This window comes from Lissotriton helveticus, chromosome 3_1, assembly GCF_964261635.1.
Source record: "Lissotriton helveticus chromosome 3_1, aLisHel1.1, whole genome shotgun sequence".
Lineage (NCBI taxonomy): Eukaryota > Metazoa > Chordata > Amphibia > Caudata > Salamandridae > Lissotriton > Lissotriton helveticus.
Genome location: NC_136061.1, coordinates 145,090,124 through 145,378,481, shown reverse-complemented (window position 1 = coordinate 145,378,481; position 288,358 = coordinate 145,090,124).

The window sequence follows — 288,358 nt, the reverse complement described above, 5'->3', positions numbered from 1 at the left end:
TGCCACACGGTACCCGGAAGCCATCCCTCTCAGAACAGTGACTGCCCCCGTGGTGGGACGGGCGCTGATGGGTGTTTTCTCCCGAATGGGGTTCCCCAGAGAGGTGGTGTCAGACCGGGGCACCAACTTCATTTCCAACTATATGAAGTCTCTGTGGAAGGAGTGTGGGGTAACTTATAAGTTCACCACTCCTTACCACCCTCAAGGTAATGGGTTGGTTGAAAGATTCAACCGTACCCTTAAAGGCATGATCATGGGTCTTGAAGAACCAATGAGGCGTAAATGGGACGTCCTCTTGCCATGCCTGTTGTTTGCTTACCGTGAGGTGCCACAGAAGTCTCTAGGGTTCAGCCCCTTTGAGCTTTTGTATGGTCACCCGGTAAGAGGACCTTTAAGTCTGGTCAAAGAAGGCTGGGAGCAATCTCCCAGGAAACCTCCCCAGGATGTATACAGTTACATGCTGGCCTTTAGGAACCAGACTAGGCGCTTCAGGGATCTTGCTCAGGCAAATCTGGAGGCCAGCCAGGAGGAGATGAAGCGGTGGTATGACCAGAGGGCCACTCTGGTAGAGCTTCAGCCTGGACAGAAAGTTTGGGTCATGTCCCCTGTGGAACCTTGTGCGCTCAAGGACAGGTGGACTGGACCATTCGAGGTTGTGGAGAAGAAGAGCGATGTCACCTACCTGGTGGATTTAAAGTCTCCCAGGAACCCCTTGCGGGTCCTGCATGTCAACCGTTTGAAGCCCCACTTAGAAAGGTCCGAAGTGGGCATGCTCCTAGCTACAGATGCTGGAATGGAGGAGGAGAGTGAGCCTCTTCCTGACCTCCTGTATGCAAAAGAGCAAGATGGGTCAGTGGATGGTGTTGTCCTCTCTGACACACTGACCCCTGAACAGCAGCAGGATTGTCGCCATTTGTTGGGGCAATTCCCTGATCTGTTTTCCTTGATTCCTGGTGTTACTCAGTGGTGTGTCCATGATGTAGACACCGGGGACAGCACTCCTGTCAAGCACAAGGCTTACAGAGTGACTGACAAGGTCAGAGCATACATCAAGGAGGAGGTCTCCAAGATGTTTGCCCTAGGGGTGGTTGAGTCCTCTAGCAGTCCTTGGGCCAGCCCCGTGGTCTTGGTTCCAAAGGCTGCAGCGCCTGGTGCTTCACCGGAACTTCGGTTCTGTGTGGATTACCGAGGACTCAATTCAGTCACCAAGACTGACGCGCACCCCATCCCCAGAGCTGATGAGCTCATCGATCGGTTAGGGGCTGCCCAGTACCTTAGTACGTTCGATCTAACGTCTGGGTACTGGCAGATCGCCTTGACCGATGGGGCAAAAGAGAGGTCAGCATTCTCCACACCAGATGGGCACTACCAGTTCCGGGTTATGCCCTTTGGGATGAAGAATGCCCCTGCCACCTTCCAGAGGTTGGTCAACCAGGTCTTGGCTGGGCTGGAGGATTGCAGTGCCGCCTACCTGGACGACATCGCAGTGTTCAGCGCCAGCTGGGAAGAACACTTGTGCCACCTCCAGGAAGTGTTGTTGGCCCTGCGCAGAGCAGGCCTCACAATCAAAGCCAGTAAGTGCCAGATTGGGCAGGGTTCAGTGGTGTACTTGGGGCACCAAGTAGGGAGCGGCAAGGTGGCCCCCCTGCAACCCAAGATTGATACCATCCTGGCATGGGCACCACCCAAAACCCAGACTCAGGTGAGAGCCTTCCTGGGTCTCACGGGTTACTACAGGAGGTTTGTCAAGGATTATGGTAACATTGTGCACCCCTTGACTTCGCTGACTTCCAGGAAGCAGCCACGACTTGTGAACTGGACTGACGCCTGTCAGACGGCCTTTGACACCCTGAAAACTGCAATGTGCACAGCACCCATACTCCAGGCACCCGACTTTTCGAAAGAATTTGTTGTCCAGACGGACGCTTCAGAGCATGGCGTGGGGGCTGTTCTAGCTCAGGTGAATGAAGAGGGCCGAGACTTACCTGTAGCCTTCATCAGCAGGAGGTTACTTCCCAGGGAACAGAGGTGGAGTGCGATAGAGAGAGAAGCATTTGCTGTGGTCTGGGCACTGAAAAAGCTGAGACCCTACCTGTTTGGGACTCACTTCCGGGTGCAGACAGACCACAGGCCCCTCAGATGGTTGATGCAGATGAGGGGTGAGAATCCAAAGCTGTTGAGGTGGTCCATTTCCCTACAGGGGATGGACTTCACGGTGGAACACCGCCCTGGCACAGATCACGCCAATGCTGATGGTCTGTCCAGATTTTTCCGCCTTAGTGATGAGGACTCCCTAGGGTAAGGGTAGTTCTCCCCACATTTCAGCTGGAGGGGACACGTGTTAGACCTGGCATCATTGGCATGAGTCTCTCCTCCATTTTTTTCTGTTTGCCTCCTCTGTTTACGATGTTTTTGCTGGTATATGCTTTGGGCACTGTGCCACTGCTGATCAGTGCCACAGTGCAAGTGCTCCCTATGTGAAATTGCTGTATTGATTGACTTCCATGTTTGGCTTATTTGGTTTACTATCAGTCCCTAGTAGAGTGCACCAGGAGTGCCAGGGCTTGTAAATACAAATGCTGCTAGTGGGCCTGCAGCACATGTTGTGCCACCCACAAGAGCGGCCTAGTAAAAGTATGTCTGAAGGTCTGCCATTGCCAGACCACGTGCAGTCTGACTGTCACGAGGACTGCGCAAGTACACCTACTTGCCAGTCCCTAAACCTTCCCTTAACTTCATGTTAGTCACCCCTATGGTAGGCCCACGGGCAGGGTGCATTGTAAGCATAAGGTAGGACAAGCCTGACAAGGTTGGCATGTCCTAATAGTGAATTACATCCATAGTCGTTTTTCACTATTGTAAGGTAGCCTGCTCTCCATCAGTTAGAATGGGCTGCCAGGATTATTAATGTCATAATCCTAGCGGGCTCGGGGAGCATGGTGCAATGTCGAGTTTGGTATCCCTGAACTCAGGGTTTAATAACGCATCCGTTTGTGTGGATGGTTTTTGGACTCTGTGTTTGAAAATAGCACTTTTAGAAAGTAGCTATTTTCTTGTCTAACTGTCTACCGGTCTCTGCTGGTTCTGGTGTGTGTGTGACAGGAGCTGGGTGGCTCCAGAGAGTCTGAATGAGTCAGTGTGGGATGAGTGGGGCATTTGCATTGAGAGTAGGGGAGAGTAGCTCTTGATAGCCTGCCCTGCCTGATACAATGTTGGCTCCGCCCCCCTGCCAGGCGACTGATGACTCTGTGCTTGCCTGGGACTTTCCTGGCCCGCCTCCTGCCGGGCAGCTGATGGCCCTGCCCCTGCCAGTAACAATGCTGGCTCCGCTCCTGCTGAGCGGCTGAGGACTCTGCCCTGCCCAGTGAATAGGCCAGGTGCTCTGGCCTGGCAACACCCACAACAAACCCAGGATGGGGGGAAATTCCCCTGCATGGACAAAGGGATCAAAGCCAAAAAGGGGTATAAGAGAAGGACCCCTGAACCAAGAAATCAGATCACTTCTGACAAGGAAACCTGAACCAAGGACAAGAAGCCTGCTGATCTAAGGACTGCCTACCCCTTCTGCCAGAGTGCTGTTTGTTGGGGGAATCCTGCATTGCTTCTTTATTTTTGCCAAGGAACCAGGAGAGAGGAACTTTGTGTGTACTCTCACTCTTTGCTGAGAAAATCTCCAAGGGCTGGAAGAGTGCCAGTCTCCTGTTGAAGTCACAGGGCTAAAGGACTTCATCTGCTTAAAGTGCTATTTGCTGGGATTTGTGAATCCAGCACCTCTGAAAGAATCCAGCAATCTCGACGCCGACGGACGCCGCCGGATCCAGCTCGACATCGTGAGTAACGGCTCCAGTGTCCCGCTTCCTCGACGCTGGCCGCCGGGCCCGATCGACGCCAGCAGCAACGCCAGTGAGTAGTGAGTTCGGCTCCAGCTCCAAGTGACCCCGTGTCTGCACCGCTGCTGATCGCATCGACTTCGAGCCCTCTCGACGCCGTGAGCGCTGCTCACTCTTGCAACATCGACATCGACGACGCCGTATCCTGCTTCATCCCGTGAGCGCTGCTCCCGCCTGACTTCGGTCGACGCCGCTGCAGATCGCCCCGACTCCGAGGCCCGATCGACGCCGAAGACGCGACGCCGGACATCTCGACGCCGCTGATCATCGAGTGCTTCACTTTTTCCAAGGTACTGTGTTGTTGGGGTCTGTGCGACTCCGGGCTCGACGTAGCGCTCCTCGCGGTCGACGCCGAACCTTTGGATTAACTTTGCCTCGACGTCGTGTGACTCCCGTGTGGGTTACATTGTTGCCAAGAACTTTGATTTAGAGAAGAAGAGTTGCTTTTTGATACTAAAGACTTTTGTGCTAAGAAGAAACCGTGCTTGAACTATTATTTTTCCTTCCAAGAGTATTTATTAAGATTGTGGTATATTTTTGTCGTTATTTGGTCTTGTGCTAAGCCTTATATAAAAATACTTATTTTTATAATACTACTGTGTCTTGTCCATTTGTAGTGTATTCACTTTATTACTGTATGTGGTCATAAATGCTTAACGCACTGCCTCTGAGATAAGCCTGTCTGCTTTGCCAAGCTACCAAGGGGGTGAGCAGGGGTTATCTAAGTGTGTGATCTCCTTGCCCTGACTAGAAAAGGTGTGTCCCTATTTGCCAGAAGTGTATACCTCTGCCAACTAGAGACAGCCGCTTCTAACACCAAGTCAAATCTGCAGATTTTTAAAAGGTTTGTTGATATACCATCTCCAAAATCTAATAGGAAATCACATGGGACAATGTAACTACCAAATGATAGCCATGCCCTTTATAAACAGTCCACTGAATCAATGGTAAAACATAAAAATATTGAACTCAATTACTGAGGGGGCTGATCTACAGCCCACGCTCTCTTTGTACTTCTTCGAATTTGTACTTTTTTGAAGACTTTATGGCATGTTGTCTCTAGACAGAAAAAGATTTCTTTAGACCCATGTAAAAAGGAAGCCAGAACATTGCTGACCCAATAAGCCAAAAAAAGATAACATTATCAATTGTTTTAGATTATTGCAGTGGTTGTCCCCAGTCCCTAAGCTGAGTTTTTTGTTTACTCTAGATATTGACCTTGCACTCTTCTCAAAGATGCAAGGGTACAACTTATTCAGTATGCTAAGAGTCTACTTTTACTATTTTGTTGTTTGTGATCTAATATTAAAATATGCCATTACGTTTCCTATCCATGCATTTGACATATTTCAGCGTCCATGGAATTTAAGTTTTACATATTCAAAAAGGGAAACATCCTTAACAACGCGGGCATTACCCCGCGCTGCTATTAGGACGCTGCCTTTACAACGCAAGTCGTTACGACGACTTGCGCTGGAGGGCGCTATTGGATAGGGAATAGTTAATTTTCTATTCCAACACCTTCCCTATTGTAACGTGGGCTGGAGTTGGAATAGAAAATTAAACTATTCCACTATCCAGCCCTTACAGCGCAAGTCGTTGTAACGACTTGTGTTGTAAAAACAGCGTTGTAACGGCACGCGGTGTAAAAGCCCGCGTTGTAATGCCGTACATCCATTCAAAAAAGGTGATGAAGGGCAACAACAATCCTCAGGAGCAACATTTACGGAAGGAACATACTCTGATGCACCCACGTTCCACATTTTGGGCCTGATTCTGATGCAGTTAGGGAATCTTCCTGATCTAATTGGTTTGGAAATGATTTCCAACTGACTCGGGTCTGGAGAGTCTGACCGACCGAGTATGATGCATCCGTATGCTTCTAGATATGATTTGGTTGGACTCCCATTAACTTCTATGGGAACCTATGCTCCTAACCGCATTCTAATCTGGCCCACGGTCAGGAAGACACCTTCCCGATCCAATTCGGAAGGAGCAAATGGCATTCGGAGGCCTTCGTAACCTCATCGTAATCAGGTCCTAGGTGGAAATGCTTTCTTAACTGCATGAGAATCGGGCCCATAAAGTAAAAATGCTTCCCTCTTTATGAGGACATTTCTCATAACAATCATAAGAGTGAGTGTTACTCCAATAAAGACTCGCAGCGGAATCCTACTCCATAACACAGTCTTCATTTTCTTTACTTAAACAAGAGATGATTGCTCATGGCTTTAATGGCTCTCCATGATAACACCTTCACACCCTTGACACCTTAAAATGTACATCACGGAATATTGCTAGCATATCACATTGTCTGCATTAATCAGTCCCCCAAGCATAATGTGACAATGCTAGAGAAACATGCTCCTCTGATGAACTAGCATTCAATGACTCTGAAACTTGAGACACTCATATACTGCAAGGCTAATTCATAACATTTTCATAAGACCTTAGTTTTAATAAGCTTTGTATTAAAATAACCAAAGCTAAGAAATGTTTAGATGTGCACATTGCTTTATTTATTACAGAACAATGCACACGCAACAAAGTTGTTCTGAATCTATGTTTTTGGCTAGTTATTATCCATGTACTAGAGCCACATATTGAACCTATTACATTAGACCTCCCACATTATTTTTTATTCACTAGTTTTAACTTTGATTCAAAGATCGCAGGTGATATTATATTTATCACCCCATGAGACAATTACATGGTAACTAGCTCTTGATATTTGGGCCTACAATGCTAATCTGTACTTAAAGGGAATACATCCAGGGTAAATGTCACAGGGTCTCCTTTAGAGTTTATAGACTGGGGTAAACTGACACAAAAGTGACGGATATCCTGTCTGCTGTATTGCAAGTGCATTATTTCCTATGGCACTTGTAAGACGGTGGACGGGAGATCCGTCACGCTTATGACGGAGTAGCCCATCCACCAAACTCTAAATCAGGCCCACATTCCCACAACCGTAACTCTTTGATGTTAGACTATTTTCAAATGAATCAATTTATCAAAAATATTCTTTTTGTTTAATTCTGTTCAAACCAGTGATTGGCCCTTAGTCCAAGAAATTATAAAATCACCAGCTGCTACATAAATGTCTATATTTCACTGTTTCTTGCCCTAATAAGTACAACAGAAAAGTTAATTAGCTACATTAAAAAATATGTAACAGTCTTATATGGTAATATGGTTTGCAGTATATCAAAAAGTGCTGATTTACTCAGGGTATTCTATTCATGTGACCATAAAAGACACTTACATATATCAATACAAAATAATCTATACAATCAACAATTAAAACATCACATAAAAAAATCCCAGGAAGACAATAAATAACAATTTAGACATAAAAGTACCTAATTATTCATCGAGTTACGCCAATGCAGGGCACACTTTAAATATCCTCCCACTGCATACCAAACTGCCCAGTCAGTTATCATGCAGAGAAAATAAAAAGCCAGTCTGTATTGCCGAAACCCATAGACTTTAGGACTAGGAAATAAGTAACTGCACCTAAAAGGCTCAGAATAGCAGCAAAGAAGATAAAGTGCTCTGGTGTTTGCAGAGAAGGGTTGTCATGAGGGCATACTAGTATACTTTTTAGATCATACTGGCCTGTTGGGAAGCATAGATTGCTTCGAATTGAGCCTGCCCAAAACTTGGTTAACAATGAGCATTCTCAGACATTCCTTACTAAGGAAAGTTGAGGCTCAGGACGTCTTTAATTTTAATGGCTATGTATTCTCTCATCATCTGTCTTTCCAAAACTCTTTGCTCCCTAGTAAAACAAGCAGACCTCATGAATAGCACCTTAATCTTATTCCTCTTATCCTCGCAGAGGCTTCGGGGAGAAGGAAACAGATCAGGCTTGCCCAAAGCCTCATCGGTTCTCTTTATATAAACTACAATGGGATTTTAAGCCCATTATCACAGTTTAAACAATCTAAGATCACCTCTTGATTAAGGGACATGTGTTGATTGCTCCAGACCACCAACCACAAGAGGAGCGGCGCAACATTGATATGCTCTTCTACGTATGAAAAACCCAGTTCTTCATGAAGAAAAAATTGTGAACGGCTTGGGCTAAGACCCAATAATTTTTTACAGAAACAATTCTCTTCCTTTTGGAGTTTTGAACAGTCCCAGTATCCCCAGATGGCTGCACCTTAGGTCTTAACTGGCAAACACTTAACCTCCAATAGGGGCAGTACAAGCTTACTCCCCAGTCTTGCTGCCAGAATAATAGGACCCCTACTAATTGATTAAAACTCAAATAACGGTTAGCAAGGTATGGCAGCCCACTGTTCCTATACCCAAAGATCATACCTAGATGGGGAAAATCACTGACCCTTGTGACATTTTTTCCCTTAATGGAGATTTGCCTAAGTTTACTGTGTTACTTCTCTAGAACCATATGATGAGTCTTAGTGATACTGGTTTCTAGATCAAGTGTACCCATAAAGCAAGACACACGCATCAATAAGACCCCTAAAATGATTTGAGATACGGGAAAACAAGAACAAGAGCATCAGGGAAAATAAATCTGGAATAAAGGTTGATTTTATATAGAATAAGACCCCCTGCTTATCAAATAGCAGTTTCTGGGGCAGGGCAAAAAGAGTAAATAAAGAAGAATCCTCTGGCAACCTAAAATCTTTTTTTACCAGTAATCACTCCTTCACTCTAATATATGTGTGGCCAATCAACAAATTGCACTTCAATATTATTATGAAATATCCTTTATTGTCACTAGTATTTTCCTAAAATATCAATTCATGGAGTGCATTGATGATTCATACAACATAATATATATCAACTGATCATTACAGTAATACAAATTGAATTTGAAACATATTCTACGCATAATTATATATCATACTTCAATCAGATCATCCATGTGAGAAGTGAACTGTTCAGCTTTTCATTTAAATATAACTCATGTCACAACCCTGCTAACATACCTAATTCAACCATCCATCATTCATTGCATCAGTCACACACATGCCTCAATATTACAATCATTCCAAACACTAATAAATAACAATGGAAAATAAGACTTCAAAACATCAAATTGAAATTGATCTGTCTCAAATGTTTACACACATAACTCAAAGATAATTTCAGATATCTTCTTCATCACAACACCATATCATATTTCAACAAAACTGTATACATCCAAATGTTTATACAGATCAGAGCATCAATCAAGAGGGTTAAGAACAAGATTACAACACCAGGTTATGGCACAGGGAATGTCATTTGAGACGTTTGAGATGTTTGCCTGCATGAAGCTTTTACAAAAATCAAGTACCCGCAAGCGATATTGGGATTAAGGGGGGAGAAGACTGTAGTAGGATTCTTTCTAGGACACCTTCACGTGAACTCCTATTCTCTTGAAGCCAGGTGATATATCTTTATCAGGTACTCAGTGGGGTCCATCTTGTTCTTAATCTGACTATAATTGCTAATGCTTTTAAAGCTGTAATTCAACATTTTGACAGGCACCTCTCCCCAACCAGGGTTGATACGTGATTAAGGGTCTGATCCTGTGGCATTCCTGATGAAGGCTGTGGCCTGTTGCCGATACACGCGTATATTTCTAATGATTGCAGAGGTCACAGAACCATTTCTGATCCAGAGGAACTGGAGGACAGGAGAGAAGAGAGAAAGTTGAGATTGGAGCTAGCTAAGTTCATATTTGAGGAAAAACAGAAGCAACTGGCGATGTAGAGTAAGCATGGGCGAATTTTGCGAATTCGCGATCCGTGAATTTGCAGATTTGCGAATTCACGATCTGCAAAATTCGCGAATTTGTGCAAATTTGCGGCTTTTTTTATTTTTGCGTGTTCGCGGGGCTCTTGGCGTGTTCGCGGGGTGCTTTGCGTGTTCGCAGGGTTTTTTTTTGTGCGAGACCGCGATGCGCCCTCTGGTTCATCACTGCCACCCTCTAGTTTTTTTTGTGCCCTTCTGCCCTCTGCCCCACTCGTTTTTGTGCCATTCTGCCCTCTGCCCCACTCGTTGTTGTGCCCTTGTGCCCTTGTGCCCCTTGCCCCACTCGTTTTTGTGCCATTCTGCCCTCTGCCCCAATCGTTGTTGTGCCCTTGTGCCCCTTGCCCCACTCATTGTTGTGCCCTTGTGCCCCTTGCCCCACTCGTTTTTGTGCCATTCTGCCACCTGCCCCAATCGTTGTTGTGCCCTTGTGCCCCTTGCCCCACTCGTTTTTGTGCCATTCTGCCCTCTGCCCCACTCCTTTTTGTGCCATTCTGCCCTCTGCCCCACTCGTTGTTGTGCCCTTGTGCCCCTTGCCCCACTCATTTTTGTGCCATTCTGCCCTCTGCCCCAATCGCTTTTGTGCCATTCTGCCCTCTGCCCCAATCATTGTTGTGCCCTTGTGCCCCTTGCCCCACTCGTTTTTGTGCCATTCTGCCCTCTGCCCCACTCGTTGTTGTGCCCTTGTGCCCCTTGCCCCACTCATTTTTGTGCCATTCTGCCCTCTGCCCCACTCGTTGTTGTGCCCTTCTGCCCCTTGCCCCACTCGTTTTTGTGCCATTCTGCCCTTTGCCCCACTCGTTGTTGTGCCCTTGTGCCCCTTGCCCCACTCGTTTTTGTGCCATTCTGCCCTCTGCCCCACTCGTTGTTGTGCCCTTGTGCCCCTTGCCCCACTCGTTTTTGTGCCAGTCTGCCCTTTGCCCCACTCGTTGTTGTGCCCTTGTGCCCCTTGCCCCACTCGTTTTTGTGCCATTCTGACCTCTGCCCCACTCGTTGTTGTGCCTTTGTGCCCCTTGCCCCACTCATTTTTGTGCTATTCTGCCCTCTGCCCCACTCGTTGTTGTGCCCTTGCCCCACTCATTTTTGTGCCATTCTGCCCTCTGCCCCACTCGTTGTTGTGCCCTTGTGCCCTTGCCCCACTCGTTTTTGTGCCATTCTGCCCTCTGCCCTACTCGTTGTTGTGCCCTTGTGCCCCTTGCCCCACTCGTTTTTGTGCCATTCTGCCCTTTGCCCCACTCGTTGTTGTGCCCTTGTGCCCCTTGCCCCACTCGTTTTTGTGCCATTCTGCCCTCTGCCCCAATCGTTGTTGTGCCCTTGTGCCCCTTGCCCCACTCATTTTTGTGCAATTCTGCCCTCTGCCCCAATCGTTGTTGTGCCCTTGTGCCCCTTGCCCCACTCGTTTTTTTGCCATTCTGCCCTTTGCCCCACTCGTTGTTGTGCCCTTGTGCCCCTTGCCCCACTCGTTTTTGTGCCATTCTGCCCTTTGCCCCACTCGTTGTTGTGCCCTTGTGCCCCTTGCCCCACTCGTTTTTGTGCCATTCTGCCCTCTGCCCCACTCGTTGTTGTGCCCTTGTGCCACTTGCCCCACTCGTTTTTGTGCCATTCTGCCCTCTGCCCCACTCGTTGCTGTGCTCTTCTGCCCTCTGCCCCACTCTGTGACCTCCTGCCCTCTGCCCCACTCCTGTTTTATTTTAGAATGGCGCGGGCAAGCTGCCAGCGCCATTCTAAAATAGTTACTAAGTTAGCTTCATCAGGAAGCACTAATAGATAAAATAAAGCAGGTGCTCGAGCACCTGCATTTTATCTATTAGTGCTTCCTGTTGAAGCTAACTTAGTAACTATTTTAGAATGGTGCTGGCAGCTTGCCGGCGCCGTTCTAAAATAGTTACAAGCTTGAAGCTTGAACTTTTTCCCCCCGGATCCGTTCCGCTCGCGGATTCGCGGAATTTCGGCAAATTCGCGGGAATTCGGGGATCGCGAATTGCCGAAAATCCGCAAAATCCGCGAGCGGAACGGATTCTGCGCCCATGCTTAATATAGAGTCTATTTGTTGTGTTTCCTGTGTTACTGTAATTTAAGTGTTGCACAAGTACTTTACACGTTGCCTCTTAAGTTAAGTTTCACTGCTCTGTGTCATACTACTAAAGGGTGAGCACAGGTTAATTTAGGTTGTGTATCTGACCTACTCTGACTAGGATTATGGTCCCCACTTGGACAGGGTACAAATATCTGCCAACTAGAGACCCAATTTCTAACAATTATTATTTGGGATGGGCAACTTCCCACCTCAAGGAATAATAATAATTCTTCTCAGGGTGAACCTTTACAGTCACTAAATTACCCAGAGATCGCCCCCTGGTAGCTATGACACAGAGCAGAGAGGCTTAATTTAGGGCAATATGTAATGTATGTATGCAGTACTAAAACAGTAATAAAAAAAAGAAGAAACTGAATTTTAAAAAAAGTAGAAAATTTAATGTAAAAAACAAAACAACAAAAATCCCTTAAGAGGAACCAGAGATGTGAATTCTTTTAATTTCCAGTAAAAAAATAGCACCATAAAAGCACTAAGGGCCCATTGCATTCTATAGAAGCAGTAGACCGGGCCTAGACATGATTTAAGATGATGATCGCATTGGAGCCCTTGTGGGCTACACCAAGTCAATCGGTCCCAGTGAAACTCTGGAAGTCAAAAAGCTCAAAATTGTCTGTCTCACTTCAGAAAGGGACTTAATCATGTTTTTGAAGAAATGTATTCACATTTCATTTAATTCCCACTATAAAATGGCACGCTATCTCCTTTTGAGAAGAAAATTCCTCTCCGCTCAGGACGCAGCTGAAAGTGCAGTCCCCTGCCAGGGAACCGAAGAGCACATACCTGCAGCAGGTTGGTTCCGCTGACGCTCTGGAGCTTTGGAGATTTTTTACTGAAAATATTCAAAGTCTCAATGCAGAATGTGTTTTTCGGCGGTGCAAGGAGTAAAGAGCAAGATTATGCTGAGGGACAGCCAGCCAAATACTTTTTCAGGCTGTTCATGCTGAAGATCTGCATGAAAGGTTTTTAAACGTTTTCAGTCTTTCTTTGCATGCCCAAACAAAAAAAAACAGGAGTGCACTTCTAAGGCTCCAGGACCTCAGGGGAAGGCCTAAAAGCCCTTAGGGTAATATGTAGAGGCAAAAAACAAAGGTCCAGTCCAGGTCCAGTTGACCCTGGTCAAATCCAGGAAAAGCTTCCTTCATCTTGCTGTGTCCCGTTAGCACCCAGGAGGTCAGCCAACAAACCACTGATGTCCACCTCTTTGTCCGTCCTGGGTACACGAGGGAGCAAGCCCTGTACTTAAGGACTTCTCTCAGGTCACAGAGAAGACTAGTCCAGTTATCCATAGGTCCAGTAAGTGTTCTTGGGATGGTTCCTGGGAGTGCCCCAACTAGTGGGTGGGGATGACCCATGGGCACTCCCTAACTTGTGGATTAAAGGTTTTCAACAATTCCTTTTTCTCCTACTACAAACAATTAGACACTGCCCCAAAACCTGTTATGGGAGCAGCTTTCCTCCCACTGGGTTTGGTACAGGTCTGACTATGAGGACAAAGACTATGCCTTCCCAGGTGCCTACTAACATATGCATGTAGCAAGGCAGTCTCCTTTGAAGTTAATCAAGCTCCTGGATCCACCCTAACTTCTCTTCATATAAGGGGAAGAAAACAGTCCCTCACACCCACGCAAATGTCTCTGCTCATGGTGGAGTTTTCACACCTTGTTCACATCTCATTCAGGCCAAGTAGAGGTTGAGCAGTAACTGGCTAGCTAATGCAAATCTGCCTCCAGCTGCCTCAGGCAGGGTAAAGGTAAACTTGAAAACATTATATTTTCAATATATTGAATACAATTCCAACTTCACCATTAGAATGGATTCTTATTAAACTTAAAAATAGTTCTGTGAATTGAGTCTGTTCATGGGTGATGCCTGTCAAAGTTTATGGATTGTCCTAGTTATCAAGCGGCGTCAGGTCTGTGCAGCTGGCTTCAAGCTGTTGGTGTCAGGCTACACAGAGTAGGCATGAAGCCACGTTTTCACTGCCATTGTTGTGAATGGCACTATAGGTGCTGCAGTACACAGGTGTCATTTTACTTTCCATGTTAGGGTTTATTTCAGCACCATACACTTTGTCAGTATAGGAAAGTTATTTGCACCAATTAGGATTTTGCGAATTTAAACATGTTGATTTGGAGGTACAGACACCTTCTCCTGTTTCAATGCCAGCAAAACAGAGAGGGCAAAAATGAGTAGGGAGGGGACAATGTGAAAAGATGGTCATTTCCACCACCAAATATTGTCGATTTTCAATGCTTTCTGTTTTGTATGAAAGTCTTCTTTAAAGTTCTGATGAGCATTTGCAGGAATAGTTCAAGAGCCTTGAAGATGACCTGAAGATACAAACTAAAAGAATCGAGCACGCACAATGCCCAAAAACAAGCATTATTGGCAGATATTTTAATACATGGACCGAAATGCCACCATATAGTGTGTTTATGCATTTTCCATGCCATTCAACATTATACATATAAATACTTTGTGGAGGAAGATGATTAAGTGGGTCATCCCATGCTGGTTAGTCCACATCCTCAGTGAGATGTTTAGTAATTCCTGGGCTGTACTGAAGTTTGGATTAGGGACATCATTTATTTCCAAGGCAATGAGTTTCACTACCATCATCTAAAGCATTTATATAATTAAACTGGCTATGTAGGAGGGTTACTCAATATTTCCACTAAAGCTTGTAGGCAATGGTATAGCATCCTTGTTTTACTTTAATGATACAATGCATATGGATAAGATGCCAGTTGGGTCTGCAGGGGGGTCTGACCTTTTGGGAAAATTATTCAGATTAATAGTCAAAGGGTTATATTATCTAAAACTAATTCCTTTTGTTTTGGGCACAGGATTGACAGGTTTTACTGGACAGTGAGGAAAGGATAAATGTAAATAGTAGCAATAGTAGGGTCTAGAGTTTGCTAACAAATTAAACTGTGATCTAATCGTTTCTGGAAAGCGGTGGTCAGGGGGTGGTACTCTAACTTAGAATGTAGAAAGGTGTATCTGAGATTGGCGATTCGGAACCATGATGTGGTACTTTGTCTTCTGAATGTAAACATATATCCATCCAAATGAACCCTCAGTTTGAAGGAAGATGGTATGTCTGTTGTTCTTTGTGCCTCTTGAGACTACATGAGTGGATATTGAGCTTAGATCCACGTGGAGGTGTGCTTTGGGTACTTGGATTTGCAGTATCAGGTTGCATTAGTGAAGTCTGACAATGTGCTGCATTCAATCAGGGCTGGACTGTGGAACTGAAAGCAGCCCCGGAAAACAACCTCAAACTAGCCCTGCTGATCCCTTTGCCTTCTCATGCTATTGCTGTCCTTGGATCCATCAATTTTCTCTCTCATTTTCTCTTCTTTCTCTCTTTTCCCTCTCTGATCACTTCCTCTCTACTGTTTCTCTTCCTCCCTCTCTTTCACTCTTTCATGAAGCCCATCTGTGCCTGCTGTAGTTAACCTTAGGGAGCAGGGGACGTGACAAAGGCACCAAAAGCTCCTAGGGTGTTAGAACGCTCAGGCCAACTTAAACATTCCACTAGATGACCTTTTTTGCTGCATGAGAGTTAATGGGAGGAAACAATTTCAATTACAGTGAATTCAGTATGAAAAATTCAGCTACACAATAATCCACTTGACAACTATATATGAGATTAGTAAGGGTTTTAATTATAAATTCAGAAACAAATTAATGTAAATCAGTCTTAGCATTATAATGTAGAAAAGCCCTTAGGGTAATATGTAGAGGCAAAAAACAAAGGTCCAGTCCAGGTCCAGTTGACCCTGGTCAAATCCAGGAAAAACTTTCTTCATCTTGCTGTGTCACGTTAGCACCCAGGAGGGCAGCCAACAAACCACTGATGTCCACCTCTTTGTCCGTCCTGGGTACATGAGGGAGCAAGCCCTGTCCTAAGGGCTTCTCTCATGTCACAGAGAAGACTAGTACAGTTATCCATAGGCCCAGTAAGTGTTCTTGGGATGGTTCCTGGGAGTGCCCCAACTAGTGGGTGCGGATGACCCATGGGCACTCCCTAACTTGTGGAGTAAAGGTTTTCAACAATTCCTTTTTCTCCTACTACTAACAATTAGACACTGCCCCAAAACCTGTTATGGGAGCAGCTTTCCTCCCACTGGGTTTGGTACCGGTCTGACTATGAGGACAAAGACTATGCCTTCCCAGGTGCCTACTAACATATGCATGTGGCAAGGCAGTCTCCTTTGAAGTTAATCAAGCTCCTGGATCCACCCTAACTTCTCTTCATATAAGGGGAAGAAAACAGTCCCTCACACCCACGCAAATGTCTCTGCTCATGGTGGAGTTTTCACACCTTGTTCACATCTCATTCAGGCCAAGTAGAGGTTGAGCAGTAACTGGCTAGCTAATGCAAATCTGCCTCCAGCTGCCTCAGGCAGGGTAAAGGTAAACTTGAAAACATTATATTTTCAATATATTGAATACAATTCCAACTTCACCATTAGAATGGATTCTTATTAAACTTAAAAATAGTTCTGTGAATTGAGTCTGTTCATGGGTGATGCCTGTCAAAGTTTATGGATTGTCCTAGTTATCAAGCGGCGTCAGGTCTGTGCAGCTGGCTTCAAGCTGTTGGTGTCAGGCTACACAGAGTAGGCATGAAGCCACGTTTTTACTGCCATTGTTGTGAATGGCACTATAGGTGCTGCAGTACACAGGTGTCATTTTACTTTCCATGTTAGGGTTTATTTCAGCACCATATACTTTGTCAGTATAAGAAAGTTATTTGCACCAATTAGGATTGAGCGAATTTGAACATGTTGATTTGGAGGTACATACACCTTCTCCTGTTTCAATGCCAGCAAAACAGAGGGGGCAAAAATGAGTAGGGAGGGGACAATGTGAAAAGATGGTCATTTCCACCACCAAATATTGTCGATTTTCAATGCTTTCTGTTTTGTATGAAAGTCTTCTTTAAAGTTCTGATGAGCATTTGCAGGAATAGTTCAAGAGCCTTGAAGATGACCTGAAGATACAAACTAAAAGAATCGAGCATGCACAATGCCCAAAAACAAGTATTATTGGGAGATATTTCAATACATTGACAGAAATGCCACCATATAGTGTGTTTATGCATTTTCCATGCCATTCAACATTATACATATAAATACTTTGTGGAGGAAGATGATTAAGTGGGTCATCCCATGCTGGTTAGTCCACATCATCAGTGAGATGTTTAGTAATTCCTGGGCTGTACTGAAGTTTGCATTAGGGACATCATTTATTTCCAAGGCAATGAGTTTCACTACCATCATCTAAAGCATTTATATAATTAAACTGGCTATGTAGGAGGGTTACTCAATATTTCCACTAAAGCTTGTAGGCAATGGTATAGCATCCTTGTTTTACTTTAATGATACAATGCATATGGATAAGATGCCAGTTGGGTCTGCAGTGGGGTCTGACCTTTTGGGAAAATTATTCAGATTAATAGTCAAAGGGTTATATTATCTAAAACTAATTCCCTTTGTTTTGGGCACAGGATTGACAGGTTTTACTGGACAGTGAGGAAAGGATAAATTTAAATAGTAGCAATAGTAGGGTCTAGAGTTTGCTAACAAATTAAACTGTGATCTAATCGTTTCTGGAAAGCGGTGGTCAGGGGGTGGTACTCTAACTTAGAATGTAGAAAGGTGTATCTGAGATTGGCGATTCGGAACCATGATGTGGTACTTTGTCTTCTGAATGTAAACATATATCCATCCAAATGAACCCTCAGTTTGAAGGAAGATGGTATGTCTGTTGTTCTTTGTGCCTCTTGAGACTACATGAGTGGATATTGAGCTTAGATCCACGTGGAGGTGTGCTTTGGGTACTTGGATTTGCAGTATCAGGTTGCATGAGTGAAGTCTGACAATGTGCTGCATTCAATCAGGGCTGGACTGTGGAACTGAAAGCAGCCCCGGAAAACAACCTCAAACTAGCCCTGCTGATCCCTTTGCCTTCTCATGCTATTGCTGCCCTTGGATCCATCCATTTTCTCTCTCATTTTCTCTTCTTTCTCTCTTTTCCCTCTCTGATCACTTCCTCTCTACTGTTTCTCTTCCTCCCTCTCTTTCACTCTTTCATGAAGCCCATCTGTGCCTGCTGTAGTTAACCTTAGGGAGCAGGGGACGTGACAAAGGCACCAAAAGCTCCTAGGGTGTTAGAACGCTCAGGCCAACTTAAACATTCCACTAGATGACCTTTTTTGCTGCATGAGAGTTAATGGGAGGAAACAATTTCAATTACAGTGAATTCAGTATGAAAAATTCAGCTACACAATAATCCACTTGACAACTATATATGAGATTAGTAAGGGTTTTAATTATAAATTCAGAAACAAATTAATGTAAATCAGTCTTAGCATTATAATGTAGAAAAGCCCTTAGGGTAATATGTAGAGGCAAAAAACAAAGGTCCAGTCCAGGTCCAGTTGACCCTGGTCAAATCCAGGAAAAACTTTCTTCATCTTGCTGTGTCCCGTTAGCACCCAGGAGGGCAGCCAACAAACCACTGATGTCCACCTCTTTGTCCGTCCTGGGTACATGAGGGAGCAAGCCCTGTCCTAAGGGCTTCTCTCATGTCACAGGGAAGACTAGTACAGTTATCCATAGGCCCAGTAAGTGTTCTTGGGATGGTTCCTGGGAGTGCCCAAACTAGTGGGTGCGGATGACCCATGGGCACTCCCTAACTTGTGGAGTAAAGGTTTTCAACAATTCCTTTTTCTCCTACTACTAACAATTAGACACTGCCCCAAAACCTGTTATGGGAGCAGCTTTCCTCCCACTGGGTTTGGTACCGGTCTGACTATGAGGACAAAGACTATGCCTTCCCAGGTGCCTACTAACATATGCATGTGGCAAGGCAGTCTCCTTTGAAGTTAATCAAGCTCCTGGATCCACCCTAACTTCTCTTCATATAAGGGGAAGAAAACAGTCCCTCACACCCACGCAAATGTCTCTGCTCATGGTGGAGTTTTCACACCTTGTTCACATCTCATTCAGGCCAAGTAGAGGTTGAGCAGTAACTGGCTAGCTAATGCAAATCTGCCTCCAGCTGCCTTAGGCAGGGTAAAGGTAAACTTGAAAACATTATATTTTCAATATATTGAATACAATTCCAACTTCACCATTAGAATGGATTCTTATTAAACTTAAAAATAGTTCTGTGAATTGAGTCTGTTCATGGGTGATGCCTGTCAAAGTTTATGGATTGTCCTAGTTAACAGGCGGCGTCAGGTCTGTGCAGCTGGCTTCAAGCTGTTGGTGTCAGGCTACACAGAGTAGGCATGAAGCCACGTTTTCACTGCCATTGTTGTGAATGGCACTATAGGTGCTGCAGTACACAGGTGTCATTTTACTTTCCATGTTAGGGTTTATTTCAGCACCATACACTTTGTCAGTATAGGAAAGTTATTTGCACCAATTAGGATTTTGCGAATTTAAACATGTTGATTTGGAGGTACATACACCTTCTCCTGTTTCAATGCCAGCAAAACAGAGAGGGCAAAAATGAGTAGGGAGGGGACAATGTGAAAAGATGGTCATTTCCACCACCAAATATTGTCGATTTTCAATGCTTTCTGTTTTGTATGAAAGTCTTTTTTAAAGTTCTGATGAGCATTTGCAGGAATAGTTCAAGAGCCTTGAAGATGTCCTGAAGATACAAACTAAAAGAATCGAGCATGCACAATGCCCAAAAACAAGCATTATTGGCAGATATTTCAATACATGGACCGAAATGCCACCATATAGTGTGTTTATGCATTTTCCATGCCATTCAACATTATACATATAAATACTTTGTGGAGGAAGATGATTAAGTGGGTCATCCCATGCTGGTTAGTCCACATCATCAGTGAGATGTTTAGTAATTCCTGGGCTGTACTGAAGTTTGCATTAGGGACATCATTTATTTCCAAGGCAATGAGTTTCACTACCATCATCTAAAGCATTTATATAATTAAACTGGCTATGTAGGAGGGTTACTCAATATTTCCACTAAAGCTTGTAGGCAATGGTATAGCATCCTTGTTTTACTTTAATGATACAATGCATATGGATAAGATGCCAGTTGGGTCTGCAGGGGGGTCTGACCTTTTGGGAAAATTATTCAGATTAATAGTCAAAGGGTTATATTATCTAAAACTAATTCCCTTTGTTTTGGGCACAGGATTGACAGGTTTTACTGGACAGTGAGGAAAGGATAAATTTAAATAGTAGCAATAGTAGGGTCTAGAGTTTGCTAACAAATTAAACTGTGATCTAATCGTTTCTGGAAAGCGGTGGTCAGGGGGTGGTACTCTAACTTAGAATGTAGAAAGGTGTATCTGAGATTGGCGATTCGGAACCATGATGTGGTACTTTGTCTTCTGAATGTAAACATATATCCATCCAAATTAACCCTCAGTTTGAAGGAAGATGGTATGTCTGTTGTTCTTTGTGCCTCTTGAGACTACATGAGTGGATATTGAGCTTAGATCCACGTGGAGGTGTGCTTTGGGTACTTGGATTTGCAGTATCAGGTTGCATGAGTGAAGTCTGACAATGTGCTGCATTCAATCAGGGCTGGACTGTGGAACTGAAAGCAGCCCCGGAAAACAACCTCAAACTAGCCCTGCTGATCCCTTTGCCTTCTCATGCTATTGCTGTCCTTGGATCCATCAATTTTCTCTCTCATTTTCTCTTCTTTCTCTCTTTTCCCTCTCTGATCACTTCCTCTCTACTGTTTCTCTTCCTCCCTCTCTTTCACTCTTTCATGAAGCCCATCTGTGCCTGCTGCAGTTAACCTTAGGGAGCAGGGGACGTGACAAAGGCACCAAAAGCTCCTAGGGTGTTAGAACGCTCAGGCCAACTTAAACATTCCACTAGATGACCTTTTTTGCTGCATGAGAGTTAATGGGAGGAAACAATTTCAATTACAGTGAATTCAGTATGAAAAATTCAGCTACACAATAATCCACTTGACAACTATATATGAGATTAGTAAGGGTTTTAATTATAAATTCAGAAACAAATTAATTTAAATCAGTCTTAGCATTATAATGTAGAAAAGCCCTTAGGGTAATATGTAGAGGCAAAAAACAAAGGTCCAGTCCAGGTCCAGTTGACCCTGGTCAAATCCAGGAAAAACTTTCTTCATCTTGCTGTGTCCCGTTAGCACCCAGGAGGGCAGCCAACAAACCACTGATGTCCACCTCTTTGTCCGTCCTGGGTACATGAGGGAGCAAGCCCTGTCCTAAGGGCTTCTCTCATGTCACAGAGAAGACTAGTTCAGTTATCCGCTGCCGCGGGACCTGGGAACCGCCGCCATCAGCGACGCCCACTTAGGCCACGCCCCTCGCTCGAGAGGCCACGCCCCCTGATACCGCTATATCTGCCGCTGAGCACAAGCGGACAGACGATAGCGATTTCCTCCTGAGGCGAAAAGCCGGGAGTAGGCCTGTCTGTTTTGTTGTATTTTAACCTTTTGAGAGTCACTTACTCATATTGTTGATTTTAAAATGCCCACTCCCCACTTGACCAGGGCGCATTCACGACCTTAATTTACCGCGCAGCGGACTCTATCGCTGCCGCGGGACCTGGGAACCGCCGCCATCAGCGACGCCCACTTAGGCCACGCCCCTCGCTCGAGAGGCCACGCCCCCTGATACCGCTATATCTGCCGCTGAGCACAAGCGGACAGACGATAGCGATTTCCTCCTGAGGCGAAAAGCCGGGAGTAGGCCTGTCTGTTTTGTTGTATTTTAACCTTTTGAGAGTCTCTTACTCATATTGTTGATTTTAAAATGCCCACTCCCCACTTGACCAGGGCGCATTCACGACCTTAATTTACCGCGCAGCGGACTCTATCGCTGCCGCGGGACCTGGGAACCGCCGCCATCAGCGACGCCCACTTAGGCCACGCCCCTCGCTCGAGAGGCCACGCCCCCTGATACCGCTATATCTGCCGCTGAGCACAAGCGGACAGACGATAGCGATTTCCTCCTGAGGCGAAAAGCCGGGAGTAGGCCTGTCTGTTTTGTTGTATTTTAACCTTTTGAGAGTCACTTACTCATATTGTTGATTTTAAAACGCCCACTCCCCACTTGACCAGGGCGCATTCACGACCTTAATTTACCGCGCAGCGGACTCTATCGCTGCCGCGGGACCTGGGAACCGCCGCCATCAGCGACGCCCACTTAGGCCACGCCCCACGCTCGAGAGGCCACGCCCCCTGACACCGCTTCCTGCCCCCTATAAAATGTGTAATCCCCGTCCGCGCAGCGGACGGGCGCAGCGGGCGCGCCGTTTGCGCGCCGAAGGCGCGCCTAAGGCAAGCCCGTCTGCGCCCGTCCGCGCCAGGACGGGCCACGGGGCACGACACTCTGGGCTACCCCTTTCATATACTCCAGACCAGCTGCGCTCGTTGAATGCTAACTGGCCACTGAATCAAGCTACAAGGTCTTACATCCTCAAACTGGGCATCGCAGGACCGGACATCATCACACAACCCTCATCCCCCTCTATCATCACCACCTCAGCCTTTCTCCTTAACACGAGATCAGCCGTTAGGCATCAGCTTGAAATTTACGATCTTTTGGATTCAAAATCACCAGATCTTCTGTTCCTTACAGAAACCTGGTATAAACCTGACTCCCTGCCTAGCATCCTTGCCGCCCTTCCACCTGAATACTCACTGCTTCGCGTTGATCGACCTGGAAGCAGAGCAGGTGGCGGCGTAGCTCTGATTGCTCGCAAGGAGTTTCATTTCCAAATTCTGGACTCGCCCACGATATCAGCCGCGGACTGTCTTGTAACACGCTCCACCTACCTCAAGACCCCTCTCACATGCCTATTGACGTACCGGCCCCCTCAGTCGTCCCCTGACTTTCTCCCTGCCTTCCAGAACCTCCTGGCCACTTTGGTAATTAATAACGCCTCCGTTTTGGTTTTGGGCGACTTTAATTATTGGCCCACAGACCCCGCTGAAGACTCTACGTCCAAAGATTTCACTCAATCTCTCCTTAGTTTTAATTTTATCCAGCACGTCCAGAGTCCCACTCACATTGGGGGCCATATCTTGGACCAGATCTGGACACTTAACATACCCACTTCCCCTCCCACTGTTTCACCTTGTTCCTGGTCAGATCATTCCTTACTTACCTTTACCATGGACCTGAATTTAAGCACACCCCCTCCTACTCCCCAAAACATTTGGGCTAGGAACTGGAACAAAGTAGACATCACCTCCCTCTGTAGTTCGTTAGCAGCCACTTGTCCTGGCATTGTGGGCTCAGATCCCCATTCCGAGATAGTCACACTTGATCGTTGGCTCACCGCCGCCTGTGACCCTGTAGCTCCTTTAAAGCGAATAATTATTAATCGCTCACATAAGGCCAATAAGTGGTTCAGCCCTGACCTCAAAGCAAAAAAATTGGAGCTTAGACAGGCTGAACGAGCCTGGCGCCGTGCTTATTCACCCATCTGCCGGCAACACTTCCTATCTGTACTTAATGAATACAAAATTTCTATACTCAGAGCTAAGACCGAGTATTTCTCCGGACGCATTCTAGCGGCGGAATGCAAATCGCGTGAGATCTTTTCTACGGTACATGAATTAGCTTCATCGGATAGAGCCTCACCTAGAATTCCCCCTTCCCAGGCCTTATGCGAATCACTCAATGATTTCTTCATTGATAAAATTGCTCTGATCAAAGCGAACATCCCTCTCCCTTCCCCCACTTTCTTTCCCCCTCAACCTCCTGAAAATCACTACTCCTTGACCTCTATTCCTCCACTTGCCAGAGAATCGCTGCTCTCCCTACTCAATCGAGTTAAGTCGGGCTCTCCGACCGACATTGCCCCGGCACGTATCCTCAGCCAATTTTTTGCGGCTTGCCCTTCACCAGTCCTGGCCTTCTTGAATAGCTGTTTCACGTCCGGACAGGTTCCGGCCCCCCTCAAGACCGCCATAATTCTCCCAATATTAAAAAAACCCGGAGTGGACCCCTCCTCCCCTGCAAATTACCGCCCCATATCTCTCCTCCCTTATTTGGGTAAAATAGCAGAATCCCATGTTTCCCAGGTGCTTAGCTCCTTTATTGAAAGTAGCAGCTATCTTGCACCTTGCCAGGCGGGCTTTCGCCCCCGGCACTCTACTGAGAAGGTGGTTATCTCAGTCATGGACCAACTTAGGGAGGGCCTAGACATCAACATTCCCCAAGCCTTGGTCCTTCTGGACCTCTCCGCCGCCTTTGACACGGTAGATCACTCCATCCTCCTGTCCCGTGTCAAGGCGGCGGGCATAGGGGACCAGGCCCTCTCCTGGGTAGGCTCTTTCCTGAAGGGACGAACCCAGGCGGTTCATCTGGCCGAATTCTCAGCTTCTCCCAGCAAGGTGAATTGTGGCGTCCCCCAGGGCTCCTCCCTTTCCCCTCTTTTGTTTAATCTTTATATTTTCCCCCTTATTTTTGCACTTCAACAAATGGAGGTCACAGTCTATAATTACGCTGACGACCTCCAGCTTATATTTAATTTTTCCTCTGCTTCATCTGCTGCCACTAACTTCCAGTCGGTCCTTCTGTTTATCCGAGGTTGGATGAACGCTAACCATCTAAAGCTCAACCCGGATAAGACAGAACTGATCTTGACTGGGGGGAGTGGCAATCTTTGGTCACCATCCTTTTGGCCTGTCTCTTTTGGTCCCTCTCCCACTCCTTCTCACTCTGTCAAAACTCTGGGCATTATGCTCAATAATCAGCTGACACTCCACACCCACATTAGTTCCGTTGTTTCCTCTTCCTTTTTTGCTTTACGTACTATTAGGAAAGTATCCCGTTTTTTTTCTCCCTCTGCACTAAAAATGATTGTTATGGCCATGATTCTATCAAAACTCGATTATGGCAACATCATTTATAACGGAGCCCCGGCCTATGCACTCCAACGCCTTCAGCTGGTGCAGAACCAGGCAGCTCGCCTGGTACATGGCCTCTCAAAATTCCACCACTCCTCCCCTCTTCTTTTCGCCCTTCACTGGCTCCCTATTAAGCAAAGAGCCCTCTTTAAACTTGGCTGTCTTACCTTTCAGGCTCGAGCCGGCACGGCCCCTACTTTCATCAATGCGGCTATAACCAACTACATTCCCGCAAGAGAGTTGCGTTCTTCCTCCGAATCTCTGCTAGTTACTCCTCGGTTTAAGAAGAGCCGCTCTGGTGGCCAGAAATTCTCGGTGCAGGCCCCCATTTTCTGGAACTCTCTTCCTTTTTCCCTAAGATCCCTGTCATCCTATACCGAATTCCGAAAAAACCTTAAGACTCTGCTGTTCCAGCAAGCGTTCAGCTCATAAATCTCCCCCCTCCCTTCCTCAGATTGAAATCCTATAGCGCCATGAAACTGCTAGTGAACGTGCGCTTTAAAAATAACTCAAAATTCAAATTCAAATCCATAGGTCCAGTAAGTGTTCTTGGGATGGTTCCTGGGAGTGCCCCAACTAGTGGGTGCGGATGACCCATGGGCACTCCCTAACTTGTGGAGTAAAGGTTTTCAACAATTCCTTTTTCTCCTACTACTAACAATTAGACACTGTCCCAAAACCTGTTATGGGAGCAGCTTTCCTCCCACTGGGTTTGGTACCGGTCTGACTATGAGGACAAATACTATGCCTTCCCAGGTGCCTACTAACATATGCATGTGGCAAGGCAGTCTCCTTTGAAGTTAATCAAGCTCCTGGATCCACCCTAACTTCTCTTCATATAAGGGGAAGAAAACAGTCCCTCACACCCACGCAAATGTCTCTGCTCATGGTGGAGTTTTCACACCTTGTTCACATCTCATTCAGGCCAAGTAGAGGTTGAGCAGTAACTGGCTAGGTAATGCAAATCTGCCTCCAGCTGCCTCAGGCAGGGTAAAGGTAAACTTGAAAACATTATGTTTTCAATATATTGAATAAAATTCCAACTTCACCATTAGAATGTATTCTTATTAAACTTAAAAATAGTTCTGTGAATTGAGTCTGTTCATGGGTGATGCCTGTCAAAGTTTATGGATTGTCCTAGTTATCAAGCGGCGTCAGGTCTGTGCAGCTGGCTTCAAGCTGTTGGTGTCAGGCTACACAGAGTAGGCATGAAGCCACGTTTTTACTGCCATTGTTGTGAATGGCACTATAGGTGCTGCAGTACACAGGTGTCATTTTACTTTCCATGTTAGGGTTTATTTCAGCACCATATACTTTGTCAGTATAGGAATGTTATTTGCACCAATTAGGATTGAGCGAATTTGAACATGTTGATTTGGAGGTACAGACACCTTCTCCTGTTTCAATGCCAGCAAAACAGAGAGGGCAAAAATGAGTAGGGAGGGGACAATGTGAAAAGATGGTCATTTCCACCACCAAATATTGTCTATTTTCAAAGCTTTCTGTTTTGTATTAAAGTCTTCTTTAAAGTTCTGATGAGCATTTGCAGGAATAGTTCAAGAGCCTTGAAGATGTCCTGAAGATACAAACTAAAAGAATCGAGCATGCACAATGCCCAAAAACAAGCATTATTGGAAGATATTTCAATACATTGACAGAAATGCCACCATATAGTGTGTTTATGCATTTTCCATGCCATTCAACATTATACATTTAAATACTTTGTGGAGGAAGATGATTAAGTGGGGCATCCCATGCTGGTTGGTCCACATCATCAGTGAGATGTTTAGTAATTCCTGGGCTGTACTGAAGTTTGGATTGGGGACATCATTTATTTCCAAGGCAATGAGTTTCACTACCATCATCTAAAGCATTTATATAATTAAACTGGCTATGTAGGAGGGTTACTCAATATTTCCACTAAAGCTTGTAGGCAATGGTAATGGTATAACATCCTTGTTTTACTTTAATGATACAATGCATATGGATAAGATGCCAGTTGGGTCTGCAGTGGGGTCTGACCTTTTGGGAAAATTATTCAGATTAATAGTCAATGGGTTATCTAAAACTAATTCCCTTTGTTTTGGGCACAGGATTGACAGGTTTTACTGGACAGTGGGGAAAGGATAATTTAAATAGTAGCAATAGTAGGGTCTAGAGTTTGCTAACAAATTAAACTGTGATCTAATCGGTTCTGGAAAGCGGTGGTCAGGGGGTGGTACTCACTCTTAGAATGTAGAAAGGTGTATCTGAGATTGGCGATTCGAAACCATGATGTGGTACTTTGTCTTCTGAATGTAAACATATATCCATCCAAATGAACCCTCAGTTTGAAGGAAGATGGTATGTCTGTTGTTCTTTGTGCCTCTTGAGGCTACATGAGTGGATATTGAGCTTAGATCCACGTGGAGGTGTGCTTTGGGTACTTGGATTTGCAGTATCAGGTTGCATGGGTGAAGTCTGACAATGTGCTGCATTCAATCAGGGCTGGACAGTGGAACTGAAAGCAGCCCCGGAAAACAACCTTTAACTAGCCCTGCTGATCCCTTTGCCTTCTCATGCTATTGCTGTCCTTGGATCCATCAATTTTCTCTCTCATTTTCTCTTCTTTCTCTCTTTTCCCTCTCTGATCACTTCCTCTCTACTGTTTCTCTTCCTCCCTCTCTTTCACTCTTTCATGAAGCCCATCTGTGCCTGCTGTAGTTAACCTTAGGGAGCAGGGGACGTGACAAAGGCACCAAAAGCTCCAAGGGTGTTAGAACGCTCAGGCCAACTTAAACATTCCACTAGATGACCTTTTTTGCTGCATAAGACTTAATGGGAGGAAACAATTACAATTATAGTGAATTCAGTATGAAAAATTCAGCTACACAATAATCCACTCGACAACTATACATGAGATTAGTAAGGGTTTTAATTATAAATTCAGAAACAAATTAATGTAAATCAGTCTTAGCATTATAATGTAGAAATAAAAAACAAATAGGATGAGCCTAAATCTCCTTAAAAGATTTGCCCTACATAACAAAAAGCATATGACAATACAAGAAAATAAGAAAAAGAGTTGAATGTTAAATTGTATGAAATGATCCTCAAAAGAAAGCATTAGCATATTAACCTTCCCTATACTACCTTAAAAGGGGAAACCCTATTCTAAGGAACATATGTAAAAGGAATTTAGAATCTAGAAATGTGTCAGCTGTAAGAGTCTTCAGTAGAAAGCTCTAACCAAAAGTTAAGTAGCATGAAACCACACAGAAAAAAAAGGTCTGCACCTCATGAAGTACTAAGGGGTCTCTCTGACCCTTACTATGTTACAACCTAAGTTATCAACTTTAACCAATGTAGACCACGTGATTCACACCAGCGAATTTCCACTATACCAGAACAAATTGGCTCTTGGCACGATCTTGCCCGCATCTATAAGATGTTACTCCATTTGTCCTTAGGCAATCTTCTCTTCCAACATGAGAACTCGTTTCCTTGCTGGTTACCATGTTTCTCCTTGCCAAAGTCTGCCTTCTGATACCTTGCTATGTAACTGTAGGACTTGGTCCTTTTTGACTAAAGTTCCCTACACCTTTTGCTTTTCCACTAGACCTTTTTCCTGACATGGTATTGCCAACTTAGATGCTTTGGACAGTTTGCCACTGCTAAACAGTGTCAAAGTGCAAGTGCTCCCTGTATAAAGTGTAATGGTAATTGGTTGTCCATGATTGGTATGTTGCCTTACTTGTAAAGTCCCTAGTAAATTGTACTATGTGTGCCAGGGTTGGTAATGCAAATGCTACTAGTGAGCCTACAGCACTATTTGTGCCACCCACATGGGAAACAACTTTTACAATGCAGTTATTACATCGCACTACCTTTACATAGCAGTCATTACATCGCAACATCCTTTACATTGCATGTCATTACAACTCAGCCATTACACTGCATGTAACACATGTCATTACAATTCATGTTACTACAACGCATGCATTACAACGCAAGTCATTACAACCCATACAGTTACAATGCATAGTACCCTTACACTATCTAACACTTACCCTACTGTTGCACTCACTGGAGTTAGAATAGTAATTTTTACCCCTACACTATCCAACACTTACCCTACTGTTGTTCTCACTGGAGTTAAAATGGTAATTTTTACCCCTACACTATCCAACACTTACCGTAGTAATTATTACCCCTATACTATCCAACACTTACCTTAAATGCAATGTAATGGTATGCTTTGTAAAGGTATGATGCGATGTAATGGAATGTGTTGTAAAGGTAGTTTCTGAAAATGCGATGTAATGGCATGCTATGTAAAAGAATGCGTTGTAAAGGATGTTGTGATGTAAAAACTGCGTTGTAAAGGCATGCATTGTAAATGTATGTGTTGTAACGTCATATATTCCACCCACACAAGTAGTCTTAAAAAGGGAACTCAGGTCTGCCATTGCAGTGCCTGCGCATAGTTTTTGAAACTGCCATGTTCTGACAAGTCCAACCACTTGCCAGATCATACCCTTCCCTTTCTATGCACATCAGACACCCCTATGGTAGGTCCAGGGTACCCCCTAGGCAGGGTGCTGTGCATGTGAAAGGTAAGACATGTACCATGTCCTGACAGTGAAATAATCTCTATTTCGTTTTTCACTGTTGAAAGGCCATCTTGCCCGTAGGATAGAATGGGAAGGCTGCTTAATATGTTTTCCAGCCTATCTTCTCAAAGTCTTAAGATGGAAGGTGAAGTTTATTGAGCCTTAACTCACAATGTAATAACACATCTTTTTATGAATGTGGTTTTTGCACTTTTAGAAGTGGCTGGGTTTTTGTCCTCTAACATTTCTGTGTGTCTCTGCCTGGTTGTGGAGTGACTGTCTGGATTTGAAAGCGATAGGACATTGGGAAAGTCTTGACTAAGCCTGGGCGTAGTGGGGCGTAGTGGGGCTCCGCGGAGCTACGCGGAGAGGGCGAGAAGCTACGCCCACTCCCGCACTCCACGTAGCCCCACTACGCACCTCCCTCCCGCGGGCGGCCGCGCATGCGCATTTCTCCCGAGAAATGCGCATGCGCGGCCGCCCGCGCATGCGCATTTGTTTCCAGGAAAAGGACGCTATTCAAAGAGGGAGCCCCGGACGAGCCCCGGACAAGGTAAGTGCTTTAAAATTGTTTTAATCAGTGTAATTGCTTAAATAAAGTATCTAGTGGAGGGTGGGAGGGAGGCGGGTGGCGGCCGACTCGGCTACGCTCACGGAGTGGGCGTAGTGTTGCCGGCTACGCTGCCTACGCAAAATGCGTAGAAGGCAACACTACGCCTACTCCGTGGGCGTAGCCGATTCCTCCGCCCAGGGTTAGTCTTGACCCACGGGAGGAGGTGAAACAGCAACAGGATGACCTGCATCTGGAGTGTAGGGGAGGAGTAGCCCCTATAGGTGAAGAGGCCTGGGTTGGTGCCATAAAACAATTGTCCCATCTCCTGCTGAGTGATTGAGAATTCCACTAATCAAAGGAAGAAGGTGTCAATGGCCGGGAGGCACCCAGAACTGGTTTGAACAGGGGTCAGTGCCCCTAAACACAAAGTCTTCAAAGCCATTGAGGGGTATAATTATGAGAGCTGAAGCCCCTGAACTTTGGAGAATGGCTTGATCAAGATTGTGCAAGACTGGAGCTACTTTGTGGTCAAATGGAACCTTTGCCAAGGAAAAAACAACTGAAGAGACTTAAGCATGGGCGGATTTTGCGGATTCGCAATCCGCGAATTTGCGGATTTGTGAATTTGCGGATTGCGAACATCCGCAAAATCCGCGAATTCTCGTGGATTTTGCGGATTTTTTTGGGGGTGTGTGTTCGCACGGGTTTCTGCAAGTTCGCGAGGGTTTTGTACAATTTCGCAAATTGCGAACTTACTTGTCGGGTCGCCAGTTTTGCGAATTTGTTGTTTCTACGTGCCCAGCCTGTTTGCAAGGCTTTCTTCATCACTGCCACCCTCTGTCACCACTGGCACTCTCTTTGTTCACCCATGCCACCCTCTGGCTCACCCATGTCACCCTCTGTGTCATCACAGCACCCTCTGGTTCACCAGTGTACATTATTGTGGCAAAGCAAAGCACTGCCATCCTCTGTCAACACTGGCACTCTGGTTCACCCATGCCACCCTTTGGCTGGCACACCCATGCCACCCTCGGTGTCATCACAGCACCCTCTGATTGACAAGTGAGTGTACATTATTGTGGCAAAGCAAAGCACACCTGCTAAGTGCTTTAAGTTTTGCAAACAACAACACCTGCCCTGCCCCAACTGACATTAATGAAGGCTGGCACCTGCTTGTCTGCTCCCTTCTCTTTTTGTTGCAATGTAAATTTTTTTTAACAGGATGCAATGGCATACTTGTAACTATTCTGTGACTGTCAGAGCAGGGTCACACAATAGTTGCAAGTAGGCAACCGGATTCTGGAGGGCCCCTTCAGGAAGCACTACAGGGAAATGGTTATAAATGATGAGCTCAAACTTTTGCACCTGCTCGTTGGTTTTGCTTTTGCAAAACTCGTTTTTCGGTAATTTCGCCCTATTCGCGAGGCGCGGCGTCGTGCGAACTCGACCGTGGAAGACGCGAACTCGTGCGAGTTACCCCAAGGTTGAGTACGGGCGCCGCCATTTTGTTTACGTGACGTATTTCCGTTTCCGCCCGCTATGTGTATTCTCGCGGAATGAGCGCCTTGCGAATGCAAGTTCGTACGAGTTCGCGAGAGAAATCGCGTGCGAACTTACTTACGCGCACGTGATCGGGCCGCCATCTTGTTTTTCATTCATTCCTATGTGTCTGGGCATGGTGATTCTATCCTTTATATCTCTGCCATCTTTTGCTTGTTTTCAGATTTTTTTTGATCTATTTCACTTTTTTTCTATCCCTCTAGTTTTCTAGGTCTAAAATTTTGTGTTTTAGGCTACTTTTGTTTACTTTTCAACTACTTTTTTTAACTTTTATTTTCTTCTTCCCTAGTTTTATTCTTTTTCATTTTGTCTCCTTGTTCCTAACACCTGCCCAGACCATGGTGAAGACAGGTGTGAAGCTGCCCAAGACGGTCCCCGCAGCCCGTGCCCGGCTCCCGTGTGGCCGCTTGAGGGCGGAAATGGTGGTGCCCAGGGAGATCTTCAGCCCTGAGGAGGTGAGCGCACTCGTTTTTTATGTACAGCGCCGCCTCCCCAAGACCATCGCGGCAGGCGGCAGGATCGCTGGAGGCTACACCAACCGCCAGGAGCGACGGAAGCGGTGGGAGCAGGTGTGCCGGGCCCTGTTTCACATCTCGGGGGTCCAGCGCACCTATAATCAAGTGACCCACCGCTGGACCGATATCCTGGGCCGAGAGCGCGACCTGCTCGACGTGCTGGGAGTGGAGGTCCCCGGGCTTGGTGAGTAGTAGTAACAATTTTTTAATCACTCACTACTCTGTTTTTTCTCCTGCTCTGTGTGTTATATTGCAAATGTTTGCTTTAACTTTTTTACAAAGAGCAATAATGCTGCCGATTACATTGATAGGAGAGGTAAATTAATATTTCAAAATCTTCTGTGCATTTCAGGTGCACTGCTCTCCTTCTCTGTGGCGGTGCCACTGCTTATTTGTTTATCTATTTTGTGTTCATTTCATTGGGCTGAGTAATGTATGAGTGTACTTTACAGAACTGCGTAATGCTAGACACAAAGGGGCAGATTTACAAGCCCCTTGCGCCACGTTTACGCTGCCTTACCTGACGCACAGCGACGTAAACGTGGCACATCCCTGCGAGTCATGTACAACGTGATGCATCTAGGGAGATGCGCCACGTTAAGGCCTGGGCCTGCGCCACAATGGATGCGTTCCCACGCAGGGGGGGGTGGGAGGTGGCGGTCAGGCAGCTGTGCGCCTCGCAAAAGTGACTGCGTGAAATCTACAAGATTTAACGCAGGCACTTCCGCGACGCTGCTACGTCAATTCTTTATGCCTGCTTGCTTGAAGCAGGCGTAAGGACTGATGCGGTATGTTGAGTATTGGGCAGCCCTGAGCATTGCTAGAGTTGCATCGCGCCTGCGACGCGACTCTAGAGATGCGCCCCTCTTTCGTCACGAGATGCGTCACGCATCTGCCTACCCTTGCGCCAGGGTTTGCCGCATTGTGACGCAAGGTTAGTTTTGTGTTAAGCATTTCTTCTGGTGCACCTCTGGAGGTGTGCAGCCCAGAACTCTTAAGTATGCTTGCAAAGTGTGCGGCACGCCAGCACCACCCATGGTGCGCCGTATTTACAATGCTTTGATTTGTATGGTCTAATTTATTTAAACCATTTTTTTATAAATCTCATTAACTTAAAGCATCAATTGCATGAGAAAAACACTACATTTACACAATACAACATATACATATTTCTAATCACATTTAGCAGAAAAACATTCTTTTCATTCAATGTACATAAAAATGTAATTTCATTAATACGAGAAGCATTAGTCTTTAAATGATGTTTTAACAAATAAATTTTGAAAGTGAAGCTATTCACAGAAAGGAAAAGAAAACAAATTGACTGCAGCAAATGTCTGGTTAGTACACCGATCAACTAATTCCTTCCTGCTCTTGCCGACGCGTTTCAAACTTGCTTTTTCATTCTGCAAGTTCTCATCAGGGATTTCTCGTTTTAATCGTCTGTGAATTATGTACAAAGAAAATGAGTGAGATGTTTTATTCCTCATTTTCATCCCCTATGTAGATTGCCCTTTACCATAAATTCAAAAATATATACCTTTATTTTCAGGTTGACAGCGAGTTTCCAAAATTCATGTATTCTTTTTGATGAAGCTGGGTACTTTCTAAAAAATGGCAATAATCTCAATTAGGGTATTGACATGAATAAGTCAGCCATTGTCTGTGCTGCCAAACACTCTTGGAAATTACCTTTAAATTGTTGGTCTGTCCCTCGACTAGATCTCTTTGCACCTCAGTAGCGCGCAGATAAACAACTTAATCCCAGCCGCCGGCCGGCGGTGGTACTGTCTTTGTTCCTACAAAGAGGATCAGAGTAACTGGACTGTGCGTATATTTTTGTCAAAGACAGGCAACACGAAGCGGCGCCAGGTGCCTACCTTATCCTCGGCGCTCGGTGTGTTTTCACTGGGCTCCCCCTGTAGACTGTCGACCTCTAGCGTGTCTGACGTTTAGTGTTCGCGATTCTAAAATGATGAACAGCACAGTTAGCATCCGCTACGCTGTTCTGAGAAGATTTGTAAACCGCCGTGTGCCGTTGCGCTTACCTTAATGTTGTGGCTCGCAACGCTGTAACTCGCTCCCAAATAAACAACAATCCGCTCTAGACGGGAGAGTCATTAGGCAAAACACGTCGCTATGTTTAAATAGACACGTGATCAATTGTTGAAGCACGTGTTTCGCTGGAGTTTATGGGATATGTAGTCCCACCATGGGCGCACATTGATTTACTTGTTGGTGTCCGAGCATAAACAGTAGCTTGCCTCAAAAAAGATACAGGTTACACGGGGGCACTGCATATTCATACAGGAGGTCAATCATTCATATTCTAGAAATTTCAGAAATCGAATTTAAGCCTGTATGTAGGCTAGCGAGCCACAACATTAAGGTAAGCGCAACGGCACACGGCGGTTTACAAATCTTCTCAGAACAGCGTAGCGGATGCTAACTGTGCTGTTCATCATTTTAGAATCGCGAACACTAAACGTCAGACACGCTAGAGGTCGATAGTCTACAGGGGGAGCCCAGTGAAAACACACCGAGCGCCGAGGATAAGGTAGGCACCTGGCGCCGCTTCGTGTTGCCTGTCTTTGACAAAAATATACGCACAGTCCAGTTACTCTGATCCTCTTTGTAGGAACAAAGACAGTACCACCGCCGGCCGGCGGCTGGGATTAAGTTGTTTATCTGCGCGCTACTGAGGTGCAAAGAGATCTAGTCGAGGGACAGACCAACAATTTAAAGGTAATTTCCAAGAGTGTTTGGCAGCACAGGCAATGGCTGACTTATTCATGTCAATACCCTAATTGAGATTATTGCCATTTTTTAGAAAGTACCCAGCTTCATCAAAAAGAATACATGAATTTTGGAAACTCGCTGTCAACCTGAAAATAAAGGTATATATTTTTGAATTTATGGTAAAGGGCAATCTACATAGGGGATGAAAATGAGGAATAAAACATCTCACTCATTTTCTTTGTACATAATTCACAGACGATTAAAACGAGAAAGCCCTGATGAGAACTTGCAGAATGAAAAAGCAAGTTTGAAACGCGTCGGCAAGAGCAGGAAGGAATTCATTGATCGGTGTACTAACCAGACATTTGCTGCAGTCAATTTTGTTTTCTTTTCCTTTCTGTGAATAGCTTCACTTTCAAAATGTATTTGTTAAAACATTATTTAAAGACTAATGCTTCTCGTATTAATGAAATTACATTTTTATGTACATTGAATGAAAAGAATGTTTTTCTGCTAAATGTGATTAGAAATATGTATATGTTGTATTGTGTAAATGTAGTGTTTTTCTCATGCAATTGATGCTTTAAGTTAATGAGATTTATAAAAAAAGTGAATGGTTTAAATAAATTAGACCATACAAATCAAAACATTAGTTTGGTTTGTTGCTTTAACAAAGTAGCCATATGAAATAAATTACAGGGCCGGCATTTCTTTTTCTAAAAAATTAATCTATGGTCCAGCCGACCCTGTGTCCCGGGACCTGTCTCCCCATTTTTTGCAAAGTATTTACAATGCGGCACACCATGGTCCCAAAACGTCACCGAAGCGTTACGCATCGGTGCCGTAAAGGCGGCTCATTGATGGAGTTGCGTTGCAACGATGGCGCAGCTCCAGCAATGCTGCGTCAAGCCGTACGTCTGCTTCATGCAGGCGCAGGGTTTCAGTGATGCATCATTGTTCTAAATGACTGATTGAAATTTTATATATTCCCCATAGCCACTTTTAGCATGCGTTCCTACGCATCCCTTAAGGCGCAGGGCTTTAGAATGGGATGCATCTCCCATATGCGTCCCGTTGTTAATATACGCCACACCATGGCGCCTCTCTTGTTGTGGCGCTGCGTCACAAAAGTGACGCAAGAACGGAGCAAAAGAGCTGCAAGGGGCTTGTAAATCTGTCCCTACATTAGAGGCTCAGGTGCAGTCCTTCTTTTGTAGCCCTCTTTTTGGCTGAAATAGTTGGTTCTTGCTCTTTCTAAATGTTTGATTTGGTTGACAAGGACATCGACAAACAGCAATCATCAATGTTTTCTGTTCTTTCTTTCATGTTGTACGTCAGGTCCGCCCAGGGGCAAGCGGACAGAAAAGGAGGTTGCTGTGGCTCCAAAGGAGGAGGATGTAGGCCAGGGCGGCGAGTGCTCCTTTGCTGGCCCCAGTAAGTTTTCATTTAAATATAGAGGACCTATTGTTGTCCAAGCGTTCTTAATGTAATTTTTTCGAAATAGTGTTTAGATAAGAGCAAAATCCATAATACTACTGTTGCAGGGACAATTCTCCACAAACCGAACTATGGACACCAAAGACCAGAGTAATAATATTTCAGAGTGGCGTGTTTGGCACATTGTATAAACCTGGTAGTGTCCGCGGCACGGACTCCTCCTTGCAAAAATAGCAAAATTTTTCGCTCAGTCACTCTAGTCTGGAGGACCAAAAACCACAGAGTCTATTCAAGTTTAAAAGCTTTATTAAAAGTTAAAGTAAACACATATATTAAAATAAAGTTAGCTGGAAATGGAAAAGTGCTTGGTGCTGAGTTGATGAGTAATGGAACACATTTCTTGTGGTCGAGCCGAGCTTTCACCTGGTTTGAAGTTGATGTTGCTCTTGTCCTTAGAAGTCCAGTTTCTGTCTGTTCAGAGAAAAATGATGCGTGTTAAAATTAAGCAAGCATTCATCAATTGTGACAAAAAAGTGCAGCAAGACAACAGCCTTCCCTGGAAGGAGGGACATTTTTACTTTAGACTAAAGTAGACAGTCAATTACTTTTTCTGTTGTTTTCACATTCTTCATTCCTAGACCAAATACTAGTGAGTGGTGTAATCTAACATTCTTAAATCTACTTTGTAGGTGGAACATCTGGTGGCGGGGCCAGCTCTGATGTGGTGGTGGTGAATGACTCGGACTCCGAGGACCACTCTGGGGAGGAGGCGGCGCAAGAGGATCAAGAACAGAGTCAGACTGTGAGGGAGGAGACAGTGGTGGTGGCGGGTACAGGTAAGCTGGATCATGGTACTATCTGACTCTTAGATATCATATGATGTGTATCTACAGAGAGTAGACGGTCACTGGATGAACTACGAACATACTATGAAATGTTTCCAGGGGGGGGGTGCAACATCATCACCATCTCCTGAGTCCTACTCCTGACATGATTGAGCACAAGTATTAAATACATTTTTTTAAATCTAACACGACATAGAGCTTAAATAAACAAAGAACCCCATAGGGGGAAGACAAAAATCTTGTGCGGCACCACAGCAGATGACCTGGCAACTACATTAAAACAGAGGGAAAAATAAAAAATTGCCAGAAAAAAACAATTCAATCTAAATCTGGAGGATGTGGTTATAGAGCATGGGTCCTCACAAACTTTCTCTCGGGGCCAAATTGACAGTGTGGTTTGTGGCCAAGGGCCGCACCGAAGGGGGCAGGGTCAGTGGGGGAGGGGGGTGGATCTAGAGCAACAAAAAAACTATGACCATGAGGTTGAACTCATGCCCCTCTCTGCGTACGCCCATGATACTGGCCTGAATAGTTTTGTACTGCGCTGGCTAGTTGCTAGTTGTACTGTGACACAACTTCATGCTGAATCATTTTGTGTTAATCATATTCTTAAAGAGCATTGGTTACAGATTATGTCTTTCTTTCTTCATATAGTTGGTCATACTTGAACAACAAAACCTACAAGGAGTATGCAAGGAGTATGCAGGCTGTACTGGCCCGGCAACGGAGGCTGGATGCTACTGTTGCCCAATATCGGCGGCTGGTGGAACTGGAGGGGGACTGGAGGGGGACGACACGCAGTCGAGTACATCAAATGGCACATCTGCATCCTCCTCCGTGACCCCACGTTCTGCCGGTCATCGCAGTGCTCCGGTGAAACGGAGCCGTGCTGTCAGACGCCACCACCGAGCAGCAAAGGCTGCCCCTCATAGTACTGTAAAGGCTCGCTTGCGCCGTGCTATCCACCGAGTGTGCGACCTGGAGGCGGAGGTCCGTAAATTGAAAGAGTACCAAAATTTGGTGGAGGGCCTCCGCTTAGATCACGCCACCCTCCGGGAGCAGTACAATGCCCTGGCCCTAAGGCATGATGCCCTGGAGGCCAAAATCAACAACATGCATCCCTAGAGTGTCCCTTGCCCTTTTTTTAGTGACTTTTGGGGGGTGGGAATTGGGAGTTGGGGTTTTTGGGGACTTTTGAAGGACTATTTATTTGTTGGGGTTAGGGAGGGTCTTGCGGGAGTTTATTTTGGATATAAAAATGCACTTTTTCAAACTTTATCTGAGCATACTTGTTTTTACTACTTTTGAGCCTGGTGGGTGGTGGGTTTGCAGTAAGTTCGTTTTACTGAACACTGTCATCGTGTTGGTTCACGTGTAATTGGCCAAATGTTTTCCAAAGTAAATGCCTTTCACAGAGTTTGTTAATTCAAGAGTCCTAGGAGTTTACTACTAGTACCACTGTCACTCTCTCGCCTCTCCTAATACTCCATTATACTACCTCCCATCCAAACGCTTATCTTACCTGTAATTTGTGTTTGAGGGCTGGCTCCACCTGGAATTCACATTGTCCTAAAGTGTTCTGCAGCAGGGCCCCAACTGGAGTTTCCCGGCGTGGATTTTCTGCAAAACAAAAGCAATCAACATTGTAAATGTGGCAGTGGTGCTCACAGACACCAAAAACCTACAAGCCCCACAGACAGCACCCCTAAGACAGGCAAGCGAGCAAAAATAACGCGTGTAAATGACCAAATGTTTTCCAAAGTAAATGCCTAACCAATTTCATCCCTTAATAGACCTTGCCAGCAATGGCCCAGCCAAGACCCGTAAACCCAAGCGCAAACAAGTTTGATTGACACCCCCCAAACAGCCAAAAAGCAAATTGGGGAAAAAAAGTCACACTTAGCAAAATGTATTTAAATGAGGACTCACTACTTCCAGTCCCTCTTTAGGGGACTCGTCAACGTAAGTTTCTTCATTGTGCAGAATCCAGGCATCAGCATTACGGGAAAAAAATGGATAGGGTGTGTATGGAGGAGGAGGATAGACGACCAGGACTGAGTTGTCAACTAACTGTTGTGAACCTGAGGAATGCTGCGGCATCAAAATCAAGACAGTTCTGCTGATGGGCTTGTTGTTTGATTGGATGATTACAGTTTTGTTGTGAATGTGATGAAGCACTTGCTAAACAAAGAAAGACAGACACACAGGAATAAAAGTGAATAGGGACGAAATAATGAATCATTGACTCATTTTCAGAACTCGCTGTCAGGGAAGCAGAGCTCGTCCTCAAACTCTGCAAATTGAGTCGGTAGTACTTCTGGTAACTGATGAAAACTTCCCTCAGGTAGGTCGGTGTCCTCTACTTCCTGCGTGCATTCTCGTACTTTGTAATCTGATGGTATGAAGTGCTGGTTCATCTTTATCATGGTGAGCCGCTCCCCATTTGCAGGCAAGAGGCGGGACCTTTTGCAAGTCACAATGCCACCAGCAGAACTAAAAACACGTTCTGAAGACACGCCTGCGAGTGGGCAAGACAAGTAATTGATAGCCAGGTTGGTGAGCTCTTTCTTTTCCCATGCCAATACGCCAATGGGTCCTCAGTAATATTGACCGCTGTTGAGTCATCCAGATAGGCCTGCACCATTGAAACAATGTTCTCCCGGATTCCTGTACTTTGCACTTCTGTGTCCTTTCTGGGACAAGGAAACCCTAGCTCACTTAGCCAATCCGCTTCAGACATATCACCTGTGACTGGTGCAGATGATACGGTTGCTGGTGTGGTTAACGGCTCAGAGGAAAAGTCACTCACTTCTGTCACAGGCACAGATGCAGAAGTGTTTTTTTGGGACGCCTGATGGCCTGCTGATTCACTAGTAGTACTGTCTTCAAGTTCTCCTACAGTTTCCTTCCGCTCTCTTTCAAAACGAATGGCTGACTGAGCTAGCCAACCTTTGTACTCTGTAACATCTGATGTTTCAAAAGGAATTATTACTTTGCCAAACAATGGCTTTTTGTAACGTGGATCCAGAATAGTAGCACAAATCTAGTGCTGTTGTTTCTTGATATTTACAAGCCGTTTTTTTGCTAACTAGGCGTTGTAATAATCTCTGCGCCAACTCATATGCTTCATTCTTTCCAGCATCTTTTAATTCTGAAGACACCACATTGACTTGGTGCTCGAGCTTCAGCAACAATGGGATAGCTTTGCTCAAAGAACAGTCCTCCCTGCTGACGTCACGCGTGAAGACCTCAAAAGGACGAAGCATGTCTGTCAGGCGTTTAACTAGCTGCCATTGCTCCACCGCTAGCATCATTTCTGTCGTATCACCACCCAGGTTGTAGAAATACTCATTGACTACTGGAAACAGCTCATGCAGACACTCAAGCATGTAGAAGGTTGAGTTCCAACGTGTTGCCACCTCCTGGATAAGTGCTTTCACTGGCATTCTACGTACATTTTGCTGGCGCCTCAGCTCCTTCCGGGCCTTAAAAGAATGGTTGAAATGTGTGCATATTCTTCTGCAGATGGTCAGTATTTTGTCGACTGCAAGTTCTTTTTTCAAGAACTTTTGCACGACAAGGTTCATACAGTGCGCCAAACACGGCACTCTGAAATAGTAACCGTTCTCCATGGCCTTAACTACATTGCTGCCATTATCAGTAGAAACATAACCAACCTTGCAATTTCTTGGGGGACTTTTTTGTTAAAGTCATCCAAAATGTTGGCTGCAGTATGATTTTTCTCCATGCCAAACATGGCTAATGTTGCATGTTTACGAGCACCCTTAAAAATCTCGACCAAGTCACCACCTGCATTTATCTGTTGTGCAACCCCTGAAAAAGAGACCCAGTGTGCAGTGATGCACATGTAATCAAGGGCTTGGCAACTGGTCCACATGTCTGTTGTCAGGTGTATAGTGTGAACAGCACTCTTCTGCAAAGCTGCCCCAACCAACTCAAGCACCTCTTTATGTAATGCTGGAACAGCAACCCTGGCAAAATAGAACCGGCTAGGAACCTTCCATTTAGGGGCCAGTGTTGCCACGAGTTCAAGAAAACCCACATTTTCGACAAACGAAAAAGGGAGAAGGTCCACCGCTAGCATTTTAGCCAGCTTAGTGTTATACAGGCGTACAATTGGGTGGTTGCGTTGAAATTGCGCATCTAAGGAGAACATTTTTGAAATGGTGCGCTGGACAAATTTACTGGATGATGCGGATGCCTTCTTCGACCCACTTCTGCTCAGTGTTGACATTTTCCGCATTGGTGTGTCTCCCAGACTCTCAGTGTGCCTCCTATGTGTTCCAGAGGGTGTGGTGCTGCCAGGGGTACTGGGTGCAACCGGACAAATGTCTGACGCTTCTTCTACCTCCCCGTCATCTTCAGATGAAACACCTAGTATGGGTATATTTTGGCCACTTGCCCTTTGGGATTGCTTTCCCTTGATGTTTGCTAGGTGCGCAAACCATTCGACAGCGTGCCTTCTTTTAAGATGACCTATCTGGCCTCCGGTTCCATAGTTGGTACCAGTCTTACCACGGCTAACTCTAGTCTTACAAATGCAACAAACGGCTATGTTATCATATTTTGCATGGACACTAAAAAAGTTCCAAACTGGGGACTGGAAACTTCTGGTTTTGCCGCACGAGATGATACTGCCAATGCCAGATGAAGCAGGGGTGGATGAGCCTTGCAGACATCTACTGGGTTGTGCAATTATTGCAGCAACCCTACTTGAGGGAGTCGAGCTGGATGGAGTCCCCCTCTGGAGAGAAAATATGGGAGCTGTAGGTTTTGTTGAACTTGTTGTACTACTTGACTGCGTTGGTGGTGCTACCAGTGCGCCGTCGCCAGGGTCACGCTCAGCATGACGTCGGGATAGGGTATAAATGTCTGTCTGCTGCATGGCCGGTGTGGCTGGAATGACGTGTGTGATGACTAGGTCATTGCTGTTATCCTGTTCATCAACATCAGAATGAACCACTTCATCAAGTCCGGCGTTCGGATCCATAAGTATGAGCTTTCCGGGGCCCTTCCTTTTAACATTTGATACCTTTCGCAGCGAGTGGTGTGCCTCCCTCTCAGACGTCGGAGATGGTTGCCAATCTAGATCCAGATCATCTGATGAGGCGGGGCTTGAAGAGGAACTTCTACACACACTCCTTGATCTTTTCCTTGCTGGGGAGCTGGGAGAAAATGAATCATCAGGAGGAGTGCCTTCGTCTTCCTGACATGATACCCCGGCTCCAAAGTCAATTTCCTCCTGTGCCCCTACTCCTGGAAGAAGAACCATTGTGGGCACTTGCACCGCTCCATGCGCCGCTACATGGGCCTCTTCACTGACCTCTACTTGCAACTCTCCATGGACCTCTCCTTCTCGGCCTTCTCCTTCTCGGCCTTCTCCTTCTCGGCCTTCTCCTTCTCGGCCTTCTACTTCTCGGCCTTCTCTTTCTCGACCTTCTCCTTCTCGACCTTCTCGACCTTCTCCTTCTCGACCAGCTCCTTCTCGACCTTCTCCTTCTCGGCCAGCTCCTTCTCGGCCAGCTCCTTCTCGGCCAGCTCCTTCTCGGACAGCTCCTTCTCGGACAGCTCCTTCTCGGCCAGCTCCTTGCGAATGTACTTGTGCTTGTACTAGTAGCCCATGCAGTTGTTGTTGCGGCTTTGGTTGTTGAATAGTACTTGTGAGATGAGTTACAACCTGTGTTGATGGTGTGCTGCTACTTTCTTGCGATGAGCCAACATCACTGGTCGTTGGTGATTGAACCACTAAACAGGCTACCTGTGCAGCACTCATGGTGGGCCTTTGTTTTTCCCACAAAAATTTAGTGGTTGAGCCACCAGTCTCCTTGGTAAGTGGTGCCACTTGCTTCTTCTTCTCCTTAGTAGAGACATCTTTCTTGCAAGAGGAGCTACGGGCACCTCTTTTTGGAGCCATCTTCTTCAGATGTCGGAACAGCAGGCCGCAGCAGGACTTCTTCCTGGCACTGATGCTCAACGATGATGCGGAGTTATTGACTTTGTGCACCTAAAAGCAAACGAAGACAGAGGAACATCAGTAAATATATGTTGCATATGTAGCGCTTCAATAAATAGTTTGCAAGTAGGCATTTATGAATACACACGTGCACACCACACAATATGGAAATTTCAAAATTAAGAATTGCTAAATTTTTGGGAAACAGGAATTTAACATTGATCCAAGATAGCACACACACAGAGGGTTATAGTTTCATGTACCACTGACTCCCCCTGGGCACAATGGGTGAAAGCAAGGCAAAATGGGTGCAGGCCTATGGCACAAAGCTCACTGCCTGCCTTCAAAATGGCCGCTTGACCCCCATCCACATGGCCAGGACCATGCCTCAAAATGGCCCCCACCAACATAGCCAGCCCCCAACCCCTACTCCAAAAAGTCAAAAAACACAACACCAATCAAATCACCACAATCCAATGCCATCCATCAAGTTTCAGAAGGTTTATGCTGCCTGCTGGTGGTTTTCTGGTGCAAAATTGCAATTTTTGCAATTTCGCGAGTGCGAGGTTGTTGCTTCACGACGCGAACGTGGCGAAAAACCAGCAAAATCCGCGAACAGAATGATTCTGGGCCCCCTGGGCATGATAAAATCACAGCACACTGGGTGCAGGCCTATGGCCTAAAGCACACAAACTGCCTTAAAAATGGCCCCTAGACCCCCACCCACACGGGACCAGGCAATAAAATGGCCCCCACCCACATAGCAAGCCCCCAACACCACCCCAAAAAGTCGTAAAACATACAAATATCACCACAATCCAATGCCATCCATGCCCTGGCCAGAATCATGTTAAAATTCAACAAAACAGTTGTATCATGCATGCACCCATAACTAAGCCTGGTAGTTTTCAACTCATGTGCAGAATTGTAATTTTTACAATTTCGCGAGTGCGAGATTGTTGCTGCGCGGGACGCGAGCAGTGCGAACACAGGCACATTTTTTTTTTTAAATCCGATTTTCGCCTGGGCATAATGAAAAAAATCAGAGCAGACTGGGTAGCCCTAGGGCACAAAGCACACTGCCTGACTTCAAAATGGCCGCTTGACCCCATCCACATGGCCAGGACCTGCAGGACCATGCCTCAAAATGGCCTCCCACCAACATAGCCAGCCCCCAACCCCACCCCAGAAAGTCGAAAAACACACACAAAAATCACCACAAACAAACAACATCAACTTATCAACTTACTTGTGAAATCAAATTTCGAATCCAAAAGTAATCCAAAAGGCCTCAAAGCCAAATCTCCAGCAGCATCCACAAAAAGTAATCCTTCCCAGTCAAGATCGAATTCAAAGTGGCCAGGAAATGGACTAAACAATGGGAGGAGCTTGCTGGACAGGAACAGGAAGTTGGAGACTGGGCCACTTCCTTCACCCCTCCCCAATTGTAATTTTTGTAATTTCGCGAGTGCGAGATTGTTGCTGCCCGCGCCGCGGACCGCGAGCAGTGCGAACACAATCAAAAAATCCGCCGCGCGCGGATTTGCGTATTTTCGCTACATCCGCGAGAGTTCGCGGATTGCGGATTTACCGAAAATCCGAAAAATCCACGAGCGGAACGGATTTTGCGCCCATGCTTAGAAAGGACTGACCCTTGCTGTGTGTTCTGGGGCAGGCTTGCAGTTGGATGTTTTAACCAAGGAAAGGCTAAAGGGACTTTGCTGTGTGCTGTTTCCCCCTGCTTGAAAGGACTTTGCTGTGCTGTGTCTTGAAGTAACTTATCCCCAAGGGCCCGAGGTGAACTGTCTCCCTGTTGCGGAAACTCAAGAACACAGAAGTTTCAGGTGAGTCTCAGCAGTGCTGTGTGCGTGTGCTTGTTGTAGCCTGAGACCCTCGTAAGAAGTTCCCTGTGAGTTCCTGGAGTCCAACTGAGGATCAGCAACACTGTGTGTGTGTGCTTTTTGCAGCCTGAACCCTTTGAGAGGATTGTCCAGGTATCTTGTGCAGCGGAATCCAAGTGAGTCTCATCGACGCTGTGTGCGTGTGCTTTGTGCAGCGTTAGACCTTCGTGGGAATTGCCTTGTTATCGTGTACACCCGGAAGTCTGATCGACGCTGTGTGCGTTTGCTTTGTGCAGCGTGAGACCTTCGTGAAGATTGCCTTGTTATCGTGCACCCGGAGTCCAAGTGAGTCTCGACGCTGTGTGCATGTGCTTTGTGCAGCATGAGACCTTCATGAGGATTGCCTTGTTAACGTGCACCCGGAGAGAAAATGCATGTCAGCGATGCTGTGGGCATGTTCTTCATGCAGCCTGAGACCTTCATGTGGAGTGCCCGGTGATCGTGCACCCGAAGCTCAGGGGAGTCTCAGCGACGCTGTGTACCTGTGCCCTCTGGCAGCCTGTGATCGTCGAAGCAGTAGTGGCCCGGACCGGCATCCCCGGAGGAGCTTAGCCGCCGGCCTGAGCCCGCCGTCGCCAATTCACAAAAATTGCATCGGAGTCCCAAGTTGCTGGAAGGAGAGGAGTGTGAGTTTGCACCCCCCAGGTAACATGTGTCGACTCCTGGGGTGGTGTGCGGGCTCAGAGGGAGACGCTCTCGGCATCACTCTCATTCCGGCAGTACGGGGCCGGAGTGCGGAGCTGCACTTTTTGTTACAATCATACCTGTGTTTGGGCGCAACCATTGACAGAGGCTGACTGCGAGTCAGGAGTGGCGGAGACACTGCCTAAGGCATCGTGATCAGTGCCGGAGTGTATTATGTAATATCTTACTTCTGCACAATGGAGTACCTGATTGTCGTATTACACATTGCATCATTTCTGCATAATGAACTACCTGATTAGTGTGTGATGGATGGCATTATTTCTGCCTAACGAACTACCTGATTTTCGTATGACGCATTACATTGTTTTTGCATAACGAACTACCGGATTAGTGTATTACTCATTGCCTTATTTCTGCATAACGACATACCTGATGGTTGTAGTACACCTTGCATTATTTTACATTGCAAAGTGCCTAGTGGTTTTATTACGCATTGCATTATTGTTACATTGCAAAAGTGCCTGATTCTAGCATTACGAACTGCATGACATGGTATTAGGATTACAGTGGAAAGTTTAGAAAGTTTAGAAGTGCTCATTAATAGCATCAGAACTTACAAGGGCTGGCTGGTCTAACAACCGGCCAAGAGGAATATTACAAATACGCATATGTTGGATTTATATTGTGTGGTCTTATTGAATATGTTTTTATATAAAGATTTTACTCGTTATTATAAAACTCATGTGGAGCCTATTTGTAGTGTCATCATTGGGTTGCTGTGAGGGTGGTTGCAAATACTTTACACATTTGCCTTTAAGATAAGCCTGGCTGCTCGTGCCAAGCTGCCAAGCGGTGGTGAGAGGGGGCTATCTCAGAAGGTGACCTTTATTTCCCTGACGTGGAAACACGGGTCCCTATTTGGCCTAAGGTACCTACCTCAGCCAACCAGGGATCAAGGGTCTAGCAGTAACTAAAACAACAAAGCCCTCCTTAATGAAGAAATTAAGCTTTGTCCGCACCTGCAGCAGGAAACAAAAATACAAGCAAATGCATTCTACATTGACGGTTAAACACAAATTAAATGTCAGATTGCAATGTGAACTTGTACTGAATCAAGTACTTGAGGCCACAAAGTCATGTCAACTTTAGTAGTGCACTGGGTTATAAATATGTGCACCTTACTTAAACACATCTCAACTGCAGTTTCTTAGTAAATGAATGAATGCAAACAATGACATTAGAACGTCATCTTCAAATACATCAACATAAACAAACGTCTTGTTACACATATTAATGTCTACACTCTAGTTTACAAATGCATGATAAAGAATTAGTTTCTATATTAAACACACTATAAACTCTAGTTCTCCTAATATACTAATATGAAATAATTAAAGAAAACTTTATTAATAACACATCTAAACACACAGTTTATTTTAGCATGAGTTGTCACATGGAGTACTATTAAATATGCAATACTCCATCTTCCATTAGTATTATTAATCACACATAATATATTTGAGTGCAGACTACGCATAATTATGGTACATTCCTTCAATATCTGAGCATGGAAGCAAAATGACGCTACACTGATCCCCCCTCTGATGGCGTGTCAAGCCATTGCAAGATGTTTTAATCTCATCTCTGATCTTATCAGATAATTATTATGAACCAACCTAAAATCTTGTTGTTTTAATTGTTTTTCGCCTAAACTCCTCCAAACGCTTCATTTCATTATAGTATTCACTCTGCTTCCTTCCTAACTCAATGTCTTCTATTTTGGGGATATGCCTTTCTTTCCCCTATGTCTCTTGTGCACTTTCACAACCACAATCACTGCACAGAGAGCAATGATTAACAAAGGTTTAACAATGGAACCAAATATACCACTTGCAAATTCCCAAGCCATCTGCCTAAAGCACTAAATCAATTTCCAACTGAATCTCAAACACCTGCAGCCACCTATCCATTCAATTATTATTATGTCAGTAATATTCTTTATCTATTTCTGTAAGTGCTCAACCTCATCCGAGATGTAAGTACACCATTGTTGAACCTTCAACAACCGGCAGACTCTGCCTTCTTTCGCAAGCAAAATGTCTAACTCAAGGTGTTCTGCAATAGCCCAGTAGACAGTTTTCCAATCCTAGGGGGCCGATTATGATGGCGGACGGACCTGAGTCCGTCCGCCACCATAGAGTAGAAGGGACCGTCCACAGGGGCAGCGTGCAAATTAGGATGTGACTGCCACCCTGGCGGTCACATCCTGTATTTGAAGCAGCACCCGCCGCAATGTTAAAAATGAAAAAGTTGTGCATTTGCATGCACAAAGCGGCAGGCACCGTGCGGTGCCTGACGCTTTGTGCACGCAAATGCAGGGGAGTACCATAGGTACCCCCCATGTACACCCCCCACCTCCCCTTCACCCAGGGGGCCCGCAACGCGCCCCCGAAGTGAAGGTCCGTATGCTTTTCCACGGCGGAAAAGCCGCAGCGGAAAAGCATACATTTTACGCCATCCTAATATGGCTGGCGGTGTCTGATAGACACCGCCAGCCATGTTAAAGCTTTTCCGCCGTGATCGGAAGGCGACCACGGCGGAAAAGCTGCGGACAGATTTCAAGACCCATCGCCATCCTAATATGGCGGTGGGTCTTTTGAGGCTCCGCAGGGGATTATCTGCATCCTCCGGACCGGCGGTGGCTTCCGCCTGCCCGGAGCATGCGGAAAATCCTCCATCATAATCTGCCCCTTGATATTGTTAAGTAACACCCCTACACCCCTACACCCCTACAATGAGAGCACTAAAGATGTCTCCCACAATCTGTCCAGCAGCAGCCGGTCGATAAGACCTAGATTTTTCTTCCTAAACCAAATGATTAAAATGTTCTACATGATAGATCTTTGGAAACCCTACTCTTTAATATCATGTATCATTCCATTAATTAAGCAATTTGAAATAAGCATTCTGCTCACAGATAATATAAACTCCAGGAATCACAGGATCACTACCATCTAAAAATAACTTCCAAGATTCCCTGATATCGAATGTGTGGTCACATGTACTTTTTCCCAGGAAGATAGTATCATATTCATTCTTATCATTGTGCATGCAGTTTTCCTTAGTGCTCCAGTGTTCCCTGCTTCTTGAATATCTTTTTCTTGTTGCGTCCAAATAGGGAAATGTGTTTCTTTCTTACTTACTTGATTCAGGAACTTCTTTTCAATGTCAGTGAGAATACAGGTCAAATATGTCTGTGTGCATAAGCAGTTTCTAGCGTCTTAACCGGGGCCAAATATTTACTAGCAGTTTCAGTCAGCTCAGCATATTATTGTCTATTCAGATGCATAAATAAAGGAACTTCTGAAAGTACTGAATAATACAAATACTGAAAATGACCCTTTCCATAGAAAATACTCAGCAGGAGATTACAAGTGATATCATGTGTCAGTGAAATGTGGTGATAAGTAATCCCTTCAACTACTGATGCAAGCAACCTCATGCAAACATAGCAATCCCTATCCTCCATAGTATCAACATATCCATAAAGCAATCTGGTGAAAGAATGTAATGTATAATCTCCTAGATAGGTCTACAGGTAAATTATGTTCTCCTAATGAATATAAATCTGCATCTGCTTTAGGTAATGACTTCTTCTTAAGTGTATATCTCTCCTCTACAGTATTAGTAGAATCTAAATATAAACCTACAAGTGGAACTATTAAGCCTAACACTATACTTGTTATTACTGCACCTAGTATGTACCTACATCTACGATTGGAATTGTTAGTTTCTATACAATTTAGTCTCAGACCAAGTGGGTAGAGAAATAGCAGCTCAGAATCTTCTTTGTCTTTTTCCACCTGTGTAAATAGCATAACCAGTCTTTATCTGTGTTCAAATCTATTTACAAAAATATGTACAATCTTTGTGAGGCTTCCCTAGACCTACTTCATGTTCTTCTAGATGGTGATCCTAAATGTTTTCTTCATCCACTCTGCTCTAGGTAATCTTATTTAAGCAACTCAAAAAAGTTGAGAAATGCTGGCAAGCTTCTTTACTATTAAGATCTGAAGAATTCAAGCTAACCTAGTTACGGGATCCCTACCTTTGGTCATTGCCGAGATCATGCAGTTTACTAAGAAGATCCCAACAGCCAGGATAAACCTGAGCAGTTTTGACACTATTCAATTGGACTGCTTGCTGAAGACTCTTAATGCCGTCAAATCTGGCTCTTCCAATGATCCATACCCGCGAAACTGCTGGCTCTGGTGGCAGAGACTATTAATCCAGCTGTAACCAGGATTTTATATACCTCAATAAGGATAGCTTCAGTCCCTGGGGCATGGAAGCTGGCGAAGATCCTTCCTCTTAGTAAAAAAACCAGCAGAAGATCAAATTATAGGACTATCTCCTTGCTGCCAGCCTTATACAAAATTTTGAAGAAGCAGGTGAATATACAACAGTCAAACTTCTTGGCAGCTCATACGTTGCTACACTCTAGCCAATCAGGCTTTAGAGTCCTCCATGGTACAGAAACCGCATTGGTTGAGGTATCAGAATATATCAAAGGATGGGCGCAGTAGCCATACTGATCATGCTGGACCTGTCATCAGCCTTCAATACCATAACCAACACACTGCTGCTTGACCGTACTAGGTCATTGGAGTGACAGGGCATGCATTGTACTGGCTAACATAATTTTTAGCAGACAGAAGCCAGCAATTTTGGATTCCTCCTTGCTCGGCCAGCCCAAGGATGGTGGATACAGGTGTTCCCCAAGGCTCTGCCCTAAGTCCAATGCTCTTCAACTTATATCTCATGCCCCTAGCATTTCTAGTAGAAGAATAGCTAGAGAAAGTCTTCTCCTATGCAGACGACACTCAATTGTTTTTTTCCTGGAGTAATTGATCTGAGCTGAAGGGCACACAGATTACAACCTGCCATACCATAGTATTCTACTGGCTTTCCAAAGCTCAACTCAAATGCAATGAAAAAATAGAAATTCTCTTTTTTGGGACATTCCCATTAAACTTCTGGATAACTATTTGGCCAGGTGATGCCTCCCCTCTGGGCCCTCAAAAGGACTTGGTTAAAAACCTAGGAATAACCATTGACAATAGACTATGTTTCTGCCCTCAAGTCATAAGGCTGGTAGGTACATGCTTTGTAATTCTGTGATCCCTTTAGAAGTTTCTGCCTTTTTTCTTCTTTTTAGCAAGGAAAACAGTCATCCAGGCACTAGTTACATCTAGTGTATATTATGACAATGCACTATATCTGGGCATGCCGTAATACCTCATAGACAAATTGCAAGTGATTCAGAATGCGGCAGATCGTCTTCTAATAAATGTGTTGAGAAGGCAACACCCCAGCTCACATTTGCGAGGTCTCCACTGGTTACCCATCATGGGGGTGTCACATTTAAGGCTCTGACGATGGTACACGGTGCCTTGTATAAGACGAGCCCTGATTACCTTATAGCTTACCTTACAACCCTTCTAGACATCTGTGTTCTACCAGCAAATCCTGGCAGTGATCCCAAAGTTCCAGCATTAAAGATCAGGAGTTAGATCATATACATTCCTGGTTGTATCAGCATGGAATCAGCTCCCATTGGAGCTACGCTCCATGAGTAATTCATTGCTGTTCAGGAAGAAACTAAAAACCTGGTTGTTTGTGAAAGTCTAATGCTCACCCTCTTCGTCTGACTTGGAACACTCCCTGGAGTAGCTGTACACATTATAAACCGCTTTTCATATCATATTATATCATATCATATTCAACACCTCTAACAATAAAGGGACCAAGTTGGTTTACAAGCACTTCTAATATCACTATTTTCAGTCCATCAACAAGCAAAGGATATTCGCTCAGATCCAGGTAAGGAATATGAGTTTCATTCAGTACTTAATGTCTCAAGTCAGTCAGTCTTATCAGATAAGGCAGTTCAAAAGTAAGCAGAAATTTCAAATCAATTTCTGAAAGTTTAAGATGTATCTCCACTATTATTATAGAATCTCTAAAATTCGCTCTTGCTGTCATCCGTGTCAAAATTAGTCCACTCAGGAGTTGAATGCCTCCGACATGGCATCCTCGATGTTTTGGACCTTCTTAGACTAGGCCTTTTGCCTTCATCTCCACTCAGTTCTAATTCTCCAGAGGCTTCAACTATGGGTTCAAGTGTTCTTTCAGAAGACAAAGTCACGCTTTCTATAGTTTTGTTTCTCAGGCAGCTTTCTTTCAATGTCACTCGTGATCACACAGCATTAGTTCCTTCATCAGGGTTGGAAGCTGACTCACTCGCCACCACAGTCTAAGGTTCCTATGAGTCAGCTCCGATTTCTGATTTGTCTGGACACCCTCAGATTGATTTAGTGTTATCTCAGGCTCTGTCTGGTTCCCTACAGCTTGGCTTACCTCTTCTTGTGGCTCTTCGATAACTGCTGGCTTTTCTTCTAAAAGAAGTGCTTTTAAGTCTTCAAGGGGACAGGGGACTCTACAACTATGAGATGCATGCACCCTGTTAGGAAGGGCACTAGACTTCACAGCAGCCTTTGTAACCAAGATCACCTAGTATGAACCACGCCAATGGGGCTCAAGACAGTTCTTCTTTACATGTTTCTTCACCACGGCCCAGTCGCTGGGGCTAAGGTCATGGCCCTTTTCCGGATGTGGCCATGCTGTGCCCACCTCAACCTGGTGAGACACAGCTCGAACCACATTGGTCAACGCTTTACTGTGGTCGAGCGCTAAATCTTCTCTGTGATGTTTACAAGCATATTTGCAGGCACAGAAGGCATTGCAATGCCCTTCCTATGATGATCTCATTGGGCGACAAACCTGTCCTTCAATCTGGAACGCTGCAGAGACTCATCAGTAGAAGATTCAAAGCATCGGGCCATTTCAGAGACTTTGAAGCACACACTTTAGCCGGCCTGGATTTCAGAGTGCTGTACACCTGTTCTGAAGCCTCTTGGTGATAACTGCAGGTTAGTCTCTGTTCAACTTGCAGTTCTGCACATAACATTCTCTGAACCTCATTATTAAAATGAGTTCCTTGGTCCGATTCTAGAGAGGTTGAAAATCTGAATATCAGAATGAGTTCCCTCAATAGCAGCTCAGCTACCGTGAGACTATCACATCTTCTAGTGAGATAGGCTAGGCTTCCACCCAATGTGAGAAACTGCACACCACTACTTAGAGGTGCCTCAATCCATTGCATTTTAGCATCTGAACAAAATCGAACTGCATCCTGTTGAAAGGACCTCCAGCTCTCCCTATTTGATTCAATATAACAGCAGTTCTCTTCTCCACATTCATTTGTTGACAAGTCACACATCTATGAAACAATGCCTCACCCATTGCTCGAAACCTTGGGTTGAACCAGGTTCTCCTAAACAATTTTACCATTGCATCCCTTCCTACGTGTGTTGACCCATGATCGTATCTCACCATTGGTGGCAACAAACTATTAGGCAGTACCGGTCTCCCATCATCTGAAACCCAAATGTCATCATCTTGTTTCACACATCCTGCTCTAATCCAACTTTGCTGTTCTTCCTCAGAAATGTCCTCTTGCAAACTGTGTTCCTTGTCCCATGTATCAGGAACCGTCATCAGAAAGTTGAAATTGGTTTTATCCGATCCTTTATTGGCGTATAACGTGCAACCTCATCTACATAACAATTCCCACCTGTGACAACATTGTTTTGTTTGCAATGGGCACAACATTTGAAAACAGTAATCTCGTAAGGTATTTGTAGAACCTCCAACACTTTTTTAACATCTTCTCCATTGCAGATGCGAGATCCTGACGAGGTCATAATTCCTTTTGAAACTATACCGGTCCAAAATCATGAACAACACCAAAGACATACTTGCTATCGGTGAAAATTGTCGGCAATCAGTTCAGCCACCTGCACAGAGAATACTCCTGAAAGCCAGGCAGCTTCCACCACTCCTGTAATAGTACAGAACGCATAGGCAGCCCTCACAACCTCGCTCATTATCCCTTAAAAAAGAGCTATCCACAAATAGGATGAAATCAGACTTAGGCAATGGCTCATCTTTTACGTTGGGTGCACACTTCAGTGACTTTAGAAGAGTCATGCTCTATTTCGGTGTCATCCGCATCACTATCAGGTAGGCACAATAACTTGGCAGGATTCAGAACTGAACATCTCTTCAGAGTCCAGTTCACTGCAGATAAAAGTGTCTACTGATATCTAGTGAGCCCACTATTTGTCAAACTCTGTGTACACGTTCTAGTCAGCAACATTTCAACAGAGTGGTGTACATAGAAAGTCAAAGGATGACCCACTACAATACTCACACATCTTTCTATGCCAACACCTGTTGTCACAAAGGATTTAAGACATCTCAGCAACACTGATGCTACTGGATCTAAAGTAGCTGAGTAGGCAACTGATCTACCGGCACCTCCATGATTCTGAGTTAACACAGAGAACACAACCTTTACTTTAAATGCAGAAAAGCGATAACGCTCTATTGTAGCCAGGCATTCCCAAGGCCGGAGCACAACAGAGACTCCCTCCCAACTTCAGGAACGAATTCAGATAATCTTTATCCCAGGTTACCGGATCTGACACATCCTTGTGTGTCAGTCACTGTAGAGGTTTGGCCACTAGGGAAAAGCTGTGTGACAACAGTAACCCACTACTTCCAGAAACATCCTGACTTCTTTCTGCATGCTGGTGAATTCATTATTATGATTGCTGAGATTCTTTCTTGTGATACCTTTCTTGGACCTTTCACAATGTGATGCCCTAGGTAAAGAACTTCTGTCATGCAATACTGCAACTCACTTGGGGACACCTTATGTCTATTCTCAGGGAAATCGTTCAACAAGACAATTGAATCAGTTTTGCGTGCTTCCCTAGAATTCAATAGAGCCAAAAGGTCTTTCATATATTGAACCAGAACAGCTGCAGGGCATGTCCAAGGACTCAAGATTCTTCTTAATGATCCAGTTGAAGATGGAAGGACTTTTCATATACTCTTGTGGGACATGGCACCACATTAAAACTCAATTCCCCAGCCGGAAAGCAGGTAAAAACTGGCTATCTTCATGTGGGGTAATGGAGAAAACGATAAGCAGAGATCAATGACAGTGAATCATTCAGCCTCAGATGTAATCAGAACAAGTATTACAGAGGATTTGGTACCACAGAACTAACAATGCTGTTAGTTTTGGGGATGTTCCATACGATGCGGTACTTACCGCTTGGCTTCAGTAAGGCAATAATGGGTGAGTTACATGGACTCCCCCGGATCTCGCTCAAAATAGCTTGCTCAACCATAGCCTCAATTACAGGAATAATTCCAGCAAATGTGACGGGTGTTTCTGTGTGTGCTTTTGTGCGTGTCTGCGTGTATATGAGAGTGAGCGCCTTTGTGTGTGCTTGTGAATGTCTGTGCACGTGATGGTGTGTGCGTGTGCATGTACTTGGGTGTTTTTGTATTAGAGCATGGGATTTTATTTGTGCTTGTGTTCTTGGATGTTTCTGGCTATGTGCTTGTCTGTGTGCGTCAGTGTGCATATGAGAGAGTATGCTCACATTGGTGTGCGCTTGTGCTTCTCTGTGCATGTGATGGTATGTGCACGCTGGATTTGTTATTTTCTGGTGGCCGTTGTCCTGGATATTGACTTCAACTGCCTGATGCCTAACCTTAGGCTGGCCACCAGTGTACAGGGTGTACAGTACAGTCCCCTGCCTGACCCCAAGATGGCTTCCATAGTGGTCCCCTACACATTGTTTTACTTCCCTGGGACAACAATTGGACATTGACCAGACCTTTAACCTATCCCCTAACCTGCCTACAGATCATGACTTGGAACCTGTGGAACCTACCCCAGACTGTTGAGACCTAGCGATTTGGCTGGTGCCCTGTGGAGCTACCATATAGTTAAAGAAAAGATGGGTTGTGGACTCCCCCTCCCTGCCGTCACCTACCCAGCTGGACCTTGGGCAGATTTTCCCCTCGTCTCTACGTCCTGTCTACCTCCAACCCCTTTACCCTATCCCCTTACCCTTCCTGCTCCATTCACCTTGTCCCCTATGTTCTTTACATGCTTTTCTTGATACTTATGTAACTTTTAACTGATGTAATTTGCAACAATATTGTCCCTCATGTAAAGCGCTCTGATTCCATCGGGTCTAGCCAGCGCTATATAATAACTCATTAATTAAATGTGTTCCCATTCAGTACTCTTTCTCCCTTTGTCTACCTCCCTAGCTCCTAGCTCCTTTCCACTCTCCCCTGAATCTCTCCCCTGAATCTCTCACCTTGCCTGCTAGTCTGCCTAGCCGCCTGTCCTTTGTGCCCTTTGACTAAGCACTCCTTCTCCCTTGGTTGGGGAAAGATCCAATATTTATACTCTGGAGTCTCAGCGTACCTGCTGAGAGAGTCCACTGTGCCAAGGGAGCCACTCACAGCTGAGGTGTGGTATGGCACCCCTTGCCAAAGCACTCCCTCTCACCTTTTTGGGGAAGGATCCAGTATGTAGGCCGTGGAGTCTCAGAGACCCCTCTGAGAGAGTCCACTGCGTAAAGGGAGCGGCCCGCAACAGAGATAGGGACGTGATACCACTTCTCTTCACAGCTTACTGGACTTTGGACATTGCTTTGACGCGTCTACCGGTTTGTGTCCCCGTCGCCCTTCCCCTCCTCTTTCCATGCGTTGTCCTTCACCCTTCCCTCCTCTTTCCCGCCTTCATTACCTGTCTACTTCCCCAGCTCCTTCCCCCCTCCCCTGAATCTTTCCCCTTGCCTGCTTTTGCCCTTTCTGTGCTTATTGTTTGTCTTGACCTGACAAGTAACTATGTTGTCATGCTCTAATAACTGTGTAACCTCTGTAACGATGTAACCTGTAACCATGAACTGATGCTCATGTAAAGCGCTCTGAAACTTCCGGGTCTAGCCAGCCTATATAATACCTTTAAAATAAAGAAATAAAGAAATAACTGTGACGGGCATCAAGTCATGCTGTGGGGTTCTCGGCTATTCTGCATTAGGCTTCACTTCTCAATATCATCGCAGAAGTATTTAGCGTAACACAGAACCTTGTAGACAGATTTATTCTGCCGACAAATCAAATGCTATTGAATCATCATGCTAATCTCAGGTCTTAACCTGGTTACAAATCTGGACACAAACTGTCCCATATCCTTGGGTTCAAGGGTGTCCATTCCACTATACTGTTTGAACGCTTGCTACAATCTTTCATAAAACACATGAATTGTTCCTTTAGGTTCCCGAGTCATTCTGTCAATCTTGACCCGATCAATATCCTGCAGAGGCACCTTAGCCTTCAGCCAAGTAATAACCTGCTCATATTTCTTCATCACTATAGCCCATATGTCACTGAGTCTATCAGGCTCACCATTGGGCCATTCTTTAGCAATTTTATAAGTGGACCAAATATCACTAGGGACTACAATCTCAAACCACATATTTAAATTGACCCACAACACCTTTGACATTTTCAAAACTTGTTCTATCTGTTTATACCCATCTACAGGCTTGTCTCTTAACCTTGGGAAATCATTGGCAACGCCACAAGATCAAGTCTACTCCTAACCTCCACTTGGTACATCTCACAAAGGTAAAGCCTAGACAACGATTTCCCTTTCCCCTAAAGGGGGTGGATCACCTGCTGCTCTATTAGAACGCTTTCTTTCAGCCCAATTATCTATCCATTTGTCCAATGTGCTCTAAATCCAAATACTCAATTTCAGTAATCTTAGAATGTCATCTTCAAATACATAAACTTAAACAAAAGTCTTGTTTTGAGTATTAATGTCTAAACTCTAGTTTACATATGCTTGATATACTACTAGTTTCATGATAAAACACACCATAAACTTGAGTTCTACCAATATACTAACATGAAATCATTACAGAAAACTTTACAAAAGTCATATCTAAACACACAGTTTATGTTAGTGTGAATTTTCACACGGAGTACTTTTAAGTCCAGATTCAATTAATATTATTAATGACACAGAATATATTTGAGCGATGACTACGAATGATTATGGTGCACTCCTACAATATCTGAGGATGGAATCAAAATTACGCTACTCCGGGCTCCAGCCTATCTGGGAAATGCCTGGTGTGATAAAAGGCCTGTCCAGCACTGCCTTTTTAGGGCTCGGCTGAACGCGCGGTAGCGCGTCTCCGCCGAGAACTTATTGTGGCGTGTCTCCTTTCCAGGAGACATTCCTGGCCGCGCGCATCGCCTTGGAGGCGATTTGAAACGATCACGCGCACGCGAACGCGCTCGTTTCACTCTGTCTCTGTATGCATTTAATGTTCATTTATTTACGCGCTCGTTTCACTCTGTCTCTGTATGCATTTAATATTCATTTATTTACGCGCTCGTTTCACTCTGTCTCTGTATGCATTTAATGTTCATTTATTTAACATTTCCGTTCGTTGAACTACTTGCGATGTGCTTCCTGTCTCTTCTCGTGCAGTGAAACTTCAGGTAATTTGTAGTGTGAAGTCTGTTTGTTATTTGCCTCTCGCCCATGTGTAGGGTTGACTCGCATACGGGTTTGGATTAGGCTGACAACCTATGGGCGGTTGTGCCAATTAGACAACGTTTTCTTATCTATCAAAGCCAGACCATGTACAGCCTGGCACAGTAACAGCGTGTACTATGCAAAGGAGGTGAGCGCTTTTTGTTTGGGCAGCGCTTTGAAATAGAACTTTATGAGAGTCTCGCCTCAGGAAGAATGGATTGCTCTTTCCTTAAGACCGATGTGACGCAGCTGCGAAAGAAATCGGAGTGCGGAGGGGGGCCCCGGGCTCTGCATAAATCAACATTTTTCCGGGTGTCGGTAGAGATCTGTCTGAGAGCTGGCAGTGAGGCTGTGAATATTCCATGGTATTATTCAGCCGTGCCCTGTCTTAATTTCGGGGGTATCGAGCACCGTGCGCTGTTATACTGGGAACACCCCAACAAGGCTTTGATACTAGTATAGAGTCCAAGGGCATTTCATAATATTAGGAAGTGAGTGGTACAAAGCCAGAGAGAAGATAAATGGCTGGTGGCAGTTCATTTTTTCCCACCTTTACTGGCCTTACAGTTTACTTAACTTAGTTATACTCGTAGTGTGGATAGCACAACAGTCCGTTTACTCGTGATGGGCAAAGCCAGCACTTCTCAGCAGAACTGCTTTAATAGAGGACAATACCATCATTTCTGCATAGGCTTTGCTCTGTGTGTTAGACAGTACTATAATGTCTATACTGCGCTGCAATGCATTTATTAGGGCCGTGCCAGTCCGAGTGTATAGGAAACGAGGTCTGATGACGCAGTGAACAGTGCACAGTGGGTGCAAGGCTCCGCACGTGCGATCATTTGGAAGAACATAGGGACATACGCTGGGTTATTATAGCAAGGGGACCCCTCAGAAATGCTTGTTTTTTTATTTTTTAACATTGTTGAAGCCATCATTACCTAAGTGTGGCTTACCTGCACAGCCCATTTAGCGCAGCTAGAACATTTCCCTGCACTTTAACCCTCATTACGAGGCGCTTTATCATTACGTTTGTGTGATAATGTATTAACATGGCAGCACATCTTTGTGTTGTCACAGGTGCAGTTTTCCAATCAAGTTTGGGTAATTTTAAATGTGCATCCGACGTTTAAAGGTGGTTTGATTCGTCATTTTCTGTCAGAGTGCCATAAATCATGCTGGCAATGGTACTCGCTCTAGCATGTCGACCTTTAGGTGGCTCGCATTTTGGATTATCTTACTGGCCAATACTGCTGATTAGTGGGCACCTACGTGTACACTGAGCCTCTCTCCCCTTATACCATAGGTTACTTATCAACCGTTGTGCCTACCAAGCATTTCCAGCCACGAGAAGCACTATGCTTCAAAGTTTCCAAGTAGGTTTGTCACATCAAATGACCATGCCATTTATTTATGATTTAAAGAAATGTAATGAGCAATGCCAATAACTCTACCTTTAATGATGCCGAGCCCATTGCATTGTAAATGCTTGTTTTAAGATGAAACTAATTAAACCACCTATGCTGAAATTATCAACACATGAGAAATGATGATGCTGGCGAAGCATCCTATAAACAGTCACTAATTACTCAACTATATCTAGTGCTATGTTTAACCTGTGAGGCAAGGTACACAACATTGATGTTTCATGTAGGAATTTTCAGTTTCTTGAGATTTCTGACTCCTGGGGTGGTTTGGCCGGGGCAAATGGTGCTGTAAGTGGTGCTCAGAAAGAGAAGCATTAACCCGTCATGTTCTTATGCAAAGATACTTGTTGCCACATAAATGGAAAAGGTTCAATGTTCCAAACTTGGACAACTGTGGTTATCTGAGCGGGAAGAGGAGCATCACCTTTATTATAATTGTTCACCTGAGATGTTGGCGATTCTATTAAAGTACTTAAATGTCTGTCTATTGAACTGAAATGTGTAGGAATTGATTGATGTGACGGGGCCATGCAATTAAAACATAACATGCAAGTGAAAACTTATTATAAAATATGTCGCTGATCAACATTTACAGTACGCTATCTTCGAGGGGTTAGTCATCTGGAACAATGAAGTTGCCAATTTTTTGTGGGGATAATTTGATAAACGTGGACACTTTAACATAATTAGCAATTAAGGTGCATATGTTTTACACGTGTTAACATGGTTTGGCATCCTAATCTAATTTTGCATGTATCCGTCTTGTTTATTTATTTAAACTGGTGGCAAACATTAATGCATATAACAAAACAGGATACAAACCATTAATTTACATCGTTCTTATAATACAACTAAAACATTTTTTTTAAAATACTGTTCTCTTATTCCCCACTGTGCAATGTTTTTCTAACACAATCCTGTATTGAACTCTGCATGGAAGCAACTTAGCAGAAATGCTGCGCCCACAATTGCTGTCGTTCAGACTCTTGTTACATTAAAATTCCTAGCCACATTTGTAGGTGAAATTGCTATTCACCCTGGAAGGGCTACTTGACCTGTGCCCCTTTAGAGCACCGATAATCTCTTATAAAAAGTGTCTGTTGTGTTTTTGACATCTCACTAAGAAAGCAGGAAGGTCTGACAGGCAATGTCATTTTCTAATAAAAAACCAAACCCCTGCACTGAGCCACACTATAGTTATATACATGAATCAGGGAAGGTCTCTTTAGCATAGATGTTTGCTGTGCTTTTTCTGCGGACGAATAATAATTTATCGACTTGAGCAATCCCCTCGGATTTGCTGCATAACAAACAACGAGCATGAGCATATTTTTAGGCATGTTGTGCCTCGGCGGTCTCAGAGAAATTAACAGAGCCCGTTGAGAAATAACGAGGAAACAATGCAATGCGGAAATAATCATTCGGTTAAATAAAATTCATCTGGTGCATCATCTGTGCCAATATGAGAAAATTGCTTGCTAATTAGAGCGCAGTTTCATCTTGAAATACATAATTGTTTAGTGACCAATTTTCTCCAATGAATGAGAAAAGAAGGGAGAATGTAGAACATTAAGCTGCTGTATTTATTGCTATATAAATTAAATCTAGGTAATAGTCCTGTGCAACTTAAGGGAGTCCTCTAGAGGTAAGTGGGGATCTGACATAAAATGGTGCACATCCCCCCCAGTGATGTTGTGGTTCATCCATGCCACCAAATGAGATTTGGAATGATGAGGGGCTGCTGCCCTAGGACCAGTCTCCAATCAGCTTTACTGCAAAAGCTTGCAGCACCAGTCCAAAAAATGTAATGGTTGTCAATGCAACCAGCTCATTAGCCACCTTTACTACCAGCCAGCCCTTTACCTGCCCTTTTACACACAATACCAGCATTTGTGAACTAGTCACATCATTAGTGCCCTAAATCAATATGACTGGGGCAATGCAGCTTGACTGGAAATAATGTAAGCACCATGGAGGTCCCTGCTTGCTTAATGCCAAGCTAGCATGTTCACAGTTGAGATGTTGCTATCCACAAACCGAGGAGTTCCTAGTCAATGATACAAACATCTTTAATCACAACTTATTTGCATGCAAGGCTAGACCAGAGTTGTATTAGTAGGTGGTTATTCCACCTGGAGCCACTGCTTACAAGTCAGTGGTCAGAAAAGTCCACTTGACCAGTGACATGTGGATAGATGATGAACGTTAGCAATATAGCTTTAACAACTGGTTTAGTCACCTTTCCTTCAATTGCCATGAACCAGGAGACTGGGGCAACTGATCAGGGACCATTGCAGCATGGTTAAGCTCAAGCTGTTTTTCAACAGACCTCAAAATACCCATTGTTATGATAAACCAAAAGTGGTGATTAAAACAATTGAGAAACCGAAAGAGGGGTAGTCACACCAGATAGAACCGTGCAAGTGGGATTTGACGCAGCTGGTGCAGTGCTTAATTTGTAAATAAATGAGAGCCGTGAATTATTGAGGGGCGTATTTGATATGGTATCATTGTAGACCACCGGAGAATGCCGTTTGGATTTAGTGACCAGATGCTAATTAAAGATTTAACAGGACTATACACATATATACTTATTCATTTACAGACACTATATTTTGAAGACATTAGAATTGAAGAATATTTACTAGGAAACGGGTTGGCAGCCACACTAACAAATACGATAATAAATTGTCCTTTTTTGGACCCTAAGAGGGTTTAAAATTTGGTCATGCAATAGACAAACAATTACATTGCTATAAATAATTTTAATTGTCTATTTGGGACCTTGGAAGATGCTTTATAAAATTGTGTGTACATGACTGCTGGCAATTTGCAATAGAACCAATATGCGATTAAGATTGGACTGACCAGTGGAGACTTTTGCTAATGGATGATTAGAGGTTTGATCACTATGTAAAGGAGTAAGGTATGCAATGGTTTTCGCAGAAGAGACTTGGGCCTTCTTCATTTACTTTCTTCACTTTTTCATTTCTCTAGTGAACATAACTTCTACTCAAGATTAATGAATATTATAGAAAGGTTCTTTTGGGGTGTGTCTCTTTATGGCTTGAGTTCCTTTACACACTTATACTGGAGGTTATTACAACTGTGGTGATACTTTTGGATTAGGATAACAATGTATAGAACTAAGCCTGGTTATGATTTATTTTACAGCCCTGAGGAATTCATTGGCATATTTACCATAAACAGAACATGTTTGTCTATGTGTCATATTGGATCTTTTGGCTGCACATCGTACTAAGGAGAACTGTGATTGGAACATTGGGGCTCGGGATTAATCTTGAATGCTCTGAAAAGACAATTGTTGGAAGAGTAGAGGAAGAAGTGACAAATAACAACTACTGAAGAGAAGCAGAGTGAGCTTGAAAGGATTCACATGTAATAAAAGTTTACCTTCATCAACTGAATCTGTGTCTATTGTGGATTTAACTCCTGCTATTAATTTGTCATGCCAGCAAGCATCCTTATAGGTTGCTCCCACTGATTCGTGAATGCTGAATTTGTAAGTAGGTGCTGTAATAACATCAAAAACAAACGATAAGTAATTGGAAAGATACTCAAATTAATCTCAGTCACTGGTGATCACTTGGGTCACATTCCAGACCACTGCCTTTTGCCCACTGTGCCACTATTGACAGAGACCAGCCTTGCCACATCATTCCTGGTCCTGCTCCAATAGGAAGAGTACAATGCAAACTGCAAATCTTGTTCCTCCAGGAGGGAACAGAAGCAATCCCAGGCTTTTTGCAGACTACTTGAGCTTCATTAGTGATGTGTTTCTTGCGTCATGTCACACAGTGAGTAACGGACCCACCTCGGGACATACCCTTCATACTTAAGTTGTTTACTGCAAGAGACAACAAGGTGATAGAAAAAAATGCTCAAGATGATCTCAGCCAATGGTAATCTCTCCAGCTGCATACCATCCATTGTTTTTCACTCACTCCCCCAGTCTAGACAGGAATCATCCATATAAAGTCAGTATTGGTTCTGTAGATATAATCCAGGCAAAGTGCAAGTACAGATCCCCTCAAGACAGAAACACAGGAGACCCAGACCATGTATGGCCTATGGACACAGCAAGCACAAGACCACTCACGCTTAGGGCATCTACTGCAATAAGCATCAGGGAGATTTGCATTAATCTCAGCCATAGGCGATTGCTTTGCCCACATTCCTATCCTGTGGGTGAAAAACATGCACTAGAAATGGACCAAGTGATAGTTTGTCTGTGAGATTAATTTAAGCATTCCTTAGATAATCTTGCTGTTTTTGAGGTAACATCAGAAGCCAGCCAGCAGCTGCATTAAGCTATTAGTAGGGGGGCGAACTTCACTGCTAGCCCACAATAACTCCATGTGGCCAGTAGCCCTTACCATCTAATTTGTGTGTGAGCCTCTTTTTAGTGTACAATCCAAAAAACTTCTGGTCTTACTGGGGAAATTGAGTTTTTCATCAAGAGAGCTTCTGTGTGTTCTATGTTAAATACCTGACACACTTAAAAAATGAAAGATCACAGCATCCCTGCTGACTATATCACAGCATGTGTCTGCCTACCCCGAGGAGAAGAAAGAGAGAATTCTTCCCTTAGAATCAGAATTCAGAAGATGAAGGTTTGCTTTCCAGTTCCAGTTGAATCCAAAAGCTATGGCCTTCAGCCACACGCTGATCAAGTCCATTTTGCCCCAATATTTTTCTAGTTACATTCCCCTCCACTAGTTTGTCCATGATTACTTTTGGGCAAGTTAGAGCATGTTTAAAAAGTTCATATTGGTTCACAGATTGGGATGTCTGCATCATAAATTATCTTCGACCATAGTTGCAAGTGCAGAAAGCTACCTCGAATCGTCTAAAGTTTATTTATTTATTTATTTATTTGACGATTTGTAGAGCGCCTGGTGACCCGAAGGCATCCCCGCGCTGTAATGGTTGTGATATCCAGAGGGGAGGGAAGGTAGGGGAGGGGACGTTTATTTAGGGAATAGGAGTGCTTTCAATTTTTTTCTGAAGATCAGATAACTGGGTTCCAATCTGAGGGTACGGGGGAGGCCATTCCATCCGGTGGAAGCCTTCACGGAGAAGCGTCGGCCTCCAGTACGTGTCTTTTTGAATTTAGGGATGTTGGCCAGATGTTCATTCTCAGACCGAAGGGATCTGGGGGCTTTATAAGGAGTTATCAGGTCACTGAGGATCGAAGGGCCAGATCCATTAATCAGTTTGTATGCAGTGCACATGGCTTTGAATTCCACCCTTTGGCGCACTGGTAGACAGTGCAGGGCCTTGATGACTGGTTTAGCTGACACTCTGGGGGGAAGATTCATAAGTAGTCGGGCTGCTGCATTCTGTGTTCGTTGCAGTTTAGCCATGGTGGCCTCTGGGGCTCCCAGATAGACCATGTTACTGTAGTCCAACCGTGACAATATTAGCCCTTGGACTAGGAGTTTTCTGGATGCGGGCGGGAGTAAGGGGAGAATCCTGCGGGTGGTGCGCATGAGCCCAAAACAGGTTCCTGCTGTTTTGGCCGCTTGCGTTTTCATTGAAAGCTCGGGTTCTAGCCAGACTCCTAGGGTCTTAATTTCTTGTTTCGGGGTGGGGATTTCCCCGAACACGTCTGGCCAGATCGATGGGGGGATGGTCACCCATTGCTTTCCCATGAGCATAACTTCGGTCTTTGACCCGTTTAATTTGAGTGATGATTCACACATCCAGCTGTGGATTTCCGTGAGGCAGTTTGCCAGATTATCTGGGTGGTCGTCCAGTTGGGATAGAGAGACGACCAACTGTGTGTCATCAGCATAACTCACTATTTTGATCCCGAAGGGTGTCACCACATCTTCAAGGGGGGCCATATAGGCGTTAAAAAGCGTAGGGCTTAGGGATGATCCCCGGGGAACCCCGCTCGTGAGGGGGAGGGTGGTCGAATGGTGATTGCCGTCCCATACCTGGAACGAGCGCCCGGCAAGGAAGGACTCTATCCACCTGAGCGCTGTCCCAGTGAGCCCTGCTGCCGCCAACCGATGGAGAAGGACACGATGGTTAACTGTGTCGAAGGCTGCACTGAGATCCAGGAGGATCACTGCCACTGACCCTCCTGAATCCAAGATGCGCCTTGCCTCCTCGATGACGGCAAGAAGGGCGGTATCTGTGCCATGGCCAGGGCGAAACCCAGTTTGGGATTGCCGTAGGATGTTATTTACCTCAAGAAACTGAGACAGTTGTCCATTAACCAATTTCTCAGCTACCTTGCTAATGCCAGGGAGGAGTGAGATTGGCCGGTAATTTGCCATGTCTGCTGGGTCCAGCTGGGGTTTTTTTAGGAGTGCTTTCACCACTGCGCTCTTCCAGCTGGTGGGAACAGATCCTTGGGCAAGCGAGCTGTTAATAAGCTCTGTGATCGTAGGAACGATGACGGGGGCTACGGTTTTAAGAAATCTAATGGGTGCGGGATCCAAAGGTGATCCGCTTTTCATTTTGGCCATGGTTACGTCTACCTCGATGCAGGTTACTGCCCTGAATGTTGCTAGTAGGGGGCGCATGCAGCTTCCTGTCTGGCTGAGGGGTGATTGATTGTCAATGTGGTTAGAGAAACAGGGAGGGGGAAGCGATGCTAATATACGGGCAATTTTGTCATTAAAGAAGGTGGCTAGTTCGTTGCTTCGGTCTACGGGGGGGGGGTGTTGGAGAGGGGAGTGGTTGGTATTTTCAATAGCTCTTTTACTATTAGGAAAGATTCCCTAGCTGAGTTGGTGGATTCTTTTATCCGAGTGTCGTAATGGGAAGCTTTAGAGCGCTTAAGGGCAGATTTATAAATTCTAACTGAGTTCTGGTAAGCTTCCTTGCTGGCGTGCTGCCAGTCTTTCCTCCATAGCCGCTCGGCTCTCTTGCAACTTTTGCGTAGCATCCGAAGTTCCGGGGTGTACCACGGGGCGGATCCTTGTTTCCCCTTTTTATCCTCCCGGGTTTTAAATGGGAGTACGGAGTCCAGGGAAGTAGTGATCCACTCTCTGAATTTACTATCGGCGATAGCCGGATCTACTGAGTAGGCAGGGGTAGTTGACTTTAGGGACCTGGCCCAGTCTTCCGTCGGGAGCTTGGACCAAGCCCTGTCTCTGGTGTAAGTGGGAGGTTTTTGAAGTTTCCTGAAAGGTCCTGTTAGTTGGAAGGGGACTAAAAAATGGTCCGTCCAAGGGAGGGGGATGGACTCGCTAGCTTGCATAGTGAGGGTGCTCGTGAACACCGGGTCCAGTAAGTGACCTTTGTTATGTGTGGCTCCGGAGTTTAAGAGGTGGAGGTCGAAAGCCGCCAGGTCAGTGATCAGGTCGGCTGCCCCAGTATCAAGAGGGTCATCAAGATGAATATTCAGGTCTCCTAAGACCAAGAAGTTGGTGATAGAGTGGGCCTGTAATGCTACCGTGTCCAGGAGAGCATTGGAAAAAGGACCTGGATGGCCGGGAGGGCGGTACACTAGGAGGCCTGTAAGTGAGTTAGTCGGGTCCAACTTAATTGTGAACTGGAGGCTTTCAGAGTTAAGGATTTGCGCATCGTTGGTTTTGCAGGGGAGATAATCCCGGTGAATGATGGCGACACCACCACCCCTTCCTGAGGGGCGAGGTAGGGACTGGATGAGAAAGCCCGGTGGGGTGGCTAGGACCATATCTGCCTCCGAATGTAGGGAAAGCCACGTTTCCGTCAAGAACAGAATGTCGATCTCATGGTCCTCTATGAGATGATTAATTAGCATTGCGTGTTTAGGGAGAGAGCGACAGTTCAGAGTAGCGAGTTTAAGGGCTGGGGGCTTGTAGGGTCGATTATGGAGTTTGAGCTGGGCTGGGTGGCAGTAGGTGCAGCTGATGAAAGGTCCCTCAAGATCGTGAACATACTCACAGGGAGACGCGATGGTAGGTCTGAGACTTAGGAGGTCCCGACGTGAGTAGCTTACCTTACAGGCAGCTTTGTCCGACAGGGGATCTGGCCCTAGGCCCGGCCGTGCGCGGACGGGCGCAGACGGGCTTGCCTTAGGCGCGCCTTCGGCGCGCAAACGGCGCTCCCGCTGCGCTCGTCCGCTGCGCTGGTAAGGCCGGCACATTGTGGAGAGAGTTACGGGCGTGGCCTCGCAGTGGGCATGGCTCCGCCTTGGAACCGCGCTGGCGGTATGGGCGTTTTCCCCTGTGTCAGCGCTGGATGTCGCTGTGTCAGGGGGGGTCTTAGGAGGGCTGCTTTAGCGTGTGTAGCTGGCGCTTTCAATGCAGGTATAGTCAATGCTTTTGAAAAATCAAAACAGACAAATAACAGTTTTTAAAATCAGGGTGCAAAAGGCAGTCCTCCGGCTTCCGCCTCAGAGGATACACGAAGCAATCAAATGCAGGTATGGTCAATGCTTTTGTAAAATCAAAACAGACGAATAACAGTTTTTAAAATCAGGGTGCAAAAGGCAGTCCTCCGGCTTCCGCCTCAGAGGATACACAAAACAATAAAGTTAAGACAGCGAGCACCAGGCACAGCCTTCATCTGTGTCCTTCACTTTTTCTTTTAATGCAAGTGGCTACTGTATACAGCTTGTGGGCTTTGGGTGTTGTGCGCCACCTTTAGTCACGTCCTATGCAGAGCCAGCATGTCCACATGGCAAGGCTCTCAGGGGTGAAAATGTCCAGGTGAATTTGGCACAGGGTAGCATTTTTGGAAACTCCCTGTGCCCAGTTGCTTAGCTCCAAAGCAGTCGGGGCACAGTCATCAGAAAATGTCTCACATCCCCTTTACTCAGTGCACTAGTCATCTTTCCCTTAAAGGCCTGTACCCATATAGCTTTAACCTAAGCCTGCTGAAGTTGGCCTGGTGTTGCACTAATCCGACTCAGGGCAGAGGGTGATGTTCACCATCTTCACCTGTCCTCAGAATATATACGCAGAGCACACTGGATTAAGTTTTATTTAATGTAAAAGGCATTATATGTATAGAGTGCAGGCCTTGGACTTTTCCTACCTACCCCAAGTAGACACACCAACGAGTCCACATAGCAAAGACTGAGGCCATATTACTTGGGCTATGGATACCACGCTCTTCACAAAGAACACAAGCCCCCGTTTATTCCGATTTTACACATTCACCAAAATCTAGATCAGTAATTTTGGAGTCCTGATTGTAAATTGATGTTTTGTTAAATTACACAGCGATCTGACACTAGGGAAATTAAGAAGAGGAGCACATCCAATTCACAAACGTCATATTTTAAAGTTCAGTTAACTCTTGGAAAATGGTCTTTCCAGGATTTGCCCTGATCCCCTTAAAGAACATGGCCCCAGTCAGGCTTTACATTAGAAAAATAACATTCAATTAACGATTCATACATCGATTCGTAAACTGGTTCACAAACACGTTCATACTTCAGTACAAAACTGGTTCACAACCAACTTTCAATACATTGGTGTAATGTTAATTCCAACATTACTGCCATATGTAAAATGTTTAATTTTGAGAAGAACACATTTTCTATTCTAGTAACAAACTTACCCCTTTTGTATTGGAAGTTTCCCTATTTTTGCATGGTGAGCCCCCTTGTTTTGCTGACTAGTTTTTTTTTTAACTCTGCACAGTTGGATTCTGCTGAAATTGGCTAATCCCCAATTGGTATATTTGACTTTCCATTATATGGTGCAGAAAATATACCAGTAGCAAGGAGGTTAAATCTCACATGTGGACTAAAACACATTTTGTCATCGACTAGACTGATAAGGATAATATGGCTATAGACCAATATGTGGAGCGTGGTTGCTGCAGATATAGGGTTAGAAATTAAATGAAATACCAGCATTTGTGAAGCGTACAGCTTCCTCCGGAGAGGTGTCCTGGCGCTGGTGGGAAAATCAAGCAAGCTACTTCCCAGTCACATCGTGCTGGGCTAACCTGCCGCCGGCACCGTGGATCGAACTGTGAACCCCTGGGTCAAGAGTCAGGCACCCTGGCCGCTGCGCCACACCACTTCCACATGTGCCAGAGTTTTTTTTGCATGCACAAACGGGGTTAAAATCCACGCAAAAAAACGTCCTACATCTGGCCCAAAATTTACATTCTCACCAAGGCATTAGCTTCAAGGAAACAAACTTCTACTTTAGTTAATGCGATTTTAGGGGCTTTGAAAGTTCTTAGCTCTCTGAGGTTGAAGAAAGATCGGCGACAGCAGGTTTACCCTGCATACCTGCCTGTGTCTCAGCACTAACACACACTGAAATCCATGCACGCTGCAAACAACACGAATATCTGCCGCAGGTCACTCATTTTTGTAGTCCTTTTACCGTGTAGCAGTCACTCATACACGAGAGCTTGTTTTCAGTCACTGTGCCTTCATGAAAGGGGTTTGTCTGGTTCACTAATTCACAACAGGAGGATTTAACAATATCCAATAATCTCGTGACAAGCTGGCAGACGGAATACAGATTGTTACAAGAATATTTGCTAATATGACAGCTAATTTCTCCAAAGGCGTTGTGGCAAATGACTCCGGATGACATTATCAGGGCACCCTTGAGCTTCGCATCAGCTTGTTTCCAAGTATTTTATTATATCTGGATGTGTACAGTTCTCTGCATAGCTCCCTCCTGGGCTTGCTCTCCTCACAGCAGCAAATCTCGCCCGTCTGTGTCTTGCACTTGTTTTCTCATGCTGTCCTTGTCAATGCTTTTCAACATATCAACTGTTGCGATCTTGATCAAACACACTGTGCAACAGTTTCAAATGATATAAATACGCAAAATATGAAGTGTTCATTGGTTAAATAAACCCAACACTGATAAACTTCTATCTTTTAAGATCAAGGGCCTCGCTATCTAGCAGTTGCACCAGGGCTGAGGTGTCAGAGGGGCTGTCGAAGTAAGTCCCCAACCTCGCCACTCACGTTTTCCACCAGGCAGCTTGTGTGGGCAGAGGAAACGGGCTCAGTCGGTGGTATGGAGGTCATGGTGCCATGATAGGGGCTGGCTGGCTGTAGGCTTGAATATGTGCCGTGGCCACTGGTAAGACAAAAAGATCAATGCAGGCCAGTGCGGTGCCACAAGCTGATACAGCAACCGGGTGTGGGAACAGCGTCTAATAGCTGGGCTGGCAGCAGGCCATGCAGCCGGGTCGGATGCAGGTCTGCACTGGTCGAGGCAGATTTTCTAAAGGCCATTGCAGTTACCGCAGTCATGATGGGTTAGGTCACCTGAGCTCATGGGGGCAGCTTTCCTGGATGCTCGAGGGCCTCAGGCAGGCCGGCCAGGAGAGGGTGACCAGATTCCCAAAACAAAAAACGGGGACAGGTCATTGACTTAGAAGTAGGACTATGGTTTGTAGTAACCATCGACATAAAAGTAGGACTATTTGACAGACATAGAAAAGGGACTACAATGACAGCTCCCTCCACAGACCGAGATGAGTCATTACAGACAACAAATCTGAGGTCTTTTATTGACACCCCTCTCCTTTACGCAGCAGCATTAGTACTTTTTATTACATTTGCACTTTTAAGGACAATAGCATATATTTGCATGGAGCATGTGGGGAAGACTTGCCTGGATGGAAGCCCCTGTCTGTGGCAGTGCTCCATGAGGTAATGGAATGGCAGGCCTGGCAGGGTTCCTTGAGGCAGTAGTATGGCTGGGTCTTGCAGAGCTCACGCAGGGCAGATAGTTGGTGTCTTGTGTTCTAAATGGTGGTGAAAACCTTCTCAGGTCGAAGCATCCTACGCAGGTAAGCTGTGGTTGAGGTGGGAGCTACTACCTGGAACGAACATAAGGTGGGATCGGCTAATGCGCCTGCCTCCTTGCCATTGCCATGTCTGTGGTGTGGAGGGCAGCTTGCTCATATAGATAGCACAAACACTGAGCACTGACTATGTTCCTGCCTGCCTTTTCGCTTGTGTGCCTTTAAATAAATTTTGGTCCATCATGCTGGCCCATACCATATGGCCCAGCACGCGAGTTATAGTCCCCAGATTTCTCCGGCCTCTGGGTAGTGTTGGGCTTGGCCCTTTACAATACTGCATTCCTTCTCAACTGTGAATATTGTGAACAGACAAAAAACACACAAACCACAAAAAACTGGATGACCACAGAAACACATATTTCTGCTGATCTGCTGTTGAGAGTGCAGGGCATCAATTCAAGAACAAAGACTCGAAATTGTTGGGATGGCAGGGGTTGGATCTCCGGAGATACCTCAATGAACCTCCTCATTGAGTCAGTGACGGTGTCTGCATCAAATTCTGGTCTGACATCTTCTGTTGCTGGAGGTGGGCCTCGGATGTGGCCACGTCCTAGATGCTAAGGGTCATGGGGTTCATTACATTGGTCGGCGAAACTATCCTCCTGGTCTTGCATTCTGGCGAGATCCCTGGAGTCATGAGTCACAGTCTGTTGGTCAATGATGGGCTCCGAGAATCGTTTGAAAAACAAGATATTTTATGTGACCATTACAGCCCCTCGGCTGGTGGTTACCATTGTGCCCCTAACTCGAGTGACAGTCCCGGGACCTGGTTCGAAGGACAGTCTAAATTTGCTGGTAGTCTTTTACTAGTCGTCGTTCACCTACTCATTAGTGCTCGAATCTGGCTTACTTTCGTCTGGTGGATGAGAAATTCTGACAGGTCTGCATGATGAACGAGAGATTGGTTGGAGTGGGCTCTTTGACACTCTCTGGGTGGTGTGGGATGCGGTCAGCCACTGCCTGGCCTAGGCAGAGTCGGCTGGGTGCTGGGATGGTGCCAACCACTGTCTGGCCTAGGCAGAGTCGGCTGGGTGCTCGTATGGTGCCAACCACTGCCTGGCCTAGGCAGAGTCGACTGGGTGCTATCTCAGTGGGAAAGTGTGGAGTAAACCGGTATTCTTACAGGAATGCGTAGATGTGCCATGGGGTACTGGGAATGCCTACAGTGATAATTGGGTCTGTCGGTTCTGAGCTCCTGTCACCTGGCATGATTAGCAGCTTCTGACATTTCTTTCCATGAGTCTTTACTTTGCAGCCAACTCTTGGTTTTGACCATCCCTTAGTGTGAGCTGTGGGCTAGTTGTACTGCTGCTTTGTTCTCATGCAGCCTCTGCCTCTCCGCATGTGGCTAGTCGTATTCCTCTACAGACAGGCAGCAGGGTTTTGTGTTCCATTCTTGAATTCTTTAGCAGAGCGATACTATTGGAGTTTTAATGTTTATTTGTCTATCCTACTGTGTGGTTTGGAAGTCGACTCTTGAAACAGTGGAATGAGGCACTTGTGGTTGGTGCTTACTAAGCGGCTGTCTTTACAGATATAGTTGGAACTGTCTGCATCCCAAGTGAATGGCAATCACCTCTTTTTGATGTGGGAATACCTTTGTTCGGCCGGTGTGAGCTTACAGCTCGCATACCACACGGGTTCCCATACCCAGCATGCCTGGTTCGGTAATAACACAGCGCCAAGCCCTGTGGGACTGACAACAACTCTGCGTCTTTCCTCAGGTAAAAGAATGCAAATGTGTGTTTTATGGAAGGGACCTGCTTGGTGTCCTGGAAACCCTGCTCTCATTCAGGTCCACAGATGTCGGGCTTAGACACCTTTATGAGCTCTAGTAGTGATGCTGTCAGGGTGTTATACATCTAGCAGTATTTTGCGTGTTAACATCAATCCTAACCCTAAATGCACGGAGCAGCCCACCACTTGTCTGCTACCATAAAGCATTGTAATTCCCTCCAGGCATTTTATTAACTTTTTACTGGCCTTAAGGCGTTTTATCTCTCAGAGGCACTGTGTGCATAACTCACTGGATTTCATATTACTAAGGCAATTCCAAACACACGCCAATTCACGACGGTCAATCACTGAGGTACTGCGCATTTTCAGAAGTTCCTTTACTCACAAGCAATGAACAGCATCCTAGCGGTACCAATATCTAATCAGGCACAAACCGCTCCTGAATCGAATGGGTCTAATAGACAGTGCATTCACTTGTTTGATGTGTATTAATGGCGTTTGCAATTTAAAAATCTGTACTGGCAATGCTTGTGTAGATACAATCAATATTGCATGAACCACATTCACCGCAGGTATATTACAAATACTGCTGCCCTGGGTTCACCCTGCCTATTAGAGACTCACAGCCCCTTGGCTTACGGCGGGCGTAGAGTGCACTATGTTTTGAGTAACTGACAGCGAGTCACCTTTCTTATCAGCTACTAAACTGTGCTGGCTTGTTGATGTGATTCATTACCATCAAGATTCTCACTGCAGTCATTGCTCTCTTGAATCCAACCTACGGTGGACCACACCTTGAAGACCTTCCTTCTTTCAATTCGGATGGGTCCTTAATTAACTTACCTTAATTTTCCTGCCTCATACCATACAAACCAACCTATAACCAGCTAATTTTAATTTTAATCATGTAGGCTGTCCCTTGGTTCGCCTTGCCCTTGGGAAGACTCTTCCTACCAACCACTCACACACTTTTCTGGGTCGAAACATCGCATGCTTGGGATAATCCTGATCCTACTCTCTCTGCCCCACATAAAATGGAAACTTAAAATCCCAAACAGTGCGGAGATTCATGGACCTAGGGACGGATGTCTTTTGAAGAACTAGCTTTAACCACTTTTTCACACTTTCTTCACCGTATTACTTGCACCGTTTGAACACATCATATGGTCGAGGAATTGTGACAGCCTTCTAATGTAAATGAACATATTTATTTATACATCGATACAACTTTAGATTTATTACATTTTCTGGTGTGTTTTTGTTTTTTGTCTTGTTTCCTCTTTCCTTTTCATTGATAAATATTGAAAGGTCTGAGCATTGTTTTCTATTTTATTCAGTAAACCAAGAATCAATTCTATACCCTACAGACCAACATTCTGTGCAGTCATGGAGTTATAATCACAAAAAGCCCATCTGTTAGGAGAAGTTTTTTTTTCGAGACCTGAACATTATTCAGAGGAGGGTGTCCTATGACTATAAACAACAAGCTGAAACTTTATCATTATCATAAATGGATATCCTAGTACACACACAACCATTGACCAACAGCACCAGAAAAACCCAAATGCATTTTTCCTGGTCAAAGGGCGTCACCCATGTGGGAGTTGTCGTGTGTTTGTTTCCTTACCAAAACGACACATACAATCACATTTAATGACAACACCACTTGGGACCTGAGACAGTTCCCCAACTGTAACACTGAATGTGTGATATATATGATTACCTGCCCATGTAAATTACACTACATAGGGATGATGAGCAGGAAAGTAAAAGTGGGAATCGGCGAACAGCGTAGCAATTTAAGATGCAGGCGAGCCACCACAAATATGTAATCTCATCACATATAACAGAACCATACCCAAAGTGACTTTTTCTGGGTCATTCTAGAACGAGAGAACCAAGAATCACAACTTTTTGAAAGGGAACAGCAATAGGTGTTGCGTCTCAAAACTCATATTAATGTTCTGAATGAAAATATCCCTTGGAGTCACTTAATTAGATGAATTTGCTTTCTGCTCTCTTTCTTCCCTTTGTGGAAGTTTCTGTAACAAAAAGAGGTGTGCCCTTTTTCTTTTCCCTTTACCTTCAACAGGACCCAATTTTTCAATAACAATTTTATTTAAATATTTATTTCTAAATATGTTTCTAATTTCAAAACCCTAGACATATGTTACTGTTTTTCAATACCCTGGACTTTTGTTGATTTGCAATAACCTGTATTTTATCCAAAGAGATTATTCAGTCATTTTTATAAGGTTCATATCTGTTCACATTATAACATTTTAATACTCCTGTTGATATAAATATGATCTCAGGTCCCAACACAAACAAAATAGTCCTAATGGCAGGTTTCTTTTCCCCACCGGCATACTAGGAAGTAGTGTCACCAACTGCAGGCTCAATGCACAATGCACCTACGGAGACATGGGCGCGAACCCTTAAGCAAGGGAGTAGCCTTGAGGCTGTGAGTACATGACAGGACACAGATGATCGTATTACTGACGATCATACCAATAGCCGCAACCTTTTTGTAACTCCGACGTAATACTAATATTTCGGGGGCATTTCTTGCATTTATACTTTAAACAGAGTGTGACTACAGGCGTCCCTACATTGTCATGTTGCAATTAAGAGGCAACTAATATGTATGTGCTCTTTTATATTCTATATCATTATTGATCACTTTGTGTTTTTTGTATGCTTGTCTTGTTAGTGCCTTGTATGTCTATTAAAGCAACGAACAGCTTTCGGTATCACTCATAGTGATCACCTTTACTATGCGAAATATATCACATTTTTCCATACAGGTGAAATTTGATAATGTTTTGGGGCATGACGATATGTGCTCATAATTGTTATCATAACCATTCTTTCTTTTTTTTCTTTCCCATGCAGTTGATACAGATCTATTGTGATATTAACACCAATGGGTGCCATTATATTTATTTTTCACAATTTCTTTTCTCCTGACTGATAGGAGATATAAGAGTGGTACCAGGAAACTCGCAATCTTGGTCCTAAATCGGCTTGGGGTAGGGCTAGAAACGTGTCTACCAGCGGACCTAAGGCACACTGTCCCCTTTAAGTTCCCATTCTTTACCTCATATTTTAACAATATAAATGGTAAGAGTAAAGAATCTTTTCCTACTAGTCTGACATTTTTAATTTCCTTTCCCCCAGTCAACACTTCATCCAAACACATAGTACCAACTATAAGTACTCCCACGCACCCCTGGGTCGTAGCACACCCCACTTTCATCAGTAGAATGGAAAGAACCCGATGATGAAGCATGCCAACCAGGGGAAACGCTGGTGTGTGAGGGTTATCTGAGGAAAACACATTGTTTTCCAACAAAAAACAGCGTGGAATGAAAAACCCTAATTCTAATAGAAGGGCCCTCTATGATTATAATGTGATTATTTGGAGGATGAGCCCCTTTGTTTCTTTTTTCCTCTACTTCCCCTCTTTTGGAAGTGCTTTCATGGTGGTCAGTTCTGTATGAAACTCCTGCAACTAGTAAGCATTCCGAGGAAGCTTTGGACTCTGGTTTCCGACGTTGGGGCGTCGGTAGATTTTATGTCCCTGACCTTTGTGCATTCGGGCATGATTCCCAATGCAGAGAAGCAGTATGCAAAGAAACTGATGTCTTGTTTCAGGAATTCACATTTGTCTCTGTGGAGTGTCAGACCACTGTCTAGGAGCCTGCAGAAGCCAGGTTTTAGGAGTGTGAGGTGTTCTTCTAGTGAGGAGGCATGTACTAAGATATCATCACAGATTTTCACGACCCCAGGTAGGCCAGCCATTACCTCACTGGTAATGTCTTTGGAGACTTTGGCAGTGCTGGAGATACAAAGGTTGAGGGGCTTGCATAACCATCACACCATATGGGTTGAGAATGTGGTCGCACGGCATGATTCAGGGGACAATAGAATTTGGTGGTATTCAAATCTCAGGTCCAAATTTGAGAACAAATGTGACCCAGTGACTTCTTTTACTATGTCATCCACCGTAGGGGTCAGTTGTCACTCCCTTACAAGGTTAAGGCTGCACAAAACCACACAAATTCTGGCCTCCCCTAGTTGTTTCGGCTTCCTAGCTACCACAATCGAGGATACCCAGGGTTTGGTCTCATTGACCATTACACTGATATTGGCATTGCTACATTTTTTTAAACTCTTGCTCCACTTTTTGGGGTGAGATGAATGTGACGTGGCAGTAGTGTAGGGCTACTAGCTGTGTCACCTGGTCGATGTGGAGGTGCAACATCTATCCCTTGAAGGGAACTATGCCTTAAAACTGCGGTGCAAATTCTTCCACAAGTGCTTCCACCCCTGTCGTGTTGATGCTGAGTGTGAAAATTACTAGGTGAAGCTCTTCTGCCATGTGGCAACTTAATGGCGGGTCATGTCACTGTCGTCTGAGGGTTCTGTGGGGGTTTCAAGAGAGTTCATTGCTTTCTTCTGAAGTCTCTTTGTTGTTGGGGCAGGCCATGCATACCTTTGAGAAGTGGTTTGCTTCCCGCATGTGAAACATTTCTTGCCAAATGCAGAACATTCTCTTGTGTTGGCGGATGGTCCTCTGCACCATTGACAGAGGTTGGTGGTTGTTGGGAACTTCTTTCTGTGATTTCTTCCACTTAGTGGACCTCAGAATATAAGGTTGATCGGTTCCGATTTAAAGTTTGTGCTTCAGTGCCACGTCCATATGTAATGCTTGAGCTTTCAATAGTTTCGTACCGTGCTCTACTGTAAGGTTGTCTTGCATGGACTTCCTGGGTCTTGCAGGATCTAATCCCGCAGTTTTTCTGAGGTGCAGCCTTGGATGAACTGCGCTCTAATTTCATCTGCATGTGCTGGATAGCTCTCCCGACTTGTCCAGTTTTTGGTGGACATGTCATGGGGGGAATATGAGAAATTGGGTTGTTGGCTGAGTAGTGGGATGACCCCCTGTTCAAGCAACAACCACAATCACAAAGTCACAAAATTAACCCTCGCTTCACCCTTGGTAAATTGACACCTAAACCAGTCAGGCTTAGCTTAGAGGAAATGTGTAAAGTATTTATGCAGTAAACAAACAGCAATAAAGTGAAAACACAGTATTGGAAAATGCCCTCAGCAATTTAGAAAAATAGAGTAAAATTAAATAAATGATTTGACACCAAAACGACAAAAAACAATCTGTAGGACCTGAGTTATAAATTTTTAAAGTATTTTATAAAACCTAGTGCCTGAAAGTACAAAGCGCCAATCGCGGATATCTAGTCAAGCAAGACTGGGACAAAGTCGATAAATATGGCCAACCCCGATAGAGTGCGGTCAGGTACAAGAAATGTATTTGGCATGGTCAGCATTTACCTTATGATTTAAAAGAAATAAAAAAAAAATGTTCTGAAAAGGTAAAGTTCAATGGGGCAAGGCTGCAGGCGGTGTCCAAGGAGGGAGCGTTGTCGTCAGGGAGCCACTGGAGGTTTCTACGTTCTGACTTAGTCACTTTTTCGGAAGTATTACATTTTCTGCGAGACAGAGCATGAGTCCGTAGCCGACAAGAGGTCCAGGTAGCTGGATATCCCTTAGCCGATTGACCGCTGAACAGGTTTTGCTGCTTTAGAGAAGAACATAGTGGAAGCTATTGCATAGTCAGGCTCGGTAGCGATGCACTTTGGGTGGAATGATAAACAGGTTGGTTCCCGTTCTGAGAGCAGTTTTTAGGCCAAAAGCAGTTGTCACAAATTTGGGATTTTGGCTATCTGGCCATCTTTAAAACCACTAAACAGGATTGGGCGCACTCTGCTCCACCTTACAGCTGGATTGCCCCTGTGCATACTGGGTCATGCAGTTCGTTTGTCTTCGCACATGGAAAAGAAAGGGTTTGTAAGTATTTCACCAGGTTTGGTGTAAGAAGGTACTTGTTGTCTCCAGGCATCTCTAGACACGAATATCGACTTGTGTTTCTGGATAAATATCCTTCATCAGTAGAGATAGGTAATGAGGACGCTGAATAGGCTGCCCAATGAACATTCACAGGCTTAGATGCCTTACGGGCGCGCAGGTGCAGCACCATTAGCTCGTCAGCTAGGGAGGCTCAGGGGAGCCTTTAAACAGTAAACAGGATTGGGCGCACTCTGCTCCACCTCTCAGCTGGATTGCCCCTGTGCATACTGAGTCATGGAGTTCGTTTGTCTTCGCACATGGAAAATAAAGGGTTTGTAAGTATTACACCAGGTTTGGTGTAAGTAGGTACTTGTTGTCTCCAGGCATCTCTAGACACGAGTATCGATTCGTGTTTCTGGATCTTTATCCTTCATCAGTAGATATAAGTAATGAGGCAGATGAATAGGCTGCCCAACGAACAGTCACAGGCTTAGATGCCTAACGGGCACGCAGGTGCAGCACCACTAGCTCGTCAGCTAGGGAGGCTCACGGGAGCCCTTAAACAGTAAACAGGATTGGGCGCACTCTGCTCCAACTCTCAGCTGGATTGCCCCTGTGCATACTGGGTCATGCAGTTCGTTTGTCTTCGTACATGGAAAAGAAAGGGTTTGTAAGTATTTCACCAGGTTTCGTGTAAGTAGGTACTTGTTGTCTCCAGGCATCTCTAGACACGAGTATCGACTCGTGTTTCTGGATCAATATCCTTCATCAGTAGAGATCGGTAATGAGGCCGCTGAATAGGCTGCCCAACGAACAGTCACAGGCTTAGGTGCCTAACAGGCGCCCAGGGGCAGCACCACTAGCTCGTCAGCTAGGGAGGCTCACGGGAGCACTTAAACAGAAAACAGGATTGGGCGCACTCTGCTCCACCTCTCAGCTGGATTGCCCCTGTGCATACTGGGTCATGCAGTTCGTTTTTCTTCGCACATGGAAAAGAAAGGGTTTGTAAATATTTCACCAGGTTTGGTGTAAGTAGGTACTTGTTGTCTCCAGGCATCTCTACACACGAGTATTGACTCGTGTTTCTGGATCAATATCCTTCATCAGTAGAGATAGGTAATGAGGCCGCTGAATAGGCTGCCCAACGAACAGTCACAGGCTTAGATGCCTAACGGGTGCACAGGGAAAATAGTCAAAATATCGACTACAAAATATCGAATGGACATAATATCGAGTTTTAAATATAGATTGGACAAAATATCGACTGGACAGAATATAGACATCAAAAATATCGTTTTTAAGGTAAGTAATGTAATATCGAATGTTAAAAACATAGACAGTTAAAATATCGAAGTATATAATATAGATTATTAAAATTATCGAATTTTTAATAATATCAACATTTTATAGTGTTTTTTATGTTATTATATGTGTGAAAAGTGTGTATTTATGTTATAATTTATTTTAATTAATGAAATTTGTTTTTTTAATTTTTGCGTAATTTCATTCTGTAGCGGGTTGTGGGTTTATAGGGGAATAGGGTGGAAGTAATTTATTTATAATTAATTAAATATGTAAATTTATTTATTGGTATTAATTTTTAATTAATTGATACTTAATTTATATTTGGTAATTAATTAAATTTTAATTGGCAATTAATTTTAATTAATTGATTAATTTTGTAATTATGTTAGTTTTACTAATTTATTTTCTGTAGCGGGTTGTGGGAGTATAGGGGAATAGGGTGGGAAGTAATTTAATTATAATTAATTAAATATGTAAATTCATTTATTGGTATTCATTTTAATTAATTGTTAATTAATTTATATTTGGTAATTCATTAAATTTTTATTGGTAATTAATTTTGTTAAATTGATTATGTGTTAATTATGTTAATTATACTAATTTATTTTCTGTAGCGGGTTTATAGGGGAATAGGGTGGGAAGTTATTTATTTATAATTAATTAAATAAATCAATGTATTTAATTGTATTTAATTACAATTAATTGTTAATCAATTTTTAATTATTAAATTGTTAATTGTTAATTTGTAATTAATTTGTATTAATAGGTAAATAATTGTAATAATTAATTTTGATTTTTGATTTTAATTGATTCATTATTATATTATATTAAATTGGTAATTACTTTTAATTAATTTTTATAGATATTAATTTATATTTATTGAAATAATATATGAAGTATTTATTTTCACTACTATTGCACTCTCTGGAGTGGGAATAGTAATTTTTACCACTATGCTATCCAACGCTTTCCCTACTGTTGCACTCATTGGAGTGGGAATAGTAATTTTGACCCCCTACGCTATCCAACACTTTCCCTACTGTTGCACTCTTTGGAGTTGGAATAGTAATTTTCACCCCTACGCTATCCAACGCTTTCCCTACTGTTGCACCCACTGGAGTCGGAATAGTAAATTTAACTTCTACGCTATCCAACGCATTCCCTACTGTTGCACTCTTTGGAGTTGGAATAGTAATTTTTACCCCTACGCTATCCAACGCTTTCCCTACTGTTGCACCCACTGGAGTGGGAATAGTAATTTTTTACCCCTACGCTATCCAACGCTTTCCCTACTGTTGCACTCTTTGGAGTTGGAATAGTAATTTTTACCCCTACGCTATCCAACGTTTTCCCTCTCTGTTGCACCCACTGGAGTGGGAATAGTAAATTTTACCCCTAAGCTATCCAATGCTTTCCCTACTGTTGCACCCACTGGAGTGGGAATAGTAATTTTTACCCCTACACTATCCAACGCTTTCTCTACTGTTGCACCCACTGGAGTGGGAATAGTAATTTTTACCCCTACGCTATCCAACGCTTTCCCTACTGTTGCACTCTTTGGAGTTGGAATAGTAATTTTTACCCCTACGCTATCCAACGTTTTCCCTCTCTGTTGCACCCACTGGAGTGGGAATAGTAAATTTTACCCCTAAGCTATCCAATGCTTTCCCTACTGTTGCACCCACTGGAGTGGGAATAGTAAATTTTACCCCTACGCTATCCAACGCTTTCCTTACTGTTGCACCCACTGGAGTGGGAATAGTAATTTTTACCCCTACGCTATCCAACGATTTCCCTACTGTTGCACCCACTGGAGTGTGAATAGTAATTTAAAGCCTACACTGTCCAATGCTTTCCCTAATGTTGCACCCACTGGAGTGGGAATAGTAATTTTAACCCCTACGCTATCCAACGCTTTCCCTACTGTTGCACCCACTGGAGTGGGAATAGTAATTTTTACCCCTACGCTATCCAACGCTTTCCCTACTGTTGCACTCACTGGAGTGGGAATAGTAATTTTTACCCCTACGCTATCCAACGCTTTCTCTACTGTTGCACTCTTTGAAGTGGGAATAGTAATTTAAACCCCTACGCTATCCAACGCTATCCCTACTGTTGCACTATTTGGAGTGGGAATAGTAATTTTTACTCCTACGCTATCCAACGCTTTCCCTACTGTTGCACTCCCTGGAGTGGGAATAGTAATTTTAACCCCTACGCTATCCAACGCTTTCCCTACTGTTGCACTCTTTGGAGTTGGAATAGTAATTTTTACCCCTACACTATCCAACGCTTTCCCCACTGTTGCACCCTCTGGAGTGGGAATAGTAATTTTTACCTCTACGCTTTCCAACGCTTTCCCTACTGTTGCACTCACTGGAGTGGGAATAGTCATTTTTAACTCTACGCTATCCAACGCTTTTCCTACTGTTGCACTCTCTGGAGTGGGAATAGTATTTTTTACACTTCTGCTATCCTACGGTAATAATATTGGATATTATTTAATTATATAATGTTACTATATATATATGTTTTTACAAATATGATTGTAAAAAATGTTTTTATAACTTTTATTAATTATTTAATTATTATAAGTTAATTTAAGTATTTTTAAGTATATTATAGTAAATAATTGTAACTATTAATTTAATTTAACACTGTTTTTAATAAAGTCGATATTTTAATAAACTATATTTTCGTAAACAATATTTTTGACTCGATATTTTTGTACTTACCTGTTTGTAGATACAAACTCGATATTCTGTCTGTCGATATTTTGGCATCGATATTTTTGCTGGAAGATATTCCGTCCGTCGATATTATGTCAGTGATCCGGGCGCACAGGTGTAGCACCACTAGCTCGTCAGCTAGGGAGGCTCACGAGAGCCCTTTAACAGTAAACAGGATTGGGCGCACTCTTCTCCACCTCTCAGCTCTATTGCCCCTGTGCATACTGGGTCATGCAGTTAGTTTGTCTTCGCACATGGAAAAGAAAGGGTTTGTAAGTATTTCACCAGTTTGGTGTAAGTAGGTACTTGTTGTCTCCAGGCATCTCTAGACAAGAGTATCGACTCCTGTTTCTGGATCAATATCCTTCATCAGTAGAGATAGATAATGAGGCCGCTGAATAGGCTGCCCAATGAACAGTCACAGGCTTAGATGCCTAACGGGTGCGCAGTTGCAGCACCACTAGCTCGTCAGCTAGGGAGGCTCACGGGAGCCCTTAAACAGTAAACAGGATTGGGCGCACTCTGCTCCACCTCTCAGCTGGATTGCCCCTGTGCATACTGGGTCATGCAGTTCGTTTGTCTTCGCACATGGAAAAGAAAGCGTTTGTAAGTATTTCACCAGGTTTGGTGTAAGTAGGTACTTGTTGTCTCCAGGCATCTCTAGACACGAGTATCAACTCGTATTTCTAGATCAATATCTTTCATCAGTAGGGATAGGTAATGAGGCCGCTGAATAGGCTGCCCAACGAACAGTCACAGGCTTAGATGCCTAACGGGCGCGCAGGTGCAGCACCACTAGCTCTTCAGCTAGGGAGGCTCACGGGAGCCCTTAAACAGTAAACAGGATTGGGCACACTCTGCTCCACCTCTGAGCTGGATTGCCCCGGTGCATACTGGGTCATGCAGTTCGTTTGTCTTCGCACATGGAAAAGAAAGGGTTTATAAGTATTTCACCAGGTTTGGTATTAGTAGGTGGAAAGTACAGTTTGTAATAATATAATGCAACAATCTCCAATCTCCAAAAGGAAGGCCAAGGAAGGAAGGTAATCGTTTTCTACCAGCTTCTAGTGTGAAACACATGCCTGAAGGATCTGTTGATGTATTTTAATGTTAGCTAATTAGTGGGTGCATGTTTGTTATATTAAGCACCATTTAAAAACTTATTTAGACATAAAATGATGTACACTCATATATCACCATTGGTAAGACTTAAACAAAGCCAAATTGCATAGGAAGAAAATATCGTTTTTATACACTATGCAAAGAAATTGTGAATTTAATAACTGTATCGATTATTAGCAACTTATTTTTGAATAACGTTCATGTCCCCAAAGTTACCACTCCCTGGGGCTATTGATTAAAATGAATGCAGGGAAGGCCCCTATGACCTCCCCTGCAGCCCCAGGGACCTCCATATCTCCTGGGCTAATGTTGGTGTAATACTAGCTAGGAACACCCACAGCCCTGGATTTCACCACCTCCCCGGGACAATAAATAAGAAATAGAAATGCAGGGGAGCCTGCACGGCCACCTGCGATCCTGGGGACTACCACCTCCCCAGAGCAAAGAATTATAGAAATGCGGAGGGCCTTTTAGCGCCCCCAAAGCCCCGGGGACCACCACCTCCCAAGGGCTAAAATAATATAATGAAGGGGGTCCATTGTAGAGTCCCAGCCCTGGGGACAACCACCTCCCCAGGGCTAAATGAAACAAAGGAGGGGGGCCTTCCTGGAGCCAAAGATGGCCCTGGGGACCGCCCTTCCCCCCCAGGGCCGGCTCCTTCTATGTCTCCCACCAAGCCATAGCAAACTGTCCTCCGCTTCTAGCAAGCGAAAGTATAAAAATGCTCTTGCTTACATGAAGCAATGCCGACTCCTGCAGCATGAAAGGAGCCGGCAGGGACCACGGGGGCCTTCAGGGTCTCCCCACAGTCCCCAACAAAAGTGGCTGGGACCAAGGCACCCAGACTAGAGGCTGGGCCCTGGTGGTTGGGGTCCCATAGTCGTATTTGACCCAGAGAAGGGGGGCCATGCAGCACCCCTCCCTTCAAAAAATGTTATAAACTTTGGCAAGTACCCTAAGAGCATGTCCTTTTCACTACCACTCTAAAACACCCCTCTGGGTGCACTGCCAGTTGGAGCCTTAAGTACCATTTGTTTCAAGGGGTCTTTTGGGGGCCAACAAGCCCTCTAGTTACCGCTAATAAGTCCCATAATGTGGGATTGCTGAGAGTTCTTTGGTGGCCACACCCCCTTTCTTCTATTACCCTGCAAAAGCGGCTCCTGGTACACTGCTCGTTGGGGGGGGGGTGAGTCTTCTTGGTTCCAGAGGGTTCTTGGGGGACCAACTACCCCTCCAGTTACCTCCAGTAAGTCCTACAGAGCATGATTGCTGTAAGAACTTTGGAGGCCGTGCCCCTTTCTTCACCACTCTACAAACGTGCCTCCTGTTGTACTAATACTCAGGGGATGAAGTTCTCTTGGCTACTGAGGGACCTTGGGGGGAAAGAATCTCTCCTGTTACCTCCATTAAGTCCCTTACATCCGGACACAGGTACTGCCCCCTTTCTCCACCACTCTGCAAACATGACTACTAGTGAAACAACCATAGAAATTCACTTAAAAAAAACAAAAGTTACAGGGTCATTATAGTTGGGCTAATATTTCACTCATACAAAACCGGTGAAATTCAGAAGTTATACTTACCTGAGTTAACTATGACTAACGCCCCCACAATGCACTGCTTATGTCCTCACATATTACATCACCCATGACTTGGTCAGTGACATCACTGACAACATCACAGATGACATCACTGTTGACATCTCAAATTACATCACTGATGACATCATCAAGTGAGTGTAAGTGTTTTCAAGAGTCTATATATATACTAACCTACTATAAAATGTCAATTAGTGTACTAGGTGCAATACTACTGAGTGATACTACTTCTAACATATATTATGTGAGTGGCTGTGTGACTGTATGTTTCCCTGTACGATGTAAGTTATAGTTAGCTCAGGTAACTATAACTGCTGAATTTCACTGTTTTTTTACGAGTGAAATCTCAGCCTAACTATAACGTCTCTGTAACCTTTGTTTTTTTTAATATATATGTATATGTATATAGTTGAAAACCACAGTCAGCCACCTGCACTACACTACAGCCTGCCGCCCAGAGCCTGAACTGAAGTCTGCCTGACTGAAGCATTACCTGCAAAACGCCATACGAGGGGCCACGAATGCCGCCACCGCCCAAGAGTCAATTCCTGCATTGCATCGCTGCGCCACCCCGGGACCACAACTCCCGGAAGCCTCAGCGGCGGCGCGCACCTCTGACCTCACGCCAGCGCCCGGAGGCGCTTTAAATCGGCGCTGAGGTCGGCGGAGCCTGGGGGAGACTGAAACATTACCTGCAAAACGCCATACGAGGGGCCACGAACGCCGCCACCGCCCGAGAGTCAATTCCTGCATTGCATCGCGCCGCCGCCCCGGGACCACAACTCCCGGAAGCCTCAGCAGCGGCGCGCACCTCTGAACTCGCGCCAGCGCCCGGAGGCGCTTTAAATCGGCGCTGAGGTCCGCTCCGCGGGTTGCTGGGCGAAGCCTGGGCCAAGGGTGGGCCCAATTAAGCCCGTTAAAGAACGGAATAGGACGGGATGGGCCTCCCCTCTAACGCCTGCTCCAGGACAGGAAGGTTAGTGTCACCGGAAAATTTATCTGTGATCCTATATATATTTTTGTCCACATTAAGGATGCCTACCTCCCCGGATTCTGGCCATAGTACCAATAAACCAACCGGAGGGTCATTAATGGGTACCCTAGACAATTTCCTCATTAGGGTTTCATCTGCCCTTGCTAAGGATATAGAACTTACCGAGAAAAGATTATCCTTGGACATAGACTTTAATAAAAGATCTTCCCTGGGACTTCTGGCAGGAGCCAAATTACCAGCGCATTTACAAATTGATTCACAGGGCACGCTTCCTCCGTCCGGAGTGAAGGCTCTTACCCTGTCGCCTCTGGCTGTAACCATCTTGAATATAAGTGATAATTCTTCTTCAAGAGAGGTGGCTCCTGCAATTGAAACGGGTAGAGCCCCTTCACCTAATATTAAAACTCGATCAGCTGGCCAAGTAAAAGCAGGACCGGCCCAGCAGAAAGGAAGGGAACAAGCAAAAAGGAAGCGCCCTGGGCCCCAAATTTCTGTAGGGGGCAAGAAAGCTAAATCGGACGTTAACTCTGTTCCCACCAAGGACCTAGTAGTAAAGCCACCAACTAGCCCAATGCAACCCCGATTGGTGGATAAAAACATACATGGAAACCATCAGGACATTATAGGGGAGGAACTGCATCGGGACTTGGGCCCTTCTTTTTGGAAAAAATTGGAGGGCACTATCAAGAGGATATGTCACCCATTACATGAGCGTTAGGAATCAATTGAAAATAGATTGGTATGTCTTGAACTTTCATTGGCAGCAGCACAGAAGCAGGCAGCAGCAAGGCACAGTGCGAACAGGGCAAAATCACCAGTAGCCCTAGGTCCAATTGGTCCCAGTAGTGGTGCCGGGACAGTGCAGGGCAGTAGGCCTATTTTGACAACTGATAAGGTCCCTACTGCTAACTTACAAGCTTCTGTTTAGATAGGGGTGGGAAATTTAGCACAGGCTAATGGGGTTCCCCAATCTACTCTGGCCCCGGTAACTGTACCCTTGGTTCACAATCAATCAGGAGCTGGAGGGACATCTTTGAGCAAAGGGAGAAACCAAGGAGGTGGCACTAAGAGGGATGCCAGGCAGCAAAATGTAACTGCTTTACCCAGTGCTCGTAGCGAGGCTCCCTTGCCTTACATTGATCTTCCTCCCCAATCAGCCCCATTTGTGGTAGTTTTGGTAGGGGTCCCATCACTTGTCCAGGGGAAAAGAGAATCATCATCAGATCTCAAGCATAAGTGTATTTTCTGGCTCAACAAGTATCGCCCATTACCAATATATATGCGAGCTGAAATTATGGGGGTTAGGAGAGTAAATTGGATAGGCAGGGGATGTAAGACGGTGTCAGGAGACTGTATCATCATTAATTTTAGAGACCAGAGATGCGTTAATTTCATTTTCAACTGGCCTCAAAACGATCAGCCAGATGGGATACAAGTGTTACCTTTAGCCTATTTTTATGACCCCCCAATTTCGGTCTCCTTTGAGAGGGACATGTTTTCACAGGGGATGGTACCAAACTACTGCCCATTGGGGAACATAAGGTTATTCAACAGATTCCAGGCCCTATCGGGGCTGGGGGACTGCGAATGACATTGCGAACCCCAATGTAAAACTCCATGTAGTAGAGAGAGGCTCAATGGGGGAGGCAGCGATTTGGATTGGGCAAGATATCACCCAGAGTAGAGGGAAAGTAGGGAAGGAGGAGGTGGGTCAATGTAACACGTGTGATGGTAACATCGAGGTGCCCAGGGTAGATGGGTTATTGAAAAGACAGAATCACGTATATCAAGGTTTAGGGGGTCTCCCTCAAAGGAGCGAACTGCCTGTACCTTCTGACGGACTTTCATGTCAGACATCCCTGGTCTCATGGAATGTGGCGGGCTTGGGGTCAAGACTAAAATCGCAGCCATGGGTAGAATTCATTGACTGCTTTGACATTTGTTTGTTCCAAGAGGTTTGGGCGGTGGAACCAATGTTTAGAGTGGGTTATTTGAATTACTTTGTTCCAGCTGTTAAAAAAGGTCCGGGGCGACCTATGGGGGGACTAGTAATATGGGTAAGGCAATCCATGAAATGTAATACACAGTTGCTCCCAGTTGTAAATAATGATATTCTTGGAGTTAGGTTTAGATTCCATGCTAACTTAGAAATTGATATCTATAATGTTTATGCTAGGGGCCTTCAAGGTGGCAGGAAATCTGATGTAGTATCTGAGCTGGATATATTAGTTCAGGCTACCCCTCCTAACACCCTGGCAATGATTGGTGGGGATTTTAATACTACTTTCGAACCCTTTGGGTTGGATGATGCGCACTTAACAGAGGATGAGGACGCTAGGTGGGGAGTACGTCAGCTTGGTACTAAACCCATAAGGAAGTGGACCGAGGCTGCAATTCAGTTAAAATGCCTCTGTTTGGGAAACCAGCTGAGGGCGGCCAACGGGCGCACATTGTCAGACAAAATGGGAAAGGTAACGTTTGACAACGGTGTTAGGGCAAGCAATATTGACTATTAGTCCCCCTTGGCTTGTGGTCTACCCTTCAGGATATGGAGGTGGTGACCCGTATTGAAAGTGACCACAATCCCTTGACTGCATTGTTTAACCCAGGTTTGCAGGAAGGGGTTGATGCGCATAGGGGTTTCTCTCCTCGAGCTCTAGTTTTGGCAAATGACGAGCGCCACCTTAAGTGGTGTCAAGTTGTTGATCATCAGGAAATTATCTGCAAAATTGAGGGAGATTTGGAAGGAGCACTAGGGGCTCTGGAGGAAGCTACCCGGATGGGGTTCCCCTTTAATCTACTCTTAGAAGCTCATAATGGGTTTTTTACCAAACTTAAAACCTATTTCTGTAAACCGACCTCAGGTAAAAGAAGAAGCTTGACAAAGGAAGTGGAGAGCTGGTACGATGGTTCGTGCCGCCAAGCTAGGGGAGAGTTGGGACAAGCCTTAAAAACTAAAGACATGGGCACAATAAGGTTGGCCCGTGCGAATTATAGGCTCAAACAATACAGAGCCAAAAGGGACTGGGAAGAGGCCAAGTGGCAGGATCTTAAGGTGGCATGTAGTGCAAAGAACCCCAAACTTTTTGGGGAAAATTTTTAAATGGGACAGAGGAGGGAATCGTGAGAGCCCCCAAAACAATGTTGACCAAAATGCCTGGATTGCTTTTTTTAAGCCCCAATACGCTAGTCGGGCGACGGGGAACAATGTGGGAGCATCTGATCATATATTCTATAAGGAGGCTGTATTCACTGTGGGTGATGTGGAAAGGGCATTCGACCTTGTCACAGAGGGACGGGCTACCGGCATGGATTGTGTCCTCGCAGATTTATTTTTAAGTAATAGAGGACGATGGCGGACCTATATTTTACATGTGGTGAATGCCATAGCCCAAGGGATGGAAGTCCCTAAATCATGGAAAGGAGCTGAAATAGTGCCGGTCTACAAAAAAGGGGATACGTTACTTGCAAGTAACTACAGGCCAATTAGTCTGATTGACTGAATGCAAAAAATCATGGGGCGGTTGGTTTTGGGCCGAATCCAGAACTGGATGGATAATGATAATATATTAAGTCACCTCCAGGCTGGTTTTCGCCCAAAAACAAGTACCATAGACCAGGTTTTACGCTTCATTATTTTATATGGAGCACCGTGGTCTTGGGAAATGGCTCCCTGTACGCAGTCTTTGTAGATTTAAGGGCGGCTTTTGACCTGGTCCCACGCCACACATTGTGGGAAGTCCTAGCGGAGCAGGGGATGGCCCCAGAATTGCTGAGTTTGGTCGTCCGTCTGCATGAGGGTACGTTTGCTAGGGTCCGGTGGGGTTGCCGGGGAGAGGTTACAGAGCCATTCCCGGTGGAGCGGGGAGTGAGGCAAGGCTGCGTTATGGCGCCAACCTTGTTCTCGCTCTTTGTGAATGGGGTGGCGGATTACCTCTCCCTGGTCCCGACCGATGCCCCTGCAATGTCTGGTGAGCGGGTCCCGATCCTCATGTTTGCGGACGACACCCTCATCATTTCCAAAACACCTAGTGGGCTGCAGAATGCGCTAAAGGGTTTTGAAGATTTCTGCTTCGATACGGGCTTAGAAATAAATACTGAAAAAACTAAATTTATGGTTCTTGCTGACCGCAAGACGCAGGGGTCTGCCAGACCATTCAGAGGGGAGATTTATATGAATGGGTCCCCATTGGAGCGGGTGGATGCATTCACCTACCTGGGGGTTACCCTCCAGAGTAATCTGGGATGGTCAAGTCAATTGGATATTGCAGTGCTTAAACATCGTCAGCAGGCAGGCATCCTTTTGAAAAAAATGTCCTCTTCTCTAACAAAGCCCATTAGTCCCTTAATGGAAGTTTATGGGCTGAAGGTGCTAAGTTCGGCCCTTTATGGAGCCGAACTTTGGGGATTTGAGGATTTAAGAAAGCTGACGCTTGCAGAAAATGAATTTTTGCGCAAAGCGACCAGTGTTCCCATAAGTACCCCGCTAATTCCACTAATGTGGGATCTTGGAAAAAAGGCGGTGCAAGATCAAGCATTCTTAAGGCCATTATGGTATTGGCGCCGCCTGTGGACTACGGAAGAACTACAGCATTACGCTTTGGGTCTGAGGGAGATAATGATTAAGGACTCTTGCCATAAAATTCATTGGCTGAGGACCATCAGGTCTCTACTCCTTAAATTGGTTATGAGGGAGCTATGGGATGACCCGGAAAATGCCTTATTTCCCGCTAAAAAAAAAATTACAAGAAAAGTATTGGGAGATGGTGATTACAGACATGAGGGTAAAGGGATTCTCCTCGCAATTGACAGAACGGTTCTTGGAAATTAAGTATCGACCAAAGCTGGAACTATACTAGGACATTATTGGGAAACAGTTGTACCGTAAGCTCTATTTTCAACTTAGAGTAGGTTCCCTCCCAGTAAAGTCTTTTACAGCTAAATGGGCTGGGGAAAACGGTAATGACAGATGCCCTAAGTGTGGGGAGGAGCAAGAGTCATTAAGCCATTTCCTATTCTTCTGCCCTTTGTATACTGCCCCTAGATCGCTGTGGATCAAGCCTGTATGCAAACTATTAGGTATACAAAGACACAGGAAGGCTTTAAGAATTTTATGTACAGATCCGACACCCCTAATTGCTCTGGCTGTGGCCAAATTTTTTTAAATGGGCTTGGGTAATCCGAAGAAAATATATAGAGGTAGGCATGTGACTTCTAAGCTGTCTATATTCATAAATATTGGGGGCTATTGATTGATTGATATGAGATTTTTGTTTAATACTCCTCTGGCCCCATATGTACCTTATTAGATTGTTCTTAGGACTCATGAATTAATGTAAAATGATATTCGGCATTAGTCTATTGTAGTTTAATATCTTTTTAATATTTATTGTATATGTTTTAATGGATTTTTTAATCAAAACTGTGTTGTTATGTATACTTTTATGATCTAAATCGTCGAATAAAGTTTATAAATTGAAAAAAAAATTAAAGTCTGCCTATGGACCCAGTCCAACAGAGAAATTAAATTAACACCACAATGAAGATTAAAGCACAGAGAAAAAACAAAGGAAAGCATCAGTATGCAGAAAAAAACTTAAAGCGTGTCAATTAAATACACATTGTACAATATTACATGATACATTTAAATGAAAAGCAAAGGAGAGTTGTACTAAATCTCTACCGGGTTTGGACCATAATAGTGCCTGCGTTTTGTAATTGAGGTTTGAGTTGGGTATAAATTGAAGCAACTCCATTTGTGACCTTTGTGTTTTTCTGTTTCGGATTTCCTTTTAAAGATTTTAGCTCTTTTGACATGGCTATTAGGGTGATAAACAAACGCACATACAGGGTTGGACTGGGACAAAAAATAGGTCAAAATAAAAGGAGCCCCAATTCACGAACCAGCTAGTTAAAAAGGTGGCCCTCATTGCAAAACAGGCAAATGTTGAATTTGTAAACACATGCTGTATGGGTATTTTGCAAGCTGTGGGAGACTGCATGCATCTGTTGTTGCTACAGTCAAATTGTGTGATAGTATCAGAGAAATCAACAGTACCAAAAGGACAACCTGGCAATACATCAGGCCCACAAACTGCTACAAAACGGTCCTCACACTGATCTGTCAGGCCAGCCCATCGGGCCCTGCCTGATTGCCCTAAAGACCAGTGTGACCCTGGATACACAAGACCTCTGATGCTACCATAAGAATTGACGAATTGAAGCTTTTAAGGGTGTTGCCATGGCAGCAACCACAGTCCACAATGAACCATACTTTCTCCAATAAAAAGGAGAATCACTTTATTCATGATATTATTTTTATTTATTCAGTGTTTTGTATAGCGCAAACTTGACCCCGTAGGGTATCAGAGCGCTTTACAGATCATGATATGTTACCTTTTACATTTACAGTACAAACAGCCTGATTCATCATTCTCCCGTTTTGCGAGCCCCTAATAGCGATTCATAAGGAATCGCTATTAAGGACTTGCAAAACGGGATTCATGTAGAAATTGCATAAAGAAATGCGATTCCTACACATTCCTTATTTGCGATTAGCAAATTGCTAATCGCAAATAAGGAATAACTCCCCATGCATTCCTATGGGCCTACAGGCCCATAGGAATTAATGGGGAGTTATTCCTTATTTGCGATTAGCAATTAGCTAATCGCAAATAAGGATGCGATTTCAAGGGAGCAGGGGTGTCCAAAGGACACCCTGTAGCACCCCTGACATGTAATCTACATTGGTGTTGCGCACACACATGTCCTAAGGACATGTGTGTGTGTAACATGCAACTTAGAAAAATGCATTTAAATGCATTTTTCTAAGTATTCGCTATTTACCACGAGGTTTGACCTCGTGGTAAATAGCGGTCCTAAATTGCGAATTCGCAATTTTTTAATGTTTCATGAATAGCATTTAAGGAATCTCTAATAGAGATTCCTTAAATGCTAATCCTCGCAATTTAGCGAATTCTTTATTAGCGATTTTTGCATTTGGGATGATGAATCCCAAATGCAAAAATTGCACTCGCAAAGGGCCAGATTCTCAGAATCTGGCCCTTTTGCGAGCGCATTTCGCTTGATGAATCAGGCTGTTAGTTCTGTATAGCACTTAATATAATAAAGTCCAGTACAATGTTGTCCCTGTTATATGCTGCGTGGTACTTTCCTTTTGGTGAGCGGGATTTTTTTGTAATAGTGCCTAAAGGCGTTATAATTCCCTAATAAATCCAAACATTCATGCCCCACTTTGCATAACGGTAGGTCTCTAATTTTTCCAATTTCTATTTTATGTAGATAAGCTCTGCAAACGTAACTAATTACGCCGGGGGCTATCCTCAGTTCATTTTGTTCCACACTCGAGTATTGATTCTATTCCACCATTATGGTTCATAAAAATGAGTAACTAAGGAATGAAAGTATTTTGCTTTATTCATATGTGTTGTCCTTTACTAGGGCTGTGCCTACTGTTGTATAAGCCCCTGACCTCTAAAGACGTTCCCCTAGAAGGATTTGGTAATAAATATGTTATTCTGCATGGGATTGCAATGCCTTAGTGTAAAAGAAAAGCTGCCAATCTCCAACCTTTATGGATTTGGATTTAATGAGTTTTGCACATTCATTATGGGTTCATTAAGGGTTCATTTCGTTTGGAGGAGCTTTGGCCTCTTGAGCTGAAAGGATGTCTCACATTAGGACGCCTCAATTACATTGTAATCAAATTTGGAAAATGAAGGTCTCAATGCATCAAACAGTTAACTAACAAGAACTGGGAAGAATGCAGAGGAGGCAAGAAAGAAACCTTGGCACGGAGCCATTCTACAGTTTATAAAGGAGGAAATTGGGGTTATTTTCTTTAATGATTGGAAGGCGTTTAAACTACTGGGGTGAGAGGGTTTGCACCCAAGGCCTCAAGACGGTAAACAAAAATCCATGCCAAAAAAATACTAGAAGCAAATCAATGTCAGAATTAGAAGAAAATTAAATACGGTAATCAAATCAAAAGATACAAAAAGAAATAAAAAAAATGAATTAGAAGCACTTCCTAGTAAAACGGTTTGAGAAACAGGACACCATCAACCTGAACCTGATAAGAAAAAGGAATTCAGATATCGCATGCACTGCTTGTAGGCTGGGATGCGTGTTTGCATAAACAATGATTGATGGAGGGGGCGGTTAACGCATTGGCACTACGGGATTGCTCACAGTTATAATAAACTCAAGGTTAAAGGCAAGGCGATGTCTTAGAAACAACGTGCATGCGAGAACAAAGTTTTGAGTTAATTATTTATATTGTCGTTGTTACAATGGAATAACCCGAAACTAAAAAAATTGTAATAATCGCTTAACAGTAGGGCACATTCTCCAGTTTAAGGCTGCCTGTGGAGTTCAATTTCATTACACTTCTCCAAGGGTGCAATTTCAGCACAAAGGAAGACCTGTCTATGTTTTAAGGGAAATGTTTAAAAATTGCATGCTATTTTGTTTCGTGATTTCCATTGTCAGGGCACTGGCTATATTCTTCTAACACTTCTACTTCCTTCTGTTCTACAGTGTTTCATAGTTATTTATTTATTGAAGTATGTGTGAATTTATTGATTTGTTGATTAAATAATTAAGTTATTTTTGTATTTATCTTTAACACTTTCCATAAGTGACGGGCATGTATAGGAAATAATAACATTTACCTATTATTAATCAAGATAATATCACCTTCTCTTCATGTGAAAATTTGCCAAGCCCAACAAAAGCCCTATTGGCTTCGCCTACCTCCTTGCACTACTTCCTCGTCCGGGTTATAAGTGATGTGTCCCTTGGCCACAGCCAATATTTACCAGAATGTACCTATTCTAACACTAAACACGAAGGGGCATATTTACAAAAACATGTCGGAGAGTAGAGCTGTGCCAAATTCAGCAGTGCCACGCACTGACATTTTTAAAATGCACGGATGCACCATATTCACGTGAATACAGTGCACCCCTGTGTTTCCCCTAGCACTGGTTCAAAAAAAGCTGCCTAAAGCCAGGGCAAGCATGTTGCAAGGCTGCCTGCACTGCAGGGGCGATTGTTTATGTGCAGAAAGGGACACCTTCCTGCACATAAACAATAATTCATGGTGATTTGCTCTTTCTATGTGTGTTGCAGAGAAAGAGCAAAAAAAGAGGATTGCCATTCTAGTGCCTGGTAATCAATGGCATTAGAATGGCACTGTTTTTGACGCTTCCCCAGCCTTGTAAATCTGGGGCAGCGTAAAAAGTCAATGTGTTTTGCAGTGGAACACCCACAGCAACACCCATTGCGTGCCCCTTTGCAGCAGGTGACTTCAGAAGAAAGGAGCATATTTAGAAGGTGGTGTTAAGCCATGTTAAGTGGCTTAGTGCCACCTTGTAAATATGGGAAATGGCGCTACATCACCGGAGTGTCAAAAGAGTGACACTGTATGACAACTGGGGCATGTAAATATGCCCTGAATTTTTACGCTTAGTCCTTCACTCTAGTTCGTCCTTCAATCTTGTGAAATCTACAAATAGAGATCACCCCTAAACAAATCATCGGCCAACAACTTCCAACCCAGTTATTGTAAGAGCAGGGAAAGTGGATAGGCAGGACTTTGATAAGGAAGACTCACACTCTGTGCATTACCTCATCATTCACAGTCTTTGTCTCTATAATTGCAAAGTGAAGATGTACCAAAGCAGAACTAGAGTGACCACAGGGAGCTCCAGAAACTAACAGCAAAACAAGCGCCACATAGGAAAAGTCAAGGAAGCCGAGAATCCAACACCCACCCACCCTCTATAACAGGACGGAAATAAAAGCCTACTTTATTCAGTTGCGGCTCCTTATCGGAGGAGCATCACTACACTGCTTTTTAGAAGTGTAATAAAGGAATAACAAAATAATAACTAAACGTTATTATCATTTTATTTGTTCCTGCTGCGGTGTCTATGCGGGGCGGGTGGGACAGCTCTTAGAGCAGAAGGGAGTGGTGGGAACTCTGTGATTGTGCAATGACTGATTGGCCAGCCCTGTCGGGCCAGGCAAATAGTCATGCACACTTTACATAATCTCCACCCAGGATGTGATACAGCCTGGGTGGAGACTATACTCAGGCTCCCATCCCCTGGTTGAGCCCAGAAAACATTGTGCGCAGACCAATAACAATGCTGCATTGCAGAGTTGTGATTGGTCAGGGGAGCCTGGGTGCTTCCTGTCCAACACGGAGGAGAGACTGAAGAGAAACACAGCAATAAAGTATGTTTTTTCCTATTTTTGATCCCACCCCCAGCCTAAATCCACCCCCCCTACCCCGCCCTCACCCGGTGCATACCAGCTGCCACTGACTTTATTGGGACAAAAGCACTTGAACACACTAAGGAAACAATACAAAGAACAAAGTCAGGAATCCACTGGGACAGAAAAAAGCATCAGAGGACCTACCAGTGTGATTAGTCACATAGAGCAAAGGGAAACTTTGTACCAAAGCATAAGGCGATTTGAAGATGCAGCACCGTAAATGACCCACAAGGACGCCACTTGATCTAGGGCTTGCTAGGTGAAGGGGAGAGCCAACCTAACTAACCAGCAAAGGAGTTCACAAATACTATTAGGAGAGAACATAAAGAAACAAAGCCATGCTCCACAAAACTGAAATGACAAGTGATGCCACATGAGTTGAGTGAACCTGAAAAAAAGGCTATACGGACCCATATCAATGAAATGAACAGGAATCACAATAATGCAGAAGCAATGGCCTGGATCTAGAAGGCACAACTAGCAGCACATTGGTTCTTGATGGAGGCGGCCAACATCGAGAACAACCAGCTCCAGAAGTAAGCATAAAGAGCCACAAATGATGGCTGTTCACTCTATTGACAGCAGCAGTTCACACCCCCAGGCTAGCTCAGATGCCAGGAGACAGATCAGTCAATTTCAAGGCAGATACGTTAGAAGGCCACACAGGAAGATGCTTGGACAACCTTACAAAAGAGAGACTACAGCCACCATGGACAGAAACAGCCACCAACAGGATACTTAAAAGACAGAAGGAATCCCTGTTGTACCAGAAATTGTAGAGAGCAGACAGAAGACTCAACGATCACACAAGGACAAGGCAGAAGGTTGGGATATTCATACCACAGCCCAGGGTCTGGACTAAGCCAAGACTCTGCAACAAAAAACCCACAAAGGACAGAGATGAATGCCTACAGGCTGGAGAAACACAACCAAGATAAAGATAAGCAGACACCATGGATAAAAACGCAACATATAACCCAAGTGACTAAGACATTGATCAAGACCCTTAGATTTTGGAGGCTGGGCTAGGACACAAATGCAAGGAGGCTGCAGTAAGAATCATATCTCTTAACTGTGTAGGAAAGAGGGCAGTCTGGTAATATCCACAGAACACTAATGCTAACCAGTGAAAGCAGGGACAGACACAGCTAAGGACTATATTTTTTTTTTTTATTGAACAAGACAGCAGGAAGACATTGGTACATTAATTCTTAAACATTTGATAAAATTTCATACAATTTACAAGAGACAATCTAAAAGTATACATTACTACGGCATGGTAAGCTAATCTTAAAGTACTAATGCTAGTGCACGATAGTGCAAGAATAAGCAGGAAAGCAATTAATCCACTACATCAAAAATTCCTGTTATGAATTAAGCTAACAACATGCCAGGCGAGATGTCCTCGTTCCCTGGTGAGATATAAAAAAGTTCCAGGGTGTTGTGGTCACTATCACTTCTCTCAATGACTTTAAAGTCTGCTACTTGTGACCACATTGCTAATTTAACAAGGATATAATCTAATCTTGAGCTTAGCGGCCACTTCCTGCATCCGGCCACAGCGCGCCCGGAGGCGCTACTTGAGCAGGACGCTCCCTCGGTGGAGCGAGGGGGAGAAGCAACCGGCCAGTGAGGGGCGGACATACCTGCGGGGAAGACGCTCGCCGACGCGCTCCTGGGGCCCCAATGCTGTAAGTCTCGCCGCCACTGCACGCCATCCTGCGGCTGGAGACCACAGCTCCCAGGGAGCTTAGCGGCCACTTCCTGCATCCGGCCACAGCGCGCCCGGAGGCGCTACTTGAGCAGGACGCTCCCTCGGTGGAGCGAGGGGGAGAAGCAACCGGCCAGTGAGGGGCGGACATACCTGCGGGGAAGACGCTCGCCGACGCGCTCCTGGGGCCCTAATGCTGTAAGTCTCGCCGCCACTGCACGCCATCCTGCGGCTGGAGACTACAGCTCCCAGGGAGCTTAGCGGCCACTTCCTGCATCCGGCCACAGCGTGCCCGGAGGCGCTACTTGAGCAGGACGCTCCCTCGGTGGAGCGAGGGGGAGAAGCAACCGGCCAGTGAGGGGCGGACATACCTGCGGGGAAGACGCTCGCCGACGCGCTCCTGGGGCCCTAATGCTGTAAGTCTCGCCGCCACTGCACGCCATCCTGCGGCTGGAGACTACAGCTCCCAGGGAGCTTAGCGGCCACTTCCTGCATCCGGCCACAGCGCGCCCGGAGGCGCTACTTGAGCAGGACACTCCCTACGCGTCGCGGGACGCGCGCGGGTGTGCGCCGGGCTAAGCCCGGGCAAAGGGCGGGCCCTCTGTGGCCCTCAGTGGACCGAATAGGACGGGACGGGCCACCCCCCTTGTAACTTCTGCTAAAGGAGGTATAGTGTACACACATTATTTTGACTTTTTTCTGTAATATCACTATCTCCACTCTGATTATGCCCAGCACGGGGGGAACAAGCTCAGCTGCGCAAATGCACCAAACGATTACCACAAGCTCTCTGCCTACTGTTCAAGTGATAGACATAAACTGTCCTTGTTACTCTCCATCTAGTACACTATCTCCTCCATTAATCTCCCCAAGAGAGCATAACCTGTCCCTGTGGGATGAACTAAACAGTTTATTCAAAACAAAGTATGTCAGTTTGGATGCACCCTCTCTTGCCAAAGGCACCTGTACTATAAATACTAAAGCCAGCACACAGGAACCCCCTTTTTTATTGAACAAAGTCAATACACAAGCCTCTGTACTCCCATGGCTATTACCCGTCAAAAGAAAGCATGATGAGGGCAATGCCGAAAGGACTCAATCCAAATTCCATAAACCATCTGTAAGCCCCGCGTGGTCTGTTCATAATCTCCCTATCACCATGGAGACTGATATCAAACTGGATGATTCAATATCTTATTCCCAGATCCCCCTACTGACTCAGATTGAACAGCTTGTTAAAACCATCATATCCCCACTAACAGAAAAAATCAACGCTATAGGAGAAAGGCTCTCGGGTCTAGAGAATAAAATCACGGCTATCCTGAAACCCATCGATAATTCAGCAACATCGAACCGACCCCAGCCATCTACCACTTTCCCAACAGCTAAGTCCATTCACAAAAGCATACAAGTCGCTCTACAATCCCCTAAAATCCCAGATTCAACTACTTCCAAAGCTCCTTTCAAACCTGTTATACCAAGGCGCTCAGAGGTCAAGACAGTACGCAAAGTACCACACATACACCTCCCGCCAGAAGCTGCGCCATATGTGTCCGTCCTCTCAGGAGTACCAGCACTTGCGATGGGAAAAGCTGAAAGACAGCAGGATCTATTGAATAAAGTTATATTCTGGATGGGAAGAAATAGACCCCTACCACCGGACAAAGACGGTGGAATCCTGAGTGTGAGAAGGGTGGGCTGGTTGGGTCCATTACCAAAAAACATTTCAGGGGACTTGGTACTGGTTAGATTCAGGAACCGGAACACCGCACCTTATTTAAGATCTTGTCCGCCCCAAGAAGGGGATGGCCCAATACATATTTGGGATCTACTTGATTTTTATCCCTGTATGCCAAGTATTCCCCGGTTAGGACCAACAATAGTCTACCATCACGCGTTGGGTGGGGAAGTCCGGGTACCCAGTGGTATTAGTCTTTCTGTTTCCAACAGATTTGACCCATTGTACAACTGTCGCACCTTTTGAGTCTACTCATCATAAAGGAGAAACCCGTGTATCTTTACTCCAGATAGGGATAAACCCCTTGAATAATATGTTACACTACTGAACTCTAAGGTTGGGGTTATGTCTTTTTTTAAACTGAAGCTATGTTATTCTTGAATGTACATATTTATTTTTAATGATTGTCTTTTTTTGTACGCTTTTATGATTTTAAAAAACAAAATCGAATAAAGCATTTCAAACGGAAAAAAAAGCTAACAACAAAGCAAATTAACACCACAAATATATCTTTATCCTTCTTTAAAGTGCTAATGCGAAGACGTGGAAGGTTGATATCTTTACCCTTCTTTGAAAGGGTAATGCACAGACATAAAAGGTTAGCCAATATAGGAACTAATAATAGAAAATTGATAAACAGCAGCGAAATGCTATATAATACTTCAGATACGAGTACAGTGAAGTGTAATATGCTACTAATTTAGAACTAAAAAATACTTTAGCCATACTAAAGTACTAGTGCGAAATCGTGCAAAATTGGCTATATACAAAGAAGACTATGGTTAAACAATCAGATTTCTATTGTAGTTCTCATAACCCTATTTGATTAAAATACATAAGCATTAATTATAGTAAAGATACTATTCTAAAGTGCCAGTACAAACAACATACGTCAATAGTACGAAATGGTTCATTAAATGCTGATTTAAAAATATACGAAACCTGCCAATTAAATCAGGAACGAATATTATTATTACAATTGTTAAAGTGCAGCTATTTTAAAGTGCAATAAAGTGCAGTGCAAAATAGCAGAATAAAGTGCAAGAAAAATACAGTAGCTGCTAGAATAAAACAATAGTAGAATATCAATTTCCTTTAATAAATTCCAACTTCTCTAAATATTTCCAAATCCTTTCAAATCTTTTAATCGCACCCACCCTGCCTGCATAGGCTCTCTCGAAATTATATGTTCTTTTCATTTTATTGACCCATTTTAATTGACATGGGATTTCCTCAGATTTCCAATTTTGTAAAATCAAAGACCGTGCTACGACAGTGGAAATAAAAATAAATGCTTCTTCTGAGTTATTGAGCCTATTCCTATCTTCGCAGATACCAAAAAGAGCCACTTTTGCTTCAGGAGGTAAAATTTTCCCGGTTGACAATTCCATGTCAGAAAAAATCCCCTTCCAAAAGGATTCCAACTTTGGGCAGGAGAAAAAAATATGATGCCAACCACCCTGACCACTGATTTTACATCTAAAGCATTTATTTTCATGTTCAGGGAATAATCTCTGTAGGACCTCCGGGGTATAATACACCATCCAACGGGAGAGAAAGGACATTCGTTTATAATTAGTTGCCCGGAGTGCTTTATTTCCTAGCTGGCATGTCACTTCCCAATCTTTTTCTGACAAAACGCACTGTGTCTTGAGGCTTATTTTATCTAGATGATTAATAATAACCTGAGAAGGTCCAGAAGGGAGTAGCTTTTTATACCAAAATCCTATACCCTTATGTTTTTCCCCATATAAGGCAGATATCAAGGCATTAGATGAAGTATCAGAACCCCCTATCTCCTTTCTTATCAAATAAACCAATTGTAAATAATCAAAAAACATCAGCCGCCTGGGATATGCTCTATCTACCACCGTTTGCCAGCTAATTATCTCATGTTGAGTAAATAAGTGTCTTATTTCCACAAATCCAACTGACTCCCATTGTTGCAGGTGACTCCGAGATATCTTAAGTCCCATTTTACCACATTCTAATAATTTCAAGAACCTGGAACCATCTGAACCACATTTTTTATATAAAAGCCGTAATCTTGATGAGTATACAAGCAAGGTCTTATATCTTGTTTTTTTAGGCAGCTTTGCAGTTTTTAAAAAGAAAAAAATTTGAGAACCTGCTTCCTCTAGCATTTTATCTAGAAAGAAATTATCTCTGGACTGCCTGGTTCTTAATAATCCTGCCACTATATTGAAAAGAGCTGCTTCATAATATGTTTTAAAATGAGGGAGAGCCAGCCCACCTTGGATAACAGAAAGTTGTACAACCGAGAGCTTGACTCTTGGGGCCTTTTTATTCCAGATAAATCTTCTCATCATAGACTCGAGTTCTATAAAATACACCGTATTAACTTTGATTGGGATATTACTAAATAAAAATAAAACCAAAGGGAGTATGTTCATTTTTATCAATGCGACTCTACCGATCAAGGTCAGGGGTCCATGTAATGTAACTGTGCTCTGTTCAGATTGTCCAACGGGCATAGACAATATCCAAGCATATTCCCAATAAGAGCCCATTATCTCTAATAATTTGATTACTTATATAAAATATATATGCTGCTTTAAAAGTCAATTTGGTACTTGGTTAATGCAATTAAAATTGTGTTTTTGTTGCATTAAAAGGTTTATGACTGATTGCAAGTTTTGGTATACGATGTGTTGGACAAGTCCCTTTCTGCAGAGTAATCCCCAAACTTTGCCTTCATCCTCCTGTTTTCTGAATCTGTTTTGGTTTGCTTTTAGGATGCTGCACACTTTACCACTGCTAAATAGTGCTAAAGTACTTTTGTCTGTCCCTTAAATATGGTAAAATTGGATTACAGCCATTTGGCATATTTGATTTACTTTTAAGTCCCTAGTAAAGTGGTGTTACGTGCACCCAGGGGTGGTAAATTAAATACTGATATTAGCCCTGCAGCCTCTATTGTGCCATTCACTTCTGTAGCCCTTTAAGTATGTTTCAGACCTGCCATTGCAGCCTGTGTGTGCAGTTTTAAACTGAGATTGTGACCTCACAAGATAAACCTTTTGCCAGGTAAAATCGTTCCTTTTTTATATTAAATTATGCTCTATTTTTATATATTTATTCTAATATTACGTTGGAATTGTTAATATTTCTAATTTTTTAAATACATTTATTTTAATTTAAATAAAAACTTATGGGGTTTAATTTTAAGCCCTTAACAAAGGAAGCATGTTGCAGTACCAGCGGTTGGTGCAGGACTTACTCCAACTTTGAACTGGAGTACTTTACTATAGAATTTGTTGGGCTATAGTAACTTTAGAAAAACAGTTTGTGAATAGGAATCTTTTTTTTAAGCGAGTAGGCGTACCTCCCTAAACAACTCCATCACTCTCCTTCACCCATGCATACTTCTCCCTACTCCACGTGACTAGTGCTTATTCCCATTTCCCAGCCACTCCCTTCTGTCCCTCCCAAATTTACTGCTAAACATACTCTTAACTTCCAGAGACTCCACACTTGACGCAGAAATCTTCTCACATAAATAGATAGGAGCAGCAAAGGCATAACCTCCACGTGTAAGTTTGTGAATAATATTTTGTAATATGTTTTGTAGTATTCCAAATTGTACTCCAAAAATTGTTGCCCCAATCCTGGGTCCAGCGACGTCGACAGCAAGTACCTTTGTGGGACAGCTCGTACCTCCATCCTGGTCGCCGACAACGCCTCCTGGTCCGAGAGACTGCAGAGCCCAGCAGCGCCCACTCACCTGGCTGAGGTGACTTCATCCGGTGCCATCCTGGTGCCCACCTAAATCACTGGCTAGTGATTCAGAACTTGGTCCCCTCTGCTTACAGGTTTCTTCTTCCCTGATCCAGGCTTGAATCACCACGAACTCCTTCACTGGCCGCCTGCCAGCAACTTCTTTCTTCAGGCTCCTGGATCTTCAACGAGGGTTTCCGACGCAACTTGAACCCTATGCAGCCTCAGCCCCTGGGCTAGGTAAACTGAGTACTCCGGTGCTCCAGCATAGTCCAACACCCTAAGTGTTCGGATCCACCCTTGTTTTCGACCCACCTAGTCGGGTTCGCCCGAGAACAGTAACTTTGCAAGTGCTAGTATCCATAGACTTGTTCCCACATCACGCGTGAGAGTTCCCACTCTGCACACGGCGTCCCTAGGCCTCCTGCTTCTAATCTAAGGGTTCAGCATTGTAGGCCTAGCGTTTCTACAGTCTAGAAAAGTATTACTTACCTGCTAGTAACTTCGCATTCCACTTCTTGAGGAAATGGTTTTTCGTGCCCCTCGGGCATTTGTGTAAATTGTGCGACTTTCAGTAACTCTTTAAGAGTTTTGTTGTGTGCTTAGCTCCCTGTCTCATAAAGAGCCAGGGTAGTCTTGTTATAAATAAATATACTTTATTTTTGATAACAACTTGTGTGGTGTCCTTTCACTTGGTGTTCAAGGGGTAATGTGATGGTAAAACAGCTGGCTTAACACGCCCTCTAGAGTCTTAGCCTTAGACTGCTCGTATCCATGCTACTAGGATAGCTGGTCTATAAGGTTGACTTACAACCAATCATCAATAAGGGTTGTTTGGACTGATACATAGTGATCACTAGAATAGTGAGCACTGCATATCAGGCCAACTTCTCACAAACACACTAAGGAAAGCAATACAAAGAACAAAGTCAGGAATCCACTGGGACTGAAAAAAGCATCAGAGGACCTACCAGTGTGATTAGTCACATAGAGCAAAGGGAAACTTTGTACCAAAGCATAAGGCGATTTGAAGATGCAGCACGGTAAATGACCCACAAGGATGCCACTTGATCTAGGGCGTGCTAGGTGAAGGGGAGAGCCAACCTAACTAACCAGCAAAGGAGTTCACAAATACTAATAGGAGAGAACATAAAGAAACAATTCCATGCTCCACAAAACTGAAATGACAAGTGATGGCACGTGAGATGAGTGAACCTGAAAAAAAGGCTATACGGACCCATATCAATGAAATTAACAGGAATCACAATAATGCAGAAGCAATGGCCTGGATCTAGAAGGCACAACTAGCAGCACATTGGTTCTTGATGGAGGCGGCCAACATCGAGAACAACCAGCTCCGGAAGTAAGCATAAAGAGCCACAAATGATGGCTGTTCACTCTATTGACAGCAGCAGTTCACACCCCCAGGCTCGCTCAGATGCCAGGAGACAGATCAGTCAATTTCAAGGCAGATACGTTAGAAGGCCACACAGGAAGATGCTTGGACAACCCTACAAAAGAGAGACCACAGCCACCATGGATAGAAACAGCCATCAACAGGATACTTAAAAGACAGAAGGAATCCCTGTTGTACCAGAAATTGTAGAGAGCAGACAGAAGACTCAACGATCACAAAAGGACAAGACAGAAGGCTGGGATATTCATACCACAGCCCAGGGTCTGGACTAAGCCAAGACTCTGCAACAAAAAACCCACAAAGGACAGAGATGAATGCATACAGGCTGGAGAAACACAACCAAGATAAAGATAAGCAGACACCATGGGTAAAAACGCAACATATAACCCAAGTGACTAAGACATTGATCAAGACCCTTAGATTTTGGAGGCTGGGCTAGGACACAAATGCAAGGAGGCTGCAGTAAGAATCATATCTCTTAACTGTGTAGGAAAGAGGGCAGTCTGGTAATACCCACAGAACACTAATGCTAACCAGGGAAAGCAGGGACAGACACAGCTAAGGACAATATATCACCTGGAAAAAGATATGAATGATGAATGGTTCAACCAAGAGCAGGATACAAAACATGAAACCTACAGAAATCTTTAGCTTAGAGCAACAGATATACAGGATGATCAGACATTAAACAGGTTCGATCCTGCTTGACTTCAAAGAGCAGATGAAACCAGGTGCATTCAGGATGGTGTTGTAGTGTCCAAAACCACAACTGTTTGATGACTCAGTTCAGTTCAATAAGTCTTTATTTCGAAATAAAATTCATAAAAGACAAGTATACAATACATGGAATATTAATAAAACCATCATATCAGAAGAACATTTAAAAAGTTATTAAACAATTGATAAAGACTTTACAATAAAAATGCCTTCAGACATTATCGATTATAAAACATCATCAATATTTAAAACCATTATAAAATGTTGGGATTCCTAGTACGGATAATCCATGCCCAACCTAGGAACTTGGCCACACCAACCACAACAAACTCAGACTGGTTAGTACGAAAAATCCTCAGGGCTTCAAGATACCCCTTACTATCCAGTCTACAACATAAGGGCTTGAGCCATTTTAGGCGTGGGGCTCGATAGGCTGGGCAGGCAAAGAAAAAGTGACCAATGCTCTCTAAATGATCCGGACACCAAGGACAGCTATTATTTGAATTCGCAGCCCACTTAACGGTAAAGGAATTAATATGGAGCGTCCCGACACGGAATTGATGATATAATTTCCGGTCAAGGGTTTTACAAATCACATCCCAATATGGCTCAAGGGAAGGTATCAGTTTGTGAGTCAGAAAAAGACCTGTTAAATTAGTATCTTCCGATTGGGTAACTGCAGTTAGCTTAACAGAAGCCCAGAACAGGTCTTTGAAATCTTGTTTGGAGGGGAAGATGGAACCCCCCGGATTGGTCCAGAGCTGGTGTAGACCCATCTCGAACAATACCTGTTTCACTTCCCTAAGCCATGGGATTCTAGAGGCTCCCCACAGTGATTTGACCTCATCTAATTCTTTGGCAAAGAGGCTAAGCTCCGGAGTCGTCCAGATCCGTCGCCATAATGCCACCAGACGAAACCGGGCCATCTCATTTAGGGGTTTACAACCCAGGTCTAGCAACAATGGTTTGGTAGGCGTGGACTGGGGGAGGCCTACCAAATTACGCAGAAACTTATTCTGTGCTTTGACCAGGGGAGAAAGGTCCTTAAAACCCCAAATATCCGCACCGTACAAAGTGGCTGCATTTATCTTGGCTTCATAGATTTTTAATACGGGGGCAATTCGTTTAGTCAGGGAGTTCTTTTGTTCCAGAAGCAAACAACCCGTGAGACGTACAAATTTGAGATGTAATGCCTCAATCTGGGGTTTCCGACTTAGATGGTAATCCAGAGTCACACCCAGATAAGTCATTACCTTCACCTGTTCAATCAAAACACCATTCAAGCTGACAGAACTTGTGATTGGATTTTTATTACTGAAAACCATAAATTTGGTTTTATCTACATTAATCTGTAGGTCATTTACCCTGCAGAACTCTGCAAACCTATTCAGGGCTGTTTGCAACCCACTACGAGTTTTAGAAAGAAGCAGGTTATCGTCAGCAAAAATTAGCATCGGGTACTTAGACCCGCCCAAGGATGGTGCATCTGTCTGAGATTTGGAAACAAATGTGACTACCTGGTTGATGAACAGGAGGAAAAGAGTGGGGGCCAACACACATCCCTGGCGCACCCCACGTGTTACCGGGAAGCTGTCATGCACCTGACCTTGTTTGCCCCACCTCACTCTGGCAAAGTTATCCTCATGTAATCTCATAACTATGTCCAGAAGTTCTACGGGTAGGCCCATAAGTCTCAATGAGTCCCACAGTTTTGCTCTTGGAACCAAGTCGAAAGCCGACTTAAGGTCCACAAAGGCGGCATAGATAACACCTCCACCCAGTAGTACCACCTTCCAATATAACATAGTAAGTCTGAAGACCTGATCTATAGTGCTAGTGCCCAGTCTGAACCCGGCTTGCATGGGGGACAGTATGTTTTCCTGCTCCATCCACCCCTGTATTCTTGCAAGTACCATCCTAGCAACTATTTTTTTAAGTGAATCTATCAGACTTATAGGGCGGTAATTTCCTGGAAATGAGCGGTCCCCTTTTTTAAAAACAGGTAAAATCTCTGCCCCTTTCCAAGAGTCAGGGATCCTGGCCCCTGCTGCAATGGCATTGGCCAGCATGGTTATGTACGGAACCCAAACATCAAGATTCGATTTAAAAAGATCTGCAGGGATTGCATCCAATCCAGGTGCTTTCCCTGACTGTACAGCACCAAGGGCATGCTCTGTATCAGTAGATGAGAAAGTAAGCTCGGCCCCATCGATAAAAGGCAAAACCGCTGCAGGCTCGTGCTGAATATCATGTGCTGCACTCATATCCTTAAATTGAGCGGAGTAGAAGACCACCCAGTCCGCTGCGGAAACATGGTTCACAGGCGTTTGAGAATCCGAATTCCTGCCCCACTTGACGGTCTCCCAAAACTTCGTTTGGTTTGATGATTGACACGCCAAGAGGAGTTCTGACCAATGTTGGTCATCCCACTGCCTCTTTGGTGCCCACAATACTTGTTTATATGATATCCGGGCAATTTTAATGTCATTAATGTCCCTAGATTTGACTGCTGAGATTAATTTACTGTGTGCTGCCCTACAACTCTTATTATACCACCTTTTGTGAGCATTATCATTCTTTGACCTCAGTGGCTTTTAAGCAAAATTTTTGAAGCATTGCTCGTGTAAATCGATTATTTGAGAATTAACCCCAGGGGAAGATGGAAAACCTGCCATAACACCCATTGTTTTCATTACTAGCTCCTCTATATCTTTGATAAGCGAGGGGTCTGCAATGACCCTAGGCCATTTTACCCGTCTTCTGTCATTACACAGAATGACATCAGACGTTGGGCATGCTGTTACAGAAGGTCCATCCCCCACACCGGGTACCCTAAGGCCTAATGATAGAGGATTATGATCACTCTCTGGCCGTACCACAACCTCCATGTCAACCACAAAAGACCAGAAATCTACTTTAACTAGTACATAGTCAATCCGACTCATACTGATCCCATTATTAAAGGTCGGATGGCCAGACTTATCAGAAAGTGTACCCCCATTCAGTGCCCGCAGCCCCCACTCCAAACAAAATCCCATCCAAAGCAGTGCCGCCTCAGTTCCCCTAACACCCTTTCTTATAGACAATGGCGGGATGTTCCAAACAGTATCCTCATCAGCTCCCAAATCCTCAACTAAACTAAGAATAGGTTCAAATGAACAATTTAAATCCCCTGCCACTAGGATGAAATTGTCAATGCCTATTTCCCTCAGAAGCAGATCAAGGTCATTCAAGACTGGTTGCTTACGACCTCCTTGGCAGCCCCGGGCATAAATATTTATTAACACAATGCTCTGATCATTACCCCTACTGAGTTTAATACCTAAGAGGTCTGGGTTGCCTACCAAAATTTCAGAGGGTCGGTACCCCAAAGAGTGTTAATCCACACCACCAGTCCTCCAGAGGCTCTTCCCTTTGGGCCCTGGATAGCAGGCTTGTAGTAGTTAAGGTACCCTGCTCTAAATAACGGGGCTGTTGCCCAGCTCTCCTGAAGCATAACAATGTCAAAGGTGTCAATGAACTCTGCCCAATCTTCATTGTCCCAGCGACCCCTTAACCCAGCTATGTACCAGGAGACTACTTTGAGCAACCCCACTTGGCTACAGGTTGGATTAGCCTCTGGTGAGCTAACATCCACCACCCTGGTCTCAATAATCCTATGTACAGGACTCAAACTCAGGCTGGGGCCTTCAGGCATAAGAACACTATCTTCGTTACACAAATCCTCCTCCACAATGTTCAATTCTGAAATAGATGACAACTTGCTAATGCCTGTATGATCCCTACTAATACCATTAGGCTTGTTTTCCTGTTCAAGTCAATCAATAATTAATTCAAATCTTTATTTCGGCATTACGCCATAAAAGAACAATTTGAACATTACATTTCATTAAAAATTACATTTCAATAAAAATAGAACAATCACTTAAAAATAAAGAGTAAAATACATTCTATATAACTGTGCAACAGAAGTGGAATGTACGTGGAGCATAACGATAAAAAATATATGAGACAGGAGGACACCTCAATAATTCTATAAGCAAATTCAATTGTCTAATGTACATAGTGCTACTATAAACAAAATCGATTCCATAGATTGGACAATATAATAGAGATTAAATTAAATTCACAGCTGAAGGCCCATTTTTTTCCTACGATAGCAAATGGCGAGTAAAAATCTACTGACACTAAATATGATCTGTTGTGAAGTGTTAGTAGTCAAAATTCTCAGAGCCTGGTCACAGGACCTCAAGCCTAATAAAAGGCATATCGGTTTAATCCATCTTTTCCTTTCATGGGCGTAGATAGGACAGAAAAAGAGAATGTGCTGCACATTCTCAGTTTGGTTATATTCACAAAGTGAACAAATTTTGTCCAATACCTCAGCCGATGGATCACGATTCCTTGCCCAACATGACAAAGTTGATTTTAGTCGAAGATTTCCATATCTAAACTTTAGAAAAAGTGTCTTGGCAAGTGGGGGCTCTATCTCGTCCATAAAGGACTCATAAAGGGATTCGCATTTAAAACTTAAAAATTTTGATACTAATGAACCACTAGTACTGAGGTTTACAGCCATATTTGCTACATAGGACCAAAAAGCTTTTTTCAGGACTGATTTGGGATTAGGTGGAAGCTGCTCAGGATACTCCCAAAAATGTTTCAGGCCTATAAAATTAAGCCAAGTCCTAACATGTGTTAACCAGGGGATTTTTTTGTTACTATCCAACCCCATGATCTCTATCAGCCCTTCTCTATATGCCTGGAGCTCAGGAACGTGCCACAATCTTACCCAGAGCATAAGCGGTCTAATAAGAACATGATGGTCAGTTCTTTTAAGATCAAGGTCCAATTGCAGGGGTACTAATGGGGTTCCTCTCGGAGCCCTAACCAAGCTACGCATAAAGTTGTTGTCATGGATGCTAAAAGTCTCCTTGGAGCCTGGCCCCCACAGTTCGGCACCATATAGCACTGAAGATTGAACCTTAAATTTAAAGAGTTCCATGACGGGACGTACCGCTTTACTGGTGCTTAAGCTTTGCTCTCTGAGAATTGGTTTAACGTTCTGAGCAAATAACAATTTGCTTTTTTCCATTTGAGCTTTCCAGGTAAAGTTACAATCAAGCGTCACCCCTAAATAAGAAAAGTGAGGCACTGATTCCAACTTTATCCCTTTTAAAGTTAGACAACCCTTGTCTGGTTTGGTTGGATTAAGGGCCATGTATTTCGTTTTTTTTACGTTAATCTCTAGCCCCTTTTGACAACAGTAATCGTTAAAAGTATTCAATAAAATCTGCAAGCCATTTTTAGTTTGGGATATCAGAATAGTATCGTCAGCAAACAGTAGAGATGCTACCCTTTCGCCATTCAATTTTGGTGCGTCATTTCTACAATTGTCTAAATAAGAGGGAATATCATTCACGAAAATAGAAAATAAGGTGGGGGCCAGAACGCATCCCTGGCGAACTCCGCGTTCGATTGGAATTTTCCGTGAAAGTTCGCCATTTTGTCCCCATCTAATTCTCGCAAAGTTCCCATCATGTAATTTTATAATTTGAGCTACTATATTGTTTGGCATGCCCGCTGCACTCAGCGTCTTCCACAGAAGATCACGTGGCACCAAATCGAATGCTGCCCTTAAATCAACAAAGGCAACATACAAGTGGGCCTTCTTTATCATTACGTACTTCCAATAGAGGCAGCAGAATCTGAAGCACTGATCTATAGTGCTGACTTTGGTTCTGAACCCGGCTTGGAATTTAGTCAAAAATGATTTTTCGTCCAACCAATTACTCACTCGTAATAAAATATGGCGTGAGTAAATTTTCTGAAGGATGTCCATTAAGCTTATTGGACGATAATTACAGGGATCCTTCCTGTCTCCTTTTTTAAATATTAAAACAATTTCTGCTCCTTTCCAACTTTCAGGAAATTCTAAACTTTGAGATAGTTTGTTGCATAGATAATTAATATATGGTGCCCATATTTTCAAGTCGTGCTTGTAAAGGTCCCCGGGGATTTTATCCAAACCTGGGGCTTTCCCATTTTTAACTTGGTTAATGGCCAACTCTGTTTCCCCCAAAGTAAAAACCAGCGGATCTTCTGGAAGTTCATGACTTACAACAGTAGATGCTGTGTGAGGGTCATCATATTTCATATACAAATTAGTAAAGTGGGTTACCCAGGTTTGCTCATCTAGGAATGTGTCTCTGATCACCCTTCCCACCTTGTTCCCATTAGCTATCAACTTCCAAAATACTACAGTATCTCGTGATCTTGCAGCTGACAGTAATTCCGCCCACTTTTCTTCCTCCCACGCAATTTTCGAAGTCCTTTGGGTAGTTTTATAGTTACTTCTAGCTTTCTTAACCTCCAGTTGCGACTTGGATTTAATAGCGATTAACATTTCCCTCTTAGACTCTCTACACAATCTGTCGTACCAGGGCTTGCTGTGAGACAAGTTCTGAGTCTTCTGCTGGGGTTTTTTGGGCATTTTAGTTACCAATAGTTTTAGTTTTTTTAAAAACTCCTGATGTAAGATCTGAAAGGAAGTTCTTGCTTCCTCCTCAGGAGTTAAGCTTAGATATGCCGCAAAGGTACCTGCAAAAAGTGAGTATATTTCGCTCAAAATCTCACCATGATCCAAAATAAATGGCCATTTTAGCGATCTCCTGTTGTTACTGATATGAATATCAATGCCATCCCCAACACCCCCCTCAAAGGAGGTAGGAGGGGAGGGGTCGCTAAATAATGCAGCGTTTAGTGACAAATTTAATGGAAAGTGATCACTTTCAGCCCTCTCCATTATTTCAAGATCTATGAGATACGACCAAAGAGGGATAGAAACTATTACAAAATCCAAGATGCTCCTATATGTGTTCCTCCTAAAGGTTGGTTTTTTTATGGTGTCGGACGGTAACCGGCCATTACAGGCCCTAAGGTGATGCTCTGTACATAGTTTGATCAGTTGGAGAGCCAGAATGGAACATTTCACAGATTTGCTACTCCCGAGGAGGGGGATTTTATTTGCCTGATCTTCCTCCTCAAAAATCTCACTTATGCCCAACACAGGTTCATAGTCACAATTGAGATCCCCAGCCAAGATGATAAGATCCTCCCCAGGATTCAACCCCCTCAAAAAGCAATCCAATTTAGAAACAGTCGAGGATTCCTTTATTGACGGTGTTGGCCTATTATAGATGTTTATTAGGAATAATTTCTTCCCATTGGAGGTAGTTATTTTTAATGCTAGGATATCTACAGAATTTGTGTCTATCACCTCAATATCAACCCTTAGATTGATCTTTGACCAAATCAGGAGGCCCCCAGACGGCCTACCACTCTTGGATGGGATTGCTCCAATACCAAAAGTCTTGTAGCCCACCCTGTGGGGAATGTCGATTGCCCAGGTCTCCTGGAGTAGGCAAAAATCAAAGGATTCCATAAAAGCAGCCCAGTCCGGATCCCTCAAATTGCTGGCAACCCCAGCTACATTCCAGCTAACAAGCTTAACCGAAATCCCCAATGCAGAAGACATATCAGTGTTAACCCTTGACATCTCGTCACCAGTATAAGTTACTTGTTGGATTCCCGGAGATATTCCCTCAGAAGGTGAGTGTCTTATAGTAGGAGTTAATTCTACCTGTTCTTCAGGAATATTATCATAACATGTAACATTTTTTTCCAAAGGTCGAGATACAACAGTTGGCAATAGATTACACTCTGTTCCAACCCTCATTTCAGTATGGTTCCTTGAGTCCCCTCCCTCAACCCCCCCACCCAACAAACTTCAATCACAACCATCAAGGCCACTGAAGACATCAAAACGATTGGACGTCTCAAGTGGCGTGAAGGGTTTCAGATGGTCCATCCTTCTGTCCTGAAAGTTGCGAAAGTTATGATGACTAGCTGGGACAGAATGCCATCCCAGGGGGTCTGGGACTGTTGCAGGGCAAGGGGCGCAAGGCATGTTTCTCATACCCTGGTAGATCAGGGGGTACTGAGCGTATTGACTGTTCCCAACATTCTTTACAATTGAATAGTTAAGTGGCTGGGTTTGAGTTAACCCCTGTAAAAGGGGAAGCTGAGATGGAAAAACCACTGACCTTGGATAAAAATACGTTAGAGGTCTTGGGATTATAGTACTATTAGAACTCCCCATCTGCCAGTTCAATATGTAGTGGACAGCGTTTGGGTCCCTAAAATTAACAACCACTACATCTCCTTCGATATCTTTGGTTCTGCCCCCCAACCAATCGAGGCGTCGAACATGAACTATGTCCCCATTAATATAATTTGCAATAGGCCTGTGTGCTCTCAACCAGTGCGTTATCTTATTTTTTAGTTGAAAAAAGCCCTCCCTCTTATTTTGTTCAAGGGCCGGCACACCTGTTAGGACTACCACATAGGGTACTGCCTCTGGTGGAAGTTCAGGCAACGGAACCCTTTTGGGTTTCCCCCAAGTGCGTCTGGTTTCCCTCACTTCCCTTGTTAAGTCCGTTACAGCTAGGTTGGTTCTATTACCAGAATCTTTAGATATATTAACACTGGTCTTGCTAACGACAGACCCCAGCATTTGATCACCTGTTTTCTCTTGAGATGGTCTAGAATTAACGTGATGGTGAGCAATAGCTGATACTGTGTTCCCCAAAGATTTTGGTACAGATAAAATTGGGGAAGGGGTAGGAACAACATGAGCAGCAATAGGGGGAGGAGGTTGCACAACAGTTGACAAAACTTGAGATACACCATTAAATGCTTGATTGTCTGCATAATTAACACCTTTGTGGCCTACAAGATCTATTTTGGGCAGTGCAGTCTCTATTTTTGACAGCCTACACTCCACCTCCGTTAACCTCTCCAAGATAGATACAGAATATGATCTGATCAGGTTCTCAATATCCTGAAGGGAGACGGGGCCCTTGTTCTCAGTATGAACATCGTCTATCGCACTTGACTCCCTATTGGCCTCTTTGTCTATAGAGGTATTCAATAAAACTGGGGATGCGGAAATGATGTCCATCCCCTCAGAATCAGATTGGATGACACAGGGATTCTTGACAACTATAGACAGTTTTTTGCCAAAGTCAGAGCAGCTCAGTTTAGGTTGCAACGGATCCCTCCTTTTCCGTCGCTTTTTGTTCGGCGGGGGGCCATAAATTTTCCCCGTTGTTGGTAATTTTTTAGCCTTAACACGGGCTGCATGCAGTTGTAACAAGGCATCTCCCTTTATAGTCGACAGGCCACTTCCAATAGATGATGCGGACAAGTCAATCATATCAGCTCGAGATACGGTTTCAGGTGAAAGAGCAACCGTATTAACCTCCGGGAGTAAACTGTCTAATAGAGGAATCGATTCGTTATTTAGTACCCCAGCAGTACTAGCAGAGGGTCCAATCACAGGAGATAGTGATGGTAAAGCTGATCCATTCTTCATGCTTTCCACTGAACGGCGGCGGTCTGCCCGCCTCTCCGCTAGCACAATCTCCCTAGCAATATCAGGCGATGATTTGGTAAAATAACTGTCCAAGGTCCCATTAAGCAGCAAACCCTGTTTGTCCTGCGCGTGCAGCTCAACATTAACAGTTGCCATATCTAGTTAAAAGAGGTCGGTTGGTGAGGCAGATGACGGTGGTGGAAAAATAATTTGATAAAAAACAATCAGTACCTGGAATCAAGAAGGTAAGCCCGGTCCGGTCTCCTCGTGTCTCGGAGGGTCTCAGAGGGTCCGCCCTTAGTCCGGGCTTTGTCCCGGGATTCGTCCCGCACACGCGTTCCGCTCACGCGTGCCTGTTACCAGGTCATATACCGGAAGGAATGAAGGGGTGGAGACCCGGGAAGAGGCAGCAGGTGTGCGAGATCTTGTGCGCACAGCCTGTTAAGCCTCGCAGTCCCGTCCCCTTAAAGAACACGCTTTCTCCCTTTTGCTCAACGGAGCGCCTCTTCGCCTTCAGGCACTATTCCCCGGCCTTACAGCAAACAGCAAGTCCAAGCAGCAAACACTCCTTTGCGAGCGGCACCCGCGGAGCGGGGGCCGCGAGGAGTGAAGTAGGCAGTGAGGAGGGGTGGAGACCCGGGAAGAGGCAGCAGGTGTGCGAGATCTTGTGCGCACAGCCTGTTAAGCCTCGCAGTCCCGTCCCCTTAAAGAACACGCTTTCTCCCTTTTGCTCAACGGAGCGCCTCTTCGCCTTCAGGCACTATTCCCCGGCACCCCAATCAATAGATTCTAACCCAGACAAGGGATTAAACCTATTCGATAGAGAGGGATAATAGGGGAGGTTGGGAAAACACGCTACCTGGTTCCTCCCCACTGGTCTAAATAACGGTAGGGTGTTAGGGAGGGGGACACCATTCCTTTTGGGGTAGAAGTAGTTCAAACTTAAAGATTGAACATCCCCCAGCCTTCCAAACCTAGCCTCCCTACATATATACTCAACCACCCAAGGATCACGACAATTAAATAAAATGCAATCACCATCCAGGTCCTTGGTGCAATAACCCACCCAATCAACTCTCCGAACAGTAAAAATCTTAGCGGAGGAGTTGGGTTGGAGGGGACGATTTTTATGTAGCCAAAAAGCTACCTTGTTCAGTAGGTCGCCATGTGACTCAGATTGGCCATCCCTGAGAGGTGCAACGCCTGTCAGAACTATGGTATATGGCGTAGCTTCAATAGGCAAGTCCGCTGGAGGGGGTATCCTTCTAGAAACATTCCTGAGGGGGTGAGTCCGCCCAGCAGTAGAGCTAGAACTAGAGCTAGAACTAGCTGCATGGTGAGTGGGAGCATTAAATTTAGCTGACACCACAGTCTGGGCCTGAGCATGAAACATAGGCTTGGAGGTGCCAGGCTGTGGCACACCAGTAGATTTGCTGCTAGCCTTTTTGGGAATGGAAGGGTGGACAGCCGGGGTCGAAGGTTGGTTGGAAGTACCAGACGATTTAGGATTCCTATCCTTTGGAACCGGTTGTTTGGAGCTAATATTAGATGGTCCTCCAGCTGCATGAATCTTGGATGCTGGGAGATCATTTCCCTGGGGCTTTAGGTTGCTTTTAGAGGACGTAGAGGCCAATTGAACAGCCTGTTCCTGTACCAGTTTTTTAAGAAAGATTGAGTTAGCTGTTAAAAGGGACTCTAAACTGTCAATTTTAAGGCTCATGAGTCTTGTTCTCTCGAGTACTGGCAACAGGAGTGTCTTAAATAGAACCTCCATACGTGTCAGTAGGTCGATGTCACAATTACTCATATTAACTATGCCCCTACCTGGAGCCCCAAGAGAAGTGGTTTCTCTATACTAAGTGATTGGGGTAGTAACAGATCTCCAGTTAGTACACAAGTATTACTTGCAGGTAGTGATGGGCAAGAGGTTTTTAGAACCTTAGACGGTCCACCTTTCTGACGTCCCTTGTTGCGCTTCCTTTTGCCAGTAAGACTTGTCTCTGTAGCCTCTTCTTCAGATGAAGAGATTACTAGAGACGGACTAGCCGATAGCTCACTATTTCCCCCCTCACCTTCTGATATATCAGCATCATTGGAATCAGTAGTGGCATTTGGAAGGGAGGAACGACCAGCTAAGTCACTGTGTATATCCGCTGAGACAAGGACTATACTTGTATTATTGGTTGGGGGGGGTAAAGTGGGTAAGGGACTTGTCACGGAAGCTATATGCCCAAGAGAGGATCGTTTCCCGCTAATTAAATCTAAGGATAGCCTTTTCTCAACAAAGGCTATCTCCTTCTCTAGTATTCCCGTTGCTTTAGTTATGAAAGCGTCCAGTGGGCCTGAGACCACCCCCTTAGAGGTCTGTAGCACCACTGAGCGATCCTTACCAGAGCGTAGCGGCATACTGGGAAAATGCTTGGGAAATACTAACAAGGTACAATAGGAAATAAAAGGGGAAAAGCCCCACAACAACAATCGGTGAGTTAAGACAGCGGGCTTGACAGTAACCCCAGGGACAATACGATATCAATAACAAAATGTAGACCAGTAAGAAAGAAAAAGCCAAAGGGTATGGCCCAACCCAACCTCGCCCGACCACGGACGGCCACAGACGGTCCCGCCCTTGTCCCGGGCTTCTCCCGCGCGCGCTCCCGCGCAACGGCCAAGGAACCTCCCTATGAAGCAGTGTGGAAAAATGATGGGCGGGTGGGCGGGGCCAGCAGGGAGAGCAGCCCAGGTGTGGTCAATGGGGCTCGCAGGGACTCCTGGTTGCTGGAGTCCCTGCCTCAAAGCTCGCAGCCCTGCCGGCGATTCTACATGCCCCCTAGTCCTTCCCGAGGGCAGCCCCTCTCTATCAGCTGCTCCAGATGGCGATGGCACGCTGCGGGACCCGCGAAGCGGGTCCGGCGAGGTGCTAAGTGTCCCGAACAAACAGAAAGTCAGTGGCAGCAAATACCTCTCCCAAACTGCTTACACAACAGCAAATCCGATTTGGCAGGGTCCCGCAGGAAACAACACGAAGCCCGCTTTTCACTCCGTGGGCGGGGGGGCGGGGCCAGCAGGGAGAGCAGCCCAGGTGTGGTCAATGGGGCTCACAGGGACTCCTGGTTGCTGGAGTCCCTGCCTCAAAGCTCGCAGCCCTGCCGGCGATTCTACACGCCCCCTAGTCCTTCCCGAGGGCAGCCCCTCCCTATCAGCTGCTCCAGATGGCGATGGCACGCTGCGGGACGCGCGAAGCGGGTCCGGCGAGGTGCTAAGTGTCCCGAACAAACAGAAAGTCAGTGGCAGCAAATACCTCTCCCAAACTGCTTACACAACAGCAAATTCGATTTGGCAGGGTCCCGCAGGAAACAACACGAAGCCCGCTTTTCACTCCGTGGGCGGGGGGGCAGGGCCAGCAGGGAGAGCAGCCCTGGTGTGGTCAATGGGGCTCGCAGGGACTCCTGGTTGCTGGAGTCCCTGCCTCAAAGCTCGCAGCCCTGCCGGCGATTCTACACGCCCCCTAGTCCTTCCCGAGGGCAGCCCCTCTCTATCAGCTGCTCCAGATGGCGATGGCACGCTGCGGGACCCGCGAAGCGGGTCCCGCGAGGTGCTAAGTGTCCCGAACAAACAGAAAGTCAGTGGCAGCAAATACCTCTCCCAAACTGCTTACACAACAGCAAATCCGATTTGGCAGGGTCAGGATGACTCTTTTCCTGGTTGACACCAAAATAGGTGTATATAATATTGATACTACCAAGTAAAGCCACATTGTGTCAAGTGCTGAACTGTATAAAGATTGTGTAGGACATTGGGTTATTTGATGAGTGGCAAAATCATACTAAAGCCGTAACCTGAGGGGTGAAACACAAGCAAACCCAAATTACCCTGTGCTTAAACCTTTTGTAGCTTGGAACAAAAGCAGTCAGGCTTAACTTAGAGGCAATATGTAAAGCATTTGTGTAGTAGTTCAAACAGTAATAAAGTGAAGGCATAATACAAGAAACATCATACACCAATCTAGAACTGTAGAGTACAATCTAATAAATGATTTAACACCAAAAAAAACCAATCAGTAGAACCAGAGATATGCAATGTTAAATATTTCAGGTAAGTATGCGCCCAATAACACAAAGTGCTGCTCACGATTCCAAGACGAGGTGAAAGTAGCAGGTGGAATTTCTCCATGTGCTGTAATTATGCTCTGTTATTTGACACCAAAACAACACAAACCCAATCAGTAGAATAAGAGATATACACGGTAAACATTGCGGGTAAGTATTTTAGGTTAAGTATAGTGCCAAAAAGCAAAAAAGCGCCACTCACGATTATCTGTTCATGCAAGACCATGTGAAAGTAGCAGGTGGGATTTTTCCATGTAATGTAACTGTGCTCTGTTCAGATTGTCCAACGGGCATAGACAATATCCAAGCATATTCCCAATAAGAGCCCATTATCTTTAATAATTTGATTACTTATATAAAATATATATGCTGCTTTAAAAATCAATTTGGTACTTGGTTAATGCAGTTAAACTTGTGTTTTTGTTGCATTAAAAGGTTTATGACTGATTGCAAATTTTGGTATACGATGTGTTCCCTTTCTGCAGAGTAATCCCCAAACTTTGCCTTCACCCTCCTGTTTTCTGAATCTGTTTTGGTTTGCTTTCTGCAGAGTAATCCCCAAACTTTGCCTTCACCCTCCTGTTTTCTGAATCTGTTTTGGTTTGCTTTTAGGATGCTGCGCACTTTACCACTGCTAAATAGTGCTAAAGTACTTTTGGCTGTCCCTTAAATATGGTAAAATTGGATTACCGCCATTTGGCATATTTGATTTACTTTTAAGTCCCTAGTAAAGTGGTGTTAGGTGCACCTGGGGGTGGTAAATTAAATACTGCTATTAGCCCTGCATCCCCTATTGTGCCATTCACTTCTGTAGCCCTTTAAGTATGTTTCAGACCTGCCATTGAAGCCTGTGTGTGCAGTTTTAAACTGAGATTGTGACCTTACAAGATAAACATTTTACCAGGTAAAATCCTTCCTTTTTATATTAAATTATGCTCTATTTTTATATATTTATTCTAATATTACGTTGGAATTGTTAATATTTCAAATTTTTTAAATACATTTATTTTAATTTAAATAAAAACTTATGGGGTTTAATTTTAAGCCCTTAACAAAGGAAGCATGTTGCAGTACCAGCGGTTGGTGCAGGACTTACTCCAACTTTGAACTGGAGTACTTTACTATAGAATTTTAACCCCAGTCAGTACTATGGGTCAGATTTAAAAGCCCCCTGCGCTACCAGTATGTCACTTTTTGGGATGAACTGGTGGCGTATTTCACTGGTCCATATTTACAAGGATGGGAAAAGCCACCCTGCGTGGCTTTTCCTGTCCTTGTAAATATGGTCAATTTACACGCAGCACTTTGCGTGAAAGGGGCTTTCCATGAGTGTTGCTGTGGGTGTTCCCACTCAACACATTGCTGTGGGTGTTCCCACTCAACACCCATGGAACCAGACACATTTCCAGATTTATGAGACATCGTATATCTGGATATTTGTGTGAATGCTATGCCTCCCCAGGGGAGGCATAGGGAGGCAGAACGAGGAGAAGTGTTTTCATTTCTCCTTGTTTTATCCTCTTTCAATGTGTGCTACATTCTACAGCAGGCAGTGAAAGCGGAAAATGTCTGTAGTAATGGTTTTCATTAAGGAAGGTGCCCCTTGCTGCACGAAAACAATCTCCCCGTGACGCAGGCATCCTTGCACCATGGTGCAAGGGTGCCTGAGCCGGCGCATGAAGCTGTTTGTGCACCGGTGCAGGGGAGAGCACAGGAATACGACATATCATTGTAAATATGTCGTATTCCTGTGCTCTGAAAGTGACTCAGTGCGGTGCAGCCAAATGGCTTGCTGAATGCACTTTGACACTTTCTCGTAAATCTGCCCCGATGTACTTACAAAAAACCTGTCTGTGAACCTAACTGCTGTGTTTAGTTCTATGGTGACGAGGACAATGCATTTGACCTGTTTTAACAGTGCTTTAGAAATAGTTTGAATACACTTAGAAAATTAACAGCCTGATTCATGAAGCTAAATTGCACTCGCAAAGGGCAAGATTCTCAGAATCTTGCCTTTTGCGAGTGCAATTTTGGCATTTGGGATTCACAATCCCAAATGCAAAAATCGCTAATGAAGAATTAGCTAATATGCGAGGATTAGCATTTAAGGAATCTCTATTAGAGATTCCTTAAATGCTATTCATGACACTTTCAAAAATTGCGATTTTGCTAATTTGGGCCGCTATTTACCGAGAGGTCAGACCTCTCGGTAAATAGCAAAAACTCAGAAAAATGCTTTTAAAAGCATTTTTCTAAGTTGCATGTTGCACACACACATGTCCTTTGGACATGTGTGTGCGCAACACCTGTTCAAATGTGCATTTTAGGGGTGCTACAGGGTGTCCTTTGGACACCCCTGTCACCCTTAAAATCGCTATCTTATTTGCGAGTAGTAAATTGCTACTCGCAAATAAGGGATACTCCCCATTCATTCCTATGGGCCTTTTGGCCCATAGGAATGAATGGGGAGTTATTCCTTTTTTTGCGAGTAGGAAATTTCTACTTGCAAATAGAGAACTTGTAGGAATCGCTATTTATTTAGCAATTCCTACATGAATGCCGTTTTGCGTGTCCTCAATAGCGAGTCGCTATGATTCGCTATTAGGGCCACGCAAAACGGCCCGTACATGAATCAGGCTGATAGGCCTTAAAAATAAAACTGATTATCTGTATACCTTCACTATAGGCTTGTAAGAGAAAAGGTACATTGACTACATGGTCTCGAACATGCCATCAAAGTCTCTTTTCTTTTTTGATTTCAAGAAAATTTTATTGAGAAGGAAGTGATAAAGAGTAGAAGGAACAAAATACAATCCAAGTGATACAATTAATGCAAGAGAACTATACAATCAGGGGCTAAACTTGAGAAAGAATCAAAGTAAATGCATATAAAATTAAAAGTAGTCTGTTATAGAGTATAGAATTCAATTAGGTAAAAGCTCCTATCAAGGTACTAAACAAACGTATCACTATCAAATTTGGAGATGGGGACAGGGGAGGAAATAGAATAAAAGAAGACAGGAAGGAAGAGAGAGAGCAATAGAAAAGATGAAAGGGAATAGAGGACAGGAAAGAGAAAAAAAGAAGAAGAAAAAAGAAGAAAAAGAGGAAGGATTCCCACAGGACTAACCAACCTAGAAAATTATAAGACAACACTTAGACAGACAGATCAAAAGGAAACTGAGGAACCAACCCTTTTGAGGACAACTCCATATAATCATCCAAAGCTTTACAAACCCCACTAGAAATAGATGGAGAAAGGTGAGCTTGATCAACCGACGTGTGAGCACTGCGTAAAAAGGAAACCCAAGCCCACCATGTATGATAGGAAACCAAAGAGAAGGATTTCCACTCCATAAGAATGATTTTCACCGCAACAGAGAGGAGAAGATCCATCAACTGTAATTCCAATGGATCCAATGGGAGAGGAGTAGGGGCAGCCAGTGGGCCCAATAAAATTAAAGGGAAAGAAAGTTGGAACTCAATACCAAAAATAAGAGAGAGATGTTTATGAATGAGGTTCCAAAAAGGTTGAAGCAAAGAGCAACCAAAAAACATATGATGAAAATCACCTGGCAACAAACCACAACTCCAGCATAGGTTGTCATCTTTAAGATTTAGCGAGTGAAGACGCACAGGCGTCCAATGGAGGAGATTGATAGAGAAAAACTTAGATTGCATTAAAGATGGTGCAATTTTATTACGAAGAGAGAGTTTACCAATTAATTGCCAAGTCTCCGAGGAAATATGATCCGTAATGGCAGGATCAAAATGATGTAACCATTTTTGTTGAGCAACCGTCTGTGCGGGTAGAGAAGCAGATGACAAAAATTTATAAATTTTGGAGGCGACGTGACCAGATTTAATCCAAATATGAAAAAGTGAGATGGTAGAAGAGGTAGGATGAAGACGAACTTTAGCAAGGGCCACTTTAATTTTAAGAAAAGTATAAAAATCAAGATTTGTTAAAGAATGCTTTTGAGCCAAGGTGGAAAAAGGTAATGGCTCATCAGAAGCATCATATAGATGTTTAACAAGAGAGACCCCTTTATCTACCCAATAGGACATAAGGTTGGGAGTAATGTTGAGTTTAATTTTGGAATTCCGCCGAGTAGAGGACCACCTAGTTTTATGTAAAGGGATTGCCACCTTCTTGTCTATTTTCCTGACCGCAGCAATTGTATCAATAATGATAGAACGAGAAAACAGGAAATGCAAAGTAGATACCGTGCAAAAAGAGGCAGTAGGCAAAGGGGATGCTAATTCTTGTTCTATGAGCAACCAAGAGGGAACATGAAGAGATGGAGGAGAGAACCATAAAGCACCTTGAGAGGCCAGAAAGGCAGTTTGGTATTTTTCCCAATCAGGAAAATTGCAACCCCCCATATCACAAGGACGACGCAAAAATTAGTATGCAAGTCTAGCACGTTTGTCATTCCACAGAAATTTAGAAGTCAAAACATCGATTTCACTAAAAAAGGAATCTGATCATTTAACCGGAAGCATGGATGAAATAAAATTAATAATCGGCGTGATCATCATTTTGAGAGTCTGGAGGCGACCCCACCATGAAATATGTTTCGGAGACCATGTATCCAAAAGACGACGGACTTTAAGGAGAGTCTGGGATTCATTATAGGCAGTGGTGGCATAGAGAGTAGAACAGAAATAAATTTTTAAGTATTTCAGGTGTGTAGACTGCCACTTAAAGCTCGCTGAGCCGATATGAGAAGGGAAACAATAGGCATTCAAAGGGAACATTTCCGTCTTATCTTTATTTAGGGTATAGCCTGAAACCGATGAAAAGAGGGAAATGGTATTTGAAATAGCAGGGATTGCCAAGGCAATATCGTCTGAAAAAATAAGAACATCATCTGCGTATGCAGCAGTTTCAATACAGTGAGGCCCGAAAGAAAAACCTTTAATATCAGGGTGTAACTCAATCAATCGAAGAAGAGGATCAATAGATAATAAAAATAAAAGTGGGGATAAAGGACACCCCTGTCGAGTGCCCTGACGAAGATAAAAAAACGACGACGTAGCGCCATTAACTCTAATGTTAGCTTTAGGTTGAGAATATAAGGACATTATCATATTAATGAAAGAGTCGCCAAGGTTGTGCGCGCATAAAACAGCCCGAAGAAATGGCCAAGAGACCTTGTCGAAGGCCTTTTCCGCATCAAGGGCCAAGGCCACGGCAGGAAGTTGAGATCTTTTGGCAGCACCGAGAATTTGACAAAAAGTGCGTATATTGTCTCGCGCAAGACGACCTTTCACAAAACCAGTTTGAGAAGGATGAACAAGATGAGGGATAAAGGATTCTAATCTTTTGGCCAGAATTTTAGCAAAAATCTTAGCTTCCATGTTAAGGAGAGAAATAGGACGGAAGTTTTTGGGATCCGAATGGTCATTCCCTTCTTTCGGGATCACTACTATAGTAGCTTCAGCAGCCGTACCCGAAACAGACCCATCCTTAACAAAAGAGTCAAAGAGAGATTGTAATTTGGGAACAAGCTTAGGGAGAAAAGTTTTATAAAATAAAATTGGATAACCATCAGGGCCTGGAGCCTTGCCAGAACAAGTAGCTTTAATTGCAGAAACAATTTCCTCTGGGGAAATAGGCTTATTTAAAAAAGTACGATCATCATTAGGGACCGACTGAATCGGGACCGAAGTTAAAAAAGCCTGACACCGGTCAAAAGAGGACTCATTAGAAGGAGTATACAGTTTATTATAAAAGTCACGAAAAACTTCAAGTATTTCCCCTGTTTGGAATTTTTTAGAACCCGTGTGGTCAGTAATAGAAGAGATTTGCGAGGACTTAAAAGAGAAATCCTGAAATTTTAATGTAGCAGCCAGAATCTTCCCAGCACGATTTTTTAACAACAACTTCTTGGATTTCTGTACTTGTACACCAATATGAGCTCTTTTAGTAACAATAGTATTATATTTGTATTTTAGTTGTTTTATTAGCTGCAAACAAGATGAATCCTTAGATTGTCTAAAGGTGGCTTCCAGAGTTTTAATTTGAGATGATAAATCTGTAAGCTCCTTTTTAATATCAGAATTTCGTTTGGACATACATTTAATCACTTGACCACGGAAAGTGCATTTAAATGAGTCCCATAGAACGATTGGGGAAGAGACAGAGCCTTCATTTTCATGAAAAAAAGTATCTATAGCTTTAGAAAATTCATCCACCTGAGAAGCATCATGCAAAACTTCGGTATTCAATCTCCATGAACGAGCGCGCGATTTAGGGGCAAAGGAGGACAGTGTAAAAGTGACCGCAGCGTGATCAGAAATCAAAATAGGATGTATAAGCGGAGAAGAAGAAGATGAAACAAGAGAAGAATGAACCAGGAGATAGTCAATACGAGAGAAGGAAGAATGAGGTGAAGAGAAGAAAGAAAAATCACTACCAGTGGGATTATGGAGACGCCATAAATCTTGAAGATGAGTAAAGGAACACATATTTAGCATTTGTTTGTGAGATTTATGAGGGCGAAACTGAAATGCAGAGTTCCTGTCTAAAAGAGGGTCCATCGGTAAATTAAAATCTCCGCCTACAATAAGATTGCCAGAGTGCGGGGTGTCATTTAATTTTTTGGTAACCGATTTCCAAAAGGTCGGATCGTCAACGTTAGGAGCATAGATATTCATCACATACAGTTCATGTTGTCCATCCGACAATTGAGATAACAGCCAGCGACCCTCAGAATCATGATCAGAAGAAAGTATAGATAAACCAGAATTTTTTGAAACTAATGTAATAACCCCATTTCGTTTGCCAGAGGCATCAGAACAGCAAACATCCGAAACCCATTCCTTCTTCAGAAACAACGCCTCTCTGTTAGTGACCTTGGTCTCTTGAAAAAGAACCAGGTCAGAAGACAGAGATTTACAATAATCTAAGACTTTCGACCTCTTCACCGGATGATTCAAACCCTTAACATTAAGGGATAAGACATTTAAACCCGGCATGGAAATACATAATAATAAAGAAAAGACGACATGGATGACAAAAAAAGAAGCAACCTCACAGAAACAAGGAACCAATCTTCAATCCTAAGAAACACAGAGGGAGAATCCATGTGGGGAATCCAAGAGAAAGAGGAAGAAAGAAAAGAAGAAAAGAGAAAAGAAAGGAGGGAGAGAGGAAGCAGGAGGGGAGGCCTAAAAAAGACCAACATCATACTAGGGAGAACGTGGAAAAAAGGCGAGTAAGGGACCCGTACTAGGAGGAAAAGTAATTAATAGCAATAGCCCCAAAATATAGCAAGCTGATAGCAGTAAAATAGGAACTGGTAACAGACAAAAGTAGCAACGCAAAGCAGCTTAATAATGTAAATAGGCATACCGTAAGTAAGAAAATTGTATAATTACATTTAGTTATCAGTCTAATATCAAGAGACATATCTATAGTAATTAATATTATCAGAGAAACTGATTAGAAAAACAAAAGTATGAGGTAACTCATGAACAGTAGATGAATGCATGACGATCAATATGCATATCCTAAAAATAGAAACATAGTTAATGAACAAACTATAACTGTATATAATAACAATATATAGCTGAAGTGGAAAAAACAGGAACAGATAAAAATCTAGGAAAGAAAGGAAGAAAGAGAGCAAAATAGAAAGAAAAAAGAAAGATAGAAAATGACACATATGAGAAAAACAAGGTAACTAGTAAGAGATAAGCGTCAAGAAAAGAGAAAAGTGACTTGAAATAAACCATGACAGAAAGTAAAGGCAAGAAGAGCTGAAGACAAGGTAAAGAGCATGAAAAGAAGGAGAGAACAGAAAACAATGTGGACACCAGAAGAACAGGAAAAGGCTATCAAACAGCCTTGGAGGTTAAAGCCGACATATAAGCTCAACATGAGAGAGGAGAGACCCAGGCATACAAAAAAATACATCCAGAAGAAAGAAGAAGACAGTTCAAGTGCCCGAGGCACCAGAAGACTGCGAAGTCGCTTTTTGAATCTCCATCTCTATCTCCAACTGGTTGTCCAGGAATGTAGATAAATCGGCCGGTTCATCGAAAATTCTAGAACGTCCTTTATAAGTAATGCGGAACTTCGATGGTCCAGAAAACGAAAAGGGAATGCCCATTTCAGAAAGACGTTTCCGAAGATTAAGGAAGCCCTTTCTCCTTATGACCGTATCTCTGGCAAAGTCCTGAGAAATTGAGATTCAATGACCGTCCCAGATGACTTGTTTAGCTTTGCGCATATGAGAGAGAATCTGTTCAGTATGCTGATGCCGCAATGGCTTAAAAATGATTGCTCTTGGCTGGGTTGCAGATTTAGACCAAAACGTTGGAACACGATGTGCTCTTTCTATCTCAAACTCTCTGTGGAATGAGATTTGTAAGGTGTCCGGAATCCAATGAGATAAGAACTCTATCATAGATGAAGATGATTTCTCTGAATCTTCCGGCAGGCCAAAAATGCGTCGGTTAGATCTGCGATTACGGTCTTCCTGCTCTGTGAGATCTCTTCGCAATGCCGCCATTGAGCTCTCCAAGTGGTTGAGGGATCTGGAGTGTTTCTGCATACCATCCTCTGCAGAACTGATTCGTGATTCCGTAGCAGATACACGAAGAGAGAGGGCTTTAAAGTCATTCCTGATAACAGACACCTCCACTTGCAGTAAATCTGTATTAGTTTTTGTTGACTGCGCAATATTATGCACTTCATTAAGGCGCGTTAATATAGTGTCCAGCGTGGAAGTAGTGTCTGACTGAGCAGACTCAGGCGTAGGAGACACCGGCTTAAGTCTTTTCAGCGACGTGCCAACATCTTTAGAGTCTTTGTTACTCGAGGAACGACCCATATTTGTAGCCATGAAGGAGTAACCTCTAAGAAAAAATATATAACCACTTGAAGGAAAGAGGAGAGCAAAAACTGCGCAGTCTGTTGCCCAAAAACAAGAGATATAGCACACTGAGCTCAATGGGCGCTAATGAGATAATAGCGGCGGACTTATATGCAGGGCAGGCAGGTAGCTAATGAATGATATAGCTACAATTAGAGCAGGAGGGCACAGCAAGGAGTTTGTAGGAAAAAGAGCCACACCTGTATGAGATAACTGCACTGAGAGAAAACAGCGCGTGGGCAACTTAATTACCAGCCAAGCAGCAAGAAAATAACAGAAAAAAGGAACAAATGTTACCAATTGCAGGCATCATAGAAGAAACTTCCTGGACAGCCCCCACGACCTGCAATATTGTATCCAAAACGGCATTCCTGAGGAGAAAATGCCAACTGCGTCAGGAGCAGGAAAATGGCGGCCGTCCGTGAGAAAAACGAGCGTCGCTGGAGCGTGAAACAGAAATCATGCAGCCGGTGATCAAAACATCAGGAAAACATCGTCAAACAGCTCCCTGCATGTTCCGCTGCTGAAACCTGCCTTTCCCGCACACAGGGGCAGTTGGGGAACGGGGAAATTAGCCCGACGGGAGACTCTCGCCTCGGAACTCAAGCGCAAACCGCCATGCTGAAGCGGCGCGCAAGCCACGCCCCCTAGAGGGCTCTTTTCTAATAGTTTGGGTAGGAATTGTTTGGTGGTTAGTTTATTTGTATTCATTGATATTGAAATTATGAGTGTAGTTACAATCAGCTTCACGGATCCCAACATTACAGTAGAAGAGCAAAGCTGGGGCAATACAATCAGTGACATCGAATATAAAGAATTTAATAGAAATGTATGTTGTACCAGCATAACACTGTCAAAGTTACATAGAAACCAAGAACCAAGTGCAGTGATGTATTGTTCAAAAACACTGTAGTGTTCCTTCATGCGATCCTAACTTTAAAAAAAACAATAGAAAAATAAAATGCTGTCCCATCATCAGCAATTGTACAATGACAAACACTCCCTAATGGTGTGGCCCTGCCAGGTGGGCAGAGGGTTCATAGACAGGCTATTCTCTCTTTAAAAGGAGTGATGGAGTGTCCAAGGAAAGATGAATAATGGCATCATTGCTTGAGAACAAGAAATCCCTCTAATTACACAAACATGTGCAAAGCTATTTAAGAATAAAAACTCTTAATCAATACCTATCATCTGTTTTGCATGTTGGCAAAGACATTACAGAAAGACAAAGTGCACTGATTTAGATCTGGGCAGAGGGGTTACGCTGTCACAGTGGTGATGGATATCCGGTCAGCCAAAATATAAATACTATTGTATCCCATCCTATTTTAACCTATGGGATTAATATTTCGACGGACGGGATATCCATTAACGTTGAAATTGAGTAACCCATCCACCGAGATCTAAATCAGGCCCTAAAACTGTCCTTTGAACTTGTTGTTGACAATAGACTAATATAGTTAGGCATCTGGTTAAAAATAAACCAGGTTACATGAATTATTAGCTTGGTTTGATTTGTTGCCAAATACATATATTGAGTAATTGTTTTACTAAGTAACAGCTGCAATTTAAACATCGTAAACGCTGCATCCGCTCAGGTAGTTCATATGGCTAATCATTCAGGGGCAGATTTATGAAGGCCTTGCGCCGCCGGTGCGTCACTTTATACCATGTTAAAAATGACGCATCGGCGGCGCAAGGCCTTCATAAATCTGCCCCTCAGTTTTTAAAGTTTTAAGCTGGGATGTTGTAAGATTTGTCTCTAAAACTGAGAAATCAGATCAAATCTATTATACAGGCCTGCCCAAACTATGATGTGCCCAGTAAATCGTGTGCCTTAAATAAAGATCTGTACCTCTTTTTTCTCGCTGACGCCCTGACCACACTATCTAGGTTTCAACTCCTTTGTAAGCATCTATTAATGTCTCTCAGGTGGAACATAACAAAATCCAGTATATGAGTCTCCTACAGTAATGCCTAAAATTCTAAAACAATAAAATCTGAAGATTCTGGCATCTTGATTTCGCTAAAGGCGATACTGGGAAATCATATAGTCACTGAATGTTGTCCATCACTCCCTTTCAAAACTGCAGCTTCAAATTTGCTCAGTGTGAGGAAATGGGACATTAGTTGTGTGGCCTCCACAAGAAATCGTCTAAATCCCCCCCGCACTGGGAACCAAACAACCCATTGTAACGCTTTATTCTCACGAGGTAGCAATGCAGAGCAGTCCAAGGCCTATTCAAGGGAGGTGATGTGGGCTAGTAATCTCCATTCTCTGGCACACAATAATAACACTCGATAAATAATTGACCAGTCTGGGCAAAGAAAAAGACACATTTATTACACATACTACACAGTACTACACTGTAATTTGCAAATATACATAAGGTTGGTAGAAATACCTTTGGCAACATTACATTTGACTCCTAAGGGGTCATGATTCCAAAATTCACAGTACACTCCCATTCATGCTCAATATAACACATAACCATATTAGGGGGTGTCAGTTCACATTAGGTCAATGTTGTCATCTTCTAAGACTTACAAGTTACAGTAACACTTCATTCATAACTGACTCCAGTAACCATAATCTTTCTGCACTTATCATTAATAGTCAAGCATTGCAATAATGTGCCAACATTTTCAGTTTTAAAGTGTTGCAGTCTCTCAGGAATATTAATTACTTCCATCATGAACAACCCTTTAAGTAAAGAATTGATAACATCTTTGAATAAAGCATTACTTAGACATATGGTATATATATAATACTAGGAAAGGTAGCAGTGCCAAATTGTCACAAAGAACACTTTTCTGTAAAGTATTTCAAATCATTATGACATCTGTCTCATTATCCGACCCGTTGTGCTCCTAAGCCTACTATTTAAAAGGCTGCTGCACACGGAGCACCTGAGGAGCTGTTTGCATGGCTCTAGGGTGCTCCCACACCAGAGATAGAGGCATGACCTACGAGACAGGAAGAAACTGCGACCTTGCCTGAGGAGCTGATGGCAGCCTTGCAGCTGGTGAGAAGGGGCGGCTGAAGGACGCGCCCAATCTCCCCCACTAACATCACAAACTTATGCCATGGAGCACAGAGGATACCCCCCTGCCTCCCTCATGTACAGTAGGAGGAGAAAACGAAAACTAACATTAGAGGCTGCATTCGGAAGCCAGCCTGCTGATCAGATTGGGCTGCACACAACAGATAGCGGGAGCTACGGCCTGTGGGTGCTTGCTCTCTATGTAGTGCACTAAAATGAAGTACACTGTGCAGAGAGTCCAGTGAGACCCAGACTGGTATACAGAAGCCAAAGTAAATAATACTAAAACTTTAAGGGCCAGATGTAGGTCGCTCAATACCGGTCGGTAATGGCCAAAATTACCGGATTTCGGCCGTTACCGACCGGTATTAGTCTTTTGAGATGTAGGTGGCCATTTTCCGGATTCGGTAATTTACCGAATCGGTATTTTAAGGAATCTGTAAATTGCCGATTCCTTAAAATACTGATTCAGTAAATTACCGAATCCTTAATGTAGGGAGCACTCAAAGGAGTGTTGTTCCCATTTCAGGATTCGTTATTTACCACCAACTACAAGTTGGTGGTAAATATCAAAAACCCTAAAAAAAGCTAATTTTTGCAAATTAGAACACTGCCTTGTGGCAGACATACATGCCCTTAGGGCATTTATGTGTACCATATGTGCACCCATGCACTATTCATGGGTGCAACAGGGTGTCAAAGTGACACCCTGCCACCCTTGAATGTGTTAGGTAATTCCCATTAATTCCCATCAATTGCTATGGGCCTGGAGGCCCATAGGGATGAATGAGAAATACCGAATCGGTAAATACCGATTCGGTGTTTACCGAATCTTACCGATTTGGTAAAATTTACCGAATGAATAGCTACATCCCATTAACCGATTCTAAAATACAGAATCAGTAAAATTCAGTATTTTAGATTCGCTAATTCTGGATTACCTACATCGGACCCTAAATGTGGTAAAGTGGGTGCGCAGTTACGCTTATCAGAGAGTAGTGCTAAGCATTTGTTGTACTCACAGAGGCAATAAATGAGAGACACACTCAAATAATTCCAACATCAATTTATAAAAAATGGCACAGGTTTGTATGTAATTTGTCAGACCAAGATCTTCATTCTACAGTACTTTTTAGTTTATGAATTTTTCAAGTTCAGAAAATGAATTCTTTTTGTGCACAATTACAAACCATTTAAGTCAATGGGAGAAAAGAGATATACATGCCCAAGAAGATTAATTGAATTTACGGCAGGACGCCATAGAATTGAGGCGCCGCAAGTTACGTGAGGATTGTGTGGACTTCCCGTCGTAATAAGAACAAGGGATAACCCGAACCCGGCGGCGCATAAAAAGGGAACAACAAGACTGAAAGGACATGTAGTCTAAATACTAGAACGAGGACAGTGATTCAGTCACAGATCATGAGAGAAGGCTTCAGACAGTCCACGATAGCCGCATAAACTTGAAGGATATACAATAGAGGAGCTCATATACACTGAAAATAAGCATGGATATGTAATTTCAGGACAGCTGGGACACTCACAAAGTGGGTCTCAGAGGCCTTGGTGTCCCTCAATGGGTGCTTGCTGCCTGGGTAGTTTGAGTCTGGATTGGACTTTACGCTTCGGTGTATGCTGCAGAGGGTCCAGTACCATGGGTATTACTGCAGCACGGCTCCGGTAGATCCTGGTAACTCCAAGCTTAGTGTGGAGACTGAGCTTACCCTCCAGAGTTGATGTACCACTTTTGGTTTGGCTGCTGCTTCAGAGTCGCCGGGGTGCAGCAACTCTGTAAAACCAGATTCAGTGGTTTGATAACTGCGGGCTTTAGGGGAGAGGTGCCTCCACTCCAAGGGAGTTCTTTGGTGATTTATAGAACGCTGGAGGAGCTCTCTGGTGCTTGGAGGCCTCCCAGTTACAGGATGAAACGGCACACGACGAGTGTTGAGTCCTTAAGGCAGCAGGCAGGGTTTGGTGCCAATCTTCTGCAGCAAGGCTTCAGTCCTTGGGTCAGTAGCTCTTCTTTGTCCTTTTCATCTTTATTTCCATCGAATCTGGGTAGAGAGTACAGGGTACAGGGATGCCACCTAAATACTAAATTAAGGGCTGTTAAAGGGGGCAACTAGTAGTAGCCAATGGACTATCTACCTTTAGGGTGTCTACACAACCTCTAAATGACCACTTCCTGTGGAAAGGGACACTACTTTGACCCTAATTGGCTCATACCCATACATACCAAGATAAAGGGAAGTGGAAAGTGGGCTACACATCACCTGGAGCTGTTTGAAAGGGACCCACCTCCTAACTTACTTAATTTCCCCCCCTGTCCCGCCAAATGTGGAGCAACAAAAGGGGGGGTTCGCATCCTCCACTAGCGGGAGCAGCCTGGGATGCATTTCAAAGGCGACATCACCTTTGAAGCTTCCCGCCTTGGAAGGCCATCATCCCTGGACTCTCATAGCACTAGGCACGGGCCCTCACCCCACGAGGTCAGAAACATGTCTGGTGGCAGCAGGGTGGCTAAGATTAGTGTGAGACCACAACAGTGCTTGGTAGGTTTTCCGGGGACCATCTAAATGGTCTCCTGTGTGCATTTATTAATACATCCAACACTGACAACAGCAAGGATTTATTAAGACAAAATGTTTGGTACCAAACATTTTAGGGTTCTGTGAGATCATCATGGAGCTAGGAAAGTCGTAATTACAAGTTTGTCATGTATATTCTTTTGCACATATTCAGGAAAATAAATACTGTTGTTTTCTTCTATTGCTTAGTAGCCTGTTTAAATGAAATAAACAATTTTATTCACATCAGATCATCGTCTTGACAGTGGTTTCTCAAAAAGATTTGTAAAGAGTCTTTCTGGACACTTCTTATGTTCTTACCTGAAAAACATGAATTCTGATTCTTATAAAAGTTCAAAACAATAAAGTCTTTAAGCTCTTGAATCGCGTTTTCCGGCCGTGACTGGCATGTTGGAATAGGAAGCTTTAAGGTGTGATAACTGGATTAGGAGTCCTACAGACGAGGTGGTGCCAGATCTCCAAAGTAGAGTAAGCAGAAGGAAACCCTCTAGCCCCTGGTTCTCTGATAAGCATAAAACTGAAAAAAAATCTCTAAGGTTCTGGAACGGAAATGCAGTACAATTTAATGGATGAATAGCAAATCGCAATAATCAAAGCTCAACAAGTCTATTATGAGGAGAGGATTTGAAGGGCAGGGAATAGATCGAGAGATGGTTTCTCAATTGTGAATAGTTTTAAGACCCCAGTAGTATGTGCTAGTTCCTAATCAGTCTCGTAAGACATGTGTGAACAGCTTACTTGTTTCTTTAATACAAAGATTCCAAGTATCCAAGCTAGACTGTCAAAACGATTAAGACCAGAGGAAGGTTCTTGATTAAAACAGCATGCCAGAAGGATTTCCCCTTCTAAATCAAGGCTGAATACCTTAGAACCCATTTCTCTGGAGTGCTCTCTGCAGGCTATGAAGGCCATCAAATCTGGCTCGCCTGCTGATCGATGTCCCTCTAAATTTCTTTTATTAGGTACAGACATTAATATTCTCCTGGTTAATTCAATCCTACACACATCTATAAGGATGCCCACAGTTCCTAGTTTGTGGAAGCAGGCTAAGAGTCTTCCATTGATAAAAAGTGCTGTAGCAGATCCGGCCATTCTTGCCAACTATAGACCAATATCCCAATTGCCTTCTCTATCGAAACTTTTGGAGAAACAGGGAATTAACAGCTCTCTAATTCTTTGGAAGAAAATAATTTACTTCACTCTAGTCAGTCAGGTTTTAGAGCTAAACAAATTATGGAGACCGCACTGGTAGAAGTGTCTGAATATATTAGAGGAACTTTGGATGCAGGGAGAGCGGCTGTACTAATTAGGCTGAATTATTGGCAGCATTTGATATGGTACCTCGCTCAATGCTGTTGGACCGTCTTCAGGCAATTGCAGTAACTAGACAGGCACTGGACTGGATAACATCATTCTTAGCTAAGATTAGCCAACAAGCTTGGATTTCTCTTTGTGCTGCCACTCCTTATGATGTACTGGTGGAAGCCCCTCAGGGATCGTCCCTTAGTCCTACTTGTTTAATCTATATCTCACCCCTCTGACTCAAAACTTTGGGGGCTAAAGTGGTTTCCTTGCATATGATACACAACTGCTTTTCTCTATGGATAAGGGAGTTGAATTTGAAGGTGGTCAGATAAAGACCTGCCTCACTGTGGTTTTTCAGTGGTTAGCAACTGCCCAACTCAATTGCAATGAAGGCAAAACAGAAATTCTCTTCTTTGGGCAGGTTCCATCAGGTCTTTGGCAATCCTTTTGGCCAGATGATGCATCTAACCCTGGAACCCAGAAAGATTTAATTAAGAATCTAGGTATTTATTTGACACCAGGCTATCGTTTAGATCTCATGTAAAGGGTTTGGTAGGCACTTCTTTTGAGATTATGAGGTGCTTAAAGAACAGTCATCCTGGAGTTGATAGCATCCACAACTGATTACAGTAATGCACTATATTTTGGTCTACCAGAGTGCCTGATGGATAGACTAACAGAGATTCAGAATTTGGCAGCTTGACTTCTGTTAAATGTCCCATGAGAACACGAGTTTCGCCAAATCTGTGTGCACTTCATTGGTTGCACATCAGGAAAAGAGTTCAATTTAAGGCTCTTGTATTAGTGCATGGTGGCTTATACCAATCAGGCCCAGCCTATCTTAGCGCCAGATTTGGTTTTCACAAAAGACAGCTAAGATTAGTCAATACGTTTTTGGCAGAGATACCAAGGATCCACAGTGTAAGAACAGGTGGAAGGTCCCTAGTGCACCTACGTTCAGCAGCTTGGAATCAGCTCCCAATGGAACTACGGGCTACAAGGTATGCATGGTGGTTTAAGAAGATGCTTAAAATGCGGCTCTTATAAGTCTGAACCTCTTCTCATATTTCTGATCCAGCAGCTTCTGCGCCGGGTCACTCCTTGGAGTAGCTGTACGCATTATAAGATGTGATCATCATTACATCAGGGCATTCAACACACACTGCACTGAAAACAAACAGAATACATAGACATCACATTTAATGCAGCTTGGACCAGTTACAAAGCAACCCAGCACCGCTTATATGAAGTTGGCGACAGACCGGGGAAACTGCTGGCATCACTCGATTTAAGGTAAAAGGCAAATCACTGGCTCCAAGAAAAACAGACACATACTGGTAACAGGTGCAAGGGAGGCAGGATATTGCAATTGCCTTTCCCACTTACTACACCAAACTATATTCTCCAGCCGTTACTGCTACAGCAGGGGTCACCCGTGAATTGTAGGCTGACCTACAGCTTCTGAGACGCTCATACAAAGACAGGGCATTTTTTGAGAGGAAGATATCACAGAGTAGGGAATAATATGAGCAATACTCGAGTTGAACTTGACCATGCGACTGGGCCCCAAAGGGACCCTTGCTGAACTTTATAACTGATGGCTGTAAAGACTGCACTGCATCCGCTCTGCATGTTCAGGGAAAGTCGCAACTTGGGATACCTCTCCAGAGATCAGCAGCTGGCCAATATTGTAGCTATTCCTAAGGATTGTAGATTACCTGAAGAGTGGGCCTCCTATAGGCCAATCTCATTATTGAATGCTGAAGTTAAAACATTAGCTAAAGTTCTAGACTCACACCTCATGCGAGTGATCAAGACACTAATCCACCTTGATCAATCTGGCTTTATGTCGTAAAACTATACTGCCCCTAACCTGAAGTGTCTACACTGTGTCTTGGGCCAATCCACTTCTATACAGGAGGATATCCATGTGCTTTCTTTGAATGCTAGGATGGCCTTAGATACGATTGAATAGCCTTATATGTTTGTAGCGATTAACAAGCATGGCTTAGGCCCCAGTACATGTGTTGGATGAGATTGGTGCAGGTCACGGTCAACGGAGTAGTGACCCCCCACATTTCCACTCCAGCGACGCACCCACCAGGGGTGACACTTATTTCCCCCATGGTATTTGCTCTTAGATTGGAGCCCCTCGATCTGGCAGGTTCCCCTGGTATAGGTGCTCCAAAGGACAGACAAATGGGAAGAGAAGATCACCCTTTACTCAGATGACATACTGCTCTATGTCTCCAGCCCGGCCCTTTCTCTGGCCAGAATTATGCAGGTGGTTACCCAGTTCGGCACCTACTCTGGTTACACTATCAGCTGGAATAGATCCCTAATATATCGCCTTTATGGTGCAGTGCCTCGCCTAACCTGCGATTGTGAGGCCAGAGTCATCTGGGATGGATTCCGATATTTAGAAATATATGTTGCCCCTGACCCTATCCGATTCCATATTTTCTATTTAATGCCACCGCTCACATGCCTCAAACATGATGCCCAACACTGACAAACACTACCTCTCTCATTACTTGGCAGAGTGGCCCTCCTCAAAATGATGGCGCTGCCTTGCTTTCTATACGTGTTACACAATACCCCCTATCCAGTCCTGGATTCCTACTTTAAAGATATTGAGAGTAAAACCCCTTCCCAAAACAAGGCTGATGTGATGTTGGCCTTGCGCTGTCAGACATCTGGAAGTACTATTGGGATACGCAATTAACAGTGGTTCACTAATTGATGCATCTAAACGAGCCGGCATACTGGATGGATAGATTGGTGATGCCCCCTGAGAACCATCCTAGGGCCTTGTATGGCGGAATCCGACACACAGCTTTTAAAGTCCCAACAGCAGTGACTTTAAGAATATGGCACACAACTCTCCATGCACTCGGATGGAAAGATAAAATAACACAAGACACACCCCTGTGGTACACATGGAGCTTAGGTACTCTGGGGACAAGTGAGACCTAATTGGCCTGTCGAGGTTGGAGAGCTCTGGTGCAAGGGGGTGCTCTCCCTTTCAAAGATCTTCAAAGTGAGTATCAGCTTGCACCCACCGAAACTTACCGCTACTTACAAATAAGACATGCTCTACAGAAGGCATTGCCACAGGTACGATACTCCCAGAAACCTACCAGTTGGAAGACAGGCTACTTGACATTTACATGCCCTACAAAAGTGACCTCACTTACCTACCTGAAAATAATTAACAGTCACCTGATGCCCCTGATCCGCCTGAGGGCCTAATGGGAGTGGAATATTGAAAATCTTGAAGATTATGAATGGCAGGAGGCTTTGTCGTCATCCCAGGGAGCTGGCCATACGGTTCAGATTCCATTTAGTACAACTTAAAAAATACTTCATTGAGCTTATTACTCAGGTACTACCTTGGCAAAAAGGGGCGGAGCCATAAGTGAACATGGTCATAGGCTTTGCCGTCAGATAGGCACCTTTCTTCATATTATATGGAATTGCCCTGTGTTACAATACAATACAGCTATGATTGAGTTTATGAACACTGTGGGTGAAAGTAACATGGAACTTACTGCTAAATAATGCCTCCTTAATATATAGGAAACATTGGATCTGACACGAATAGATCAAATATGGGTCACATTGGGACTAATGGTGGCCTAATACAAAATCACATGTCTATGAGGGGGTGGAGCAGCCACAGCAATTGAGGGTTTGGGAAAATAACATGGATTGGTGCATGTTTGTTGTGAAAGTGGTGTATGAAAATGCCCAAAAAATGGGGGGAAATTTGGGGAAGTGGAATTAACACAGAGGCAGCCCATGTACAGAAATGACTGAGTCTGGTGTTGAGGTATTATCTGCTGATCACCATATTACATTGGGAATCGTGGAAGAGATGGGATGGGGAGGGATATGGAAACCAAATAGACAATTGAGAGAGAACGGATCATTTCTCTGTCTATCTACATTATAGTATGGCAATGTGTGATTTTCTTTTAGGTTTTCTTTTGCTGTATTGCTTTCATGTTTATAATAGAAAACAGAAATATATATATATATATAAAAAAGCTTCTTACACAGTTGTATGCTTTAGCACAAATGGAGCTGGAGAGATAAGCTCATAAAGTGTGTGAAAATGTAATTTGGAACTCCTAAACCTTTTAACAGATGAATCAGTGGGACTACTGTTCTCCACAGACTGGAGAGATATGACTAAATATCAGGCATAGGCTGATGCATTATACATTTCTGCACCATATTTATCCTACCCCAAGAGCCTGCAGAATGCATGGCTGTGTTGAATTGCAGAGCGCATGCAGCTTAACGTGTTAAGTGCCAATATTATTCAATGCAGAGACAGGGTTTTAGCATGGTCTACAGTAATTGACATATTGAGACTGAGGCTGGGAAGCTCACCATTGCTGGTTCTGTAATATTGCTGTAATTCCAGCATGAGTGCACAGATGTGTTGAACATGGACTTTTATTGGTCAGGAGAAGAGTGGCACTTTGGTTATAAGTCCTACACCTAAGTAAGCGATTGGATTACATTTCTGATCTATTACAGCAAGTGTCCGACCTCTAAAGTATGACAGTTTTGCCTAGGGTCCAAGATATATTGGCACCTTATAATATATATCTGCCAGCAGCGAAGGTACCATGCGAAGGATAGAATCATCACAGTTAGTGTAAAAAGCTATATTGTCTGCTGCCATTAACAGGTCTGGTAAATGCTACTTGTAAATGTGATCTGACATACTTTAGAGAACAAGCAAAGATGTTAATGTAGAGGCATAAAGACTTGCCACTGTTGTGAAGGATGCCCATGTCAGGGAGATTTACATGACATAATGGATGACTGTACAAACCCTATAGTTATCAGGATATGAATGTATGAGACTGTATATGCTCACCAGCGTATGTTAATATTTCGGCAAATATTTATGTTTATTGAATTGATTGATCATTGAATTTCATGAAATATAAAAAATACAAATTTAAAAAAACAATTGCAGCAGTAGTGCGCTACTTCCAATCGCCAAAGCGGGAAAAACATGACACTTAAATAGACTGGCGCTAACGAAAAACGCATTGAAGCAACACGACATGAAGCTCTGCGGTCCTCACTTCTTACACAGGAGGCGACACAAAATGGATAACACTATACTACACACTTCGGGGATCGCCACACTGGCAAAGCTATACACAGCTATGGAATTAAAATACCTGAACATAGGAAATCTAACAAAGAGGCCAGGGTGACATCGGATCTTTAGCTAAGATACCTGCTCTTCTACTAGAATTGATTGCATAATTCCCCAAAAGTAGATACCACCAGTGCACATGAGGAGCTCGACCCTACTACCCAATTTCCAAGAGTAAAGAAAGGATGTCAGCCATTACATGGAATATTGCAGGTTTAAAACACAAATTGACTGACCAAGATCTAGAGTTGCCGTTCTAGTGTTCGCCTGACGTCATTACGTTACGCGAACTGCGGCCATTTTAGGGAATGAGCGCAAAGCAGGCAGAGTCGGGAGCCGAAGCCAGTGGGACACACAGCTCGCTCGGCGTTCTCTAATAGTTGTATTAATTACAAATAAAATGCACAACAGTTAATAGTGTCCTGTCATCCTTGGAGGGTCACAACAACATTACAGTGGCGACGAGGGTGGGATCCGGGAAAAGGAAGAGGAAAAGAACAAGAACCCACCACAGAACAGGAAAACAGGCATCCGACACCAAGAACTGGCCAAAGGACAGCCAGTGGCACACAGAGAGCGTGGCAGAAGCGACTGGGCACCGCCCGCTACCGAGAATTCGCAAACCAGGTACAAGGGAGCCCCCAGGGGTCGTGAGGGAGGAAAACACCGGCCCAGAAGAGCCACACGGGAGGATAACCAGCACCAGTGCCGGTAAAAGGCCCCAGGAGACACGTCAGGAGAGCCACCCCACACGGAGAGTACCCGAAGTGAAGGTGCACTGGCGGAGTTCAGGAATGGAGACAGTGGTGACGCTGGAAGTCCCCACCTGCAACCAGAACAAGGCGAAGAGAGCAGTGCGCCAGGTAGCCCCAAGAGCCAGAGCACGACTCCAGGAAGGCGCGAAACCATGAGCACGCAAACATCAGCAGTGACGGCGTCAATCCCATTCCTACCCAGACCGGGAGAACCCCTTATGAAGTGGGAGGACTGAAGGGAGTACATCTCAAACTACATCGAAGTTCTAGAAGATGAAAATGAAGAGGCGTTCACAAGCAAGAGGAAGAGAAGGATCTTGCTTCACAACTTAGGCCCAGAGGGGATCAGAGTGTTCAAGAACTTGGTACCCAAGCAACGACAAGCAGGTGACGATGATGTCTATGCCCATGCCATTGAAGAACTGAACGAACACTACCGGCCGGCAGTGTGTGTGTCGATTGACCGCTATAACTTTCAGCAGAGGAAGCAAGAAACGGGCGAATCAATCGACGAGTATGTGGCAGCATTAAAAAGGTTAGCGTCCACGTGCAAATATGGCGCCCTCCAGGAAGAGTTCATCAAGGACCAGATAGTGATGCACACGTCGATTAAATCAGTGCAAGATAAACTGTGGGCTAGTGGCGAAGCCTCATTGATGGAGGTGATTGCCATAGTGAAGAAAGCAGAACTGGCGCGTAGGTGCGCGGACGCGGCGAAAAGGGACACAGTGGTGAAACCAATGGTTAACAGAATTGAAGAGGAAGAGCATAAGGGAAGCAGCAGTAACACGGGAACAGCCTACAGAGGACCCAACAAATGGCAGGGAAAGTTGGGGCCGCAAGGGAAACAGACTAAAGGAAGTAAGAACCCTTGTTACAGATGCGGAAGCTGGAACCACGAGGCTCATGACAAGAAGTGCCCGGCGTTCAGGGCCAAATGCATGTATTGCGGCATAATGGGGCACTACGACAAAGTGTGCCAGAAGAAGACGGGCCGCAACGTGGTGAAATATGTGGACCACGACCAGGGAACCCTGGAAGAAAAAGAGCGAGAGGACGAGGACCAAATACTCTGCGTCTACGATGAAGTACTGTGTGTGGACACCAAAAGTTCGAGCAAACCACTACTAGACATGCTGATAGGTGGGGTACCGATAAGTATAGTGGTGGACTCCGGGTCGCCCTACACCATTGTGCAGAGAGCAGTCTGGAATGAGAAATTCTTGCCCCAACTAGGCCAGCACCTTGAACCAATTGACATCAGACCAGTCACGTACAATGGCGATCGCATACCCATGGTAGGGTTCCGACCACTTAAATTTGAGTTCAGAGGACGCAGTGCCGACTGCAAACTATATGTGTCTGAGAAGGGCCCATCGGTGCTTGGATGGATGGACCAAGGGGATCTGGGCATCAAGCTAGACCCAGGTAGAGCAGAGCGGGTACTACTGACCGCACCGGAACCATGGCCGAACCTTGACAAATGGAGAAAATATTTCCCGAAAGTGTTCGGTGGAAGAGTTGGGAAATTGGAAAAAATTTTCACACAGGATTGTCCTCAAGACGGATGCGAAACCGGTGTCCCACAAAGTGAGGAATGTACCGATTGCAGTAAGAGAAGCGGTACAGACAGAACTGCGGGAGTTGGAGAAGAATGGCATCATAGAACCGATCACATGCGCGGCATGGCTGCCGCCCTTGGTGGTGGTGATGAAGCTGAATGGAAAGGTTTGACTCTGCGTGGACCTGCGCGAGTTGAACAAGAACATTGTAGTGGAGAAGTTTCCGTTACCACACATAGAGGAGATGCTGGGGAAGACAAGGGGGGTGAAATGGTACTCCACCATCGACCTAACATCGGCCTACCACCAGATAGCCCTCCATCCGGAGAGTAGGATACTCATGTCATTCATAACTCCCTTCGGATGCTACCAGTTCTGCAGGATGCCGTTCGGGCTCGCCTCTGCAACGGCAGTGTTCCAGAAGCTTATGCACCGTCTTTTCAAAGACATGGAAGGGACCCAATACTTCCAAGACGACATCCTAGTGATGGACAAAGACAAACAGGATCACGACCAGAGGTTAGCCAAGGTACTAGGAGTGTTGGAAGGAAGAGGATTGACTGCAGAATGGGAGAAATGTAGATTGGGAATGGCTTCAGTCACCTTCCTGGGGCATGAGATCGGAGAGCAAGGAATCACCCCGAAGAAAGAGAACGTGAAAGCGATAGGCGATGCTCCACCCCCCACCAGCAAGGAAGAAGTACGGTCCTTCCTATGAATGGGCGAATACTTAAGTAAGTTCGTCCAACATTTCGCGACAAAGACTTACAATATGAGACAACTAACGAGAGAGAAGACGACATTTGTGTGGACGGAGGAGACGCAAAGGAAATTTGAGTGCATCAAAAAGGATGTGGTCCAAGCCATACCTCTGCAAGGGTACGATCCCCAAGGCCGAACGGTGGTGACAACTGACGCCAGCGACAAGGGGCTGGGAGCAGTCCTGATGCAAGAAAGAGATAGAGGAACGTTGGAAACGCTGAGCTTTGCGTCCAGAGCACTGACGGACACGGAAAAAAAGTTCAGTGTCCTTTTGAAGGAAATGTTAGCAGTGGTGTGGGCCATGGCCCTGCTCCGCCAGTTCCTGTGGGGCACAAGGTTCCTACTCAAGACTGACCACAAGCCCTTGGTGAGAGTCCTCACGTCCAGTGGACATGCCAGCGCCACCCCCAGGATAGCGAAAATGACACTTAAATTGCTGGAATACCGATATGACGTGGAGTACATCTCGGGGAGCAGGAACAAGGTGGCGGACTACTTGAGCAGGGCGGCGGAAGTGAAAACTGAGGAAGAAGATAAATTAAGGGAGGAAGAGATGGTGGCCATGATGGAAGACCAAGAGAAGGTCATAAGCAACCAGGAATGGAAGGAGGCGTACAAGGAGGATAAAACGATCCAAGAAGTGATGGAGCATACGGTGGGAGGATCGCCTGAAAAAAGGCACTTAGGAGAGCATTTACGGAAGTATTACGAAGTAAGAGAGGAGCTATCTGTGGACGACAAAGAGGTGTTCATGTACAGAGGCGACAAGGTGGTGCCCCCTGTAGGACTGGTCCCTAGGCTATTAGCGATTCTGCACGAGGGACACCTAGGCATTGGAAAGACAAAAATGAGAGCTAAGCAGGAATATTGGTGGCCGGGCATGGACATACAAACGGAACGCCACATGAGAGAATGCGACCAATATCAACGGGCAGACAAGACGTTGACGCCCTTAAGGCCAGCGATGGGAAAATTTGCCACCCCAGGAAACCCATGGGAAGAAGTATCCATTGACATCTTGGGACCAGTTTTGGATGAACAAGGCATCCCTAAATATCTGTGTGTCCTGGTGGACAGGTATTCAAAATGGCCGGAGATCCACGTCAAGGAAGAAATGGACACAGAGACCATACTCAAATTCCTCACGACAATCTTTCTTAGGGAAGGCATCCCCAAGTCAATACTGAGTGACAACGGCCCTCAGTTTACGTCAGAGAAATGGCTCAAGTTTATGGAAAGGAATGGAATAACAGCGAAACACACAGCTATATACCACCCGGCAGGAAACGGTCTAGTGGAACGGTTCAACCGGGTCATAATGGGGTCCATACAGGCAGCCATCATGAACGGAAAAGACTGGGAGAAGGAAATCTTACAGATGATCTGGGCGTACCGCATCACCCCCACGAGCACAGGGTATAGGCCATTCCGGATACTCAGAAGCAGAGATCCGTTCACAAAGGACAATCTAGCCTGGAAAGAGAAAACAGTAACCAGCAAATGGTCCCTGGCGATAGTACAAGCTAATCTGGAGAAAGCCCAAACAATTTATGCAGAACATTTCAACAAGAGAAGAAATGTAAAGAGTACATCTTTGGAAGAAGGAGAATGGGTGCGGGTCAAACTGGTGACGTTACAGAGGAAAGGGGACAGCAAATATAGTCGACCTCTTCAAGTCAAGGAGGTCCTTGATCGAGCGGCACGTTTGAGCGATGGAAACGTGTGGTCGCAGGACCGCATGGCACGATGCAATAAGATAATGCAATGGACTCCTGAAGAGAGGCAGCGAGGAGATATGATTGACCACAGAGATGAAGAGACTGAGCACACCACTGTGGAAGACGGCACGGAGAGAGTGGAGATAGGGTTGGAGCAAAGAGACAGGGAGACAGCTGAGGTGGAGGAAAAGGGTCGAGAGAAGAAAGAACCCACCAGTGGTGAGAGACCCGAAACCCGAGAAGGTAAAGGAAGGAGAGCCGAGAAGACGGAAGAAAGTGGAGTGACGTCCACACCGGTAAGAAGTACCAGGGTGGGGCGATTGGTGGTGAGGCCTTCGAGGTTCCGGGACTTTGAAATGGGTGATGGACATTGAACCCCAAGACTGTGCTATCATTTGGGACAAAAAGGGGGAGACATGTAGAGTTGCCGTTCTAGTGTTTGCGTGACGTCATTACGTTACGCGAACGGCGGCCATTTTAGGGAATGAGTGCGAAGCAGGCAGAGTCAGGAGCCGGAGCCAGTGGGACATACAGCTCACTCGGCGCTCTCTAGTAGTTGTATTAATTACAAATAAAACGCACAACAGTTAATAGTGTCCTGTCATCCTTGGAGGGTCACAACAACATTACACAAGTGTGGATCAATTATATAACTTCTTTTGATTTAATTTGACTACAGGAGACCTGGGAAACAGGTCCTACATATATAGATGGTTACAGGACATTCCATACTCCAGCCATTGCATCAAACTCAGGCCACGTGAGGGGCGGCATACTGACACTATTAAACAATACCTGGGGATTTGAAGTTTGATGATTCCCAATGCTATAATATATTATATCTTAGAGGTCCAGATGATAACACTGCACTAATAATAAATTATTATAATAATCAGCTTGGGAGTGAGGTGTATAAGGTCGCAGACCTACTTGTAGAAAACATTAATGACGTATGTAACAATTGTAAGAATAGCCCCAGAGTTTTATGGATGGGTGATTTTAATGTGCATAGTTGTTTTATTTTTTTCTAATTCGAATTTGTGGCCTTGTGGATGAGGGTGGAGCAGGTATCCTAGACTTTATGCACAATAAGTATGGCAAAATATTAAATAGACTGACTTTCATTAAAGATTTAGAGATAATGAAGCCCCTCTGTGAAACCACAGGTGAGCTAGAAAATACATTTTGCTCCAGTCTTAACGGCTCCCCCATGGACTTTTTAATAGCATCAGCATTCATCAGAGGAGCTCTCACCGATATAAAAATAATTTTTTCTAGTTTTAGCACTCATGCGGACTTATCATAACAATTTTATTGGGACGGGATCCAAGGGCCTCAGATTACACATATAAGACCCTACGTATCAAGGAAAAATGGGATCACACTAAGGTGGGGGAAAATTAATAGGGAAGAATTTGTCCCTCGGTCGTAGCTGGTAGGTACACAGAAATGATGACCTGTCTTGAGATAACCTGTGAACCCTCCAGTATTATGACTTCCTTTGAATTCATTTTGCAGGAGGTAAAAAACAATTGATCAAAAATTGGTACAGCTTCTAACCATAAGGGCCAGAAATGGTTTGATTAGCACTGTACAGAAGCAATTTCAAACCTACACCAAACTTTACGATGCATCCAAGAAATGTGGCTTAGGTCTGGCTCACCCACCAACAGAACAAAATTGCTAGGAAGTCCAGCTCAAACGCATTGAAGGAGGAAGCCTGGGTACAACTTCACCAAGTCTCAGCTTCAAATAATTCTAGGGATTTTTGGCCAGTAATTACTGCTCCCTTCTTGAAACCATTCACTTAGACAACCATATGGAAGAGGAATCTTGGTTTGACGAACTTTACAAAACATTTGAAGCTAATCGAGTAAGGGACCCTGTTATTTTCTAAAGTTAACACGTTTTCCCCCGACCCTGTCGTTACTTTTAATGATCTGGAGATTAGTGAAGCCTTTTACCAGTGCACGAGTTATAAGGCCCCAGACCCAGATGGAACCCTGATTGATTTCTTTTCGGAGCACGCTGAACTTTGGGGCCCAGTTCTTACCAATGTTTTTAATGTGATAGCCAATGTGTTCCCGCCGGAGTCAAGGCAAATATCCATTTTAATATCTATCTTCATAAAGGATGACAGATCAGACCCAAAAAATTATAGGCCCATTTTGCTTATGGACAGCATTGCCAAACTCATGGGCAGAGTTCTATTGAATAGACTAGAGGAATGGGGGACGTCCAACAAAGTAATGAGCCTGTCCCAATATGGTTTTAAAAAGGGTAAAGGCACCCAGGAACAATGTCTCAATCTGAGTTTGCGCATCGTCAAGTACACCCAAGCTAAACAAGGAAAGTGTTACTTAGCTTTTATGCTGCCTTTGATTGTGTTGCCCATTCTCACCTATGGGGATTATGAAGAAGAAGGGCGTTGACCAAGCAATAATTGTATTCATCAGACAACTGTATACGCGGGCTGCAGCCTGTGTTCAATACGGGCAACTGGGGGAGTGTACTAGATGGTTTTCGATCAATAGGGGGCTTTGTCATGGGTGCATCTCGCCCCTTTTTTTTCTCTTTATACACCAATGGAGTAGAGCCCCTCCCCTGTTAGAGTCAACCCTGGACATCCCTTCAATGAATAAGTTCCGTATTCCAATATTACTTTACGCATACGATGCAGTCTTAATCACCTGTACAGGAAGGGCCCTCAAGAAGTTGTTTGATACATACGAGAATTTTATGAAAACTTGGACTGACAAACAAACCAGGCAAAGTCTTTTATTTTAGCTATAGGTCATAAGGCCAAGAAAGTTCCAACTTTTTTCATCACAGGGCGGAAAGTGGCTCAAACGGAGATATTCTCTTACCTGTGTCATGTAGTTCCTATAAAACCTATATAGGATCTGCGCGTTTCGACAACATATACTGCAGGATTGGTGTCAGACTGATTCAGTATGTTGGCCTGTGTACCAGCTAGCTAAGAGTGCCAGTAGAAACTCCTCTTACCAAGGAGAGAATAGTTATTGGCAACTATCGCACATGACAACCCTGATCCCTCAGGACCACGGAAACAGTGTGCTGCTTTTCGCCGAGTCACTTGTGCTCACTTAGTCTCAGAGAGTTACACAGAATAAACAGTAGGGACATTTTTCAATAAGTATTTATTAAACAGTCATTATTCTAGTATAGAATAGGTGGGTTGAAACAATCATTAGACAGTAAAAGATATAAATGATTAGAAGCACTAAGAAAGTAAAAGGATGGTAGATCGCTACCATTTTGCTATAACCACCAATACAGGCAAGTATCTAAAATACATGACAATAAAATGCGTACTCCAATGCTGCTACCCTAACTAGATGTAGTTAAGTGAACCTAGCATGTATGAAGGTGTTAAGCCACGAATCTTCTCTAGGATAAAGTCAACCCCATTACCTGAAGTGAGAGACTGAGGGACCCCATATTGGTCTCGAGTTGGACACCCCGCAAGGGATGTTAGACCACTGCAAGCTGGAGTATTTGCATGCAGGAACCTCAGCGTTTTGCATCAGTGTGTGTCAGCAGGGAAATCCTGATCTCCTCTGTTTGTCTTAGCAAGATGTGATTGTTATATATCCAAAGGTCTCCCCGGGGGTTCTACCATGCTGTGCCACTTGTCAAACTCAGGATAACATCGGAAATTAACTTTATACATAGATATTATACAGGAGATGGTAGTCCTGCTGAGTTTCCAAGAATCCTCATGCATAATGTATGAGGCCTTTACCAGGGAAAATCCTGCTTTCTGTGCACAGTGGTGTATCTAGGTAAAAGGTCAGTCGCTAACAACCATTATGTATGTAAAGTAGGGATGAATATAGGTAAATAGTTAGGATGTTACCTGAGCTTATATTGGGTACCTGTATGGAATATAACAAGGTGACATTTGACAACATGACAACCTGGTCCCACATGGTGACTAATACATAGTGAATGCTGGAAAAATGTATTATTGCCATATATTTTTTTTTTTTTAAGTTAGGGTCAAAACAACTAGAAATGGTTAAAAAAGTGTATGCAGCAAAATCCTGCTCAGTAGACTCCAATGGAGCCAGAGTATAGGGACACACTAATCCAGCAGCTATACAATCAATAGAAGAGACCTTCTGGAAAAAAACTGATGGGGCTCCCTAATAGCTGCTCTAACTTTAATTGCCATCATGAGTTAAATGTCTCCTACGTAACCGACCAGATACGTTTGGCACCTATTCTTCTTTGGCATTCCATATGGAGAAGGGAAACAGTCAACCTTACCCAACAGTTTATCATGGATTGCCCTGCACTAGCATATGTACAGAGGATCCCATGGATTATGTATGTTGAAAACAACTTTATATGCGTGGGATATGGGAATTATTTTTGAAAAACCAAACAGATGTTTGACTATATCTAAAAAAAAAGTTATACAAGTCTGGTTCCTAAATCATACAACAGAACTTAGATAAAAAACCCATATCAGTAAATATATGGTCTGAGCATATCTTGAGGGCCCAATGATCGGTGAGGGGGCACCGACATATCTGTCATTGGTGACAAATCCATGCCACAGATTTATTTTAGTTAGGTTTCGTGTTATCACGTGTATGTTGGATTTTCCCTCAGGCATTTTTTCCATTCAAGCCTTGCTATATTGCCCATGTGGCAGTGTTTCGCCACAATCTGATTTGCACATACTCTTTTCTTGCAAGTTCTATCTAGATCATCGCAAAATATATTTACTTCCAATCATGTGCAACATAATTTTAGGCAATGTCGCCCGGGTTTTTTTTTTGGTTTTTTTACGATCATTGCCTGGTCCTCTAGTTTGCTATTGTGTTGCCTCCTATTTATGTCTTTCCTTAAAAACTATGAAACTTTCACTTGATGAAATTAATTATAAATCCTTTTAACAGGTTTTTAAAGACTTTTTTATGTATTTAATGTATATATGGACTTTTATGATTGATGTGAAAATTAATCGAATACATTTAGAAAATAAAAAAATTATTGCAAAATACATAATAGCCCTGATGACGTCAACAATTGAGGAAACACCTGTTGGCAACAATGGAACACCATCTTGACAGAATAAAAGAAGTTCTGGGAAAAATACATTGATTGGAAGTAGTATTTTTTAGTAGTGCTGAAAAGGAATGCGAGTGAGGTGACATATATACCTTTATTGTTTATTTTGAGGCCTTATGCAGAAGTGACGCCACAAGAAACGGTGGCAGTCTAACCAAGCTAGATTAAACTGCAAGTGCAGTAAATACCACAATAACATCATTTCCTTAGATCATTCTTCCTCTTCTGTGGAGCTGATGGAAGCACAGTCATTCGCTCTGCATTCAGTAATTGGCAGTGAGAATCGTCTTATTGCTCTTCTCTGTCAGACTCTACATCTAAACAAATGGATAACATTGAGAGAAACATTTTTGGTGTTCCATTAGTACATCAGGACCTAATACGATCCTACTCTGCTCAGTGTGCTTGCTTGGTAGAGTATGGGTTGACAATATGACCTGTTTTGTTATCTTACCTGCAGTGTTTAATTTGTACAAGAATAAGTGCTGGACCCAAGGTTTTGCTCAGACGACAGTGGATGGCGCTATTGAAAGGTAGGGGTGCTTGATACTAAGGCTGCTTAGTCTTGATTTCACTTCATTTCCACTTCCATCCACCACCAGACACTCCCCGCCCCTTCATCTCACTCTTGCAGGTTCTTTTGTATCCCCGCTTTCTCTCTTAATGTTTTCGCTTCTGTCTCTTTCTCCTTTATTCTTCTCCCTTTTTGTTTTTGTCTCTCCTCCTCTGGATCAAAGAAGGTTGAGGAAAAATAAATGCCAGTCCCTAAAAAAGAGTGCCAGAGGGCCCCACTTGCAACCATCAGCTCAAATTAAACACCGGCGCAAATTAACCACATCGCTGCGGCAGCTCTTCCGCCGCAGCGCTAAGGGGGCCGCGCGACGGGCCCATGCTGTTGACGGAACCGCTCCGTCACCAGCCGTGGTTGAGCTGTGCTCATGACGGAGCGGTTCCGTCATGGCCCCGCCCACTTAATAGAACGCGCCGTGCAGGCGCGAAATCAGCGTCGGGCTGGCCATGACGGAACCGCTCCGTCATCAGCACAGCGCCACCGCGGCTGATGACGGAGCGGTTCCGTCATCAGCACGGAACCAGTTAAGCACTGCATGACATCTGGAGTGGTCCTCGAATCCTGAAATGGTAAACTTGTGGATATACTTACAACACATGAATATAAGTAGAGAGGAATAAGAGCTACAACCACATTTTCAATTTAATTAATGCACTTAATATTTAAAGTAATTTACCGAAAAACATATGAATCTATAGTGATTTGTCTCCCACTCACTGCTGGGGTGAAACAGTGAAGGGAGAAGCAAGGGCTCTCAGAGACATTTTAGGCAAAGACTTTGCTGCTTCATGGCAAGATGAGGATATTAATCACTAAAGGATGAAACTCTAAGAATGAGTTGATCCTGGGCGTATAGTCTATATAAGGTCGATTAAGAAAAGCATTTACAAGTACAGGAAGCAGTACTGCAGGAGTACTCTCTCCCGTACTCTTACACGCCTTTGTGAATCGGCCAGGGTGGCAAACTCCCTCTTAGTAAAAGTGCAAAGAGGACACCGTCGTTTTTGATTGTACTAACTGTATATTAATATTCCCCAACTACTAAAATTCGATTCCCGTTTTTAAAGTTTTCTGCTCAAATCAGAAAGCATGTAAGAGTTTGTAAAAGAATACTACTTCACTGCAAACTGCCCTTGTGAATAGGCCCTATGAGCGTCAGGTGAACTCTGGTTCCATGCCCTTTGGTTTTTTGATGGACATCGTTTACTTTTTCAAGAAGGAGCATTTGGTGTATTCAATGAACATATCTTTTAATGGGGGCCTGGGACGGATGAGATGTGCAGGGCGCTGCTGCTTATTCCATGAAGTATTCACAGAGAGGGTTGATAGCTCTTCCCGTGTTTAGCCTGCTGTTTTATTGCTCTTGCCAGCAGTACCTTTCTTTAGCGTAAGCACTAGGCTCACAGATGCATGTAGATGGCCCATTGTTCTAGCCCGTGGCATAAATCAATAATCCCTACAAAGAAAGGAGTGCTTATTGGCTATAAACACGGGTCCCCTGTGATAACATGCAATGCATTGAATGCGCAGGAAAGAGACAGCGCCTGTTCAGAAGGTACATTATGTTACACACATGCAGTGTTCACAAAACCCTGACAAAGGCAATTTTCAGGAATGGCTAACAATGTGACAGCACAAAGCAGGATGTACTTGGGCTAATTTACATAATATTATTACTGTTGAAGGAAAAGTCTGTATTTCAGCCCCAGCTCTCTCAGACTTTTAACCATATACGAATTTGATGTTAATATTTGGGAGGGTTTATGAAACAATTCTGAATTGAATTGAATTATACATGCTGCTTCATTACAAAAGAACAATGGGCCCATCAGTATGACTAGCCCTTATCTCCTGATGCAAGTGGGTAACGTAACAGCCAGACAAGAGTCCTAGTTACGGAAAGTTACATGTCACGTCATACCGGGAATTCCATGATCCTTGAAAGTTCGGGCTGGACTGTTCCCATGAGGCACAGGGTCAAGACTGATTTGCATATGGCCTGAACTGGGGCGGCGTGGTGAGCAACATAATGATGGATTAAACCCAGATCTGTGACTGGGGTGAATATTTTGCAAATGTGCAACATTCTGTCCATCACCTTGTGTATTTTGCTGTTCGCCCTATCAATCAATCAATCATGCCATTTGTATAGCGCACTACTCACCCGGGAGGGTCTCAAGGCGCTTGGGGGGAGGGGTATGCTACTGATCAAACAGCCAGGTCTTGAGTTGTTTCCTGAAGGCGAGATGGTCCTGGGTCAGCCGAAGGTGGATGGGGAGGGAGTTCCAAGTCTTGGTAGCCAGGTAAGAGAAGGATCTTCCTCCGGCGGTGGCTCTTCGGATGCGTGGTACGGCTGCGAGTGGGCGTGTAGAAGGTCAGGCGGTCGTTGAGGTACTTGGGGCCCAGGTCGTGGAGAGACTTGTGTGCGTGGGTGAGGAGCCGGAACGTGATCCTCTTGTCGACGGGGAGCCAGTGCAGGTTCCTCAGGTGGCTGGAGATGTGGCTGCGTCGGGGGACATCCAGGATGAGTCGGGCGGAGGCGTTCTGGATGCGCTGGCGTTTTTTCTGTAGCTTGGCTGTGGTTCCGGCGTACAGGGTGTTTCCGTAGTCCAGTCGGCTGGTGACGAGTGCCTGGGTGACAGTCTTCCTGGTCTCGGTCGAGATCCAGCGGAAAATCTTGCGAAGCATACGCAGGGTGTTGAAGCACGATGAGGAGACGGTGTTGACTTGTCTGGTCATCGAGAGGGAGGGGTCCAGGATGAAGCCCATGTTGCGTGCGTGGTCGGTTGGCATGGGTGCGGTGCCCAGGGCTGGGGGCCACCAGGAGTCGTCCCAGGCGGAGGGCGAAGATCCCAGGATGAGGACTTCCGTCTTGTCTGAGTTCAGTTTCAGGCGGCTGTCCTTCATCCACTCGGCGACGTCTTTCATCCCTTCGTGTAGGCAGGTTCTGGCGGTGTCGGGGTCTCTGGTGAGGGAGAGGATCAGCTGGGTGTCGTCGGCGTAAGAGATGATGTTGAGGTTGTGCTGGCGTGCGATGGCTGCGAGAGGTTTCATGTAGATGTTGAAGAGGGTGGGGCTGAGTGAAGATCCTTGCGGGATGCCGCAGATGACTTTGGTGGCCTCGGAGCGAAACGGGGGGAAGCGGACTCTTTGTGTTCTTCCGGCGAGGAACGAGATGATCCACTCCAGTGCCTTCTCTTGGATACCGATGTTGCTGAGGCGCTGGACTAGGGTGCGGTGGCAGACCGTGTCGAACGCAGCGGAGAGGTCCAGGAGGATGAGGGCCACTGTTTCCCCCTTGTCGAGCAGGGTCCGGATGTCGTCGGTGGCTGCGATGAGGGCGGTCTCGGTGCTGTGGTTGGCTCTGAAGCCGGACTGCGAGGGGTCGAGGGATCCGTTCGTCTCGAGGTAGGCGGTCAGCTGTCTGTTGACGATCTTCTCGATGACTTTAGCAGGAAAAGGGAGGCGCAAGATGGGGGCGGAAGTTTTTGAGATCGGTGGGGTCCGCTGTAGGTTTCTTCAGGAGGGCGCTGATCCCGGCGTGCTTCCAGCTCTCCGGGAAGGTGGCGGTGTTGAAGGAGGCGTTGATGATGTTCCGGAGTTGGGGTGCGATGGTGGAGTCGGCCTTGTTGAAGACGTGGTGTGGGCAGGGGTCGGTCGGTGATCCGGAGTGGATGGTGTTCATCGTGCGGGCTGTGTCTTCGGTGATCACCGTGGTCCAGGTGCGAAGGGTGGCGGTGGGGGGGCATTGGTTCGACGGTTGGGTGCGTGGGTGGGGCGCCGAAGCTGTTGTGGACGTCAGCGATCTTGCGGTGGAAGAACGAGGCGAGGGAGTCGCAGAGGTCTTGTGATGGAGTGATGTCGTTGGTGCCGGTGCTGGGGTTGGAGAACTCCTTGACGATAGTGAAGAGCTCTTTGCTGTCGTGGGCGTTGTTGTCCAGTCGTTCCTTCAGGGATTTCTTCTTGGTGGTGCGGATGAGCTGGTGGTGCTTGCGGATAGCGTGTTTGAGGGCGGTCATGTTGTCGGTGGTCCGGTCGAGGAGCCAGGCTTTCTCGAGGGTGCGGCAGGTCTTCTTGGAATCCTTGAGGTCGTCGGTGAACCAGGATGCCTTCTTGCTTCTGGGTCTGCTGGGAGGGTTCTTTAGTGGCGCGAGATCGTCGGCGCAGGCGGTCAGCCACTGTGTGAAGTAGCGGGCTGCTTCGTTGGGGTCCGTTGTGTTGGCGGGTGGGCTCTGGCTGAGGGAGGTGGTGAGCTGGTCTGCGGTGATCTTGCTCCAATTCCTGTGAGGTACCTGTTGCGGGTGGTGGTGAGTCGTGGATCTTTTGAAGCTGAAGTGGACGCAGCTGTGGTCGGTCCAGTGGAGTCCGGTGGCGTGGCTGAAGGTGATGTTCTTGCTGGAAGAGAAGACGGGATCAAGCGTGTGGCCGGCGTAGGGGGTGGGGTGTTGACCAGTTGCTTGAGTCCGAGGTTGGCGATGTTTTCCAGCAGGGCGGTGGTGTTGCGGTCCTTGTTGTTCTCCAGGTGGAAGTTGAGGTCCCCGAGGAGGATGTAGTCAGTGGAGGGGAGGGCGTGCGGGCTGATGAAGTCTGTGATGTCTTCGCTGAATTGTGTGCGCGGTCCCGGGGGTCTGTAGACGAGGGTGCCTCTGAGGGTCGTCTTAGGGTCGGTGTGAATCTGGAAGTGGAGATGTTCGGCTGCGGCGAAGGAGTCGTTGGCGTCGGTCGTGATGCGGATGGTGTTCCTGTGGACGATGGCGATGCCACCTCCGGTCTGTTTGATGCGGTCCCTCCTGATGATCTTGTACCCGTCCGGGATGGCGATGGCGATGTCGGGTGCAGAGGAGGCATTCATCCAGGTTTCCGTGAGGAAGGCGACGTCTGGTGATGTAGCGTCGAGGAGGTTCCAGAGTTCCACGGCGTGTCTGTGGACGGAGCGGGTGTTGATCAGGATGCACTTGAGGTGGTTGCTGCTGGTGTTTGTCTTGGCGGGTGCGGGGCAGGTTCGGAGGCAGGTGAACTTGCAGGTGCAGCAGGTGAAGGGTCCGTGGGTGCGTCTCGGGGTGGCTCGGCAGCAGGCGTGGGTCCGGCCGGCATTGAGTGCGTTGAGAGTGGCGGCGTCGTAGGCCAGTCGGGTCATCTTGCCTCGGCGGGGAGGGCCAGGGGTCCTGGCGCTGGGCGCGGGCCAGGCGCGGACGGGCGCAGATGGGCTTACCTTTGGCGCACCTTCGGCGCTCCCGCTGCGTGCGTCCGCTGCGCGGTCGCTCTGGGGGCATCATAAGTAAGGAGCCGGGAGGGAGGAGCAGCTGGGTGGCGGGAGCGGGGCGGCGAATGGAATCACAGGGGGGCGGGTCGCAGGGAGGCAGCGGCGGGAAATTCCAAGAAGCAGCAGGCAGCGGGAAATTCCCAGGAGCAGCGGGAAATTCCCAGGAGCAGCGGGCAGCGAGCGAAGGAATCTGCAGGCAGGAGGCGGCAAAGGCAGGCAGGAGCGGCAGCAGTGAGTGGGGCGACCAAGCCCTGTGGAGGGCTGAGCGGTCACACTCTGTGGTCCCCTACGGTCCCCTTAAGTAAGGAGCCGGGAGGGAGGAGCAGCTGGGTGGCGGGAGCGGGGCGGCGAATGGAATCACAGGGGGCGGGGCCGCAGGGAGGCAGCGGCGGGAAATTCCAAGAAGCAGCGGGCAGCGGGAAATTCCCAGGAGCAGCGGGAAATTCCCAGGAGCAGCGGGCAGCGAGCGAAGGAATCTGCAGGCAGGAGGCGGCAAAGGCAGGCAGGAGTGGCAGCAGTGAGTGGGGCGACCAAGCCCTGTGGAGGGCTGAGAAAGGTATGTGAGAAAGGTATGCCCAGACGTGGGTCCCGTGCTCACTTCGCCACTGGAGTCAAGCTATCCTAACTGATGATGGCTGATAGCCAGAAACCAGTCCCATGATGCTTGATTCCGATTCAGGGAAGACATGGCCTGGCAGATCGGGCTGGACTGTTCCCATGAGGCACAGGGTCAAGTCTGATTTGCATATGGCCATGTCTCAACTGGGGTGGTGTGGTGAGCAAAATAACAATGGATTAAACCCTGATCTGTGACTGGGGGAGAATGTTTGCCAATGTGCAACATTCCGTCCATCACCTTGTGTGTTTTGCTGTTCGCCCTGTGTCGGAAGGGTGTGCCCAGACGTGGGTCACATGCTCACTAGTGGGTCACATGCTCACTACGCCACTGGAGCCAAGCTATCCTGGCTGATGACGGCTGATAGCCAGAAACAGGTCCTAGGATGCTTGATTCCGGTCCCGGGAAGACATGGCTTGGCAGTTGGGCTGGACTGTTCCCATGAGGCACAGGGTCAAGTCTGATTTGCATATGGCCATGTCTGAACTGGGGTGGTGTGGTGAGCAAAATAACAATGGATTAAACCCCGATCTGTGACTGGGGGTGATTGTTTTGCCAATGTCCAACATTCCGTCCATCACCTTGTGTGTTTTGCTGTTCGCCCTATGTGGGAAGGGTGTGCCCAGACGTGGGTCACATGCTCACTACGCCACTGGAGTCAAGCTATCCTGGCTGATGACGGCTGATAGCCGGAAACCGGTCCTAGGATGCTTGATTCCGGTCCAGGGAAGACTTGGCTTGGCAGTTTGGGCTGGACTGTTCCCTTGAGGCACAGGGTCAAGACTGATTTGCATATGGCCATGTCTGAACTGGGGTGGCGTGGTGAGCAAAATAACGATGGATTAAACCCAGATCTGTGACTGGGGGTGATTGTTTTGCCAATGTGCAACATTCCGTCCGTCACCTTGTGTGTTTTGCTGTTGCTCTATGTGGGAAGGGTATGCCCAGACGCGGGTTCTGTGCTCACTAAGCCAGTGGAGTCAAGCTATCCTGGCTCATGATGGCTGATAGCCAAAAACCTGTCCTAGGATGCTTGATTCTGGTCCAGGGAAGACATGGCTTGGCAGTGTGGGCTGTACTGTTCCCATGAGGCACAGGGTCAAGACTGATTTGCACATGGCCATGTCTGAACCTGCGCGGTGAGCAAAATAACGATGGATTACGCCCAGATCTGTGACTGGGGGTGAATGTTTTGCCAATGTGCAGCATTCCGTCCATCACCTTGTGTGTTTTGCTGTTCGCCCTATGTGGGAAGGGTATGCCCAGACGTGGGTCCCGTGCTCACTTCGCCACTGGAGTCGAGCTATCCTGACTGATGGTGGTTGCTAGCCAGAAACCGGTTTTAGGATGCTTGATTCCGGTCCAGGGAAGACATGGCTTGGCAGTTCGGGCTGGACTGTTCCATTGAGGTACAGGTTCAAGACTGATTTGCAGATGGCCATGTCTGAACTGGGGTGGTGTGGTGAGCAAAATAACGATGGATTAAACCCATATCTGTGGTTGCGTGTGAATGTTTCGCCAATGTGCAACATTCCGTCCATCACCTTGTGTGTTTTGCTGTTCGCCCTATGTGGGAAGGGTATGCCCAGACATGGGTCCCATGCTCCCTACGCCACTGGAGTCAAGCTATCCTGGCTGATAGCCAGAAACCGGTCCTAGGATGCTTGATTTCGGTCCAGGGAAGACATTGCTTGGCAGTTCAGGTTGGACTGTTCCCATGAGGCACAGGGTCAAGACTGATTTGCATATGGCCATGTCTGAACTGGGGTGGCATGGTGAGCAAAATAACGATGCATTAAACCCAGGGTGAATGCTTTGCAAAATGTCCAACATTCTGTCTATCACCTTGTGTGTTTTGCTGTTCGCCCTATGTCGGAAGGGTATGCTCAGACGTGGGTCCCGTGCTTACTACGCCACTGGAGTCAAGCTATCCTGGCTGATGATGGCTGATAGCCACAAATCTGTCCTAGGATGCTTGATTCCGGTCCAGGGCAGACATGGCTAGGCAGTTCGGGCTGGACTGTTTCCATGAGGCACAGGGTCAAGACTGATTTGCATATGGCCATGTCGGAACTGGGGTGGCGTGGTGAACAAAATAACGTTGGAATAAACCCAGATCTGTGACTGGGGGTGAATGTTTTGCCAATGTGCAACATTCCGTCCATCACCTTGTGTGTTTCGCCCTATAAGGGAAGGGTATGCCCAGACGTGGGTCCCCTGCTCATTACGCCACTGGAGTCAAGCTATCCTGTCTGATGACGGCTGATAGCCAGAAACCTGCCCTAGGATGCTTGATTCCGGTCCAGGGAAGACATGGCTTGGTAGTTCGGGCTGGACTATTCCCATGAGGCACAGGGCCAAGACTGATTTGCATATGACCATGTCTGAACTGGGGTGGCATGGTGAGCAAAATAACTATGGATTATACCCATATCTGTGGCTGAGTGTGAATGTTTTGCCAATGTGCAACATTCCGTCCATCACCTTGTGTGTTTTGCTGTTCGCCCTATGTGGGAAGGGGATGCCCAGACGTGGGTCCCATGCCCACTATGCCACTGGAGTCAAGCTATCATGGCTGATGATGGCTGATAGCCACAAATCTGTCCTAGGATGCTTGATTCCGGTCCAGGGAAGACATGGCTTGGTATTTCGGGCTGGACTGTTCCCATGAGGCACAGGGCCAAGACTGATTTGCATATGACCATGTCTGAACTGGGGTGGCATGGTGAGCAAAATAACAATGGATTAAACCCAGATCTGTGACTGGGTGTGAATGTTTTGCCAATGTGCAACATTCTATCCATCACCTTGTGTGTTTTGCTGTTTGCCCTATGTGGGAAGGGTATGCCCAGACGTGGGTCCCGTGTTCACTACGCCACTGGAGTCAAGCTATCCTGGCTGCTGACGGCTGATAGCCAGAAACCGGTTCTTGTTTGCTTCTTTCCAGTCCAGGGAAGACATGGCTTGGCATTTCGGGCTGGACTGTTCCCTTGAGGCACAGGGTCAAGACTGATTTGCATATGGCCAATGTCTGAACTGGGGTGGCGTGGTGAGCAAAATAATGATGGATTAAACCCAGGTCTGTGACTGGGGGTGAATGTTTTGCCAATGTGCAATATTCTGTCCATCACCTTGTGTGTTTTGCCATAGGAAAACACGTCCCCCGAGTTTTTCAAAAACATGCTCAACCCACTGAAAGCATGAACGGTGCCGCATAAATGGAGAACAACATGGAGGAATCTGAGCAGAATTGCCCATTTGCATGTTAATCCCCATTTCTCAGATACATACTGAAAGGAACGACTATGAGTTGCCTGGTTCAGGGGGATTGGACATAGCAGCTGTAATCTTACTAGTCCTGTCCAGTCTTCCCACTCCTCTAACAGGCAATTACAAGTTTGAGGACCTGAATGGACATGGGTTGCAGGTCCTGGAATTACTGGGCCATCAATTCCATGGTTTCCTAAAATCCAAGAGCAGACAAGACTGTCAGCACAGGTGGAATATGTGAAAAAAACACGCAGTGAGCAGGTGTTCCGCCCCCCCCCCCAACCTATTTTAATAATTGGGACCCCTTCAGTAAAACATCATTACCGGATGATGGGGTCCACAAGGCCTCTTAGAGGCTTGGGGACCATGCGCCCTCACCCCCTAAATCCCAAATGGGCCACCCCTGGGGCCTGGCCAGGGCCCAAGAGTATTTCTCTTATTGCACTGTAACCCCTCACTTCTAAAATAAAAAAGATACATTCTCATTGTCGATGTGATGGCAGCCAATTAGATCTCAGCATGAGATTTGTCCACCTCCGCAGATCATCCACAGTAAATAGCGTTTTTGAGCATTAATTGTTTAAAATTACTGAACAGATTTACATAAAATTACAAAAATGCACTCGTTCTGGACCAAGATAAATTTGGTGTAAATTTGGTCAGTGGTTTGGACTGTAGCTGTGTCTAAAGTTCCTACGGAAAAATGACTGTGAAAAATGCTTTTTGGGCCCCCCTCCTTTATTCTAGGCCCTCACTTGACAGATCTCGCCAAAACTTTCCATATGCAAACTACTCAAAAGTAGCATAAAAACAAAGTTTGTGGAGATTCATCAAACAGTGGCAAAGTTATTAGCGAGATAAAAAAGAAGCGTCCTATGGAAATTCAAACCTATCTATAACTACCCAGTGACGATGGCCACTGAGGCATATATTTTTCCATACATAGCCAGTAGGTAATTATTAAGCGTGGGCGTGAAATTCGTTTTGTTCGCGGAATTTGCGGATTTTTGGCAAATTCGCAGTCAGCGAATCGCGCGACTTTGCCCAAAAATCCGCTTGGTCGCACTTGAAAAATACAATATCACGCGCGCGGCATTGACTTACCGTGATTCTGAGTCCGCCGAGTTGTTTTTCTCCCAGTGTGCGTGTGCTGCGCCATTTTGGATCTTGCTGCTTGATCGCGCAAGAGTTTTTCTAACGCAATTAAGTCATCGCGGCTCGCCATCTTGCACAGCGAGAGTTTGACAACGCGAGTATGTCATAAGAGTAAACAATGCCGAACACATAGATGCGCCGCGCAGCTGACTTCCGGTGGGAGATTTGAACAGCTCGCTTTCCCGAAATTGCAAAAATTGTAATTCTGCACAAAAAATCCACCGCAGGAAGCATAAACCTTCTGAAAATGATGATTTTGATCAGAATAACTCCTCAGATTGACATTTGGCTGCACTTTTTGGTGCAAGGAGTCCATTTTGGGGGGGGGGGGGGTGGGAAGAAGGAAGTGCCCCAGAGTCTCCAACTTCTTGTTCCTGTCCAGCAGGCTCCTCCCAGTGCTTTGTCCATGTCCTGGTCACTTTTGATTTGGATCTGGAGCTGGAAGGATTACTTTTTGTGGCTGCTGCTGGATATTTGTATTTGAGGCCTTTTTGGGCTTTGGAGTTTGGATCACTTTTGGACTTAACATTTTTACAAGTAAGTTGGTGTTGTTTGTTTGGGGCATTGCAGTTGCTGCAACTACAGTTTTAAAACTTTTTTCACAAGTTTAAAACAATATATATTGTGTATAGCCACAGTATCCAGTAGGCCCAGGGTTAGTCATGGGTGCATGATACAACTGTTTCTGTGATTTGTTTTTTAACTTAATTCTCATTTATGTCATGGAATTTTAGCTCACTGTTATATGTTGATTTTTTTTTAAAAATTGGGGTGCCTGTAAAGCCTCTCTAGCCAGTAGGCCCAGGGGTGTTGGGGTGCTGTTGGGGCCTGGCCATGTGGGTGGGGCCCATTTTGAGGCCTGGTCCAGGCAGGGCCTGGCCATGTGGTGGGGGTCAAGGGGCCATTTGGAAGCCAGGCAGTGTGCTCAGCCCTGCACCCAGTTTGCCTTGCTTTCACCCATTATGCCCAGGGGTAGTCAGCGGTGCATGGACCTAGTCTTTCTGTGGGGTGTCTTGAATTTAAACATCATTGAGGGCATGGATGGCATTGGATTGTGGTGATTTTTGTGTGTTTTTTTACTTTTTGGGGTGTTGTTGGGGCCTGGCCATGTGGGTGGGGGCCATTTTGAGGCCTGGTACAGGCAGGGCCTGGCCATGTGGTGCGGGTCAAGGGGCCATTTTGTAGCCAGGTAGTGTGCTCAGGCCTGCACCCAGTTTGCCTTGCGTTCTTCCATTAGGCCCAGGGGTAGTGAGTGGTGCATGGACCAAGTCGTTCTGTGGGGTGTCTTGAATGTAAACATCATTGAGGGCATGGATGGCATTGGATTGTGGTGATTTAGTGTGTGATTTTCGACTTTCTGGGGTGTTTAACTGATGTTCCTCTGGCTTCCATTGCTTTTAGGTGCACAAGAGAACCACCAGTGCCAGGAAGAAGTCCTGCAGCGGTGTGTGCAGCACAACGTCACGTGACTTCACGTGTGGCCACAGACAAGACAACTCTGCAACTCATGCAACTGCGGCCTGCTGTTCTGACATCTGAAGAAGATGGGCCCAAAGAAAGGTGGCCGTAGCGCCTCAGCGGAAAAAGTTGCCAGTGCCACTGCCAGTAAGAAGGAGCAGAAGAAGCAAGTGGCACCAGCTACCAAGGAGACTGGTGTGCCCACCGACACCTTTTTTGGGAAAAAAAAACTACGCCTGCAGCAGCAGCGGTGTCCGCCGGGGACCAAGCTGGAAGCAGCACCTCCGCTTCATTGGGCTCAGTGCCACCACGCTAAGTTAGGTCCAAGACCATGAGTGCATGGAGAGGTGCATGGAGAGGTGCAACTAGAGGTTCATGGAGCGGCACAACTGCCTACAACGCTTGTTCCTCCAGAAGTAGGGGCACATCAGGAAATTGATATTCAAGTGGAGGTATCATCTGAGGAAGCCACTCCTCCTGAGGATGATACATTGTCTTCCAGATCCCCAGCAAGAAAAAGGTCAAGGAGGGCTTCTACTACTACAAGTTCTTCTTCAAGCCCCCTTCATTCTGATGACCTTGATCCTGATTGGAACCCACAAATGAAATCTGAGAGTGAGGCACGCCATGAGCCGACAAAGGTAGCAAAGCCTAAAAAGAAGGTTCCCGCAAGGCTTCGACTTATGTGTGATGACGACGAACAAGAAGTGGTGTCTTCTGCTGCTGATGAACAGTCTGACGACGACCCAGTCATCACAGATGTCACTCCAGCCCCAGCGGGCATGCAGCAGACAGACATTTTCACCCTATCCCGAATGGCTGCTGAGAGGGATGTGGGCGGCGTGGCACTGGTACCACCACCAACGCAGTTAACTACAACAACAACACGACCTACAGCTTCCATATTTTTTAGTCAGAAGGGCCGGCAGGGACCTCCATCCAGCTCGACCTCAATTACCTCAAGTAGTGGTGCTGTAAGTGAACAACAGAAATGAATTCAGCCACACCCATCCTCCACTTCATCTGGCATTGAAAGTCAAAGTAGCACCTCCACCACCAGCAGACATTTCCAGTCCTCAGTTTGGGACTTAATTACTGTTAGCCAAAGGGCGGAAAACATGGTCATTTGTTCAATATGTAAAGTATTAGTTAGTCGGGGTAAGCTTGGTACCAACTATGGTATCGGAGGCCGGATTGAGGTCATCTCCAAAACACTACACTATCCAGTGGGAGGCGCACCTAAGGAAGATCCGGGAAAACCAAAGTAGAACTAATCTAAATGTATCCATTCACATTGCATCTGATGCTGACGAGGGGCTGATTGTGCAGGGGGGAAGTCAAGAACCGACTAACATTTTTTCTGGTACACCCAGTACCCCTGGCAGCAGCATTGCAGTGGTAATGCCCACACCCTCTACCCCTGCAACATGTATTAGTCACACTAAGAGTCTGGGAGAGACACCAATGCATAAAACTACATCAATGAGCCTAATTGGTTTGAAGTCTGCATCATCATCCTCATCAACACGTAAAATGGCCCAGCCCACCATTAGAAGCATGTTTTGGTCGGATGCGCCATTTGAACGCAACCACCCAACGGTACGTCTGTATAACGCAAAGCTGGCTAAAATGCTAGCGCTGGACCTTCTCCCTTTTTCTTTCGTGGAAGGGGTGGGTTTTCTAGAATTTGTGGCAACAGTCTGCCCTAAATGGAAGGTTCCTAGCCAGTCCTATTTTGCCAGAGTTGCAGTTCCAGCACTACATCAAGATGTGCTGGAGGTGATTGGGGCAGCTTTGCTGAAGAGTGCTGTTCACACTATTTACTTGACAACAGACATGTGTACCAGTTGCCAAGCCCTTGATTACATGTGCATCACTGCACACTGGGTCTCTTTTGCAGGGGTTAGAGACAAGACAAATGTAGGTGTTGACCCGGACACACTATTTCAAGCTACTCGGAAACATGCAACATTAGCCATATTTGCCATGGAGAAAACTCATTCTGCACCTAACCTTTTGGAGGAGTTTGATAGGAAGGTCTCTGAATGGCTGCATCCAAGAAATCACATAGTTGGTTATGTTTCCACGGATAATGGCAGTAATATGGTTAAGGCCATGCATCAAGGTGGCTATTTTAGTGTGCCCTGTTTGGCGCACAGTATTAACATCATGGTGCAAGATTTCTTCAAAAATGAAAACACAGTCAGCAAGTTACTGACCACCTGCTGAAGTATCTGCACACATTTCAGCCATTCGTTTAAGGCCCGGAAGGAGGTGAGGAGCATTCAACATGAACGTAAACTGGCAGTCAAAGGACTAATCCAGGAGGTAGCAACTCGTTGGAACTCAACCTTTTACATGCTTGAGCGTCTGTCTGAGCAGTGGGGGGTGATAAATGAGTATGTCTATAAACTGGGTTCTACTATGAAAGAGATGAGGCTAGAGTTGGAGGAATGGAACCTAGTTGCAAGCTGACCTACCTCCGTCTCAATTCATAGAGTTTGAGGATGAGCTCTACTTCCCTGACACCGAAGCCTGAAAATGACTTACTTTTTTCCGTCCCTATTCACTTTTATTCCTGTGTCTTTCTTTGTTTTGCAACTTTTACCACAACAAAACTCTAATCAGACATGCTTACTCCTTTTGAGGTCATCACGCGTGAAGTCAGCAGGGAGGACTGTTCTTTGGGCAAAGCTATCCCATTGTTGCGAATGCTAGAGCACCAACTGGAGGAGGTGTCTTCGACATTCCGAGATGATGCTCAAAAGCAAGAAGCATATCATTTGGCGGAGAGGTTATTAAGCCGCCTAGTTGACAATCAAAGGCTTAAAAACATACATACAGAACAACATTACATTTGTGCCACTATTCTGGATCCACGGTATAAAAAGGCAGTGGCCAGCAAAGCATTTATTCCTTTTGATGAAGCAGATGTTTCAAAGTACAAACATTGGCTAGCTGTGTCAGCCAGTCGGTACGAAAAAGAGCTTCAGAAAATTCAAGGAGATGGCAGAAGTACAACTGAATCAGCAGGCCATCCGGCGTCAAGTTCCACTTCTGAATCTGTGGCCGAAGGGAGTCACTTTCCCTCACAGCCGTTAACGATACCAGGAGCAACCGTATCATCGCCCTCAACTGCACCAGGCCGAGCCATAAAATGGTTGGAAAAGGATTGGCTAACTCATCAAGGGTTTGCTCGTTACAGTGCTGCAAAGGCCACAGATGGTACACAAAGTGGAGTAACTGTAGAGAACCTTGAGTCGATAGTGCATGCCTATCTGGATGACCCAACAGAGGTCCTTGTTAATAAGAACCCATTGCTGTATTGGCACAGGAAAATGTCTCTATGGCCACTGATCACCAACCTGGCTATACATTATTTGTCTTGCCCACTCGCAAGCGTGTCTTCTGAACGTGTTTTCAGTGCTGCTGGTGCCATTGTAACTTCAAAAAGGACCCGCCTCTCGCCCAAAAATGTGGAGAGGTTAACACTGATCAAGATGAATCAGCACTACATACCACATGATTACAAAATACGTGAATGCACGCAGGAAGAAGAGGACACCGACTTAGGAGACGGAAGTTCTTCTCTGTTAGCTGACCTACCCCCGTCTCAATTCATAGAGTTTGAGGATGAGCTCTACTTCCCTGACACCGAGGCCTGAAAATGACTTCCATTTTTCCGTCCTTATTCACTTTTATTCCTGTGTGTCTTTCTTTGTTTTGCAACTTTTACCACAACAAAACTCTAATCACCTAATCACAACAAGTCCATCAGCAGCACTGTCTTCATTGTATTTTCCTTATTGATTTGAAGGTGCCACAGTCTGCATTCCTGAGGTTCACAAGTTCACAACTCAATCATGCTCCTCTATACTCCTCCTCCAGACTCCCCCTATCCATTTCCCTCAAGGCAGATGGATGGATTACTACGAGTCCCCTCAAGTGACTCGTAGTAATTACTGACTGACTACATGCTTGCTGATTGATGACAGAGTTAATTCTGACATTGACAGGAAAGGCTGCCCTGTGGGCCCTCACTTTCCGAAGAAGATGCGGACAAAAAGTAGAACAGGTAATGAATAATTGAGAAGATGGCATGCAATGGACAGCAATGGCTGTCTGGCTCTGATGAAACCAATTGCTGTTTGTTTTTTGTGCATGAAATGATGAATCATATTTCTTGTCTTAGTTATTATTTAATCTTTTACACAGTAATTCTAACTCATGTCAACTACTCTGTTTTTTTTTTACCTTGTTTAATTCAAATTGTACTTCAAATTCAGGGGCCACTATGTTGCATTTTACAATGTGCAAAATGTCCTTGGAGTGGACTCACTTGCCAATATACCATGATGATTGATTAAATAATATATCTTTTTTCTTTACAGTCACTCACCGGGGTGGATGGATCATCAGCGTCGGTCTACGGAAAACTATGGCCAATTCGTGAGTGGCAAACAGGTAAACCAGTCTACAACAACTACTATAGCAAAACTACATGTCTGTCTATTCGTGGTATGTAGTGGTCGAGGGCGAGGCAGTGTACTGTTGTTGTTATGCCAGGCAGAGTCCACTACAGACAGCAGTTTATGTAAAATTGGGGCTATGTGGCTTGCTGCATACAATTAGATATGCTTTGTCTGTCTGACAAAGAGCCTAGGTATGCTACATCAGGTTGCTTCACTCAGTGGTGCCTGCCTTGACCGTCTGCATGGCACTGCCTCAAGCTTGGGCCAAACATCCGTTATGTTTGCAAAATGTGATGTTTTTCATTTTTTCGCGAATCTCGCGAAATTACCGAAAAAATCTCAAATTCTTGTACAAGTGCAGTACAACACAGCCTTTTAAACCATACGCTACTGCTACAATGTGCATTGTATATATTGTGCTTCATTTCTTTGTAAAATTCATAGGAAAAGTGTTAGACCTGGCACCATTGGCGTGGGTCTCCCTTCCATTTTTGCTGTTGCCTCATGTGTTTTTGCTGGTATTAGATGCTTTGGGCACTGTGCCACTGCTATCAAGTGCCACAGTGCAAGTGCTCCCTATTGTAAATTGATGTATTAATCAGTGGTTCCATGTTTGGCTATTTGGTTTACTTGTCAAACCCTAGTCTAGTACACTGAGTGTGTCCAGGGCTTGTAAATCCGAATGCTGCTGGTAGACCTGCAGCACTAGTCGTGCCACCCACAGAAGCAGCCTTGTAAAATATGTCTAAGGTCTTCCATTGCAGAGCCTGCGTGCAGTCTGGTACTGTCATGCTGACTGGTCAAGTGCACCCACTTGCCAGTCCCTAAACCTTCCCTTTTCTTCATCAGTCACCCCTATGGTAGGCCCAAGGGCAGGGTGCATTGTAAGTATAAGGTAGGACAAGCCCTGATGTGTGTGGCATGTACTTATAGTGAATTACAGCCATTTTCGTTTTTCACTACTGCAAGGCTACCTGTTCTCCATAGGCCAGAATGGGCTGTTAGATTATTACATGTTTATAATCCTAACTTTCTCAGAAAACATGGTAGAAATTCAAGTTTAGTATGCCTGGAATGATAACATACATCTTTTAGTGAAGTTGGTTTTAACATTCGGTGTTTTCAAATACCACTTCTAAGTAGGTATTTGCTTGCCTAACCTTTCAAGCCTGCCTCTACTAGGTTGTGTATTCCTTTGTCTGGTTTTGTGAGTGACAGGGCTGGGGGATTCCAAGAGACAGGATGAGTCAGCCCAGTGGTAAATAGAGAGATCTGCATCTAGATGAGAGGGAGGAGGTGCACCTGAACCTAGAATAGGGCTGTGCCTGCCTTCCACAATGCTGGCTCCACCTCCTGGGGAGCAGCTGATGTCTCTGCCCTGCACACTGAAAGAAGAGAATGAGTTCTGTAAACCAAGTGCTCCAGGACTGTACTTGCCTTCCACAATACTGGCTCCACCTCCTGTGGGGCCTCTGATGTTTCTGCCCTGCAATGTTGAAAGGAAAGAAGAAGTCTGGTAAACAGAGTGCTTCAGAACTGGTTTGGACTGGGCAAAGGCCCCTCTCCCCTCAGAGAACAAAGGATTTTGGGGTATAAATATTGGGACCCTGATCGGAAAGAAATTAGATCACTTTGGACTACAAGAAGAAACCTTTACTGAGGAGAGGAACCTGAAGAAACTGAGGAGAGACTATTGCCAAGCTGAAGTGCTGCTTGGGGGATTGGCCTGCAGTGGTTGCCTTACTGCCAAAGAAAGGAGAACGGAACTTTGTGTACTTTGCTTTCAACTTGTGAAGGATCTCCAAGGGCTTGGGAAAGAGCTTGCCTCCTACTGAAGTCTCAGGGACAACAGTCTTCACCCCCCAGCTCCCCAGAGTTCTTTTGGAAGTGTCTGCTGCTGTTTTTGGCCTTCTGAGGAACTTCGTGTCGCAAGGAGCTGGAAGCGTGACTCAACGAGAAGAAGCGTGTCGCCATCGCAGTGCCTGCCGTCGCAACTCCGAAGGAGGGTGTCGCCGCTTGAACTGTCGCACTGCACCGCATCAGAGAGAAGCGTGCCGCAACGAAGAAGAAATATGTCGCTGTCACTACTGCAGCCGTCGCAACTCAGAAGGAGGGTGTCACCACTGTAGCTGTCGCACTGCACCGCATCGAGAGAAGAGTCTCGCAACGAGTTCAGAGCGTGTCGCCTTCGCTGTGCCTGCTGTCGCAACTCCAAGGGAGGGTGTTGCTTCTGGAACTGTCACACTGCACGGCATCGAAGAAAAGCGCCTTGCATCCCTGAGAAGCGCGCTGCCATCGGAGCTGCTGCCTTCGCATCGTGGATGTCGCCGCTGTAGCTGTAGCTGTCGCATCGTGCGGAAGCTTCGCGCATCGTGGGAGAAGAGTGTCGCAAGTGGACCTGCTGCCGTCGCATCGCAAAACAAGGCTGCAGTCCACACATCGAACCGAGAACTTCTCCCATCCCCAGAGAAGCTTGCCGCATCTGGAAGATCTTCACGTCTTTATTTCTTTGCACCTGAACTTTGCCGCATTTCCCTCGCTGCGACATTGCTTGTCGTGGAAGCGCAACGCAACCTAAGGTACATTGAGGCAAAGTGTTGCATGTAAGAACTGAACTGAACTAAGCTAAAATCTACCATCTTAAAGTTATAGTATTGTGTATTTTTGTCGTTTATGGTCTTGTAGTATCTATATATAAAGTATCATTTTTTTTATATAAAACCTTGTTTGGTGTCCATCTGTAGTGTTGTCACTGGGTAAAGTATGTGGTCACAAATGCTTAACACACTGCCTCTGAGATAAGCCTTTCTGCTTGTGCCAAGCTACCACGGGGGTGAGCAGGGGTTATTTTAGGAGTGTAATCCCCTTATCCTGACTATAGGCAAGGGTCCCTATTTGTCACAAGTACCTACCTGTGCCAACTAGAGACCCCCAAATCTATCAAACAGCATATAACAAAGTTTACGTTACTCGTATGCACATAAAGGTAGTACGTTAGGATAATTTGTTGCTTCAAACACAGCCAATGCTTTTATACCCTTAGTAAGGGGTGAATGTCTTGATCTCGGATCTCTGTATCTTAACTTTGCCTGGCCAGTCTTTTATGGCTCAGTTTGTTTACATCTTCGTCCAAATTTCTTTGAAAGTCTTAATGGCATCTTTAGTGAAGACACTGCTGTGCATGCCTAACACAGGCACTCGGTTGAAATGAGTCATGTTGACAGTTGAATATGGAATGTGTAAAATGAAGAGAAAACAGATACCTGCTAATGTGTGCAGTTAGGGCTATATTGACCCGGAGCTTATTGTGAAAACATGCATCTTATTAGCCAACCACGGCGAACCAGTATCAGATGTGTGCGTGCACACAACCAAAACTTCCAGACGGGATTTAAGGGCGCACCAGCTGAAAGGATGAGTGTTTGCTGACAAACAAAACCAGGAGCGGAGAGGCAAGGATGCAATCAACTGTGTTTTCAGCGGAAAAAGAAGCACTTGCAAACTAAACTACGATTGGCTAAGTTAAGTGAAATAAAAAGGTGGCAAAAAAATCTTTGGAACTTTGTAATATGTTAAATATTCAGCCCTAAACGGCCGCAAGGCTGAAAGATGAAGCGGCAGCACTTAAGTGAACAAACAGCGCAACGCGGGTTAAGTGGGAGGGGGAAAAAAAGTGTGGCTGCCGGCATGAAGGTTTGAATCCCGACGTGGGCTTAACTTCCTGTGAATGTGGGCAAATCACTCGGGCAGCATTTATAGAAGGAGGCCCCCTGCTGCAGGGCAAAACCACCCGCTGATGTGACCGCTTGCACACGAAAGCAGTGTAGGTGGAGGTAAAAAACAAAGGGCGGCGCACATGGAGGATTGAGTCTTGGCATGGGCTCAACATCCTGTGAATTTGGTCAAATCACTGAAGGAGCATGGTAGCTTTATGGACGGAGCCTCCACTGCAGGCAAAACCACTCCCTCCTGTCGGCAGTGGACATGAAGGTTTGAGTCTCGGCTTGGGCTCAACATACTGTGAATTTGGGCAAAATACTGAAGCAGCTTGGAGGCTTTATAAAAGGAGGACCCCGCTGCAGGCGAAATCATCCGCTTCTGTTGTTTATAACTCACCGTACACCCATAATAACCTAGGAGCTGTAACCCGGGTTCACACGCACAAAAAAAAAAACACAGTGCAATACAATCCATGCACGAGCAAATTTTGGAGCACACGGAAAACGAAAAATAGTTCTGGCACAAATACTTCAGCATCCGAAAAGGAGGTTTACAGTAGTTAGTCCATGCTGCATAGACGTGCCAAAACAAATTAAGGAGGAACTAAACACAGATTAACCTGTGAAAAGCAAAGAATTTAATCAGACAAGCCACTAAACCAATACAAACACAATGGGAGGCAATGGGTGGAGTTTACCCACTGATACAGATTACCAGATGTCTCGGAGAGACAGCCCATGCGCGCTGCCTACCCGAGACCTAAAGAGAGTGATGCTTTCCCTCCAAAATACAAATAAAAAATGACTGAGTTCTGAACAAAGCAGAGGGCGGAGTCTTCAGGACAGGGAGTTTCTAGTGTATATTCAGTAGCCTCGCTGTCTCTATGGCACTTTCCTCCTGCTAACTTGTTTTAAACAAAGCATTTCATGCAAAAAAAATGTGCTAAATAAACTACCTGAACTGTCTGCTCAAGTAAAATCTCAATTCAAACATTCATGTTCAAGATCATTTTTGCACACTCATGTTAAAAGAACTTGTTTTTGCATTCAGAACTGCAGTTCATACTCCAAAGATTATCCGAACGGTCTACTCGGGTAAACAATCAGGCTGAAATGCATGTTGCAAACCCGCTTTCATTAACCGCCACTTATATTCATAAAGGATGCTTGTCTTTGAGCTGATCATCCTCCTTGCATCTCGCATTCAGATTTTTTCCCCAAATGTGATTCTCGATATGTGACATCGTTTAAAGATGTAACCTCATTAATTATGTGTACATTTTGTTACATTTTGTTACACAAGATCACAAAAATGACGCGAAGTACAACAGCTTAATGAGAATTTTCCCCTAGACTAAAGAAGACTGGTTCTGCAAACTGTAACCTGTGTGGAAACCTGAAGGTCTGGACCTGCACCCACTTGTACCTCAGACTAAGAAGTAGACTCCAAGGGTCAGTTGGGTGACCACCTGTGTGGCAACAAGTCATAACAAGCTGCAAGATTCCATTTTCTGCAGTGGCCAATGGATCACTTACAACTTGAACTGGACTGCACCTTGTTGTTATTCTTTGCTAGAGTGTGTCCTGGCCCCTAAGTGCTGTGCCTAAGGGCCTGATAGCCTCATAAGTAGCAAAGAGGAGCTGTCGCCGAAAGTCTGAAAAGTTAGGACTTAGAACATTTTTTGTCTTCCAAGACCTCTAGGAGTTCAGTACGACCTCATTGAAAATGTGACCACATTTGGAAGATTTTGAGTACCAAAAAGAGTGTAATTTGGAAGGTAGAAATTTTGACCAGGCTAAGCACAGAAAAGTATTTGTAAAAGGAGAGGACTTTGGTGAAAGTGAAAGTTAAATTTTCCACTCACAGCTTTTCCCGCCACAACCAACTGTTTCACTGAAACCATATCTACCAGTTATCCGTATTTAAAAAGGTTTTGTTGCATGCAACCTCGTCCCGCTGGAGTATTTGGTCTTCCATAAACAAGATTAAGAAGCTAAAAATTGTGATTGGGATGACTCCTTGGTATATCTGACCTCCCCTTCATCGTGGTCAGGCTGAAATTGTGCCTAGATCCTTGTCAATCATAAGTAGAGATTCTTACTTGGTGCTTTACTTTTTCTTGCCACTTTTCGCCTTAAAACTTAAAAAAACATGTTTGTTACTCCTTATTGGATTTCAGTTGTTTTTGTGTCCTTGTACTTATTCGTTTTTGTATTTAGAAACTAGTTGTTAGATTGTTATTGAGTTGTCCTTTTACTTTTTGACTGTTTTAGTGTTGCTAAATACTTTGCAAAAGTTAAGCATGGCTGAGCTTGGATTTAAATGAGCTGAGGTCCAGGTCAGTGACTAACATTTACAAAACCATCCCACACAGTATGCAAGATATGCAAGGACTTCCCTAAGGAACTGCCAGAGTCTCAAATGCTTACACAAATCCTAGATCAGGGATCCAGTCAAGGCTTAATATCACGCAGTTACTTTGTGCTGAAGGGCATCAGATGGTGTACTACTCTCATGGCATGTAGACACTGGGACGTGGCACTGCAGGAGAATGGATGTGTGTGTTAGCAGGCACAGTACGTGACAAGCAATGCTATAGTCAAACATATGTAGTTTTACTGCCTCCACCATGCTTACCTTACCCCTCAGCGGCTCCACAGACCCTTCCCTGCGAAGCCTTGCCTGAGCTTTGACATCAGACCAGCAACGTTTTTCCATATGACTTGGGCCTACCCAGAGGTCAATGGGTGATGGTGGCGGACAGGCTTACTGGAGTGATGAAAGTACGGTTGATGCTAACACCTGGACTCTCATGTCCACCGAAGTAAGGGAAAACCCTATACACTAGGTTTGTGGCTCTGGCCCTCCTCTCAGCTAGAAGACGAATTGCTATACACTGGACGCTGCAACCTTCCCCCCTTTGCTCAGGTGAATGGCAGACTTGCAAGAATAGGCAGCGGCTAAGGAATGCGGACGTGGACACAAATGTGGAAAGGGACCTGGACCTGTGGGCTGGGATGACGGATCTCTTGATGGAGCCTATGGACGTTTCGGGATCCCAGCAAATGGTAGAGGATGTCCTCGACCGATGACCCCAGGATGCTGGCTCTTCAGATAGGGAGCTAGAGGGTGTTGGAGGGGCAGTGGAGATGGATTCCTGATCTGCAGTGACTTTGCCTGGCGAATACTATGGATAGGGGAATCCTGCCAAATCAGGACTCCTTAGCTGTGCATGATGACCAAACTGTCACTGTTATATGAACAAGACATTGATAGACCTGTACCATGCCTCACTTGACTCCTACAATGAGCTGTACTTGTTATGTTACAATTTTATTTTGTATTCACTGCAAAAGCCAATAACAAAGTTGACTTCATGCTTAACTCTAAATTTACTGATGCAGTAACCAACCTAATGATATTTGGACCAAGGCCACAAATCCCCCACAGAGAGAACAAACACCTCATCAAAGTCAGCTTTGTTTGTGTTCGAATCATGGTTTAAACAGGAAAAGATATGGCCTGGTGGATACATTTCAGGGTTTTAATTCCAAGTTAACACAGAAAATTGTGTTTCTTAGCTAATTACTTTGCTTTAAATTAGAAATGCCCATATAGAAAATGCAGTCTAGAACTGTCTCAATTACATGTCTTATCAGTTCCTGAGTTCTGTAATGTCCTTTCAGATGGATTCCTACAACACACAAAACACTGTTCTATTGCACTGATTAATGTGTGTGCTGCTTCTGCTTCAATTAAAACATATCTGCAAAGTGCTCCACTGTTAAATAGAGTTAGGACAACATAAAATGTAAGAATTGCAAAGGAAAATAAACAATTACTTTTTTTTCTGACTATTCAAATACGAGCTAAAAGCAGCATGTCCTTACTCCAAACTCCTAAAAACGCTCAAGAATATATCACGTACGAGCAATATTTAAATTAGATGCACTGCATCAATATGCTCAAATGTAAGCATAATAACACCAGACAGGGGCGTGTTTCTATTATTATGAACTGAATTAAATGCCTGATGACAAGAACCAATAACTCTAGAAATGAAATTAATATTTCACCAGCCTTGCTGTTTAAGATGAGAAGTCACTGTTAACTGTTTCTGTTTGTTAAGAAATTACAGCTCTTTGATATCAATGTTTATCTGAATGCAGCCTTAACGAGAATCGTTTGCAGCAGGTTTGCTTACAATTCGGATGCAATCATTACCAGATCCTCTTTGTTTTGGTCAGGGTACTGACCCTTGCAATACAGTGCTTCAAGTAAGGCAGCATCCATCATGTCCTCCTTAAGACAGCCTTGAAAAAACAAGCATTTGCAATGCAATCAGTCTCGCTTTTGATATCTTACATGTATTTAGCTATTTAGCACATTAGCCTGAGTGCTGAAACATCTACTGTTCTTTAACATAAAGGGAAAGTAAGCACCAAACTGCGTGACATGCCAGGTATGAGCACACATGGAGAGAAATATTGCCTTTCAGTTGGAAATATTATAGTCTAAAGCTCTGTTTTTAATATAAAATCAGGGCCTTCGGTGGTCATATCACTGAAAATACAAGATTTGAAAAAAATATTATTGTCCACGGCTGTTCTTGGAAGACAATTTCTATGGACTGGAATCTAGAGAATGCTAAAGTGATTCTGTTATTCTATTGACTGCTGCTGGTCGTTTTCTATCAAGAAAGTTAAATAGAGCTAGTTGCCGGAAAAATTTAAAAAAGAAAGACCGTGAGCAAAATGCAATTCTAGTATTTTACTGACCTCTACTGGTCGTTTTCTATGAAGACAGTTAAATAGAGGCAGATGAACCAGTACAAAGCAATTCTGGTAGGTTACTGAGCTCTATTGGTCGTTTTCTATTAGGACAGTTAAATAGAAGCAGTTAAACAGAAGAAAAAGTCCCTAGGCGGAAGCAGACAAGTCCTAGGGCTGATCTCCAGAGCCCACAAAATGCATACATATATCAGTATATACTAAAGTATATACAAGAGGTCTTGGATGCTGGATCTAGAAATATTCTCTATAGCTTCATTGTCATGCTAAGGATCATGCTCTAAGTGATGGTGCGCTGAGGAGCACTTCTCAGATTCCACTGTTAGACACAGGGTCCGGCTAAAGCAGGGACTTCCTTAAATAGTTTGTATTCTCATGGAAGACCCCTGTTAGACAGTGAATGCAAACCACTCTAAAGGGCAGTCAAAAATGAATACATTTCATAGAGTGAAGACATGCTCCCGCTGAGACATCAAAGGTATCGATCTATCCAGCAGTGCCTATCAAACCCCAGCTAACGTAAAGGAGCTTAGAAGCTATGGAGTTCTGCTTTCAGTGCTTTACACTGGCTTTAGCATGGTTGTTTACAGGTAAATACACTTAACTCTTTCGCTACCAGGCCTCCCCAACCTCTTCAGTCCCAATCCTTTTGGCTATGTGGGGATGTTCTCGCTTAGGCCCCCATAACTTTTTCTCCACATAAGATATCCACGCCAAATTGTTTTCCAATTTCTTGAGGATTCTAAAGGTACCCAGATTATGTGGATTTTCCTGGAGGGGACCGAGAATATAGCCAAAATACAGCTAAATCAGAAACAAGTGCTGCAGAAGAAAGCATCTGATTTTTCTCTTGCAAATGGTATCAACAAAGGATTGACGGTGCTAAAATCAGGTTTCTGCTGCTACTATGAAGTTGAACCTGGGATTGTACCAAACTTGTTGAAACAATCTAATCATTGCATCTCTTCCGACATGTGCAGGTTCATGAAAACAGTGTACCATTGGTGACAACAGATTATCTGGCAACACTGGCCTTCCATCAACAAAAACCCACCCCATCATCTTCTCTTTTGGTACACCATGCACAAATACAAACCTGTTGTTCTTGCTCTGTTACTTCACTCTGTAACTCCTTCACTTCGTTCCATGTGTCTTAAGCTTTCAATATCTGCGGTATCTGATGGATTATTCAGTTCTTCTTCCTTAAATGTGTGTGCATTCAAAGCACAATAATGTGCCATCTCATCAGTATATTTATTACCCACAGAAATGTAGTCAGATCCCACATGGTGTGCAACACACTTCACAACAGCAATTTGGGCAGGCAATAATGACCACAAAAGACTAATAAACTCACAATGAGACCACAATTTCCCAAAGTCATGTACGACTCCAAAACTATACTGACTATCCATATAAATTGTCACTCTGAGCTGTTCTGATATGGTGCACACCCTAGTCAAAGCAATGAGTTCTACCACCTGTGCAGAAAACACTCCCTACAACCATGATGCTTCCACAATCCCTCAAAACAGTACATGCAGCATATATAGCTTTCAGATTTCCATCATTATCTGTCAAACAAGAACCATCAACCAACAACACATGATCTCATTCTGGCAATGGAATGTCAGAGATATCAGGACTTTGTTTTGTACACAACCCAGTCACGTCCAGACAATCATACTCCGCTTCATCCTTTACTGTTTCTTTCCCAGGCAAATGCACTAGAGTTGCTGGATTCAACACCATACAGCTTTTCAGCGTCACGTTCTCTGCACCCATCAAAATCTGTTCATACTTTGTCAGATGACTATTTGCTCAATACTGTATTCGAGCACAAATCAACAGTTTTTACACTGAATGAGGCGCAAACACAGTTAATGGATGACCCATGACGATACTCTCACACTGTTGCAGACTCACAAAAGTTGAGAGAACCGCTTCCAGACATCCAGGCAATGCCGCTGCAACCGGATCAAGAGTTACTGAAGAGTAGGCAATTGGCATACGGTTGCTTCCGTGCATTAGTGTCAATACTGAAAGAGTGCAACCTTCTCTCTCACTGCAAAACAGCACAAAGCACTTACTATAATCAGGCATTCCCAAAGCTGGTGCCTTACAAAGACATTCTTACCACCTGCAAACAAACCATTTCCCTCCTGAGGCGGAAAGCCGGGAGGTCTCTCTTCTTTTCTTTTGCCACCTGCTTTTAACTCTGTGTTTGTGACTTTGTATTTTTAAACATTGTGTGCAATTACGTGAGCGCGCCTGATTCACGAGCGTGCTGCTCAGACTGAGACTTCCTAGCGCTGCTAAGCGCTTCGCCTGCTCCCTTCTCCTTACCAGGGATTTCAGACCGCCCTCGGCCGAGTATTGACGCCGAGGGCTGGGATCTGTTTGGGGCCGCCATCTTGGGGGTAGGACTCTCCGCCCTCGCGCTCTAGTAGCGCTACAAAAGGGAATCCTGCCTGTCAGTCAGGGATTACCACCTGCAAACAAACCATTTCCCTCCGGCGCGGAAAGCCGGGAGGTCTCTCTTCTTTTCTTTTGCCACCTGCTTTTAACTCTGTGTTTGTGACTTTGTATTTTTAAACATTGTGTGCAATTACGTGAGCGCGCCTGATTCACGAGCGTGCTGCTCAGACTGAGACTTCCTAGCACTGCTAAGCGCTTCGCCTGCTCCCTTCTCCTTACCAGGGATTTCAGACCGCCCTCGGCCGAGTATTGACGCCGAGGGCTGGGATCTGTTTGGGGCCGCCATCTTGGGGGTAGGACTCTCCGCCCTCGCGCTCTAGTAGCGCTACAAAAGGGAATCCTGCCTGTCAGTCAGGGATTACCACCTGCAAACAAACCATTTCCCTCCTGAGGCGGAAAGCCGGGAGGTCTCTCTTCTTTTCTTTTGCCACCTGCTTTTAACTCTGTGTTTGTGACTTTGTATTTTTAAACATTGTGTGCAATTACGTGAGCGCGCCTGATTCACGAGCGTGCTGCTCAGACTGAGACTTCCTAGCGCTGCTAAGCGCTTCGCCTGCTCCCTTCTCCTTACCAGGGATTTCAGACCGCCCTCGGCCGAGTATTGACGCCGAGGGCTGGGATCTGCTTGGGGCCGCCATCTTGGGGGTAGGACTCTCCGCCCTCGCGCTCTAGTAGCGCTACAAAAGGGAATCCTGCCTGTCAGTCAGGGATTACCACCTGCAAACAAACCATTTCCCTCCTGAGGTGGAAAGCCGGGAGGTCTCTCTTCTTTTCTTTTGCCATCTGCTTTTAACTCTGTGTTTGTGACTTTGTATTTTTAAACATTGTGTGCAATTACGTGAGCGCGCCTGATTCACGAGCGTGCTGCTCAGACTGAGACTTCATAGCGCTGCTAAGCGCTTCGCCTGCTCCCTTCTCCTTACCAGGGATTTCAGACCGCCCTCGGCCGAGTATTGACGCTGAGGGCTGGGATCTGTTTGGGGCCGCCATCTTGGGGGTAGGACTCTCCGCCCTCGCGCTCTAGTAGCGCTACATAAAGCTCCTCTTTCCCTCCGCGCAGCGGACGCGTACTGCGGACGCGCCTGATCTGCGCCTGAGTCGCGCCAGAGTCCTGCCCGTCTGCGCCCGTCAGCGTCCCGGAGGCGTGAGGCGTGGCAGGACCCCTTGGCTGTCTCCTTTCCTCTCTTAGCATTAATATGTTGTCGTATACATCCAAGGAGCTCCACTCTTTGCGCTCTGTGGAAGCCTCCTGCCTCTCAGTCTTCCCGGGGCTCTACAGGGGTAAATATAAATGTCCAGGCTGCAAGTGGCACCCTACTAGGGTTCTCCCTACTACCCCCCTCGCGAAGGATTGTAGCATTATTCACCCTTGCTTACTCCTTAATACCAGGTCGCTGCCCAGACATACTCAGGATATTTATGATGTCCTCTCTACAAACAACCCCACCTGCCTTATGCTCACTGAGACTTGGCTATATGAATCATCGCAACCGGATATTGCGGCTGCTATTCCACCTGAATACATCATATATAGACAAGACAGAGCTAAGGGAAGAGGGGGAGGTGTTGCCCTTGTCGTAAAGAAATCCTCTTCGTGTGCTGTTGTGCCCACGCAGAATATCATGGGTGCCGAATCCCTTGCTTTTACCCTCTCCCTATCACCTCAGCAAGCTGTGAAGGGCCTTATAGTATATCGGCCTCCGGGCCCTGTGGGGTCCTTTTTTGAGGACCTCCAGCAGGTCCTAGCTACACTAGTTCTTAGATCAGAACATTGTCTATTGGCGGGAGATTTTAACCTTCATATGGAAGACCGGCAGGCTAAGGACGTTGTGAAGCTATTAGATATCACATCTGCCCTGGGGCTGCTCCCCTATCTTGCCGGCCCGACCCATGACAAAGGCCACACATTAGACCAGGTTTTTTCCACCTCACCAATTACGGTCACTGCACTCGTGCCTGTATTGTGGTCTGATCATCATCTCGTTCATTTCCAAATCTCTGGCACTGAGAAACCATCTATCAGAGCCCCCAGGCAACTGGGAAGGAACTACAGGGCGTATCATCAGGTCTCCCCTGACATGTTATCTCAGGCCCTGGTGAATCATCCTCTCTCCGTCACGGGGGATCTGGAGCTCGATCTAGAGACCCTGCAGTCCTGGCTCCTGGCTAGAGTGAATGAACTAGCGCCTGTACAGCCCCCTAGATCAGACACCAAACGATCTTCGGCCCCCTGGTTCACGGCAGAGGTCGCCCAATCCCGCAGACAGTGTAAAGCCGCTGAACGTGCATGGAGGGCCTTATATGACGGGGAGGCAAAAGAGACCTATAAGGCCATGATGAAATCATATCATGCTTTAATCTTACAGGCTAAGAAGTGTTACTTTGCTAGGAAAATTGAAGAAGCAGCCAACTCCTGCAAGGAAATCTTTCAGATCGTACGCGAATTCACTACCTCCCGCTCGATCTCGGACCAGGAGGCTCCAGATGAGAGCTGGGCGAATACCATTGCTAATTTTTTTTACGACTAAAATCAGACAGATTCAGGAGTCCTTCTCTCCGAGATTGGCAGGGGACCATTTGACTCTGTCTAATGAGATAGCACACCAGCCTATCTCTGGCCCGGCCCTTCTGGACTTTCCGCCCCTCACAATTGCTACATCTTTGGCTCTGATGAGGAACCTGAAATCTGGTTCACCTTGTGATCCTTGCCCGGCAAAATTTTTAGCCAGAATGGCTGATGTTGTCAACCCATTAGCTAATCCTATTCTGAATCTTTCTTTGAGTCAGGGATTTCTGCCACCTTCCTGGAAACAGGCTATGGTGATTCCCCTTCTTAAAAAGCCCAATCTTGCCCCAGAGGTTCCATCCAACTATCGGCCTATTTCGCTCCTTCCAGCACTGACTAAAATCCTGGAGAAGCACGTTCATAGCGTGCTTTCCAACTTCCTGGAATCTAATGAGCTTCTTCATGCGTCTCAATCGGGCTTTCGATCCAACCTAAGCACTGAGACGGCGCTTCTGGAAGTATCAGAGATTATAAAGGAGGTGCTGGATGACGGAGGCAGGGTGATGTTAGTCATGTTAGACTTGTCGGCGGCTTTCGACACCGTCCCCCATGAGGATCTCCTCATAAGACTTCATGACATCGGTCTTGGGGGGACGGTGCTGAACTGGTTTTGTTCCTTCTTAGCCAACCGCCGGCAAACGGTCTGGGTCCCTCCTGGATCTGCCGAAATGCCGCCATTGGGAGTCGGAGTTCCTCAGGGCTCAGTGCTGAGCCCAACTCTATTTAACATCCTCATGACCCCTCTGGCGACTTTGGTGGAGTCCTTCGGGGCCCAGATCGTCTCATATGCTGACGACACCCAGCTTCTTTTCACCTGCCGTAAGAGCGAAGAATTCGATGGGGAAAGTATCCGTGAGTGCCTTGGGGCTGTTTTTAACTGGTTCCATCTGAACAGCCTCAAGTGTAACTCGGATAAATCTGAGATACTTTTCTTTGGATGTCCTCTGGAACCGAACTGGCATGACTGGTGGCCTGTTGACATGTTCCCTCCGGCTCAGGCGTCCATTTGGGCTAAGAACCTGGGAATTAAAATTGACAATGGGCTAACGCTTAATTCCCAGGTGGCTACCCTGACTGGAACCTGTTTCGGCATCCTTCGGATGCTTCGAAAGTTTTTTCCTCTTTTGTCCCAGGAACACCGGAGAATAATTGTACAGGCCCTCATCGGATCCAGATTGGATTACGCCAACATTCTGTACTTGGGCCTCCCAGAATACCTTCTACAGCGCCTACAGGTGACCCAGAACGCGGCAGCACGAGCAATTTTTGGATTGCATCGTCGAGCTAGTGCCTCAAACCTGCTGCAATCCCTCCATTGGCTTCCCATACGGAAGAGGATAAAGTTCAAGGCCCTGACATTAGCTCACAAGGCACTGCATGCCACGGGTGCTAAATACCTACAGAAAAGGTTGGCTTTTTACCGGCCGACGCGATCTTTAAGATCGGAGTCTTTGGCCCTGGCCGCGATCCCGCGTATAAAGAGGGCACGCCTGGGAGGGCGATCTTTTAGATACTTGGCCCCTCAGTTGTGGAACTCCCTTCCCTTGTCGTTGCGGTCCACGTCCAATCTGTTGGCCTTTAGGAAGGATCTTAAGACTTGGTTATTCTCGAACTAGATTTCTTCTGTCTCCTTCCTCTGTGCTTCCTGTCTGTTGTTATGTTTTTTAGCTTCTTTTTCTGGGTCTGGAGCATAAAAGCGCCGGGACACTCCTTTGGAGTAGCCGTTGCGCTATACAAGACCCATATATAACATAACATAACATAACATAACATAACATTCTCGCAACTCAATGAATGCTGATATGCAGTTGCCATCCTGTACATCTGTAAAGGTTTTGCTGTCAGGCACTATCCCGCCATGCCCAAAACAGTTATACCTCTTTTTGCCTGACTGGAGGATTCATGTTTAATATGGCAGAAATTATTTCATGTGACACCTTTCTCACTGCTTACTCAATCAGGTGTCTCAAATACACAATGTTGATGAATCTTCATGTCCATTTTAAGCCAAGTGATTCGATAAAGCAATAGTATCTGTCCTGCATGCTTCTTGTGTGATTGATGCCACTAACAAATCAACTATGTATTGGACCAACACAGAATGATTTGGTATTGCCAAAGGATAAAGGATCTTTTTAAGGATCTGATTAAAAATTGAACAACTTTCCATTTACGGACTATCCTCACGAAATAAATGTTTCCCAAAGATCGATCACTGAGAACCATTTAGCTTCGAATGGAATTTGAAAGAAAATCACAGCAGGATTTGATACCACAGGACAACATGGTATTACTATGGCGTTAACCTTGTGCTAATCCTGCACAATTTGGTATTTGCCATTTGGCCTCTGCAAGGCAATAATTGGTGAATTACATGGACTCCCCATTATTTACTTCAATATTCCTTGTTCAATCATTGATTTAATCACAGGAGTAATTCCAGCAATAGCTTCTGGTGACAAATGATATTATAGTGCTCTTGGCATTTCTGGTTTGATCGTTTTTTTAACTGGACAAAAACCTTTAATCAATCCAATATCTGTTACTGTGAAATCCCAAACTTCGGGTAATATGGTATCTCTCTTCCTTGGGAGTGTAATAGATTGAGTAATTTAATTTCCAAATCAGTCTTGACCCTGTGCCTCATGGAAACAGTCCAGACCGAACTGCCAATCCGGGTCCTCCCTGGACCAGAAACAAGCATCCTGGGACTGGTTTCAGGGCATCACGCCTCATCATTGAGGCTATCTTGAATCCACTTGCAAAACTGGAATGGCATGGTAAGCGAAATAACTATGGATTTAGGCCCAGATCTATGTACTGGGGTGAATGTATGACATTGTTCTGCATTCTGTCCATTAATTGTTCTTTTTGCATTTGTCAACCCAATCGGCACGGGTATGCCCAGACATGGGTCCCCTGCTCTCCATGCCACTGGAGTCAAGCTATTCTGGATGATGAGAGGTGAAACCCAGAAACCGGGCCTAGGATGCTTGTTTCCAGTGCAGGGAGGACTTGGCCTGGCAGTTCGGTCTGGACTGTTCCCATTATGTGCAGGGCCAAGACTGGTTTGCATATTGTGGTAAATAAATAATTAATTACCGGTTCTATTTTTGACTGGATACAATATAAACAGATAGCTCAATAAATAAGAGTCAAGATACGAGGTAGCTAGAGTTGACAGGCTTTAATTAAGCATAAAGGACTGGAACAGGACAGCCTGTACGGGAATGGCAGGGCCCGGCAGCTGCCGGGGCAGGATCTGGGAATGGCTAGCAAACTTTAATAACAGTGCACAATATTTATAGTTAAACAAAATACATTGTATTCAGTACAGTAGGCGTAGCAGTAGGCGGAGTTTGTAGCAGTCGTGAAAGATAAGGCATAAAGTGGGTGTAACAAGAGGTGTGTACAGGGCGTATACATAGACATGTGATGCAAACGTAACAGAATATGTCATAAACGGGGCGGAAACATGGAGGGGGCTACCTGAGCAGCTGGGACCTCTAACCTAGTGGTGCGCGTAAACTGGCAATGACGTGTTACTAGGGAGAACTGGGGGCTATGACTTCTGCACTAGAAGAGGAGACGAAAAGTCTGGAGGGTCAGAGCGACATGTACCTAAAGCCTATCTAGTATCTGTTGTTTTAGAGTACATGTTGATAGAATCCAAAAGTTATCAGGGCAAAGGCTAACAGACATTAAGACTGGTGCATGCATAATTCTACATGTAGTGCGTGTGCGGGGAATATTCTATGAATATTAATACAGTATTTCTCTTACATGGAGACATAAAGGCTAGACCATGACGGAAACTATTGATGCGATTCAGTAGCTTAGGAATGCAGAGAAGGAGGGCTGGACTGATAACTAGAATCATAACATACTCTTGGCAGACTGGAGGCAGAGCCAGGCCGAGCCGGGCACTGCGTAGCATGAAAGTAAGCTAAGGGTCAGGGATACAGGTGGGGGCTGTATCGCTCCTCGGAGAGGGTTCAGGAGACAGGAGCTGAATCTGAGTCCGGGCCCTTTTGAGGCCTAGAAACGGGGACAATTCAATGAATTAACGTGCACACTGTAAAATGTGGCAACGTAGCTTTACATAGGCCTGATATTCGTTGTATTCACGAAAACTAGAAACTGGCATATTAGAGATGGACACAACTATAATTGCGTCTTTAATCGATCATAGGGAATACATATGCATATTAATCATGCACATATAACATAACATGGGGAACACGTAGGCACATATAACATGGCAAAATTTACTTTTCCACATTCCCTCCTTGTGCCCTACGTTTCCATCAGGAAACATCTATATTCATGAAACCATCTATCACTTCATATAGCATCATTTGCTCGTCTCGAATTGTCTTGGAACGGGACTTAGAACTAGGAATACAAGAGGTAGCACACATGCCGCAAATCGCAGGGCCACATTGTATACAGAGGCAGCAACTGAATATGATCGCTACTGCAATACCTAGAAATGACAATACTTTCCATCCCCAGGCAGATAGGATACTCCAGAGCCAACCGGACCATGTCCAGGTGCCTGGATTCTGGTGTAACTGATGGGCAATTTTATGAAGTCTGGTTATAGCTGAATAAACAGACGGCGCGTTATTAGGAATGAAAATGCAGCAACTAGATCCGATGACTCTACATGCTCCTCCTCTATCGGCCAGTATGACGTCAAGAACGAGACGATTTTGGAGCACGACAAATCTCATAGCAGATTGCTCTTCGGTTAAGTTACCTAGAGCAGAAGTAGTCTCATTCACTACTGCTTCAAGGGTTCTGGTTAATCTACGTATTAACTTACTATTCTGGACAGGTCCTATAAAGAAGAAAAAACCTTTATTGAAATCTGTATATTGTTCTAGAGCAGTTTCAGTTTGATCGACAATCGGGGACTCAATCTCCCTTCTATGTCTGACGTGTACTAGATGTGTGTTTCTATGATAATCAGATGGGGCTAGAAAAACTGGTGGCAGTAGGAAGGCAATGTAACATGTTCCATCCCAATCGAGGGGCAGACGAACATATGCGGTCTGACCACAAATAAAATAAGAATGACGTGAAGCTTTGAAAATAGATTTCCCACTGTCACTATACTCGACAGTAGTAGTACAATCACTATGTCCTACATGTGCGGAACCATTATTTCTGACACATAATTCGCTTTTGACTGGTAGTACTGAAATAGCAGGTAAGTCTGGAGTAGTATCAGACTGAACATTCAGGACCATAAAATTCGAAGAATAATTACCTAAATCATATACTTCATTTTCTAGATCTAACCTTGTTCTATGGGGGAGACCTTGCTTGTCTGGAAAACATGTTCTATTCAGAAGAGACATATCATTAGAAGATGACGTTAACGTGGACCATGCTCCACACGAACCATTATGTGAAAATGGATAAGGAAAGAGTGGCAGAACTCCCTTCGGTGTCTGGAAAGGGGGGAGTCGACCACACACCCAACAATTAGTGGCATTGCTGGTCTGGTGTGAATAGTGTAACATTCTGATGAATGTGTTATTTCTCATAGCAAGACGATAGGATAACTCGTGAGGAGGCAGATCACTAAACGTGTGCTCTACTGTAGCATTAGGAAACTTATTTACATGAGAAATTGGAAAACATAAATGCAATGCATAACTTGTGCAGGTAACCATCAAACTTAGAAACAATAGAAAACTTAGAAAAACGATACATCGGATAGAGTTTTGACTAACTCTCTCACTATGGGGGTCTATCTCATACATGTCAAATACCTGTCTAACCGTTTCACCCGAGGGGGACTTAGACAATTAAACTGGCTGACTTATTTTACTAGACCGGAGCTTGGATTTATACTCCTGCTGCGGAGTTTTCTCTAACAGGGAGGGCTTGATTTCAAAGTCAGTAGCGGGACAGTCCTTGAGAATAGGGCAGTCTTTAGAATTGTCATTAAAAGTCTTGTTTCGGACTCCATGAAATTTCTTGATATGCGATAGATGGACCCAACCCTTGCGGCCCTCCAACTTCACGGCCGTACGGGTGGTCAGAAGGACTAGTTTCGGCTCCTTCCAGCGAGGCTCCAGCGGACTTGAACGATCAAAATTCCGGACCAAAACGAGATCCCCGGGGATGACCTCATGCGGTTTCACTTCAGTGTTGTCTGGAAATGCGGCGGCAACCTGTGAACGACAAGAGTGTAGGGCAGACATCAAGGAAGCTAGGTAATCTGTCAGCATATTACTTGAAACATCTGTAATACTGCGGGGTCTAGGTGTTCCCCACATGTTTGGGGGGCGGCCGAATACGACCTCATAAGGAGACAGACCTGATCTGGAATGTGCGACCATGCGCATGAAGAATAAAGCAACTGGCAGGGCAACTAGCCAGTCTACACCTTTCTCTTTACATGTCTTAGCAATACGGATTTTCAGGGTTTGATTATGTCTCTCTACGAGACCGGCTGCTTCAGGATGGCGCACACAATGGAACTTCCACTGGTACCCTAACAAGAGGGAAACATGCTTCATGAGCTCAGATGAGAATGGCTGGCCGTTATCAGAATACACGACCCTAGGGAGTCCATAGCGGGGGAAGAATTCACGAACCAGCTGCTTGGCAGTGGTCGCGGCTGTGTAATCTGGAACTGGATATGCTTCTGTCCACCTGGACAAAGCGCATACAACTACAAGGACATACTTGAAACCTCGACATCGCTCCATCTGAATATAATCCATCTGGAGGACTTCAAAAGGGTGGTCAGGAGGTTGGAATCCACCTTGTTCCACCGGGACACTTTTACCTGGATTGAATTGGCAACATATCATACAAGTACGGACTTTCTGCTTGGCTGCAGCTCGTAAGTGCTTGTTGAACCAAAGGTTCTGGATACTGTCTAACATAGCTTTTTCTCCTAAATGTGCTGGACTATGTGCGGTATTGATAATGACTTGAACCATAGAGTCGGGGAGAAACCATGTGGCTTTTCCCTTCGTCACCCATCCCTGATCTGTCTGGACCCCTCCTTGTTCGGACCATTTCTTGATTTCTTCAGGAGTAGCATGTAACTGTATGTCTATGACATCTTGTGTAGGGTCCTTAATTGTCATACATGTAGTCGGATCTGGAGTGGATGTCTGTGTCTTGTTAACTGGAATGTCTGGTGTCTGAGCTGTAAGCTTGGCTGTTCGATCTGCTAGATCATTACCTTGGGAAATGATGTCAGTAACTTTCGTATGTGCCTTGCACTTCATGATAGCGATAGCTGTCGGTAAATGTATTGCATCTAACAGAGCTTGAATGAGGAGACCATGCTGAATCTTGGTTCCATGAGAAGTCATGAAACCTCTTTCCTGCCAGAGCACTCCGAAGTCGTGTACAACTCCGAATGCATAACGTGAATCTGTATATATGTTTACTTTCAGGTTCTTGGCACGTATGCAGGCTTGGGTCAGAGCAACTAGCTCTGCTGCTTGAGCAGACAGGGTGTCAATACGGTGTGTCTCAATAACTTCTGTTTCAGTAGTCACTGCATACGCGGCTACTAGTTCTCCTGTACTGGTTCTCATACATGAACCATCCACATAAAGTGTCAGGTCGGGATCAGGTAATGCAATGTCTGTCAGGTCTTGTCTTGGCTTAGTCATAATGTTAATGACTTCCACGCAGTCATGTGTGGCAGGATTTGAAGTAACTGACGGTAACAGTGTAGCAGGATTTAAAACGTTGCAGCGTCTGATTTCTATGTGTGGCTGGAACAGGGTCAGTTCATAACCTGTTAAACGTGCAATGGTCAAATGCTGAGTCTGTGTTCTGTTTAAAAGAACTTCCACGGAGTGTGGAACTTGTACTGTCAGGGAGTGTCCTAATACTATGGAATCACTTTGTCTGATTGCTAGGGCTGTGGCTGCAACTGACTTGAGGCACGCAGGCAAAGCCTGGGCTACTGGATCTAATGTGCTCGAAAAATAAGCACAAGGCTTGTACTGTCCGGCTTGATCTTGTGTGAGAACAGATAATGCAGTACCATCACGTTCTGTGACAAAAAGTGTAAAAGGCTTATTGTAGTTCGGTGTAGCTAGAACAGGTGCTTGGCATAAGGCTTTCTTTAATTCATTAAAACTAAGTGTATGTTCAGATGTCCAAGGGAGGACAGTCGATACGGCTGCCTCCTGTGTCGTTAACTGTATCAGTGGCTTGGCTAGAAATGCATACTGAGGAATCCATTGTCTGCAGTAAGAAGTAAGGCCAATAAAAGCACGTACCTCCTTTTGTGTCTTGGGCTGTGGAAGACTCGCTATTAACTGGATACGGTCTGGTGTCAACTGCCTACCCCACTTGGACAGTAAGTGGCCTAAGTAGATCACTTGCTGGACACAGAACTGAACCTTCGAAGGGGACACATTGTGCCCCATCTCGGCTAGGAAATACAGAACTGTAAGTGACGCTCGCTCGCAATCACGTTCAGAACGGGCTGTGATTAGTAGATCATCGACATACTGGAGCAGGGCAGTGTCTGTTGGCATGTGAATATTGTCTAGTTGTCGTTTAAGTGCTTGACTGTAAATACTAGGACTTTCTGTGAAACCTTGAGGAGCTCGTGTGAATTTATAGCTCCTTCCATTTAAACAAAAACCGAAAAGGTACTGGCTGTCTGGATGAATCGGAACACTGAAAAATGCATTCTTGAGGTCTATTACAGTAAAAAATGTAGCTTCAGAATCAATAGCTGTCAATAAGGAAGAAATATCTGGGACTACTGGATACTGGGGTATGATACATTTATTAAGTTCTCGAAGGTCAATCACTAATCGATATACTGGAGGTGCATTTGGATCAGTACGTTTCATGACTGGAATGATAGGAGAATTACATACATTGGAGTCAGTTTCTACAACCACTCCTTGAGCAATGAGCTCGTCAATAATTTTGGATAAGGCTGCTACAGCCTCAGGTGGCAATCTGTACTGTCTGATTCGTGGCAAGATTATACCTTGCTTGAGGGTCACACGATGGGGTGTGATTTGCATGAAACCTACATCAGTTGGACCTTGCGCCCATAAATGCTGCGGAACATTGGACAATCTTGGATCAAAATCTCGTAATACATAGTGACCTTTATAGTCCCTCAAAAACAAGCGTATTCCTTCTGGGGAACAGCAAATAACTGCATCTAATTCTTTCAATGTTTTAATACCTAACAAATTTTCTGGACATGATTTCGTAAGTAACAAATCAGTAGTTCGGGACAATGGACCAACTTCTAGAGTAACTGGCTTTGATATCTCGTTTACAATAGGCTTTCCTGAAAATCCAAGGGAAACATTTCTAGAGCCTGAGAGCGGAGCCCCTGGAACCTCGTCATGACTGATAGTAGTCCTACTTGCCCCTGTATCAATCAAAAACTTTCTGTCTTTCCCTAATACTTGACTATGTACATAGGGACCCTCTTGATCTACAGGTATCTCGATGAGAGGCAAGCCTACCTCCCTCTCTAGGCTGTTTCATGAATACTGTTGATACTCTGGATACTCTGTCTGAGCATACTGGTACATTTGCTGTGTAACATGCTGTGTTGCAGCGATAGGCTGCGATGCTGGAACTGTCTGTTGTGCATTCTGTGGTGACTGAGAAGTCTGTGAAACTTGTTCTTGTCTAGGCGGGCGTGGTCTTTCTTTAGTTTTACCAGTGGCTATGTTGTGTTTCAGAACTGCACACTCGTTTATAAAATGACCTGGCTGTTTACAATAATTGCATGTCCCTTTAACGGGAACTGCAGGATGACTGGCTTGATTCGGACCCCTCTTCTGACTGTCTTGTGGAACAGATTGTGCAACTAGTACTTTCATTTTCGTGCCTTTCATACGTCTTCTCTCGTGTTCTTGTTCTTCTCTGATTCTATTCTGGTGATACTGGAGCATCTGGAGCATCTGTGACGGGGTACTAGCTTGCCAGGTACTTTCGACTTTCAAAACTCGATTTTTAACTTGTGGGCTTGAATTCTCGACTAGTTTAGTAACAAAAAGATGAGGGTATGACTCGCTACCTGTCTTCAAACCACTGTTAATGATAAAGCATTTCTCAAATCTAGAATAAAAATCACTAGTGTCTTCATCCTGTTTCTGTTTACATGCTGAAATTGCATCCCAGTCTTCCTTTTTCGTGGCTAATAACCTAGGCAAAACCTGAATCAATAACTCTGGTAATTCTTTACATTTCTCTCCAAGACCGGTACCTGGTACTCGTATCTTATCTTCAGCTTCTAGAACTGCCCAATCGATCTTTTTCTCTCCCACCTCCCATTCTTTTTCCTTGAGTTTTTCATATACCCCTGCGGGCAACAGGACCTTTAGCATTTTAATTATATCTGGATAAGTGTATTCTCCCATACGGAGCATGTCTTTTAATTCTCGATGGAACCCTGCTGGATCTTTGTCGTGACAGGGAATTAATTTCTTCATCTCTAAGAGTTCCATCTTGGTAACTGGGGTGTAAACAAATACTCGTTGCATTTCACCATCCGGTGTCCTAACTGGGTGTACTTCTCGTAACGGATGCTGTCTGTCTATATAGAATGGTTTACTGTCTGGAGGTGAGACATGAACAAAATGCGGATTCAGAAACGTTCTATATTTATGGCGCTGTTCTAGAATGACACTAATTAAATCTGTACCTAAACCTTTCCATTTATACTGGAGTAACTCGTTCAGGATATCATGTAACGGACCTGGATCAGAATGTTGACCCTCATACAATGTAATGAGGTGCTGAATCATATACATACCCGCCAGTCGCTGCTCGGCTAGGGGCAGTTTCAGAAACATTTGTGCCACTATTTCGTCTGGAAAAGTGGTAGAATCAGTAACCCATCGGACTGCTGATCGGGCTAGTTCTTGTTTATGCATGGTACTGAGTTACGATTCGTGATTTCAGAATGTGATCGGTAGCTTGAAATACTTGTTCTAGAGAACCTTGTTCCGGTGCTGGAAGATGAACGACTTTCTTGTGTTCTAGGCGTAAATGTCGGTCTGGAAATCTAGATCTACCTACATACGCTATTCTGGTGGGATTCTCGTCGTCTACCTCTTCAGTAGAAGAGTCGTTTTCCTTCTCGCTTACTTGTGCTTCTTTACGATTTTCGTGTAACCTTATTATTTCCTTACGAATTTTCTTGTACATACTCTCTATACTACTGAGTGTCTTGTGTCTACCCTCGGCTATATTATCACTCCACCTTGTCAGGACTTTCATTTCGGTCGGATCCTTAGTCGGACAATCTTGTTCCCTTACTAAACAATTAATTAGAAACTTTAATAGCATGAGCTGGGTCTCAGCTTTCCTTAGAGACATGATTTCGCCAATACTTTCTGGATCGTCTCCTGTACGGATGAAACGATATATTCTGTCTAGATCTTCTTTCATATTCGGTAGGGTGTCCAAATACTCAGTCACCCGTCTTACGCGCAATGAATATATAACCATATTATCATCGCCTGGGACTGGATCATAACGGCATTCGGTAAGAGCTCGTCTGATATCTGCAACGGACTGATATTTGGGCGTACGCTGTAACGCACGTTCATGTAACTCGACTAATGTTACACGTTTGTGTGGCGGCGGGGTACCAGGAGGACCTCCTCCCGCGGCCCCTAAACTGGAATCGTCGACTGATACTCTTCGTGCTGGCAGAGTGACCGATGTAGCGGGAACTTGTATTATGGGCTGGACCGGGGGTACCGTAACAGGTGCTGTAACAGGTGCCCCGGTGGCTGGAAGAACAGGAACTACATTATTTACAGGAGCTGGCGGAGCAGGATTTGCATATTCTGGGACTGTATCGTCCAAATAGGACGAGAGAAAAATATCAGCTACGGTCGGTTTGTGACGTAGCTTAATCGGAACTAATGGCGGCGGAAAATTACATGGTGCTTCCGGGGTTGCTTTTGGCAAGCCCTCGGCAAGAAGAGGATACATACCCTTAATGAGGGCATTTCTCTGTCTGTCTGACTGTTCGGCTTTAACTCGTTCACCTATTTCGATTAATTCCCTTTCTTGGGCTCTTTCAGAGGATTCTCTACTTAATTCTGACTTTCTGATTTCTTTTTCTGTTCTCCTGTGAGATTCTTTGCGCCATAACTCGATGGCATCTTTCTGTGACTGTCTGGATTTCTTTTTCCATAATGCTTCTTCTACTCGCATGATGCACTCGGCATCCCATGTACCCGATACGGGCCATCTATATTTTTCCTCTAATTCCTTGGTGTACTCCACCCATAAGTCTAGATATAATATGGCACTTATGCCATGCTTATGATACATAAAATGACCTGGACTGTCCCTAGGTGGGACAGGAACTGCTTCCTCGAGCAGACCTTTTCTAGTTTTTAACTGACGTAACTTAGAGAACAGAGGCATGACTAGACTGGAGTCTAGAAACAATACAATACACAATAAACACAATAATTAAAAACAAATCATTCATACCACGACATTGAAAACACATGGAATAACATTTAGAATAACAGTTCGGACAAGATACTACCTGAAATACTGAAAACAGAACACATGGATTTCTCGAGAACAGAACTTACTAGAACAGACTAGATGCACTGCTAAAACAGTACGAAACTTACCGGTCTCATAAAGAGACACGTCAGGACCCGCATCCACCTAGGTGGACACTTCGTGTTGGATCTGTGTACCCAAACCCACGGACCAGAGACAATTTAATTGACCCTGTCTAGATACTACCCCAGCAACGGTACTCACCGGGCAGCAAGAACGGAAGGCCTCGGACTGGACTGGACTGCTACGACGACGGACGGACGAACTTCGGACTTCAGTTACAGGTGGGCCTCCGGATACCTCGGACCTTGGACTCTCGGCTTGGGCTCTGGTCGGGACTCGCCGCGTTCCTCCACCACCTCGTCTGGATGCTGGACCGCAACCTCCGTCTCCTCCGTGGACCTGAGGGATACTTAAAGCAGAAATATCTGCCGGTGCGCAGGATGGTTCCGTCATGGCTGCAGAGGATCAGGGGGCCTGCGTGGCTTCTCCGGCGCGTGGGGAAAGGGCAAGTCCCTGTTCGGGCGCCATTATGTGGTAAATAAATAATTAATTACCGGTTCTATTTTTGACTGGATACAATATAAACAGATAGCTCAATAAATAAGAGTCAAGATACGAGGTAGCTAGAGTTGACAGGCTTTAATTAAGCATAAAGGACTGGAACAGGACAGCCTGTACGGGAATGGCAGGGCCCGGCAGCTGCCGGGGCAGGATCTGGGAATGGCTAGCAAACTTTAATAACAGTGCACAATATTTATAGTTAAACAAAATACATTGTATTCAGTACAGTAGGCGTAGCAGTAGGCGGAGTTTGTAGCAGTCGCGAAAGATAAGGCATAAAGTGGGTGTAACAAGAGGTGTGTACAGGGCGTATACATAGACATGTGATGCAAACGTAACAGAATATGTCATAAACGGGGCGGAAACATGGAGGGGGCTACCTGAGCAGCTGGGACCTCTAACCTAGTGGTGCGCGTAAACTGGCAATGACGTGTTACTAGGGAGAACTGGGGGCTATGACTTCTGCACTAGAAGAGGAGACGAAAAGTCTGGAGGGTCAGAGCGACATGTACCTAAAGCCTATCTAGTATCTGTTGTTTTAGAGTACATGTTGATAGAATCCAAAAGTTATCAGGGCAAAGGCTAACAGACATTAAGACTGGTGCATGCATAATTCTACATGTAGTGCGTGTGCGGGGAATATTCTATGAATATTAATACAGTATTTCTCTTACATGGAGACATAAAGGCTAGACCATGACGGAAACTATTGATGCGATTCAGTAGCTTAGGAATGCAGAGAAGGAGGGCTGGACTGATAACTAGAATCATAACATACTCTTGGCAGACTGGAGGCAGAGCCAGGCCGAGCCGGGCACTGCGTAGCATGAAAGTAAGCTAAGGGTCAGGGATACAGGTGGGGGCTGTATCGCTCCTCAGAGAGGGTTCAGGAGACAGGAGCTGAATCTGAGTCCGGGCCCTTTTGACGCCTAGAAACGGGGACAATTCAATGAATTAACGTGCACACTGTAAAATGTGGCAACGTAGCTTTACATAGGCCTGATATTCGTTGTATTCACGAAAACTAGAAACTGGCATATTAGAGATGGACACAACTATAATTGCGTCTTTAATCGATCATAGGGAATACATATGCATATTAATCATGCACATATAACATAACATGGGGAACACGTAGGCACATATAACATGGCAAAATTTACTTTTCCACAATATGGCTGGGTGTAATTTGGAATGGCATTGTGATAAAAAAAAAAGATGGATTTAGGCCTAGATTTCTGTACTGGGGTGAATGTATGACACTGTTCTGTATTCTGTCCATCAATTGTTCTTTTTGCATTTGCCAGGTTTGATGGAGCATGTTATATTTTCTCTTCTCACTATACTATCTCATTGTGCAGAAGCATGGTATGAAATAATTTCTCTTACTTTACTCCAACCGCACTAGACCCTCCTACGATTAGAGTAATCTGAACTGCATTTGTTGCTCTCTATTGATCTATTTAAGATGATAAGAGGGGTGATTTCTAGAAATTACCAAACCTCACCATCACTTCCTTTTTTAGGTCAAATCTCCCCTAATCTCTGCACAGCTTCAGTGAAAAAACATAGGCACAAATAAAAGTCACAGTCCAAATTATTTCAAATTATTGTACTAAAGAATCAAAATTCATAAGGCCAAGTAATCTCATCAGCATTTCAGTTAGAAATACAATTGTTTAATTAGAGTATTCAGCATTTGTACAGAAACGTTTGAGCTTCAGAATATAGAGGTACAGAGTCCATCTTCCATTATTATAGAAGGATGATTCTTCAAATCTAACAGAAATAATCTACTTCAATCCATGGATGTAAATCGTAAAGTCCCTAAGGGCATTGTCCATTAGCTAAAGAAAAGAGAGTCTAGATCGAGTTCAGTTCAAGTTCAGCACGAAAGAGCTCAGGCCATCTTCTTCTGAATGTAGCATTGAGTCATAAATCCAAATAGATAATAGCTGTGAATCCTCAAAGAATCAGACAGCTTTGTAAGCCAAAGCAAAGTGCATCCAAAAAGAAATCATTTGAGAGCGAGGTGTTTCTGAGGAAAATAAATTGTGTACCGTCTGCAACTCATAAGAGAATAAATGATTTGAGTGAGTCCTCTGAGGTTTCGTCTAATGTTTATGACAACATGTTCAAGTCAGGCCATAACATGTTCATCATGCACATAAAGTCATCCGGGGAATAAAAACATTACCATCTTTTCCAATGCATTCCATGAGATTGAAAGGAATACAAGTCCATGTCCACTGTCCAAAAGGAACATACTAGTAACATGAAATACTGTAGGCAAGTCATTTCAGGATCTCAGCATTCTCATGAGAATCAAGTCACATTGAGATCATGGAATGTACGATCTGTAATACGAAAAGCAACAATTTTTATAACCCCTAGACCATTGTCAATACATAAAAATCACGTTTAAACTAGTTATCCTAGCATGAAGCCTTACTTGATTTCCCATTCAGTTCATCTAATATATTTATAAGCATCTCTTAAACGATATTAATTCATAATAACTTCATACATCTGTATTAATATTCATGTATTATGATTACCATGCATTTACTCATGGCTAGGAAGGCTCAATTACTGCAAATTGCATTATTTCTATATAATCACAGATTCTTTGTAAATTCACAATGTAAATCTTGTTTCAAACGTTTCACAATCTATGCCATTTCTAATATATCATCCTCTAAAATTTCAAGCTTTCACCAATACCACCACATTTTATTTTCTATGTTATTTCCCCATTGCACTCCATTTTGGCACAAGGTCACAATTTCCTTTGTCTCGTATTATATGCAAATGTATAAATTTGCATGTATACTTATCTTTCATTAAGAAAAACACCTCTTTACGTTTCTTCTACTACTCTAAATTCCATTTTCCTGTTATGTTTCTATCTCATGTGTACAACATGTAAATGTCAAATTTGTGTTTCATGACATTTGTTCATGTAAAATATTTTCAAGATTAACGCTTAATCATACAAGACAGGCAAGAGAAGCTGTGGCATTTAAGGGTAGAAGGACGAGGCAGTGGCAGTACAACCATATGTGCCAACAGACCTGATACAGGCAGGAGATTCCAGATGTTTTTAAGCCCAGAATTGCTTAATTACATCTGTCACCTGCCTAAAATCTCCTCTTTTTCAATGTAAGTCAATAGGAAAAATCGGTTCTTCAGGTTATTGTTTTCAAAATCTCCCTCTTAGAAAGTTCGGAATGTTGGCAACTAATGTACATTGGATCAATGAGGGCAGGAGGATCGGGGTAAGGATATGGACTCGGATAATAGAAAGCAGGAGGTAGATGGGCAAAGGCACCAAACAGACCTTACAGGGCAGGTATCAGAGATTGCAGCAGCGCAATACACCACACACGGCAAGCAGGATGGCAGAACAGTGGCCACACAGAGCTGTAATGAGGAGCGGAGCAGGGGCATGGGTGTGAACAATGGAGGAGGGAGGGAGGAGCAGCAATCTTGGGTGGGGTCATCACTATGCCATTCCAGGCCCTGTGTCCAACTCCCTCACCATGCATTGCGATGGGCAACTTACTTGATGTTAAAAAAAAACTAGAAATTCAGTGAAAAAAACAAAGGTTACAAGGAAGTTATAGGTAGGAAATAGAATTAAAAAACTCAGAAATTCGCTGAGAAAAAGCATTAAAGTTAGGCTCACATTTCACTCATACAGAACTAGTGAAATTGAGCAGTTGTAGTTACCTGAGCTAACTATAACAAATGCCCCCGCAATGCACTGCTTATGATCTCACATATTACATCATTCATGACATCTCAAATTACAGCAGTGATGTCATCAGTGATGTCACTGACCATATCATGTGAGGTCATAATCAGTGTATTGTCAGGGTGTAAGCTATAGTAAACTCTGGTGACTATAACTGCTAAACTTCAATGGTTTTGTAAGAGTGATATCTGAGTCTAACTAATGTCCATGTAACTTTTGTTTTTTTCAGTGCATTTCATTTCTAAGATTCTTTTAATGTTATTTGCTAAATGTAATGTCCCTGTAACTTTAGGTTTCTTAGTGAATTTCTGCGGTTTTACAATGTTATTCCCTAACTATAACATCCCAGTAATCTTTGTGTTTTTTAAGAGAATTTGTAATTTTATTTCATCTGACCTTTGAGAGTGAGTGTGTTAGTGAGTGCATGAGTATCTCAATGGGTGTGAGTATCTGAGTGGATCTGGGAGTGGCTGCATAATTGTCTCACTGGGTGTGTGAATAGGTGTGTGAAAGTCTGAGTGATTCTCGGATTGAACACATGAGTGTCTGAGTAGGTGTCTTATGGAGTGTCTGAGTGAGATTGTGAGTGGGTGTTGGAGTATGTGAGTGGTTTGTGAGTGTTTGAGTCTGTGAGTGAGTGCATGATATTTGATATTTTTATTTGATATTTATTAGTTTTTTATAAAGCGCGTCTATCGCTCCGGAAGGAGCATCTTGGCGCTGAGCAGAACAGAAGAAGCCAACTGGGCGTGAAACAGGATCAGATGGCTGCGAGGACTGAAGAGTCGAGCTGAGAGAATATCCATGTCTTCAGGAGTTTCCTGAAGAGGCTTTCTGAGGGGGCGTGCCTGAGGTGGGAGGGGAGGCTATTCCATGCCTTTGCTGCCAGGAGCGAGAATATCTTTCCGCCCTTTGTTTTGAGCTTAAACCTGGGTATGGCGACCAGGTTGGCTCCTGATGACCTAAGGGAACGTGATGGAATATAGTGTGTGAAGCGCTTAATGAGATAGGAGGGGCCTGTGTTCTTGGTGGCTTTAAAAACTGTGACAAGAAGTTTAAAAAGAATTCTTTTGGGGAGGGGCAGCCAGTGGAGAGTGTTAAGGGCTGCGGAGGCAGAAGACCTTCGGGGGAGTTTGAGGACGAGCCTAGCCGCTGCGTGCTGTACGCTCTGTAGCTTCTTAAGGGTAGACTTCTTTATGCCTGCCAGGAGACCGTTGCAATAGTCAAGCCTAGATAGAATCAGGGCAACGGCAACTGATTTCCTGGCAGAGATAGGGAGAAAGTCGAAGAATTTCTTGAGTTGTCTGATAAGGTTAAAACAGCATCCCGCCGTGATGCGCACATGATCGTCAAAACTGAGGGAAGAGTCGAATTGTACGCCCAGATTGCGGGCCGAGGAGACTGCACTGGGAGGGGCTTCCGAATGTTGAGGCCACCAATCTTTTGGGGGAAAACAGATGTCTTTACCTAAGGGTATGATTTCCGTTTTGGCGCTATTGCACTTTAAATGGTTGTTTTTGAGCCAAGCAAATACTTGGGAGAGGCAATTCTGGAATCTCAAAGCGGCATCCGGTGTTTTTTTGTCCAAGGTGACGACGAGTTGTGTGTCGTCAGCATAAGATGTTACTAGGATGCCATGGGATTCAATCAGGGCGAGCAGTGGGGCCATGTAGATATTAAAAAAGAGGGGACTAAGGATAGACCCCTGGGGCACCCCTGATATAATGGTTTTTTCACCGGAGAGAAAGGGGCCAAGTGAGACGGTTTGGGACCTTTGGGAGAGGAATGACGTTATCCACTTCAGTGCAGTACCTGCCACACCGATCTCGCGCAGGGGGTCATGGGAGATGGTATCAAACGCGGCAGTCAAGTCGAGCAGGATGAGTACAGCGTGTTTCCCCTCATCCTGCAAGAACTTGATGGTGTCGGATAGCTCGATCAGGGCAGTTTCAGTGGAGTGGCCGGGGCGGAAACCAGATTGTTGTGGGTGGAGGATGTGGTTATTTTCCACAAATGCTTTTAGCTCCTCATGTACTATTTGCTCAGTGATTTTGCCTAGTACCGGGAGTAGGGAAATTGGGCGCATGTTGGCAAGGTCTGTGGGGGATTTATTTTGTTTTTTCATTAGCGGCTTAACGATGGCCTTCTTCCATTCTGCGGGGACGGTGCCTGAGCTGAGGGATTGGTTAACAATGGAATTGATGAGAGGGTTGACGGCCTCGATGAAAAGGTGGAGGATAGCAGGGGGGCATGAATCTGTGGTGGCTCCTGATCGGCAAGACATAATGGCCTTCTGGGTTTGGAGCAAGGTCACTGTTGGAAAATTACCAAGCAGGGGCAAATTGGTGGTGGCAGCTTGTGGGGGGCCGGAAGAGGGGGGAAAATCCTGACGAATATTATTGATTTTCTCCACGAAGAAGTCGGCGATTTGGTCACAGAGGGTTTGGGATGGGGGGATTTCCACTGTGAGGGCCTTGGGATGGGTGAAGGACTTGACAATGTTGAAAATCGTCTGTTGTTTCTGATTGGCTGATTCAATTGCTGCAGAAAAGAACTCCTTTTTTGCGTTTTTTATGAGAGACAGGTATTGTTTCCTCTGTTGGGTGATTCGGGTTCTGGAAGAAGGATCATAGGTTTTCCTCCACTCTCTTTCAAGAACCCTACACTTATGGTGACTATCGGTAAGGGTCTGGGTATACCAGGGGGCATTGGGTTTTCTTTTGTGAAGAGTAGATTTTAGGTGGGTTGAATTAGAATTGGCCAGAACAAGTTGATTGATCCAGGTGTGAAAATTTATGGAGTCTTGTGATACATCTCCGACAATAGTGGGCGGGGGGGTGGGGAGCTGAGGGTGGAGTTTAATAGAATCCGCTACTTTCTTCCAGTTGGTCGAGTAGGTTGGGGGGGTATTCTTGGTACTCAGTTGTGCTATGGGTTTTGCCAGGACTGAGAAGGGTATAAAGCAATGGTCAGTCCAAATTTGTGGGATAGGGGGGGCTACAGCTAGAGTGATTGAATATGAGCAAATGCCATCTAGTGTGTGGCCGGCCCGGTGTGTGGGAGGAATGACTAGTTGAGAGAGACCAAAGATGTCAAGGGATTGTAGGAAAGTGAGAGTGTGAGGGTCTACGCGGGATTCCAAATGAAGATTGAAGTCACCGAGAAGGGTGAAGTTGGGATAGTGGGACAGAAGGGATCGGAGTAGGTATGTAAGTGGCTGCGTGAGTGGGTCTGTGAGTGGGTGTGCGAGTCTCTGAGAGTGTCTGTCTGTGAGTGAACACACAAGTCTGAATGGGTCTATCAGTGAGTGCATGAGTCACTGAGTAGGTCTGTGAGTGAGTGCATCTGTCTGAGTGGGTGAATGAGTCTCTGAGTGTGTCAGTGAGTCGGTGCACGAGTCTCTGATTGGGTCTGTGTGTGGCTGTGTGAGTGTCTGAGTTGGTCTGTGAGTGGATGCATGAGTCTGTGAGTGGGTCTGTGAGTAGGTGTATGAGTGTCTCAGTGGGTCTGTGAGTGGATGCATGAGTCTCTGAGTGGGTCTGTGAGAGAGTGTGTGATTATCTGAGTAGCCTCTGTTTTGCCCATTTCTGCTATGTTTTTCCTTCTCTGCTCATTCTTCGGTCCACTGTTTTACCTTTTCTTCTCATTTTTCCGCCCTGTTTTGCCTTTCCTGGTCATTTTTCTGCCCTCCATTTTGCCTTTGCTGCTCACTTTTCTGCTCTCTGGTTTGCCCTCTTCTGCTGTATTTTGCCCTCTCTGCTTGTTTTTCTGCAGTCTGTTTTCCCCTCTTTTGTAATGGATAGGGGGGCACCCAGTGTGCTATGATGGGGACGGTGGGGGGAGCCTCAAGGCCCCCACAGTCTCAGCCAGCTGCTAAATATGCAGCTCCCTGAATGCAGGACCAATAGTTTAATCTGTTTTCCTGCCCAAATGCCAGTGGTCAGGGAAACAGATGAGAACTCTGCTTCCAGCAAGCAGGAGCAGTTTGACAGCTCCTGCTTGCTGGAAACAGTTATGTTTGCCCTCGCTTGATGAGTCTGTCACAACTCCCACCAAAAAAAAGCAAACTGCTATATCCCTAGGGTGGGCACCACAGACCATAAGGAGCAGGCCCTGGGGTGTGGCGGTCCCCAAGGCTATTAATGGCTCCAGGATGGGGGACTATAAGACTCCCCTCCTCTACGTTGCACTGGCCAGCCCAAGGGAGGTGGTGGCCCTGGGGCCGTATAAGGGACAGGAGGGGTTCTGCTTATTTTGTTGTTTGTGGACACATCTTAGGGTATTGCCAAAATGTCAACACAAGGTTCCTGAGTACAAAGCATAATCTTTTATATTTGATGTTTTCCAAAGGTCCTTATTAGTATGGAAGATTTTTTAAAGTGCCTACAGGTAGTTTTTGAACCCTAGCTCTGCCAGCACTTAGGGAAACCCAGCAAACCTATACATTTATAAAAGTAGACACCCAGAGGAATCTAGGAAGGGGTGACTTGACTGGCTCTCTCCAGGTTCTGATACCTAGAATCCCTTGCAAACCTAGAAAATTGTCCAAAAAACACACATGTTCCTCACTTTTCTGTGGTTGAAAGTTCTGGAATCTGTGCGGATCCACAAAATTCCAACCCACCCTGTGTTCCCCAAAGTCTTCAGAGAAAAATGGTACCTCACTTGTGTGGGTAGGCCGAGTAGCCGCGACAAGAAACGGCCGAAAACACAAGGTGGACACACCACATTTTCACAGTGAAAAATGACCCTTTTTTGCAAAGTGCCTACCTGTAGTTTTTGAACCTTAGCTCTGCTGGCACCTAAGGAAACCTAGGAAACCTATACATATTGTAAACTAGACACCCTGAGGATTCCAGGGAGGTATGGCTTTCGTGGATCCCCATTGTTTTCTTACCCAAAATCCCCTGCAAACCTCAGATTTAGCTGAAAAAAATCACTTTTTCACACATATTTGTGTGGGAAAGATGTGGTATCACCGGGCTGACATGAATTTCCTACCACCCAGCATTCCCGAAGGTCTCCCGATAAAATGTTACCTCACTCCTGTAGGAAGCCCAAGTACCCTGGACGGGCAAAGGCCCAAAACGTATTGAGGCGACATCAACATTGCCCATCACAAAACGACCTGGTTTTGAATGGGGGGTCACCTGAGATTTTGGCCCCATGCTTGGCGGCCAGCTAAATTTGCGGTTTGCAGGGGATTCGGGGAAAGAAAATGTTGGGGATCCATGGAAGCCTTATTTCCCTGGAATCCTCCAGGTGTCTAGTTTTCAGAAGCATGTGGGTTTTGTAGGTTTCCCTAGCTGGCCACCGAGCACGGGGCCAAAATCCCGGGTGACCCCCCTTGCAAAACCAGGTCGTTTTGTGATGGGAAATTTTGATGTTGCCTCAATATGGTTTTGGCCCTTGCCTGTCACGGGTACTTGGGCCTCCCACACGAGTGATGCATCATTTTTATCGGGAGACCTGAGGTAATGCTGGGTGGTAGGAAATTTGGTATACAACCTTTACAACAAAACTTTTACAACGAACTACCATTACAACGCAACTTTTACAACGCAAACTATTACAACGCATTGCTCTGGGGGGCGCTCTAGGATAGGGAATAGGTTAATTTACTATCCAATAACCTTCCCTACTATCCACGGAGACTGAAGTTGGAATAGTAAATTAAACTATTCACTATCCAGCGCCCAAAAGCATTATGCGTTGTAATGGTATGCGTTGTAAAACTTACGATGTAAAGGTAGGCGTTGTAAAGGTAGGCGTTGTAACGTCACACATCCAGGAAATTTGTGTCAGCCCAGTGATGCCACCACTTTCCCACACAAAAATGTGTGGAAAAAGTGAATTGTTTCAGCTAAATTTGATGTTTTCAGGGGATTCTGGGTAAGAAAACATTGGGGGATCCACACAAGCCTTACCTCCCTGGAATCCCCTGGGTGTCTAGTTTTCAGAAATGTGTGGGTTTGGTAGGTTTCCCTAGGTGGCCACCGAGCACTGGGCCAAATACCTTGGCGACCCCATCTTGCAAAACTACGTCGTTTTGTGATAGGCAATCTTGATGTCGCCTCAATACGTTTTGGGCCCTTGCCTGTCACGGGTACTTGGGCCCCCAACATGAGTGATGCACCATTTTTATCGGGAGACCTGGGGGAGTGCTGGATGGTAGGAAATTTTTGTCAGCCTGGTGATGGCACCATTTTCACTCACAAAAATGTGGGGGGAAATGAAATTTCTCAGCTAAACTTGAGGTTTGCAGGGGATTTTGGGTAAGAAAACGTTCGGGGATCCATGCAAGCCTTATTTCCCTGAAATTCCCTGGATGTCTAGTTTTCAGAAATGGGTGGGTTTGGTAGGTTTCCGTAGCTGGCCAATGAGTACAGGGCCAAAAACCCGGGTGACCACCCCTTGCAAAACCAGGTCGTTTTGTGATAGGCAATTTTGATGTTGCCTCAATACGTTTTGGACCCTTGCTTGTCGCAGGTACTTGGGCCTCCCACCCGAGTGATGCACCATTTTTATTGGGAGACCTTGGGAATGCTGAGTGGTAGGAAATTTGTATCAGCCCGTGATGCCACAACATTCCCACACAAAAATGTGTGGAAAAATTGATTTTTTTCAGCTAAATTTGAGGTTTGCAGAGCATTCTGTGTAAGAAAACTTTGGAGGATCCACACAAGCCATACCTCCCTGGAATCCCCGGGTGTCTAGTTTTCAGAAATGTGTGGGTTTGGTAGGTTTCCCTAGATGGCCACCGAGCCCGGGTCCAAAAACTCATGGGACCTCCCTTGCAAAATCAAGTCGTTTTGTGTTAGGCAATTTTGATGTCGCCTCAATACGTTTTGGGCCCTTGCCTGTCACGGGTACTTGACCCATCCACACAAGTGAGGTACCATTTTTCTCGTAAGACTTTGGGGAATGCGGGTTGGGTTGAATTATGTGGATCCACGCTGGTTACAGAACTTTCCACCATAGAAATGTGAGGAAAATGTGGTTTTTTAGACACATTTTGAGGTTTGCAAGGGATTCTGGGCAATAGAAGCTGGTGAGAGCCAGACATGTCACCCCATCCTGAATTCCCCTGGGTGTCTAGTTTTCATAAATGTATAGGTTTGCTAGGTTTCCCTAGGTGCCGGCAGAGCTAGTGTTTAAAACCTACTGCTTGGCACTTTGCAAATGAAGGGGTCAGTTTTCACTGTGAAAATGTGGTGTATCCACGTTGCGTTTTGGCCCTTTTCCTGTCGCGGGCACTAGGCCTACCCGCAAAAGTGAGGTACCATTTTTCTCGGAAGACTTTGGGGAATCCGAGGTGGGTGTAATTTTGTGGATCCATGCAAATTCCTGCACTTTCCACCACATAAATGTGAAGAAAATATATTTTTTTGTACAAAGTTTGAGGTTTGCAAGGGATTCTGGGAAACAGAACCTGGTGAGAGCCCCACCAGTCACCCCATCCTGAATTCCCCTTGGTGTTTAGTTTTGAAAAATGTACAGGTTTGCTAGGTTTCCCTATGTGTCAGCTGCGCTAGTGCTCAAAATCAACAGGTAGGCACATTGCTTAGATAAAGTTGGTGCCTAGTGGGCTTTCTGCCGTCCTGGAAGGAATTGGGGGGAGGGGGGTTTGCCCAGATATGCCCCCAAGGGGGGGGGGGGGCAGAAAGACTGTGGCTATTCATTTGGGGGGCATTGGGATGCCAATTCTGGGAAGCCCCCACCCCTACTAATAGAAAAGCCAGCATAATCGCTGGAGCCTAGTGGACTTTCTGCCCCCCCGGGTGCAGATCAGAGGCTACTGCCCCCCTCTGCCTCCGGAGGGGCAGAAAGGCTGCGGCATCTTATTTGGGGGGGTGACATTAGCATGCCCATTCTGGGCAACGCCCACCCCGAAATTTGGAGTAAAAAAATCCCTGGTGGCCAGTGGGCTTTCGGTCCCACCCCGGGAGGGGCGCAGATAAGGGGCTATTGCCCCATCTGCCTCTGGGGGGACAGAAAGACTATCATTTTTTTGGAGGGTGGGGACAATATTGGGCAACCCCCACCCAAATAACATTAGGAAACAATAAAATCCCTGACTTCAAGTGGGCTTTCTGCCCTCCCGGTGGGCAGAACGGCTGTAATGGTGGCAGGGGTGGGGGCATTGGTGTGCCTGTTTTGGGCAGCCCCCACCCTAGTTATACATTCCAAAGAAAAGAATCCCTGGTGTCAAGTGGGCTTTCTGTCCCCCTGGGGAGACTGATTGGGGCTACTGCCCCCAACTGAACCCCAGGGGGGGCGGAAAGACTGAATATGCCCAATTTTAGCTGGAGGAAGCAAAGGCCCTCCCTTGCCAAGGGGCTGCTCTCCCCTCACTGGTGTCTAGGGGATGGATCCCTGCTTGGGGATTGCCTGGGGCAATCCCCAAGCAGGGATCAACTGGGGTGCCATTAGAAAGGAGATATTCTCCCCTTTCCAATGATACCTCTCCCGTCTTTATACGTGCTCAGGGGGCTGAGGTAGAAAGTGAAACTGAAATAAGCCTAAAGGCTCATTTCAGTTTTGGTTTCTGTGAAATGACATCAGCACGACGTGCGTGCTAATCGTCAATTCACAGAGATGGCTGGGGGGCCTCGGAAGCTGGGGAAGCTCTTCCCCAACTCCTGTGGCTTTGGGGAAGGAAAAGAAATCCCTCTGCTGTCGGCATCAGAAGGATTTCATGCCCCTGTCCTCATGATGGAATGGTTCCGTCATGAGGACAGGAGCACCGATGCTCATGGCGGAAGCATTCCGTCATGAGCATCGAAGGGGTTAAGGAAAACATGTCATATTATGTCCACCCGGACATATGTTGGACACTTAATTATTTACACATATCTGTGCATTACTTTAAAGCAACAGTCAGTCACCTAATCTGTCCTTACAAGACACATGAATTTAATAGTTGACAAACATGTACATTACCCAACCATTTCGCACACACATACACACACATACACAAAAGGTGAACAAGCACTTGGTAAGGAAGAAGACAAGAACAAAACAAAATTGCTGCCTATCTCTGCCTCCCACCCCTCTGCCCCAACCACTATCAAGCACATACACACAAAAAGTAACTCATTGCATGCATTCAAGATCATTCACAGGCACTTAACCAGCACCTATAGCACAGCAGCAGTGAGAATTTAAAAACTAAAATTAAGAAATAGGTCTATAGCAGACTAGTAATACCATACCCTAAACAGTAAAACACCACAGGACAATACAAATAGATATGGAAAGAAAACAGGAAAACCAAGGGGCATATTAGCAAGAACCTCGTTAAAATTATCGCCGTTTCAGTGGCAGGAAACTGCCGCTAAAATGGCGATAATGGGCTTATATGTGTTATAGAATTCCAATAGAAGCCCATGTTAGATGTCCTACAAGCCTAACCTGGGCTTCTATTGAAATTCTATAACGCACATTAGCAAGCCCATTATCTCCCTTTTTAGCAGCAGTTTCCTGCCGCTAACACAGCGATAATTGGTGTAGCTACGCACCGGTCCAAGATGGCCGCGTGAGTGCTCGGCTCCGCCGGACCTGTCCCCCTGCCCCAACATCCTGCAACTTATCCTGTTGCCCGAGCCTGCTGCTGGTCAACTGAGGTGAAGCGGCGATCGGAAATGTGACTTCGGCCCCGCCGTGCCATCGGGCGATGGAGATACACCGCCCGTCATTAGAGGCCTGCTGAATTTTTGGAGCCTAGGGCTCGATTTATGAAGGAGCCGGCCTCAAGAACGTCAACACCGGGGACGGCACCGGAAGTTGCCGTTGGGTCGTGGAGCTATTGGAACACTCGCCGCGGCGTGCAGCAACTGGGAGTGCGACCATGTGTCCCCTGCTGCCTGTATGGGGAGCAGAGGTTTGGCGGAGGAGCGACACTCGTGGTGGGAGCGTGAGCAGCGCTCGAACAGGAGCAGGGCTCAGGGCGGTTGGAGAACTGTGCATTGACCACCTCCGGTAAGGCCACGCTGTTGGAGGGGTCCGCCAGCATTGCTTGGCTGGCGGGACAATTGTGACCTGCCACCGTGTGTGGCAGGTACGCGCACCACAGAACGAATAATCCTAAGATAATGTCACCTAACCTCCTTTTTCGGTGCCACACTACCCTGCGCGGCAGGTGCACACCGGCTTGTGAGGGAATAAATACTCTCATTATAATTTTTCATGGTACGAGACCCAGCGATACTGGTTGACCTACTTGTGGAAAATACGCCAACCTATTGAACAGTTAACGATAACATGGCCGGCACGGTCCGGCGTTCGTCTTTTAGATGCCAGGTAATCATGCATTATAGCCTTTGGCCCTCTCCGAGCCTGTTATGACACGAGGGCTCGTCATTAATGATATAATGTTTTTGTCCTCAGCCTCTGGCGGCTAGATGGCTTGTGACCCGTAACACGGGAACAAATAATAAATACCTTGGCACGTTGATCTGCTCGCTTGCAAGGTAATTATCTTAATAGTCATCGAGATAATGGAATTAACACTGAGCTTGTGTAGAAATATGTCAACATGTCCTTGTACCTTGTCTACGATTGTACTGGGCCATTTTTTATTTTTAATAAGTCCTGTCATTGTAAAATGTAAAAAGTTTGTATGGAGGTGTTTTGACATTATTAACCCTTACAGGCCACGAGTCTATCAGTAACGCTTTTCAGTGAACGCGTCTTCTGTGATTTAATGGGTGCATAGAAACCGTGTCGGGGTGTGTACATACATGTGCCAATATGCTCTTTCTTTCATCAAGATAGGAAGTCCACACTAATCCATTGTTCATTAACTCACGATATGCCTCACAGTATTAGCGATGGTTCCTTGTGGCATGGTGTCCCTCTGTCCTCTTTGTTTTTAACTATGGAGTCAAACATTAACAATGTACCCATTACTTTGTACTTGGGATCCATTTCTAGAGTGTTAGTTGATTCATGTTTTTTGCAATCTTGTAGGAAACCAGCCCAACTGTCCCCTCCAGTCATGAAGAAGACCCGCATTGTAAGGGAATACACCCTACACCTATTAGGGTCGAAACGTAGACTACCTACCCCCGTGACACCGGCTTCTACCCCTATCAAGATTGATACAGCTTGTTTTTTGAGGTTTTTTTGAAGCTTGGTTATACAAATCACCTGACCTATTGTGGCATGTTTGTTTGGCTCCCATGGAAAGCCATTATAGTAATGTATTCATGAATAATATATTTTTTGACTTGCACTAATGTGAAGAATCTTCTTTTTCATCCTACACAAATCCCTTCACCGCACACCTTCCCCTCCCCCTTTCTCCCTTGGGCACAACTTTAACTTAATATTGATGACATTTTATATGCAAATGTATAACTATTAACAAGGTTGAGTACTATAGGAATAAACAACACCGTACTCTTTAAATTGCTTTTGATTCTTCTTATACAAATTTCATTTTGATTTTTCTTTCTCTCCCAGTCTGGGACCCCTCTTTCTATATAATACAGTCCCAGACGTCACACATGGCAGCAACGATTGAAGGATATCTAAAATCAGCTTCGGGCTCTCAGCACGTGACTTTCAGATAGCAGTGATAGGCATCTATTCTCGCGTAAGGGCGGCATGTTTACAAAACTAATTAAATCCCAACACATCTCTCCAGTGAAGCTGTGTACCTGTAGGCTCGAGCTTCTGCAGGGTATTCATTAACACGGCAGGCACATATCTCCATTTCACTACATTAAATGTATAGCGCAATGCCATTTCCTAATATATAGCATCCCTTTTTTCGAGAGTATCGCTTAAAGAGGTGGAATTATCATATTATGGCTGCGAGGTCATGATGTGAAAGTGATTTTCAACGTGAACTGGAGAAGATGCCTCTCTTTTATGGGAATTTTTTAGCATTAAATTAACTTTCCTATCTCCTGTTTTTTAATAGGAAAGCATTCAGCTCTCCGCTGGACAGAAATTTCACATTTGCATTTAGATGGAGTTATTCTAGCGATTGTAGTGTACAGCCACCTGCATCACTTCGAAAAATATAAATCAATAAGATAAACACAAATAATGTAATAATAATAATAAAGCTGATAGTAGTGGTTGCATCCAATAACATAGTTTGTACACATAGATCTAGATAACAAAAATAGTTGTGAATATTGACATTATTTTCCCAAAACTGCACAAAAAACTGAGAATTGCTTGGACAGTGTGAGTAAATATGTATGTATTAGCATTTCATAATTTCTGCCAAGGTAATTTACACTTAACATATTCTTAGGGAGTATTTTGGCAGACTACGCCTCCTTTTACTGTGCAGAGATTCATATCAGACCATTGTCAACAGAGAACGGAGATTTCAATTGAAATTGATGCTGCTCTCCTAAACAAGCCTGTCCAATGCTCGGTGTGTCCAATGGCTAGATAGACATCTGCCTTTCAAGCTGTTCTTCTGCATGAGCACTCAACCAAACTGTTCTAAAATGTAGACAGTGGGAGCCTAATTTACAAGCCCCTTGAGCTGCCAGTGCATCACTTTTTTAAGAGCACTCGTGGCACACTGTGCATGTCCATATATACAAGGACGCATAGAGTCACTCTTCATTATTGTGTATGGAACGTATGTCTTTTTATGATTTTACTCAAAATCGAATAAAAGTATTTTGACTGACTGACTGACTGATTCTTTATGGCCTTGTAAATCTGGGCGCCTTTCACAAATTACGTTGCAAAAAAGGGTGTTCCAGGGGTGTTGCTGTAGATGTTCCAATGTATTATCCATGGAAACTGATACATTTCCATATTTACAAAGTGACGTAAACCTGGGAACCCATCTGTATCCTATGCCTCCCAAGGTGATACTTTTATTTCTCTCTGTTTCTGCTCTGTCTATGTATGCTACACTCTGTAGCACACGTAGAAGGAGAAAAACACCATAAATCGTTGTTTTGGTGCAGGGAGAGCTGCCTTCCTGCACAACAACATTCATCCCAACAACACAAGAACCTTGCATTACGGCGCAAGGGTGTCTGTGTTGGCGCACTGCTGCTGTTTGTGCACCGGCACAAGGGAAAAGGACAGGAATGTGCCATATCTTGTTGAAACAGCGCATTCCTGCAATTTTATTTTGAGGCACAGTAACGCAGCAGGATGGCTTGCTGCACTGCTGTGCGTCAAGATATAGTAAATAAGACCCCCAGATTTACAACCTATTGTAAACTTGGGAATGCGTCAGAATCCTATGCCTCTAACTTGGAGAGTAGAACAAGTAGAAATATTTTTATTTCTTCTCGTTTTTTGCTCTTTCTATGTGTACTATAAATAATTGTTGTTGTGCAGGAAGGTGTTCTTTCCTGCACAACAACACGTTGGCACACAGCTGCTGTTTGTGCACTGGCACATGGGAACAAGACAGTAATGAGCTGTATCTTGAAGATACAGTGCATTCCTGCCCTTTTATTTTGATGCATGGCAGCGCAGCAGGAAGGCTTGATGCACGTCTGTGTGTCAAAATATAGTAAATGTGGCCCTGGGTGACTTGAAAGTTGATCTACTTTTGAGATCCTTTCACCTCTGGCCCCCATTTATCCTCAAACACTGCATAATTCCCATCTCTACCATCATTAAGGAGCTTCTTTCCCCTCACATGTTCCAATCTATGACTCACGTGACAATAAAATGTATTCTTCATCAGAAATTATAATGTTTTCTTCACCCTTGGACTCCTGCCTCTTATAATGACAATGACTCCTTTTCTTCTTAGATTGTTTTTAACTTTTCTTCACCCAAAGGAAAATACACTAACAGAATCCTGTATCTTTCCTTTGTAAAACCAACATTTCCTCGTTCTCTGTAAGGTAAGAAACATTGAACCCATCAGAAAAATGACTAACTGCCCTGAATTGAACAAGAGTTACCCTCATATGGACACGCTTACATGTTCTACTGCTCCCACATTGTCTTTCAATGTTTGCACTGTCACTTCTTTTCTCTTGCCCTGACTTGTTTCTTTCTCCTTAGCTCAATCACCTGAACTTCTCTCCATGTCGACCTGTGTCCCTAAAGCTACTTCTCATGCATTTCAATTATTCCTGTTATAGTAGATGGGAACAACTACCTTATTTTGTCATCTCTACACTTCTCTAATATATCATTGCTGATTTTGCTCCAAAAGTCAATTAATCCTGTTACATTGTGGATACACGTTGTTCTGTTTTAAAAAAAAACACATTTTACTGTTTTGTAAAACAACAGCAGGGCATAGATCAGTCAAAAGGTGCATACATTGATTGGCATAGGTTAATGTACTTTGCAATATACATACATGACGAAAATAAATGGAATATTTGGAATGAATTATATTTGGTACATTACATAAGTTTCCTACTACCTCCCTCCTCCCCCTCAACGCCATCCTCGCTATCGTGCATTGGGGGTTCACACAGAAACCCCTTATATTCATTCCAGGTGCTCCATATATTGTCCCATTTATGAGGACACCCCCGGTTCAGGTACACCGCCCTCTCTGCCAGCATTACTAAAACGAGATCTTTACACCAATCCGTGAGCGCTGGTACCTCTGCAGATCCCCAGTACTTGGCTATGTTTCTTTTAGCGTACATTATGCCCAATGTTACCCAATCTTGTGCAGCGTGAGGTCATTTGGTTCCCAGATGTTCACTAGGCATCGCCGTGGTTCCGGGACGACCGAGACTGTCACCACCTGTGACATTGTTCTCATAACCTTAGTCCAGTATGTCGCCACTCGTGGGCACTGCCATATGGTGTGCAAGAACGTTCCCTCCTCCCCACACCCTCTCAGACAATAACGGTGTGTGGCTCTCCCTATCTTGTGAAGTGTAGTCCTAGTGTAGTATATTCGGTGTAATATCTTGAGTTGTACAAGCCGTAGTCCGGACGGTATAGCCACCTCACGAGGGGAGGATAGCGCCGTCTGCCAGTCTGCCTCGTCAAATTCTTCTAAATCAATAGACAAAGTGTTCTTCAATTTCAGGGTTGGGTCCGGTAGGTTGTTAATTAGTTTACGATATACAAAGGAGGTCGCTTTTTTGGGCATGTGTTCCGTCAGGAGCCTGTCTTCTAGCGGGTGGATTCCAGTATTTCTGCACCAGGTGGGACAAGGGACCTCAGGGCATGGCGTATTTGTAAGTACCTGAACCTCTCGGTAGGTGCTAAATTGTATTGAGTTTGGAGCAGCTCAAAGGTCATGAAGGTCCCCCTATTACATAAGTCTCCCACCGTGGAGATTCCGATTAGATCCCATGTCTTAAAGCCTTTGCTGTTGCGAACTTTACCTAGTCGCCGCGAAGACCAAAGTGGCGTCATTTGGGTAATAGTATCTTTACATTTAAGACGAGTCTGGGCCATATACCAAAGGCTAACTGTGTGTGCTGTTGGACCAACAAGGGCTGAGGCGTCTTTTTTATCATATAGTGCTGCGAGCACACCAGCCGCGCCCAACCCATATCTGTCTGCCTGAAATGCTGGTTCCGTCTGGGGTACATGCAATCACTGGTTTATTATTTTTAATTGGGCCGCCCGGTAGTATAACTGAATGTCAAGGAGGGCCACCCCACCATCATACAAGTCCTTAATTAACTTAGTCCGCGATATGCGTGCTGGTTTATCACCCCAGATTAATCCCGAAACCAGTGCGTCGATCAATTTGAATTATTTCAGGGGGACAGGGAACGCGGTATTTTCAAGTATATATAGCAGTCTGGGGAGCGTCATCATTATATATAAGGCCGCCTTACCCAGTAGGGTCAGAGGCAAAGTATGCCAATGCTTCACATCGTTACGGAATCGCTCAAGAGGGGGCTCCAAGTTAAGGTGGAGGAAAGCACTCTGGTTAGGCGTCACTCAGATCCCTAAATATTTAAAAGGCTCCTCTGTAATCTTTAGGGGGCAGTCTGCCGGGAGTTGTGTGGGGGGCAGGGCCTTAAGAATGAACAGAACAGATTTGGACCAGTTGATGTTATATCCAGAAACCCGTCCAAAAATTTTACAAATATCAAGGAGTACTATAATTGATCTTCTGGTGAAGTAAAATATAGAAGGATATCGTCCGCATATAACGATATGCGGTCTTCCCATATTTCGGTCCAACATAGTCCCTTGATCATGTGGTCCCATCGTATACAGGCTGCTAATGGTTCCAACGCCAACCCAAAAAGCAAAGGGGACAAAGGGCATCCCTGGCGCGTACCGCGACCCAGTGGAAAATTTCTAGAAATATGGACATTAGCCACAACATGTGCCAGAGGCCGCAAATATAATAACTTCACCCATGCACAGAATCTGGGTCCAAAACCGAGATGCTTGAGGACAGCAAACAGATAAGGCCATTCTACCATGTCAAACGCCATTCGAGCATCTAGAGAAAGGATGACTGCTGGCTCACAGAGATTAGGTATCCGTGCCATCACCGCATTGACTCTTCTCAAATTAAGAGCAGTGTTCCTGTTGGGCATAAACCCAGATTGGTCCGGGTGTATCAGTGTCTCGAGATGCGGGGTTAGCCTGTTGGCAATCATTTGAGCCAGAATCTTGGCCTCCGCGTTAAATAATGATATTGGACGGTACGAGGAACACTCGTCCAGGGGCTTGTTAGGTTTTGGAACTGCAATTATAGTAGCCACCCGCTGGTCATGTGGCAATTCCCCTGTGTCTAGGCTGTCCAGAAACATTGTACGGAGATATGGGGCTGTTAAATCAGACATGCGCTTGTAAATTTCAATGGGGATCCCGTTAGGCCCCACGGCCTTTCCCGACTGCAAAGAATGAACAGCGGCAAGGACTTCGTCCGTCGTAAAGTCAGCATCCAGAAGCGAGGCCTCTTCTGACAGTGACGGCATTTGAATATCTTTAATGTACGTTTGCGCCTCCTCTGTTGTCATTTGGGAGTTGGATGAGTAGACCCGTTCAAAATAATCAGCAAGATTGTCCACTACGTCTGCAGGGGTAGTGACAGTTGCCCCGGCCGGGGTGCAGAGCTGCGCAATTGTCTTTAGTGCCCCTTCCTTCTTATCTAACCAGGCCAGAAGTTTGCTCGTCTTGTCTCCTATTTCGTAAACGACATGCCTCGTATTCTGGAGCCGCGTTTTAACTTGTTACCCTTGGAATTCTTTAAGCTCGCATTGCTTAAGACGTATATTTTGGGCTGTCTCCGCAGTGGGGTTTAGCTCGTGTCGTGCCTGGAGCACAGCCAAATCAGCCTCAATCGTATCCAACTCGCCCCTTGCCGCCCGTCTATGACCCGTTATTGAGGCAATAGTTGGAGCTCTCAATTCGGTCTTGCAAGCTTCCCATATAATACCTGGGGATTGTACTGAATTCACATTGTCTTGGAAATAGTGTTTTGTGACTGTAAGTATGTCCTTTCGGATTCTGGGGACCTGTAAATAGCCAGGAGCGATAGGGAAAATCCGTTTCCTAACCTTAATGTGTGACGTATAGGTTACAGAGACAGGCGAATGACCTGATACGCCCCTAGGACTTATCTCCGCCTCCGCCAAGTGTGAAAGACTGTCTGCGGGATAAAAAAATAATCAATGCGGGAAAGACTATTATGTACTCCTGATTGAAAAGTGTAACTGCGTTCCATAGGATGTCTGTATCTCCACACATCTGTGAGGCCCAGTGCATCTAAAATTTCATTTGGGAGGTGCATGTCCTTACTGTTGTGCAGTGCCAGCGGTCCATTGCCCCATCCACGACTGCATTAAAATCTCCCCCCATAAGTAGTTCTCCATCTGGTAATCTCAGTAGGAATGTGCTGAGGGCCAGGAAGGCCGCTGAGTGGAGAACAGGGGGGATATACACCGATACAATGTTAAATTGTCTTCCCTCCCATTGACATGATATGGCAGCGAATCACCCCTGTACATCCATCCAGGTGTGATGTATGAGTAGTGGGAATCGCTTACGCACCAGTATACCCACCCCTCTAGAACCTGTTAAAAACTTTGAGTGTGCCACCATTTTGTACCCCCAGCGGTCCATAGCCTTACAAATGGACCCCATCAGATGTGTTTCTTAATAACGCCACTGCTGGTGCTGAGCATCGTAAATATTGTAGCACCAGCCCTCGTTTAATTTTATCCCCCAATCCGTGCACATTCCAAGTAAGTAGGGTCAAGGGAGTACCAATACTGTTGCACACTGACATTGTTTCTACCGCCATTGGCAATACAACTGTTCAAACTATCCCTAATGTTACGCACCCTGTCAGTGATATCACGTGTATCTACTTTGAATCTTTGCCCTGAAATTAGAACAACATAGCTCTGAACAAGATATCTCATCCCACTCTCACCTCCTTCCGCCTCTTCGTTCTTTTGGCAAGCGGAACAATCATCCCACCATCCCCCTGTGTCCCCCCCAGTGACCCCTTTGACCCTCCTCCCTGCCCCCCTGCCTGTGGATTAGAACTATCCACCCCAAAACTTGGCAGAGTGCCTCTATCCCCCCAAATATGCTAAAAACGCTGAGGGAACTGGCCCCCCCATCCACGGACTTCTTATAGTTTCTTCCAAAGAATCACAGCCGTTAGTCTAGCATGAGAAATTAAACAATATCATGGCATATCTTTACAGTCAACAAATTAAATCACATTATACACCCCGAACTTAAGGGAACAAAACATGTCTATAAAGCAATAGAGTCCCCAGCGGATGTATGACATTACAAAGCATGCTTTTACATCGCATGCCTTTACAACGCAAATATTACAACGCAGTCCATTACAACGCATAGTGCTTTGGGGTGCTGGATAGTGAATAGTTTAATTTACTATTCCAACTCCAGTCCCCGTGGACACTAGGGAAGGTTATTGGATAGTAAATTAACCTATTCCCTATCCTAGAGCGCCCCCCAGAGCAATGCGTTGTAATAGTTTGCGTTGTAATGGTTGCGTTGTAAAGGCTCTGCGATGTAAAAGTTGCGTTGTAAAGGTTGTTTACCGTCCCCAGCTCTCCTCTCCCATTCTCCCATTACTTGCGTATGCCTGTAATATTTGACCCCATTGTAGTACAGAGAGCGGCATCATTCCTGCTCCTCCAATCCACTCGATTCCATCATGGCCTCGGTCGCCGCCGCCGCATCCACATCTTTCCTCTTCACTGTTACTTCATGGCAATTTCGGTTCCGGCCTCCCGCAGTGGTCCAGCCCTCCATCCAGTCCCAGACTGCATCCGGCTAGTCAAAGAACCACGTTTTTCCATCCCGTTCTATTCTCAGTTTTGCTGGGAAGAGCATAGCATATTTAATCTCCCTGTCTCTCAGTTCTCTTTTAACTGCTTGGAAACTCCTCCTTTGCGCCTGGACCTTAGCCGTGTAGTCAGGGAAAAAAGTCACTTCATAGATGTCTATTTTCAGCAGAGGGCCGGACCTAGATGTTTGTAGTATAATGTCTCTATCTCGAAAGTTAAACACTTTGGCGATCAGTGGCCTAGGCCGCCCACCTGGGATCCTATGGGCCCGTTCTATAGAGAAATAACTGGACAGCTTCTTAGGTTTCAGGTGTTTCGAGATTAAGTCCTCCACATAGAGATCTGCAGCTGGCCCTCCGTTCGTTCCGGAACACCCAGGATACAAATGTTATTTCGGCGGGCCCTCCCTTCATACTCGTCCAGTTGTTGCTCCATTCTGACCTGTTTTTTCTCCATCTCTAACATCTGACTTCGGAGCTCAGAGGTGTCCTCCCGCAGGGTAGTCGTCACTATTTTTATCTCCTTCTCATTCTTATCTATTTTTTTTAAGTTGGCCCTGAGGAGTGACACCTCTACAGTGACAGAGTCCACTGAAGTGCGCATTCCACCAATGGCTGCCATAACATCATGCAGAGTTGGCTTCGGCCCGGATGGCGGCGTCTCCCCCGATCCTTCCTTCTCAGATCTCGACGAGTCACCCTTTTCTCCTCCCTTGGTCCAGGCGAATTTCGCCAATTGCCTCTGTGTGCTAGTCTTTGACCCCCTGCCTCCTGCGGTCATTTTCGGGATTGCTGTGCGAGTCCCACCGGTGGGCGGACGGAGAGGTCTGCCTCAACACTTTCCACCTACGACTGTGGTTAATCTGCGCGTGGTCTAGTCTGTAGTCGTACCTCTCCACAGGTGGTGTGGCTGCAGCTCGAGGGCGCAGTATCTCCGAAGCGTCAATATAGTAGCTGGTCTAATTGTGGCCAAGTTGAACAGCAACCATCCATTCCAATGTACATATTATTCATAATGGGCCACACACTAGCTTCCAAGCAAGCCTCCTGGGCCATCCGCCCGTGCGCATGCAGAAGCACCCATACCGGCCCAGGCGGATTGGGTAGTAATTTACGACAGACTGTGGCGCAGTTTCGCCCGGCCACGCGGAGAAGTCAGGCCTCTTCAGCATTTATAGCTCCTTTCAGACAGCAGCAGCACCAGGCCTCGCAATCGGGATCAGGTTTCCAGTCGTTAACTTGAATGGGCAGACTATAGCTAGTCCTGGACTGGCTTGTAGGGCCCGGCCGGGTCTTTCACCTCGCTCTTAAAGGAACCTGAGTGGGCCCAAAAGCCGGGGCCTCATTTTCAGCCGCCTCCTGGCATCACTTAGCACCCAAATATCCTTGCAGCATGGGGCCCGACGTTCCCTCAGCCAGTCTGCCACTCCCCACCACTCATGCGTGCAGTACCTGCAGGGGCGCCTCGGCAACTTCCGAGGCCGTGTAGATCAGTATCCTGTCATGAAGTCGTCCCTCTGACTTCAGTCACTGGTTCCAGCTAGGCCCCAGAGCCGGGGCCTCAGTTACTGGCCCGCCCCCGAGTTGCCGCCTCCTCTCACCAGGTGCCGTAGGAGACAGGTCTCCTCTCCGCTCCAAATCGTTTCCGCCCGCTCACCCGCTCTCCGCTGGAGTCCCGCAGCCCACGGCAGCCGATACCGGATAAGAGAAGTGCCGCTGGTGCCGATCTTTTTCAGGGCCGCCCCGTTCCGCGGGCCGCTGCCGCTATCTTTTCTGCTCCGGCTCCACTAACTACGGTGGTGCTATTTAGCCATCCCAGAGGTGCGGGCCCCACAGAGCACACTTCGTTATCGTGGGGAGGGCTTCCGATAGTTCCTCATTCGATTCCGGGCTGCAGACTCGGGTTTTAACGGCCGTAGTTCATTCCGGGGGCCGTGGATGGGCGAGAGCTCGTTCAGGCAGCAGCCATCTCTCTCGGCTGCTAGCCACGCCTCCCGTTGTTCTGTTTTTGATGATAGAACATGGGATATCAACTACTGGCAATGAAGCAATGCATTACCGAAATGCACTTTACAGTAAATAACAATTTCCATCTTAAGCTGAAATGCACCCATGTCTTCAACATCCTCAACTTTCAAGGTTCTTTTGCTATCACGCTGTTAACTATAGTCATCACATATAAGTTTAACTTCACTTCACTGTCCCCTGGTTCTGTGTGCCATGAAGGCATTACTATTACTAGAACTGTGCAAGACCGTCACAATCTGTATAGTTTCTCATGTTGTTCCTAGCCTAAGGTAGCTGGATGGTCCTTTGATACCACCAGCGTCATAAATGCCACGCTCCTGCATGTAGCCTTTACTGGCATTTCCACAATGGAGGCTACATTTAAGTCTTCCAACAACATTTGGACCTCAGTTTACTCATGCTCCAGAAAATTACTAGGTTACCAGGAATTGCTTTCCGACTTCTCTCCTCCAAATCTTATTCCTAGCAGATAAAACACATTGAGATGATAAAGGAGGAAGAAATTTGACCCAATGCTGCTCTTCACCATGTCTGCAAATCCTTCACATCTCCTCTCCAGCTCCATTGTCTTCTCCAACTTTGAGTAAGCAACCGATGACTTGGTTTGTAGCCATTTTTCTAGGTCTATGCAGCCACAACAAACGGACTACAAGCTTTGCTCACTCTTTTTTAATTTTTTTTTTTATAAATCTTTTTATTGAATTAATAAACATAAATCACTGTAAAACAAAACAGGTGCAGTCTCAAGCCTTACACGAAGTACTGGAGAAAACAGAAAGTAGATTTCAAGCAATTCAATACTTTGGGTCAAACGGAAGTCAATTGGATCATCGCCCGATGTAACAAGGAAAAGCTTACAGTGTCTCATTCTCCACATTAACAGAGGACGCATCATCAAATGGGGTACAAATAGCACCTCTACTTTCATTCCAGGGGACCCATATTTTAGTCCATTGACCATGGTATCCCCTGCTTTCATATACCGCTCTTCATATGCACTAATCCATGTCGGATTCCCAGTCAGTGTGCTGTTCCTTCCACGTTCTGGCGATATTACGTTTTGCCACCATGCAACCCAGTGTGACCCAGAGCTGATCAAATCTTGTTAAGTCTGTGGCTTCCCAACCTCTCCAACCTCCTCAGCCCATTTTATACATATTTTATCATGGGTGTCGGGTAAGTTATTAAGGATTTTGCGATATGTTAATGAAATCGCTTTTACTGGGAGATAATCATCAAGTAGTCTATCTTCTAATGGGGAGGAGGCTGGAAAATCCATGCCTTTGTTAAGTGCACTTCGTACCTGGAGATACCGGTAAGTTTCTCCCACCTGAAGTTGGTATTGAGTTTTGAGGTCACCGAACGGGACAACTCCCCACCTTGTCCATAGATCTCCAACTTTTGAAAGGCCAAGTAGATCCCATTTGTCAAACCCTGGCTGTTGTGAGAGTATGCCCAGTTGACTGGACTCGAGCAGCGGAGTGGCCTGTGTAATATTGCCTTTCCAATCCAACGCAGCAGTTGCTGTGTGCCAAATAGAGACTGTAGTGGAAGTTGGGGTGTGCTTGGGTGTGTATTTTTTCCTGCAGACAATGGTAATTACCAGAGTACATATTGTACCTATCCATTTTATTTGTCAGGTCAGTGATGGGTCGGTGCATCCAGTGGTTGAGAAGCACCAGTTGTGAAGCCCAGTAATATGATCTAATGGCTGCAGAACAATTCCGCCAATGTACCAGCTTTTGGTAAGTTTGGCCAGGGCAATGCGGGGTGTACCATTGTTCCACATTAGGGAACAAACCTCGGAGTCGATAGATAGAAAATACTGAGGTGGGACCAAAAAAGGCGTGTTTTGCACAGCATGAAGAAAATGGGGGAGTGCCATCATTTTATAAAGAGCGGCTCTTCCCAGGAGTGTTAGAGGTAATGATTTCCAGTGCTGCACATCAGCACGGAGACGGTGGAGAGGATGGAAGACCCCTGCGTCTCTAGTAATATATATGCCCAGGTATCGAAAGCCATCTGTGACTATCTGGGCCTGACAACCTAAGGGAAGGATCAGTCACTCTCCACTCAAGACATAGATCAGGGATTTGTCCCTATTGATAGTGTAGCCAGAGTATATTTGAAAGAGGGCGTAGATATGAAGTACCCTACGGATCGAAAACCTGGGTCGGGCCAGGTAGAGTAAGATGTCGTAGGCATAGAGGGAGATTCTATCTGTGCAGTCCAATGACAGTTTAGTCCACGAATCAAGGGGTCACCTTTAATCCATATGGCCAATGGTTCAAGGGCCAGGGCGAAAAGAAGGGGATACAGGTGACAACCTTGCCTTTACCCAGCTTGAAAATTGCCGATCAACTGCCATTTATTGTCTTCCGGGCCAGGGGGCCCGAGTAAAGCAGACGTACTCAGGATAAGAACCATTCACCAAATCCATATCTCTCTAATGCAGAAACAGGAAAGGCCACTCAATCATAACAAAAGCCATCTTTGCGCCTAAGGACATGATCACCAAGTCTTCCTGGAAAGTATAGGCCCGGCCCAACACTCCGAACAGGCGGCGAAGATTCAGTGCAGTGTTTCTGGCTGCCATAAAGCCGGATTGATTTGGGTGAATCAATTTATGTAGATAAGGAGAAAGACGGCGGGCCATAATTTTAGCCAGTATCTTGACCTTCGGGTCTAAGAGGGAGATAGGTCTGTACGAGGAGCAATGATCCAGGGGTTTGCCTTTTAATGAATGACAACAATATCAGCTAATCTCTGTGTTCCTGGCAGAGTACTCCGGGTCACACTCTTGTCATACATACGTACTACAAATGGTGCGATAACTGAGGCAGTAATTTTGTAGAGCACAATTGGGAGTCCACTTGAGCCCATAGCTTTGCCAGATTGCAACGCGCTTATCGCCTTAGATACCTCTTCTGGAGTCAGACCAGCATCAAGATCTCTCACAAAGCTTTGCTCACTCTTGTCTGTTCCTTGCCCTTATCTTCTGAATATTTGTCTTATGTGTCCCTCTACTATCCCTTTGACACCCCAATGTTATCCTTTCACTGAAAGATTTTTTTTCACTTCAACCTTGTTCCCTATCTGTAGCCAGTATTGCTCTCCCACCAAGATTCTGATATTCCTATTTGTGAAAGGGCAATCTGCCATCAGTTTTGCCCTCTCTCAAACTCTGTTCTGCTTGTTTTCCCATGTTTATTTCCTTTATTCCACGTGAGTTTGAGCTTTTTTTACTGTTTGTCCCTCTTTTCTTGTCACTTTTTTTTCAACATGTCTTAGCTCTACACAATTTTGCCTCTCTTACCAGTGGGGACCACAAACCTCCATTACCTATCATGCTTCACTCCCTTCCTCTACGGAATTCTGGGCCTGCTTCTCCTTGTTCATTGACTGTATAACTGGTGCCCATTCTCTCTAGCTCACCTTCCTCATACTCCGAGCTTTAGCTCTCAAGTCCTGCCATGAACTAGAGCAATTCTTCTTATACCTGCTTCGTCCTGAATACTTTGTTATCTGAGGCTTAATTATATTTCCATCACCCCTTTCCCTTTCTGGCTTTGTGTCCTGCAATTTTCCCTTCTACAAGTGATGTCACAGAAGCCCCTCGTGATCGCCACCATTAGCATATTTTTACCTTTCATTCATTGGTCCTTGTCTGCTCTTTCTTTTTCTTCCATGAAGATTTAGATGGTAGGGGCGCAAGCTTGACAAGCCTCTCTTGTCTCCTGCTTCACTGACATAATATCAATGTTAAAAATATCGCTGACAAAAATATCGATGAAAAAATATAGAATGCAAAAATATCGACTCCCTGTACTTAAACAGGTTAGTACAAAAATATTAAGGGGCCGATTCCGATTCGGTAAAATCCCATATGAATAGCCGTACAGAGCATTTTTCCCGTACAAATCATTTCCTCGAACGTCCCCGTACGTACGATGTAGTACGATGCGTACCCAAAGCCCGTACGACTCAATAATCCGCACGAAAAGCATTCGGAAAGTGCAGTACGCGATGTCCGTACGGATCAAAGCATCATTTTCCGACCCAGCAAGTACGATTCGTCCAGTCAACACTCCGTACGACTCTTTTTTTACGAGAGCTCAAAATGTCCGGAAAAGCAGAATTCGACTCGAAGTGCGTGTAAAACGGACCCCCGGTACGGTTCGTACACCCCATGATCTTAGGGATATGGTTCGTATACCTACGATCATGGGGTTGGGTTCATACACACCATGATCGTAGGGGTACGGTTCATACATCTACGATCATGGGGTACGGCTTGTACACCCCATGATCGTCGGAGTACGAATCGTACCCCTACGATCATGGGGTGTACGAACCGTACCCCATGATGGTAGGTGTACGAACTGTACCCCTACGATCATGGGGTGTATACCCCATGATGGTAGGTGTACAAACCGTACCCCTACGAACATGGTGTATACAAACCATACCCCATGATCGTAGGTGTACGAACCGTACCCCTACGATCATGGGGTGTGCAAACCGTACCCTATTTGATTGTGTGGCTCTCCGTACGAATTGCTCATACGCGACGTTTACCGTATGAATTGCGTACTCATTCCCCGGTCCGTATCGTGCTTGTCGGGTCGTACACGATTCGTACGGTTCACTTTCAGGGTCCGTATCGTACGGATTTTCCCTTGCTTTTCATACGGTACGCAACGATTCGGGCGTATTTTTTTACAATGGATCCTACTACGCAATTCGGACGGATTTGTACGATTCATACGGAAATGGCTACAAATTCGAATCGTTGTACGGATTTGTATCCCGAATCGGAAGAGACCCCTAAATGTTAGTAAAGAAAATATTGATTTAAAAAATATTGATTTAAAAATATATATAAAATAAAATATATTAAATATATTAAATATTAGTATTATTTTTAACAAAATAATTAAATGTAATATACATTTTAACTAAATATAACAAATAAACTTAATGTATAGAAATATAAACACAGAAACATGATCATTTACACATATACATATATTTAAATATTTTTTTTAATTTTTAAACTTTAAAATGATATAAAAATAAATTATTTACATATATATCAATAATTTAAAATAAAAAACATTCTATATTAAATTAAAACATAAAATTATTTAAAAAAAATAAAACTTTCTTCAGTACAATAAATGCAACAGTAGGGAAAATGTTAGATAACAAAATATTTAACCATACTATTCCTCTCCAGTGAGTGCAACAGTAGGGAAAGTGTTGGATAGCGGAGGGGTAAAAATGCATATTCCCGCTCCGGTAAGACAAACAGTAGGGAAAGTATTTGATAGCCGGGAGGAAAAATTACTATTCCCACTCCAAAGAGTGCAACAGTAGGGAAAGTATTGGATAGCCAAGGCGTTAAAATTACTATTCCCCCTCCAGTGAGTGCAACAGTAGGGGAAAGTGTTGGATAGCAAAGGGGCAAAAATTACTCTTCCCACTCCAAATGAGGCAACAGTAGAGAAAGTTTAAAAAAGACAAAGAGGAAACAGCACAACCCTACACTCATGGCAAAGTGTGTGTGACGCACCTCTCTCAAGGCACTTACTGCCTACCCTCCCAAAGTCAAACTGGCATGTGAGCTGTTAGCTCTCACGGTGTGCACTACCACTACTCCCCTAGTTCCCAAGGGGTGATCCCAATGATCAATATAGACTTTTACCCACTGTGGTTTGCCCCACCTAGTACAAGTATCTAAAAAAACAGTACATTTATAACTGTCCATCCAGTAGTTGTCAGTGTTCGAATTTCTTTATTCTTCATTGGCGTTGGCTGCCCGGTGTTTTGTCATAAATTAAAGAAGAATAAAGAAAATTTGAACACTGACAACTACTGGATGGACATTTATAAATGTACTGTTTTTTGGATACTTGTACTAGGTGTTGCAACCCACAGTGGGTAGAAAACAGTAGGGAAAGTGTTGGATAGCGGAGGGGTAAAAATTACTATTCCCACTCCAGTGAGTGCAAAAGTAGGGTAAGTGTTGCATAGTGAAGTAATTAAATTTACTATTTCAACTCCAGTGAGTGCAACAGTAGGAAAAGTATTGGATAGCACAGGGGTAAAAATTACTATTTGCACTCCAGTGAGTTGAACAGTAGGGAAAGTGCTGGATAGCGGAGGGGTAAAAATTACTATTCCTACTCCAGTGAGTGTAACAGTAGGGAAAGTATTGAATAGCACGGGGGTAAAAATTACTATTCGCACTCCAGTGAGTGCAACAGTAGGGAAAGTGCTGGATAGCGGAGGGGTAAAAATTACTATTCCCACTCCAGTGAGTTGAACAGTAAGGAAAGTGCTGGATAGCGGAGAAGTAAACATTACTATTCCTACTCCAGTGAGTGCAACAGTAGGGAAAGTATTGAATAGCACAGGGGTAAAAATTACTATTCCCACTCCAGTGAGTGAAACAGTAGGGAAAGTACTGGATAGCGGAGAGGTAAAAATTACTATTCCCATTCCAGTGAGTGCAACAGTAGGGAAAGTGTTGGATAGCAGAGAAACAAAAATTACTATTAATACTATTCCCACTCCAGTGAGTGCAACATTAGGGAAAGTGTTGGATAGCAGAGAAACAAAAATTACTAATAACACTTCGGTCTTTTTTGCACTCGATCTTAGCGCTAATTCAAAAATAGCACAGAACGTGTTTGAATGGGGAATTGGGGGGAATGTTTTTAATCGTGTTCTAACACTGGCACATTTAGCATTTTAATAACGGTGATACTGTGTTATTTTTGTGGCATCCTCTTGCACGGCACTCGGAGTGTGTAAGACTCCACGCCACTGCAGCATATTTTGTAACAGTCACGGCCAGGTAGCGGCTATTTTGGTCGTGACACGCGTCTCCCGCGGTCAGCGGTTCACTCGTTTCACGCAGCATACCGGCACTGGGAAAATTACTATTTAAGTAGACTCATTCCGGCCGTGCGGTGCTTGAGAAAGGTCTTTTTTGCACTCGATCTTAGCGCTAATACGAAAATAGCACAGCTTGTGTTTGAATGGGGAATTGGTCGGAATGTTTTTAATCGTGTTCTAATGCTGGCACATTTAGCATTTTAATAACTGTTTACCGTGTTATTTTTTGTGGCATCCTCTTGCATGGCACTCGGAGTGTGTTAGACTCCACGCCACTGCAGCATATTTTGTAACAGTCACGGCCAGGTAGCGGCCATTTTGGACGTGATACGCGTCTCCCGCGGTCAGAGGTCCATCGTTGTACGCAGCATAACAGCACTAGCCAAACCGTTTTTAAATGGGCCTTGGTAGAACGCACAGTGGGTGAGCGTAAGGCAAGCCTATGTGCTCCCGTCAGCGCTGAGGCAGTGCTCAGGGCGAGCCACTCTGTCTTTTTTGACCCTGATAACAGCAACGGAAACAACATCCATTATTCGAGTTCGTTCTTAAAGTCTTTCAGAACTCCACTATGCCCATCTCAGTGTTAAGCAGGTAGGGTCCGCTAGTGTTACTGTCTGTGTGGACTGTGGGTTTTCTCCCACCCCAAAGCTATCTACGTATACCATGACTGCTGCCTCATGCACACAAGGTAGCATTAGTGCCTGCCTCATTAATGCAAGATCTATGAGGAAGCATTATGTTGATATTGCAGACTTGGTCTCCGAAAATCAGTTAGATCTACAGTTTATCACTGAGACCTGGCTTGACACGTTTTCCAACCCTATCGTGGCAATGGCCAGCCCTGCTGGCTACAAAATTCATTTGTTGGACCGCCCATTCGGAAGAGGTGGGGTCTGGCTATCCTATATAGAGACCGTTGGTCCCTGCATAGTGAAACATCCACTATTTGGGGGGTCGAGTCCTTGGATTTCAGTCTACAATTATTGGCACATTTTACACTGGGGGGGTCTTTATTGTATCGACCACAATGGGGTCAGCTAGTACATTATTGGAAACCTGTGGGGACCATTTGGCAGACAGATCATTACGTTTCTCGAACTATTTGCTTTACCGGGATCTTAATATCCATCTTGATGTTATAGAGCGGACGGATTCAGCTGCTTTTCTGGACATTCTCCAGCTGGCCCAGTTCTCTCAATGGGTCAAGGATTTGACCCGTCAAGGTGGACACACTCTTGACCCCATCTGTGCCAATGTCCCTATATTAGTGGTGAAGCCACGACCTGTCGCTTGGACGGACCACTTTCCCATATTTTTCTCCTGGGCTGTTAAGCGTCCACCTCGATCAGCTAGTCTACATCGTCCTCCCACTTCTACGACATTGGATGATGGGCAACTTAGTTGTCATCGGGCAGCATTGCGTCCTCCCCTTTTCTGGGTCCTGGAGGATAATGTGTCCAGGTTCGCCAATTAGATCACTGATTCTGTCAGTGCTCTCTCTGCTCCAGGTCACTTTAAGCCAAGTAGAGAGTCTCCTTCTAAGACATGGTTTACTTCGGAGCTGAAGATGCTGAAACATGCCTGTAAAGTTCTGGAGAGAGCTTGGTGCTCTAGTGTTTACTGTTCTATTGCTAAACAGGCCCTTAGAGCCAAACAGAAACTCTATTACTCAGTCATTGGGATGGACAAGGGCCGATATTTCTCTGCTCGCATTGACCGGGCTAATAATAATTCTAAAGAAATATTCGCTATTGTGCAGAGTTTTGTGCCTCCCAGCGCCCAGGTTGCGGGGATACCCACCTCAGACACCTGGTGTAACATCTTGGCAAAATTCTTTAGGGAAAAAATTGTCAGTATACAGGATTATTTTTCGAACGTATCCAGGAGGGCCATGGCCGCTCCGCTGGGGATACAGGAGAAAGAAATGGGTTGCTCCCTCTCTGCTTTCAGCCCAGTGGATCTGCCTACTTCACTTAGAATTCTTAAAGCGCTTAAATCTGGTTCGCCTAATGACCCATGTGTGGCTAGGCTTCTAGCGGAAGTGGCACACACGATTAATACTGAAGTAAATCTAGTGGTCAATCAGTCGCTTCGCGAGGCATGTGTTCCGCTGTCATGGAAGTAGGCATTGATCCTGCCCCTCCTTAAGAAGCCATCTCTTGATCCTCTACTTCCTGTCAATTACCGGGCCATCTCGCTCTTGCCAAACTTCGCTAAAGTTTGTGAGAAGGTTGTGACGTCTCAGCTTAGCAACTTTGTAGAGAGGTCTGGTTTGCTGCACCCAGCGCAATCCGGGTTCTGTGCTTCTTATAGTACGGAGTCAGCTCTATTGGAGGTGGCAGAGGCGATCCGGGAATGTCTGGATGCCGGCGGGAGAGGAGCTTTGGTTATGCTTGATCTCTCTGCGGCATTCGACACGGTGCCTCATTCTCTACTCCTTGATCGCCTAGCGGAAATTGGTATTTCGGGCTCAGCATGGAGATGGATTAGGTCCTTCCTGGGGGATAGGTCAAAGCAGGTCTGGCTTCCTCCCTGTGCTTCTGCGCCATCGCAGCTGTCAACTGGGGTCCCACAGGGTTCATCGCTTAGCCCTCTTCTGTTTAATATCTATTTGACTTTGCTGGTTTATCTTGCGGAGTCACTGGGGGCTAAGGTTATGGCCTATGCGGATGACACGCAGCTCCTGTTTTCCTGTAAGAGGGGCGATGCCTCTGTCGGTGCAGCGCAGCATTGTTTGTCCTCTGTGTTCCATTGGTTGGCGAACGCACAGTTGAAGTGCAATGAAGAAAAATCTGAAGTGCTCCTGTATGGCTCGTTCCCAATGGATTTTAGAGATAGGCTGTGGCTCGATGAAAACCTGAACTTCTCGACACAGGTGAAGAAGCTGACAGAGACCTGCTTTGGCACCCTGAAAATCTTGAGAAAATGTCTTCCTCTCTTGCCAGCTAGCGCCAAAGAGACTGTGGTACGGCCCCTGATTTTGTCCCGATTAGACTATGCCAATGCTCTCTTGGTTGGCAGTCCAGAATATCTGGTTAGGAAACTGCAAGTAGTTCAAAATTTGGCAGTCAGAATGCTACTGGGACTCTCATCCAGACAGAGTTTGTGTAACCATTTACGTAATTTGCACTGGCTCCCAGTCGAATCTCGACTAAAATTTAAATTACTGTCCATTGCATATCGGGTCCTACATGGGCTAGGCCCTATTTATCTACAGAAGAGATTTGCCTTTTACAAACCCACTAGACAACTTCGATCGTCTGAACAGCTACTAATACTGACTCCTCGGTTTAATCGCCAGAGGCTTGGTGGAAGCTCTTTTGTTCGCAAAGCAGGCTTGGCTTGGAATATGCTACCGCTAATCACACAATTAGTGTCACTCTTTCGTTCCCATCCCGTCATATCAGTGTTAGATTGAGCACAGTGTGAAAAATTACAACCCAGACATGAGTCCATTAAACACACACAAAAACCAAAAGGAACTAATAAAGCAGCTTGAATACTTGCAACTCCCTCCCACGTACTGGGCAGTGTAACAGGACTATCCCTCCCACCATCGTGGCGAGCGAACCATCCCATCCTCCACCCTAAACCACCCCCTCTGGACTTTCCAACAACATGTTCATGCCCTGCAGCATTACCCACAGTTGAATTACATTGCATAACATTGTCATAATGAGGTGCTCAACATGGCCTTCAATATAGGTGCCTTGTAAGCGACTGGAAACTCAACAGGGGCGAGACCGGAGCCTCCAGCTCCTCAGACAGATCCCAGCCGCTATTTAGGGGAGTGGCCCTTCACAGACGCGACATATGCATATAATACATTGCTCTCCAATTACCAAAAGAACAAAAGGAAAACAACAATTGTTTTTAATCTCTTTGCCGTCACTTATCTGAATGTTCAGAACACTGAACCAGTTCTCTCCGATCTCCCTCGAGCCTCAGTCCACATTAGTGTTCGGATAACCTCCAATGAAGTTAGGTCAGAGTCTGGCGTTCCTTCCACCATCTGTAGAGTACCGTCCTCACACACTCGGACTCTTCCAGAGCCATTTGTGTTTTCAGAGATTCTGTGCCGTCTCCCCGCCAATTCCATAGAGTCTTTGAGTGTTCGTGGGTTGGACCGCGGCCTCCGTCGGGGTTCAAGATCCCCTGCAGCATTCATCCAGTCTGAGGCCTTTTCAGCTGATCCAAAGAACAGAACCCTGCCCTTGTGTTCCATTCGAAGCTTGGCTGGATAGAGAAGGCTGTACTTCATCCCAGCCTCCCTCATGCACCTCTTGACTGCCAAGAAGGTGGGTCGTTGATCCTGCACTCTTTGCGTGTAGTCCGGGAAGATCGCAATGTGATGCCCTTCATAGTGCAAATCAGTTCTAGCACAGGTGGATTGCAGGAGCATGTCTCGATCCCTATAATTGAAGAATTGGGCTATGATGGTCCTTGACGGGGCACCCGGGCGTGGAGGAGGGACCAGCGCTATGTGTGCTCTCTTAATGTTAAAGAACTTACATGGTTTACCTAGTGCCAGCACTTTCGTTATCCAATCCACCAGGAACAGCTCCGCAGAGGGGCCCTCCATCCATTCCGGGAACCCCACGAATCTTAGGTTATTTCTCCGGGAGCACCCTTCATGGTCTTCGGCACGTTCATCCAGTTTAATAGTCTTTCTCTGAAGCTCCATGACTGTCTTCCACAGGGATTTAAACTTGGTCTGGAGTACTTCCACATTTTGTTTCGTCGTGGTGATCCTGTCTGAGACCTTGCGTAAGTCAACTCGGAGGAGGTTGACATCAATTGCCACAGCGACGATCCTGGTAACCATCTTGTCTATTGCAGGCCAGACAGCCATCAAGATATCACGTGCCATCTCGGCTCCATCTTCTCCTTGTGCGCCCCTTTGATTTATGCAATGGGGGAGAGGTTGCGCATAGTTTGATATTTTGTTGGATTGCGCTCTGATGCCTTTGTCCTTACCCATATTGAGCAATAACGTCCCACTGTATCAGCGCCTATCAGTGTAGGCATCTAACCGCCTTGTGTGAAGCACTCCACTCAGTACTCTTCCAGGGCACCGGGCGTCTCCCAGATCTCAGCTCGGGACTGTTGTTTTCCCAGAACTAGTCTGCGCTCCAATAGTCAGGCGTCTATCAAATTATTGGAATTGGCGTTGAGGCAGATGGTATTCTACCTTTCACACTCCTCCAGGTAGCAACCAGCCACACTCCGGTGGTCTACAGTTGCACCGCCTGTATTCCCCACCCTCTGTGGCCCAATCAGTTGTTGATCACGAGGGCAGGCCCCACCGAAGCTCAATTCTGCGACTGGGATTTTTCACTATCAATTCAGGTTTCCCAATGTATCTCCCAGCCACCAGGGTCAGTGAAGGCCAGGCTCCATTACCCTCCAGGGGACTGCTCCTCGTATCCCAGCCAACAGACTCCACAAGGGTTGTGTGTCAATCTCCCCTCAGGCCTAGGCACTGAGGCAGGGGCAACCCCTTTAACTTTTGTCTCCCAGCTACAGGCCTGCTGCTTTCCACAGTTCAGCCATTGTTTTTTTATGCAATCTACTGTGATTTAGCTGGCATGATCCACGAGGGGAGGCTGCCTGCAGCGTGCCTTCTCTTTTGCCTAGGGGTCCCTCTGTTAATTCATGCCCTGGTATTAAGTGGCCATCAGAGTCTGGGAATCCAGACTTTCATATTGTCCAGGACGGGGCCTCCCGCGCCCCACCATCAAGTCCTACCATTGGGGAGCCCGCCCCTTTGAGGCTGTGATCCTATCCTGCCTGGGCGGGTCCCGGTCTTTACGGCATAACTGCCTGTGCAACCTCAGATCTGTGCGCAGAGATCAACCAGCCTGGGAATTACCCGGGCCATCGCTGGAGATGCGTCTCTACCCCTTGAATTGGCAAGATCCCCGTCAGGCGTGTCTTCGGTTTGCGGCCTCCACTGCACGCTACCGGCTCATCTGTCACTACCAAGATGGCATCCCAGTCCCGGAAATGCACCACTTACGACGCTGCTTACGGCCGATCTACTGCCTCCTGGAACTCGATTCCCGCAACAGCCGACTCTCCTGGTTGAGGCAATTTGTGATGTGGGGTCGATGCCTTAAAGGCACAGCAGGATGTTGACGGATCTTGCTGTGCTGGGACGGAGCTCCGAGCGGCATGTCCTACTCGGCCATCTTGTTGGCCACTCACTCTTATTTCATAGGTTTGTCTGTTTTTTATTCATTCTCATGACATACAAAAAACTTGAAGGGTCAGATTTACTAATTTTTCATGCAATACAGCACACCAACCAAATTGCTAATCTTCTTTTAATATCTATCTGCTACTCCCTGATTTGAAATCTTCTTGAACCGATCCATCTCAGCACAATCATATAGCCATAACACTCATTATAATTGCCAACAATGCCAGCCTTATAGAATATCATGTCAAAATCCAATCCCTGATCATTGAACGTCATTAAACAGCCTACAACACAAAAGCACATAAAGGAGTTGAGTGCTATCAGTGTTATGACCTACAACTCTCAGAGATCTGCACATTCCCGTATCATCAATAGATACAATTGTGGGTATTTACTTTGAACCAGATAGGTTGAGGGATGTTCAAATTGGTGCGGCTGATGCTAGCAGTTGAAAAAGTCAGACATGTTTTCTCTCTGCTATCTATCCTTAACAATGAACTGGTAGTGGGACCAGCTGCCAGCTCAAAGCTTGTTAAATGTAATACGCTCTGAGTGGGCCTCATAACTTTCCAAGTTTGTAAACTGCAAACCTAAAAAAGGTGCCATTCATATTTTAGAGCCTGGATGCTAGCTCAGAGTAGAGAACTTTAAACACGCCTTCAGTGAATTAAATTATGTTCTTCATGATTGCATGCATCATGTTGTTCAGATGTCTCAATAACCTGGGACCCAGTTATTTCATACTTATCCTTCACCACTAGAACCGAGAAGCAAAATCCTTGATGTACTCACCAAATCTTTGAATACATTCAGTTCCAAAAATGGGTTGACTTACTACTACCAGTGACCCTCCTTCTGAAACTCCCTTCCTTTGATGCTTCAGCAGTCACTATCACTGACAGCCTACGAAAAGACTCGGAAAATCTATTTGTTTTATTCATCTCTTTTTAGGACCCGTGCCCAAAAATATGTTTTAAGGTATTGAACAAATAATGAGTGTAGTCAATTGGCCAGTCAAGTTGTTTTGTCAACAGCAAGAAACTGTTTACATGCCCATTCTAATAAATCTACAAATGCAGCCTTCCACCTTCAGGATAATTGCCCAGGAAACTTTAATAAGGAATTATCACATGTTGCAACTCATGAGATGTTGGCTATTTTAGAGTCGAGAGATAATCCCCTGACAGAACCACAATGACTCCATCGCCATGTATTACCTCTCCCACGTCCCATTCCAGGAAAGCAGGCCATTGCTAGGTGAACTCTGACCCGGAACAGAAAGCAGGGATAGTGATTTTACCGGCGGTTTTTCATCCACTCAAAAGAACTGGTGCCTCCAAATGTCCCATACTGTCTGGAGCATGTCTGTAATGGGAGCCCATCCAGAAGCCCCACATACATACAGAGACCCTCCATGCCTGAACTCTGGAGGCAGCAGCGGCCCGTTCAGATAAGAGCCGTGGGGCCGGGTGGGGGGAGATTTAGAGGGACGATGACGAGAGAAAATTAATTATTTATTTAATTTACCCTCGTCATCGTCCGTTGAAATCCCCCCTACCCACCCGGCCCCACTGCTCTTACCTGCACGGGCCGCGGCTGCTTGGATGACTTATGCTATTTTATGCATGCATATAAATATGTATGCGGTGATATAGAGCACAAGCCTCACACGAGGGCGACAGAGTACTAAACAACATAGAGCAGGGATGATTCTAGAATATGTACTAGAAGAGGCATCGCATCTGGATGAAGCTCTGGAGGATGGCAGAGTTGTGGGACCTCTCTACGAACCACTGTTAAATTGGATGATATTTTACGTGAAAAGAAGAATCCTCAACTCTTCTAATTACTGGAAGTGAAAGCCTGAGCCTAATGTGCAGAGAAGAATCTTCCACATTATTGGTGCGCAGCCAGATAATCCTTGCTCCAACGCTTTTCTTTTTTGCACTTGTTCTTTTCTGGTCTAGCGACGTCATGGGTCCTTCGGCAGTGCCTTGCTTTGATTATGCTCAGAGTTGTGGCTCGGTAGTGAGGGACAATGTTTACCTTTGCCTTAAATATAATGCAGTTGATATTGAAAATAATGTGAGCCTGCAGTGCAGCCAGTGTAGTGTTATTGTTATAAATGAAGGTTGCAGAGTCCACTTGATAGGTTAAGATCCTTTATTCAGGTTCCTTACAGGTTAGACAGATAGGTTACTTTATAATGTGAGTAGATAGGAAATCCCACCAGGAGCTCGCTGTTGTTAGCTCAGCCTCAGGTGACCAACTGCCACCACAGGGAATAGAGAGGTACAATCATCTAGAGAGATACCCTGGCATTCTATGATGTCATAAGTATAGTAGTATTGTCTAGCCAGAGAGGAACAGTGAAGATAGTATTTACTACACATCCTCTCTCTTTATGGAGTAATATCAGAACAAAGGAATAATCAGCAACAATACCTCATATGTCTCAAACAGCAAGGAAGTACACATTTTAGAATAACTAAAAGTAGTAGTGTACAATAAAAGATGACTTTAACATGAGGTATTATTATTTGAGAAAAGCACAAAAATTCAGCATTATGACATCAGAATTATGACATAATATACCACATCCCTTCTCCTTAACAAAAGAGTGAGGTTTTGAAACAAATCAAGACTACCCTCAACACAACCCTTGATGAAGAAATGTTGACACTTAATGTATGACTAGAATGTAATTCGAAATCTTACCTAAATGAAGTCCTGGCCAGTAACCACAAGAAGGTAGACTCAGATAAAACATAGTGTACACACAATCTTTACCAATAACAGGAGACTTTGAACCTCTCCTGAGAAGGGTACTCTGTAGGACAGCATGGTTACACTGCAGTACAGCATGGGCAATGACTACCCAAAAAAAAAAAAAAGTTTCCCCTGGGAAGGGTACACCGCAGAGTAGACTGAATATCTCTGGGAATTTAGGCATGGAGTAGCCTTTTATACTTATTAAACATACTATGAGCGTTGACTACCCAAAAAGAACACATTACCTCCCCTGAAAAAGGGTACACCACAGAGCAGACTAAATATCTCTGGGAACATAGGCATAGAGTAGCCATTAATACTTATATAATATACTATGGGCGTTGACTACCCTTCAAAATGTCTGAACAACCAATGAACAACCACAGACACTAACGTCCCCTTGAGAGGGTACAGCTTAGAATAAAGACCATAACCCTGGGACAAACGATGGGATTTGGACTACCCACAAGCACCATATTAGACGGGACATTGTATTTTCGTATACTAGTCCTGACAAAATAGAAGAAGACATCCTACAACATGGGCATGGACTACCTAGATAGAAACTACTTCCCTTAGAAGGAGTATATTTCGGAAAACCAGTCCTGACAATAGAAAAGAATACATCAAAACATGGGAAATGGACTACCCACATAGACACCACAACCAGTATTGACTACCACTACACCATACTACGACACACTTTGTAAATAAGCACAAGGATATTACCATGCTGAAAATACACTTCTAAACCAAACAAAACTGTGTTAGACTATATACTTTTAAATGTAAAAGAAACACATTAGGCATTATGAACTGTTACTTAAATACATTAATAATATAAGCTCCGGTGAGCGACCTCTCACCCGGGGTCTTTGTACTCTGCTCCCTGCATTCGCTGTGGACTTACATCAGCCAAAAAGAAAGTGAAGAATTCCAAGAGTAAAGTCCCTTCCACTTCGTTGCTCCACACTTCCCTTAAACAAAACGTCATGTTTAGGACCTTAAACAAAACGTCATGTTTAGGACCATGAAGAGAATGCAGAGATTTCCAAATATACACAGGTGTGTATATCACCGAAAGAAATACATACGCGCTGAGTCTTGTGCTTTGACTGCAAACGCTACAAGTGGTAATTGTTGCTAAAGCGACTTAAACAACCCAAAGTGTGTATCGTCGTGGAAAAGTTATTCAAATTCCGAGATTGAGAACAGCTGTGGACATAGTTCTGAAGAAGTAGACTTATTTATATGCTCACGCAAAGAAATGCGTCCCGGATCGGTTACTCTACTTGAGGAGTATAGTCATGGCAACCAAAAATGGCTTCTCGTGCGTTGCGCGCTGACGCATGTATGAAAACTGCCAGGAGACTGGTGATAACAACTTGTGCGTCAGGAAAGAAGAGAAGCGTTGTAATTGGCCGTGGGCTGAAGTGTCACGAAGGAGTTTACCAACACCCTCTGTACATTCCAGTACGTCATCAGAACAAAAGAAGGAGAGGGTAGAACAACACGGACAGAGGCACGAAGAGACTGAAGAAGAACGAGGTTCTCCAACGGAAACACAGGGTTACAGCTGAAGCACTCGTAGCGGGGTAAGCTACCGAGATACTAAAATAAAGTCACCTGTGAACCTTGGCAGACTGAGAAGACGAACTGTAACGGATGTGTCGATCTTCACTGCGCACAGTAAATCAGTCTCTCAGCATCATGGCAATCATGTAAAACCGCGCACAAAACAGGCTTCTGTCTATCAGTACACGGAAGAATTTACAAAACAGCTCTCTGTTCAACGATGTTGTTGGAGGCACGGACCAATTAACACCTCGACTTTAAATTTAAAAAAAAACTTTTCTTCCACGTAATTACGCTTGCCCAGACACACTGCAGATCAACTGAAACAGTTCACTCACTTGATGGTAATGTCCCACAGGTTGACCATCACGAGTATATACCAAATAAAAGACACGCCCAGGGTGTAGGCTGTCCAGTTGTGATAGGACACTGGTGGGGTCAGCTGGGCGTTACTTTCTGTCTGAAAATAGATTTTCTTGTTAATTCTTGATTCTTTGAGTTCCTTCCTTTAACTTGAAAAGTCCTTTATGTAGTCTTTACCACGCGTAGGTTCCTCCTTTTACAATCGTCGCCAAGCTGTTATAAATGAAGGTTGCAGAGTCCACTTGATAGGTTAAGATCCTTTATTCAGGTTCCTTACAGGTTAGACAGATAGGTTACTTTATAATGTGAGTAGATAGGAAATCCCACCAGGAGCTCGCTGTTGTTAGCTCAGCCTCAGGTGACCAACTGCCACCACAGGGAATAGAGAGGTACAATCATCTAGAGAGATACCCTGGCATTCTATGATGTCATAAGTATAGTAGTATTGTCTAGCCAGAGAGGAACAGTGAAGATAGTATTTACTACAGTTATCATGGGAAACAGCTGCATCCCATATCCTTGGGTTGTAGATACGAAGAAATGGATGGACCTCCATGAATGCACTCACTCCCTCACCCTAGATTTGCAAATGAAATCAGGCACAGATGACACTTGTGGCATAGTTTAAACACATTATTTAAAAATGGTTTAATGTCTCATTTATAAGTTATAACTCTAGCTGTGGGTGTCAGAACTTTTATGACAAGTTCAGGGCCGGACTGGGAACCAAAACCGGCCCTGGCAAAGTGCTCGGCCACTCGTGGGGGGGGGCGCCGAGCACTTTGCTAGGGCCAAAACGGCCCTGTAACAAAATCGGCCCCAGGGACACAAAACCGGCCCCCACCCTTGCGGCGCACCGGGGGATTGCCCGGTGCCCGCTATGGCCAGTCCGGGCCTGGACAAGTTACAGGGCAATGCCAAAGCTTACAAAAACATGAGACCCCACAGAAAGACCCAGCATCCTCGAAAGTATAGTCTCTGTTTGAGCTTTCGGAGAGTGCAGAGTTGTGGGTTCCTGGAGAGGGGGCAGAGTGAGGAACCAGTCACTGTCTGAGCAGCCACGGAGAGGCCATGAAGGTGATGGGGCCCTTGAGAAGGTGCATGGCTTTGTGCACATCATTGCCTAAGCAGCCACTCCTGCCCTCTCCAAAGTACCACAAACAAGCATTTGCAATGCAATAGGTCTCACATTTGGGAGAGTTTAAGCTATTGCTATTGTAAGTGGAAATGCATTTTATCATGTACATTGCCAATAGCCCAAACTCTTGTAAATGTAAGACCTATTCAAAGAAGCCACCACCATTGTCCTGGGCTTCTCAGAAAGTGAAAGCTCGCATGGTGCGCTGAATTTTGCAGGAAAGCATATCGTGCCTGCTGTAGGACAAACTCATTAAAGAAAATAATGCTTACTGACTAAAACAAGACGTACAATGTAACGACCAAATAAAAAGGGCTAGTCCTCATGGGAGGTTACAAATGAAGACAAGGAGGTACTAAGGTGGGACTAACAAGCCTATTAATGACTCAAAAGCCAGCATTTATTAACCACTTGCATGCTAATGACAAGGTGAACTTGTCATGAGGCACACTGGATCTGTGCTCATGACAAGGTCAACTCGTCATTTATAATGGGAAACATAAATCTCCAGTACAGGAGGGGAAAACCCCTTAGCAGCCAAGTGGTTAAGGGCAATGACACAAGCCAATGACAAATATGGGGAAGCTGTTATTGAGGAGGTGTATGCTCTGGGGGGGGACCTGCTGCTAAATCCCATTGCCGTGAGGGGAACGGCTGTTGTGTCCATAGCGCCAGCATCCTGACCGCCGCGAGGGCAAGGGACTACATCCCCCAGGTGCCCCGGCGGGTGGGTGACGTCAGCGGAGCGCCCGGAGGTGCGGGTAAAACTGTGGAGAGCCGAGCGCTCTGTGGGAAGCTGTTATTGAGGAGGTGCATGCTCTGGGGAGGACCTGCTGCTAAATCCCATTGCCGTGAGGGGAATGGCTGTTGTGTCCATAGCGCCAGCATCCTGACCGCCGCGAGGGCAAGGGACTACATCCCCCAGGTGCCCCGGCGGGCGGGTGCCGTCAGCGGAGCGCCCGGAGGCGCGGGTAAAACTGTGGAGAGCCGAGCGCTCTGTGGGAAGCTGTTATTGAGGAGGTGCATGCTCTGGGGAGGACCTGCTGCTAAATCCCATTGCCGTGAGGGGAACGGCTGTTGTGTCCATAGCGCCAGCATCCTGACCGCCGCGAGGGCAAGGGACTACATCCCCCAGGTGCCCCGGCGGGCGGGTGACATCAGCGGAGCGCCCGGAGGCGCGGGTAAAACTGTGGAGAACCTCTCGCGTCCGGGCTAAGCCCGGGCAAAGGGCGGGCCCTCTTTGGCCCTCAGTGGCCGGAAGAGGTCGGGACGGGCCACGGACCCTGGTTCCAACTCAAGGACCTAGAACATTCAAGTGAGACATTGAACTGCTCATATTGTATTATATTGTATTTCATTTTTGTATTGTAGGGAAACTGTTGCATTACATTGAGGTAATATAGCCTTCTCGTTACCTGCTAACATGCCCACAATAACTACGGATTCATTGACATCTGGCCTACGCACCATGGATAATTTCCTGGTAAAAAAGTTACGCTAATAAACAAGGAACGTAGGGCTTCACTAGGCAGTAAAAGCTCTCCCCCTGCCATGGAGATCGTGCCCAATGAAACTGCAGAAGGATTAGAAGGCACTCTAGAACATGCCCCGCATAGTATAGAGGGACCCAGTATAGCAATACAGGCACAGGTACACTCTGAGAAGCCTGTGGACCTGCTGTAAATGTGTAAATGTAAATGTAGTTGAGCTTATATAGCGCACAGCTACCCGCAGTGGGTTTCCCGGCGCTTGCTTAGGGAACCCTTCCTGGTATTCCCCTGTGAGATAGCAGGGTATCCACAAGGTGAAAGTCAGGCATCCCGCCACGAGGGGCCGTTGTGGAGATTAAGCAAGCTATTGCCCAGAGTCGCAGAGTGTGAACCCGTGAGTCGAGGAGGCACCGGGGCAAGAATTATCGAGTCCGTGGAATTTTTAGCCCAAGACCCGCCGAGGCAGGGAATTGAACCCTGGTCCAGGACCAATCTCAGCTTCCGGGTCTGCTGCCTCTAACCCCTGAGCCACACTTCTCCACAGCTTAACACTTCGGAGGAAGATTCAGCAGTGGAAGTGTCATTAGAGGCCCCTTCAACACAAAGACCAGTGAGGAAGTGCAGAAAGACTCAGGGGAGGCGTGGGGGGAAATCTTTAAAAACTAAATCTCACACTAATTCACCCAATAACTCCAAAGCCACTAACGCTAACAGCGCATGCAACCAGGGCCTAGAAGAAACTAACCAAGAGGGCAGTAATAATGAGGGAAGCGTGATCTTGTCTGACTCCAACTTAGAAGCATTAATAAACACAATAGTAGGAAAGCTGGAGGCCAAAATTTCAGATTTAATCAGCCCAATAATGTCCAGATTGGACATAGTAGCTTCTGAGGTAGAAAGACTGGGCAGTTTGGTGGCGGCACATTTGACCCCCGCCCCAGGAGTTACAGCCCCAAAAATTACTCCAGTTAGGGATGGGAAGGAGAATACAGCCAGGGGACAGAGTGTGCAGCAGCAGCAGCAGCCAAATCCTCAAAGTTCGGTTGGCGCTGGGGCTGTGTCATCTACAGCTCCAGTAAACCAGCCAATTCAACAGGGCCCTGTATCCCTAGGTACCCGTGCAGTGGCCCCACAGAGGGCTAGACTTAGGAATGTAAATCTCCCCCCTGATTGTGTGCCATATGTGGTGGTGCTAACCAATGTTCCAAGTTATGAGGAAGTACCAGCCCAACCACATGGAGAATCTTATGACTCCCTAAAAAACAAAACGGTGGCGTGGCTAAATAAAAACTGTGGTTATCCATCTCACTACTATGACCAAATCATATCTACGGAAAGGGTCAATTGGGTTGGCCCTTCGAGGAAAGCGACCACGGGGGACTGCGTGGTTGTTAACTTCCAGCACCCCCAACATGTCGCAACAGTCTTACTGCGCGCATCCTCACTGGTTTACAATGCAAACAGTGTTTGTGTGCGCCCCCTGGGATACTTCTATGCGCCTGACCAGAACTCCACCAAACATTTGCCTAAAAATCCTCATGGGTATAGGCCTATATCACATGCTCAGACCCCAAGTCCGGTAGCACCATATATGTATAACAATAATATCATTGGGCTGAATGGTTGGCAGACACTGGCAGTAAATTCTAATGGTTGGCAGACACCGATAGCAAATCTTAATGCTGGCAACCAGAATCTGAGAGGGTACAATGTTCCCATACATAATCGCTTCGAAATGTTTTCAGGGCTGGAAGCCTGCGACTGACTGAGGGTCTCGGAGAGTCAAAGTACCGTACAGTCTCCTGCAGCACAACAGATAGAGGTGATTTCACCAACAATACCAAAAAATAATGTCATATGTTGGAATGTGGCAGGCTTAGAAAACAAAATGCAAGACGAAAGCTGGCTATCATACATTAGGGGCTTTCAGATCATCTGCCTACAAGAGACTTGGTCAGTAAAATGCGAAATGTACATTGAAGGTTATAAGGCATACTTTGTACCTGCTGTATCAGCAAACCGGGGAAGACCAAAGGGTGGTATGGTAATGTTTATATCGGTAGCTCTGAAATGTACAATTGTTAGTAGGCCTTCAAGCAATCTTGGTATACAAGGTCTAGTTTTATCTGCGGGCAATTGTAAGGTTGGTTTGATCAATTTTTATAATTCTATTAACAATGCTACAAGTTACTGCAACTTAGAAATTTTAAATGATTATATAGGCACCTCAATGAGGGATTGTTCACATAACTTGTTGATCATGGACGATTTTAATATTCACCCTTGTGGTGACCCCCTAGGGAAAAACCTCCAGGAATTACACTGTCCCAGAATAAATGGTTTACATCTGGAACACACCGTGGAGGGGGCCTGTTTTAATAACTTTCTCAATGATCATGGTCTCACTATAGCAATGGTATTATGGGACCCGTCAAAGCGTTTTCTTACCCCAACTTTTAAAGGGCATGGGAAGGGGACGTTTATTGATTATATGCTGTTAACCTTGCCCATGCGTTCATTTTCTATAGACAATAACCCACTTAGCGATCACAACCCTTTGACTATATATTTAAGGGGGCCCTGGGTGGCTACTGAAAGTCGTAACCTGGTTAAGGGTAGGGTAACAGCAACTGATGGCAGATGCCGCCTAAAATGGTCCTTGTGCACTCCGGACCTCATATACCAGAAAATCCAAAACAATTGTAGAGATATAATCGCTAGATGCACTCATGTTGATTCTGATCCAACTCAGGTTCTCTCTGACTTTTGGAGCTTTACAGATAAAATAGCTACTTCTATGACAGAACCTTTAAAGAGTAGAGGGAGGGAGGGCCCGAGGTGGTTCAATAAGGAATGCTCTAAAGCAGCTCGTGACCTCAGAGCGGCCTTGTCGTTAAAACCAAGACACAAGGAATTAGTACAGAGATCTCGAAAAGAGTATAAATCAGTCATTGCCTCACGGAAGGAGGTTCTTAAGAATGAGGCTTGGGCTGAGATCCTGGAACCACAAACACTGAAAAACAGTGCTAGATTTTGGGCGGCGCTTAAGAAACCCTTCCTGGTGAAAGACTCGGGGGAGGGGTTAGAATGTGTTATAACAAAAGATGAATGGGTTGCACATTTTAAACAATTGTACGGGGGATGTGAAACTAATGCGGTACCCTTTGAATGCACCAAAGGGGGTCCTTGCCTGAATGTTAGTATAGGAGAGGTTTTGGTGGGAATAGAGGGGCTCACAGTGGGTAAATCACCAGGCCCTGATGGGATACCCCCGGATCTCTTCAAATCTGATCCTAATTTCTGGGCCCCGATTATTGTGGCGGTTATCAACGCAGCCGCGAGAGTTGGATGCCCGTTATCATGGGGGCTCTCCACCATTGTGCCTATATTTAAAAAGGGGGACAGGGATAGCCCCCTTTGTTACAGGCCTATCTCCTTGATTAACTCCATGGCGAAATTAGTGGGGAGAATTGTATTGCAGCGACTCTCTGAGTGGACACGGGACAACAATATTATGTCTATCACCCAATATGGTTTTTGTAACGGCCGCTCGACTACAACTCAATGTCTAAATCTCTTTCTAATACTTAGTAAATATACCATTGCCCAAAAGGGCACAGTCCATCTGGCCTTCATGGACCTATCCTCAGCTTTCGACTGTGTCAACAGGGGGAAGCTGTGGGGGTCCATGAGGGATAAGGGAGTAGACAGCGGCATTATAAACTTTCTGGTTGACCTCCATAGCAACACAAGTGCAAATATAAGGTATTGCCAAGACCTGTCAGTAACTGATGATTTTAGAACCGGGAAGGGGATGCGGCAAGGCTGCATTTTAGCCCCTTTCCTTTTTAATTTTTATATAAACGAGCTGGATGGCGTTTTACAGGAGGTGAAATCAGATAGTCCAAGAGTGGGGAAAAGAAGCATCCCCGTTCTGTTATACACAGATGATGCGGTGCTGTTAGCAAGAACTGAAAAAGGCCTCCAATTGCTACTTAATGCATTTTAAAAATTCATGGAAGACAGAGATTTGTTAGTGAACAACTCTAAATCTTTCATTATGCAGGTGGGGAAACAGCCAAAGAGACAATACACCTTCAAACTAGATAAGGTAGTAAAACCACTTTCTAATACATTCTCCTATCTAGGAGTACTCTTTGACTCCAAATTATCCTGGGCCCCGCAACTTGCTAAGAAAAAATGTGATGTGACTAAGGTTAATGCCTCCATTTTCAACTTCGCTTCAAAGCTTGGTAAAAAGCCTACGGCTGCTATGATTAAACTATATGACGCAAAATCTGTAGCAACCGCAGCATACGGGAGTGAGCTTTGGGGCTACATGGCTGGGGAACAACTTCAGACCACAGAAAATTAGTTTTACAAACGGCTCCTGTGTGTTCCAGTCTCCACTTCCAACTTTGTGGTTCATGAGGAACTAGGAGTGGGGTATTTGAGCGATATCATGTCCCTACGACCTCTGTTATGCTGGCTGAAAATGTGGTTATGCGAAGAAATTCCCCTAACACATTTAATTGCCAATGATTTCATGGCTCTCGAGAATGCGTCAGGCACTCCCTGGCTGAACTACTTAAAAACCTGTTTTACTGAAATGGGTCGTCCTGATCTGTTTGAACACCCGTCAGGAATTGGAAAGGCGGACATTGATCTAGTCAAGCAGGTGTTTCTTCAGCGTAAGAAGGCTGAGAGGGAGGGTGCTGAGCTACAAAAAGTTAGTGTAAGGAAATGTATCATGGTTAAAACATGTTTGACAACAGAGCCTTATCTACTCGGCACTTTCAGTACTCACGACAAGTTCATGCTAACAAGATTTAGATTTAACCTGTTTCAACATCTGCTTATCAGACCTAAAAAGGAGAGCTTCTGTAAAAATCTATCATCCTGTGGCTGCGACGGAAAGTCTCCACAGGACATGCTGCACTTTATGTTTTTATGCAGATTTTATGAATTCCCTCGTAAACGCTTTTTAATTCCTCTTTTAAAAAAAATGAATTTTAACCAGATACGACCAGCCTTTTTATATTTACAATTGCTACACAGTAATAGTGTCCTTCAAGTTCTTGAATTTTTAAAATTGGCTCTTAAACTGCGATTTTGTCTGGACCAATGAATGAACTAATGGATGTAATGTTTTCAGTTCTCTCATCATCTGTAATTATATATTATATAATGTTATTTGATGTATGTACTGTATGTTTTAATGCACTTTTATGGTTGAAATACACCGAATAAAGTTTCTTTTGAATTTGAATTTGACAAATATGGGTGGAGAGTGGGCGGACCTTCTATTCCATTGTCCAATACAGCATGCTGCAGAGCAGAGCATGCGTTGCCCAGGCTCGACCTAAAAAGGGATTATCAAGAATATCACTCCGTACATGCACCACAAAAGGTGGAATTTGCCCTTTCCTGTGCCTCTAGACAATAATAAACTAAAGAACAGCTACTAAAGTTGTATACTGAGGCATTAGATAACAGCTCTCTCCCAGCTTCTCGGATGGGGGCCACCCTAATAACACTCGCAAAACCAGATAGGGATTCCACGCACATAAGTGCCTATCGGCCCTAGCATTGCTGAATGGAGACTATAAAATATTAGCAGGGGTTCAGGCAGTTAGGCTGGCGCCCGTCTCTCCACATCTGGATACCAGAACAGATTTGTTTCCGCTCAAAACACTTCTTGTAATACACAAGGGCTCTTTCGGGTAATGCGCAGTGCCACATCAATTTGGCCAACAGCTGTATGTCTAGTATTAGACCTTGAAAAAGCCTTTGATACTGTTGAATGGCCTTATATGTTTGAGGTGCTGTGATGATTAGGATTTGGGCTATAATTTTTAAGTTTAATTAACCTGCTGTATTGGGCACCTGCCATCCGTGTCCATCTGGCAACTCTGTTCTCGGGGCCAATACAGATAAGGAGGGGAACTAGACAGGTGTGCCCCCTTTCCCCGCTAATCTTTTCTTTGGCTATAGAGACCATGGCAATGGCATTACCCCAGTCTGCAAATTGCTGGGGTATGTACCTAGGGGAGGAGATGCATGCTATATTGCTCTATGTCAATGATATCTTACTCTGCATTGGAGACTTGCGGGCCATACACCAGATCATTCCTGACACACTAAAACTATTTGCTACGTTATCAGGGCTAGGCGTAAATTGGGGGAAATCCTCTTTGTTCCCCTTTACCCCTGGTGCAGAAGACCCTCAGATGGTGGTGGCCGATCCGGGGGTGGCCTGGCAACCGGTCATGTTCCGATACTTGGGGTGAAGGTATATCATACTGATCGGGATCTCCTGGAAGGCAACCTCTCAAGAGTGGTTACAAATTCAAGATCTAAAATGGACTTTTTTAAAACACTTAACCTGCTCGTCGCAGGTCGGGTGGCTCTCATTCAAATGGTAATGCTGCACCGTCTGCTATACTACTTTGCTATCCTCCCGTCATATCTGCCAACGTCCTTCTTCCGTTGGCTAGAAGGCATGATTAGAAACCTTATATGAAGTAGTACGTGCAGTAGGGTGGCACTAGTTAAAATATATTTACCCCACGCGCAGGCTGGACTGGCTCTGCCTTATGTGGAACACTACTATTTGGCATCCCAAATACAATGGGTGGTAAAATGAGTAGCAGAATTACACCTTGCAGATACAGCGGAAAGGTGGCCCCCATATATGTTGGATAGACCCCTTTTTATCTTTCATCCATGCACCAGACCACACTTGGCGCTTCCCCTTCTGATACAGATAGCACAGAAGTGCTTTTGCAGAGCCCTATATCTTACTAGGGCAGTTGCGCCATATGCGCCCACTATCCCCTTGTTTGGTATGCCAAGGGGAGGTGTCGAGTCAGCATGGTGGAGCTAACAGTCTGGCATGATGCTGATACACATACACTATGGGACTTACATGCGGAAGGTACGCTATGCCCCTTACTCTCTATGACTGAAGAGGAGGGTGTACCTCCAGGGCATTTCTTAACTCACGTCTCCTGGATGGCCATGCTAGGGGTAATATCTCACAGGCCCTCCCGACACATCTCCTGATGCAGTTTATACATGTGATGGGTACGGGACGATACCTTGTAAAGTGGTTTGCAGAATCAATCTGCAAGCTCACTATGGCTGATTTAACGCCATTGCAAGATTGATGACAAACGTATATGGCAGGATCCTGCCCGCCCAAAGAGTGGACTATGCTGTTGGGGAGCCCTAGATAGATCCCTAGGAATGCTAGATTTAGACTGATCCAATTTTATATAGTTCATAGAGCATATCTACCCCAGATAAAATGAATAGGTATTTTAATAGGACAGAAACCTGCTGTCCGCGATGCAAAATGGTAGATACCACTTTCCTACATATGAAGTGATCATGCCCCAAACTGCAAGACTACTGGCATGGGTTGGCTCAATTGCTGTCCACGAGCATAGATAGTATTGCTGACAAGGTGGGAGGCGTGTATTGCAGGGATATTCCCCAGAAGTAAGAAAGACAAAGCCTCCTCTAGATTTTTAGACTTGGGACTAATAGTGGTCAATAGACTTGTCACACATCGGGTATGGTGGCTTAGTGGATTAATGGATCCACGACAGGGGCCTGTGTTCGACCTGGTCACAGGTTCAATTCCCGGCAGGTCCACTCAGCCTTTCATCCTTTCTGAGGTCGATAATATGTGTTCCATTGAGTTGGGTAACAATAACCATCTGTTATTCAGTGCCAAGATGCCCCTTTGGGAGAGAATGTATGCTTTACAAATACACATTTATGTTATGTTATGAAAGCAGTAGACCCCCATCACTAAAAGCCTGGTCTCAGTTTATGCTGAACTGGGCCAAGGCTGAAGCATTTTCACTGGCAAGGGAAGATACTATAGGATTTATTTATTTATTTATTTATAGTGTTTTGTATAGCGCGAACAAGACCCGTGGGTATCAGAGCGCTTAACATAAAAAGATTACAGATTGACATTATCATACCAATTATAACAACAAAACAGATATGAGGTAGAGGCGGTATGATATAAGGGTGATTAGATAAAAGGCATTGAGAGGTGCGTTAGTCTCAACTTGTGTCATAGTCATATCTTCAAGCTCGTTGAGGTAGGGTTACATAACATTCTCAATACAATTACATATATAATTAGCAATTAAGAGTTGAGTAGGTTTAGCTTGTAATAATGATCATAAAGATAATAAAGTGAGGTAGGGGTTATATAGTTTAGACTGTGAGATACAGTATATAAGTTCACAAATATATGAGGTAGCAGTACAGTGTGCAGCCGAGGCTTGAACGGGAATCAGTCATTTGTCAGATATTGATCTTCAAATTATTCATGATGAGTACACCCTCTTTTGGCGTAAATGTTCATACCAATGGTCTGTAGCTTTCTCTATGTAGGGTATTTACTCATCATGTGGCTCTTTAGTTCCCGTTTGAATGTTACAGTATTTTGAATCTTCCTGATGTTTGGAGGGAGTGAATTCCAGACTCTGGGTGCGGCTCCGGAGAATGCTCGATCATAGGTCTTTTTCTTACGGAAGAAGGCTGGCCGCAATACCAACTCTTTAGCACTTCTAGTTGGTCTGTTACCTCCCGATAGTTTAATTTTCTTGGCTAGATATCTAGGCATGTTGTAGTGAACCGCTTTGTGGGTAATACAGGCCATCTTCATTTGAATTCTGGCCTCGTAAGGTAGCCAGTTTAGGGCTTTCAGGTGAGGAGATATATGATCGAATTTCTTCGTTCCCGTGATGAGTCTTGCCGCTGCGTTGAGACAGGCTTTTAGAGGTGCTATGGATGTTTTGGGTAGGCCAGCTAACGTGGTGCAACCATATTCAATCCTCGAGATGACTAGCGATTGGGTGGCCAGTTTTAGATCCGCCTCAGAGATAAAGGGTTTCAGTTTTCTTAAATAGTTCAAATGGAAACGGGCACTCTTGGCCATTGAGTTAATGTGGTCTTTCATGTCGAGGTTCTCATCTAACGTAATTCCTAGTGATTTAGCTGAGTTAACTAGGGTCGGAGTGCAGTTTAGCGCAGTCACCAATTTCACCCATTCCTTTACCTCAGGTTGGCTCCTTGTTGGTGAGATTAGCAGGAATTCTGTTTTATGGGCATTTAGTTTCAGATGATTAGTTGTTAACCATTGTAACGCTTTCTTTAGTGTCTCATTCATTAGGTCAATGTCATCACGGGAGGGGATCTTTATATATATGTGCGTGTCATCTGCATACATGTGATAGGATATCTGTGATTTTTGAAGAATCTCCGTAAGAGGTTCTACATACAAATTGAATAGATCTGGGGATAATGTTGAACCTTGTGGGACCCCGATTGTGTTAGGGCATGGGGAAGAGGTTGCTTGGTTGGCCAGGAATAGTTGAGTCCTGTTCTGTAGGAAAGAGTTGAACCATTTCAGCACGTTTCCGGACAAACCCATCCTGTCTTGTAGCCTGGTCATTAGTACTTCATGATTAACCGTGTCAAAAGCTGATGACAGGTCTAGTAGGATCAGTAGGCATGCCTGATTTTGGTCTAGGGCTTGTAAGGCATCATCAACAATATGCAGGATCGCGGTTTCAGTACTATGCCCTGTTCTAAATCCTGATTGGCAGTCATCTAGTAGTGAGAACTTAGTGATGTGTTGACTCAGTTGGCCCTGTACGCATTTCTCAATAAGTTTGGCCAGTAATGGGATGTTGGTCACTGGTCGATAGTTATTCGGGTCTGTTGCATCCGCTGTCGGTTTTTTGATGATGGGCACTACCTGCCCCGTTTTTAGGCAGTCAGGGAGGGTCCCTTGTGTAAGTGAAGCATTTATTATCTCGGTCCAGATAGGAACTAGAGTGTGGCTGATTTCTCTTACACACTTTGCCGGTAGAGGGTCTTGATAGTGGTTGTTCGGTCTAAGTTCCGCTAGCTTTTTGGCGATCTTTCCCTGGTCATATAGTTCAAATGTGTCCCAATTTGCTTTATTTTTTGTTTGAAGACCCTCTGTTGTCTCATTAGCCTCATTTTTGGGTGAAGGAAGGGTCGCCAGGTTAGCCGCTGCACTTGTGAGCTCAACTTCTAGCAGTTTGGTTTTTTCCGTGAAAAATGAGGAGAATTCCTCGCAGCTTATGGGAGTTTTTGAGTTCTCTTGGGTCGTTTTGGCTAGCTTATTTGACTGTTGTTTTAGGATCTCGAAGAGTTTTCGTGGTCTGTTTATGGCATTATCCAGTTCAGCCCTTATGAATTCTTTTTTGGAGTTGATTATCTTTTTGTTATATTGTTTTCTGGTTTTCCTGAGGGCTTTCAACTCGGGGAGGAGGGATGTTGTCTCCATTTCCTTTCGGCCATTCTCAGTTTTCGCCTGTCCTCGTTCAGTACCTCATTAAACCAAGGATTTTTTGGCTTCTCTGAGACTTTTTTCAATTTTTGAGGCATGGTGTCATTGACGATGTTACCGATCGAGGTTATGTAATGGTCCGTCAGCTCATTGACATTCTGCCTGTTATTAGGTGGCTTCAGGTCTTTCTCACATCTTTCAACCAATAGTTGAATATTGGCTTCTTTTGTATCACAAATCAGTTTTTTGAACTTGCGGGGTTGCACGGTCCTGCCTTTTTTTATTGTAGGTATCGTGAATGTTATGGCGTGATGGTCAGACCAATCGCATGGGTCTATAGCAAGGATTGATGTCTCATTATTTCTTGAAATAATCCAGTCTAACGTCGCTCCTTGTGAGTGAGTGGGCTGGGTGCATGCTTGAGTAAGGTTTAGCTCACTGAGGAAGTCTTTAATCGAGTTAACCAGCTTGCCATTGTCATCGTCCCAGTGTAGGTTAAAGTCACCTAGGAATATGTTGTTGGCATCCGAGTTAGAGTTGGCCGTTATGATCTCTATTAGTTGCTCTGTGAACTTTGCGTTATCTCCAGGTGGGTGGTAGAACGCATGCAGGTTGCAACTATGATTATTTGGTGCTCTTATATTAAGCCCAAGGTATTCACAGGACTCTATGGGGTCAGATTGGAATTGGCTGACCTCGATCTCCGAGCGGTGAATGCACGCTATACCTCCTCCCACTTTCCTTGGTCTGTCTAACCTGACGATGTTATATTGTGGTGGTACTAGGAGATCAATGGTAGGAGATGATGATTCATTGAGCCATGTTTCTGTGAGGATGGCCAGGTCGATTTCCTTGTTAATGATGAGTGCGGCTATGTCTGATGCATGTTTAGTTGCCGAACGGCAGTTGAGTAGTAGGCAATTCAGGGGTTTCTGTGAGTTAGCGACGTTTCTATTTTCGGTTTCCGTTGCAGTTAACTGGATATGTTGTAGGTTGTGGTGTATTGCTTTCCTGTCATTCTTTCTAGACATTCTATTGGAGTCAATAGGTACTATTTTGATATTCTCCTCTCTTCCCCGGGCCTGTTGTTCATAAGATCGAAGTAAGGCCAGGGTTTCTTCTTTTGATAAGGGATAGGTCCTGTTTGGTCTGTTGGGTCGGAGTACAAGATTCTGGATGTGTGAGACCTTAGTGTGCGTACTTATCGTCATCTCCCAGATTTTTCCAATTGTCTGTGAGACTTTCAACGAGTCTTGTGCCAAGTTGCCTACTAGTTTCTTGAGTTCCTTGACTTCTTTCTGGGTTCGGGATGATTTCTTATGTGAGCTAGACTTGGCTGTTTGGGTTCTGCATTTTGCTCTTCTCCGTAAATGATCTGTTCTCATTGCCCCAAATCTTTCCATTGACTCCTTAGTTTGGTTGTTGTTCCTGACTCTATTAGGAGTGTCCCCATTGTTTCCTATGTTGCGAGGTGTAACGGGTGCCTTTGTGGATAGGTATCTATGGGACTCCAGTCTCGAATTCGAGGGAGGTTGGGGAAGGTAGATATCTTCTGCTTTGTTCATTTCGTGGTTATCTTCATAAGGGGACTCGCTTGGTGTTGAGTTACCCTCTTCAAGCGAAGTGGCATCATGTGATAGTGGCAACCACTCTTCCATTCGGGCCAGTTTCTTTTCTTTGTTTCCAGGGTTATTAGTCATCGCTATCCCTTCAATCTCATTCTCCGGTATTGCCATCGCAGTTTCAAGTAAATCTCCGGGGTTGGAGATTTGATTGTTCTGGCAATTGGTTTGATTAGCATCTCTAGTGATAGAGTCGTTGTTGTCGGTTGTGATATCTGGTGGGGTCATGTTTTGCTGGTAATTTTGTCCTTCTATGCATTCCTTTAAGGTTTGGAAAGCTACCTCAAATTTCTCGAGTTCTTTGTTAGTTGCTTGTATCAGCACTATTCCCGTTCTATACATAGTAATGAATAATTCTGAATTACATCCTTTAGTTAGTGAAGTCGTTATTTTTGTGCCATGTGGTATGTTTTTTATGGTTTTTGTGAACAGCCTATTTGTAATGGTATTGCGCCATTTGGCTGTTTTGTCTGTGTAGAATATCAGGTCATTCATCATGACGCCTTTAACTCTATCGAAATATGGGTCGGAGAACAGAATGTTCGGGTTTTTTCTCAAGGTGTTATGTTTGAATTTTTTGGCAGCATGTTTGGATAGAGTAGGAGGATATTCTATACTCTTAGCATTAGACCCCGTCGATCCTCGGTATCTTTCATCCATTTCCGCTTCACCTTTACGTTGTGGGTCTTCAAAAAGCCTTTGACTAATTGTATTGAGTAGTTTCTAAGTATCTCCAGTACTGCTGTTTCGTGTTGGTAGGTATAGTTACTTTGTTGTTCGGTTTGCTCTTATCATACCTTTGTAAACTTGGAAGATATAGATGTTCAAGTGACTTCCGAACTACTGTTTCGTGGTGGTAGATGTCGTTACTCTGTAGTGGGTATCATCTCATTACTCCTTTGTAATTATGATACCTTATTCTAATCAATCCTTAGTAATTATGGTGCCATCAACAGTAAATAATTAATTAATTGACTATCCCTCTTTGTGAAAGGAGTTGTCTGTAGAGTCTTTAATTAATCCTTTGTAATAGTGTTACTTATTCTGATCAATCCTTTGTAATTATGGTGCTATCACCAGTAATTAATTAATTGACTCTCCCTATTTGTGAGCACAAGTTATCTGGTGATAAGTTGGCCAGTGCAAGATGTCAGCCAAATCTGCCCTGATGATTTCCTGAGGGGGAGAGGACTTTCTCTCTTTTCCCTCTTGAGATTGTGTAGTCCCTTTTCAGTTTTCCTTGTCCTTTCTCTCTTTTCAGTCCTGAGTATTGGTTGGTCCCAAATCACTTTTCCTCGTCTGTTAGGGGGGGTCTGGGATGTCTCCCTCCCTTTCCTCAGGTCGCCCGTCCTCTAATACCGATTATGCCCCTGTGTTGTTGATCGGTGGAGTCATTTGCGTAGCATTAATGCAGACGTCTTACGCGGCCGCCATATTAAGGTCAGGCGCGCCGCTTCTCAGTCCCTTCGTTTCAGCTATCCCGCGTTTCCCTTTTCCGTGTACCAGGGGAGTTGCGAGCTGGTAGGGGCGCGTAGGTATTGGGGATGACCATACCTTTCCCGACGGTCCGGTCACCGAGGCCTCTCCGCTCCGCTTTCCGAGATGACCAGTCCGTCTACATGCACCGGAGCTGCTGTCGATGCCTTCTCCGGGATCCCCGACACGCGCAGTCCAGGGTGGCATCCGGTGGCTCTTTCGTCTATTTAAGGTCTTCCACAACCGCTCCACATCAAGTTGTTCATATCACGCGGGGTCCGCCGTCCGAGGGGTCCGAAGCGAGGAGGCAGCCTTGTCTACTGACCAGGTATAGGATTTTCTCCAGCGTCTTGCTTCTCCTGCGTTACTTTGGCTTTTCTGTTGCTCAGATCGTGTGGCAGTGGTTCCGCTGGGTCCTGGGTCGTATTAGGGGTTGTTCAGGGGTTATTCAGGGATTTAATCCTTATTTGGAGATCCCTAGCCCCGGAGCTCCTCACTAGAGCTCCCCTACAGCGGCCATCTTGTCCGTAGGCATTCCGTAGGATTGGGTAAATACCCCATTTCAGTGGCTTGGAATACGATTCTGACGGCACCACAAGTAGTAATTGCATCGGATGACCCCCCCTAGACAATCCTAACATCAAATTAGCCTTGCTTACATGTGGGTTGTGATGCAACACGACGCTACTGAGACTTGGACCGTGCAACACATCTTAAGTGCATTAGAGTGGCAATATAACACTTCATTGATAAGGATGTTGCATTTTCAATAATGGATGTGATATCCTTGTAGCGGAAATGGACCGCCTCCCCCCACCTGGGCCTATCCTGCTCTCCCCTTCCCTGTTCTCATGAGTTGATGTTATACGTTGTACAGTTACACATTTGGCAGTATGGTCGCTAAACCTGACAATGTGGCATGGCCGTAGAGTCACTAAAATTGCATGCATGGATCAACTTTACTCATGAATATGATAATGGTAATATGTTTGTATATTGAAATGATATCACGTCCTGTTCGATCTTATCTGACTGCTGTATTAGGCGATAATTATCGTGTTGTCTAGATCCGGGTTATGTACACGTTATTTGTGTTCAAAATACTAAAAGGTCTTTGATTACTTTGATTCCCATATATACCTACTGGTTTTTTAGAAATATAATATATGCTGGCCAACAATACTATATGTGCAAAAGCCGTAATAAAAAAATAAAACAAGAAAAATTAAAATAAAACACACCCCATGTTATCCAGCAGTCACACTGCATATCACCCATTCTAACCATTTTCCACCCCACTCAAGTTCATCTTTGAGATCTGAAGTTCCGATAGGCTGGAAAATACTTCACTTCAGTTATGGTGTGCACTAAAAATGTCAAACATTGATGCAAAATCATAATCGGCAATCTTCAATGGCTCCCATAATGGGCTCCAGTTTAAGTCCAAGAATAAACCGATAATTTTTCTTCTGCCGTGCTGTTCTTACTTTTACTACCAATCACATGTTTATAAGGCTGGCACCCATGAAAATACAACGTCCCATCTCCTCTGATGTCGAGTACAATCCCTTTCTTATGCCTAGGCGTTGGTGGGATGAGGCGTTAACCAAACTTTGCTGGGGGAGAGGGGGCGATCTGTCCATGGAAAGCATGTCTGCCAATGGAAGGCATTTCTTAAGACCATGTTCTTCCAATTCTTTCCTGTTGCCCCTATAAACAGACAGTGTTAGCACGGTAAGTTTGACAAGGGATATGAACCACGTGGTACATTCTGGCTTAATCCAGAATCTCTAGGTTGAGGCCTACATTTCCAATGTAGTCACCCCTCTCTCTTTGTTCTACTTCCTTTCATCTCTCCTTCAGACAAAGCCTTAATAGAGGGATAATTGAACTACAGAAACCTTCCCATGAAAATCCCACCTCCTTCCTCAATCACCTGGCTGACTGCTAAAAACACCTCTGGTGCATCTTTCGACCTTTACCTGCCTCATCATCCTACAGTACCTACCGTTACTAGGATAACTACCACACACCTTTCAAAAACTACGTTACTGCGCAATATATTCATTATGAGATATATGTCATCTTCTGCTAAATGCATCCACCACCATACTGCCTTCAACCATATCGCTCAAATGTATGTCCAAGTAGGTCGTACCCCAATGTACTGTGCATTTACCTAATAGTCTGCTGCGCAAACACCCCGCTCTTTAAACATTGACGGCGCCACCCGCTCCTAGGGGCGTGGCGCCCTTAGAGGGCATCCGGGTTGGGAGCCAGCTGGGATGCCCTCGAGGCAGCAACAGGACAGGGAGGAGCCAGTAAAGTTTGTCCAAGTGAGCCTATCACTGGGGCTCAGAGTCGTCAGGAAGGCAGGGTCGACCTTACCTCCCCCGAGGGTATAAAACCTCGGGGGAGGCGCAACTAACCCTCTTTGTCTTCTCCCACAGCTCCGGCGGCAGCAGACCAGAAAAGAATTACGGTGTTAGCTGGGTTGCTGCTCATGGAGGAAAGGAGAGGGCCTCGCAGCGTAGTCATTCGGTGATTAGGTGAGTGTTATTGCGACATTGTGTGGCTGATTAGGCCGAGCGCTCACCGAGCTCAAGCTGCGCTACATGTGCGATAGTGCGAGACTATTAGCCTAACGATTCTTTTCATTTCCTTACTTCGAGGAAAAGCGCGGTCTAGGAGAATGCAGTCCGGGAGAGTCCCAGGCCCGGAGCAGGAGCCAGCTCGGTGATGTGAACATCGAGCGTGGGAGGAGTCCACAGAGCGGCATGCAGTGGCGGAGGCTGCAGGGATTGCTGGTAATGGGTATGGAATGGTGATGATGACCAGGGGAATGAAAACTGTTGTGATGGGATACGTTCCGCCTCTTAGGAACAAAAGCATATCTCGCCGTAAACAGGCTATGTTTCGAGGTGCTCGCATTCAGCGTGTGTAATTTAAAAGGAAGATGAATGCCAAAGAAGTATATTTTCAGTTTGGCTACGTTCGTAGCTTTATGAGCTGGTTGCTGTTTCGAAGCATGTTCGCTATCAGCGTGTCCTGCATCGTGTTTGGAATAGATTGCGTGGCTGCCGTAAACAGGTTATGTTTCGAGGTGCTCGCATTCAGCGTGTGTAATTTAAAAGGAAGATGAATGCCAAAGAAGTATATTTTCAGTTTGGCTACGTTCGTAGCTTTATGAGCTGGTTGCTGTTCCGAAGCATGTTCGCTATCAGCGTGTCCTGCATCGTGTTTGGAATAGATTGCGTGGCTGGTTTTGGGGTGTTTACATCAGTGAATTTGAGGCCGCTCAAGGCAGTGTAAGAGTTATCCAAATGCATTTTTGTGCATCGTGCCAGCTCACCAGTCTCCGCATGCCTGGCTCAATGTAAACAAAACTCTTCCCGGCCATCTGGAAGTTTTTAACTAAGTCGGGCACCAGCATTACAGCATAAATGGGCTAGAGTCAGAGCACGGAAGCGTGGTGCAAAGCGTTTCAGCAATTTCAAGTGAAGCAGTGCCTTCAAGGCTATGGGGCGCAAATATTTTAACCCCTAATGGGGCACGGGGTCATAAATATGAGGCAATTCATTCTATAAAACGTCTTGGAATTTGCCATCCGTTTTTCACAGTGAACCCAGGCGTATCAGAAGTTTTATGGGGCTCAGGCCACAACAGGATGTGGGCCCCTTATCTGTGAGCCAGGGCTGGTGGCCTAGCGGACTACAGCGTCCACTATAGGTCCCTGTGTTTGACCTAATCGTCACAAGCTCCATCCCAGCGGGTCCACTCAGCTCTCATCCATTTCGGAATTGATAAAATGAGCACTATTGAGTTGGGTAACTCTAAAACATCTGTTATTTGACACCAGGATAAGCGCATCTGGGTGAGCATGTGCATTTCAAATTGTTATGTTATGTTCTCTTGTTTATGTCAACACCTGGTGGCAGCTAAACTTGCCTGCTTTATCGAGAAAGAGCCACAAGTGTTGTTCACTACACCTAGCAGAGAATTTGTGCTAGCTCATCAGCCTACCCTAGAAAATAAAGTGACTCACCTCTCTGAGCCGGCAGTGTTCCCAAAGGCTGACTATGGTTGGGAAAAAAAATTTGTCAAGCACAGATGCCATATCTTCCGAAGCCTAAGAAATACTCAGCCTGAAGAAACGTTATTTAAACAATATATACACAGAAGCCTAGCTCCTATATCTGCTAGGACCTTATATCTGATTTTAAGTAATAAAAACTGGTAATCGAGTACCAGCAACTTGCACCATTCTAATAAAAAAAAAAAAAAAAAAAAGTCCCTGAATGTACCTCACCCCTAGAATCCAGTGTTGTCTTCCCACATAGCGCCTTAGAAACGAAGAGTTCCATCGATGCGTGGGTTGTCTTGTTCACATTACAAACAAAGGGCGTTCTCCTCGGAAGGGCCTAAATGTACTAACATGGTACGACCTGCGACTGTCCCATTGAGCGATGGTCTTTAAAAGCTCTCAGAAGATGCACGCATTCTATGCAGTCTTTCGAGACTCTTATTAAGAGAGCTCTCGAGGTATTGGGTGCATTGCAAAGGCAGAAAGTAAATCTATACTTGGATTAGCGGAATTAATTGATCTATGCACAGACTTGAGTATAAGTTACCTGCCATGTAATTAAGTATCTTGAACCCACTCATGTCTCCAAATTGGCGAATTTAAAATCTGTATCTTCTGGTTATTTCTTACTAATATTAGTGGGACTTCAAGAGTCCTGTCATCCCCGCATCCTAATGGAAGCGATTCTCAAGCTCGGAGACGCTCAGTGACCCTTGTCTGACGCCGCCTGTCTAGAGGAAGAATGTGAAATCAGCCCCCTTTGCTGTAACTGTTAATAGAACGGCTGGTTTGCGCAGTCTCTGCAAATAAGAATCGCATCTCAAACTCACACAAATTCCGTATGGAATTTATTGCCCAGTTGGGAACATAATACATGAAATGGTGGCATAATAAGGGGTGCATTTGCAATTAAATATAGTGCGGAGACAATTGCCAACCTTCCTGTCAAACAACTATTCCCTAAAGAATTGCTTTTAAAGAGCTACTGGTGAAATAGATACTTCTCTACAGTCTCCTCAGTCCCCCTTTGAATCGCGAAAAGGAGAAAAACGCAGAAAGCAATTAATTAAAAGCAAACTGGCTTCCCTTGGTTAAAACAGCGAATGGTTTATTTAACGGCGTGCCTAGTTTGCTGAAAAAGGGTGCTGTATGTGAAACTGATCGCCCAAAATGGTCATAAATTTTCAGAGTGAATGTGGATATTCGGGGGTGGAGTTTGCAAAGGAATCTTGGCTTATGGCTTTCGGACATGCACACCTCAATGCAATATTTCATATATGCCAGCATGTTTAAAATAAAACAATTAAGTTCTATGGTAGTGGAGGTAAAAATATATAGTACTTTGAATTCAGAAATCAGGAGTTTTACGCCTGTATATCGTCAAGTGCAATGTAATATTAGTGCCAACATAGCATTTTCAGAACTAGGTTGGATACAATGCTTGGATGCAAATAGCAGAAACGGCTGCCCTCGGTAAGATTTATATGCGGGAGGTCAAGTTGTTGGATGCGATGAGTACATTGATTAATTCTCCCTCTTAGCGCGCTTCATGACACTGATTTCTAATGTTTATTGCTACTGTGGGAAGAAATGTGATCGATTGCAATAAAATATAGGCAAGTGTAGCTGATCAGGGGCGTAGCTGAAGGCAGTGCAGCATGTGCAGTAACACCGGAGAATGAAAGGCTGCGGGTTTGGTGGCTGGTGCACTTAACATTATTACCAGGTTGCCAGACATTAGGCATCAGATTGGGTAGAGCACCCTTCTATGGCATTCTTCGCCACTAGATCTAGGGTTGCGCACACAGGCCTTGAAGTTACACTGGAGCTGTGACCTGCGGAGGGGGCCACTGATGTAAGGGGCGGCACTGTGTTTAGTATAAATTATGTATGGAGCGATGAGGGGCACTTTTGCCCGGGGTAAGGAGAGAATCCGAGAAGGGGGACATGGGGTGTGGGGGCGCCAAAAAACACTAAAGGGCCCTCCATGTATGTAGGTATAGGTTAGTTTCAGAGCAAACCAACTCCTAAAGGCAGGCACACGGTTGCGTGTGAACAGCAATGATATAGTAACCTAGAGTTTAGAGAGGTATCTGGTCCTGTAAGCAAAGTTATTGTTAAGGCAACGTGATGTTAAAGAAGAGCCTCAACCCTTACCTAAATTGGGGTTGAGTTAGGGTGATCCGTATGGATACAAGGATAGTGTTCTAGATCCTGGGCACATAGGTGGTTCAACACAATCCCAGGGCCTGTTAATCAAATGCTACAAGTAGTTGGCAGCTATAATGGTGACACCCCCTGAAGTAACATAGTAAAACATACCTCAAGCCTGCTCTGCTACCGGTTGTGCAGTCTTAACATGCTACTTATACCAGCAAATAAACCTTTTGTCAGCAGATATATTCCTTTAAGGCCGCTTACGTCACCCTTAAGGCAGGCCCTAATAACTAATAGGGCATGGGCCCGGGTATTTTCAACATAGGACATATGTGATTATGTTTGGATGCCCTGACAGTGAAAAGCTCAAAGTCATTTTATCACTGTTGCATGGCTCATTTCCAATAGTAGCTCTAGGTTACCTTCAGTAAAGTGGGAATTTAATTTACAATTCTGGAAGCGTAACATTTAGAGGTGGGCATTTTTTGCTGCCTACCAGAGGGGCCTTGGGACGCGTAACTGTTCATTCTAAAGTTACCTCATAACTGTGGAATTTGGCACAAAAAAAAAAAAACAGAATATGTTGGAGCCTGGCGTAACTATGTCATTATCAGGAATATTGGGTGCTAATTTGCCATTTCATCAGAGCAATTCGGGAATGTGTGCAGTTATTGCCTGTAAGTCTATTTTTTCCACTCTGTAAAGACTCAGGTTGAATGCGTTCACTTTTCCCATTGTGGGGTTATGAAGTTTGAAATCATTTTAGATATGAAGACGTCTTTAACGTAACGCCTGCAGTTAACTTAAGGGTCAAGTTCACATATTACTGCAAATATGTCATTAGCTAAAATTAGGCTCCGTTAGCAGCGGTGAACTCTTCGCATTATTTATTCCATGCATAATTTTTCCTCGGGCTTGGTTTAGCCACGCATTATATGGGACAATGGGAGAAGTAGCCTCCAAGAACAGTGGATCTCGAGCCGCTTCACAGGCCTGCAATCTTGAATGTACAATTATTCTGAGGATAATGCATGCAAGGTAGTTGGACAAGGATTGCATGTCACGGCAGGTATTTGCAGTCAGCCTGGACGTTAATTTATTAACTATCTACCTCCTACAATAGGAGTGGCAGCCACAGGTCGGCTGGATAAAAAGGGCGAAAAGCAGCAAGTGAGGAAAGCCACTAGGGTGCCAGATACGTGGTTTCTTGGCTTTGTGCCAGTCAGCTCATTACAGTACATTGGTCTGGATCAGGCCCCACATAAGCATTATGATAGATGGTGAGTTAACGTTGGGGGCCCAGCGTGCCATCAGCTGGGAATTAACTGGCAGTGGTAAGAGCGGAGGCTGAGTCCCGGTCATACATGAACAGGGGATTGGTGCAGAGGTGGCGCCCAGCAGTGAAGTCTGTTCGGTCGGGGGGGGGCGAGCGCGCCAGTAAGCTACTCGCCCTGTGGCGGGGTCCCAGGCAAGAAAATGCTGTGGACTTCCTTTTTGGTATGGACTGGCTGCCCCTTGAAAAGGGCAAGCAGTCATGGTGGGGCTCTGGGCTGGCGGGAGAGGGGGGACTGACCTGCTGGTGGTCCTTGACCTCTCCTCCCCTACCCAAGATGCCTTGGTATATGGTTATAACATGGAAGGGGGTATACCCCAGTATGGTTGTCTCATGGAGGCACATTATTTACCTGCGGCTCCGTTGACCGGAGGGCGGTCAACTTAAGGAGAGCAGGCTATCTTGGTTGTGGCCTGCTGGCACAGCCCGAAGGTTAAGCAAAAGGCCCCTTGGAGAGTGGGTTGGAAATATAATGACAATGTACAACTTTGAGATTAATTTATATATATAAGCAAGATGAATAAAGGATTAATAATCCAAGATGAATAAAGGATTAATGACACTGCTGGAAGTTTCAATAAAAGACTACGCGGTGAACGACAACAACTTGTTTCATGTCTTTTATGGGAGGGCGACTCGCACCCGGTATGCACACTATGACGGCGCCACCCGCTCCTAGGGGCGTGGCGCCCTTAGAGGGCATCCGGGTTGGGAGCCAGCTGGGATGCCCTCGAGTCAGCAACAGGACAGGGAGGAGCCAGTAAAGTTTGTCCAAGTGAGCCTATCACGGGGGCTCAGAGTCGTCAGGAAGGCAGGGTCGACCTTCCCTCCCCCGAGGGTATAAAACCTCGGGGGAGGCGCAACTAACCCTCTTTGTCTTCTCCCACAGCTCCGGCGGCAGCAGACCAGAAAAGAATTACCCACCCACCCATCCCTGCAACAAGGAGGAGCTCGGCGGGGTCCCAGGCAAGAAAAGGCTGTGGACTTCCTTTTTGGTATGGACTGGCTGCCCCTTGAAAAGGGCAAGCAGTCATGGTGGGGCTCTGGGCTGGCGGGAGAGGGGGGACTGACCTGCTGGTGGTCCTTGACCTCTCCTCCCCTACCCAAGATGCCTTGGTATATAGTTATAACATGGAAGGGGGTATACCCCAGTATGGTTGTCTCATGGAGGCACATTATTTACCTGCGTCTCCGTTGACCGGAGGGCGGTCAACTTAAGGAGAGCAGGCTATCTTGGTTGTGGCCTGCTGGCACAGCCCGAAGGTTAAGCAAAAGGCCCCTTGGAGAGTGGGTTGGAAATATAATGACAATGTACAACTTTGAGATTAATTTATATATATAAGCAAGATGAATAAAGGATTAATAATCCAAGATGAATAAAGGATTAATGACACTGCTGGAAGTTTCAATAAAAGACTACGCGGTGAACGACAACAACTTGTTTCATGTCTTTTATGGGAGGGCGACTCGCACCCGGTATGCACACTATATACATACACGATTGTCGCTAGTTTGATGAAAGACAATTCTGTCCAATGGCATGTGCATTGTGGTAACACTATAGTTGTAAAATAGAAATGAGTTGCTGCAAACTGTAATATGCTTCATTTCCCCCCATCGAATCACTAATAAAAAATAGCAGCCGTGAGATATTTTGTTAAAAAAAATAGAAAAGCCACAACAAACACGAAATTACCGATTTAAATTACAAAATGGAGGTATTTTGGAAACCATTTTTTTTTATTTGTTGTCGAGTTTTGCATAAAGTAAGTTTCTTCCAATGCTGGCGGTTTACACATGCATCGACGAGGCCCAAACCTTATAATGTAGCAATATTAAAAAGATGCAATTGCTGTATAAAGTGTCATAATCAAAAGGCTTCTTTTCTTCACAGATAAATACCACAACGCTTAATGCGATTAGTATAAGATCGGAGGTTCTTCATTTTTCCAGCCTTCGACTGAGACGAAGGGCAGAGTATTTATTGTACGTGAGCGTTCATTATTCTCCTGGGTTGGGGAGGGAGGATCCCAGCCAGCTTGTGTGGGGGAGGGGCAGCTAAAGGAGCTTCTGGTGACAAGGTCGACCACCGATAACTGCGGCCCAAAGAAATGGCAGAACATGGTATAAACTCCAGATGAGCACTTAGCACACACACACAAAAAGTAGATGTTATTTAACGGCAGGAAATACTTAACATTTGTACTTTGAGTTCTACCTCTGCCCACTGCAAACACTCGGAGATATTTACCAGATACCAAGTACAGAGCGCCTACGTCCCTGAACTGCATGATTTAAAGGGCTGTGAAGCATCGGCTATGGGCAACTACACCCATAAGAGTAAAAAAAACTGTAATACCACTGAAATTAGTAGTCAAGCTGTGTATTCAGTTTTGTTATGTGCCTTTAATCCTACAAATATGTCGATTAAACAGGAGGACGGGCTAGCAGGTACAAGTACTTAAAAAGCATTGGAACCTATTATTTTGGAGCCTGCACTATCACTACTGAGAATCTACCGTTCCACAATTAACTTCTCCTCCATCAATTGCAAAAGAAAACTAGCATTGAGCGATTGGCCCGGTACATTAATGGAAAAATAGCATTTTGACAAAGTCCTCCCAGGCGTTGAGTCTCCTCCCCCACTCTCCAATCTTTCTTTCCAACTGCGTCCCTCTTAACCCCAGACATACACCAGTGACCACGCGCTTGGTGCATTAAAAGGTCACAGTTTATTATAACAACATTTATAAACATTGCCAATTTCTGGCTTGTGGGTAACATTCTGTTGACACATATATTGTTTTGCAATTACAGTCCTTTTAGTCCATTCTTGTTCATGGTTTGCCTTCGGGCAGGCCAATTTCTGGGGAGGGGCCCAGCCACCTGGGCCATTTGTTTTCCGCAGTGTTAGGCTTCAACTTGCTACCGATTGGGTGGGTGTCCGTCAGGACCAGCCGGGCTGCAAGTGCCTTCCCGATTGCCTACGACCCCCCTTCTTTGTGCCGGGTTTTTAAAAGTGTCCGGCCATACGAATGCTGCTAGTAAACTAGAAAGAGTGCGTTGGCTTGCATGTGAAAGCATGCGCCCGTGTTAAGGAGAAAGCGGGCACCTGTGTTGTTAATTTAAAAACATAAGATAAGCTAAAGCGCAACAGTGCCTCTTGAAAAAACACAAGCGGTTCCAGCTGAAGCAGTGCATGTCCTGCCTGCAGTAAGAGAAACTCAATAAAGAAAATAGTGCTGACAGACTAAATAACACGTACCGTGTAACAACCGAAGTAAAAGGGCCAGTCGCCATGGGAGGTTACAAATGAAGACAAGGCAATACTAAGGTGGGAGTAACAAGCCTATTTATGAATCAGAAGCCAGCATTTAGGAAGGACAATGACACAAGCCAATGACAATTATGGGCGGAGAGTGGGCCTGGCTTCAAGTACATACTCCAATACAGCATGCCTCACAGAGCAGTGCATGCACACTGACTGCGGCTTGACTAAAAAAGGCCTCTGGTACTGTACCCTGCAGTATTATGGCATCAGGAGTGAGAGCTAGGATGCAGGCTACAATTTCAATTCACGGCTGCATTTGAATGGCGTTCAATAGTGCTAACTGTGTTTATTGGCTACATAAAATAATGAAAAACCAAATAAATGCAATCGGTCCCATGCTGGGTTTCCTTGGGCATATGAGGACAACATGCAATGCGTTCCAGTTAATATATTCTTGGCACATTCATATAAGCTCCAGACTTCCAAAATGCATGTGCCAAGCACCACTCGCAAATGAGCAGGGGGCACCCACATGGGAGGCATTATCTTGGAAACAGGGCTTGCTAATCTCAAAGTCTGGCTCTTGAGATAGTGAAGATGCTTTTTACAAAGAAGAGCCAGCATGCTTCTCAGTGGAGATAGTGAAGATGCTATTTACAAAGAAGAGCCAGCATGCTTCTCAGTGGTATGAGGTTCTACAGTCTTGGGACATAGATAGAGAATGCCTACCTCCTGTTTCTTTCTAGCAATGTATGCTGGTAATGGCATATTGAGTAATTTTATTAAATAACATGTTGTGTTACTGATGAGATAGCTCTGCAACTTAACATGATGGAATAAGTGACAAATGAGCGAGCCACTATAAACACTAGTGGGCTCAATCATGAGTTCTTAGGGGCTCATTACGATAGCAGTGAATCTGCCATCACCAGCCTGCCGGTGGCGGATTCACCGCCAAATTGCAGCCATTCTCCGCCTGCCATATTATGATGGCAGGGGGTTTTCTGGCGGATGGGAATTCCATCCGCCATGGGTCCGAAATGCAAGGCCTACATGTTTACCATTGCGGTGGGTGCTGCAGCCTGCAGCACCCGCCGCAATGGTAAACATGCCCAATGTGACCGCCACCGTGGCGTTACCATTGTAATTCCATGGTCGGGACCGCCTCCATATAGGCGGACGGTCCCAATTCCTGTGACGGTGGCGGACGGACTCAAGTTCGTCCGCCATCGTAATGAGCCCCTTAGCTATTGAATTCTATGTCAGGACTGGAGGCGAGGATTATGCCTTCTTTCTCCACTTTATTTAACAGCAGCGAAGATATCAAAGACTACATTTCCCATGGTTCCACGAGGACATGTAGTCCAACAAGAAAAACCAGAAACACCTGGTAACAACCACAAATGAAAATAATCAAACTCAATGTCCAATTAGGGCACTGGAAGCCCTCACATAGTCCCTCCACAGTGTCTCTTCCTCCTCTTTCTTCGCTGCTGCCCTTCAGGCTTTTCCTTTGTGTTTGCCATTTCAGGGTGTTTTGACATGTTTATTTTAAAGCACTGCTTTTGTTTCTTGTTATTTGACTTCACGCTGTGTTAATTACTTATGGTTTCACACTGTGTTACTTCTTACATTGCATTGTTGACGTATTTTACCCTCCCGCTGTGTTAAGTGCTTCCTAACAGGATTTGTGTTTCCCGGGTATTTTCTAACTTCCGCATTTGTTTTTCTCCCTCTCCCGCAGCGGGAGAGCCGCCGGGAGAGGTGGCGCCGAGGCTACGGGTTTTCCCGTACCTACGCGGTGAAGACTGGCATTGCTCCCTGGACCTCCCGCCTTTGGAGGGCGCGTGTGTGGAGACGGGCGCTGCGCGACGTTTGCTCTCTTCAGAGAGGTTCAAGCGTCACGCGCGTGTCAGTTGGGAGCCCCGGCTGAGGGAGAATGCCTGTGAGGTGTATCGGCAGTAATTTCACTGTGTTTACCGCGAGTCTTGTGCCCCACGCTCTGACACTGGGTTTTTTCTTCCTTTTATGCTACCAGTGCAGAGCCTGTATTAGCAGCTGTAGCTGTCTTACGCCTGTTGGTCTGTACTGTGAGGGGGCACAGATGTAAAAAAGGGACATTACCCAGCCAGTTGCCCTGCACAAAAGGGGTTGATTGAGTCTTGTTGCCGATTTGTCCCTGGGCTTGGACCCATTGACTAGCGGATCTCCGCTACCCAAAGTGTTTGGCTGCCACCCAGCCTTTTCTAAGCCTTTCTGTTTCTAGGCCAGGGGTGCCCAGCCTTTTAAATACTGCGCCATGGAGTACATTGATGAATATCAGGAGGAGGAAGCGGACCCCCTCGCTGACATGCCCTGGGGGGACGCCTTTTACGAGGCAGTGGATACTTCCATTTATAAGGCGGTTGACCAGGCCATTTCCCCTCTTGAGGATAGGTTGACACGCCAAATTGACCAGGCTTTTGCGTAGCTTTCCCAGCAAATTGCTCCTAACCCCTCCTAGGCTTCTGATCCCCACCCCCCTGGACCCCCTGGCGCCCCACCTAAGCTTTCCCGCGAGGCGGGCGTGGATTGGGATGCTTTTGACCGCCTTAGGCAGGCCTTTATGGCCAGTAGGCCTCATGCCCTCCCCCTCCCTTCGGTTCCAGGACCGTCTCCCTCTCCCGGTCAGGTTCCTACCCCCCCTCCCCGTCCCTCAAGCTGTTCCAGGGACATCCCAAGAGCCCCCTAGCACGGCAGATATGTTGGATCGGAGTGGTCCCCCTCAGATAAGGTAGCAGACTACGTGGTCGCCCATATCCGGCACCCTCTTGAGAAAGAGGCTCACAACTGTTTGCGGGTGGAATGCCCTCGCCCTTCTCTTGACGACAAGGTAGCCCTTACACCAAAGATTGCCCCTAGGATGGGCACCTTTCTTCAGAAATTTATTAGAGATCCTAAAAAAGGCATCAATAGATCCTGGAGGGCCTGCCAGGATAAGCTCCTGGACGCCTTGGGACCGATTCCGAAAATCCTGGATATGGCAGAGGAGGCCAAAGAGTCTGGTTCCATCATTTCCCTGGAAAGCCTTTCAGGCTGGGCACAACGAGTGGTTAGTTTTATGGGCAATGCGAACTGTGCCCTGTCCACTGAGCGCCGCCGGTCGCTCCTTGTCAAAATCGACCCAAAGCTGGGGGACCTGGCAGATTCAGAGGCGGGCGCTGTCACCCAAGGGGGCCTGTTTGACGAGCCTTTCGTGAAGGAGCTCGGTAAATTTGTGAATACCTTCACATCTCTTGACCGGGCTCAATCGACGATTAAGAAGGTGTTTGCCCGCGTTTTTCCCTGGGCCGGCAGAGGACGGGGCCGCTTGGCCAGTCGCCAACAGCAATGCCAGACGAACCAGAAAGGCTCCGGAAACTACCAGGATCAATTGAGATTCGGAAATTTCTACCCCACGCGAGGAAAATGGGGTAAAGGAAGAGGTTATCGTGGAGGAGCTGCAGCCTCTAGCCCAGGTGAGAGTTCTCCCTTCTTCCCCACAAGACATAGGAGGGAGGTTGGCACGGTGTGTTCAAGTGTGGCTTACAATCACGAGCGATGCATGGGTCCTGAAAACTGTGAGGGGTTTTCTCATAGAGTTCGAGGGAACTCCGGTGCAAGGTTCCTTGCCATGCCCTATCCAGTTCTCCGCTCAGGACAGCCTTCTGGTGGACGAGGAAGTTTCCTCCCTCCTCCACATACTCCGCACCTCTCGGCATCCCCGGGGTTTTGTGAGCAACATTTTCCCAGTCGACAAGACCAATGGGGGGGAAGCGGCCGGTGGCTTGTTTATCACTATTTCAAGATGGAAGGGATCCATCTTTTAAGAGACGTCCTCAGGCCTTTCGATTAGATTGTCCGCTTGGACCTCAAGGACGCCTACCTGGTGGTTCCTATTTTTCCTCCCCATCGGCGTTTCCTTCAGTTCCTCTGGGGTCGACGCACTTACGAGTTCACTTCTCTCCCTTTCGGCCTCTCGTCGGCACCTTGGTGCTTCACCAAGGTGCTCAAGCCGGCGGTAGAGTTTTTGTGGTCCAGGGGTGTCAGAATGATCGTTTATCTCGATGATCTTCTCTTGATGGCGGCTTATTCGCGCCGCCTGTCACAGCACCTGCAGATGGCGGTTTCACTCCTTCAAGACCTTGGGTTTGTGATCAACGAGAAGAAATCTCTGTTACAACCGACCCAAAACATTACGTTCTTGGGACTTGTCATAGACTCCACGGTATCCACACTCAGTCTCCCAGGCAGGAAGGTGATCAGAATCCGTCACGAGTTGCAGCGTGTTCTGTCCAGACCCCAGATCTCCCTCCGTCAACTGGCTCGTGTGGAAGGGCTTTTGTCCGACTCCATTCAAGCAATTTTCCCAGGCCCTCTTCATTACAGGGCCCTCCAACGCCTCTTTTAGGCGAGTGTCAGACGTGCGTGCTTTGGAGATTTCTAGCAGAGTTTTCTCTCCGGAAGGTGTGATGTTTACTTTGCTCAAGCGCACAAAGTGCCATACTTGGTCTATTTCTTATCCACAGTTCGCGGATTCCCTGAAGCTCTGTGTGGTGAATTGTCTTAAGGCTTATGAAAAGGCGACGGAGGGAATCCGTCCAGCAGGCGAGAGACAACTCCTCATTTCATTGAGAAAACCCTTTAAAGCGGTTTCTTCTCCCACTATTGCCAGGTGGGTTCGTTGGGTGATGCAGGAGGCAGGCATCAGCCTTAGCAAGTGTGTAGCACACTCCACGAGAGGTGCTATGGCTTTGAAGGCCTTCAGTCTCGGGGCGCGTCTTGAGGACATTCTCAACGTGGCAGACTGGTCTTCAGATTCCACATTCAAGCGGTTTTATTTCAAACCGATCTTGAATATGGCGAACCTAGTTGTGGGCAAGCTTTGAACAAGCATAATCCTCGCCTCCAGTCCTGACATAGAATGAAAAATGTCCTAGCTAACGTAACGGAAAGTTTCAATTCTATTAAGGACTCGGAGGCGAGGATTATCCTGCTCTGGCTTCCTGGAGGAGACCCCTCCCCGTATGTCAGTAAGTAAAAGGTTTATTCCTGTTTTAATAGACTGACTGCATTGTGTTGACTTTGTTTGCGTTTCATCTGTGCTTCCTCTGGTAATATGGTTTCCTCTTACCCTCAGGCTCGGATTCCAAGCAAGACGTCTGAAGAGATGAGAGTGACTGTGTATGCGCTCAGAAAGAGGAGGAAGAGACACTGTGGAGGGACTATGTGAGGGCTTCCAGTGCCCTGATTGTACATTGAGTTTGGACATTTTCATTGGTTGTTACCAGGTGTTTCTGGTTTTTCTTGTTGAACTACATGTCCCCGTGGAACAATGGGAAATGTAGTCTTTGATATCTTCGCTGCTGTTAAATAAAGTGGAGAAAGAAGGCATAATCCTCGCCTCCGAGTCCTTAATAGAATTGAAACTTTCCGTTACGTTAGCTAGGAAATTTTTCAATATGTATCACATCTGAAAAATAACGACCTCATTATTTATTGGATGCTAGACAAAACAGCAAATATAACTTTTATCATCAAAATATGGCTTAACCTGCCACAGTTTATTTGGCGAAAAATTCAGACACCTCTGGAAGCAGTGGTTTGCAACGGTGTCGGTATGTTACAAGGGGCTCATTACTGATTGCATTGACTCTTCTTTCCAGTCCTAGACACAGCATTAGCATCCAGACTTGGTTATGTGGTGCTTGTTTGTCTAGAGACACTCACAGTCAATGAATGAAGAATGATAAGGTACACTGTTCCCTTGAGCGCGTCTTGACACTAAGAGGAGTTAAAAAATACATGGAAAGGACTTACTTTGTTTAAAGAGGCAGGCTTTGAGTAGTTTCAGTAGGTGAGATGGAGAGGACATGTTTTGAAGGATGGACAAAATAGTTTTCCACCATTGGCAACTAAGAAAGTGTAGCAGCCAGTTCGGCTTCGCTTGAAATGTGGAATTTGGATTACATTGGCGAGCATGCCATACCTAATTTCATTCAAGATGGCGGCCACAAATCCTATCCATGGGGACGAGCATTTTGCTCCCAGAAATTCAGAACATTTCCAACAGAGAGTATATAGTGTAACTGAACCAGAGGCCCCATACAGGGGACAAGGGCCGATACAGGGAACATCCCCAAAAGATCATATAAACTTAAAGATAAATCAAGGCACGAAGGGAAATAGCCAGCACGTCCCTTACATATTAAAGCTGCTCTCATGGAATGTTGCAGGACTGGCCAATAAAATAGATTCTGAACCATGGGCTGAATTAGGTAACTCTAAAAGTGCTTGCCTCTTTCAAGAGACTTGGGCAAGGGAGGAGCATACCTATAGGGGCTTTGAGATATTTTCGATACAAGCAGTATGGGCTGGGAGAGGTCGACCATCTGGAGGTCTGGCAATCTGGGTGGCTTCAGACCTGGGCTGCACAGCTTCACGATACACCGTGGACTCGGAAGACATACTGGCTGTCCTCCTTGAATGGCCGAGACTATACAAATTACTCATAATAAATGTCTACTCCAGACCAGTCTCCATATCCGCCACCTCTAAAACCATTGGCGAACTGTCCTCTCTACTAGAAACCATTCCAGAGGGGATTTCATATTTAGTAGGGGGGACTTCAATTCGCATTTCGAACCACTACCTGGCTTACTTGATGGACCCTCCCTAGAGGAGGATTCAAGTTGGCATGTTCCAGCGACAGAGGCTCCCCCCCCCGAGAGCATGGGCACCATTAGCTGTCCAGATCAACATGCTTACCCTCACGCATGGCCTTAGGGCCTGCAATGGTCGTGTTAAGACCGATATCCCGAGCAAATGTACGTATAATAAAGTCGGGAGAGAATCCAGATTAGATTATCTTCTGGTACAGTTACATGCTTGGAAAAGGGTGGCTGACTTCTGAGTAATACCTTGAGAGGACAGCGACCACAATGCCTTGGAACTGGGATATGCCATCCCCCGTATGGGGGATCGGGTATCAAACGAACAAAAACCTAGAGAGGGATACCTCCTAGAAAACAATAGAAGGAGGATAAGATGGGAAAAGCTATCTACTAGTGAAGATAAGCTAGCTGCCCTCTACGCTAGGAATACTCCAATCCTCGCGGAGGCATTTGACCTAGGGGCCCAAGTGTGTACGCAGGAAAACACTTGAGGCAGACTTTTTCTGCACTAGATCTCACAGAACCCAGGGATCACATAAAGGCACATGGTTTAACACCTCCTGCAGAAATGCCAAACGTGACCTCCTAGGTACCATTAAAGCTGGAGGCCCAAGGGAAGAGATCTGCATCAGAAGGAGGGCGTACAAAACACTCGTGACTAACGCTAAGATAGAGTGGGACCTCCAACACTGGGAGAATCTTTCTGAGTCATTAGCAATAAGAGACTCCCGTAAATTCTGGCGAGTAGTCAACCACGGTTCTGAAGACCTCCCCTCGGCAACCGAACCAAACATCGCGGCCAGTGTTTGGCAAAATCATTTCCAGTCACTATATTCTTCGGAGGCTGGAGGGACAGAACCATCGCCTCCCATCATCCAAGACAATCAGGCCTCGGATCCCTTTACTGAGAAAGAGATTAGGATGGCGATAGCAGGGTTATCCTCTGGAAAGGCACCTGGCCTGGACAGGGTGCCGGGCGACCTATTTAAGCAGGAACCAGGAGTCTGGGCACCCTATCTGTTAGTGATATTCAACGCAGTGCTTGGGGGGATGGAAATACCTTATACTTGGCTGGGAGCCGAGGTGGTCCCGATTTTCAAAAAGGGCTCGCCCCTGCTCCCAGCCAACTATCGCCCAATAAGCCTCATTGATGTCTCCCATAAGTTATTTGGCAGACTAATACTCAATAGGTTACAATCTTGGATAGAGGAGACTAATATCCTAAGTCCTCTACAGGCGGGATTTAGAAAAGGAGTTTCCACAGTTGATCAAATACTCCGATTGAACATCATTTACTGGAAGACAGTACTTATCAAAGGCGGCACACTATACGCGGTCTTTGTGGACCTCCGTGCCGCCTTCGATTTGGTCCCACGGGCCAAACTGTGGGAGGTACTGGCGGAGCTGGATGTCCCAGGAGATATCCTCCACATCTTAATTAGATTGCACACTGACAATTATGCACGAGTTAGATGTGGGAAAGAGGGCAGGTTGACGGATAGGTTCCCCGTTCGCAGAGGGGTACGGCAGGGTTGCGTACTGGCCCCGACCCTGTTTTGCCTATTTTTGAACGGGGTGATAGAGCACTTGAGTAGGATCTCTAACATTGATGCACCACAATTGAACAGCAGCAGGGTGTCCGCGATTATGTTCGCGGATGACACCCTGCTGCTGTCCAAATCGCCAATGGGGCTACAAAGGGTCTTGAATGGGTTCTTGGGGTTCTGTAGTGAAAGGGGCCTCGAAGTAAACCCCTCAAAAACAAAATTTATGATCCTTAACCCCAAGCCCAAAAAGTGCCCAAACCCCCGCCTAGGCTCTACACTTCTGGAAAGGGTGCATACAATAGAATATCTTGGAATAACCCTCAACCAGAATTTGACATGGCTGCCACATAAAACAAAAGCAACCACAAAACTAGCTCAGAGGGCGGGAGGCATTATAAGAATTGCTAAGAAATCCCCACTGCGCCCGTTGGTACCTGCCATTCACATTTATAAAGCTCAAGCTCGGGGGGGGGTATCATTTATGGGGGCGAGCTTTGGGGGCACACTCCGCTATATACCATACAGGTTGCAGAAAACAACTTCATCAGGCGATTGGCGGCACTCCCCTCAAGCACTCCGCTTCTCCCCATAAGACTGGACTTGGCATTGCGACCAATCACTGAGGAACTGGGCCTCAAACCTCTGACCTATTGGCGTCGCTTGTGGAGTAGTCAGGACCTTGTAAACTACAGAAATGAGCTCCAGGAATTTCTCAGATTAACTAATGCCACCACAATTCCCTGGATAAAGTACATCAGGGAGATGTGTATGACTCTCGGAGTGCCAGAACTATGGACAGATCCGGAAACTGCGTCCGCAAGGATTTCCAGAAAAGCACTCTCACAACTATTCTATAGCTTTATGCTTCAAAAAACATTGAACTCCACTCGGGAAGGGTCCTTAACTGACACATTTATTAAAACAAAAGACTCATATTGCCACGAACATGTATTGGATGGCATGACGCCAGTGCTCGTGCGGAAGATCTATATGCAATGGAGGTATGGATCTCTCCCTTTAAGGTCCTCACAAAATATTGGGCTGGTTGCTTGGACTTGGGGGTGTGTCCGGCCTGTGCTTACAAACTGGAAAGCGATCTGCACGTGGTCTTGTTTTGCAGAGCCTATAGCAGAATTAGGAGTTTCTGGTTGGTTCCTCTTTTAAAAAACCTGGGCTTTAGAACATATGCTCCGGCCTACAGAGTTCTTAAGACTGATTTATCTGCACCAATAGTGTTCGCTATGGCAAAATTCCTGACTGCAATGTGGTGACTGCGTGCAAGAATAATTAAGGACACTACAACTGTGTGAAAAATCTTTTTAAATTCCCTCGTATAAATGCGGATTTTGTTCTTAAAAATGCTATTTTATTAACCATTGGCGTAATTTCCACTTTTGGAAATTCTTTTTAAAATGGACAGTATATTTATATAAAGTTTTTAAATTGCTCAAAGTGAATAATTAACTTGTATATCTTTGATGATCTTTTTATGATCGAAATAAAGATTTTGAATTTGAATTTGATTACATTGGAATTAGAAGAACATAAGGCTTGTGAAGTACAATGGAGATGGATTATGCACTTTAAGAAGAGGGTACTAGGCAGAGTGCATTAAAAGTGGCTCGCTTAGAGATGGGAAGCTAATAGCTTTTAGGAGGAATAGATACAGGCTGGAGAGGGGCAAATGTAAAATCAGGCAGCATGTTGCATGAGATGGAGATAATTGATCAAATGTCCTGGCATGCCATTATAAAGAGAGTATCAGGAAAGAGAAGGGTGTAATATAAATGACCTGGTTAGAGAATGAAAGGATATAATTGAAAAAGAAGCCAAGGTTCTAAACAGAGGCTATCTGGACAGAGGAGGAGTCCCCAATTCTGATGGTCACCAGGAAGAAGACCAGATGGGTGATTGGTTGCCAATCAGAAGTATTTCAGTTTTTTTAAATTAGTAAGTTAGAGACATTCTGAGCTAATGCAGATTGCAGCAGCAAACATGCCCTCACAGAATTGTTTTTTTAGGTGAAGCGAGATTGTCGTAGATCAACACCATGATTTGGATGTCATCAGCATGTGACATGATTTTGAATCATAGGATCAGATCAAAGCAGAGAGGGGGGCAAGGTAGACAATGAATAACGTGGGATGAAGCAAGACACTTTAGGGGAGGCCAGTGCTCTTTAGTATATGGTCAGTAGATGTCCTCTAACCCATTTTACAGTTTTATAATGTTGCCTCCTACACGTAGATCATCAATGTCTGTCAAGGTCTGAACACACCACTTACCTCCTTATGTTGTAGCCGAATTGTGATTCTAACAGTTGTCCTTCAACTTAGATTTGATCACACACGTAACCACAGTGTATCTTTGGTTTTGTAAGAGCTAGAGCTACACTGTTGTCTGCAGTTAGTATTCCCAGCTTTATATTTGGAATGTCTCTTGTATTCTGAGGTCTAGTTCTTCATGACATTTTCCGCTCTCATAAAGTATGACACAACAAGGCAAGGCTGCTCCATTGACCTGATTCCTAAATAGAAAGTCCTTTTTAATCCCCTCCTTGTATGCTATGGAAAAATATTCATGGTGCAAAAGCTATAGGTCATGAACCTAGCTACAATGAGAGTGTATACATAGTTATCTTTCTAGTCTGGAAATGAATCGATTATAGAATATGATCACTAAAAAATTCCAACAAGATGTTCATTGAGTGAGGGGGTCTCAAAGTGCAGAAAGGAACTTAATGTGTTCTGAACATCGTTACCTTGATACAGTTCTGCATAGCCAGAACCCAACAGGTTTCACTGTTCTAAATCATACTACTGCGGTAGGTACTTGTTCCCTATCAAGTGCTACGTGTAATACCATCAGGTCATTTTGTCATATGCACGCCCCCCATCCTCAGGAAAACCTATAAGGCTGTGTGGTTTGACCTACATGCATTGTTGGCTCATGCCTCTATTTGTTTATTTTCCTTTATTTATTTATTAAGAGCATTTTTTAAATGTATTTATAAAGTTTTATATAGCACGAACATGACCTAGAGGGTATCAGAGCGTTTTGCATGAGAGGAAGGCAGGAAGCTCATCACATTTATAAACAAAGAATATGAAGTTTGACCTCTATAGAGAATCATCAATGTAGGAGCCACAAACCATACAAGAATAGAGGCATGTATACAGTCAATAGAACAGAAGGTGTTATCAAGAAAACATAAGGTGATTATCTTATAGCAAAAGCTTGTTCATCAGAAGTGTTTTCACTTCTTTTTTTAAAGAGACGGTAGTTGAGATTAGGCGGACATCCGGCGGCAGAGAGTTCCAAATTTTCAGGGCGATACCCGAGAAGGCTGTGTAGCACGTTTTCTTTTTGTGGAAAATCGTTCGTTTCAGTAGCAAGGACCTTGCGCTTCATGAAGACCTGCATCCCCCTGATTATTCTAACTTTTGCCAAATATCCGGGTTCTTGAAATGTAGGGCTTTGTGAGTCATTCATACAATTTTTAGTTGTATTCTTGCCTCATAATGGAGTGAGTTAAGTGTTTTTATTGCCGGAGATATGTGAATATTTCGTTTTGTTCCGGAGACAAGTCTTGCAACAGAGTTAAGTGAGGCCTTTAGCAGGGCCATTTTGTATCTAGGTAGGCAGCATAGTGTGGAGGGTCCATCGTACAATCTGGGCAGCACAAGAGCTTGGACCACCAGCTTAAGGTCATCTTGTGGGAGGTAGGGTTTAAGTTTCCTTGAAGTACTCATCTGGTAATTTGCTCCTTTGGTGGCAACACTGATGTGATTCTGCATAATCAGGTATTTGTCTAGTGTAATTCCCAAGGATCTAGCAGAGTCTATAATGTGAGGAGAACAGTTGAGGGCTGTTAGAGGCTTTATCCAAAGGTCGATCTTGGGTCTGTGGTTTGAAGGAGTAATGAGGAGGAATTTCGTTTTGGCAGTGTTGAGATTGAGATGGTTGCCAGTGAACCAGTGTTGAGTGTTCTGCAAAGTAGAGATCAGGGAAACTATGTCTTCTGGGTGGGGAGATTTTCAAATACAATCGACTGTCATCTGCATGTAGGTGATAAAGAATATTGGTAGATTTCAAGGTATCTGCTAGAGGTTTCAAGAATAAATTGAAGAGACTAGGTGACATCAATGAATACGTATTTGTATAGCGCCCGATTACCCTGAGGCATCTCGGCGCTTGTACGAATACCGCTGAGGAACCCTTCCTGGCTTTTCCCTGTGAAATGTCCACTCCTGGGCACCCCCAAGGTGAAGCCAGGCATCCCAGCGCTGTTGGGGCCATTGTGGAGATTAAGCAAGCTATTGCCCAGAGTCACAGAGTGGGATCCATGATTAGAATAGGCACCGAGGCGAGAGAATTATCAGGTCCGAGGAAATTGAGCCCAAGACCCGCTGAGGCGGGAATTGAACCCTGGTCCCGGGCCAGACCTGGCATCAGGGTCTGCCGCTCTAACCATTGAGCCACACTTCTCCACTGGCGGATCCCTGTGGCACCCCCAGGGTAACAACAGAGGACTGAGAAAGTGATTGATTCACCTTGACTCTTTGGGTTCTATTGTGGAGGAATGAAGTAAACCATTGCAGCACAGGTCCTGATAGGTCCATCCTCTGTTAAAGTAGGGTCAATAGACTATTGCTTTTAACAGTGTAGAAAGCAGAGGGTAAGTCAAGTAGTACCAGAAGACATGATTCATTTAGGTCTAGTACTATTAATATGCCATCTACTATCTGAGTGAGTGCAGATTCAGTGCCGGATTGGTCTTGGTCCATGAGTTAGAAGTTATCTATGTGGTTGCAGAGTTGAATCTGACAACATTTTTCCAGAAGTTTCACCAGAGTTGCCTAAGTAGCTTATCAGTACGATGACAAACAGTAGAGACTATGAACACAAACTCTGAATGCAGTTGACGTACCCCTACCGAATAGAAATATTTCACGGGAACACTAGGGTCCCAGATATTTTTCAATGTCCCTTAAATCAAGTGGCAGATTATTGCACGATATATTGTCAATGTTGCAGGAAGAGTGTCCGTCTGTCTGTTCTCATTTAAATGGAGCAATGGAAAGTAGGCCTTGATTGCATTACTGGACACAGCAGCAAAGAACATCCTTTTTTCAGAAAGTTAATCACCAGAGTTCTTACTTCCATTGAAGGGTCTATCAGCCAGATTCATCATTGCAAATTGCGCTTGCAAAGGGCCAGATTCTGAGAATCTGGCCCTTTGCAAGCACAATTTTTGCATTTGTGATTCATCATCCCAAATGCAAAAATCGCTAATAGCAAAATCGCAAAATTGCGAGGAATTGCATTTAAGGAATCTCTATTTGAGATTCCTTAAATGCAATTCACCTGTGTACATTTGCTTTTCAGGGGTGCTACAGGGTGTCCTTTGGACACCCCTGGCACTCTTGAAATCGCATCATTATTTGCGATTAGCCGATTGCTAATTGCAAATAAGGAATAACTCCCCATTCATTCCTATGGGCCTTTAGTTATTCCTTATTTGCGATTAGCAATTTGCTAATCGCAAATATGAAAGATATAGGAATCGCAATATTTTTTGCTATTTCTACATGAATCCCGTTTTGCAAGTCCTCAATAGCGATTCCTTAATAATCGCTATTAAGGACTCGCAAAACGGGACAATGATGAATCTGGCTGTATGTTCAGTGTAAAAGCAGATGACTTGCACTTTCTGAATGAGAGTGCACTTTACTTCACACCATTAGCGCATGGTTGAATTTGTCCTTGCACGAGCCTTATTGGCACACATTTTCTGGCAGATTGGAGTGTCAATAACAATTGAGCAGGTAGCCCCAGGATTGCACTGGTGCAATATAATCAATAATAGAAACTACGTGCAGTCTTCCTCCAAGAAATCCCACTGCGGGACCTCCTCTGGTCCCTTCTCTGATATCAGGTGTCCATGTATTTCTCTAAGTGGGCTTAAAGTGGTCACTGCTCTGCTATGGCCACATAGTTTGTACATCTGGCTGCTTTACACCATGGAGTCACTGGCATGTTGGAGCAGTGGCATGTCACAATTGTACAGTTTGATTCCGGAACCCATCTGCGAATACGGGTCAGATGTGCGACAGGATTTTGCATGCGCAAACTGATTTGTGACCCGTTTGCGCATGCAAAATCCCTGTGGGCCATGTAATAACACTATTCTGAGAGTCACAAAAAATTGCGACTCACAAACTAGTGTTTAGCGACTTGCAACCCTATCTATTGTTGTAAACGTATCTAGGACCCTATTTAAATATTCCCAATTTATGCCCTTATGTGGTTATATCAAATCATACTCTTATAAAGGTATAAGAAACATACCCATATTAAGTCATAGCCAATGCAAACTGAAAAAGGGCTGGGAGCCCTTTTTCAGTTTGTATTTCATGTCTAGGGGTAGGACGATGCCTCTGTAGTTGGTAGAGCGCAACCAGTTCTCAATGAATTATAGGATTTTTCCTTAGTGTTCACCAATTAGATGACCCTATATCGTCCGATTTGGAGAGGTCATAGCCAATACAGTCCAAATACGGCAAGGCTACTCCCATAGACTCCTAGAAAGCACAACGCGTTCTTAAATAAACCAAGCCTCCAGCAGCCCGGGAATTCCCCCTGCTTCTGTATTGATTTGACCTAGAACTCCTGGAGTCCTGAAAGAACTGCGAGTTCTTAGTGACGTCTTATGCCCAACCTTACGTCAAACTCTGCACCTTCCAGGTATAAATATACCAGCATCTGCCCTAGCAAGACACTCGGTGGTTTGGAGCAGATTGGCTATCTACTTGCCCGACGCCCTGCTGTAGCGAGTGCCGAAGGAAGCCGACCCTCCCATTGACGCACTGAGAGAGACGCTGTCTTTTCTCCTGCCGAGAAATCCAGCTCCAGTGTTTCCCTGTCACCCTTGCGGGTTGCTGGGAGATCGAGTCCTGAGAGAGAGATACAAGACCTCCTTCATTCTATAAACAAGGTACGGAGCTGATTAGACCCATAGAGAATTCTTGATTCAGATTCTTGGCAGAAACTATCTTAACTCAAACTGCAGCTCACTTACTCTTCCCACGTACTAGGCTTAGGTTAGGTACACCGGGGTAGGCGTATCTTAGAAGCACCAGTTGAGTACGTTTAGTCATGATTTTATCTATGTATATATTTTATCTATTTTAAACACCGTATGGCTTAGAAACCATACCATGCTTTTACAGTATTATTTCATAATACTCCTTCTACTGTACGAACTTTACTTTTATGTATTGCAATTGTGGCAACTCACTTCTCTTGCATGAGAAAGAAGACTGTTCAATAAATAACCTCTTTTATTGAAAATGCCCGTCTCTCTATTTCGCTTCTGGTGAAACTAAGCATGCACGATTGACTGAGTAAAATAGTTATCTATTGTTTCCGTGACTCTGGAGGTATACTCCTTATTCTGGAGGGAGCAAAGTTGTCATGTTTATGCGGTTGTCAGAAACGAATCCCTTCTTGTGTATTCAAGAAAGTTTCTAGTGACCTCTGAGCTAGCTGGCATTCATAATTAAGTCTAACATATTCAATAGAGACCTAGTCGACCTAAGTCCTACGTCGAAATTATCGTTTATGTTATTCCAATGCACAGAGCCTATTGGGAATATAGGAACTACACTACATGGCGCCCAACGTTTGGTACGGCGATAATTTAACGCTAGATACTAGAGTAACTCAGTCGTGTTTTTCACACAGACCCTTTTTTCCCGTAAATACTCCAATAGACGTCTGGAGTGGGTGAAAGGTTAATATCCGCCAAAACTTAGTAGGAAGAGAATCCTATGTATTAGTTTTCGGTTTAGTCAATGTTGAAGGGTACAGTGTTCCAAAATATTGTGCACCTAATCTTTGTCTCCTTGAAACTTGCTCTGCAAAAACCTTTCAGTCAGTAAAATGACGGGAAGTGAAGACGAAAGAGATGCTTTGACAACTCAACTTTTAGCGGAGGACACAAGTCTCCACCAAGATGACCCGGATGCTATAATCATCCCGGCAAATATAAGGAAAACCATAACTATAAAACTTATAGAAAAAGGAGTATCATCAAGAGGTGGTACAGTCATATTTGTGGTAGAGGCCCATGAATATCGGCAGACAGAGGTGTTCTATTCATGGATAATGCTGTGACACACGAGTTCCACTACTACAAAACAGAGGAACATCCAGAGGAATACGTCCCTTTCAATGACGTTGAAATTCCACTAGCCTACTAAGAGTATCAGCTCTGGTTTAATGGCGCCCTAAAACATCAAAAGCACTTTACCAGGCTCGGTCCACTAGGTAGACCAGGAGCCACATGGCCGGTTCTATGCAGCTATACACCACCTCCTGACATTGAAAAAATGTCAAGCGGAGAACTTTTAGTTCAGCTAAAACAACTAATTAAAATACATAGACAATTGTTCCAATATGTCATGCGGACTTTAACAGTCCAACCAGCAATAAGAATTCCACAGCACACCCCTCAGCAGGGGAACACAAATAAAATTACACCACAGACTATACAATCAGTCATTGGAAAATTAGCCGCAAACCGGGAACAAATTCCATTCTGGTTAGCTCAAAAAATTACTCAAATAGAGGCAGTATTTCCTGATACTACACCTAATGAAAAACACAGAATTCTGACAATCTGTCTACCAATGGGGATCGCACCACATGTGGAGGACTGTGACACTTGGGGAACAGTCTTTGCTTCAATATGCATAAAAACACATGGTGTCCCGTCTATGGCGGTTATACCAGACGTATTAAGACAGATTCAAAATGAATACGGTCCAGAGCCTGCTTTAAATCTAGGTATGAAATTACTGAAAGACTTTAAGCAAGTCTCGGCTATACTACTAGCCAACATAAAAGGAGAAGCAGCATCTGTGGCGATCCGCCAAAAATTGAAAGAAACATATATAGCAGACCAACCTTTTGAACTTGCCAGAATAATTGAAAAATCATATGAAGAATTAGGTAGAGATAGTTTGGGTGGGAAACCACTAAAACCACAACTAACTGAAAATCCTGAAAACAGCTTTATTAAGAATAATCTCATTACTCCAAAAAAGAAGTGGGATGGTAATAAACAAACCACTCCCAGAGAAAAACAGTTTCAGTCCAGAAGATGGTCTTCCCAACGGAGAAATAGATCTCCAGGACGAGGGGACAGGTCTCTACAACAGGAGCCCTCTGAAAAAAGATACAACCTTAGAAATAGGGATAATTTAAGAAAACCTTTCAGATATCAAGATAATGATACACGTCCCTCTCGATCTTTTCAGACTTCCTTACAGAAATCTGAAAGAAGAGGACGGTCAGAACATAAAGAAGAGCGCGTGAAGTCCAAAGACAAGGAACATGCTCATCAAAGTAAAAAATTACAATTTCCCAAAAAAAAAGGTAGCTAGTATTAAAATAAAACATGCAGAGGATTCTGAGGATACAACTCAAGAACGGAGAATGGGCACAGACAATGCTAGACAGCGCAGCAGAAGTGACCATAGCTCACAAGATCCTGATGAATCTTCTGGAGACAGTGGACACGAATGAATACATTCAAGTGGAAACTGCAGACACCAGAGTTAGTGTACCCCATATATTATATGAAATAACATTACGTATAGAGGGGGACAAAACTAGAAAAATAGGAGGTCTCTTTTAGGAGAATCTATCTAAAGGCCATGATATCCTTCTAGCAGAGAAAGACTGGCTACCAGAGTTTGTCAGGGAGTGCCCACGGCGTAGAAATGATTATGCCTGCCTTCTCAAATTACATTCCAATTCATAGAAAATACACATATGCTAGAAAATGGGCAGTGGCCCAAGCCCCTGCATTATACAAAAATCATGTAGGATGGAATGAGGATTCTCCTCACCATAAAATTCAGTTAAAAAATCAACCTACTGCACAGAGGCAGTATCCTGTTAAGCAAGAAGCTAAAAAACAAGTCAGGGAGATCTTAGATCAACTTGAATATCAGGGGGTGATTGAAACATGCACCTCACAAATGAACAATCCTTTGTTTCCTGTCTCCAAGCCAGACAATTCATATCGTCTAGTTTTGGACTACAGACACCTTAACTCTTGTTGCAAAACATTTGCAGTACAAAACTCACACAGTGCAGCACTAATGAATAACATCATGCGCAACAAAATATAAAACGACATAGATATTTCAAATGGTTTTTTCTGTCAAAACACTGCACCGGAAAGCAGGTATTTGACCCCTTTCTCAAGTGTGGGGGCCCCAAAGGCAATTCTGTCTCCTCCAGGGATTCAAGAACAGCCCAGGATTATTTTCAGCCAGGGTAACAGAATTACTGCAAATGTATGATGATGAGGCATTATCTTATGTTGATGACATCTATCTTACAGACGATGACCTGGAGACACACTTGAAAAGAGTGAACACCATAATACTTGGGTTCGCATCTGAAGGGTACAAATTCAACTTTAAAAAGTCATGAATTGCCCACCTCACTGTCCTATTTTTAGGATATGAGTTATCAACTGAAGGCAAAAGCCTAGCAGACAACTTCTTAGAGAAGTGTGCAGTACTCCAAGCTCCAAAAACGCTGAAAAACTTACATTCTAAATTATGCAGAGAGGGTTAAACCCCTCTACGAATTAATAAATCCTGATTTCACAGAAACACACAAACATTTTACGATCAAACTGCAAACACGCGCAAACGAACGCTACCTTGTAATACGAGTCATCCCAGGAAGATGCGGATTTACGTACCTGACCTCTAATGAGGGAGAAACGGTACCAATAGCTTATAAATCACACTTGTACACACAAGCTGAAATGAAATTCAGTTCTACTGAAAAAATTCTGACTGCGGTCCAAACTGCTGTAGCAAAAGAAAGAGGCCTTGCACAAGGTAAACGTATAATAATCGTTACACCGGTACCTGCCCTAGAGGCAGTAACAAAAGCTAGTATTCCGAATGCTTAAGCTTTACATCCGAGATAGATACAATGGGTTAATTCTCTTGCTGCATCAGAGGTAGTATACGTATTTGAACCTAACTTAAAAACGCAAGCATTTCTCCAATACGAATATGAATGTCCTCTGCCGACTAAGATCCTGCCTTTGGAACATTATGGCTGTATAATATATACAGACGGTTCAGTACAACCCACAGTTGGGGGTAAACAAGCATATAGTGCTGCGTGCGCGATCGTTAAAGGTTGGTGGCACGAAGGAAAGTTTAGACCCCTGGTCACTAAAACTCAATCACTCGGAGATAGTACAGCTCAGCGAGCTGAACTACAGGCTTTCAAGGTGGCGCATGAAAATACCGATCGCGAATTCCCCACACTAATAGTGTGCGATTCGTATTATTGCGTCCAGTCTTACAATGTATACTTGCAGAACTGGGTTCAAAACGGTTTCAATGATGCAAAAGGTGGCACAATCAAGCATAAAATGCTTTGGGAACATGTAGTTCTTTTACAGAAAGAACTACAAAAGACTCACGTGATACATACACTGAGTCATCAACGTGATGGCGTTTACGTTGCAGGGAATTCATTGGCTGATAAGGCCGCGAAGGCAGCTGTGCAAACGACTTCCGTAGCTGCCATTACCCGGTCAAAAACAAAAATGGACAGCGAGATAATGCAAGCTGTCAGTGCTTTAGTAAAAGACAGTGGTAAGACACTCCCGAAAGGCTTTCCAGTAAAGTACTCATACAAAACTGATGCGAATAATGTTCCTTTTGCTGTAATCCCTGGAGTGGGGGATAGGGCAATTCCAAACATGGAACACTGGTTAGGACTAATTTTAGCGGCACATGAAGGGCTAGCTTCTGCACATGCTGGTGTTTCCGCCACAGTATCGTTATTAAAACAGAGATATTGGTGGCCACGCATGAGAAAACAGACTAGAAACTATGTTCTAGAATGTGAAATATGCCAAAAAATGAAAGTATCAACAGTGAAACGACCTGCACAGACGCCCCTTCTAATCTCAGATAAACCATTAGCATGTGTTTCCCAGGACCACTTTAGTCACTTACAAAGGGATGGCAACTATAAATATATCATGGTCGTTGTGGATTCCTGCACAAGATTCATTTGGATGTGCCCCCAGCCAGAACTGTTATAAAAGATTTGCAAGTCTTTATCGGCATATACGCAATTGGCATGCTACATTCTGACCAGGGTCCTGCGTTTAGCTCTCGAGCTTACAAGGAGGCCATGGCCAGCTTGGGCATTGCATTACGGTACTCTAGTCCAGTGGTCCCCAAACTTTTCTCGGCGGTGGCCACATCAACTTTCCTTTCTGTGATGAGGGGCCGGGGCAGTCTTATAAGAGGAAATGATATGGGCCAAAGTGACAACCAGTATTATTCTCCTGCAAAGATTTCATTTCCGTGGGCTTCTTTGGGATAGACTTGTGTCAAGTGATCACAAACTCACTCTTTCTGAATGGAAAGACCTCTCCACACTATCGCCACACACCTGTCGGACATGGATACAATTCAAGCAGACAACTCCATGACCGCATTTCTAAAAAATCAACTCGAGCAAAGCAGGGGGGACTTGCCACACTTACCGACCAGGGAGGTCTGGGAGGCCATAGCTTGGGCCACTGACGGTCACCGGGTTACCTGCTGCCATTTTGCCTCCTGTTGTCTGCCGCCTCCCGGCCATCGCGGCGAGGCGGCGGTTTCGGGGACTACATTCCCCAGCTTCACTAGCGCCAAGGAGGGCGCGCATCCTGTCCCACCCCCGGAGGTGCGCATAAGGCCAGCGCGAGCCCCGGGGGAGCGGGGGACTTGCCACACTTACCAACCAGGGAGGTCTGGGAGGCCATATCTTGGGCCACTGACGGTCACCGGGTTACCTGCTGCCATTTTGCCTCCTGTTGTCTGCCGCCTCCCGGCCATCGCGGCGAGGCGGCGGTTTCGGGGACTACATCCCCCAGCTTCACTAGCGCCAAGGAGGGCGCGCATCCTGTCCCGCCCCCGGAGGTGCGCATAAGGCCAGCGCGAGCCCCCGTGTCGCGGGATCGCGCGCGGGTCAGCGCCCGGGGCTAAGCCCGGGCAAAGGGCGGGCCCTCTGTGGCCCTCAGAGGACCTGAGGAGGACGGGGCGGGCCACCCCACTTGGCCCCATCAAAAGAGGAGGTACAGATACATTATACCCCATTTATCATCGTGTTCTAACTGCCAAGAGCCAAGTGTTGTTATCGGGCTTTTGTTGTCCAATCATCATGTCTATGTGGGAAGAGCTTAATGCTGTGTGTGGCACAAACTATGCCCCGGATATATTAACTCCCCCTGCTGCAGGGAGAGATACTGACCTCATAAACTGTACTACCCAGGCCCCGGAAACAATCTTGTTTCAAGCTAACACACTGTCGCGGGAGTCATCCAGCATAAGGAACAATGAGAAAATTCCATCGAATGTCGATTTAATGTGTTGCAGCTCCCCTTCTTTCCCCGCCAACCCTACTGTATCAACGCCACTTCATGCGGGGAATACATTAAATGACTCTGTTCTCCCCCTCCAGTCGACCCTATTGGCCCAAATTAAGCGATTGTTGAATGCTGCTCTATCACCTCTGGTCACTAAAATTAAGAATTTGGGAGACAGGTTGACCTGTGTTGAAAAAATAGTAAAAAGGATTTACCCAACATCCGTACATACTGCTGTTTCCTCACGTTCTACGCTTTCTACCAAACCTGACAAGCTTGACAAGCCTAAATCCATTGATCACAGGAAAACACGATCAAATGATTCTTCTCTGAGCACACCCATTCCAAGGGGCCGTAATGTCACTTCAAAGCCCACTCGCGCCCCTTTCAAAGCTCCTAGGTTTCCTCAAGAAAGAAGGCATCTAATTAATTTACCCCCTGAAGCTGCCCCCTATGTCACTGTTCTCTCCGGGGTCCCTGAACTTAGTCAGGGCAAACTCGAAACAAGTGAGGACCTGCTGAATAAAGCCATCTTTTGGCTTAACAACAACAGACCGCTGCCACCTGTCCTAGATGGCGGAATCCTGAGTGTCAGGAGGGTGGGGTGGCTAGGCATGTCGCCCAAAGACATTCCGGGTGACCTGATATTAATCAGATTTAAACACAGGAACATTGTCCCCTATTTAAGATCTTCTCAGCCAAAACTTGGAGATGGCCATATTTCTACTTGGGACTTATTTGATTTTTACCCTGGACCCAGAGTATTGAACTATAACACTTGGTGAAAGGGGTCTCTGTCTATTATGTGTCATTACTCCGCACCAGATTGATTTTAGCTTGTTTTAAATAACTGTTGAGTCCTATACAAATGCTTGTAAAAGGAAAAGCTTAGTATGTCCTTCATAATTGTATTTATGTTTTTTGTCGTACTTCATATATTATTTCTGTGTATTTTACGCATGACTGTTTTTTCTTGTTGTTGTAGCTTTTATGATTTTTTAATTTGCAAAAATCGAAATAAAGCTTTTTTCTTTCCTTTAACTCGAGCAAAAAAGATAACATTTTGTCCAAGCTATATTCAGAATACACATCCATGGTATCTGCCAACACCTTCCCCTCTCCCATATCACCCTTCCTCCTTGACACTGCAGCACCCCTCCCCGCTCACTCCCTCCCTCTCCTCCGCCTATCTTCTCAGACGATCGCAATTGTGGTAAACAAAGTAAATGCAGGGAACTACAGTGATTTTATTTTAAAAAAACTATCTCACATACTTTTATCAAATGGGGGAAATGTGTACCCATTGGGCTTCTGGTTTAACTGTCAGCGCAACACCCACAAGCAGAACCATAAAAGAAAAGATGAGGAAGTGTCTTTGTGGTATATCTTTATCTTTATTTTACTCATGTAAAACCCTAATTAAAATGTATCTTGAAAAGAAAAAATAACAGCGCCCCAGGGCCTTTAACGTGCTGTACATACATTATAATTGAGACTCTGCACATAGGTCACTTTTTCCTCCTGTAATGCACCGTTTGCTGCCTCTTTTGCCTCATGTAATGTAACCTTTGCTTTTGTAATTTGCTCACTTGTAATGTTCTCATGTATCAGTTCTGTTCCTATTGTGAAGCGCTCTGACACCTTCGGGTAAAGTCCGCGCTATAGAAAAACGCTTAAAATGAAAAGCCTCCATGGACCCCCCCCCAGCCTCCATGGCCCTCTCATTTTACCATGGCCCTCTCCTCATCTGCGGACCCACTGCCGCCCGCTCCATCCACGGTCCCACTCACCGGCCCACAAGGCTCCCGCGCCGCTCCTGGTCCCCGCGCCTGTCCCGGACACCGGTCTCTTTCCCGCGCACCCATTCCACCATGGCCCTCTCCTCATCCGGGGACCCACTGCCGCCCGCTCCATCCACGGTCCCACTCACCGGCCCACAAGGCTCCCACGCCGCTCCTGGTCCCCGAGCCTGTCCCGGACACCGGTCTCTTTCCCGTGCACCCTCCACGCACAGACACGTGTGACGTAAGACGCGCGTGGACGCCGTCCGGTGAAATCACAGACGGGGCAGGCTTCGGTCTGCGCATGTGTAAAACTGCGCATGTGTAAAACTGTCCGAGGCATCCATATCTAAATCAGGCACAACAGAGCGTACTGCTACATGGGAATAACTATAACTCTGTGCCTGACCACATTCCGGGAGCTGACGCTGTGGATGTGGACGCACCAGGAGGTCCACTCCATTTGATTAGGTGGGCCGGATTTGGCCCGGGGGCCGTAGTTTGGGGACCCCTGCTCTAGTCCATTCCATCCCGAGGAAAATGCGGTAGTGGAAAGAAAAAAACGTGACATAAAGCAATCTATAACAGCGAGGGTATTAGGTTTGGGTGATGGGTGGGTCAAACATCTAATAAGTGTCCAACGTAGTCTTAATATTCTGCCAAAACATTCTCTGGGGGAATCACACCGTATGAACTTTTGTTTGGTACTAGAATGATAATCAAAGACCTCGATAGTCAGACTTCAGTGGTGGAACAAAAAACCTTGATATCAAAGATCATTTGGCTGTTTTACAGGACTTAAATGAAAAAAGAAGAAGTCTAAGTAACACAAAGCTAAAGCCAACGGCCACTGAAGAAAAACCACCTGTCCCAGTGTGACGGGGCGGGTCCCCCGGTGGAGGAACAGTCACCGGAACTGGACTGGTGGTCCGCCACCCCGCTTTTACCTGCTTCCCTTCCCTCCCTACAGCATCCCGAATCAGGCCCTCAAGACGTGTGGGCTGTGCGAGACCCCGAACACTGGTGGCAAGA